Here is a 233428-nt window from a genome sequence, read left to right on the forward strand (position 1 = left end):
ATGGGAAAGGAAAAATGTCCAATCTGGCTCACACAAAATTAAATTTAATGTCTTTCACATAAAAGAAGCCAAGAGATAGGCAGTCCAAGGATGGCGTGGCAAATCTACAGTTACCTCAGCCCCGGATTCTTCTAGCTCCTGTTTTACCACCATCAATACATGCCCTCCGCACTTCTGAAGCTCATCTCACAACCCAACGTGGCTTCTGTGGCTCCAACCATCACATTGGAGTTCCAGGCTGACGTGGAGAGGAAGAAGAAAAATATCCATTCCTTTTCCTTTAATTAAACTTTCTGGAAGTCTCACATCACCTGCATATATCTCATCGTATAGAACTTGGTAACATTGCCACTCGGAAAGCTGCAAAATACAGATTTCGAGCTGGCTATAGTGCCAATTCCCCATAAACACAAGATTTCTGATAGAAAGGAAAAGTCCAATTCATAGCTTTAAAAGCCAGCTAAAATTCCTTTCTTTTTCCCTGACTTCCCCACACAGAGGAGGCTTTTCCTCCCATGTTTACCAAACATTTGGTATGTATCTCGTATATGAGAGAAATATATATTTAAACTTCTGTTTCCCTTACCGTAGGAAGCCTTTAGAAGTAGCCTTATAAAAGTTGCCATCTACTTTATAAGCAGTCTTTATGAAAGTTGGCACTTTTTATCTTGGCATCTAGCACATAGGAGCCCCTTGATAAATGCTTGTTGAATAATTACATGCATGCATTCATAAATAAACCGTGGTTCTGAGGTCCCTGAGTGAATCACAGTTTATGCCAATGAAAAATCTAGGCCTTATTTTTGCATCCGTGATGAAGACCCAAGACTGCTAAACCCCACACTCAGGGTCTCTGTGTATCGTTGTGCTGGTTGTTCACTGCATGAACAACCAAAGGGATGACTGAGGTCTGAATCCAGCCCTTGCATTCTATCCCAGATCACGCACCTTGGCAAAGGGCTGCATGAGCCTAGAGGGGGCACTTTTTCTACTTGGCCACGGTCACCATGTGGTGGTGCACTGGGCTGCCCATGGTGGGTATCTAAGAGGCTCTAGAAGTCCTTACCAAGGGTGTGGTGCTCCACCTGGCCCTGCTGGGGGCTACGGAGCTGCAGGAAAGCACTAGGGGGAAAAGGACAACATGCTGAGCTGCAGGAGCCGGAGACTGAGAATCTCCTCTCCCCTCCTCTTCTCTTTTACTCTTGCCTCATGGAAGCACGACTTTATTTACATTTACTTCCAGAGCACAGGCACTTCGGCTGCTAAAGGGTGGGATTGTAACTGCCATTTGGGGAGCCAGAAATTTAAGTCAAGGGCAGAAAACATCTGAACACACACAGAGTGACTGGACTGAGGCTGTACATGGTCCCATGTGGAACTGACTCTTAACTTGGATGCATGAAGTGCAGAGGGAGAGCCCGGAGGCTGAGTGGCAAATGTGGAGGGCTGCAGGATATCACAGCATGCACCGTCGCTTAGCCTGCAGTCTGGGGAGAGGAAAGGGCTTTCTGCATTTTCTGCGTCTGCTTCTCTGGCATTCACAACACCACCGTGAGTCACGGATCGTGTTAGTGGGGTTGCGGAGTCCTGAGGGCTCCTGGCCTCCAGAAAGCCGGCCCCTCCAGTACCACTACCTTATGTAGCCTCTGAGCTGTGATGCTTGGGATGGTTTACCCATCACCGTCTGAAGCAGATCTTCCCGGGTTCCTCTCAGGACGCTGTGCACTGTAAAATGCCAGGATCAGAGTTATTTATTACTGGCACCTTCCTCTCCAGGCGGCGGACCAATTTCCTTTGCTCCAGATGGCTCTCACAGGCCAGCCAAAGAAGGCACTGCTGGCCATCTGCTTCCTGTTGCCTTTTCAAGCTGGCTAGCCACTCAGCACCAGCTGTCGGTCTAGGCTGCCCCCTCTGGCCTTGCATCTTGCCACGCGAGGCATGGTAGGGCAGGGGCCACGCTGAAATCAGTGTTTGACACTCATGAGGCAGGAAAGCTTCCTTCCAAACCTACCCCAGCCAGCTTCCCTGATGGCAGACGTAAAAGGACTCCTGCCCTGGGACCTCCTATAACAGTGGTACTTCTACTGACTTAATGTGGAATTAAGGGGGGTGACTTTGGGTAGGGGGAGGGCAATGTTTGTGGTGGACACACATGGCAGGATGTAACATAATTCTGAATCCCACATAAATAAAATAATTCAATCATAATTTCTAATTTACCCACCCAGTTTTGTTTTGATTTCTGTTCTAATAAGATGATTATTTATTTGTAATGACAAAATAAACATCGACTCATTACAGAAAATCTGTAAAGTGCAGCTGGAGATTTAAAAAAAAGTCATCTATAATCCCATGAACCCATAGAGATAATTCCCATTTATTTTGTTAAATATCCATTGTCTTTTCTTCCTAGTGAAGTTGAGTTCACATTCTATGTATGATTTTCCTATTTCAGTTTTATGGCTTACTGTTTCCATATAAAAATTGTAAAGTTTAACAAATAAAAACATTTTTTTAAAATATATTTTTTCAAATTAAAAATGTATTTTTGTTGACTAATATTACAACACATGGTAATATCTTAATTTACTTAACCCTTCTCTAATTGTGGAACAGTAAGATTTTTCCAACTGTTGCTATTTTAAATAATTCTATAATGAACATCTTTGTGTATAAAACTTATTTCTTATTTCTGTACTTTAGATTTTGTCCTTAGGATCATTCCCTTGAGATAGAATTGCCAGTTTTAAGGAAGATTTACCATGTTGGCAAATTGCTTAAAAAAATATGAGTGCCAGTTTGAGGGTTCCTTCAGCAATAGACATTGTCTTTCTTTTTGCAATTTCAGCTTATTTGGTGCATTTTCCCACATTAAACCATTAAGTATTAAAAAGTAGGTAGGGTAGAACACTAAACCTGTTCTGCTGCAACTTCATTTTACCACATTCCAAGCAATGTACCTAGGAGTATACCCTGAGCAGTGATTCAGAAGTGGGGTTACATTGTGAGTCACCGTGGCTGAAAGGGATCTGCTATGCCCCAAGCCCTGGCGAGGTGCTCCTCCTTGAACAATGCTTTCTCATTGGCTCACCTCCATTAGCTGGCTCTGTGGCAGTCTTTGATAACCCTAAGTCTTTAATGGCTCCTTCCTGAGGCCAGGTGGCCCCACCTACAGGGAACAGCATGAGTGCTCTGCAGAGTGGTGAGTTAGTGCCAAGTTGGGCATGGTGGTTGGCTTTCGGAGTAAAAGTTCAGCAGGAGAGCTGGAGTCCTGCTAGGAGGACAGGCTGCTTAGAGGCACAGGGGTGAGAGGCCAACACACCTGGCTTCTCTAGACTTCAGTGGATGGGCTGAAGTGCCCAGGGTGATGATGTATAATTGCATTATGCTATTGTTATACCACCCGTTGATGGCCTCAGTTCCATTTCTTTAATTCTTTAAAAAATTTTTTTTAATGTTTATTTATTTTTGATGAGAGAAAGAGAGCATATGCACTTGTGCGAGCGGGGCAGGGGCAGAGAGAGATGGAGAGAAAAAATCTCAAGCAAGCTCTGCACTGTCAGCATAGAGCCCATCGTGGGGCTTGATCCCACAAACTGTAAGATCATGGCCTGAGCTGATATCAAGTCAGATGTTTAACCAACTGAGCCACCCAGGTGCTCCTGTTTCTTTCATTCTATCTTTGCTGAGCCTCTAAAATTTCCCACTAATTAATGCAGTTTTTCCACACTATCCCTGTTCAAATTTGTGCTGTGTCTTCTCTCTGACAACCAAATCTTTCTTATCTTCTCAGGGCACCTCCAATCCCATTTTGGTTAGTATCCCAGTCATCCTGGACTGCATTTGTCTCTCCCTTTTCTATATCTCCACAGCTTTAAAAATTATTATTGATGCCGGATGTTTTGGCATCTCATCATCTACCATCTTGTGTTTTCTCTGATTTGTCTATATAGGCAAATCTTGTGGTCCCAAAGATATGACAATTTTTTAGAAGAGAACTCTTGAGTCTTTGTTTTATATTTCTAGTTTATCTATACCTTTCCATTGACTCCAAACTTATATGGTAAACTATCTACTTGACATCACTCCATGGACAGCACATAACCTAGCATACTCAAGCTTGAACTTGTTCCAGTATTTCCTCTTTGGACTGATGTTCTTCTTTTTTTTTTTTTTTTTTAAAATATGTATTTTTTAAAGTTTATTTATTTTTGAGAGAGAGAGAGAGAGAGAGAGAGAGAGAGAGAGACAGAGAGCAAGCAGGGGAGGGGGAGAGGGAGAGAGAGAATCCCAAGCAGGCTCCACACTATCAGCACAGAGCCTGGTGCAGGGCTTGAACTCATAAACCGTGAGATTATTACCTGAGCCAAAATCAAGAGTTGGATGCTTAACCAAAGGGGCCACCCAGACGTCTCTGGACTGACATTCTTATTACCTCCCTACCTCTCGTCCCAATCACCAATTCAAAATTTACATACCTGAAATCTTTCCTGCTCTGTCCACACCCTCTACAAATCTAACCGGTTTACTCACATACGTCCTAGATCTTATCCAATCTTCTTCTATACTACAACCAAAGTGATCTTTGCAAACTCTCAGTTTGATCATGTCATGCCTCACACTTCTACACAACTTATTTTAAACATACTAATAATGACTTCTCTTTCTTGTCCTTTTGAAATTTATTATTATGGTAAAAATATGTAACATAAAATTTCTCATTTTAACCAGTTTTAAGTGTATAATTCAGTGAAATTAAGTACATTTCCAAAACTTTTTCAGCATCCTAAATAGAAACTCTATTATTATTAAGCAATAACTCCTCATTTCCCCCATCCAGTGCCTGGTAATGTCTACTCTACTTTCTTTCTCTATGAATTTGCCTATTTTAGTTGTTTGATATGGGTAGAATCATACAATATTTGTCTCTTTGCATCTGTTTCTTTTTGCTTAGTATAATATTTCTGAGGTTCATTCATGTTGTAGTACACATCAGAATTTCATTATTTTTTATGGCTGAATAACATTCCACTGTATGGATATACCACATATTGTTGATTGATTCACCTATTGATGGACACTTCATTTGTTTCCACCTTTGGACTATTGTGGATGATGCTGCAGTGGACATTGGCATACAACTATCTGTCTGAGTCCCTGTTTTCAATTATTTTGCCCTCCTTTGAATGTAATATTTATTATTTATTTATTTTTTATTTTTTAAAGTTTATTTAGAGAGAGGGATAGAGTGGGGAAGAGGCAGAGAGAGAGAGGGAGAGTGAAAATTGATGATGCAGGAGAAAGAAAAGAGAATGTCTGTAGTGATATCCTTGAACACAGATGGAGAGGATGGGGTCCAGTGGCAAGCAAAGGGTTGTCCTTAGATAGGAGTCCTGACAGTTTATGCCTTGTATAACAGAAGGAATGTGAGTGTATAGGGGCACGTAGAGGGGCTGGTAGATGTGGTTAGGAGTGTGTAGTTTTCTTCATGTTAATTTTATTTCCGTAGACAAATTGAAACGAAAGCCATTGACCAAGAGTGAAGATGGAGGAGGAGAGCCTGGAGGTTTGTCAAAGCAGAGGGTATTAAATGCCTATCTAGAAGAGTGAGAGAAGGAAGAGATGAGGGAAATGTAGTTGATTTTATAGGCAGTGCCATGAGCCCATGTGACAGATTGCTCATCATGAATTCAACTGCGATCTATCGGTATCGTTGTGTGCTCTTTTTTCCCCAACTACAATACAGATACAAGTAAGGAGTAAGCAGAGCTGGATTAATCAGAATTGGGAGATTTTTTTTTCAGGTGTGTAGACAGGGGAAGGTGTGGGCATATATAAGGAAGTGTTACAATGATGGACCATGATCTCTAAGCCCAGTAAAGATGGAAGCAAGGACCTGAATGGAGGGAAGGGCAGTGAATAACGGCGGGCATACCACCTCTGCTTCATTCCTAGACATCTAAATCCAGCGGCACACTTAGCCTACTAAAAACTCAAGACTCACCAAAATATCTTTTACATGAACTCAAGCGATGATATTCAAAGTTATGAATAAAAATCCTTTTACACATTTTTTTCTTATAGGGAACAACAATTAAGTGTGTGTTATCATTGCTCAAGGCAAGAAAACAGCAGTAGTCTGTTCATGACTAAACATGTTAGTGCTTAAAAATATTCCAAGTCAATATTTAATTAACAAATTGCCATGCTCATTTCACAGATGGCATGATATGAGAAGGTTATCTATAGAATGAAGAATTAATGAATCCCTGCCAGGAAAACATGGGAATTTTATACACACATACACACACACACACACACACACACACACACACACCCTGATAATCAAAACCATAAACAGAGGAAATTAAAAGATTGAGCAGCAGTCACTGAAAACATCCTTGTGTCAGAATATCTAAAGAAAGCAGCTTATGTAGAATGCAGGAGACTTCTCTTCTGTGGTCTAAATCTGGAATACAATAAACTATTTCAGGCACAGTAGGCGTAAAACTCATTATTCAATGAGTTGAATGAATGACTACACGATGATGATCAGCCATCTTTCCAATATGACATTTACATGTTAACACAATCTCCTGTATCGCTAGCTCCATGTAGGTTCAAGAATGGCTGGTCAGAGTGAAAAGGCTTCTGATCATGCACCATGTTTCCCCCAGCCATGCAGTGCTTGCAGCTCACTGCACTGGTGATCTTCTTTCACACCCTTCTTTCATACCCTTTCACTTGTCCTGCAAGTACTATTCTTTTGGTCTGAAAACTGCTTGTCGTGAACCCCCACATTGTCATCCCCATGACCTCTCGCCTACCTCTAGCTCATCTCCCTGGAAACTCCTTTCTTTCCAGCAGCAATATGAGCATCACCTTCTCTGGGAAGCCTTTTCAAATCTACCTGTTTTGGGCCCCAGTTCTTGCACCTCTCCGGATTAGTGGAACTCTTCTACTTTGCAGGCCTCAGTCACTTGCTAAGTGGAGAGCCCTTCCCCTGCCATCTTCTGTACCTCCTCTACACAAACCCCTGATACTGCCATCTTTCTCAGCCTTGCCCAGGTGAAGCTCTGTTTTACTATGAATGCACCCCCTTAGCCCCTCTTCTCGCGGCTCAGTAAAGTGTTAACATAGGAACTGTGGCCTAAGTTCTGATTTCTACACAAGCATCTGTCCTCCAAAATTCTATAGCAACCAAGGCATACCTCTGCCTTAACTTTTAATAACCTTTGTTGTGAGTGTTGGTTTACTTTTAGAGGTATTCTTAAGGGTAGAGTCTTTGTTTCCTTCCATCTGATTACTTAGCATCGCATTTTGAACATAGTAGGCAAGTGTGGAAACAATTGTTAATTAATGGCTGTAATAACACACTAATATACAACAAATTTAAAAACAGACAGTTCTGGGGTGCCTGGGTGGCTCAGTCGGTTAAGCATCTGACTTTGGCTCAAGTCATGATCACATGGATTGTGAGTTCGAGCCCCGCGTCGGGCTCCGTGCTGACAGTTTGGAGCCTGGAGCCTGCTTCGGATTCTGTGTCTCCCCCTCTCTCTCTGCCCCTCCCCTGCTTGTGCTTTGTCTCTCTCTCTCTCTCTCTCAAAAATAAATACACACAAAAAATAAATAAAACCAGACAGTTTCTTAGGCATTTTTATTTTCACTCCTTATTAATGGAGGAACAAATCTGAGGCCAAGAGAAATTGAAGGATGTTTTCCAAGGTCATGCAGCTACTGAGTAATAGGACTAGGACTATCACATTGGTTTCCTGATCACACAGCACTATTCCCTTAATTGAAAGCAATTGCTTCCATTCATAAGAGAGGAAAACAATACCAGGACCAATCTGACAAACCTGTGTTTCTCCAAGCCACTTTAAGTCTCTGGATTAAAATGTAAAACTGGTTAAGACTAACAATGGGACACAGTGTTTCTTTGGCTCTATCCCCGCCATCCCACAAAGTTCCTGGTGCCTCTTTTTACTGGGTAACTCCAGGTGGTATCTAACATGTGATCACAAACACAGCCCCGCCAGCTCCCACATGGCACCTGCAATTCACTTTCTACTTCAATTTCTGGCATGATATCCATGGCCAGGGCTTCTACGTGTGCACCTACAGGTTTGGCACACCTACAGAGCTTCAGGGGCCCCTGCTGCTGCTTCACATCCCACCAGCACTGACCACTAATGCCTGCTCTGGGCCCTGTTTTATTTTTCAGGATACCTGTATACTGGTTGGCTCCTTGCCCAGGAGCCAGTGTGTGGAAGCCATGCTCCCATAGTAGCCTGAAACAGGGAAAATTTTCTGCACCTCCTCAACTCTAGTACCATATTCTGGACCTCAGGGGACAGAATATTACTGCCTAGGGCTCCTAGAGTACAGCAGAATTATCTGTTTATTCATTCTTAATCACATCTTGAGGTCTCAGATATGAATCTCCGGAATTGGGTCAAGGTAACTGGACAATCTGAGCAAAGTCATAATTGTGGAATATGGAGGAGGTACAAGGAAGGGGAAGCTTACCAAGCCCCCAGCCCCATCACGACATGCTCCCCAAAATACCCAATGTCCTGGTGAAAGGGTCAGCCCATGGTGTATCTTTGTCTCACCGGTGAGCTAAGAATAATTTTACAGTTTTACAAGGTGATAAACACAAAGAACAAAGAAGAATATGCTGCAGAAACCTGTGTGACACACAAAGCTTAAAATATTTACTGTCTGTCTCTTTACAGAAGGTTTGTGTAGTCTTGTCGTAGAGGGAAAACAAAACACAACAATTAGAAATGGGAACTATAGCAATGCACGGTATGAGCTATGTAATTCTAAACTATAAGTCAGTTCCGTATGTTCTGAGATTATATTAAAATCTTGCATGTTTCAGCATGATGGTTAAGAAAAGCATAGAGAAGTGAGTTTCATGTGATGATGAATTGTCACTGCCACAGCAGATGATGGCTCTGCCTCAAGCCTATTTGACCTTGTGCTGCCTCCAATCGTAATGCCTGACCTACCTAGCATTGGAGGGAGGCTCCATTCTCTCACACCCTGTCCCATTGTTCTTCCTTTTCTTTTTTTACTCTTGTTTATTTTCTATAATTTTTTAGGGGAGTGGCTGAGCATATTGCTTTTCTATTTTTTAACCGAATGTAGTTGAAAACCATAATAGAAAAAATAAGTTATCATCAATACTCCCAGAGTCCAGAGATGACCACTGATAACACATGGCTATATATTATATTCAACTCATTTTTCTTTTCTTTTTTCTTTAAAAAAAGTTTTTTTTAATGCTTATTTATTTTTGAGAGAGAGAGAGAGAGAGAGTGAGTGCCAGTGGGGGAGGGGCAGAGAGGCGGCGGGGGGCAGGGGAGACACAGAATCCGAAGCAGGCTCCAGGCTCTGAGCTGTCAGCTCAGAGCCTGACGCCAGGCTCGAACCCGTAAACTACAGGATCATGACCTGAACCAAAGTCGGACGCTCAATCGACTGAGCCACCCAGGCTCCCCTCAAGTCATTTTTCTGTCCTTATCACGTGTGTCCATATATATATTTTAAATCCTACAGTCAATTTAGTAAGTAGAGTTCTAGGACCACCAAGCAGGAGAAGAGCACAGGTGGCCCACTGGAGCCCCTGGTAACATGCTCATGGGAGAGAACCAGGATGGGCTTAGCATGGAAATGGGGAAAGAGGCATCTGGGAGATGTGGCTGTCCCATTGTTCTGGCACCAAAAGGGAGTACTTTACATGGGTCTTCCCTCGTCCCAGAACAGAGATCCTCAGGCTTGTCTGTAGATAAGACTCTTGGGAGTCTTAGACCACAGATTTCTTCAGCTTTACCAAGAGAGGAATTAATCTGAAGACAAACACAGTTTAGAGTCAAACTGAGGTCCCTGCTACATCTGAAAATAGATTTGATTTCTGCTTAACTTTATCTCAGTTTGGTTTAAAATAGACTGAAATTATAAATATTTGTTTCCTCTTTGCTGAAAACTTCCTTCCAGGCTTGATCTAAATGAAAAATTTAATATTTTTTTCAGAAATGTGAGGATGATTATTTTTCATTTATATTTTCTTTGCCTTTGAAATTTAAATTCCTGTGCCCCTTTTGGCTGGTTGTTTACTAGTTCATCATTGGTAGATAAAGGTTCGATATGCCAAGAAATATTCTAGGTGCCAGCAACACAAGAAAATGAAAACCTTGCCATGTGCTATTGGTTTATTTATTCATTTGAGGTTATCACTCCATTTCTGTTTTCTAAGCGTCAATTAACGATAGCAGCAAAGTAATGTCTTCTCACTTAGGAGAAAAAGAAGCTTCAACATTAATCCACTATATACCTCTTAGCTTATTGATGTTAGATTAAAACAATAAAAATTGTGACACTACTGGCACAAGTGTGCTTAACTTTTTTTATCACGTGTTTATTTTACTTTTGCTTTTTCAAAGTGTAATGATGAGAGAGGTTTCCATAAAAGTGGCACCAGTTGTCAGTCAGCTCCTGCTGTCTTTGTGGTGTGGTCTCTAATCAGCCAGTTTATTCTCCGAACCTCAGTGTCTTTGTGTGTGTGTGTGTGTGTGTGTGTGTGTGTGTGTGTGTAAAACACAGCATCAATTTGTTTTTTGTTAATCCCTTTTAGAGGACATTTGAAGAGTGAAATAATGTCCATAGCATTTTATGTTTTATGTTTCTTGGAAGAGAAGTTCTTTGTATCATTTTAAGGACAAGTTCTCTGAAAGAACATGAAGATTCAACCAATGTGGCAGAAATGCCACACTGAGAACGTGACCAGGAAAATGAACCTGCCTAGGTGGTTGATGATGGTAAACAACTTAAAGCCTTGTGCTGCTAGCTTTTCAGCGCAAGCATCTCTTTAGTTATTCTTCAGCCATGATCACATTTTAAATCCTAAGTGAGAGAAGAGATTTGATTTGATAGAACTTTGATACCACATATTTGGAATAAATACATCCCACAATAGTACCTGTATCTTCCCTTCGTCTTTCTGGAGGCCCTTTTTTTTTTTCAATCTCTTCTCTATCTTGGCTTGTTGTAGAGGCTTACTGAAGCACAGTAGAGCCTAAGTAAGTCAAACAGAAAAGAATCAAATTGATTGTTTTAAAAACTATACTAGAAGTTTTCCTGGATGATTCTCTGGATTAACCAGTGTTTGTCTTCACTGTATAAACTATCCAAACTGATGTCCACAGCCTACTGAATACTTGCTGTTCTCTATTAAGTTTACATACTTCTCCCTCCAGTTGAATTATACATTTACCAAGATTCTATTGTGTTTACCCTTAAACTGGATTAGGCTAGGTGTATTTATTATAATGATCTAATGTGATCAAATTTTGCCAAAAACTTTTTAAAACATGAGTTTGAAAGAAAATTATTTTTCCCAATAAAAGCTATAGCTACTCAGGAAAGGAATATAAAAATGAATCTCAAAAATAATTACTATTGGATTAGATTTAGACAAGTAGCTATAAAAGATTGGGATAAAGTAACAAAAATCTGGGATAGCAGTCAAATTGTTTGAAAAACATCTATAAGTTCTTTTTCCATTACAAAAAAACCCTAAAGCTGGAAGTTGTAGAGGTGAATTATAGATATGTTTTAAGAAAGAAAAACAATATGGAACTCCAATCAATAGAACTGTGATTAAAGAAAATATATACCAGTAAAGGAGTAAGAAAAGATATAAATCATTAGATGTACACACAGTGACGTGGTTGGATCTTAAAAATACGATGCTGAATGAAAAAAGTAAACAATTGAATAAAACAGTAAAACAGTACCATATGTATAAGTTTAGATTTGTATACATGAAACAAAAATGCACATTTCTTAACTCAGATAAATAAAAAATATGCATTAAACATACAAGGCATCACTGCCTTTGGAGAAGGAAAGAGATGGGAATGGGGAAAGGATAGAAGAGAATAAATATATATAAAATATACAAGAGAGGCCCTTTATATTGGAAAATAAAGTTAATGTGTTATGGTCTGAGTAGTGTGGTAAATTCATCCCTTTTTAACAGTTGTTCCCCTCCCCCGCCCCAATACTGTAAGAACCTAGAAAACAAGAGAGACGATGACAGCATTCAAGGGAGGCCAACAGAATTTATAGTTGGGAAAGCATATGGATCAGGGAGGTAATTATCTTAGCAGACCAGAGAAATCTGAAACCTCAGTGCTTGCAATGGTGGAAACTACCAAGAAGGTTAGTTTCTTGTTAGTTGATTCTTGCTATGGAAGGTCAAAAGACTCAGCAACATGAGATGCCAGGTATGTCTGGAGGCAGGGGTGCAAGTATACTTGGAAATGGGAATGACTGAAATTGTAGAAAATGAATTTAAAATTTTGTATGTCTTGCCTATTGTTCGATGTGAGCACCGTTAAATTTTTCTAGACTTAGTTTGCTATACCCTAAGATTATGAAAATACTTACTAACCAGCATTTTCTCGCTTCTGTGATCTTGCTTGCTTAACACATTCCTCCCCTTCCCCTTTTTTTTCTCCCGCCACAAGTAACGGACAAAGCCTTCCCGCCAAAGGACAGACAAAGGACGCCCAATCAGAGAACAACAAATGTCCTTACTTTAAAGTCAACTAATCAGGCCCTCCATAATCTGAAACCTCCCCTATGCTATTTGTCTCTGTCTATAAAAACGCTGTACCAACCCTGATCGGGGCCTCTTAGCGTCACTGGCAACGAGTGCGCGGAGGTCCAGGTTCGAACCTGCAATAAATGACCCTTGCCGCTTGGCTTTGACTTACAACTCTGGTGGTCTCTTATGGGGGGTTTCGCGACCTCGGGCATTACAAAATTTAGCTCAAAGAACAGATAGAACCTTGAGTCCCTTCCTCCAACCTATGCAGTCAGGTAGCTTCCCTTCTTTCAGTGCCAGGGAGGCTGAGAAGTTTACTTTCTAGAGTGGAGGATCACAGATGGTTGGAGTGGGAATAAGGCCATTTGAAAACTGGTGAATAGAGAAAACTAGTCTATACTGAATGGTGCATCTCTTGAGCTTCTCTTTCTTTCTTGTGTCCCAGGACCCTGTCAACTGGGTTTATATCTACACCTGCATCCCCAGTTAGGACATTGGAGAATCTGACTCAGCAAGAGAAAAGACCTCTGGATAGTTACAACTGGGGATCTCTCAATGAAATGGTCAGGTCCTACCTTACCACCTGCAGTGAGCAAATTAGCTTGTTCCAGAAACAGAACTTCAATCAGCTTCTTGGCAACTCACTCTTACATATACATGGGCAGTCAAGGATCACCAGAAGTCAATTTTAAATAGTAATTTTATATTATAAACTGGATTCTGGATTATTTGTGTTTTGAATTAACCATGTCTTTGTCCTCTTTCCCTTGTCTAAGACTTTGCCTATGATCCTTACATGAATGAAGATCTATGTAAATCTTAACCATGTTCCCTAATATTAAAGTAGCCTACATCTGGTTGGCTAAAAAGATTTCACAAGTGTTTCTTCCAGGAGAGAAAATGGAACTTAAATATGGAGGAAAAATGTACTCCTTTGACATCAGTTCTGTAGCAGCTGGCCTGCCCTCATCACATTTCCATCAACTGGGAACCTCCTGTAATGATGTGGGTCTTCCAGTTGGACTAAAATGGGAGATAATTGCATTGGGTTCAGACACATTTTGATTGGAATCAAGGTCAGAGCATTTTGTCATCTGCTGTTTTGAGTTGTACATACATGTGTACATGTGTGCTTGTGAGTGTATATGTGTATTTACCCCTTACCCAATTATGCACACATAAATATGCACTATTGCAAACCGGTGAGTGAAGCTTTTTGAAAGGAAATATACCAGGCTGCTGGTACACCTTGGCTTTTCTCCCTGAAAAATCAGGAATTTGGCAGAACAGTCAAAACCCCGGAGGAGATGCCCTGTTTGCTGAACTCAGAGCCATCCATGTGACCATCGAGCAGGACTCTGCCAGTTTTGTCACCAGTGAATGTCGTGGCTGATGAATTAAGGCCTGGATACAATCTCTAGAGAGTATCTCTAGCTTTACTATAGTAAAAAAGAAAGAGAGAGACAAAGAAATGCTTGGAGAAGGACTTTCTTATCATAGTTTTGGCTTTCCCATTAATCTTCCTTTCTGCCCATGATGCCCTTGTGCACTGTTGCCTTTAAGAGTGTAAGCTGGAAGTGCTCCTGCAAGATGAATTCAACTGTTCAAATTTCCCTCTCTTACCTTCCTATGGAACGTATGAAGACAAATGTCCCTGCTGCTGACGAAGACAAAAACACTGCTGAGTTTCTTAGGAAGTACATTAACCATACTTTTTATATTCTGTATTCTGATGCCTTGACATTTGAGGCTTTGCTGGCCTTGGAGGAATGCCCCTTCCAGGGCTAGCCAATTTAGGCAAAGTAAGCAACTTGCCTGTGAGGATGCCTTTCAAATGCAAACCAACCAATTCAGAGCCCATGTTCCCAATCACTTCCTTTATCAGGCTCTCAAACTATGGGCTATTATCTACTAATCACCTCATGGCCAGATATCAGATAGCCAGGGAGAGCCCATTGAAATTATTCAACCTAGCCAATTCTAAGCTTACTTACTCTGCCTCTTGTGTTCCTTCCCGTGGAAACCAGAATAAAAACTCTGTACCAGGTTTTCCTCCACTCTGTCTACTTCCTGACTGAGCCTGGTGCTTCCCCTTATGGCCCTCCAGGATGTAGCATGCTCATGCTCTTGGGAATTATGAGTAACTGTCATTTTAATGGCAATAGTCTCCTGATTTGTTGGCCTAACCATTCTTAAATACTAATAATACCAATTGAAACAGGGAAAGCATGCTGTACTGAGTGGCAAATTACAAGAAACTATCTCTTGAGGTATGGTTCTTCCATGAGACTTTCTCTGATCTCATCAATTTGCAATGAACTTATACTCTTGTGAACATATGGTGTCACTGCCTATGACTCTCATTTAGAGACATACAGACATTTAGACATGTGCTACTTCAAAATAACATATGTCTGTTTAAATTGCTTGTGTATGATCTTGTTCTTCCAACTGAAATATAAATTTCCTTAAGACATAATTTCTCAGGTGTATAATTTTCGCTATCTTCCAGAAATAACTAATGAACTAATGAATGAATGAACAAATGTAACTTACTAAATTTGACCCAAAACTCACAAAGATCTTACTTTTTTTTTTTCCTTTCTGAACTTTCTCTTTGCAGATCACTTTGTATGACTTGTGATAAGTTCAAAATTGCAAACCTGTCTAAGTGTTTTCTTCAAATCAATAAATATATAAGCCTAATAAATACTGAATTATTTTGTTGGAGAAATGAATAAAGTACTGTGCCAAAGATGGCCGACAGGACTAAAACAAGCTCTGGTCTTTAGCTTAAAGATCCCTCTTCCGGGTTCTTCTTGCCCTGTTTGCTGCACGAAAACCCCACAGATATGGAAGCTGACAACTATAAATTACCTTTCCCACTTGCATTCAGTGCTCAGATCTTTGGAGAAATGGTCTCCTCTGAGCCCGCTGGTGTTAAATAAATCTCCAAACCACCCAGATCTCCGAGTGCCACTTTGTTTTTCAGCCAGCGTTCCAGCCTGCTTCTGTAACAATTTCTCTATATTTATAATAACATGATTGTTAAGCATCCCTAGCTTGTTTGCCCTCTGTAGGAATAGGAAAGCAATATTGTATGCTGGTAAACAGGACTGTTTTTGATCCAGACAGACCTAGCTGAAATATTAGCTCTCCTATTTATTAGTTATGTCTTTGGTCAAGTTACTTGATATTTTAGATCTTCAGCTCCTTTACCTATAAAACAAGGATAATAATACCTATCCTAGAGGGATTTGATAAGGATTACACATGCAAAGTTATTAGCATAGTACTGGTATATGGTAGATATTCAGTAAACAGTATGATTGTACATCTTGCTTTGTTTGGAATGCTATTTATTCCTGTTTGCTAACATAATTGTTAACAGCACACTTTTTTTTCCTCCTAAAGTTTGAAGTTTGGAAAATAAATTGTCCTGTTAATAAATGTACTTTTAAATGTTTTATGCTGATCACTACTTAAATATATGTGAAAAGAATATACACCTGTGAATGAATACACAATTATGTTGGGGCTGCGTTGTCATGTCATCCTTTACAATGTAGTCCACCCCTTGGGGCACCTGGGTGGCTCAGACCATTGAGTGACCAACTTCGGCTCAGGTCATGATCTCACAATTTGTGAATTCGAGCCCTGCATCAGGCTCTGTGCTGACAGCTCAGAGCCTGGAACCTGCTTCTGATTCTGTGTCTCCCTCGCTCTCTGCCCCTCCCCCACTCATGCTCTCTCTCTGTCTCAGAAATAAATAAATATTAAAAAAATTTAAGAGAAAAAAACCCAATATAGTCCCCCCCAATCCATTTGTCTCCATTGTTGAGAAGCAGAATATGGTATAGTGGCTAAAAGCACAGACTTAGGAGCCAGACAGCCTGGGGTCAAATCCCAGTCATGCCACTCTCCACCTGTGTAAGTTTAGAGACTCCATCTGCCTCATATGTCTCAGTTTCCTCACCAGTAAAATAATACAATAAAAACATTACTTTTATCATAGGGTGTCATGAAGCTGAAAATCAGTGCATGTATTTTTAAATGCTTACAATAGTGTCTAGCACATAGCAAGCCCTCTGTAATATGAGCAGGTACTGCTGTTGCCTCCATGTCAGTGGCACCTAAATTGAGGTCAGCTTGATTCTCTTTCCTGTGAATTGCCACTGGTATAGAAAGCAACTCTAATACTGCCTTCAGTTCAGCCTACATGTCTGCATAAATGTCCTAGAAGATAAAGTCCTAGAGGGGGTTTGCACAATAACATGTGTGATTATTCAAGATACAAAGATGCTTTAATAATGTTGTGGACTGCATTATATCCACCCCCCTCCCAGTTCATGTTGAAACCCTAACCCCCAGTGTGACTCTATTTGCAGGTAGGGTCATTAAGGAGGTAACTAAGATTAAATGAGGTCATAAGGTTGGGACCCTAATATGATTGAACTGGTCCCCTTATAAGAAAAGGAAGAGATGGGGTGGCTGAATGGCTCAGTTGGTTAAGCGACCGACTTCGGCTCAGGTCATATCTCGCGGTTTGTGAGCTTAAGCTCTGCATCGGGCTCTGTGCCGACAGCTCAGAGCCTGGAGTTGCTTCGGATTCTGCATCTCCCTCTCTCTCTGCTCCTCCCCTGCTCACATTCTGTCTCTTGATAACAAATAAACGTTATTTTTTTTTTTTTAATAAGAAGAGGAAGAGGCACCAGAGATCTCTCTATGCACATACAGAGAAGAGGCAGTGTGAAGACAAAGCAGAAAGTGGCTGTCTGCAAGTCAGGAAGAGAGTCCTCACCAGAAACCAATCCTGACAGCACCTCAGTCTTGGAATTCTGGCCTCCAAAACTGAAAAAGTAAAATTTCTGTTGTTTAGCCCACTTAGTCTGTGATATTTTGTTCTGGCAGTCTGGGCAGATTAATGCAGATAATAAAGATTGTGGTCCAAGTATTAGTGTAGAAAGAAAAATCTACATCTAATTTGGGAACTGGATTAAAAACAGTAGACGGAGAATTAGTAGCTCAAACAATGCCAAATGAAAAGCTGATATTGTAAATATGTGAACCTGCTCAAGGATGATACAAAAGAATAGTGAGGACTGTGGTCCATCAGACAGTATGCATCCTATTTAAAGACACTGAAATCTGATCTTCTAAAGCCCCCATACAGGCTAAACAGAACACATCTACAGGATACTGGTCCTTTGGCCCTGCTCTAGCGAATGTCTCCGGAAGTACAGGTGAGTTAGATTGTTCTCTGGAGAACACAGATATGGGGTTTCATGAGTGAATAGAATCCACCCAAGTTGAGAGATGAGAAAAGAGGGTACCAGAGAGGAAGCATAGTAGTGAGCAGGTTGCCAACAGAATCCACTGTTAGGACTGTTAATGTGACACAGATTAATTTTGTTGGAGAAGAGGGACCATATAAAGCAGACTGGAAAATGGGAATGGAAAGGTTCAGTCTGCATTTGGCTACAAATTCTGGACTAGTAAATTTGGACATCAAGTGGTTCATTTGAGCAATAGAAAGTTATCATAAAAGCATTCAGTAAATTGTAGGTACCTGTTAGGGTGTTTGGGAGAAAGAAGGAATTGGCATGAGTTCCTGTGATGGCACATAGTCAATACAGTCAGGTTTGCCACTTATTGGGGAGTTGTATATTGGAGGGAAGCAAATCACCCGAGGATCTTGTTAAAATGTAGATTCTGATTCAGTAGGTCTGAGATGAGGCCTGAAGTTCTACATTTTGAACAAACTGATGATGATGATCTTGCTGGTCCCTAACCACACTGTAAGTTGCAAGGAAACAGACAACCTCTAAATATACTTGTAGTCCCTTGATTTTACTACGTATCATGCTGAGAAAACTGGCTGAAAATTTGCATTCAGTATCAGCTTGAGTCATTCTGCTCATCCCTAGTGATGAAATTGTGTATTCCAGAATGCCAAGTCAAACCTTGCAAAAAAAAAAAAGCAAAAACAAAAACATTGTACACATCTCCTTGCCTTGCAAAGACCACACCACAAGCTGTGAATTAACAGGAGCAAGGAGAAAATAAGCCCTAGGTTTTGAAAGGACTGGAACTAGATTTGAATGTAATGATAAAAGAAACTTTGGAATCTCCAAGAAGAAAGATATAAAGGGAATAATTGTAGAACTTAATGATGGATTAGTTTTGTTTCATTTAAGAATGTAGTTTGGGGTGCCTGGGTGGCTTAGTCGGTTAAACGTCCGACTTCAGCTCAGGTTGTGATCTCATGGTTCATAAGTTCGAGCCCTGCTTACGACTCTATGCTATCAGCATAGAGCCTGCTTTGGATCCTCTGTCACCCTTTCTCTCTGCCCCTCCTCCACTCACTCTCCCTGTCTCTTTCAAAATAAATAAATAAACTAAAAAAAAAAAAAAAAGAATATAGTTCGACTATGTGGAATCTAAAGAAAAACCCAAAATCATAGAAAAAGAGTAGAAAAGTGCTTGCTAGAGTGGAGAAAATAGGGTGAGGTTGGTAAAAGGCACAAACTTTCAGCGGCTATAAAATGAATAAAACCTGAGGACCTGGTAATAACACGTCAACTATAGTTGATAACACCATATGGACAATTGAAATTTGCTTAAAGAATAGAACTTAAATGTTCTCACCAAAGGAAAAAAAAATACATATGTAAGGTGATGAATGTGTTAATTAACTCAACAGGGAGAATCCTTCCACAATGTATATTTATATCCAATCACCATGATGCACACTTTGTATATCTTACAAATCTATTTGTCAATTATACCTCAACGAAGCTGAAATTAAAAAAAAAAAAAGTGTATAGTTTGGCTTTCTCACTGAATATAAAACTTTATCTCACTATATCATCATATAATCCCCATAAAGCTGTATGTGAACAAAATATTTTTCTCAAATAATTTTTTCCTAATAGCTCCTTTTAGTCCTTGAAGGTGTAGTTCCACAGAAAATATTTCATCAGTGGCATGTGAAAAATATTTAAGAATCACAAACTTTCACCTTTAGGGAGTTTTCTGCCTACATACTTTTTAATTTTTAATTTTTCTGCATGATTACTTTTATAAAGTTAGTTAAAAATTGTTGCCTTAATATTTGCTTTAACCGCTTTTCAAAAGTACCTATCCATCATTTTATCTGTGGGAAAGGTGTAAAGTGGATCTTACAGAGGAATTGAGATGAAGGCTGATGATAAACAGAATTATTTTTAACATGAAATATTATGAAGGGATGATTATAAAATAGAACATGGTGAAGCTGACTTGTTTCAAAATCAAAAGAACATTGAATTAAAGAAATTAGCATTTATTCATTTTTGAGAGACAGAGAGACAGAGTGTGAATGAAGGAGGGGCAGAGAGAGAGGGAGACACAGAATGTGAAACAAGCTCCCAGCTCTGAGCTCTCAGCTCAGAGCCTGACGTGGGGCTTGAATTCACAGACTGCAAGATCATGACCTGAGCCAAAGCCGGACACAAATAACTGAGCCACTCAGGCACCCCAAAAGGACATTGAATTTTAACAATAGTAGTAATTCCTGTGATTTTCGTTTATATGAGGCAACTTAACTACAGAATAGTGGAATTTAGGGAATGGAAAATATTCTTTGAAATCATGTATTTCATGATTTTCATTTTACAAATGAGGATATCAAGGCTCAGAGCACTGCAGTGATTTGCCCATGACCACTCAGTATATTAGTACCAGAATTAAGAGTGCAGTTCTCTCTGCAGTAAAAGAGCTGTTTCCATGATACCATATGGCTATCTTTTGGATAACCAGTGATGTCACCATTACTAAGCTGAAATATTGTCCCTAAATATGCCCTCTCATTTTAGAGGAGAGACATGAGTGATATCTGTATGTGTTTAGAAAAGATTTTATGGGGGAAAGAAGGCCTTTAGTTTCCCCTTAAAAATTTGGGTAGCAAATGAATAAGCAGAAGGGTGAAGTTGGGGTGTCAGGATACAGAGATGGCAATGTCAGCTAAAGCATGAAGGGCAGAAGTAGCAGGAGATAATCCTGGGACCTGAGGACAGTGAGCAGCTAGAAGGATTGGGCAGCAAAACTGGGTAAGAAGGTGAGGCCAGCAATAAAAGAAAAAAACAACAACAAAAAAACCCCAAAAAAAAACAAAACTAGAAAAGCCAGAAAGTTGTTGAACTCAATGTCATAGTGCCTCAGCACGAGCCATGTACTGGGAACCAGCTAAAACCAGCTGTGAGAGCTCCTTCTCCCGACTTGGAGCTTAGTAACAGTACATCAGCAGCTTGAAACTGGCCATGACAGGAGCATTTACACCATGGAAATCAGCAAGCCCTACTAGCCAGGAATTCGTTTTGTTCCTAGAGAACCAGTGTACCAGCATATCTAGACAAAATGAGAATCTAGGCTCCAGTAGCTGGACTAGAGCATGCAGGAAGAAGGAGAAATTGAGAGGAGGGTTGGAGAGATAGGAGCCTACAGTACCATCCAATCTATTGAGAAAATTTCTAGGCAAGTTCTCCCATCTGACTCTCACAGTAAATAGTAAATATAGGTCCATAGTCCCTTAATTTTAGAACCCAGAGATCCTAACTTCCAGATCACTTGGTCTGATGCTATACATAACATTCTGAATTTTTCAGACCTTGGCTCAATTCCAAAGAGCTTCAGCTGGGAAGAGAATGAGGATCCCCATCAGGAAAAGAAAAAGCTAAGAGAAAGAGAGTCTAAACACTGAAAATAATTTTGTATTATACTGAACTCTACCTCGCATCTCCCACGCCTAATACAAGGTAAGATTTCCATCAAAAATTCCTGTTCTATTGGCTTCAATTGGGTAGAAGGCTCTCAGCGTACTTCATTTCATGATTTTCATTATTACCATCAACACATCGCCAACAGCAGCAGCAACACTGTTATTTATTGAGCAGTTACCCTAAGCCAAGTCCTATGCTAGTCATTCAATCATTATTTATTAAGTGGTTACTATGTGCCAGGCTTGTGCTAGATGAATGGTTCTCAGTTTTCTTGGTCCCAGGATCCCTTTCCACTCTTAAAAAATTGTTTAAGGCCTCAAAGGGCTTTGATTATGTGAGTTACAGCCATCGATATGTACTGTATTCAAAGTTAAAAGTGGGATGTTTAAAAATATGTATTAATAACATATTTTGTAGGAAAATAACTATATTTTCCAAAAGAAAAAAAGTTCTGAGAAGAGTGGCACTGTTTTATAATTTTGCAAATCTCTATAGTGTCTGGTTTAATTGAAGGCAGCTGGATTTTCTCATATCTGCTTCTGCAGTCTATCAGTTGCAGTATCTCTCACATGCAGCTTCTGGAAAACTCCATTTTACACTTGTGAGAATGAGAGCGGGAAAGGCAAATAATGTGCTAATGTTCTTACTAAAAAGAGTTTTGACCCCATGGTCCCCCTTTCATAGTTTAGGGACCCCCAGGAGTCCCCAGACCACACTTTAAAAAATGCTGTACTAAATTGGGTATTTAACCTTATGGACCTTTACATTTTAAGGCTCATATACTTCATTTAAGCCCACAACAACCCTATAAGAAAGCTACTTCTATTGTCTCCATTTCCAACATGAGGAAACTGAGGAACAGAAAAATACATAATATTAAGGTATTATTGGCAGAATTAAAAGTGGCAGAGCTAGTACTCAGTCTAGGTGTGGCTGGTTCCGGAGATGATGCTTGGATCCATTATACAACCTGCTTCCTAACGTATCACACAAAGAGCAAAATTCATTACCTACTTCTAAAAAGTTTGAGCTAGATAAGAAAGTTCAATCATTTTTGAAGAGATCCTTTGTAAAACAGCTTCTAATCCAGTAGCTGGTATTATCATTTTGTCACAATTGAAAATATTATCCCAAGACAGGCCGTTTTGTTTTGTTTTGTTTTAAGGATGGCAAGTGGCTGGGATGGTTGATGTACTCTGAGAATTTGGAAGTGAAGGAGAAGAATGTGCAGGGAAACCGACCAGGAAACTGCAGTCTTTGAAATGAGCTCTGCTATATTCAAATTAAAGAAGGGAAAGGTTGGTTTGGTGTTTCCAGTCAGTCAGAAGAGTGAGATGCCATGGCCCACAGGGTTCTCTATTCCCCAAGGATTCCTTCCTGGCTGCAGAGGTGTGGTGGCACAAGTTAATAGCTTTTCTTTACTGAGACCAGACAATAGAGCTGGGTACTAATTATCACCATAGTTATGGGAAAAAAATGGATTACAGATGTCATTATTGTCAGATGACCCAGGGATGGAATAGACAATAACTCTGACATCCTTATAGTCTTTGGAAAAAAATTCTCAGGAGTTTTATAAATAAAGCTCTCTTTACATATAATCTCTACTTTCTACTACCTTAGTACTATTATTATGCTTGTTAGGTATAGTTGCCACAGAATTCTTTCAAGAATCACAAGGTCTGGAAAGAATGTTCAACGATCATCCAAAAAAAACCCCCAGAATTCAAAGCATGAGCTTTGGGGTCATAGAAATGAAGGGGTAATTACAGGATCTGCCAATGATGAATTGTATGGTCTTGGGTAAATGAGCTTCTGAGCTTCAGCTTTTCCATCTGCAAATTGGGGAAGACAAAAATCATCCTCCTGGGAATATTGTGAGGCTTAAATGAGACACTAAGGAAAGGGCATAGCCCAGTTCCTCACATTCAAAGACAGATGTTAAAAAGACATTACTTCCCATTTTCCTTCTGTGAATAGTGACCATGTCATTTATCATTCCAAATGAAATGTTTCTGAGAACAAAGAGAGTCTCAGGAACATCCTGGGCAATCCAGGTGCATGATCACCCTTTCTTCATGTAAAATATTCTGGAAGGCAGGGAGGCATTGGTACTGACATAGTTTTGTAATGTCAGAGTAGTGCTTTTTTTCCTCTTTCGTTAATAAAAAATTAATAGACTATTTTAGAATAGTTGTATATTGACAGAAAATTAAGGAGATCGTACATAGTTAGTTCCCATACACCACCCCCTACACACACAATTTCCCTATTAATATCTTGCAACAGTGTAGTATTTTTGTTACAAGTACTGAGCCAATGGTGATATGTTATTGTTCACTAAAGTACATGGTTTACACTAAAGTTCACTCTGTTGAATAGTTCTATAGGTTTTGACAAATGCACAGTGTCATGTGTGTATCTAATATTACAATATTATACAGAATGGTTTCAATGTCTAAAAATCTCCTGTGCATCACCTATTTATCCCATACTTTCCCCAAACCTCTGATCACTATGGATCTTTCCATGTCATATAGTTAGAATTATGTAGCATGTAGTCCTTTCACACCCCATTCTTTAACTCAGTTATATGCACTTAAAATCTGTCCGTGTCTTTTCATGGCTTGCTAGCTCATATCTTCTTATTGCTGAATAGTATTCTACTTTATGGATGTGTCACAGTTAGTTTATCCATTTACCCTTTAAAGACATCTTGGTTGCTTCCAGTTCGGGGATATTATGAATAGTGCTGCTGCAAACGTTCATATGCAGATTTTCATGTGGATGTAAGTTTTTAATTTGGGAAAATACTGAGGAGTGTGATTGCTGGATCACATAATAAGACTATGTGTAAACTTTGTAAGAAACTGCCAAACTGTCTTCCAATGTGGTTGTACCATTTTGTCTTCCCATCAGCAATGAATGAATCTGTTGTTCCACATCCTCGCCAGCATTCAATTTGGGCAGTCCTTTCATTCTTTTTGTTTCTCTCATTAATTCATATAGTCCTCAATGTACAACTAGCAATTCTTTAATTATAGAAATCATTTTGTGCTTAAGTAGTTGAATCCTCTTCCCTAACCCTGGCCCCCTAAAATGAATCAATCATGATTAATCTAAAGAGCCAGATTTAAACATCAACAATAAGGAAGGTCATGATTATTTTTCTTCAGATAAAGATTTGCATACAAATTTAGTGTTTTCTATTATTTAAGTAGTGTCTACACCCAACCTGGGGCTCAAACTCACAACCCCGAGATCAAGAGTTGCATGCTCTTATGACTGAGCCAGCCAGGTGCCCCAACAATATTTTTCCTTTAAACTGGAAAGTAATAGAATCCAAAATTATTAATATTTGAATTTTCACATATATTGTTAAATTTTCAAAATTAATCACTGGAGAAATGAGAGACAAAAGGAGAAAAGTGAGGAAAAGATTTTGCTACTTATCAAATACCATGGGTTTTTAAATTTATTTACTCATTTGATATCTTGCCTGTTTTGCTTTTCCCAGAGTAGCACTAGCCAATTGTGTTTTTCATATAAAATTCTTCAATTAGAAAAGTAGTCTGTACCTTCCCAAATCTAACACCTGTGTTTGTGCCTAATATGATTTGAACAGATAGTAGCATCAAGTAAGAATGGAGCACGAAATCAAATGTTAAAACCAGACACCTTGTCTCCTGACTTCACAAACCTATCAGAGTTTCCTGCTCTCATCTCTCTGTTCTGTTTTTTGAAAATCTCATTACCCATGTCATCCACATTTGAAACTGTGATGTCATCTTTGACTCTCTTCTCTCTCCCTTACTACTTAGTTATAAACCATCTGTATATGGCAGTGTTGTTTTGTTTTGTTATACCATTGAGCAGTTAAGCAAATGAGAAAAAGACAGCTGGAACATCTTGCCAAATGTAACTTTGGATGACACTGCTAGACAGGAACATATAAAACTGAATCTTTTAGTTATTTTATTATTTTATTTTATTTTATTTTATTTTATTTTATTTTATTATAGTAGTGGGCTCTTATATAACCTGTTCTCTTTAAGATTTTAAGAAAACCTTAAGAAGGCAGCCCAATATGCTTCTCAAAACCTTGCCCACTTGCTATGGGAAAGAAGGAAATGATCTCTAATGGTCAACTATAATGCTCAATGGTTATAACACACATTACCTAGAAGAAGAGTTGTATTTTCTACTAATGATACTCTGTTAGCCCTTCGGCATCATTCATTTATCAGATTAATCAACAAAAACCTTGGAAGATAGGACAAAATTCCCTTCACAGCCTCCCATTTGGCCTTCCTCCAAATAATCCTCTTTGACAATGACACCAGTGGCAGAGTATCTTTCTAAATGCAGAGCTAATGAAATTACTCCTCCATATAAAATCCTTCAATGGCTCTCATTACATGCAAGATGAAGTCTGAAAAGATTTTGGTGATTTGCCTCTGACTCATTTTTTCCAGCCTCTAATCCTTGGCCACTCCTTCAAGAGCAGTGTTGTCATTCTGTGGTGATTCTGCTCTCTCCTGCTTTTGCTATAAAGTCCACTCCCTGATTTTCACTTGATAATCTCCTTACTTATCTTCAGGACTTAAATTAGGCAGCATGTCCTTTCTAAAGCTTACACCAATTACCGAGGCTGAGTTTATTTATTCACTTAACAAGAATTCACTGAGTGCCTACACCATGCCAGCTACCACTCCAGGGTTTGGGGATGCTGCTGTGATCAAGGTAGATCAAATTCTTATTCTCAAGATCATACAATAGTATAGAGGAAGTGGGTGGAGGGGGATTTTCACATATTAAAGAAATACATGATAATAAATAAGTTACAGGTAAATAAATGAGAATTTCATGTAGTGCTATAAAAAATAACAAGAAAGAAAAAGGCAACGTAACAGATAGACTGATAGAGGTTTATGTATGGTAGGCAGAATACTGAGCCCCCAAAGATGTCCATCTCCTAATCCTGGGTTATGGGTATGTTATTTTACATGGCAAAAAGGATTTTGCAGATGTTACTAAGGTTAAGGACCCTGAGATGGGGAGAGAAGGTGGTTTCAATCAAATCATAAGTTCTTAAGTGAGGAGAAGCTTTCCCAGCCCTGATCAGATAGAGAGAGAGAGAGAGAGAGAGAGAGAGAGAGAGATGAAAGGAAGGAAGGAAAGAAGGAAGGAAGGAAGGAGAAAGAAAGAAAGAAAGAAAGAAAGAAAGAAAGAAAGAAAGAAAGAAAGAGAGAGAGATGAAAGGAAGAAAGGAAGGAGAAAGAAAGAAAGAGAGAGAAAGAAAGAAAGAAAGAAAGAAAGAAAGAAAGAAAGAAAGAAAAAGAGAAAGAAAGAAAGAGAAAGAAAGAAAATGATGGAAGGGGCAGAAGATGCAACACTTCTGGGTTTGAAGATGAAGGAAACGGACCATGACCATAGAATGAACTGTCCTAGTGCTGGAAAAGGCAAAGAAACAGATTCTGCCCAAGAAAATCCTGCGAGGACAGCAGCTCTGCTAACATCTTGCACCTGTAAGACCAGGGCCAGCCTCTCGCCAACAGGAATGTAAGATTATAAAGGCAAGTTGCTGAAGCCACTAAATTAAACTACATAAAACTAGTTAGTCAGGGATGCATTCTCTGAGGAGGAACTCCTGAACTGAGACCTGAATGATCACAAGAAGCCAATTCATGAACTTCACAGGAAGCGTAGCGCATTCAGAGGGAAGCATAAGTCGCTGAGGTTGGAGTAAACTTGGCAAGCCTTACAATCATGTGAAGCCCACGATGACTGGCACATGTTAGTGAGAGGGAGAGAGGTCCAGGATGAGATCAGAGCTCCAGGCAGGTGCCAGGCCAGCCAGAGCCTTTTGCTGTTTTAACTTCCATCATGGCCCTGCCATCATTAGAGCGTATGCATATGGAGACTCCTCATTTCCCTGTGAGTCCCTTGGCAGCCTGAAGAGCAGGGACTGATCCCGCTCATCTTGGGCCTCCTAGCACAAAGTAGTTATAGTGCCTCAAACATACAAGCTCACAAATGTGTAGCTGCAGTATAGATGTTTGAGATTCTTTAGAAATGCAGAACAATAGTAAGATTAATCTTCTTGGAAATACCAACTACTGAGAGCTCCCTGAATTTTAATTTCTTGCTTGTCATCATTTGGATAACTGTTTTATGGCATATTAAGGGAAAATGATTTGTGGTAGTATGTTAATCAAAAAGCAGCGATTTAGTTGATAAAACAAAATTGTTGTCTGGGATCCTTAGTGGGATTTTCTTTAACACTGCTATCATAATCAGGTTTATTTCTAGCTTAAAAACAAACAAACAAACAAACAAAAAAAACACACACAAAACAGTAGCCCTTGGGTGTTTATTGGGTGAAAATTTTTCCTAATAGTTAAAACTATTTTGAAAACCAAAGTGGAGATAATGTGCATTCTATTACCACAGGCAAGAACTTGTGGAGGGCTTATGTGCTAGAGGCTTATCTCCTGCAAAAGCCCTACTCCACCTGACTGAGGTTGTGTTTTTATCATTTCCATTTCACAGATAGGAAACTGAGCCAAAGGAGGGGAGTATGACCCTAGGCCTCTGGCTCCAGAGGCTACATTCTTAAACACCAAGTTACATCCCTCCCTTCCCCAAGGAAGGGGTAGAGCCAGGAATTAAACATAAAGTCTCTCAGGAAAATGTTGGAGAGTCCGTGTACTGAAAGGTATTTCAAATTTCAACTCTATAAGTCCTGTTAATTTTTTTCTGTCTGTAGTTACTGCCTGATTAAAGCTAATCAAAGAACCCCTTTTAAGATATACTTTTGATAGAGCAAAAGTGGGTAGGACTATGAAGTCATACCTTTCCTGAAAAGGTTAAAAAAATAATTAGCTTGGTTTCTAACGTTATGATCAGAAGAAGAAATGCAGCTGCTTTTGTCACTGATGGATAGGATATTTTGAATTTAGATAATTTCTTTCTTTCTTTTTTTTTTTTTTTTTTTTTTTTACATTTGAGCTGTCTTTTTTTTTTTTTAATTTTTTTTTTTTCTTTTTCAACGTTTTTTGTTTTTTTTTTTTAATTTATTTTTGGGACAGAGAGAGACAAAGCATGAACGGGGCAGGGGCAGAGAGAGAGGGAGACACAGAATCGGAAACAGGCTCCAGGCTCCGAGCCATCAGCCCAGAGCCTGACGCGGGGCTCGAACTCACGGACCGCGAGATCGTGACCTGGCTGAAGTCGGACACTTAACCGACTGCGCCACCCAGGCGCCCCTGAGCTGTCTTTTAAGACAGTTCCAGTTTGTGATGTAATCTCCAAACATTTATCTTTTTGGTCTCTAATTTGAAGGAGTCTGCCAATGTGTCTGGTTCAGACTGGTAGTCTGTAGTTTTAACCAGTCAATGCTAAATTACTTTCAATAAAATTAATTCAGACTGTCACTATCATTGAAGATAACACTATGAGATATATATATTCTTTGTCTGGTTCAGTTGCCTGGATGTTTTAAGTCAATTCGAGGAAAACAAATGGAATAAGTAAAATCAACACATGAAAGTAAATACCTTCATGTTTAATTTGTTCTGTATGTACAGTACTCCCTCCATTAGTTATTCTATTTAAATTACAATGAATTGGCACAGGAGGATGGCTATCTTTTGAGATTGGGTCTGATGTACTGGTGAAACTGAAGCCCAGAAATGAAAAATATTATTGAGTTCTTATTCGGTTCTCTTATCGATTCACTGGACAGCATGTGGATAAATTATATTGCATCTTATTTGTTTTTCCTGATACTGATATAAGAAATTATCTTAGTCTGTTCAGTCTGGAGGCTGGGAAGTCCAAAATCAAAGTGCCAGGAGATTTGACGTCTGGTGAGAGCCAGCTTTCTGGTTTATAGATGTCTTTTTGCTGTGTCCTCACATTGTGGAAGGGGCTAGAGAATTCTCCGGGTTTTTAATTTTTATCTCTAAAATGGGATCTGTAAGACCTGCCTTAGCTTGCTTCCCTTTGGACCTTAGAATGGAAACTTCAGAAGAATTGAGGGGGCGCCTGGGTGGCTCAGTTGGTTAAGCGGCCGACTTCAGCTCAGGTCATTATCTCATGGTCCATGAGTTCGAACCCTGCGTTGGGCTCTTTGCTGACAGCTCAGAGCCTGGAGCCTGCTTTGGATTCTGTGTACACCCCTCTCTCTGCCCCTCCCCTACTCATGCTCTGTCTCCTCTGTCTCTCAAAAATAAATACATGTTAAAAAAAAATTTTAAAAAGAAGAACTGAGGGGCGCCTGGGTGGCGCAGTCGGTTAAGCGTCCGACTTCAGCCAGGTCACGATCTCATGGTCCGTGAGTTCGAGCCCCGCGTCAGGCTCTGGGCTGATGGCTCAGAGCCTGGAGCCTGTTTCCGATTCTGTGTCTCCCTCTCTCTCTGTCCCTCCCCCGTTCATGCTCTGTCTCTCTCTGTCCCAAAAATAAATAAACGTTGAAAAAAAAAAATTAAAAAAAAAAAAAAAAAAGAAGAACTGAGAGCCATCAGAGCATTTATGTTCTTACTGCTGCAGTGGAACCTATGAATACCCCAATTGCAGAGGATACATAGAGTCTCAGGAAGTGAGGAAAAAGGTAGTTTCCTTTGTTAAAGTTTATTTATATAGTTTGAGAGACAGAGAGAGAGAGAGAGAGAGAGAGAGAGAGAGAGAGAGGGAAAACACATGTATGCATGTGAGTGGGGAGGGGCAGAGAGAGGGAGAGAGAGAATCCCAAGCAGGCTCTGCACCCTCAGCTCAGAGCCCAACTCAAAACTTAAACTCATGAACCAGGAGATCATGACCTGATCGGAAATCAATAGTCAGACACTTAACTAATTGAGCCACTCAGGCACCTCAGAAAAGGGTAGTTTCTGATCCTTTCTATTTTTCATACTATTGTGCAATTCGTGTCCTTTGATCTGGACTCTTAAAAATGTTGAATGAGACTTTTGTCTTCAAACAAGTAGATTTTACACAGGGTTTATAAATTAGATACAGACTTAAAACAAATCAGAGGACACCCTCCCCCACCACATACACACACAAATCACTTGCCATTTTGAAAAAATTCAGTTAAATTGAGTCAGCCCCATAATTGGTCCCTCAATACAATCAATTTCTTTCAACGCTGAATTAAGAGTTCTTCTGATCTAAACTAATTTTGCATGTAGACACCAAATATGTGGTACTTAGGTTTTCTTGAATCCTAAAAAAAAAAAAACTAAATACTCTGAAAAACTGAATACTCACCACTTCCTGCTCAGCTGTGTAGAAGTTAACTGCTGGATTTCCAGAAACATTATTTTACATAGACCCGGTTGTTTTCATTGGTTTTCTGATATCCTATAAATTTCCGATAATTTCTCATGAAAATTATTTCTTGTAGAAGAAACCTCCTTTGCATGCTTGTTTGATCAGATAACAACCTACCTGGAGAACTGCCTTTTAGTGCTCCCTAAATCAAAATTAAGTTGGCAGCTGACTTACAATTTCACATTATTGATGGGCCACAATTCACCCAGCTTCTTCCTTGTATTATACTGAACAGAAGAAATGAATTGAAATCCTTTTCTTTTTTTACTCCATATGTTGCTTCCATCATAGCTGTGTGAGTGTGTGTGTGTGTGTGTGCACGTGTATACAATCTAAATGGGTTGTAATGGTTAACTTATGTGCCAACTTGGTTGAGCTACTGTGCCCAATATGAGGTCAAACATTGTTCTGGATGTCTCTGTGATGTTGTTGTTGGATGAGATTAACATTTAAATTGGTGGACTTTACATATATTGCCCTCCATGTTGTGAATGGGCCCTGTCCAATAAGTTGAAGGCCTAAATAGAATAAAAAACTAACCTTCCATGAACAAGAGGGAATTCCACCAACAGATGGCCTTAGGATTCAAACTGCAAGATCAGCTCTTTCTTGGTGTTCTGGCCTGATGACTTCAGCCTTGAGCTGCAACATTGGTTCTTCTCTGGTTTCCAACCAGTTAGCCTGCCCTGTGGGTTTTATTCTTGCCAGCCTCCATAATCACATGAGCCAATTCGTTAAAATAAATCTTTTTCTCTGTGTATACACATTTTATTGATTCTGATTCTCTGGAGAACCTGATCAATACACAGATGTTCTCTAATTTTATATTAAATGATCAAAGAATGGGACTTTGTGGTAGCAAAAAATCTGTATTGTTGAAACTCTGAGATGTATTCATGTACAATCTCAACTTCATTTCTTACTGCAACCCCAAATGATATATCTTCTTTCTTTTGTCCATTCAGTTGTGTTTTGATTTAAAAATATATGTTTGTAGTGGGCCTGTGTGGCTCAGTTGGTTAAGCGACCGATTTCAGGTCAGGTCATGATGTCAGGGTTTGTGGGTTAGAGTCCCAAGTCAGGCTCTGTGCTGACAGCTCAGAGCCTGGAGCCTGGTTCAGATTCTGTGTCCCCGTCTCTCTTTCTCTCTCTCTGCACCTCCCCCACTCACTCTCTGTCTCTCTCTCTCTCTCCCAAAAATAAATAAAAAACATTAAAAATTAAAAAAAATATGTTTATATATTGAAAATAGAAAGCAGTTAAATGGATAAATTATGCATAAGCTTCAAATTTCTCACTGAAAATGCCTCTAGGATATTGGATAGGAAATGGAAAATACCAAGTGTTGGGCCAAAGTCTTCCTATTGCAGCTTCTTGACATTTGATTTTCCTGACATACCCGCTATTGAAAAAATGCTGAGGACTACTGTAAGACCACATAAGACCCACTCTGGTCTTGAGGGGATGCTTCCATTTACCAAATGAAATCTCCCAGAGAACAACTGACCTAGGTATGTAGACAGAAATAGACTCTGGGAAACAAAATTTCCACTTATCTGTGATTTTGGGGAGTGGGGCAATCCAGGTGATTGGTTCTATCATGTCCTCACTACTTCTCAAAGTAGGGTACTGAAATGGTATTTTGTGGGTATATGGAAAGCTATAGCATGAATGTAGTCCACTTTTCTTTAGAGTCAATTTTTCAGTTTTATTGAAAAGCAGTAGTAAGTATTTTTGGTCAGTAAGTTAAAAATGTTTCAAATTGAAATAAATATCAACATATTATGGACTTAAGTGCAAAGCTTGCACAAATTTTGCAAAATTCCTAAGGAGGTTTGCACTTACAGGTGAACATTTCCAGTGGGTTCATATGCCCCCAGATAAGAGTTATGATTGTATTCTCTACTGCCCTCAGCAATACACCTTTGATGGAAAAAGTTTCAAAAGCACGATCTTAAAATAGATTGGCTTTAGAAAGTGAAAAGTACTGAAAAGATAGGACCAACTCCATTTGAGAGATCCCTATTCCTTTTTTTTTTTTTTTTTTATAAAGCTGATTTATTTATTTAGAGAGAGAGAGCACATGCACATACACAGGAGCAGGAGTGGGCAGAGAGAATCCCAAGCAGGCTCTGTGCTCTCAGTGCAGAGCCCAACACAAACCGTGGGATCATGACCTGAGCCAAAATCAAGAGTTGGATGCTCAACCAACTGAGCCACCCAGGCACCCCTCTTCTTCTTTTAATTAAAAAGCGAATTAACTCTCTCAAAAAGGAAGCAAAAGAAAGTAAGCTATCAACAGTGAGTTTTAATGGCACTACTTTTTTGCTTTTGGTTTCCTTTTCCAGAAGAGCCCTTTTTTAATCAATGTTAGTACTATTGTCTTTATTTTAGTTCTCATCTTAAGATCTAGAATTTACTGAGAACTTCTAATTCTAGGTCTCTAGATGGATTTTTATATTTACTCCTTTCAACAGTTCCATGAGACAGACATATTAAGTAATCTTGTAAGTGGCAGAGATTTGCCTCCATGTCTCCAAAGCCCACGGTTTGGTTGCATTGCCGTGTTGACTCCCATCGTTTTTTTCTCTCCTGGTTTAACCATCAAAGCACATTTACTGGGAAGTGGACATGTCAAAAGTGAAGGTATTCACATTCAGATAATATTGTGCTATTGTTTTCAAAGCAGTCCATGTTTCATGAGCCTGTAACAAAAGAAACTTTAAGTCATGATCTCTGAGTATGGAGAACACATGTTACATCAATTATTCAGGTAATCATACAGATAATCCTAAAAGATTGAGAGAAATAGAGTGGAAGAATAATACAAAAAAAGGTTTGGTGAACATACTTTTAGTGACCTATATTCTTCAATGCTTAAATGTTTTACAGTATTTCTGGGGCTACCGCATGAACCAGTGTGGCAGAGTCTTGTTACATTATAGTATCTGTCAGTTGATCACAGTGCTAGTCTACAATTATAGGCAGGAGTGTACTTGAAAATTTCAGTATTCCATAAAGAAGACACAGTCTACTCGCTTATGTAATATTTAATTTGCCAAATAAACAAATGTCTGGCTTTAATACCTCTAAATGATGCCTGTTGGAGAAAAACAGGCACAAAACTAGATGCATTATTCAAGCTGGTGGTTTTCATCAGCAAATGCTAACCAGAAATGAGCCATTCCTGGTAGACCAGTTAAAACTCAACTGTGCAGAGTAAGGATAGGACCAAGGCCCCAGAAAAACAAGAACATTCAAATATTTTATGACTTTATACAACCCTTTAGCCTGGTAATAGAGCTTGATACACATGTAAAGAGAAAAAGAACAAACAAATGAAGGGATTAATTAATTTGTTATACATTTTTGTTTGCTAAATTGCTAAATTTTAAGAGAGAAATCATGAATAATTGAAATCCTCAGACAATTCAACAATTTCATTTGTTTCAATGTTTTTGTTTTTTTCCATCAAAAGAGTAAACATGGAATAAAACAGGCTAATGCACGTTTCTTCTTTATTTCTCTTGGAGTGAGACTTCCAAATGAGTAAAAAGTGTATGAAAGGCAAGCAAATGAAGGAATGACATTAAATGCTTGGATGATTATTAAAGGTTTGGAAAATAAGCTGCTGAACAACTAAAAGGGAACTAAATGTGACTGCGGTCCATTTATCCACCTACTCAAATATGCAATAATCTACTGAGATTTGACTGAGTAACAATCATTTTGATAGGTTCTGAGAAAAATGACCTTGATGGATAAGACATGACATGCACCTCACCTCTGTAGCCTAGGTAAGGGAGGTTGGGTGCACAAAGAAATAATTCCAGTGTGCCATTCACATGTGAACGGCATGCAATGGGGAGAAAAGAAAGAAGAATGTTACCCAGGAAAGAAGGGAAAGCCTTCAGAAAGAAGGGGACATTTGATTTTAGTCTTGAAGGAAGAGGTGAAGTTTACTAGACAAAAGCCATTTTATGGGAAGGAAGGAGCAGTTACAGCTCAGGGCAGATAGAAAAAATCAGGGCTGATGGTGTGTTAATGCCTGCTGATGCAATGCCTATTTAACAAAATAGATGGTGGGAAGCCATTTGTTTCTAATGCAAATACCTTATCAGCCAGCGTGTTTCCCCACATATTTGGATTGCCATCTGGGTCCCAGTAATCCGGCAAATATATGTGTCTTTTGAGATGTAGAAACTGGTTTGCGGGATCCTCCAACAAAAATGGTGCTCCCAACGCTCCTGTAATTTAGAGTCCAAGAGCACAGCATCTTTTAGGGCAATAGTTTACATCTCACTGTTTATCCTCTTAAAGAGACATAACTGTGGCCTTTGGGAGTCTGGGTGCCTGACAAGGAGATCCCGAAAAACCTATGCTTCGTGGGAGATGACTGCTCCTCAGCCTTTTGCCATGACTGCACTATCATCACCCTGTGTCCTGAATATAGTACAGCATGAAAGCCAGTGCCATGTGATGAACAGAAAAGACTTTTAGAACCTTCTTTACATGCATGGGAGCCCACAGATCTGAATTCAAATTCCAGCTCTATCACTTTTTTAGACAAGTTTCTTTATTCCTCTAAGCTGTAGTTTTCTTGTATGTAAAGACATAGAATAATAACACAGTAACACAATAATATAGGATTGCCATAAGGATTGGATATATTCATGACTGTAAACCACCTGGCTCAAGCCAGGTGGTCAACAATCTTTTATTCTTCCCTTCCAAGCCTTTTCTTTCAGTTTGAAGTAGACTGCTTCCAAATCTGGCACTGTGGTTTCAATTGTTAGTACTGATAGATCTATCACTGAATTGAAGAGGTTTGTATTTTAGATTCCTTTCCACTCCAGGATTAAGAGAAAAAAAAAAAAAGATGACTGTTTTTAAAATCCAGATTCTTTTATATCTTGAAATTTTAACACTCTATATTGTGTTTTTATTCCCAAATAAAACACAATTGTGTTCAGAGTTCTAATTTGAATCCGTATAAAGGAAGAGCACACTGCCCACCTATTTGTGGTAACAATACAATCTGTTCATTGCTTGTGATAAAGAGTCATTTATTACAAATGTTACATTAGGTACTCTATAGCTTCATCATTAACAGGATTCTACCGACCAGGATTACAGTGGACTATAAGATACAAAACCTCCCCTCTGTAAGGGAGGGGAAGGAAGGGTCCAAGATTCAAAATAAAACAAGGAAACATAGGATTTGATTGCACTAAGGGAGTTTAGGAGAAGGCGGTGTTATTAAGCTTTGGGGCTCTGGGGCACAAGCAGACATTTTCATGATCAGGAAAATTGCTGAAACTCTTCCTTGAAGAAAAGATTAAATTTAGCAGGATGGGAGAAGGAGCAAGACTTTAAATTTTAAGCTAGAGGAATGATGTGAGCAAAAATGTGTGGCACTGGGAATCTGTAAAATGGATGTCTGAAGACAGTGGTTAGGGGTGGCTAGGTTATTTGTGCGTGAATGTGTGTGTATGTATCAATGTCATTTATATATATATATATATATATATATATATATATATATATATATATATACACACACACACACAAATGATAGTTGACATTTATTAAGCATTGTGCTAAGTACTTTACCTGAATTACCTTATTTAATACAACAAACCTAAGAAGTAGCACTATCAATCATTTCATTTTGCGGACAAGGAAACTACATCACAGAAAACTTAAATAATATATTCATGGCTAGTAGGAAGCGGAGATGGAATTATCCCTTTAAAGCCACTGTACAATATTATGACTAAGAAACAGGAATTCTTGGGGCCAAAGGAAAGTAATAATCATGATAATGATAAAATAATAATAATAGTCTTATGCATTTATAGAAAAAAAGGAACCAATCATTACTTAAACATTCTGTATGATCTACTTTTCCAAGCTTGACCTGAGCACTAAGCAGGGTTCTAGTTATTAGTTCTATTACTTCTAGATTAATTTGTTAACCCACTAAGCTCTCGTTCTAAATGCCTACCTATTGAAAATGATGTGGATATTATGCATTGATCAGGCTGTCTGTAGGTGCAAAACACTACTAGTGATGGAAAATAGAAAAATGACTCAGACACAATTCTTTATTAACAGAAAGTTAGCAATTTATGTTATTCAGTAATTTAAAAAGAAAAGATAAAAGTCAAATTTTTAGAAGATATTAGCAACAGACGATAGAAGTAATACTAGCCTGCTGGTAGGTAATCAAATTCAATACAATCAAACCAGCATGCCTGTGGAAGCCATCCTCCAAAATGTCCCCCAAAGATCACTGCCTCCTTGGTACTCATATCCTCTGTGGTCTTCTTTCATTTAGTAGAGTGGCCCTGTGTAACCACAGGATAGTGCAGAAGTGACTGTGTGTGATTTCTATGGCTAGCACATAAAAGATGTTATAGTTTCTGCCTTGTCCCATTCTTGAATCACTTGCTCTAATGGAAGACAGCTGCCATGTTGTGAGGACACTCAAACAGCCCTGAAGAGAGACCCATGTGTCAAGGAATTGAAGCCTCCCACCAACAGCCATACAAACGGAGCACCTGGAAACCTGATATTTTTGCTCCAGTCAAGCCTTCAGATCACAACAGTCCTCAGATCACAGTAGCCCTCACTGACATCTTTACTGTACCCTCATGAGAGATCCTGAGTCAGAATCACTGACTTAATCCATTCCCAAATTCCTGACCTTCAGAAAGTGTACAATAATAAATGTTTATTGTTTTAAGCTGCTATAGTTTGGGGAAAATAGTTATGTCATAGTAGATAACTAATACAGTGCTTTATAAGTGCCTACTGATGTCAAGATAAACTGCTGATCACCAGAGCTGAGACCCAGATGAAACAAGTGAGGCCACTAGGGCATAAAACAGAAGAAGAAACTTGCTCTCAAGCTCACAGATTTTGTGCCATAAGATCTCCACTTGCCTCATCCTAGTCTCTGCTCTGATCATCATTGCAGAGAAAGATAAACAAAGAATAACTCTGCCCCTAAGGAATTCACATTATATTCAGAGCTCATAAATAATTACAAGGAAACATATTGTGGCCAGACCAATTGAAAGGGGAATGATTAATTCTGATATTGGCATGGAGGCATCACAGAGAAATCGGTTTTGAGTTGGGCTTCAAAGGTTATGGAATGTTTCCACAGTTAGGAAGAAGGGAGTGGAAACAAAGCACATGTATTCCAGGCTGAAGAAGATTCGAGAGCCAAGGAACAGAGGAACAAAGAAGGCTCAGGTTCAGTGACCATCACTTTGCCAATGTGACTGCAGGGTAGGGTTGAGGTGTAGATGTGGTCAAAATGAACATTGGAAAGATAAGCCGGGGCCTGATACTGCGGGATAATTACTCTCATACCAAGGAGTTTGGACTTTATTCTTCAAACAATTAATTATTATTTCTGAACAAGAAAATGATAGGACCACCTTTGCTTAAAAATTTTTTGTTTGATTGTGATAAAATATGCTAACAGAAAAATTACCATTTTAACCATTTTTATTTGTACAATTCAGTGGCATCAACCACATTCACAATGTTCTAAAACTATCACCACTATCTCAAGAACTTTTTTATCCCCTCAAATAGAAACTCAGTATCCTTTAATAATTCTCATCACTCTCTCCTCCAGCCCCTGGCAACCATCATTAGCTTTCTGTCTCTATGAATTTGCTAATTGTAGGTACCTCATTGTAAGAGGAATCATGCACTATTTGTCCCTTTGTGTCTGATTTATCTCAGTTGAGTATCTTCAAGGTTTACATGTTGTAACATAGATCAGCATTTCATTCCTTTTCATTTTATTTTTTTTATTTAATTTATTTTAATTTTTATTTATTTTGAGAGAGACCGAGAGAGCATGGCTGAGCACAAGTGGGTGAGGGACAGAGAGAGAGGGAGAGAGAAAGAATCCCAAGCAGGCTCTGCACTGTCAGCACAGAGCCCAATGTGGGGCTCAAATTCATGAACTGTGAGATCATGACCTGAGCCGAAATCAAGAGCCAGATACTTAACTGACTGAGTCACCCAGGTGCCCCAGTTACTCATTCCTTTTTAAGACTGAATAATATTTTGTATGTATATGCCAACATTTTGCTTATCCATTCACAGATACTTTTGGAAACTCCTTTGTCAGTGAAAGGCAGATGGTAAAAGGAAGAGAGAGTGAGAGGAACAGGTTGGGGCCTCTTCTAATGGCCCAGAGGAGAGATAAGTGGGACCTGAATCAGGTGAGTGACACCATGGATGGGAAGACAGAACTGACTGGAACAGAGCAGGGAACTCATTCGTTTGGGCTCACTAGTGAGGACTGCCCAGCATTGAAGTTCTAGTTTTAACTGAGATGTGTTCATAGACCACTTCTCAGATTTGTCTTCATTTTCTTTGAAGAAAAGGTGTTACAGTATTAGACATTTAATGTGTTATTCTGTTAAAAAAAATGAGAGAAGGAAGTTTTCAAAATAGAGTATCTAGGCAAAGAAGATTCAATATCAATATCTAATAAATGTTTGTACATACATTAGGCTCAGGATATAATTTACAGCCAGATAAAGAAAATACAGTAACCACTTAAGATAGTGTTACTTGGAATCATCCAAAAGTAAAACCAATATCTGCACTATAATTGTCATGGTGTATTGTACAATTGCTAAGGGGAAAAAAATGTATTACATAAATCCTAGCAGAGAAGCATGGTTTAAAATATAAACCATAGTTATTTTAAGCTCTAATAATTCTGTCTTTTGAAAATCTTCTATCTTTTTGCTCATGGAAAATATTTCACTGATGCAATCTCCCCCTCATCCCCTGCCCTCGCCCCTGAACATTCAAAGCACCTATTTCAGCATTATGTGCCCAACAGGCATCCAATAAATATTAATTGGTGGTGATAATAACATCACCCAGGAGAGAGACAGAAAGTAGTATTTATTATCCTACTTTACAAATGAGAAAATTGACACACGGAGATGAAATGACTCACTCAAGGTCACATAGTAAGTCATTGGCAGGGCTGGAAATAAAATGCAAGTTATACAGAAGGGCATGCTATTATCCTCTCTGCTTGAGAAATTTCTCCTCCCTTTTTCATTCTGCCTGATCAACCTTGAAAGTTAGTGAGAGCAAGATCAGAGTTTGTGTTTGTAAGCCTATATAATACTGCTGGGGTTTGAAAACTGAACCCTGAGTTTTATTACTTTGTTGGTTTTTAATTTTTTTTTAATGTAGGCAGTATCAGCCAGGTTAATGCCTTTTTTAAACTTTAAAATCATAAGCTATAAAAAAAACTTCCTTTTTTTTCTTCGCAACTCCCTACACACCCTCCTTCCTTTCATCCTGTATCATAGTAGTTTTAATAGGATCTGTCAAGCTTAGTTCTGTTATCTAAACATGTCTTGAATATAGTCTGCAGAAAATTCTGTACAGTTCAAGTAAGGCAGCCACTTCAGAGTATGGAGATATTCGAGATCACAGCTCTTGCCACACAAGCCAAGAAGGAACGGAGATTGAGAGTCTTATCCTGGCCCTGCCAGTGATTTGTTGGGTCATTAGCTGGTTACTCCTGCCTTTCCATTTCCTGTTCTTTAAAAGGAGGCTGGATCAAGGGTGCCTGATCCTTGGCTCAGTTGGTTAGGCATCCGTCCAGCTCTCGATTTCGGCTCAGGTCATGATCTCATGGTTTGTGCTTTAGAAGCCCATGTGGGGCTCTGCGCTGACAGTGTGGAGACTGCTTGGGATTCTGTCTGTCTCTCTCTTTGCCCCTCCCCTGCTCGTATGTGTGCATACTTGTGCTCTCACTTTCTCTCTCTCAAAAATAAATAAATAAAAATTTTAAAAAAAGTATAATGAAGCTAGATCATATGAAGCTAACTAAGGTCTCTTCTAGCTCTAGTATTTTTAATTGGAATATATTCATAACAAGTCATTAACTGAAAATTACTTTCTCTGCATGGTGTTAGGGCATCAAAAACATATAGAATATACTAAATGGGTACCGCTCCTACTACCATCAAGGAGTTCACATGCTGAGAAATTCAGCACTGAGATAGACAGAAATAAGTGAAGGAGAAGTCAGAATAGTCCTAGCCAATAATTAAAGCAATACAAATAAAAATGTATTCACATTATGCACAGAGAAGAGTGCCCATCGTGGGCTGCGGACAGTATGTTGGTAATGAAAACTGTACAATTGGAAATGGAATGATTCCCTATTTTGCTATCACCCAGGGAAGGTTGAAAAAGAGTCTTTAAATTTGATATTGGAGAAATAACTGAATAGTCTTTATACTGTGCACCTGGCTGTGAAGATGATTCCTTGTACCTACGCAAGAAGAGGAACCTATACATGAAAAAAGACCAGAAAGCCTGATGTGAAATATAAGATATAGAATCAAAGGACAGAGTCTGATGGCAGAGTCCTATTTTCTTTCCTATAGAAGAAACTCATTTAGAGTAACCTCAGCTCACCCTTCTCCCCTTTGTAGATAGACTCTGCCCCTCAGAAGGGGTGGTGCCCCATTTAACTGTCCAAAAGACATAACTTGGCATGTTCAGCTAGCTCTTCCTTCTTTCTCTTGAGAGTTAGCTGCCCTCAGAGATCATACTTTCTCTTCTGGTTCTGCAACCTGCAACTAGATATGAAATTTACCAAATTCTGGGGTCCAGTCATCAGGTCCTTTATATCTTATACTATGTTATGTCTTCCAAATTAGCCACTCTCAGGATTAAAGGGAATTGATTGCCTTTCATGATCATCTTTGGTTTATCTCTCCTCTTGATCAAATAAGCAGGCAAAGAAGGGAAGTGGAGAGTTCTATGTGTCAGAAGGTGGTACAGAGAATCCAACATGTCTGTTGTCTCTAAGCCTCACTAAGAAACAGGGAAAAAAAGAAACAAACAGGGGCACCTGGGTGGCTCAGTTGGTTGAGCGTCCGACTTCCGCTCAGGTCATGATCTCATGGTTTGTGAGTTTGAGCCCCGTGTCAGGCTGTCTGTGCTGACAGCTTGGAGCCTGGAGACTGTTTCAGATTCTGTGTCTCCCTCTCTCTCTGCCCCTCCTCTGCTCACACTCTGTGTCTCTCTCTCTCAAAAATAAATAAACATTAAAAAGAAAAGAAACAAACAAGCAAACAAATAAAAAAAACCCCACCAAAAACAAAAACAGAATAGACCAGGGCCCTCCAACCAGCAGGAATTTATCACCCCTGGAAAGGCAGGGCTGTGAATTCTGTGAATATTCATAAACAGTTACAATGAGGGAAGGAATTCTTTGTCTGTGAATAAACATGGTAGAATTTAGTGGGGGCAGAAGACTCAACAATGTCTGACAAATCCACAGGATGGGCCACAGCTAGCTATTTCCCTTAAGGGCTGGGTGATACTGCTATTTGAAGTGTTACATGATGCCTGGTGCTGGAGATGGAGAATAAGCACTACAGTCCTGGCACAAGTTCAAAAATGCTCAGGTACCGGATGCTGAAAGCAAAGCACTTAGCATTCAGTATAAGCAATTAAAGAATTACATTTATTATTTACTATTTTTATTGGATTGAGTCCTAGTCTCATCCCTTAAAATGTTTGTCTTAAAAAAAAAAGAAAGAAAGAAAGAAAGAAATGCCCAGGCACATAAATTAAGTATTAAAATAAAGTATAAATAGTCACTTGGAATTAAGTACAAAAGAGGATCAGGAGAAAAGGATATACAGACATCTTGGCCATATGGTAAAATTTTCAAAGATCTAAGCGTAGGAGAAATTTTCTAATTTTGTGAATAATTAAAATACTCATGTTTAGGTTCATATATTTAAAGTTGAATATTAAAAAAATGAATATTTAAAAAATAAAGTTGAATATTTTATTCTCTGTGTTAATAATTTTTGTTAGAAATTATGAAATAGTTATTTTTTGATTCCCACTCTAAATTTTGATCACTGACCCAAAAATTTATGGTGGAAAAGAGAAGAGTTGTATTTCATGTAATAGACTGTCACTTTGCTACAATTCAGATAAAAGTTAGAGAGAAAATGAGAGAGAAAAAATTTTTGGTTTGGGAGGAAAAATATGAAGAAGAAAAAGAAGGAGAAGGGAGAAATCAAGAAAAGAAATGAAAGGAAATAGAGACAAAAGAAGGGAGGTTATAAAAATGAAAGGTTCAAGAGGTGAAAAGTCGTAGAAAAAAGGAACAGGACAAATAGGGAAGTAAAAAGACAGAGGGCAAAAGAGTCAATGGAAATTAGTTAGGAAAAAAAAAAAGACACTGAACTTCAGGACTAGCTCTTAAATTCCATCATTTTACTAACCTGTTAAGGAAATGCTTTCATAAATGAACTTTTAACTTGGGAACTTCGGCTTTACTGATGTTACAATTGCTAGTGTGTTGACTTTGTTGCAAAGTAAATAGAAACTAGTATTACTTGAGTTTAAGCTCAGTCTGTTCTAACCTGCTCTGAACACATTAACATACACAAACATACATGCTCACATGCATGGCCATGTAATTCCTGGGCTCATGTTTTGGACCTGGCAGATCTTTTATTTGCTTTTAATTTTGTGGACAGAGAAATTTGTAACTCACAAAAGGCAGCATTTAATATGATTCAATAGTAACCCTTCTGGGTCATTGCCTGTGTGAATTGATGGGATTTCCAACTCTAGGGCCCTGACAAATGGTGCCACATGGACAGGAAAATAGATGGTTTTTCTGTAACAACCAGAGTGCTCAAAGAATCCAGTCACAAGCAATGATATTTTTCTCTAACTGAGTTATTTCACAGTTTATTCTCACTACTCACTTTCTTGAGATCATTGATCAGCCTTAAGCCAAAGTGAGTAGATAAAATTAAGAGCACATTCTTATAAAACAAACTAAAACTATATACAGAAAATAGACTCTCCAAGGAATGGGAGGGTAGGGAGGGCAGCTGGATGACTGAGAAGGGCCGTTCCTCGTTCCTTCTACGGATGGCACAAAGGAAGGCAAAAATGGAGCCACTAGAGTGTGGGGGTGGGGGGGTGGGGGGGGAGGGGCTGACTGGGTCAAAGGGAAGAATGTGAGCTTAAAAGCTCTTATCAGAAAAACCCAACCCTTGGGGCGCCTGGGTGGCGCAGTCGGTTAAGCGTCCGACTTCAGCCAGGTCACGATCTCGCGGTCCGTGAGTTCGAGCCCCGCGTCAGGCTCTGGGCTGATGGCTCGGAGCCTGAAGCCTGTTTCCGATTCTGTGTCTCCCTCTCTCTCTGCCCCTCCCCCGTTCATGCTCTGTCTCTCTCTGTCCCAAAAATAAATAAAAAACGTTGAAAAAAAAAAATTTAAAAAAAAAAAAAAAAAAAAAGAAAAACCCAACCCAACCCAACCAACCAAACAAAAACCTTCAAGACAAACTGCTGTTGGTTGCTAGCCATGGAGTAAAAATAGGATCTGGATGTCTGCTAGAGAAACAGGCTAAAGGCAGTTTGCTTCTACTGTCTAAAACCAGAAGACATACTTGCACTTCATGTGAGCTTATCACAGGTTGACAATACGGGCAGCAAGAACCTCCAGCTTGTTTCACATACGGGTCAACCTCAGGAATGGCTTATTTACTCTGTGAAACACTTTCCACATATGTGTATTTTCCATAATTCTCCTTTGTGTGAAATGGGGCTGTTGGGTTTTAACAAGTGCCCTCTTGAGGTGGAACATACTGAGTTAGGACTTCTCTTTACCCTCACTACAACTAGCCACAGCTGGAGAAAGCTTCCGGTTATATCTTAGTTGGCTCTATCTGTTCCCATAAAGTCATCCAGCTCCCTCACTCCAGGCCTGTTCTTGGAGAACCACTGGCCGCAACAGTGGATTTATTCCTCTTTTAGCAGGTGGACTTGCTGTGTGCTCTGTTGCCTGTCCTATAGCTACATATCCCATATCTAGCAACAGGGCCAGAGGAGACAGTTTGTGTAGCAGAAAGAAGGGTTTTGTTCTCAGAAGACCTAGATGGAGGATTTGCATGTGAATCCAGCATCACCATTGATGAACTGTGTAGTTTAGTCATTTAACTTCTCTAAGCCTAAATTCCCATTGTAGAAGGAAAATCGTAACACTTATTTTCAGAGTGATTATGAGAGTGGACTTAAGGTAACCTATGGAAGGCCCCTGCCACGGAATAAAGACTTCAGGTAGTAATATTAATATTTGCTGCTTTTATTATAGGAGAAGGCAATTCTTTTTTTTCAACGTTTTTTTTTTATTTTTTATTTTTTTTATTTTTGGGACAGAGAGAGACAGAGCATGAACGGGGGAGGGGCAGAGAGAGAGGGAGACACAAAATCGGAAACAGGCTCCAGGCTCCGAGCCATCAGCCCAGAGCCCGACGCGGGGCTCGAACTCACGGACCGCGAGATCGTGACCTGGCTGAAGTCGGACGCTTAACCGACTGCGCCACCCAGGCGCCCCAAGAGAAGGCAATTCTTGACCTAAATGCTGAAGAGAGGGTTTTTGTTTTGTTTTTTTGATCAAATCATGACACTTGGACTTCTAATTCTCTGACCAGGGAACCAGTTCCAATGTGCATAAATTACTATTTTAAGAAAGTCAATAAAATGATTTGAGGACTGTGCTCATGAATGTAATTACTTGGGGAAGCTTCTTCATCATTTTTAGCTTCAGCATTCCCATTTGGAAAATGGATAATGACATCTTTTCCCTATTGACTTCAAATTAAGTTCTAGACGAAAGCAATTTGTTGGACAACTAATCTGTAACAGAGAACACTTTTTTTAAAAATAATAAACACACGCTTTTTTTAAGATGTTGTTTTCTTATGAGTAGAGGGCTCCAAGGAAGTGCAGATGAATAAGCTGCATTCTTAAATGAAAGATGGGAGGAGAGAGGGAAGAAGTGACTGAAGTTGATTCAAGCTACGATCTCCTACTTGAGAGCTGAATGATTTAGAAAATGTCAGTTAAACGAATTATTTGTGTAAGAAATGAATCTGGTCCCAAAGACTTATGTGTACTCAGCCTAGAGGTGGTAAAGTCTTCTTTCCTGAGATCTGAAGGGCTGAACCCAGCTCTGTCAACATTTCTCTCTCCTTGGTTTCTAATTCTCAACTTTTTTCACGAACTTTGGCCACATAATTTTATTTATTTATTTATTTATTTATTTATTTATTTATTTATGAAATCAGTCAAACCAGTTGTCTTTCTGGGTAGACACATTCGTATCTCAGCTGGAGTTAAAGTGAATTCCAACTTGTTTCCCGAGAAAGTCTGTAAAAGTCATTTTGCAGGACCATTTTCCTTTTGCCAGATATTTTTGACCCTGCATGTTCATAGGTGAATGTTGACTGGCAGTAGTGCTTTTAGCCTTGCTCTAATCCACCGTCACCCACTTTAAAGCCAACTGCATGGATCAGCAGTCAAAGCAAAGCAGTACACTGATGGATTGTAACTAGCCCATGACTTCAATTTGCAGTGTGCTCCCGAAACACTCACTTAAACTGAGCCAGCCTCACTTTCTTCATCTGGAGAAGTGGGCTGTAACCACTATGATTATACATGCCTTGATGATAATTGCCTAATAATAACTTGGCTAAAAATGTTTAAATCAGTTATTTAAACATGTCCCAAACATAAATATAACTCTGATGATTAAAACTCTTTATGAAAATTATTTATATGCTTAAGAATGAAAGGCTATTTATATACACATACATATATGTACACATATATCTAGAATCATATTCTAAGTATGATTCTAAGTACTTCTAAGTATGAATCATATTCTAAGTATGATTCTAAGTACACATATACTTAGAATCACATTCTAAGTATATCCTTTTATCTGTGTGTGTATATGTGTGTGTGTATGTGTGTGTGCGCCTCAAGAAAAATATGTAATTTTTTTTGTGGGTCTTAAGTTTATCATAAAAGTAGAAATTTATTCTTATTTAAGCATTTCACCAAAAGTATTTGTAAGTTTTAAAGATTTAACTGCGAAAATAATTTATACCTTTGTAGGTATTTTCAGTTTTGGTTACAAGAAAAACAAATGACCTCTCAGTTCCATTCAGATATCAGCCACTGAATTATTGGGTCAATTTGGCAGCAAATCATCTGACCTTCAGTGCCTTCCTTGATCTGTCTTTAAAACACCACTTCTCTGAGCTACAGCTTGCTCTAAAGGTTAATGAATTCACACTCTCACAGTACCTTGAGGTCTCCACATAATGGTACCATGTAAGTATTACAGTTTCTAAAAGCCATTTAAAATTTTTCTTTGTTCAAGGACACAAGAGCATTTCTTTGGAAGCAGCACTTAAAAGGACTTCTTAGCATTAGTGACATGCTAATATGTTAATACATAACTAGGAACAGAATGATCACACACAATTAACACTAACGTGTTCAAAACCATGGCATGACATGATAGTTTGGTTTTCCCAATGCTCTAGAATTGATCTGTGGATAAAACATGTTTGTTCATTTCTTTAAAAAAAGTCGAAAGTGGTTATCTATCAGCATGATTTTGTAAAAGGCATGATAAATAAAAAAGAAATAGATTCTTACCTATAAGCAATGTTGAACACAGGGCTACTTGAAGCATCTTATATGCCATAATCCTGTTTTGGAAAGAAAAGATTTATTTATTTTAATTGAGACCCAGCAAAGCTGTAGGTCACACCGTCTACTTTCCAGGAGTGTGAAGCATTTGCTGCATACCTGGCAGCCTGTGGAGCTGACACAAGTCAGAGAGGCCTTTGCCTAAGATGTGGCTTATTTATATGACTCCTGCCTTTTTACCCTTTGGACTTTTTGGACTGACTTTTTACAAGCTGTTCTTATATGAGCCACGTATTTATTTACTAATTTTATCATCTGTACAGACTAATGTAATAAGATGTTAAAAAAAAAAAAAGGTTGGAAAAACTGAATCACTCATACATTGCTGGTAGGAGCATAAAAGGGTACAGCCACTTTGGAAAACAATTCGGCAGTTGCTTATAATTCTGAGCATGCAATTACCATACAACCCAACAATTGTACTATTGGACATTTGTCTCTGAGAAGTGAAAACTTATGCTCATACAAAAACCTGTATAAGAATGTTCCATAGCAGCTTTATTGTAATAGGCAAGAACTGGAAACAACCCAGGTATCCTTCAAGAGCCGAACATTAAACATATTGAAGTACGTTTATGAGTTACTACTTAGCAATAGTGATACTGTAAACATTACTGATAGATACAACAGCCTAAAGGAATCTCAAGGGAATTATGGTGAGTGGCCAGTCCCAAGTGGTCAAGTACTGCATGATTCCATGTATGTAACCTTGAAAAGATGAAATGGTAGAAATAAACACATTAGTAGTTGCAAGGGACTAGCTATGGAAGGGTGAGGTGGGTGTGGTTATAAAAGGGCAATATGAGAAACCTCTATAGTGATAGAACTGGTTTGTATTTTGACTGTGGTAGACATGTGAACGTAAACATGTGCTAAAACTGCACAGAACTAAATACAGATATCTCATACACAGACACACCCATGACAACACTTAAAACTGGGGAAATCTGAACAGATCAGTAGATTACAGCAACATTAGTATCTTGGCTATGATATTGCACTGTAGTTTTGTAAGATGTTACCACTGGGGGAAACTGGGTGAAGGGCACACAAGATCTTCTTACAAGTGCGTGCGGTTCTATCTCAAAACAAAACATTTAAAGGCAAAGGAATGTTTAACTGCATTATAAAATGTGTTTGTTTCCAACGAAAGTACACAACGAATAAAACCAGGACATTTCTTTACTTTTTATTTTTTTAAGGCAATTACCCTTCTCTGTGGTATGATTAATAGCTAATTAAATAAACTCATCATGATGCAATTTATTCTTTTTTTTTTATACAATTTATTCCTAAAAGCAAATCACGCATCTGTTAGCCAGTCTCATCAAAATTATGCAACCTGAAACGAGCAGATATAGAGACATAACAGTGGTAGAAAATAACTTTCTTGTCTGAATAGTAAAGAGTGTTTAGAGACCTGGATCTACCTAGTGCAGTTATGCCTCTAATTACTGATGGAAGCCTTGCAAAGACAGATGTTTGGGAATCGGCACAGTAAAATCTTGGCATCCTATCCCATGTATCCATCTATGTGTCCAGCAGTTGCTCATTTCTGTGATTCTTCCTTGTCTTTTATTTGATGGAGAGGTATAAATGTGTAATTGTGGGATGGACTAGAAAAATCTCAAGAAAATCAAAAGAAAATACTTTTTGTTATGAGAGGCACACACAATCAAAGGAGAAATTCATCTTCCTCTCTTTTCTTCCCTTCATCATTCTTCAACTTTTGAACCTAAAGTCAGGCTTGCCTGGTGTGGGGCTGTAGGCACGGCTGTCTCCCATCTCTTTCACTCTTTCATTCTCGTCTCACAGAATGGCTCATTAGTTGGTGATTTGGGTTGTGATATAGAATGCAAGTATGAAATAATAATAGTCATTCTGTGAATTAAAAAATATTTTTAATGTTTATTTTTGAGAGAGCGAGAGACAGAGTGTAAGCAGGGGAGGGGCAGAGATAGAGGGAGACACAGAATCTGAAGAAAGCTCCGGGCTCTGAGCTGTCAGCACAGAGCCTGACGTGGGGCTCAAAGCCATAGTCCACGAGATCATGACCTGAGCCAGAGTCAGACACTTAACCGACTGAGGCACCCAGGTGCCTCTCTGTGAATTTTCTATATGTTGTCTCATTTAATTCTCATGGCAACTCAGTGGCGAAGATATTATTATCATTTTATAGATGAGTAAGCTGAGGCTCAGAGAGATTTCATAACTTGTCCAAGGAGCATGTCAAGGTGAAACTTTGTAGCAGAAGAAGAGCGACCACTGTGCTGAGAGGCACAGCCAGTGAGATGAAACGGATTAGGTGAATGTGACCCCAATTTGGTCCACAGGTAAAGGTGGCCTTGGCAACTCAATTCCGCAGGGGTGGTGTATGTATAATCCAAGATCCTTTATGGGCCAAAAATTGCTGTCCTTCCTGGTGAATGAAGCCTTCCTTCTCTGATCCCCCAAATAGAATCTGGCTTCTCTTTCTCATATCTGCATACCTTTGGCACTTAGGCCCTGTCTCCCTGTATTATGTATGGTTTCATATGTACATTTCAGTGTTCCCAAGTGTATTACAAGCTTTCTGAAGGCTGGTTCTGCATCTTACTCCTATTTGTATGCTTTCAATGCCTAGCAGCATGCTTACCATGTAACAGCCCTCAATAAACACAATTAATCTCATGGAATCAGCTGATTCATATTAAACTGAACTACATAAAGTTGAATCAGTACTTTCCTGTACTGGTCTATCAGCATTACAGCCTTATCCTACTGGCTACAAAATCCAAGTATAATGTAGCAGCTTTGTTTTTATATTAGGGCTTGGGTTTTAAACAGTGTTTCCCAGAGCTTGTCTCTTCTTATGATCTCTAAGAGAAAAAAAGTTGGAGGCATGAAAATTGGCAATATTTAATTATAAAGACATAGAAATGCTCTTTGAAATAAAATTGGAATATCTACCTTTGAAAAATACAAAGATCAAGTGGCATGGATTAATGAAGCTCATCAAGGAAGTCTGTTTACAACTTTGATGCTTTGTACTTAGAAATTATTACTTTAATATGATATGATGGACCTTGGTAAGCTCCCATGGTCTCTTTCATATCAATGAAATATAAATGTTAAAAAAATGAGAGATCAGATCTAATATTATAAAAACAATTTACAGAAGAAAAAAGAAAAGAAAGAAAACTTTATTCTACCAAGAAGCAAGCTGAATTTAGTTACTGCTCTGTCATCCCAGCAATGCAATCAGACCCAATAAACTGCAAAGGTCTGGAAAATGCAATGTTCATTTAGAAAATTCTGATAAGAAGTGATGAAGGGCATGGTGCAGCCGGGCATGATTTAATGACATCATCAGCATCAGTAAAAGATGAAGAGTCAGCCAACATGTTGGAGGAGAGGATACTAGCCCTTATAAACATTGTACTAAACTTTCAACTGCATTCGACCTATTGAAAATAAGCTGGTGACAGTATTTATTTATTTATTTATTTATTTATTCATTTATTTATTTATTTATTTAGAGGGCGCATGTGCACACACATGCAAGCAGGAAGGGACAGAGAGAGAGAGGAAGAGAGAGAATCTGAAGCAGACTCCATGCCCAGTGTGAGTCTCACGACCGTGAGATCATTACCTGAGTCAAAATCAAGAGTGGGAAGCTTAACTGAGCCACACAGGTGCTACAATATAGCACCTATTTTTATGCAGTTACTTGAGATTTTTGCAGAATTGCTATGTGGGAAAAAAATTTGACCATAACACGCGGTAAAGGAGTCAGTTTTCTACTGATTTGACCACAGATGGGTTTGTTGTCCTTGACAGCTTAAGAGAGAGTGTAACGTGCCATCATTATCAGGTTGAACCTCAATTTACGAGTGCACTTTCCCTCCTAGGACTGATGGAATATCCCATCACCCCTGGGGTAGTGACTATTTAGGCAGAGAATGGCACAGCGACTACATTCCAAGAAGGAGTAAGGGTTTCCATAAAGTCTTGTGCTACATGCAGAAAGTAGCTCTTTAATGAAGCTCAACATGACTCAGTTGCTATAAGGCAAAAACTACTTTTAAACTACTTCATAGAATATTGTTTTGCCTTGAAAGCTAGAGCTTTTGGTTTTATTATTATCTCAATTTGTGAATAAAATAAAGCCTTGCTGAGAGCACACAGAATATGGTCTCATCTCTCCTTATCCTGTCCCCTCCACTTAAGTACATTGTCCTCCCTCTTACCATCATGACTATTGAGCCCTTAGGGCTTCTGTCACCAGGTCATGGGAGAATGTACTTATCATATGTTAACAGTAGGAGCTGGATTAACTTGGAGAAATTAGCTAAAATGTTGGAGAAACACGTTCTGTTTTTGTATTCATTTTTAGTGTGACCATTGCAGGTTTAAAAACTTGCTACCACTTGAGACACCTTAGGTTTAATGTGGCTTGGAAATGTGGCTTGAAGACTTATATAATAGACTTCTCTTTTACTAGATGTAGTAAAACTGATCCTATCTGGTTTGAGGTGAAGGGGTCTTCCAATTATATGGGGGCTTATTATCATCTTGAGATCTAGGCCATTTGTATTACCCAGGCTTCTCTTCTGCTCCCTCTTTCCCATTTATTTGCTAATTGAAACACCCACCAAGGAGTGGTATATAAAGACAGACCATGAGGAGTTTATAGACTTATCCTTCAGGTATTATTCATTCATTCAACAACTATTTTAGTGGGTACTTCATATGTTCTAGGCACTTTTCAAAATCTATTTTAAGCACATTTCATAAACATTGTTCCCAGTACTAGAGTTACAAAGCTATATCAACCATTTTATTAATTTTTTTTAAAATTTTTAAAAATTTATTTACTTTTGAGGGAAAGAGAGACAGAGTGTGAGCAGGGGAGGGACAGAGAGAGAAAGGGATACAGAGTCCGAAGCAGGCTCCAGGCTCTGAGCTGTCAGCTGTCATGGGGCTCGAAATCACGCACTGTGAGATCATGACCTGAGCTGAAGTCAGACGCTTAACCGACTGAGCCACTCAGGCGCCCCTCAACCATTGTTTCTTGTGTGGGAGAAGACAACTTCAGGGGAAGTTTCCAGTGAGATGAGTTGCAGTTTTCCATGAAGACAAATTTAATTGTGGGAGAAGAAAAATTCCAGGAAAGGAAAGAGCATGGCTAAAGATCATGAGGCTTGAGTGGAGAGGATGCATTAATCAGTCACATTTGAGGCTATCACAATAGCATTCGTGAATACTGTACTGGCCTTCTCTAAAAATTCTCTGTATTATTGATGTTTAATAATTTCTATTGGTTATCACTATAGACAAATCAGAGTAATTGAAAGATATGCCATTAATACAAATGTATACAGTCTGGCAGTTTAAAGATGTCAATCTGTTTTATGATATGGTGTTGGAATCACAGACCTCTTGATGAAGCTTTGAGGTAATGCATGCCAAGGCATTTTCCTCATTATACACTGAATAATTGATAGTTGACAATATGTGACATTTATTGAACATCTGCAATTCACTAGCTAGTTTACAGAGCACAGAATCATCAAGGGACCCTGCCCAATCAGCTCACTATCAAAACTCAGTCTGTCACTTGCAAAGTCTTCCATGCTTCACTAAACTAAAAGCAAAGAAAGCATTTCTAGGGACTCACCGCAGAAGTGAGTGGGGCCGTATTTTCTCTACAGGTAGCTCTGTGGGCATTATTATTAGTTCCACAGGGAAGCAGTCTTTTCCCATGGTTCTGGTAATCTCAAAAGATAAATTTGATGACCTAGTATAGATTTGAAGTAGCCTGTTCTATCATGATCATGATGCTTTCATGATGCTTTTTCTGCTATAACCTACAGTTGAGCTCTCAGCAGTGTGACTTTCTCAGGCTTAAAATCTAAGTGCATGTGTTTTAGTCTGGTACATATAAAAACAACATTGGTGTAGCATCAAGAGATTTAAACTATTGCTCGAAATTCTTGCTTCCTTGGGGAAAAAGGAGGGGACTTAAGATAAAGGAGAGGAATATGGAAAATAAAAATGAAAGACCATGGGTATGTAGGGGGACTAGGGAGAGTAAACTGAGAATTTTGTGTTCTGGGTTGGATGTGGCAAGAGAGTCAAAAGAGGCTGGATAAGAATGGCAGAAATGGCATCCCATTGATTGTTTTTGGGTTGCTGTGTTAGTTTGCTAGGGCCACCAGGGCAAATACCACAGATTGGGTGGCTTAAATAATAAGAATTTCCCACTGTCCTGGAGACTAGAAATCCAAGATGAGGGTGTTGGCAGTTTTGGTTTCCCGAGGCCTCTCTTTTGGGTTGTTTACTGCTGCCCTTCTGCTGCCTCTTCACAAGGACATCCCTCTGTGCATGCATACATTCCCCGTATCTCTGTATGTCCTAATTCCTCTTCTTATAAATACAGTAGTCAGCTCAGATGAGAGCACTAACAACCGCATTTGAGCTTAATTATCCCTTCAAAGACCATATCTTCAAATTCAGTCGCTTTCTTTTTTTTTTTTAAAGTTTATTCATTTTTGAGACAGAGAGAGACAGAGCATGAATGGGGGAGGGTCACAGAGAGAGGGAGACACAGAATCGGAAACAGGCTCCAGGCTCCGAGCTGTCAGCACAGAGCCCGACGCGGGGCTTGAACCCACGGACCGTGAGATCATGACCTGAGCCGAAGTCGGACGCTTAACCGACCGAGCCACCCAGGCGCCCCAGTCGCTTTCTGAAGTATGGGTGTGTGTGTGTGTGTGAGGGGGAGGGCTGTTAAAGATTCAACATGAATTTGGGAGGGACACAATTCAGCCACTAACAAGTAGCAAAGAGAAAAACCCTTCAAATGTGTGTAGTTCTGCTTCTTCTATTCCTTGTTTCTGCTTAAGGAATAGGAGTGTTTGGAAGGTCAGTAGAAGATATCCGAGGGAGGAAAAGAGGCTCCATGAGGATTTATCAGCTGGTGATGTCTTTCCTTGGTGAGACTGCCTTTCTCTCTTGGATGGAGGAAAGTTCTGAGCAAGATAAGGACCGCTCCTCTATACTCCCTCTCTCCATCTCCACTGAGCCAGTTTCCATCCTGGGAAATTCCAATATTGTTAAATGATTTGCATCTCTGGCTCATGTGTTGAGGCCAATGTAAAATGTTAGTTCTCCTTCCTACTGACAGTGACCAACAAATTGATGGATTCGTTTTTCTTTTTTTTTTTTTCTCATGGAAGGAAGATCTATCAGGGCAGGTATGTATGGGCAAGAGTGACTTGGCAGAAGGGAGCTTGACAGGAGGACTTCTCTACTGCAGCAACATTGGTTTCATTTTTAGGAGTCTATTCAGATAGAATTCACAAATTTCTCATGAGCCCCAAAACTAGATTATTTGGTTTATTCCAGGTTACATAGTAGACATTAAATGCATTATTATGGACTTTTTTTCTTTGTTATCCATTTTCTCAAGGAAACCTGAGACTATTATCCTTTGAAACTAGAAAATCAAGCTTAGTGTATGTTTTCAAGGCTCTTGAAATTCTGATTATCCTCATACAGAGGGTTCTTATGAGGAATAGACATTTAACTTTAAAAAAAATTTTTTTTAACATTTATTTATTTTTGAGACAGAGAGAGACAGAGCATGAACGGGGGAGGGTCACAGAGAGAGGGAGACACAGAATCCAAAACAGGTTCCAGGCTCCAAGCTGTCAGCACAGAGCCCGACGCGGGGCTCAAACTCACGGACTGCGAAATCATGACCTGAGCCGAAGTCAGCCGCTCAACCGACTGAGCCACCCAGGTGCCCCGACATTTAACTTTTAATAGAGGTGTAATGGTTCCTGAATCTCAGTCTCTTTTGATGCCCCTGTCCTCTTTATGTTAGAGAAATGCTATATTCTCCACAATCACCATCAGACTTTCTGCTCAGGATGGATACTCTTTGGGTTATTCTAGATGAGCATTTATTTATTTATTTATTTATTTATTTATATTTTTATTTTAATGTTTATTTATTTTTGAGAGAGGGACAGAGTGTAAGTGGGGGAGCGGCAGGACAGAGGAAGACACAGAATCCGAAGCAGGCTCCAGGCTCTGAGCTGTCAGCATAGAGCCCAATGCAGGACTTGAACTCGTGAACTGTGAGATCATGACCTGAGCCGAAGTTGGACACCCAACCAACTGAGCCACCCAGCGCCCCTCTAGATGAGAATTTAATGCTAGAAAGAAGAGAACTTTAGGTGGGGGCAAGAATGGAGGGGTAGTCCTAAAAAGGAAGATGAGAAAAAGAAGAGACTACAAACTCAGAAACAATAGGCAGCATTAGGATTCAGCCCAAGATAATTAAACAAAGATATTTCATGTTCTGATTGAGATATAGTTACAAAGATGAGACCATGATAGAGATTGGGGGTATGTTTCTGTACCAGGAGAAGGTGAAACACAAAAGAAACGGTAGATATATGACCAACTATATAGTATTCTATCATGCACCCAGTTCTCTTGAAAAATAGTTCTGAACTCCTAAATTGGTAAAATAATGGGAAGAAAATTAGTAAATCCAGTCAGGTCTAATGAACCTGGTTGCCTGAACTCCTTAGCATATGATGACATGCCCCTTTCTAGGGAAAAGTCCTGCTAGTGGGACGTTGATAATAATAATTATGAATATTAGTTATTCATCCCCTCTGGTATTTATAGGGAATTTTATTTAGAAGAGTTAGATACAGGAGGAAGGGAGACATCACTATGGAGTGGTGATATCCACTCTAAATACCACTGTTCAGTGGTGAGAGGCTACGTAGTTATGGGGGTCCCTTAAAAGATGGAGTGATTAGCTTTGTCAGGAAATGATGATCTGAATAAGGCAACAACCAAATTTGCCAATTCAGTGGCTACTGGTCACAGGGTACAGAGTGCTTCTTCTAGGAATGGAGAGGGACAAGTGGAGAATGAAGGAGGAAGAGATTGCCCTCAAAAGAAAGACTGAGAGAAATGTGTTACAGAGACTAATACAAAGTCAGGAGGCTACTGTGGAAAAGACTCAGGCTCTAAAGGAACAATTCACCTCCAACCTCCCTGTGCCACCCCAAAACTGAATGATTTGGTTGAAAAAGGTATGGAATTTGGAAGCCTGAATGATGTGGATTCTCAATCCCCATATGCACATTTTACATCAAAGCCTGTTGGCATTTTTTGTTGATTAGTTGTTTTCCAACAGCATTATACATTATCACTAACCAGACCCAGGAGGATACTCCATCATTTACCACACCACCAGGATAAGGTCTAAGAGCAAGCCGTCTACTCTGGACACTGTTCAGTCCCCATCCAAGGTAGAAACATATAGCAAATGCCTCTGAGCCAGAAGAGCAGGATAACATCAGTGTTTCAACATGGAACCTTGCAAGTAGTTTCTTCTCCCTTCAGCTCACAGTAATTTTCCACCACACCCTATTATTTCTTCCAGCAGGATTCATGAAATGAAAGTCTTTATGCCTCGTTGAAGAAATTTCAGGCTACGAATAAAAAGAAGGTGGAGCGTTGAGCCGATGGTGGAAGATCCCTGACATCACATCACAGGCTCATTTCTTTTACATGTTGGAATTTTTTATTTCTTTATTGTTATATTGCATTTATGGTGCAATGAAGATAATTCACACTCAGCAATAAAATGAAACCAAAAACTATTTTAAAACTGTTGTGTGGCTTTGGTTATAGACAAAACCGTGCCTGCTCTAAAAAATTTTTTTTACAAGATTCTTGGAGCTTACCTCAAATAATAGACTTGTGGCAATTTGATATAGGAGGGGTATGGTAATAGTAAAAAAAAAAAAGAATATATATATATATGGGGAACCTGGGTGGTTCAGTGTGTTGAGTGTCCAACTTTGGCTCAGATCATGATCTCATGGTTGGTGAGTTTGAGCCCCACATTGGGCTTGCTGATGTCAGCCTGTCAGCGCAGAGCCCTCTTCAAATCCTCTGTTCCCCTCCTTCTGCTCCTCCCCTGCTTGTGTTTTCCATATATATATTTCCTAACCCACCTCTCCGGAGCCTGACTTCTCTCAAAGCACTGTAGCACCTTAATGCACTGATTGGTGCTTTAAAGTCCATTAAGGTGGTAGAAACTGTATATATATATATATATATATATATATATATATATATATATATGTATATAGTACATCTCCCAATATATATACATATATATGTAGTCAGCAAATTTTACATTAGAAACAAAAGTTTATTTGAGTGTCTAAAACATATCAGGCATCCTCTGGATGTTGTTGTGTTATGATATAAGGGAAAGACAATGCAATTATGTGCAAGAAAGATCCCTAGACTGAAAATTGAAAATTGTCGGAGAATATCTAGGACAATCTGTTCCATTTCAAAGGTCTGCAGTTTGAGTTAGCTAAGTAATTTTAAGAGGTTGTTTTTTTTCCCCCAGAGGAGGAAAAATGTGCTTACCTCTTTCTTTGAATTGCCAGTTATTCATTGCACGTCTGTAAGTACTATGAGCAAAGGTCAAGGTACGAGCCTTCCTTACATGTGTGAGGTTTTTTCCACCTTTGAACTTTTAAAAAGGCTTTTATTACGGAGTGCCCCAAAGATCAAAGTGTCTTGTTTCATTACTTTGCATTCTAATAACGTGCTAAACTGGGCTATTTGCAATGGTTTTTAAAGGGGTTTTGTTGAAAGAAAATGGAACCAGCATGAGAGGAATCTGGATGCATTATCTTCCTTTCATTTTCTATGAATGAATCGCAGAAAATACAAATACAGAAAACGCTGTCTGGTCTTCTCAGGTCAAGGCTGGCGTATAATAATTTTCGGCAGCCTATTGAGTGGATATATAGCCTCAAATCAGAAATTAGATATTAGTATCTAAATGGAAATTTGCACAGAAAATTTTCTTTGCAGATTTTTGTTTTCTGGTCAGTCTTGACAATATTAACTTATATCCACAAAATGTACACTTCCCATTACGGTTACCTATGTGTGTATCTTTCTTTCCTGGTACCTCTAACTGACTCCTTCTGTTCCCATGGGTTCCTCAGCCTCTGATTTCAGAGGCATGCAATACTCAATAAGTTCACTAATATTTTCCATAACACAAAACTATATTTTATTGGAAAATGACAACCTGTTGGTAGCTAACTCTACCGAAGACAGAAAAACCGTGTGTGTGTGTGTGTGTGTGTGTTTATTTTTTTTAGGGAAACCACATATTTATTTAAAGCATATTAACAGTTCTCTGCTAGGATATGCTAAATCTTTTAATTTTATTTTATTAAAAGTTTTTTTTAATGTTTATTTATTTTTGAGAGAGAGAGACAGAGAGCAAGCAGGGGAGGGGCAGAGAGAGAGAGAAGGTGAGAGAGGATCCTAAGCAGGTTCTGTGCTGTCAGCCTGATGACCATGAGATCATGACCTGAGCTAAAATCATGAGTTGGAGGCTTAACCCACTGAGCCACTAAGGGCCCCTAATTCTACATCTTAACGTGACAACAATGAACTCACTGTCTTCTGCCTTCCAGACTGGTCATTTTTTGTGACTTGCCCATACTATTAATGGCAATGTCATTTCTCCAGGACTTCAAGCTTACACACATGGAGCAACTTTTGCTCTCTCTTTCTTTTCTACCTCCCTCAGACCCTTGAAGAACTAAATGAAGCCACCCACACTTGTATTTCCCCCCTGCTTTTACCTGTTGATTCCATTTAGAAATACCTACTCCCAAGTTTTCCTAATCAAGACTTTTTATGTGCACCTCTTTCTCTCCATTGGCACCACTCCAGTCCTCATCTCCATTGTCTCCTCTCCACTTTACTGCAAGTCTTCTGAAGATGACCTTTCCTGCCAAATAAGCCAGCAGATCATCCAGTGTATCTCTTTCCCCTTAGCAGCAAGACTCCCCTGCTCAAGAATCTATTCCTCACTTTCTATTGCAATGCTATTCCAACTGCACTCCCTGCTTCTGGTCTTGAACCCCCCTAGTCTAGTATTCACATGCATCCAGAGTGATCTTTATGAAGCATGAATTTATTCATGGGATTCCATTTAAGACCTAACCCTGGCTTCCCACTCCTTATGGGATACATTCCAAATTCTTCAGCATAGCATTCAGGGATTTGCCTGCCTAAACTTGCACCCCCACTTTGCTTGCCACACTCTAGACATGATGAGCTACTTACTGAATGTCCACGCAGGTTCAACTCAGCACTCCACCTAGAATGTCAGTCCTGACTCTGTCCACCTGGCAAATGTAGCCTCATCTTTCAAGTGCCATTGCTTCTTTGGGATCTTTCCTAACCCACCTCTCCGGAGCCTGACTTCTCTCAAAGCACTGTAGCACCTTAATGCACTGATTGGTGCTTTAAAGTCCATTAAGGTGGTAGAAACTGTATATTGTCTCTTGTCTCCATGTGCCTTCTCTCCTCACTCTCTAGTTAGAGACGTTGGAAAACTAGACACCACACTGAGACACCTTAGCAGCCCAGGCTCTGGGTATGAAAAACGTTGCTTTCCTTTGCTTTGCTGCTACCGTGCAGGCCATGGGGTGTGAGTGCACAGAGGCGGTGGCCAACTCAGCATTCCTGCACATGGAAGCCGTCCTTGTGGTGATTGGGGACAGTTGTGGTAGCAGTGCTGTCATCAGACTGATGCCCTCTACTCCGCAGCTTCAGGGTGGGAGCCAGAATTCAATTGTCGGTGGCAGGCCCCTGATTTTGGCCCTTCTGTCTCTTCCAGAGGTTTTATACCTACTCATTTTCCCATGTTATATTCCTCTGGGTCTGACATACCTGGAATGGTTTCTGTTTCCTGCATTGAAACCTGATACTGTTGGCCTGTATTAAACTGTAACCCCTCGAAGGCAGAATATGCTTACATTCTTGGAACCCACCACAGAGCTGGCTCTCACCAAACAGATGTCTGATGCACTGGATGAGTTAATAATGGCCCGAAATCATGTGTCACACCAAACATTTAAACCTCAGCTGACACTCTTCTTTGGTGCTCTCCTTCCTTATCTGGCCAACCTTGTCGCTTCCTGAACTGTAGCCTGATGATTTCAGTTATTATATTCTGCACACCTACGTATATCTTGCCCCTTTCCCGTCTCTGTGTTCTGATGGCTGTGTCTGTCTGGAGTGTCTTCCTTCCTATCAGCTCACATTTACCATCCCCGGCAGGAAAAGACTTATAAATCACAGCGCATAATGAACAATTCTCTGCTGATGCTCAATGATGGAAAGAAAGTATGTTTCTGGGGCTTTCTGGTATTATTTTTTGTCTCTATTGGTTAGGAACAGTTTTGGCTACTAAGTAAAAGGAAAACCAATTACAATTACTTAAATTAATAAAGATTGATGTTAAGTTTCGTTTCACCAGGACATCTGAAGATGAATGACTGCTGGCTTTGGTACAGCTTTATGTATTCTCTTGACTTTTCCCTCAGGGATGCAAATGACACCCCATATCCAGGCATTGTGCTTGTATTTAAGACAGAGATGAGGAAGACAGGAAATGGAGCCAGCCCTGCCTCTCCCTTTTATCAGGAGAGCAAAAGCCTTCCTAGAGCCACTAAGCCGACTTCTGCTTCTGTCTCAGTTATGAGGACTTGGTCAAATGGCCACCCCTTGCTACAGAAGAGTCTGGGAAAGCAAGTTTTCAGTTTTAAAAGTGGAAAGAAGTGGGGCGCCTGGGTGGCTCAGTCAGTTAAACGTCCGACTTCAGCTCAAGTCACGATCGCATGGGTTGTGAGTTCGAGCTTGGCATCGGGCTGTGTGCTGACAGCTCAGACCCTGGAGCCTGCTTCGGATTCCATGTCTCCCTTTCTCTGACCCTCCCCCGCTCATGCTCTGTCTCTCTCTGTCTCTCAAAAATGAATAAATGTTAAAAATAATTTTAAAATAAGGTGGAAAGAGGAAAGTTGGGGAAATGGCTAATGAGTTAGCCAACCCAAGATGACTACTATATTTTCTAACTCATATGTAACCATCATTATTTTGGGGGCAAGTTGTTGGTCTCATACCTTCAACAGTTTCCAGAGATGCTTACCACAGTGTCGCACACATGGAGTATAAAGACTGTCAGTTATACGGGTAACTGAAAATCAATGTAATGAAAACCCTACCATTGTCTAACATGGAGTTGACTGAGATGAAAATATACCAGCCAGGTTCAGACTTGCACAAAAGCAAGAAAATAAGTAAGTAGGGTGTGAGTTCCTTTCAGAGATATTTCACTATTATCCATAGAGGGTCACTGGCATCTTTCAACATTATTACCTCAATAGTATTTGCCTTCTGTATTTATTATAATATGTCAATGTCACTTCTTAATTATAATTCTTAGGAAATTGCATACCATTGTGCATGGTTAGTAGGTATAAGCATCTTATTTTTATGTTTATAAATTGTCACATTTGTGAAGAGTAATAAGATGTTGATTCATACAAAGTTATTTAAATGAAAGGGGGAGAGTGTAGTTTGAAAGATTTGAGCCGTTGTTTGTGACTAGCAAATGAATGTTGTAATGCTGAAATGTCTACTTAGGGAGAGCTGAAGAGTCTCTTATCCCAAATTGACTCTTCTTAAATGAATTCTTTTTTAAAGTTTTTTTTTTTTTTTTTTTTTTTTTTTTTGAGAGAAAGGGAGAGAGAGAGAGAGAGAGAGAGTGCGCAAGGGAGAGGCAGAGAGAGGGAGAGAAAATTTCCAGCAGGCTCCACACTGTCAGTGCAGAGCCCGATGTGGGGTTTGAACTCATGAACTCTGAGATTATGACCTGAGCCAAAACCAAGAGTCAGATGCTCAACCAACTGAGCAACCCAGGAGCCCCATTTAAAAAAAAAAATTTTTTAATCTTTATTTTTGAGAGAGAGGGAGACAGAGCATGAGTATGGGAGGAACAGAAGGAGACACAGAATCCGAAGCAGGCTCCAGGGTGTGAGCTGTCAGTACAGAGCCCGACGCGGGGCTCGAACCCACAAACTGTGAGTGGGTTCACAGTGAGCCACAAACGGCTCATGACCTGAGCCGAAGTCGGACGCTTAACCACTGAGCCACCCAGGTGCCCCACCCCATTTTTTAAAAAAATGTATTTTTTTTTTTAACGTTTATTTATTTTTGAGACAGAGAGAGACAGAATATGAACGGGGGAGGGTCAGAGAGAGGGAGACACAGAATCGGAAACAGGCTCCAGGCTCTGAGCCATCAGCCCAGAGCCTGACGCGGGGCTTGAACTCACGGATCGCGAGATCGTGACCTGAGCCGAAGTCGGAAGCTTAACCGACTGAGCCACCCAGGCGCCCCTAAAAAAATGTATTTTGACTCTCCTTAAAATCAGGATCAATCATAAGATGAGTAGATGATGTTCTCATTTTTAAATGTCCCCTCCCTATTATTTCTCCAGTGTTTTTGTATCATAAACTACAGTAATGTTAAAATGAATCTTGAGGCAGGGTCCAGGGAGGTGGCTAAGACAAAGAATCCTGAAAGTATACTTTGAAAAGGAACAAGATTTACCTTTCAGACCAGAGTGTGGCTAAGTGGGGTTGACACGGGGAAGGGGAAAGACTTTTGGGGGTTGTGTGCGATGACTCTCAGGCCTCTGTTTTAGCGTAGCTAATGGAGCCTCCTGAGCGCCTGTTATCCAGGCCAACCAGTACCATCTGGTGCTTTGAGGCTGGCCACTTAATGCAGGAGGGCTCCGTTCAGATTATTAGAAGACCTGCTTCTATGATAATCACGCTCTTCCCCCCTGTAGAAATTAGATATTACAGCGTTTACTAATTACAGGCGAGTGGCCCTGGTGCCCTCCCAATGGTAGATTGCTTTGAGATGGCAGCCGGAAATTGAGGTAGTAAAATAAATCCAGAAGAGGCTTGTCAAGCTTTTCTTGCCCATAAAATCAAAATAAATATCATATTTCTGAAGTTCTATGGAAGGAAAAATTGGAAAGATAGCTCAAGTTGCTTAGTAAAGAGAATTTTGCGATCAAAACACCACCACATCAGCCACTGTTAAAACAAAAATGCAATCAGGAAAATTACTTGAAATGTTTATGTTTACTTCCAGTTTTCAAATTAAAGTAGAGCATCATGTTCCTTTGGGTTGTCATTCAACTTCTCTCTTCCTCTCCTGAGTCCTATAAATGTAGTAGCGGATAAACTACTTTTTTTTTAGAAGTAAAATGACTATCTCAAAACTGACAATTTTTTTTTTCTGAGAGCCTCATTGCTTGCATGATGCCCAGAAATCACAAACACATCTAGTTCAAGTTTTTTATTCAGTAGACACTCATTTTTAATTAAAAATTTTTTTTTAAGTTTATTTGTTTATTTTGAGAGAGACAGAGACAATGTGAGTTGGGGAGGGGCAGAGAGAGAGAGAGAATCCCAAGCTGGCCCCACACTGTCAGTGCAGAGCCTGATGCAGGGCTCTCACTCATGATCTGTGAGATCATGACCTGAGCTGAAACCCAGAGTTGGACACTCAACTGACTGAGCCACCCAAGCACCCCTCATTTTTTATTAAACAATTTTTTAATGTTTTTATTTTTATTTTTGAGAGACAGAGCATGAGCAAGAGGGAAGGGGCAGAGAGAGAGGGAGAACACAATCCGAAGCAGCCTCCAGGCCCCAAGCTGTCAGCACAGACCCTGACATGGGGTTTGAACCCCCGAAACATGAGATGATGACCTGAGCCGAAGTTGGATGTGTAACTGACTGAGCCACCCAGGTGCCCTTTGGTGTCCTCATTTTTTTAAATGTTTATTTATTTTTGAGAGAGAGAGACAGAGCATGAACAGGGGAGGGGCAGAGAGAGAGGGAAACACAGAATACCAAGCAGGCTCCAGGCTCTGAGCTGTCAGCACAGAGCTCAATGCGGGGCTTGAACTCACAAACTGTGAGATCATGACCTGAGCTGAAGTCAGATTCTTAACAGACTGAGCCTGGGTGACTTCATTTCTGATTTTAAAACTATCATGTAAAATCTTTGCTGAGTGTTATTGAACTACCTTAGTCTGTAAGCCCTGTAGCCCTAGGTTGAATGAGTTGAACACTTTTTAGAGGTAACTAGGTCAACTAATTTCTCATCACCACCAGGACCTTTCCATACAGCCTCTTGGACAACTCCTGTTTCACCTTACGTTTTAGTGACTTGGCATTCAGTGCTTTGTGAGCGACAGCAGTTGCAAAGCTGGTGTTCACGGTCCTTCCTTACATTTACCCTCAACCTCCCTTTCCCCTGAACCTGTACCTGCCCAGTTCTGTCTTTTGGAACAGAACAGAATGTGTATTTCTTGAGCTGGGCCAGCACAGCACATAGTTGACTGTCGGCTGGCAGGTGAAAAAGTTTCTCCTGGAATGCAAGCCTAACATTACAGTGAAGTCCAAATTCTGTTCTGACTGCCTTTAGTTCCTCCTTCCTTTTTCTTTCTGGCTGATCTCTTTTCTTCTTTCTTCTCTTCAATTGGAGAAAACATGATCAACCCAAGAAACACAGGAAGTCAGTGCTGGGCTTAGAACACAAAATGCCTTCATCTCTGGTGCTGTGTAATAAACTATGCAAGTGAAGGAAAACTACCTACTTTCCTTTCCTGTACTCCCGACCTCCTGACCCAGATTCTTCATGTTCTTTGTGTGTGTGTGTGTGTGCATGCAATCATTTCTGATCAAATTCTGATCCGAACCTTGGGCTCCATTTACCATATGGGGAATGATAGGAACAACTGTGCAGGAAGGTTAAATAAATCTCAGCGTGGAAAGAGGAGCCTAGCAAAGATGCCTCATGCTTAAAGTGTGGATCCAAGACCAGGAACAAAGACTTTTCTTGCCTGACAGCGCAGGGTGAGCTTCGCCCTCCGACCAGCAGGGGGAGCGCGTGCTTGCAGAACTGGTGCTTGTCCGTGGCCTTGAGCGTGGGCGTTGGCGTGGACGAAGGCGTGGAGGAGGGCTTGAGCCAACAGCTGAGGGTCGGGGGTCCCTGTCTCCAAGGGCCGCGCGGGACGCGTTGGAGGACATGGGCGACAAGTATGCTACTCTCCAGCGGGCCCAGCTGCATCTGGATTTCATCCACGCCAACTCGTGAGTGCGCAGTGGAGCCTGAACAAGGGAGGGTCCCCATATAGTGAAGAAGAATTTGGTCCTTCTAGCGAAATACCAATTTGGAAAAAAAAAAAAAAAAAATGAACTTGGGTATCTGTTTTATGGAGATATTATTTATTTAAACTTGTTTGCATAAAAAATAAAAAGGTGGTAACGGTACATATTCTGAGCTAGACTAAAACTTTTTTTAATTTTTAAGTTATTTTTTTATTTTGAGAGACAGCGAGTGCATGCATGCACCGGGGAGGGGCAGAAAGAGAAAGAATACCAAGCAAGCTCCGTGCTGTCAGCACAGAGACCTGAGGCTGTATCTCACCAACTGTGAGATCATGACCTGAGTAGAAATCAGGAGTCCGGGGCTTAACCCACTGAGCCACCCAGGACCCCCTAGATTATAAATCTTTCTGTTGTTCTAAAATTAACACCAAGTGGTAAGAAGGCCCAGCATTTAACCAAGTATTTAATTGTGGGTTAGCAGAACTACAATCCTACCAACCTGGCCTATCTCTTGTGAATTCTCTGCCCAGCACACTGACATTTTAAAGATTAAAGTTGCTCTCCAGAGAGGAATTTGTATTTATTGATTCCAGCCTCTGTGGCCTGAGTCCTTCCAAAAATGTAACCTCTCCCAGGATGGAATCCTCACGTTCTAGTTATTGCTTAGAGCACCCTGCTTCTCTGTCGGGCCCAGATGCCTTTCTGGTACTCATCGGGTGTTATTTCACATACTCAGATTGCAGAGGCAGATGACAGAGGTTTTCTGTTCCATCCATCATTTCTAACCCAGCACAGCGTAGCAGTGACTTGCTGTGTGATTCATAGTGGTTGGTCAGTTTTGGGGAATCTTCTAGTAATTTTGGATTTACTAAAAGTACCATCTGATGCAAGTGATGTACCAGGTTTGAAACCACAGAAATGGAAGTGTAAAGAATGCCAGGCAAGGATAGCCTAGCTGCTTGGGACAAACATGTAATTTTTACAAAAAAAAAAAAAAAAAAAAGTAAAACAGGAAAATTTTCGGCAAGTGTTTAGTTTTGTGTGTGTGTGTGTGTGTGTGTGTGTGTGTGTGTGTGTTTAAATCTCCCTGGAGAAGAATTGCAAGTTGGAAAGGATGGAACACCTAGTTAAAAGTTAACTGAAGCAGAAGACGAATGACAAAATAGCAATTTTTAGTTTAAGAAAAATGCTGGAAGGACTGTGAATTTTATCTTGAGAAATTTCCTCAGCTTCAGTTTTGTGTAGTTACCCCAGCTGTTCCCCAGCCCCCTCCTCCCACAGTGGTTTCCCCTGGCCTGTATCCCATTATCAGCTGGTGGTCAGATAACTTAATAACAAAAGTGACAGCAGCAGGAAGCAACAATAACAAAATTAGATACAAATTGGCATCTCCTCAGCTTCTCCAGGTAGATTTTCCTTTGAGAATTCTCTCAGTAAAAACAGGATTGATTTTTTAAAAATTCTCTTTTGCTTCTCTCCCGTGGCCCATTCAACTTGAAGTCCTCTTCTCGCTATCACTAATTATGTCTCAGATTCATTCCTTCCTCTGGACTGCCATTCCTTTAGTTCCAAACAGCCACCATCTCCCCTGTGAGTTACTCCACATAGCCTCTAAATTGGGTTCTATGCTTCCCATTCTTGCTCCCTGATGGTCCATTTACCTGAGAGCTCCCAGAGTGAGATTTTTTTTTTAAGTTTATTTATTTATTTTAGAGAGAGAGAGAATCCCAAGCAGGCTCCATGCTCAGTGGGGAACCCGACATGGGGCTCAAACCCATGAACTGTGATATCATGACCTGAGCTGAAACCCAGAGTCAGATGCTTAACCAACTGAGCCACCCAGGCACCCCCACCCCCCAAGAGTGATATTTTTAAAAAGTAAACCAGCTATGTCATGTCACTCTTCTTAAAACATGACAGTGGTTTCCAGTTACATGTAGGCTAAGTACAAGCTCCTGACCATGGAGTAGGTAGCACGGCGTGACCCCACTGTCTTGTGTCTCAGCATGATCTCCCTTTTTTACCATAGCCAGAGCATACTGGCCTTGGCTCCTTTCTGCTTCAGTGTATTTTGCAACTGCTTCTCTTGCTGGAGTGTTTCCACTCTGTCTCTGCAAGGGACTGGATTCTCCTCATCCTTTAGGGCTCAATTTAAATGTCTTCTACAAAGAGAGGCTCTCCTTGATCACCATGTCCTCTTCCCCATCACCCTTCCTTTATAACATCCAACCAAGATTTGCCATATCATCTTTGTGTGTTTGTTTACTTGTGTATTTTCTATATCTTCCCACTAGTTTGAGCCCCATGAGGGTGAAGACCATGTCTGTCCACATTGACATATGGCAGGCAGTCTGTAAAAATCTCTTCAGTGAAATAGTCCAGAAACTTCTATGGAATTTCTTTGTCAGAATGACTGCAGCTACTTTCCTGAAGTATTATTTATATGTTGCATTTTTGTGTATTGAACCCTGTGTTTTAAATTCACTAGAAAGGTTTGTGGTTCCAAATGCTGCTTTTGGAAAGCATGTAACCTATACTTCTCATTTGCTCTGTTTTAGATTTTTATACACTGAATTTCTTTTTTTTTTTTTTTTTTTTTTAATTTTTTTTTTCAACGTTTTTTATTTATTTTTGGGACAGAGAGAGACAGAGCATGAACGGGGGAGGGGCAGAGAGAGAGGGAGACACAGAAGCGGAAACAGGCTCCAGGCTCTGAGCCATCAGCCCAGAGCCTGACGCGGGGCTTGAACTCACGGACCGCGAGATCGTGACCTGGCTGAAGTCGGACGCTTAACCGACTGCGCCACCCAGGCGCCCCTACACTGAATTTCTTTTGAGTGAAGGACATCTTTTTGCAGCAATAGTATTTAGTAGTTTTTTTTTTTTTTTGATTATAAACTTGAAAGCTGACTCAAGTCAAGAGACCCCAAATCAGCATGTATTTAAAGTTTAAAATTTCCAAAAAAGGGATATGTGCATGTGTGGGTGTGTGTATTTTAAGTTTATTTATTTATTTTGAGAGGGAGAGAGAGGGAAGGGCAGCGAGAAGAGAGAGAGAATCCTAAGCAGGCCTCGCACTGTCAGCACAGAGCCTGACTTGGGGCTTGAACTCATGAACCTAAGATTATGACCTGAGCTGAAGTCAAGAGTAGGATGCTTAACTGACTGAGCCACCCAGGCACCCCTATAGATATGTTTTAAAATAAATTTTCAGCTAATGTCTTATGGCCTGAGGTATTTGGAATTGCTGAGACACTGCAGATGATCTTTCTTCCTGTACAAATGAGCAGATGTGTTTTGATAAATGGGTCTCTCTTGTTTCTGCTACCTGTTTACTAAACATAAAAAGAAAATTGCAGACTGGATCTTCCCTTAATGCTGTGATAAAGTTTCTGATTGAAATATCCACATCAGGAAATGAAAAGCAAGTGTGGGACCCTGAAGGCAGCCTGATTTCACCTACAGATGAACAGTCAGCCTTCTTCTATTTATGCTTTTATGTCTCAAAGCATAAATAGAGACACCTGTCTAATGTGTTTTGTTACCCAGGACTTGGCAGGAGGGGATATAGCAGAGTGACCACAGGTAATTCAGAGGAGAAAAGGGCCTACTGAAAAAATATACATAGATTATATATATATCTATCTATTTATGTGTTTATCTATCTATCTATCGACTAATGGGGCAAACAGGGGTCCCCTGCCAGCCTCTGTACATGCTGATGGAGTCTTAAGGCCTTTCAGTGTGCCAGCATTTTGATCAAAATTTTTCAGAAATAATTTTATCTTAAATAATACAATTTTAATGACACGTTCTCAAAAAACAAACAAACAAACAAACCACACTTGAATATTGTTTATAAAACAATTTTAAAACATGTAAATTTGCCATAAGTACAGAAAGCTGCTTGAAGTCTTTGTTTTATTAGGAACAAATGGGCTGCTTTGGCAATTGTGTTCTTAGGCTCGGCTTTGTAATGGACCACATCTACTTCAGAATCTTGACCATGCTAAGAAAGTTGTTTCTGAAATAACTCCTTAATAGATTATCTGTCCTGAACTGGAGGACATTTGTCTGCAAGTACCTCAAAGCTTTTAACACTGATTACAGAGTTGGTTTAACTTTTGGTTTTCCCTCTTTCTTCTTCAGCACCACGCACAGTTTCCTTTTTGGAGCGCTGGCTGAATTGCTGGACAATGCAAGGTAAGACTCGTCCATGAACTACCCCTATGTAGTAGGAGGTTATTGGCAAGGAAAAATTGACTTCAGACCCAAGGGAGTGAGAGAAATGTGATCAATAAGGCAATTCTCAGAGCAGCGTCTATAAACTGGCAGCCCTCTTAGCAAGTCTAGCCTGTCTTGTGTTTGTTTGCCTCATAGTGGGAGTTTGCACAGTAGTTCTAAGGAAAAGGAGGAAAAGAAGGGATGGTTTGTAGAGTTTAAGAAACAGGAGGTGCCACATAAAAAATCTGGATCCCTTGCCTACCCCCCCCCCCCACCTTTTTTTAAGTAGCAGCCTTGAGGTTGCTCAGGGGTCTAAGGGGCTTGGCATGTGCTCTCTTGGGACCAGCCTGTGCCTTCATCATTGCCATTCTCAGTGGTCCCCATGGCCAACCTGAAGTCCTTCTGCAGCAGACACTTGACTTTTCCAGGGCTGCTCAGATGCTAGAAATTAATATCAAATGAAGCTGTTTAATGGACTTAGTCAAGATGTTTAGTTTTCTCATGAAGAGGGTCTTTATAAAAGTCCCTGTGTTATTCTAAGAAATTATTCCATATCATTTAAGAGTTTGGTGGTTTCCTGTGATTGTCAAAATGAAAACTAGAGGATATCAAAACAGTGTTGTGGACAGCAAGAAAAAATGTGAAGAGATGGTTTGGGGCCTCTTCCTTTTTTTTTTTTTCCCCAGCAGTAAAAAAATGGATCAAATATGTATTAATGTAGATACACATGTACATATATGTTGAGACCTATGTGTATGCTTTGACATGAATAATTCTTTTTTGTTTAACTTTTAAATTTTATTTAAATCTAAGTTAGATATCATTTCTTCCTGATACAACAGCTGATCAGAGAGAAAGTACCTGGGCTAAAGTACAAAGCTTATTATGAAATATCTTAATATGCTGTAGAGGTAAATGATTTTTCTATACCTTACCCCATGGCATTTCGCTGTGAAGAAACTGTTTCTTGGGGCACCTGGGTGGCTCAGTTGGTGAGCATCTGACTCTTGATTTTGGCTCACGTCACGACCCCAGGTTTGTGGGATCCAGCCCCACATAGGGCAGAGCCCTACTTTCTGCTGTGAGCGTGGAGCGTACTTGAGACCCTCTCTCCCTCTGCCCTTCCTCACCCTTTCAAGTTAAAAAAAAATGAAAAAAAAAAGTGTTTCTTTGAAAACTTCCATTTCAGTGCAGTGGCATTTATGGAGGACCTATTGTGTATATGGTATTTTGTATAATGTACAGTTATGGAATGGAGATAATAATACTTTTGTGTCATGTGGCTGTGGTAAGGATTAGGTGAGAAGGCTTAAAAGTACTTCATTCAGTGCTTATTTGACACACAAAAAATGCTCCAGAAATGGCAGTGATAGTTCCAGAATTTCTATAAAGGAGGAGCTTAAAAGCAGCAATTGGCTAGAGGAAGGAGCTAAGGGCCCAACTTTGAAGGCTTTGAACAAGTCAGCCTAGCAATTCAGATGTATTTGGCATAGTTTTGGGTTGGGACTGATGGAAGTGTTGGGAGAGACTCAGATTTTCCGATTAGAATCCCAGTGGCTGTTATTATTCTGAGCTTCCCTTCCCTCAACACATCCGCTGCTGCATCAGCTAAGGCCACTTTCCTCATTGTCTTTCTCCTTTCTCTCACACCCCTCACAGTAAAACTAGGATCTTTTGGCTCTTGCTCTTTTTCTTTTACAATTTCCACTTAAAAAATAATTTAAAAAAATACACAAAAAATATCTGTGAGTTGTAGAAAACTGGAAAAACAAGAAAAAAAAAGGGAGTCGTCAGTAATCTTGTCACATGGTGGGGCAGGGGGCATCAGCATCCTTCTTCAGATCGTAAATATTTTCCCCTTTGCAGGCCATATGTTCTCTGTTGAAACTACTCAACTCTGCCATTGTGGTGTGAAGGCAGCTATAAGCAATATATAAATGAATGGGCATGATAGTGTTCCAATAAAACTTTATTTATAAAAACAGTTGGTGGGCCACATTTGGCTGCTGGACCATGATTTGCCAACCTCGGATCTAGAGAAAACCACTGTTTTGATTTTTTCCTTACAAATATGGATGTGTTTATCATATATGTTCTTTAAAAACATGTGATCATCAGCTCAGGTCTCGATCTCTGACTGAGTTCAAACCCCACATTGGGGTCCATACTGAGCATGAAGCCTACTTAAAAAAACAAAAACATATGATCATACAGTACATATTACTTAGTATTTTTCTTTTTTCTTTTCATTTTTTGGGCACTAAAATATATCATGAAAGTCTTTCTGCAATTTATGGATTATTTTCCAATTAATTTTTTTAAAATAATATCCATTTTTGTTGAGCTTTTTGTGTAGTTACACCACTAAATTCCATCTCTTCTTTTAAAATTTCTGAGTTTCAGGTTTTGTAATATTCTCAAATTATGAATGATCATAGGTCTTGGTATGTAAAGGTAGAGCAAAACATTTTAGTAATTGTTTTGAAGCAATTTAAGTGGATTTCTCTATTGTTTGGTACCTGACAATAGGTTACACCTCACATGAGGTGTAATTTTTTTAAAACATAATTTCATATTGAGGCAATGATATTTTTATATTGTTTCCAGAGATGCAGGGGCTGCAAGACTTGATGTGTTTTCAGGTAAGCATATTTGTTTTCTCCTCTCCCCCTTTTTTAATTCTAATGGAAAAGCCTGTAGTGATTTTGCTTTTATTTCATGAAATCAAAGCACATTTTATAGATTTTTAATGTAACTTAAGTGCTTTCTGAGTGCAGTGACCCTATGGGGGAGCCAGTTTGAGAGCAGTACGCTCTGTGAGTAGAACTGTTCACTTGTTAAGGGACCCATTTACAAAATTATATCTTCCAGGGTTTTGTGAAAGCTTCAGAGTGATTTGGAGCCGTCAGTCTATCTGCTGCAAGAAAACAGTTTTATTTTAAAAAGCACATTAACTTAATGGCTATTCGTAATTAAGTATACCTCATTCTCGACTTATCACAGTTTTAAAATGTGTAAGTGAATGCGAAGTATGAATGTTTGAGGGCTGTGAAATTCAAACCAGGTGTGTTTTCATCACTGACTTCATTTTTAGTCACCAAATGTTGATTGTCCTTGCTAGTTCATTTCATTAGAATACAACGCAAATGAGATCCTGTTCTGTATTTGATACTACCTAGATAAATGTCTGTAGAGTTAAAACTGGTCTCCAACCCCAATTCTGCCAGCTCTCCTATAAATGTTGGCTCTTGGTCACAGATGAGAGGATATGATCTGTGATGTCAATCTGTATCCATACTTAAAAAACAACTCAGGGTGCCTGGGTGGCTCAGTTGTTAAGCATCTGACTTTGGCTCAGGTCATGGTCTCATGGTTCATGAGTTCAAGCCCCACCCACATCAGGTGAGTGTATACAAGCCCGCTTCGGGTAAAGCCCTGCTTCTGGCGAGTCCCACTTCTCTAACTCTCTCACTGCCCCTGGTGGGATTCTCTCTGTCTCTCTCTGGCCCTTGCTCACTTGTGCCTTCTCTCTGAAACAAACAAAACAAAACAAAACAAAACAAAACAAAACAAAACAAAACACAACAAACAAAAAACCAGCTCAGTTCAATTCAGTTTTCTGAGTGTTTAAGATCCTGTGCTAGATGGGTGCTTCTGGTTCATGAAGGAGAGAGACACGGACACCTCGAGAGATCTGAGAAAACAGAATAAATGATTTTCTTTTTCCTTTTACCCTCTAGGTTCTGAAAAGTTTGAGAAATAAAACAAGAGAGTTGGTATCTGTTATTGATAAATGCTAGGTTGGGGTATGGAGCTTAGTATGAGAAATCCAGCAGATTTGCTGATCAAACCCCAGAATCAGACACTTGACCAACCTGTGGAGTCCGGCTTCCCCTCAAAACTGGTCTGCCTGGGGCAAGCGGGACAGAGCTCATGCACTCTGCCAGCAGCTCACTCCCAAGAGGGAACAGGAGAGATCTGAACTGAGCCTCCCTAAGTGATTCTTCCTTAGATTACCAGTCAAGAGAGTGAGCTTGCTGCCCCAGGGAAGAAGTGAGTGGAGGGACAGAGAAGAGCCCCTTTACTAATATTAATGGCACTCCATTCCACATAGAAGGAAACACCACTAGTAGAGAAAAAGTGGTCTTCCCTTTCATATCCAATTATATTGTGTACCATAGAGTAAGTGTTTCTTGCCCAGGAGAGACTCAAAGTAGGGAGGGAATGCAGAGAAAATACCTCATATTTAAGAGCTAGGGCTAAAGTATGAATGTGGTTTTTTGTCAAGTAGTATAAAAAGAAAAGAATATTCTTGTCTGAGGAATTACTGTGAGAAAAAGAATGGAGGTGGATCAGTTTAGAAATTCATTCATCTATTCAGTAACAGTTTATTGAGTGTCTGTTATGGATGAATGAAATGAACAGTTATTCCAGGTGCTAAGGATAGAGCATTGAGCAAAATGTTTGATTAAATATGTGTTCTCAGGAACATGCCTTCTGATGGGGGAAGGATAGACATGAATGAACAAATAATATACCAGGCAATGAAAAGTGCTAAAAGGGGGGGAAAAAAAGTGGGATAAGAGAACAGAGAGTGATAGACAGATTGTACTATTTTTCATGAGGCGAATAGGGATAGTTTCTCTAACCAGGTGCTATACCATCAAAGATCTGAATGAGGTGTGAGGGGCCAAGCTGTATAGGTACTTGGAGAAAAAGCAGTCAGGGAACAATGAGTAGGCTAGGTTGACTGAAGCTAATTGTTAAAACCAAATAGATGAGTACCTTCAATACCATGCTAAGGTTATTTTCTGTAGACAATGACCATTGAAAAATTTTGAACAATAGCATTTGGCAGATTAGTCATGTGCTCTTTTCTCTTCAAAGAAAGCTACTCGAGCCATAGTATACAGGATGGTCTGTAGAAGTGTGAAAGGAGGGACAGCAGGGGTGTGGGGCTACACAAGGACCTACACAAGATTTCATGAGAATTTGAACAAGAGGAGAAGAGGACAAGATTTAAGCTGCATTTCATTCAGAGCACAGATATTACTGATGAAGGGTCGAAGGGTTGAGAAGAATTATCCAGAACCACAAAGTACAACAGATATAATTGGAATTCACACGTTATGTTCTTTTGGGTTTGTGGCAGGACACCAGTGGGGCACGACAGTTCTCATTTCTCCTACTGTCTCCAGCACTTGGCATTCTCTCTCTCTCTCTCTCTCTGTATTTCTCTCTCTCTCTCTTTCTCTCTCTCTCTCTCTCTCTCTCTCTCTGTATTTCTCTCTCTCTCTCTCTCTCTCTCTCTCACACACACACACACACACACACACACACACAATCTTTGCCATTTGCATTGAAAATGGCACTTCTTTCTTTAGGTTGTGTTTTGTGAAGAGGATTTTTGGTTTTAAGTTATGTATTCATAAAAAAGCATCTATTCATGTTTTAAAATTTTTTATTGCAGCAAGTTGCAATATGGTTATCAACTTACCAAACTTTATTTTTCTTACAAAAACAATAAACCAGGGTCAGGGCTTATGTAGTGATAGATAGAATTGATATGGGATAAAGAATTCATCTAATCATTGGGCTAGGTTTCAGAGTATTTACTGAGGCTCCAAGTTACTTTCCAATCTTAAGTTTTCTTCAGGTAACTTGAGGGAGGGCTATAAAATTCAAACTAACATGTTTAGACATTGATATTTTATCTGTTCATGCGTATTGGTTCTAGTAAACTTGGCTTTGCATTCAATATGTGTGTGTGTATGCATATGTGTGTGTGTGTGTGTGTGTGTGTGTGTGTGTGTGTATATGTATATATACATATATATATATATTTGTATTTGTATTTGTATTTATATATATAGTGCTGACCAAGTGTCAGGCACTGGGTTAAGTGCTGAGTAAACACAGTGCCTGCTTTTAAGGAACTGGCATTCTAATGTGGGGTTCTGTGGAAAATATGGTGTATATCTTCACTTTTATGGGTGGAGGGCCCTTAACTTTCACCGTATCTCTGAGGCAACTGTGTTCCAAAAAAAGCTACTAATCTGAAAGAGAACTAGATACATAAGCAGGTATTTGTCCTTTGAATGGTAGGAAGCACACATTACAAACTAAATGTTCTTTATGGGCACCTGATGATGTGGGAGAATTAGGAAGGTGTCCTAGAAGGAACCTTATGTGAACGAAAGACCTAAAGGGGAAATAGGCCTTGGCCTGGTGAATCAGAGACTGAAAGGGACAAAGGGGCAGTATGTGCAGGGGCTTGAATATGGAGAGAACATAGAACACTGATGGAGTTGCAAAAATGTTTGAAATGCTCAAGATTAGTTAAAAAGAATATTTGTGTGGAAGTGGAAGGCTGCAGTATGGGTGAGGGGAGGGAGTGACAAGAGATGAACTCGGAGGTGTATTAGTCAGGGTTCTTCAGAGAAACAGAACCGGTAGGAGATAGCTAAATAGACACTGTAAACAGACAGACGGACAGGTATGATCTGCCTCCCTTCCCCCCTCTAGATATGTATGTGTATTTATATATAATTTTCTATATATCTGTATCTATCTACGTCTATACATATAGATAGTTCGTGGGGGGAGGGTGAGAGGGTGGGATTTTAAGGAATTGGCTCACATGATTGTGGGGGCTAGCACGTCTGAAATCTGTAGGGCAACTGGCAGGTTGGAAAGTCAGGTAGGGCTGATATGGCAGTCTCAAGTTCCAAATCTTTCAGGTAGGCCAGCAGCCTGGAGACTCAAGTGCAATTTCTATGTTGCAGTCTTGACACAGAAAATCGCTTCTTTGGGAAACCTCTGTCTTTGCCTGAAGGCCTTCAGCTGATTGGATTAGGCTCACCCACACTGTGGAAGTTATTTGCTTTACTTGAAGTCAACAGATTGTAAATGTTAAGTCAATCCACAGATGTTTTCATAGCAACATCTAGACTAATGTTTGACCAAACAGCCGGGTACCAGGGCTTAACCAAGTTGACACATAAAATTAATTGTGAAATGCATGCTGGTCCGCACTCTGCTTTGAGCGGGAGCAAGGAATTAGGCAGCTGTTGCTGTAATCCAGAAGAGAGATGATGGTTTCCTGAGCTATGGCAGTGTTGTGAGGATGGAGAAAGTGGTCAAACTTGAGAGCTTGAGAGATGTTGAGAAGAGGTGGAATTGAGAAGACATATGGAGATCCTGAGGTTTTGACTCGGGCAGCTGAAGCCTAATGCAGAGTGATGCCATTTATTGAATAGAAAACATCAGAAGGAGAAGTAAATCTGGTGGAGAAGGTGTTGTGGTTTGTTTTGGAGATGCATATTTAACAAATAATAGAAATTAATCTGGAATCCTTAGTTTTAAGGATTGGAAATAAATGAGGCCAAGCTTCAGGGTGGAATGTAGGGGAATATTAAATGTTGAGGCTATGATGGTCTGCAGCAGCTCATTGGGGTTTATAGAAAAAGTAAGCACTGCATATGTCTCTTGGGAATTTCGAGTCTTTCCCACCTATTCACCAGAGAATGCCCTTCTTTCTGCAAGCTCCTTACATGAAACCTTTATCCCAAGAGCTGCAAAATCTGTTGCATCTATGCAGAGCCTCTTGAGGCTTGGATCAGGGGGTTCCCAGTGCTGATAAACACTAGAATAATCAGGAGAATTTTTATTCCTGTGCCTCATCCAAGACCAGTTAATCCGGAGTATCTTTACATGATTAAAATGTTCAGCCACGTTGAGAACAGCTACATTGTGGAAAGAATTTAACAAGAGTGGGCTTCCCCTTGTTGAATTGTGGAGAATGTCATCCTCAGTCAGGAAGGGTTGAACAGAGCAAATACCTAAAGTGGAGGAGGAATGTTCTGATACAGAAGTTGAGGTCACCACTCCCAATAGACCAGGCTGAGAGAGGAACTGGGAAAATGAGATGGGAGGAAAGATCCAGAGGGTTTATTGGAAGTGAATTAGCAGGAGTGGGGGAGAGATTAGAAGTGGGTATGTGAGCCTAAAATTATGAACCTGGAAAGCTTAGGTATGTGTTTTAGATAGTTATTTATGGATTACCTTGAACATTATTTAATTTTTAAAATGTAGATTGAGGGTGACCATTGAACACAAAGTTGACTTAACAGATGTGCTAAAACTGAATCATAGGTATAGAGTTAGCAAATCAGTGGGTGTCTGAGGTTGGGGTAGGTGTGATGGGCATGGAAGGGAGCAAGAAGGGAAGGACTACAGAGTGACCTGAGGAAACATTTGAGGTGATAGGTATATTCACTACCTTGATTGTGATGATAGTTTCATGGATATGTACATATGCCAAAATACATCAATTTTACACTTTAAACATATGCAGTTTTTTTGTGTGTAAGCTATTTCTCAACAGAGTTATTAGAGAGAGACTTATATATATCCTTATATATATATATATATCCTTATATATATATATCCATATATATATAACATATATATATATATCTATATATATATATAACTTATATATCCAAATGTTGAAATTATTTTCAGAGCCAGATTATAAATTGAGCATTAAAATTAGTCTCATTAGTTTTAGTTACACCTTTATATTTTTTAAGGGAGATTATTTTGTTATCTTAATGATATCTCTTAATCATCAAAATTGATTCCAAATAATTTAGCTATTTTCAAAAATCAAATGCATTTTCAAGAGGCAAATATTTGCTGCCACTAAGAAGCACACACAAATGGTTCTTACGGGAATTAACTACTTAGAAGAGAGCCTGAGGAATTTAATAAAAATGGCCTAGATTGACTTTAGAATTAGTGCTTTGGTGGAAGGGCAAAAAGGTTGATCAATTTGATAGAGGGATCCTGGGGTCACATCACCATCTACTTTTATTCCCTCCCGCAGGGAGGAAATGCCTGAAGTTTAAAGGGCCAGATTCCAAAGCAGGGCACGCCATGCTGTATACATAATTTATTAATGTGTAGGTGTTTTATGTTAGTTTAAAGCCTTTTTGTTGCATGATTATTTTCCCCTGCAGTTTCTTGTGAAACTCTAGCCAAGACACCTTTCTGAGTGCCACTATTGTGCCATAACTCTGTCACCCAGTGGCTGCATTTGAGGAGGACAAACAATTATGTAAGCAGCATGACTTTCTTATGAACAAATTAAGGCCAATATTTATTAGTAATAACTGTTTTCTCTTACAGTGGATAATGAAAAACTGCAGGGTGGATTCATGTTGTGCTTCCTGGATGATGGATGTGGTATGAGCCCTGGTAAGTTAATTATCTAGATACCTAACTGGCTGTTAGAGGAAACCGTCTGAAAGCCCATAAAATAAATAAAAATAAATTGAGCTATCTATGCAAAAACAGGTATGGCGCTATTAGGAAAATAAATCTCAGACTTAACATATTGTTGAACTTTTTATTTTATTTATTTATTTATCTAACAATTTTAATCTTTATTTTTGAGAGAGAGAGAGAGAGAGACAGAACACAAGCAGGGGTGGAACAGAAAGAGAGAGAGATACAGAATCTGAAGCAGGCTCCAGGCTCTGAGCTGTCAGCACAGAGCCCTACGGGGGGCTTGAACCCACGAACCGTGAGATCATGACTGAGCAGAAGTCAGATGCTTAACCGAATGAGCCACCCAGGCGCCCCTATTGTTGAACTTTTTAGATTTAATTATTCCAGCTGACAGAGTAAATTGTAATCAATGTAATCATCTAAACCAAAACAAAAAGTGAATGTGGATAAATATTGCAAGAAAAATAAAAAAGAGAAGATACCAATTACTTAGAAAAAAAAAATTCTAGGAACAAATGGAAAAGAAAGGGTAACTGGATGGGTTCTGAGATTGCTTTAGCCTGCCCTTCAGGTAGTTCTTGCAAGAGTCCTGAGGCAGTTTCCAATGCCTTTAGGCTGTTTTTAATTTTCTGCTTAACCTTGAGGTGGAAGTTACCTCCCCTTGTTTTTCATAGTTTGTTTTTTGCCCGAAGTTCAAGGGTTTAATAGCTTCAGTCTATTCTTATCATAATGAATACATTTATAATTCATTGCATGATTTTTTCTTTTGTTATCTTCGAGGCATTCAAAATGCAACACATAGTAGGTACACAATACCCATTTGCTGTGGAATTGATACCCTCTGATAAGGGCTTTGAGTCATTTGGGATAGCTTGTCTGGGATTTCTTGTTTAACACTTTTCCATGTCCCATAAGGCAGGGTTTTTGACCACTAGGTTAAAAAAAATAGGGAGTTCAAACACTACGGAACAGTTCTGGTCAGTTCTACACCAGAGGAGAGGATGTGCATCAGTGCTGCTAGTAGGAAACTGAGAATACAAAGTTATTTTCTTGGGGCATCTGGGTGGCTCAGTGGGTTAAGTGTCTGACTTTGGCTCAGGTCACTATCTTGTAGTCCGGGAGTTCGAGCCTCACATTGGGCTCTCAGAGCCTGGAGCCTGCTTTGGATTCTGCATCTCCCTCTCTCTCCGCTCCTTCCCTGCTCCCGCTCCATCTCTCCCTCTCAAACATAAATAAACAGAAAAAAAAAAAAAGTTGTTTTCTTGTTAGTCTCTGAAGTTCTCCCTTGGCACGAATAGTCAAAGATTATTAGCAAGTTCAGAAAATGCTCAAATATCTCACTCAGTTCTTGTTCTGACTTTGGATAACTTTGATTTTTCCAGGTGATTTTGATTAAGAGTATTGTTGTTTCCTTAGTGTTTAAATAAGAGAAAGATTTTATGAGAAAATCATAATGAAAAAACAGTTTTGCTTTTCACTTCTAGGCTGACTGTTAAGTTCATTTACCTGAGTTCTTAAATAACAATATATGATCTAGTCTAAGAGTTGCAGGATTTTTTTTTTTTTTTTTTACCTCAATACCCAGGGTTTGTTGTCTCACTGCTTCAAAGAATGAAAGATAGATACAAAATGAGCAGGAGGCATAAGATCAGAAAGTAAGAATAGTAGGAAAGCTCTGTTTACAGAGAGGGAACATTTGAAAGTGAATACCTGCGACAATAGGCAACGGTCTTTATTTTATAAGGTTCTGGTCACCTCCCCTCTTCCCTTCCCCCTTGTTCCTTCTCAAGTCCTACCCTATTGGACTGATAACTCTAGGTGCTAGTTGTCCATTACTGATTGGCTCATTTCCATTGTATGAGGGCTGGTCTGTGGCCAAACCGTTCCTTGTGGGTCATAGTTTATGATCTACTTATTTTTAGTCAGGTCTTTTGTCAAATTCCTGAGAAAACCAAGGGGGAGTAGGTGGTGTTTATTACATTCTTGAGAGGGACCTTACTCCTGAGAGGGTTTGCTGTGGTCAGACACTCCCAGCATTGTTCCAAAATGTGTGTTTTTCCCCACCCAGGGACCTCAGTCAGGTCCTAACCTTTCCCTCTTTGTGTATTTTATCCTACTTTCCCTATTATATAAGGCCCTTCATTAAAAAAAAAAGAAAAAAAAAGAAGCAGCACCTTTTATATATGGCTGTGAGCAAAATGATGAAAACACAGGGAAGTGGCAAATACTCAGATTTTTAGAAGGAACTCAAACTTCAGTTGACGTATGCAGTAGTATTTTTAAAAGCCCACTAGTGTTGAGAGACCAATTCTTTGTTAACATTGATTGGAAATCAAGTAGTAAGTTAGAAGGAAGAATTTATCTGATGACTGAAAATAGACTCTGTGGCCCAAACTGATCTGGATCAACCTTGATCCATGGAAGTAACTGCAGTAGCTTCCACCCCTTCACTTCTGGTCCTGCCCCATTAAGTCCATTCCTCACATAGCAATCCTGAGGGTATTTGTTATCTTTTAATATAAATCACATCATATCATTCCCTTGCTTAAAACCCATAGTGTGGGGCGCCTGGGTGGCACAGTCGGTTAAGCGTCCGACTTCAGCCAGGTCACGATCTCGCGGTCCGTGAGTTCGAGCCCCGCGTCAGGCTCTGGGCTGATGGCTCGGAGCCTGGAGCCTGTTTCCGATTCTGTGTCTCCCTCTCTCTCTGCCCCTCCCCCGTTCATGCTCTGTCTCTCTCTGTCCCAAAAATAAAAAAAAAAACGTTGAAAAAAAAATAAAAAAAAACCCAAAAAACCCATAGTGCTTTTTCGTTACTTTGGGGTAAAATTTATACTCCCCAGTAATGCTTCTAGTTTCTTGAATTATTTGACCTTTGTCTACCTCTTTGATCAATTCCCATGTCTCTGTCTCCCTTGTTTATAGCATTCCAACTACACCTGCTGGCCCTTCACTTGAATCTCATCTCAGATGTCACCTTAGGAAAGAGGCCTTCCCTGATCATTCCTTCTGAGGGCCACATTCCTTTTAATTCTCTATCACATTAACCTGGTTTTATTTTCTTTACCTAATACTCTCATAAATGGTCTTATTTATTTGCTTCTTTTAATCTGTTTCTCCTGCCATGACATAAAGTTATTGTGGACAGAGGTCATGTCACTGTTCTATACCTGTGCCCAGAACTCTGGCCCCACCATACATGGGAGTCTGTGAAGTGTGCTTTGAAAACCACAGAATATGGTCTTTGGTAACTCTGTACTATTACCCTTATAGTAACATTTGTCACCTGTTTAACCTTGAGCAGGTTACATAAACTCCTTGAAGTTCAGAGGATTCTTCTCTAGAATTCCAGAATGCCCTGGAGAGATCTGGAGAATAACTATGAGAGTCTGAAACAAGTAGCCCTTTTTCCTCAGTAGTATCAGACTAGAAACCATTCTGCCCTTCTCAGTCTTACCTGGGGCCAGGTAAGAGTCAAATTCGTGGAAAATTAGTAGTGGTACAAATAATTATAACACTTTTATTTGCACTTAACAGGTAGTGTGCATTGTATTCAGGGTTTCACATGTAGATAATCTCATTTAATATATTTATCTTCATCAACAGCTCTAACATAGGTATTAACAGTTCCCTTTTAGAGACGAGGAAATTAAGACTCAGAGTTTAAGCTCTGTGTACCCAAAGTCATATGGCTAGGTCTGTCTGACCGTCAACATATTGCACTTGAGATCCTGGGCAGCGATCATGGAGCCTGGCAAGGATCCTTGTCTCTGGACTGACCCAAGAGATACGGGTTTGTTCTAATGTCTTGAGATATGTGTGACATCCTGACAACTGGACCTCTGGCCAGTGTTAATGATTCATAATTCCTAACCACTTATGTGTCTTTCTCAATTACAGAGGAGGCTTCAGATATCATTTACTTTGGAACATCTAAGAAACGGTCATCAACCTTGAAGTTTATTGGACAATATGGTAATGGTCTTAAAAGGTGAGAAATTGTTTTCCTTTTTTTAAAAAAAATATTTATTTATTTATTTTTGAGAGAGACAGAGAGAGAGAGAGAGAGAGAGAGAGAGAGAGAGAGAGAGAGAGAAACAGCAAGGCAGGGAGGGGTAGAGAAAGGGAGACAGAGGATCCAAAGCAGGCTCTGTGCTGAGAGCAGAGATCCCAATGCGGGGCTAGAACTCATGAACCATGAGATCATGACCTGAGCCAAAGCTGGACACTTAACTGACTGAACCACCCAGGTGCCCCAGAAGTTGTTTTCCTTTAGGGCATGTATTATTATTGGGAACAAGCTTTAAAAAATATATATGTATGTATGTATGTGTGTGTGTATATATATATATATATTTATATTTTATATTTATATAAATGTTACATATAAATAAAAATTAAAAAATACATATATAAACTTGAGAATCCTACCTTGTTTTGGGATTTCCATACCTATAACTGACTTGGATCTTTACAAGATTTTTATTTTTAAAGTTTATTTATTTATTTTGAGAGAAGGGGGTAGCAGAGAGAGGGAGAGACAGAATCTCAGGCAGGCTTCATGCTGTCAGCGCAGAGCCTGATGCAGGGCTCGAACTTACAAACCGTGAGATCATGACCTGAGCCGAGATCAAGGCTTGGACCCTTAATGACTGAGCCACCCAGGCACCTCTACAACATTTTTAAATTTAATTCTCAGATAGGTGATGAATCGTCTTTTAGGTATTATTGAAGGACCAGCTTTGTACTTCAGAGTTTCACTTAATTTCTGTGTTCTTTTGTTCTCAGAGCATGTGTTAGTGTAGGTGAATATGTGTCCACAGCTTATTATTAACCAGTCTCAATGTAAGATGAGGACAAGAGAATATGAGACAAGAAAATATGCCACCTGTGTGGCACCTGCCAGGGACAGATGATTATTCTTTTCTTGAGTCCTGAGCAGTACCTTATTTCTAGCAGTCATGTTTCAAGCAAGGGTGTAGGGCTAGATTAGTTCAAATGCATCTGTTCTACTTTGAGAAAAAAGCATTTGTTCCCATTTGGTGATGGGTCAACAAAACAGTGGAGTTACTTCTATGAAAGAACAATTCATTACACCGCATAGTTTCATGCCCACCTATTTCTTCTTTTCCGTATGTGAGATGTAAACCAATATATTCTTGATTTTTTTATATAGTGGATCCATGAGGATTGGAAAAGACTTTATTCTTTTTACAAAGAAGGAAGAAACGATGACCTGTGTGTTTTTTTCTCAGACATTTTGTGAAAGAGAAGGTCTTAGTGAGGTAAGAATTTAGATTTTCTTTTGGTTCCCACGGTAACAGTGTTGTTTTCATTTGCCATCTCAGGAGGTGAAGGCTACAATGGTTCTTTTCTGATTATGATTTAGAAATTTAGGAACGTATTTGGGAAATGGATAGAGGGTGGCTCAACAATCTGGGGTCATCGGAAGCCTGTCCTATTGAATTTTCTTGAGTGGGTTTTTAACTCCTAGGCAGTTTTCAGAACTTAATTTTCATTATCCATGTACCTGAATCTCCCAGAGTAAGAGGCTCCTTTTGGCACAGTGAGATTTTGGGAGCCTGTAAAACATTTCCACCACTTGTGCCATAAATGATCATTTTAAAATAAGTATTGGATTAAAAGACTTGGAATACAAAATCTAAAGAAATTGGGTGAAAAATAGACTTGAAACTGTAACTCTAGTGACTATAATTTCAACTCCATTTGATGACCTAGATATGCCTTATTAATTTGCAGTGTCTGGGTTTTACTGTTCAGAATGTCAGTTGTAATTCCATACAGCAAATACAGGTTAAGGAACTGCCTGGCACAGATACCTTCCCTGTGGAAGGTAGGACACCAGCAGAAGATCATCTGATCATCAAAGTGATCACAAAATAAGATAGCCTTGTCACAAAATGTAGGCAGACACATGTGAATTGGATACATGACAAAATGAGAATGTTTAAAAAGAAAGCTGTTCAGTGAGTATGCATTTCTGCCATTAACAAAATTGTCAGAAACAATGGTATAGATAGAGAGCCTTGACTGGTCAGTGAGGGTTTTGTGGAGAGACTTCCACTTGCAGCTGGAAGGGCTGATACGTGGAGAGAAATGGCAGCAACTCTCAGACCTGGAGATGAGTACTGGGGTTTTGAAGGACAGTGTGGAGATATGAGGAGCACGGCATGCCCACTGGCAGTGGTGGAGTGGGGCTGGATAAGGAACAGTCTATAGGCAATAAGGAGTAGTTGAGTGAGAGACTGGTAATGAGGAAAAGCAATGCTTTAAGCATTTATGTTGTTCTTTATGTATGTAAAGGCATGGAAAATTGACCAAAGCTGAGGTTACAGCTTTCCTAAGATGGCCCATTTCCTTTTTATAAAAACTAAAACCAGCAACCCTTTCCCATTTCCAGTACTACAAAGGCTGTCTCTTTCAACAGTATGAGAAGAGTTTTTCAATATTTTCCTTAATATCTCTATATAACACACTTGTATTACTACTTCTTGTTTTGATGTAGGTATTATCTATTAGCTGCTCATTACAAAAGGATTTATATATATTTTTTCCTCTGTTTATATCACACATACATACCATCCCAATTCTCCACCCTCAACGTAGCTCCATTGTAATTTTACTTATGCTGATGTTTGATATTTACGTTTTAAGACCAGAACCACTTTTCACAACTATAACCATGTCATGAACTATTTTTTCCCTTTACCTGCATGATTTTTCATTTTTCCTGGAATTAATAATTGCTTAATGTTTTATGTTCTTAACACTGTCACTGAATATTCTCTTGGTTTTCTGTCTTTATCGGTATCTTAACCCCAGTCTCCTGTACTCTTCTTAGTCCCACCTACTGAAGACTCTGTTCTGGACTCTTCTGATGCACTCCCCCTCACTCCTGCTCTCCACAGCTGGTGCTCTGCTCGCTCCCATCATCTATCCTTGAGACCATATCCTCCATGAGTTTTCTTTTCTTTTTTTTTTTTCTATTTATTTATTTTTGAGAGAGAGAGAGAGAGAGCGAGCGGGGTAGGGGCAGAGAGAGAGGAAGACACAGGATCTGAAGCAGGCTCCAGGCTCTGAGCTGTCAGCACAGAGCCCGACATGGAACTTGAACCCACAAACTGTGAGATCATGACCTGAGCCGAAGTCTGACACTTAACCAACGAGCCACCCAGGTGCCCTCCATGAGTTTTCTTAACAAGGGTACATGAAAGGTCAAGTATTTTGAGACCTTACATGCATGAAAATATTTTTATTCTATCTGAACATTCAGTGGTAATTTGGCTTGGTGTTATTTGTAGGTTGGACTGAATTTTCCCTCAGGAATTTGAAAGCCTTGCTCCAATATCTTATTTCCAGCGTTATTACTGAGAAGTCCGAAGCCATTTAAATTTCTGAATCTTGTTTCTGACTCTTATCTCCCCTTGTACATTTTGAAGTCAGTAGAATCTTGTTTGTCTCCAATGTTCTGATTTAAGTATTTTGCTTTTTGGGCCAGTCTATTTGCATCCATTGTGCTGGTTGCTTGTTGGGCATTTTCAATCTAGAAACACGTGTTGTTCAATTTGGGGATATTTTTCTGTAAAGTTAATGATTTTTCTTCCATTCGTATTCCTTTTCCTCTCCTGCAACTTCTGTTGCGTCTGAACTGGTTCTTTAATTTTCTTATCTTTTCTCTCCTGTTTTCTGTTGTTTATATTTTTGTTTTGTTTCCTGGGAGATTTCCTAACATTTATCTTCTAACCTTGTCATAGAAATTTTTTTCTGTAATCATATTCTTCATTTCCAAGAAGTGTTTTAAATTCTCTTAATATTCCTTTTTAAAGATCTATAGTTTTGCTTCATGGATACAGCATTTTTCCTTTTAGCATTGTGAAGATATTAACAATGATTTATTTATTTTTTCCTCTGAAATGTTCATCTTCCTCATACAGTTTTTGTTTCCACTGAGTTGCTTTATTTGTGCTTATTTGGTCTGTATTTATCATATTGGAGTAGTACTCCATATTGGAGTACTACTTTAAAGAGTAGTCCAATAAAATGTGGATTGAAAGCTCTGTGAGAGTGGTGTTCTAGCTGAGCTGTATGATTGCGAAACCCTCAATGTAATTTTCTAGATGTTTTTCCTTCTGGGCTAGTCCGATTTCTCCAGGAAAACTCCTACAGTCTTCTGCCTGAAGGCCTACCTGACATCTTTGGGGGACCCAAATGAGAGAGGAGGCCTGGGTTCTCAGCACTCACTATGTGTACTTCGACCCCTCTGATCTCAGTAAGGTCCCCCTGATCATTGTGCCTGACATATCGTCTAATCCAGAAATAGCTTGTTCTACTCTTTCTAGAGAATAAGCATCCAGTCTCTGTGGAACTGGGAGAGCTAGTGGCAGATGGGGATCGGGATGCTACTTTTGGCTCTTCCCTCTGTATCTCACCTCCACAGTTAACTCATGCCATCAGTCTCTGAGCCTTTTACGGTGTTCTGAATTGTAAACAGGCTGTTTTTCTCTTCTGGCATGGGCCTCCGGTCGGCTTTCCTGGGTATGCTGTCATGTACTTCTCAACTTCTGAAGTGTCAGTACCGTTGTTCCCTCTGCCGTCCTACCCATATTTCATTAGTGGGCCGAAGCAGACTCCATCTGTCCCCACATTCTACAATGGAGCATTTTAGAACACAACTCTGAGTGTACATAATTGTTATGTGTCTCTTCTTTATAAAACTAGAATACAAGGGGGAAATAAACTTTTAATTTCATGTTTTCCAATTTGGCTAGATGGGGAATGGACTGAATTAGGAACAGACGGAAGGATGATGGTTTGTATTTGTATATTTCATAGTAAACTGATGTGTGTGTTTTTTATAGGTTGTGGTTCCAATACCTTCATGGTTAACAAGAACCAGAGAATCTGTTACAGATGATCCTCAAAAATTCTCAACAGAGTTGTCTATAATTTTTAAGTACTCTCCATTTAGAAATGAAGCTGAATTGATGCAGCAGTTTGATATGATCTACGGGAAATGTGGTAAGATCACCAAAATTCTGAAATCTTGATAGAAGTATTTGCTTTTACTGCCTTTGGAAAGATACTTTACATGTACTTTTGTATTTTTTCTATTTATAATACCATGCAGGATCTCTCATGGGCACAGTCATTCATTTTATCCATATGAATTTTGTCTTAAGTGAATCCAGACATGAATAGCTCTAAATGCCTGACACTGGGAGAAAGATTTGTACTTGCCTGAGCTTGGGGAACTCTGGATGTGAAGAGGATGACATAGTGTGTGACCACAGGGAATACATAGTCCCTGCACCAGATAGCAGAGTTAGGAGATGCTTACCTCAGCATCTAAGGTTAGAGGAGAGTTTTATAAGAGAGTTAGCAACTTAGAAACCAATGAGTCTAGGTTTCTGTGGCAGAGAGTTAGTAAAAGCTTCATGTTCCAGATGAACAGAGCTTTCTGTATTTCTGTATTTATGTGTCTACTAACATTTTCCAGTGCCACTCATTCTCCAAACTTCTACCTTTACTATCTAGAAACAAGAAGAATCTACTCTAGAGAAAGCTGTGTGCATTTTCCTTTCTGCAACTCCTTGATTTATGTAATGTATATAGTGAAATTCTGAGAAATTTGTTTCTGAGTTGGCTTGTATTGCCCTCAAAATTTCTTCTCGAATTTGTGGCATTTTGTTTAAAAATGGTATTTTTTGTCACCCTCTCCCTTTTCTCTTAGAGGAAAACTAGTGGCAACTTAATAAATATTAATGTTATTAATGTATACGTGATACACTTTAAGGGGAGCTAATGTGATTTGTTGGTTGACTTTAAAAAAATTATTTAACTTCAAGTTCATTAGCATACCTTGTGGTATTAGTTTCAGGAATAGAACCCAGTGTTGGTCGACTTTTAATTGTGAAATACTCATGTAAATACTAATGAAAGGTATACTATTTCTTGAATATTTTTCTAAACACCTTATAAATATTAATGCATTTAATTCTCAAAACAACTCTATGCTTTAGGTGCCTCATGAACTCCATTGTGTAGATTGGAAAAATTCGATTCAAAGAGGTTAGGAAATTTATCTGAGGTCATTGCATTGGTAAATAAATGATTGATCCAGGATTTAGACACAGGCAATTTTCGTCACCGTGCTGTTTGTTCTCTCTTGTGTCTTAGTACTACCAGGAAAAGTGTAATTGGCTGTTTTTTTAATTTCTCTGACAGTCTTGTTTGTCTTTATATCACAATCAACTTTGTAAAGAATTGGGATTTTTTTTGTTAACTATGCTTTAGAGCAGGGGTCAGAAAACTGTAGCCTGTAGGTCAAATCCAGCCCCATATGTGTTTTTATAAATAAAGTTTTATTGGAACACAGCTAAATTCATTCATTTATGTATTCTCTATGGCAGTTTTCATGCCGCATTTGTGGACTTGAATTGTGAGTAGTTGTCACAGAGACCGTATAGCCTGCAAAGCCTGAAATGTTTATTATCTGGCCCTTTGCAGAAAAAGTTTGCCAATGCATATTATAGGGTCTAAAAGCAATTCTTCATATTTGTACAAATTTTAAAAACTCATCTTTGTTTTTATGTGCATTGGTTTCAGTTCCACCAACGAGAGCTTTACCTATAATACAAATTTAGCTCAGACTCCTCCAACTATTTTCATAATGCAAATTATGAAAAAAGTGCCAAAGTTTAAGAATCCACGTTAAGAGACTTACAATGAATTGAATAGGAATAAACACTTTCCTGTAGAAACTCAACACTCTGGAAGAAAGTGGAATGTGCTGTAAGACGTACATCTTGGAACTTATCCAAGCATATTATTTACTGAAGTGTTGAAGGAAATTTGGTCTAGAGTAAGCTTAATTCCATAGATGAGATAATAGCACTATGACTAATATTTGGTGTTGTTACAATACTGACAAGGCAAACATCCTTTTTTCTACTAGGTACTTTGCTGGTTATTTATAACTTGAAGCTTTTGCTTAGCGGAGAGCCAGAGTTGGATGTTAAGACTGACAAGGAAGATATGCTGATGGCTGGGGCTCTTGAGGAGTGAGTAGTATGTGTGTTTGACAGAATGTCTCTCAATAATGGCAGTATCCTGGTCCTATGTCTGAGGCCACTGGGCCTTAGCACTGAGATAATTCATTTTACCCCAGTTACAGATGAAGAGAGTTAGGCTGGACCATTGATTCCCAAACCTGGCTGACCCTCTGAGTGACCCAGACAGCTTCTTAAGTATAGGAGCTTGTCTTATCCCAGACTTTGCTGAGTCAGAATCTCCAGATATCAGGCGTAGGAGTCAATATTTTTCACATGTTGCCCAGGTGATTTCGAGGTGGCAGCACATTTTGGAACCACTGGAATAACACCTTCAAGCTTCTCTAATTCTGAAACTCTTATTTTGTGAATATTAAAACTGAAGAAAACAGAGTTCATTATTCGTTACATATCATTAAAAATGGGCATCAGTATGGTATGGAGCAAAAAGAAATATGACCAACCGATAATTAAGAATGGCCTTATGAACTTCACGCTTGCAGTTTATAAGTAAATAAATTGACACATTCATTTTTCTTGGCTATTAGGAATCTATATGAAACAGAATAAGGAAGGATTGGGGAGCATGAATGAAAATTGTGGAGAAATAATGCAACAGTGACCAAACCTAAGTTTCTCCAAAGTAACTTTGTATTTGAAACTTATCAGCTTGAACGCGCAGTTTCTTAGTGTCAGAACTCTAGAGTTACAAGGGATTTTGAAAGAGTTAAATTCAATCTGATTCATTTTAAATACTGATGTTTGGTGCAAATAAAATGAGAGCAGCAAATATGAAGCATATATGAAATCTTAAATTTTCTAGTAGCCATGTTAGGAAAGGTAAAAAGAAAGAGGTCAAATTAATTTTAATAATGTTTTATTTAATCTGGTATATATAAATTATAATTTTAATATGAAAAATATTAATGAGACATTTTATACTCTTTTTTTCCTGCTAAATCCTTGAACTCTAGTGTGTGTTTTGTACACATAGCATGTATCAATTTGGAGCAGTTTTCTAGCATGGCCAATAGCTACCATATTGGGCAGTGCAATTTTAGACTAAGATATTGAGACCCAAGTAAATACATAAACTTAACAAAGAACCTATTTTTGTTTCGTCTTTGAGGTGAAATTTGAAAACCCCTTCCCCAGTTAGAAAATTTAATGTTTGATAATGCTTTTAGATGATCTTTTCTACTTAAAGTTTTTTTTATGATTTATATTTTTCTTATTTCATTCTAAAATGCGTAATTCTTAATTTACACAGAAATGAAGGGTTTTTGTCTTGGAAAAAAAAAATCCAGCCTCTTTATTGTTATACAAATGCTGGGAACCCTTTTGGCAGTATTAATACGCCAAGATCAGAAAGGAAGCCCAGAACTGTTACTGGCACGTCCATTACCATCTCCCCCTTTCCCGCTGACCCTACCTTTCTGCTTAACAGCTGGTTCCAGAACCAATATCTCATGCTACTTAAAAGCTTTGGGACTAAATTTTCAAGCAGTTATCTGTCAGAGTGCCTTGGCATTTTGATACTAACGTCAGGAAACAAATAACATTATTAGAGGAATAATTTGACAGCTAATTCTTTGGGAAAAAGTTCTTACTGTTTCCAGATGGTTTAATGAAGTCAGAAGCTTCTTAAGTCATTTAAGCAATTAATCACAAAATGAAAATGCGTCAGACGCAGGGTACGTACAGTTTAATTTAGGAACATTGACCACATTGGATTTGTTTGGTTGGTTGGTTTTTCAACATTTTTCGTAGTTTAATCACAAGAAAAGCTTTTTAAAGATGGGTGGGGACATTTTGATGAGGCTGGGTTGTTGTAAAGAGGAGATGTCATTTCTGTACAAGGGGCGCTCTCTATTTCATGGTTTCTGATATGAGTTTCATGATAGTGCCAAGGAGGGACAGCAGTATCACCTCCTGGGGGCGGGGGTGGTAATTATGTATAGGTTTCCCCTCTGAAAAGTCAGTGGGCTCTGACATTAACCATTAACCCAGATCCTCTTTACTAAGGGACTAGGAAAACATGGACTCTTGTGGCTGAAAGAATACTCTGGTCAAAGATGGATCTTTTTCTGACTCCTCTTGCACTTACGACTTCTGTTATTTGAACTTCTAAACAAGTGCAGTTTACAAAATCTTGGTTTTGAGAACAGGTGGTTTGTAATATAATAATTCCTTTGCCATTTTTCTTGTGGTTATTGTGTCCCCTTAAAGCCACTGAGCATGATTCTTCCTCTGTTCAAAACAAGTCTCAAACCTTGGAACTATGCAATTTCCACCTTTGGTCTTAGATGGTATGGTCCTGCTGATTCTGAAAATAATTTAATTTTCTACATAGAAATAGGAAAATTCAAGCTTTCAGGCTTTTTTTTTTTTTTTTTTTTTGTTTCGGAGAAGAGGTTTTTCTGATACTATTTTTTATTCCAATTTTGTTTATTGTAAAAATATATATAATATAACACACACACACACACACACACACACATGAGGGAAGGAGGGGCCGATAGAGAGGGAAGACAGAGGATCCAGAGCAGACTGTGTGATGACAGCAGAGAGCCCAATGTGGAGCTCAAATTCACGAATTGTGAGATTGTGACCTGAGCCAAAGTTGGAGGCTTACCCGACTGAGCTACCCAGGTGCCTTGGGTGTCTTTCCTTCCTTCCTTCCTTCCTTCCTTCCTTCCTTCCTTCCTTCCTTCCTTCCTTCCTTTCTTTCTTTCTTTCTTTCTTTCCTTCTTTTTAATGTTTATTTATTTTTGAGAGAGAGAGACAGAGAATGAGCAGGGGAGACAGAGAGAGAGGAGACACAGAATCTATAACAGGCTCTGGGCTCTGAGCTGTCAGCAGAGAGCCCTATGTGAGGCTCGAATTTGTGAATTGTGAGATCGTGAGCTGAGCCAAAGTTGGAGGCTTACCCAACTGAGCCACCCAAGCTGCCCAAAAGTGAAATGATATTTTAAAAAATTGTAAAGAAAATAATTTGTATATCATAATTTTTATTCAATTCTAGTGTTTTTAAGTGTAATTTCTCATTTTTCTTTTTCATTTATGATTTGCTTCTCAACTTACGTTATTATGTAGTCTGGGTAAGTCTCATAATAATTTCTTGATAAGTGGTTTTACGATAGTCTATTAAATTGATTCATCATAATTTACATAAAATTTCTGTATTTTTGGATAGTAACATTGGTCCCAGTGTTTCACATTATTTATGGATAATATTGAGGTAAACATTTTCATGCAGATGGATTTTTTTTTTTTATTCTTTTGAATTGTTTTTTTAAGACAAACTCCCAGGAATGGAACTACTGAGTCAAAGTGTCTGAACTTTCATATAGTTTTTGTGAGTATTTGATATCAGGGTTTTTTTTAAATTTTTTAATGTTTATTTATTTTTGAGAGACAGAGACAGAGTGCGGTTGGAGGAGGGGCAGAGAGAGAGGAAAACACAGAATCTCAAACAGGCTCCAGGCTCTGAGCTGTCAGCACAGAGTCCGACAGGAGGCTCGAACTCGGGAACGGCAAGATCATGACCTAGGCTGAAATCGGACACTTAATCGACTGAGCCAGCCAGGCGCCCTATTTGATATTTGTCTTAAACTTTGCAATCAATACCCTTTATTGGCTTTGCACTGAGGCTCTACAGCAGTATATCCGACCTTTAGCAGGGCCCTGTTTTAAGATGACAGTAATCTCATGAAAATTTCATCAGGAGTGATATTCAAGCACGTGGGCAGTGGCATGTGCTTTGGCAACATGAGTCTAAAGACAGCCTGTTTTTACTTACATTAAAAGAGAATATGTAGACAGAAAAGTCATCTCAGAATTTCAGAATCAGATGAGGCAGAAGTTTGCATTTAATGTGTGATATATTAAATCAGAATTTGAATCTGTGAATGTGACATGTGGGGAGTGCCAGGGAATCACAGAATTCCATAACGATATACAGAAAGTAGGTTATATCTGCAGGGAAAGAATCTGCCATGTTAAACTTAGGCAAAGTGCCCTAAAAGGGTAGAAGACAACATGAAAAATAGCTTTGTAAGAAATCAAAAGGAAGTTAAGAGTTTGCAACAAAGAGGCAGGGGAAGGGCTGAGAATACTGAATATTAATGAAAAGAGTAGTGAAGTAATAACAGAAAACAAGGTGTTTCTTTAGGGCCAGCCTAGACAATGTTTGTTTGTTAATTCATGTTTTATGTTATAATTTTTGGAACTCTGGACCAAGTCCTGCATCTCAAACTCTTGCAGATTTTTCCCCACTAAGTTTTTTTTTTTCCTTCCCCCTTTGAGGTAGTCAAAACAAAATCAAGTCAATTTGTTCTCTCCTTCCGACTGGTGGCTGTTAGTAACCTTTAGCCACAATCACACAGATGATTAAAATCAGAGTGATTTCCAGAGGTCCTCTATTAAATGTTTATTTATTTATTAAAAACATTTTTTTTTACATTTTTATTTATTTTTGAGAGACAGAGAGAGACAGAGCACAAGTGGGGGAGGGTCAGAGATAGAAGGAGACACAGAATCCGAGGCAGGCTCCAGGCTCCGAGCTGTCAGCATAGAGCCCGACGTGGGGCTTGAATTCACGAACCGTGAGATCATGACCTGAGCCAAAGTCGGACGCCTAAACGACTGAGCCACCCAGGTGCCCCTATTTATTTTGAGAGAGAGAGAGAGAGAGAGAGAGAGAGAGAGAGAGAGAGGGAGAGGGAGAGAGGGAGAGAGGGAGAGAGGGAGAGAGAGAGAGAGAGAGAGAGAGAGAGAGAGAGAGAGAGAGAGAGAGAATCCCAAGCAGGCTCCACGCCGTCAGCACAGACCCTAACACAGGGCTTGATCTTACGAACCGTGAGTTCATGACCCGAGCCAAAATCAGGAGTTGAACACTCAACTCACTGAGCCACCCAGGTGCCAGAGAACCTCTATTGACTGAATGCAGTAGGACTGACCAAATGGAAGATGACAGGTGGTAGATGGCTCTGAGATGTCCGTGCCTGTAATGCCTCACAGGTGGTTAGTGTAAACTGGAATGTGCAAGATCCATTGGGTTGGGATTCTCCTTCGGCATTCCTTATCCAGAGAGTCTATCTTTGGCAGGTATGGAATTACTCTCTAATCTAGATGTTTTAAATTTCATTCATAGGACATAGAATTCTTTATGTGGACACCAGTATGGAATTACAATTTCAGAACTGAGGTTTTGAAATTTCATAGAAGATATGCCACCAAAAAATCCTGGATCCAGGTGTTAGTTTTCTTTACTCTCTCCCGTGTCTCATTCTTCCACCTGGTGGTCCAGCACCTGGTCCAGGAACAGTAATCTTTGGGGCAGAGGTTGGGGTGAGCCTCCAGTGGTATAAATATGAGTTTCTTGAAAACCTCTCAGAAGTGCATAGATACCTAAATCAGTGTAACAGTGCTTTCTCATTCTCTACCCCTGCCCTTCCAATCTCTCTTCTACTATAGAAATAACTCTGCAACTTGGGCTTATTGAAGTGTGTCATCTAGACTTTTCGGTTCTTGTCAGTTTATATTGAAGTCATACTTTTTTCTTCTTAGCTTTTTCTTCTGAAATAATTTAGACTTTTCAACAGGGTTGCAAAGATATTACAAAGAATTGTAGTATACCTTTCCCTCAGATTCCCTAGATGTTGATAATCCACCATACTTGCTTCATCATTCATCCTGCCCCTCTTCTTTTTACACGCAGTAGGGACCCATGCATTCCTTTTAAGGGTAATAATCTATCACTATTAGTATTAATGTTGTGGCTAAAGTTGTCCTAGACTTGGCTAGTGGGAGCCTATTGAGGCTGACTCTTATGTTCTTTTGATGTATCACCATCAGTGTTGAATATTTTTGTACTTTTTGGCATCATAAGATATTCTAGGCTCATAATATACTTCTGCTGCTGTAGTAATGCTACAATAAGCCATTTTTCCAAGGAATCCTTTTTTCTTTTATTGGATACTCCTATACCTCACTTTTAAGCACCTTTTAAAAAAGTGACTGTAAAGTAATAAATAACTGTACATTGGTATAAAACAATATTTGCATGATATTATAGATTGGTATACATCATACTCAGATTGACATCACTTTTTCACTATTTTAACTAATGCTAATCTTTATACTTATATTTTTGGGCACTTGCATGAGTATTTCGTTAGTATTGATTCTCAGAGATAATATTGCCAGATTAAGTGGTAGTAATTTTAAATTTAAATAGATAGTGGTAAATTGCTGTGCAAAAAGCTTAAACTATCTATGCACCCAGCCAATGATCTGAATTTTGTCAATGGCCCCATTTTCATCAAGATTTGATATAAACTAACTTTAAAAATTTTGCCAGGTAGATTAAATATTTCTCTGAACTTTGTTTTCTCCTGATAATTGACAGTATGGGGTATATTTTAATGTTTTTTGGATGCTTACTTTGCTTCCATAATTTGCTTGTATCTTGTGTTTATATTTGTATATTTCTATTATGTAGTTTTAATGGTTTTTAGCAACTTTTATTTAGTTATTATTACTTTAGATGTTAAATATGAGGAACATTTTTTCTTCAATATGGCACTTGTCTTTTTTTTAATTAAAATTTGTATTTAGGTAATTGTAGACTCATAAGCAGTTATAAGAAATAATATAGAGAAAGCCTGTGTGCCCTTAACTCAGCTTCCCCTATGCTGGCATTTTGCTAAACTGTAGAACAAGATCACAACCAGGATGCTGACACTGATGTAATCCATCTGGTGCAAATCTCCAGTGTATCAGTACAAGGTTCCTTCCAATTGCCTTTTATAACCACACACAACTCCTTCTCTCTCCCCACTTGACTTTTAACATTGTTAGTACTGTCCTTTGTCTTAGAGAAATTTTTGATATTTTGGGGTCAAATCTGTCAATATTTTTCTCTATGAGTTTCTTTTGCATTTCTAACCTCAGATAGGTTTTCCTTAACCAAATATATCTTCTTATTTTAAAAATACTTATGGTTTATTTCTATAGCTTTTGAATCTATCTGGAATTTGGTTTTGCACATGATGTGAAGTGTGTGTGCAGAGGGGAGGATGGATTAATATTTTCTAATGTATGTAGCATTTTTAAAATCATTCAGCCTTTCCTACTTACTTGAAATGCATCATGAATATAAACTAAATTCTCATCATTTATGGATCTCTTTCTAGATGACCTGTTTCTTTTCATATATTTTTTCTGTTCTTGCTTCATTAGAACTTTTTAATTGCTATAGCCTTTATAATGTGTTTTGATATTTGGTAGGGCAAGTACTCTTTCACTGTCCTTTTTGAAAGTGTTATGATTGTTCTTGCACATGTTCTCCTCCATATGAATTTCAAAGTCAGCTTTTCAAGTTTTATTATAAAAAATTCTCTTGGGACTTTGATTAGTAGTCTATTGAATTTATAGCTTGACAGAGGGAGAACTGACATATTTATGTTTTGGTTCTTATTTCAGTCTTCTTTTATATAGTTGAGTGTAATTTTACATCATCATATATGCCACAGTAGTTAAGAATTTTGGTGGTTAGATTGTATGATCGTAGTTATATTTTTTAAGTTTTTGAGGAACCACCATGCTGTTTTCCAGAGTGGCTGCACCAGTTTGCATTCCCACCAGCAGTGGAAAGTGTTCTCCCTTTTCCACATCCTTCCCAATATTTGTTGTTTCCTGAGTCGTTCATTTTAGCCATTCTGACAGGTGTGAGGTGGTATCTCATTGTGGTTTTGATTTGTATTTCCCTGATGATGCGCGATGTTGAACATCTTTTTGTGTGTCTGTTAGCCATCTGAATTACTTCTTTGGAAAAATGTCTGTTCATGTTTTCTGGCCATTTCTTCACTGGATTATTTGTTTTTTGGGTGTTGAGTTTGATAAATTCCTTATAGTATGATTTTGCTTATTAACCCTTTATCTGATCTGTCAGATAAAGACAGAGAATGGAGAAATATCTTCCTCCATTCCGTTGGTTGCCTTTTAGTTTTGTTGATTGTTTCTTTCACCGTGCAGAAGCTTTTTATCTTGATGAGGTCCCAATAGTTCATTTTTTTGTGTGTTAATGGAATTCTTTTATCTTTGATCATTAAGTGTGATATTTGTTCTAGTTATTTTTCCTTTTCATCAGTGCCTTTTGTCAAGCTTAGTAAGTCATTTTATTTCTAGTTTATTGAGTGATTTTTATTTATTTTTCACATTAGAAAATTGGTGTTAAGTTTCAGTCAATGGTTTTTTGACATCTGTTGAGATGATTTAGTTTTGTTTTTCTCTTCTAATCTGTTAAAGTAGTATACTATGAAAGTTTGTGATATTCAACTATCATTCTTCCATTCCTACAATAAACCCAGCTAGTTTATGATGTCTGTGGTCTTATCACTGTGTGTTTTTATTTCTACTTTTATTACTTTTGAATTGTGCTATAACTGTTAATCTATTCAGATTTTTAAGTTCTTGGATCAAATTTGTCATTTATAATGTCTTATAAAAACATTCATTTTATTTCGATTTTCAGATTTTTTGATAAGGAATTTTACATAAAATATTCCTATAAAACTTCTGTTTCCCCCAACCTTGTAGTTGCGTCCACTTTTACTACTTTTATTGCATGGTAGGTATGTCATCTCTTTTTCTTGGCCAGAGGGGCTTAGTTGTTTCAACTGTCTTTAAAAATAAAATAATTTCAGATTCTGATTTATTTTGTATTTCTCTATTTTCTCCTACTTTCTGTAACGTTGTTTTATTTTATTTGTCCTGCTTCCTTGAGGTGTACCTTTTATTTGTTTACTTTCAATCTCATTTTCTAATCTAAACAACTAAGGCTTTTATGCATCCTCCCAGCACCACCCCTGCATCGTGGCTCTATTCTACAGGTTTCAAAAGTAGAACTCTCATTATTGCTTATTTCTAAATAGTTCACAGATTCCATTTTGATTTCCTCTTTCGCTCAGGAATTACTTTCAAAAAGTATTTTAAAAATCTACAAGTGCCTAAATTTTGTGTGTGTGTGGGGGGGGCGGGGGGTGAAATATCCTTTTATTACTGTTGTAATTTTATTATACAGTGATCGGAGAACGTAGTTTGCATCATATCGGCTCTTTGAAATTTGTTGAGATTTCTTGTGGCCTAATAATGTTTTAAACATTGGAAAAATTGTGAATCTCTGAAAAAGATTTTGTAACATCAAGCTTTTAATTAAATTATTTAAATCTTCCATTCTGCCTCGCCCCCTCCCCGCACCCCAGCTTGATCCCCCAATTTCTGAGAGCAGTATGAATCTTACAGTGCCTATGGTTTTGTCTATGTTTCTTGTATTTCTTCTAATTTTTGCTATATATGTTTCTGAGTCATTAGATTTATGGCATACACACATTTTGTTTAAGTGAACCTTTATTAATGTAAAATATCCCTCTGTGTTCCAGTGATACTTTCTAATAACTTTGTTTCTGTTTTTGTCTAACATTAACCTATGTTTGCTTTATTTTGGTTAACTTTTCTTACCACATAGTTTTTCACTGCTTTATTCTCAGCAGTGTTATTTAATTTTCAATTTGTCTCTTATAAATGGCATGTAACTAGATTTGTTAGCATTCACTCTGAGTGCTTCTATCTTTTAATAGGAAATTTATCTAGTTTACACGTATTAGGACATCTGCTATAGCTGGACTTACTCTGCCTTCTCATTTTATGTTTTATATTTACTTCTTTGGTTGTCATTTGTTTGTGGTTAGGTTTGTTTGTTTAATTTGTTGCCATTTGCTGGTGCTTGGGTTTAATTTTGTTCTGCCTTATTTTTTCCCCCCCTTTGTGAGATTGGTTGAGTTGTTATTTTTTTGTCAAGAAGGAAGATTCATGTTTTCCCATTCAGATTGTCTGAAAATTATTTGTTCCATGCTATTCTTTCAGGGTGGACTGCCTTTATATTTTAAATAAATATATCAAACTTAGTTTTCTTATCAAAGTGTAGAGTTAAAAGTGTTATCTATCTTAACTCACAAGTAAGTCAAGGCTTTGGTATGCTTTATTTCTCTTCATTACCAGTTCCACCTTTTTCTGATTATTTTATTTGGATTTATTTATAAAATTTTATAATATTATGTCACACCCTGCATAAATAATCATTTAGACTAAATTATAGGATTTATTATTTCTCTTTGCTTACCACACCATCTTCCATCCTGAATCTTTTTAATTTACTCATTAGTTCATTTGCTGGATTATTATTGCTCAAATAATTGCTCAAATAATTATTTCAAAGTCCATTGGATGTAAACTTTTGGAAGCTTTGTATCCTTAAAAGTATCTTTATTTTTCTTTTCTTTCTCAGTGTTTGTCTAAATGAATAAAGAAACATTGATTCAAAAGTAGTTTCCCTCAGAAATTATTGCTTATTCTATGTCTTGAATCCATGTTGTTTATGAGAAGCCTAATGCAGATGTGATTACTGAATTTTTATAAATTGCTCATTTTCCCCACCTTGAATAGCTTTTAGGAATTCTTGTAACTTTAAATAAAATTCCACAATGTGTCTAGCTATGGGTTTTGACTTTTTAAAATTCTTCATACTCAGGAGTCTTGTACTGAGAATTCTTCGATGACATTTCTAACTTGCTTATTGTTGGTTCTGCCTTCAAGTAGATTCAGACCCAACCATTTATTACCTCCTCTACTGCTGTGATCCTGGTCAAAGCCATCATTGTGTTTCGCCATAGTTATTATGGAGGGTTTCCCACCAAGCCACAGGTCTCTCTTGGTTCAGTAAAAACTGTGCCACCCTCGCTGTTCTGTAGCAGCCAGAGCAGTCTTTTAAAAACTCTCTGTGTAAAATTCCCCAATGACTTCCCATTACACTCAGAGGAAAAGCGAAGGTCTTTATAATGTTCTGCAGCATCCTGCATGATAAAGTCCTCTGTTACTCTCTAACCTCCTTTCCTCTCCCATCTTCTCTAGGTACACAGGCCTCCTTACTGTTCTTCCTTGGGCTTCCTTAGATTCATTTTACATTCCCTCATTCAGTAGATATTTACTGAGTGTCAGGACCTGTTTTAGAAGCTGGGTATATATCAAGGGAAAAAACTACGAATATCTTTGCCCCAAATGGCTTGAATTCTGTTGAGAGAGCTTTCATTCTAGTGATAAGTTATCTATGGTCTCTGAAATTTAGTCTTGTCATGTATAAAATGGTGCTACATAGAACATGACCTGCTTAATATGAATGCTGTAGAAATAGAATAGTCACAGTACCTAGCACACAGAGGTTCTGAGTACATCTTAGTTCCCTCCATTCTGCTTTTCCCTACAATACTCTCTTCTAGCACCTACTATTGTAATGCCGTGGAAACTAACCTAGGGTCTGATAGATAGCTAGCACTGAACTGAATGCTAATGTCTAGGTAATTTTCTCAGAATACATAGATACTTTTATTGGAAGGTACCAGCACTCTTCTTAGTGGGTTCCACTGTCCTCCATCCTTGAAGATCGTTGCGGATCTTTATTAGGGAAAGAGGGAGTTTTAGTTTTAGGAAATTTTGTAAAGTGCTTTTGTTGAAATCTCTTTCGGGTTCCAAATTGTGAAGACTTGGTCACTCCTGTAACTCATGTAAGCATTGTACCTGTTCTGTTATGCATGTGATTTCCCTGGGCTATGTTGCTTTTGTGACTTGTCTTCTTAGCATTATAAATATGTTACATATTCAACTTTAAGAGAACTTGCAAGAAAGGACAGATTCTAGTTAAAAAAAAAAAAGCATGTTGTAGAATTGTCTGTCATCATAGTGTCCTGTCATACCCCTGGAATCAATCATGGCTTAGGATCTCAGGCAGTTAGGAGAACCTATATGACAAAACAGCTCTGAGAGTGATGATATAATATGGAATAATGGAGTTGAAATTTTGTGCTAAGTAATATTTTGAAATTAGATGCCACGTTGCCAGTGTCTTCCTAAATTGACAGTCATTGGGCAGCATTTCATAATGTCTATAGTTTATGTCTTAACTGAGCTGGCTGCGAACACATCAAAAGTTACAGCTTCACATTGTAGTGTATTGCTTGCCATACTGTGGTTATGACAGAAACATTTTCATTACATTGTATCACTTATAACTTTTATTTTAAATTACCTCTTTCAGTTGACATTTCTCTTAGGTATAATCTACCCTAAGATTAAATTTGGCTAGCCCCTTCATAGTTCAGAATTTAAGCTATTTAAAAATCTTTATGCACTTCTTTGTATTCAAGATAATATAGACCTTGTTAATTTCAACTTTAGGAACTCCTCAGAGATTTTAGCAATAAATTTAGAAAACAGTTTTTGTTATAATATGCAGTATTTTCATGAATAAAAATATGGCACTTCTGAGATATTCCAAAAGGGATCTAATTTAGTCTAGAGTAATTTTTCTCAACTGTGGACCTTACAAGGGCAGTTCAGTGGGAGTCTGTTGGTGCATAGCCAATGTGAATAAATGTAGAGGGTGTCCTGTGAGAGAGTGTTCTGCTCTTCTCTTTCAAGCAACCTTTCTTACATACTACCCTGTCCATTAGGTCTACCATGCAGAGGTTCTCAAAACTTGCAGGGTTAAAGAAATCACCTGGGTAGCTTTAAAAAATTTATATTCTGAGACTCCAGCCACAGAGAATCTGTATTGGTAGATAAGGAGATATGATGCTGACCATGGGACCCCTATTTCTGGCCCTTCTCCTGTCCTTAACAGTTTGGTGACTACACCAATCCACCCATGGTATGTTGTGTACAGAACAACACTTAAAGCAGAACAATGTGGGTAGATTGGGAGAAGAAAGAGGCCACACCGAGGCCAGCTGGAGGCTGAATTAGAGACTTTTTAAGAATGCCAAACACTGAGCAGGGGGCAAACACATAGACTACTCCATCTGCTGTTATATTCCACAGACTTTGAAGCCAGTTACTGCCTTAAAACACTGTCTTCTTTCTGCATAGCTGTCATGTGGCACTGTGTGTGTGTGTGTGTGTGTGTGTGTGTGTGTGTGTGTGTGTATTGGGGAGCATTCTCTCTTCCTTTCTCTAGTTTATTATAGCCAGTTAAATAGAAATGAGAGAGAAAGAGAGATACAAAGATAGAGATATGGGCACTTCTGCCAGAGTTTCAGATGGAAAAGAAAGACATTTAGGAGTACACAAGAGAAGAGCACTTCTTGGAAAAAATATGTGAAGTAGTTCCTGATGGGGGGAGAATAACACTGTTTTTTTTTCTTAGATCTTTTGAAGATAACTTTATTACTTAGTACATTTGGATTTCAGTTTCCCAATGGCCTTATTTATAAAGATTGAGAGCATCGTCATTGAAGATGATCAGTCATTAAAGAGTCTTTCTTGTAAAGGGAACCCCATTGTTCATTCTACATTAAGCCAACAAAGTCCTGAATAATTATTATTTATTCAACAAATATTAATGGGTGAGGGTGCTACCTTCATGGGGTTTGTAGCCTGATGGGGATGCAGATAAAGACAGAGACACTACTAAGTGGGAAGTGCTGTGATGGGGAGGCACAGAAGAAGGAGGGGAGCCCCAGAAGTACATGATTCACCCAATCTTGGGGAGTGAGGGAAAGCTTCAAGAGGCCGTGAGATCTCAAGTTGCATCCTGAAGGGGGAAAAGGAGCTAACCAAAAATTGCCAAGGAATTGAATGTGCTAAGGCATAGGGATAAGAAAGCATGACCCATATCTAGAGAACCAAGAGCGTTCCTAAATGCCTAGACTAAAGCTGGCAAGAGACGGGGCTGGAGAGTTTAGTGGTCATCAGATCATGAAGGACCTCATACCGCATATAAAGTTCACAAGTTATACTGAGTAGCGCATTTCATATGTAGATTTTATATTTAGCCTTCTTCATCTTCTTTCTATCACAGACATCACAATAGCATAAGAAGTATTGCCATTCTGTTTGTTACAAATAAATAGGAACTTTCCAAAGTGGCATGTGTGTAGAAAAGGGTTAACATAGAAGTCTTTGTCCTTAGAAAGTCTAGCTGTCAAGGTTGGGCCTTGGGAACTTGGCTGGTAAAGTTCTGGGAACTTGGCTGGTAAAGGCCCCTACACTGATAGAAAACTTTTCCTAACATTTAAGGTTGGTTTACTATATCTAGTCTATGCAAATAATATGGTTATGCTGGAATTTTGATACATGCTGGCAGAGGGTACTTATGTGACCACCCCCCATAAAACCCTTCAGTGCTGTCTCTGATGGCTTCCTTAGGCAGAAACATCACACATGTGTTGCTGCATTTTCATAGGTGGGGGAAGAATGCCCTCTGTTTGACCCTGAGAGGGAGAAAACACAAGAAAGCTGCAGCTGGATTCCTCCGCACCCCACCTATCTTTCCCCATTATGATCCGCTGTATACCCTTACTGCATCACTGTGATAAAACTTAGCCATAAGTGCAATTCTGTGCTAAGTCCCATGAGTAATTCTAGTGAATTTCCCACCCCACCTATCTTTCCGCATTATGATCCACTGTATACCCTTACTGCATCACTGTGATAAAACTTAGCCATAAGTGCAATTCTGTGCTAAGTCCCATGAGTGATTCTAGTGAATTTCCTAACAGAAAGGAGGTCTTAAGCATCACCAACACACCTGCTATGACTATTTACTTATAGATATTGATTGGATGAGTACAAAAAGTGAGTTATAAAATGCTGGAAGTACTAGTTTCTTTATTTTGTTTTTGTGTGCGTGTGTGTGTGTGTGTGCATATATATGTATATATATATGTGTGTGTGTATGTGTGTGTGTGTGTGTGTATATATATATATATATATATATATATATATATTAGACCCATATATACCCATATATATTGTATATCTATATTTTTTAGAAATTCTTTTTTTTTTTAACATTTCTTTATTTTTGAGTGAGACAGAGACAGAGTGTAAGTGGGGGAGGGGCAGAGAGAAAAGGAGACAGAATCTGGAGCAGGCTCCAGGCTCTGAGCAGGCTGTCAGCACAGAGCCCGATGCGGGGCTTGAACTCACAAACTGCAAGATCATGACCTGAGCCGAAGTTGGACGCTCAACCAACGGAGCCACCTGGGTGCCCCTGTATATATATATATATATATATATATATATATATATATATATATATATATTTTTTTTTTTTTTTTTTTTTTTTTAAACCCAAATTTGTCTAACCCAGTTTGATCTTTCATCATTATTTCTCAAATTATCAAACTTGGCTTTAAATTACTTCTGACTTTTACTTTCAAACGACAGAGATGTGTTAGCTTTTAGGAGAGTCAAAGAAAGCTACTGGCTTTAAGGGCAATTTTTATTTTATTTTTTTATTAAAAAACATTTTTTTAATGTTTATTTTTTGAGGGAGAGAGACAGAGCATGAGCGGGGGAGGGGCAGAGACAGAGAGGGAGATGCAGAATCCAAAACAGGCTCCAAGCTCCAGGCTCCGCGCTGTCAGCACAGAGCCCGATGCGAGGCTCGAACTCAGGAACGGTGAGATCATGATCTGAGCCAAAGTCGGACACTCAACCAACTGAGCCACCCAGGTGCCCCAAGGGCAATTTTTAATCAACAGATCCAGTAAGGATTTGAATAAATGGCAGAAGTCCTTGGAAGATTTATAGTGTCTCCAGGTGACTTTTTTTTCCTTTTTCTTTTAACAGGTGAGGATTTACTTGATTGTGCAGCATCTGATTATTGTGCTACACCATAATGCAGACAACCTCCCTGGTCGTATTAAAGATGCATTAGTATTTATGGAGTAATAGCCATGGACTAGGTACTTTTTATATAATTTATATTGGGAAATTTTACTCAAGTCTTACTTGAAAAGAATTTCCTTTTAAACAAAAGAAATCCTAAAAGAACTTATAACCAACCAGAAAATCCTTGGCTTTCTTTCGGGCTTCATGTTCATTTTGGTAAATTCCTTGGAGCTCTCTCCTTTCTTACTGAGTAACTGGCAGTGGTCTGTGACTCTGTTGAGCACTTCCCCTCAGACAGGATTTATGTTTCCTTTCCATCATCTTTGTCTCCCTCTAGGCATGATGGGCATAGGGCTCCCTGCTTTCTACTTGACCTAGTAGCCTTTTCTGGGACCCAGTAGGTAAAGAATGCTGCTTCCTAAGCATAGCTGGGTTTGTTTTTGATCTTTTATTTCTTGTCTAATTGGAGAAGATTTACAGTTCGTAAATGGACTTTAATATAGAAGGTCCCTGGAGTTAGGATACAGCAACAGAGTGATTTCCCAGCAACGTGCAGTTTTACAAGGTTAGCTTTCTTCGTAAGCCTGTTTACATTGTGTCTGCTCCCATTTTACTGCCTTTCCGTCCTTTATTTTTCTTTCTCCTCTCTCACTTACCACATCAGACTTCTCCCCTCAGCTGGCCATAAATACTTAATGCTTACTGCATTTGCAGAATGAAGTTTTATATTTCTTGTTTATAATTTTCAATGCAAATGAAGCATTTTTATTGTTTTTCTCCATTTATATTAACTTCATGGAAACGTTTCGTATTCCTGTGGGCCCAGATTCTTTTTGTTACATTTGAGCAGGGGGATTGTTTTGTTTGTTTGACTTGGTTTTGTCCTTCCGATCCAACAGCTTTAATGGAAAGTGTATTTTCTATTGCTGATGTAAGTCTACTTAGAATCAGTTGCCAACAAAAACTGGTTCTAATCGAAGGATAGGTTATTTATGTAGCCCTTTATATTTAGAGGCCTGCCTAATGAGGTTATGTGAGTGTTGCAAGATTCGCTGGAGTGTGTTGTCATTAGGTTTAGAGGAAAAGTTCCTGAAGCTGCTGGTGGTAACTGTCATAACCTGTTAGTCTGATTTTTTTCCTTCTGAAAGACATGGCATTTTTGCATCCTTTATAGTGTGGTCTTTGGTATTTTCTATTCTAGTTTTCCAGAGAGATGGTCATTCAGAGCCTACACATCTGTTCTGTATTTTGAACCTTGGATGAGAATATTCATTCAGGCCAAAAGAGTTCAGACAAAACACCTATGTTATTGCCTCTACAGACCCAGGTAACTCACCTTCTTTAAATTATCTTCATAGTTTTTATTTTCTAAAATCAATAGGCTCCTCCCCCAAATTGTTTAAGTGATTTGATAGTAAGAATTTTATAATTTGATAGTAAGATTTTACAATTTGATGGTAAGATTTTTACTATGGTAAATAAAATTCAGACTGCTTCTGAAAGGTTTACTGAGCAGTAATCACGTGTAACAAATATTTGGCCATAATAGCCACAAATTGCAGGGAACCCTCTTAAGTTAGATAACCACTCCAAGTAGGAATTTGTTTTTGACTTATTGAATCTTAGGTGCTTTGATTGTGATCGGTTCCATTATAAAAATCACAGTTCACTTATATTTCTGTTTACACAATTTGAACTATTAAATCATACACATATGTGTATGTATATTTTATGTATGGAATGAACACATTTATAAACACTGTGTGGTTCAGTTATATTTTAGTTGTTTTTTACATTTTAGCATGAACTTTTTTTATTATACCACAATAAGTCTTGTTAATGTGCATAAGCATACATAGTTATAAATTTTTCTTAATGATAAAAACTTTTAAGATCTACTCTCTTAGCAACTTTCAACTATGCATTACAGTATTGTTAACTATGTGGTACATTACATCACCATGACTTAGTTATTTTGTAACCAGAAGTCTGTACCAGCATAAACTTTTTTGAAGCTGATATTTGCATATTTTAAATTTATCTTACCCAACTGTATATGCAGTCAGAAGAGTGTATGTGTGTGTGTTGTTTCTGGGTGGTCATTCATTTACTCACCAAACATTTATCAGAGTCTCCTGTGAGTCCTGAGATTGTGTTAGGTACAAAATATAGAAAGATAAGATTAGTTCTGATTTTGAGGAGCTTAATATCTACTGGGAGAAACGTTTAATGTTTGAACACTGTCTCTCTCTATATATGCCTTTTTATATGCATTTTTTTTTAAATTTTCACAGTGACCCTGTGGGTCATGTTTAATTATCACCATTTCAGAGATAAGGAAATGTCACAACTGAACAAGAGCTCAAATATTCTGGCTCCAAAGTCTTTACCAATTCAAATTCTGTGCTCTTTTCCCCTACACTACACTAACTCTTTATAGTAGACCTACATTTGTTATGTTGTCTTATTTTCATGGAAAAGCAGTGGCTGTCCTGGGGCCTTGCAGTCACTCATATCAATATGCCCTAAGTCTAGTTACCATCTGTCACCATACAAACTTATTACAATGACCATATTCCTTGTGGTATACACTACATGTTCATGACTTATTTATTTTATAACTGGAAGTGTGTACCTCTTAATACCCTTCACCTGTTTTGCCTGCCCCAGCCTGTCCCCTCTCTGGTAATCAGTGTTTTGTTTCCTGTATCAGTGAGTCTGTTTCTGTTTTGTTCTGTTTGTTCATTTGTGTTTTTAGATTTCACATGTAAGTGAAATTTTATGGCATTTGTCTTTCTTTGTATGACTTACTTCATAAAAGCATAATACCCTATAGGTCCATCCATAATTTTACAAATGTCAAGATTTCATTCATTTTTATGACTAATATTCCATTTGTGTGTGTGTGTGTGTGTGTGTGTGTGTCCACGCACGCATGCATGCAGGTTGCTTCCATATTGTGGCTATGTTGTAATAAATATTGCTACAATGAACACAGAATTGCATACATCTCTTTGAATTGGTGTTTTTGTTATCTTTGGATAAATACCCAGAAGTGGAATTTCTGGGCTGTATGGTAGTTCTTCTTTTAATTTTTTGAGGAAAAAATTTTCCACAGTGGCTGTACCAGTTTACATTCCCACCAATAGTGTACAAGGGTTCCTTTTTCTCCACATCTTTGCCAACACTTGTTATTTTTTGTCTTTTTGATGATAGCCAGTCTGACAGGTGTGAGGTGATATCTCATTGTGGGTGTTATTTTTGCATTTCACTAATGAATAGTGATATTGAGCATCTTTTCATGTGTTTCTTGGTCATCTGTATGTCTTCTTTGGAAAATTGTCTGTGGAAGTCCTTCACACATTTTTTTTAAATTAGGTTGTTTGGGTTTTTTTGTCACTAAGTTGTGTAAGTTCTTTGTGTTTTTGATATTACCTCCTTATTGATTGTTTGATTTGCAGATAGATTCTCCCATTCAGTAGGTGGCGTTTTCTTTTTTGGTGGTGTCTTTGTCTGTTTTTGGTATCAGAGTAATGCTGGCCTCACAAAATGGGTTTGGAAGCATTCCTTCCTTTCTAATTTTTTGGAATAATTTGAGAAGGATAAGTACTAACTGAATGTTTGTTAGAATTCACCCATGAAGCCATCTGGTCTTGGACTTCTGCTTTGTAGAGTTTTGAAATTATTGATTTAATTTCATTACTTGTAATCTCACATTTTCTCTTCTTCATGATTCAGTCTGGAAGCTTGTGGGTTTCTAGGAATTTAATTTTCCCAGGTTTTCCATTTTACTGGCATATAATTATTTGTTGTAGTCTCTTCTAATTCTTATGTATTTCTGTGATGTCAATTATAACTTTCCAATTTTCATTTCTGATTTTATGTATTTGGGCCCTCTCTCTTTTTTTGATGTCTGGCTAGAGGTTTATTGATTTTGTTTATCTTTTTTTTTTTTTTTTTAGTGTTTTAATTTTTTAATTTTTTATTTTTTTATTTATGAAACAGAGAGAGACAGATCATGAGCAGGGGAGAGGCAGAGAGAAAGGGAGACACAGATGCAGGCTCCAGGCTCTGAGCTGTCAGCACAGAGCCTGACGCAGGGCTCGAACTCATGGGCTGTGAGATCATGACCTGAGCCAAAGTCGGACGCTTAACTGACTGAGCCACCCAGGTGCCCCTTGTTTACCTTTTCAAAGAAACTTTCCAGTTTAATCTTTTCTATTTAAAATCTCCATTTCAATCATTTCCTCTCTGATCTTCATTATTTCCTTCCTTCTACTAACTTAGGTTTCATTTGTTCTTCATTTTCTAGTTACTTTAGATATATAGTTGGATTATCTATTTGTGATACTTTTCTTTCTAGAGGTAGGCCTGTATTGCTGTGAAATTCCCTCTTAGATCTGCTTATGCTGCATTCCATAGATTTTGTTAAGTTGTCTTTTCATTTTTATTTGTCCTAAGGTATTTTAAAATTTCATCTTTGAGGGGCACCTGGGTGGCTCAGTTGGTTAAGCATACAACTTCAGCTCAGGTCATGATCTCATGGTTTGTGGGCTCAAGCCCCTCACTGGGCTCTGTGCAGATAGCTCAGAGCCTGGAGCCTACTTTGGATTCTATGTCTCCCTCTCTCTCTGCCCCTCCCCTGCTCACATTCTGTCTCTGTCTCTGTCTCTCTCTCCCTCTCTAAAAAATAAATAAACCTTAAAAAAGTTGTCTTTGATATTTTTCTTCATTGACCCATGTTGTTTAGTCTCCATTTGTTTGTGTTTTTCTAGCTTTCTTTTTGTAATTAATTTCTGGTTGTATACCCTTGTGATCATAAAAGATGCTTGACATAATTTCAGTCTTCTTGAATTTATTGACACCTGTTTTGTGGCCTAACATGTGATGGAGAATGTTCTACGTGCAGTTGAAAAGAATGTGTATTCTCCTGTTTGGGGATGAAATGTTATATGTATATTAAGTCTATCTAATATATCATTTAAGGCCAGTGTTTACTTACTGATTTTCTGTATGAATGATCTATCCATTGATGTAAGTAGGGTATTAAAGGCTTCTACTATTATTGTATTACTGTCTATTTCTCCTTTTATCTATTAATATTTGCTTTTATGTATTTAGGTACAGGTATGTTGGCTGCATAAATATTTATGAATGTTATATCCTCTTGTTGGATTGATCCCTTTATTATAATGTAATGCCTTTTCTTGTCTTGTGTTACAGTCTTTGTTTCAAAATTTATTTTTCTGACATGCATACTGCTAGTCCAGCTTTCTTTTTGTTTCCATTTGCATGGTATATCTTTTACCATCCCTTCACTCAGTCTGTTTCTGTCTTTTGGTCTTAAGTGAGTCTTTTGTAGGCAGCATTTAGATGGTTTCTTGTTTGTTGTTTTGTTTCTTTTTTTATCTATTCAGTTACCCTGTGTCTTTTGGTTGGAGCATTTAGTCTATTTGCATTTAAAGTGATTGTTAATAGGCATGTACTTATTGTCATTTTATTGTTTTCTGTTTTTTGGTTTTTGTTTTTTTTTAATTTGAAGTCAAGTTAACATAGAGTATAGTATTGGTTTCAGGAGTACAATTCGCAATTCATCATTCATATTCATACATATAACACCCAGTGCTCATCCCAACAAGTGCCCTCCTTAATGCTCATTCCCTTACCCATCTCCCCTCCAACAGCCCTCAGTTCTCTGTAGTTAAGAGTCTCTTATGGTTTGCCTGCCTCTGTTTTTATCATATTTTTCCCTCCCTTTCCCTCTGTTTATCTGTTTTGTCTCTTAAATTCTACATATGAGTGAAATCACATGATACTTGTCTTTCTCTGCCTGATTTATTTTGCTTAGCATAATGCACTCTAGTTTCATCCACATTGTTGCAAATGGCAAGATTTCATTCTATTTGATTGCCAAGTAATATTCCATTGTATGTATATATACCACATCTTCTTTATCTACTCATCAGTTGATGGACATTCGGGCTCTTTCCTTAATGTGGCTATTGTTGATAGTGCTGCTATAAACAGGGGTGCATGTGCCCCTTCAAATCAGCCTTTTTGTGTCCTTTGGGTAAGTATCAAGTAGTGCAATTGCTGAGTTGTAGGATAGTTCTATTTTTAATTTTTTGAGGAACCTCCATTCTGTTTTCCAGACTGGCTGCACCAGTTTGCATTCCCACCAGCAGTGGAAAGTGTTCCCCCTTTTCCACATCCTTCCCAATATTTGTTGTTTCCTGAGTTGTTAATTTTAGCCATTCTGACAGGTGTGAGGTGGTATCTCATTGTAGTTATGATTTGTATTTCCCTGATGATGAGTGATATTGAGTATCTTTTCATGTGTCTGTTAGCCTTCTGGATGCCGTCTTTGGAAAAATGTCTGTTCATATCCTCTGCCCATTTCTTCACTGGATTGTTTATTTTTTGGATGTTGAGTTTGGTAAGTTCTTTATAAATTTTGGATACTAACCTTTTATCCAATATGTCATTTGTAAATATCTTCTCCTATTCCGTCAGTTGCCTTTTAGTTTTGTTGATTGTTTCCTTCACTGTGCAGAAGCTTTTTATCTTGATGAAGTCCCAATAGTTCATTTTTGCTTTTGTTTCCTTTGTCTCTGGAGACATCTCTAGTAAGAAGTTGCTGCAGTTCTGGTGGCTTTTGTAATTCTTCTCTGTTTTTTCCTTCTTCTCTCACTCTTTTCCCCTGTGGTTTGATGGTTTTCTTTAGTGTTATGGTTCTTTTCTCTTTCTTCTCTTTGTATCTGTGGTAGGTTTTGTTTCATGGTTACGTTAAGGCTCATATATCTTGGCTTATATATGTAGCGGTCTATTTCAAGCTAATGCTCACTTAAGTTTGGATGTATTCTAAAAGCGCTACATTTCTACACCCCTCCCCTCCACGTTTTGTTTAGTGGTTGATGCACTGCTTTTACTATATATTTGCATTTACCAATGAGATTTTTTTCTTTGTTTCTTTCTTTTTCCCAAAGAGATTTTTTTCTTATTGTATTTTCTTATTTCAAGTTATGGTCTTTACTTTTTTCACTTAACATTTCTTGTAGGCCAGTTTAGTGGTGATGAACTTTTTAAATTTTGCTTGCCTAAGAAACTCTTTATCTCTCCTTCAAGTCAGAATTATAACCTTGCCAGGTATAGTATTCTTGGTTGTAGGTTTTTTCCTTTCAGCACTTTAAATATATCCTGCCACCCCCTTCTGGCCTGCAAAGTTTCTGCTGAAAAATCACCTGATAGCCTTATGGGGTGTCCCTTGTATGTAGATAATTGTTTTTCTCTTGTGGCCTTTAATATTCTTTCTTTATCTTTAAATTTTTCCATTTTAGTTATATGTCTTATTATGAATCTCTTTGGGTTCATCTTGTTTGGGACTGTCTGTAATTTATGGACCCTGGATAAAGGCTTTCTTCCCCAGGTTAGGGATGTTTTCAGCCATTATTTATTCAAATAATATTCTGTCCCTTTCTCTTTTCCTTCTGGGACCCCAGTAATGTCAGTGTTAGTACGCTTGATATTCTCCCAGAGGTTTCTTAAATTGTCATAATTTTTTAAAACTCTTTTTTTGTTGTTGTTCTGATTGGGTAATTTCCACTATTTTTTCTCTCAGTTTGTTGATGCACTCTTCTATATCACCTAATCAGCTGTTCTTTCTTATATCCCTTAAGTATATTTTTTCATTTCAGTTATTATACTTTTCAGCTCTGATTGGTTCTTTGTTATATTTTCTAACTTTCTGTTGAAATTCTCACTGGGTTCCTCTAGTCTTCGAAGTTCAGTGAGCATCTATCTTTGTGATCATTACTTCGAACTCTTGATCAGGTAAGTTACTTATCTCTGTTTCATTAGAGTTTTTTCCTGGGGTTTTATCTTGTTCTTTCACTTGGAATTTACTCCTTTGTCTCCTCATTTGTTTGACTTTCCATGCTCATTTCTATGAATTACGTGGAACAGGTCTTGAAGTAGTGACCTTGTATAGGGGTGTGTCCTTTGAGTAGACTGCATGTGCCTGGTAGCTTTGGAAGGCCAGATAGATGGCGTATGGGCTGGGGTGTGCCATACCAGGGCTGCTTTGGCAGTGTGGTTGGATTAAGCACAGGCTGGGAAGGTCCTAGAGCATGCTATGTTGGGGCCACCTTCTGAAGATGGTGTGGGACAGGGGCCCAGGACACACTGGTGAGGCTCTAGTAGGCTGGCTAGAGTGCCTGGACCCTGTTCTCATTTGTGCTATCAAGGTGGTAGGGGATGAATGGTACTCACTGGTATATTTGACCCTGGAGAGAGTTCTGGCAGTTTCCCACCCATTTAGCAGATTCTCTAGGTTAGTGAATGGATTTCCTTCACTTCACTTCACTTCCTTCACTTCAAATCTTGCTGCCTTTTAAACAGTTCTTTTTTCATTCTGCCCCATGGTGGGTGAGTCTGTGAATAGCCCTCCCCCCCACCCCTGCCAGTGATATCCCTCTCTACTGTAGGTTACAGTTACCATTGTTACTGTTTCTCCCTTTCTCCTACCCTTCTCTATCGTTTATTGTGCAGAAGCTGTTCAGTCAGTGTCAGTTCTTCAGGAGGAATTGCTTTATATGTAGGTATACATTCAGTGCATCATGGGAGAAGATGGTCAGGTTCTTCCTACACTGTCATCTTAGACTGCCTTCCTGATTTACTTTTGATTTCTGATTCTACTGAAGATCATATTTGAAAAGTGAAATATAACATGCCTGAGACTTTCTTTATAAATCTTCTGTTCATTTCCCAATTTGTATCAAAGTGATGCTTCCTTTTCATCAGTCTCATTCTTCTGGGAAGTACCAAGGGTCTCCTGGATCAATCAATATAGCTGATCTTTTCAAATTAAATTGCTTCCATCTTAGTGAGTTTGGGCAAAAAATGTTTTAAGCCAAAGGAAAATGTGGATTTGTCTCTATTTTCTCAGGGAATTCTAGTAAATGGAATTTCATCTATCTAAATTACTGGTATTAAGTGATGACTGTTTCCCATTCTAGCACGTTTTTATTCACCTTTCAAAGTGATATTCTTAGATATATGTTACCAGGAAGTAGATATAATATAAATGCTTATTTTGTTCCCTAAAAGGTAGTTAAGGAGGCTTGTAACTTTGCCAAGTTTCATATGAGGTTCTGATAAACTGTCAAATCTGGTACTTGGTATTTACGGTATGGACTGATTTAATCCTTCATAGCTTTATCCTTTAGGATTACTCCTCTCTCTGCCATATTTACTTGCATATGATTTCCCTGAAAGTTTCTCTGGAGGCAAAATTTTTGTGTAAGAAAGTGTACAGTTCCTTCTATGTTAGGTCATCCTTAGTGGGTTAGCCTTTTCTTTCTTTCTTTCTTTCTTTCTTTCTTTCTTTCTTTCTTTCTTTCTTTCTTTCTTTCTTTCTTTCTTTCTTCCTTCCTTCCTTCCTTCCTTCCTTCCTTCCTTCCTTCCTTCCTCTTTCTTTCTTTCTTTCTTTCTTTCTTTCTTTCTTTCTTTCTTTCTTTCTTTCTTTTTCTTCCTTCCTTCCTTCCTTCCTTCCTTCCTTCCTTCCTTCCTTCCTTCCTTTTTCTTTCTTTCTTTCTTTCTTTCTTTCTTTCTTTCTTTCTTTCTTTCTTTCAAGGCATTATAGCTCTCATGGCTGCATCAGAACAAATTAAACGCTTGGAATGTCCCTATTTGACCAAAGTAGGGGCATGTAAAAGGTAAAAAAGGGCATGTAAAACAGTGATTGAACAGTGATTAAATGCTTTGGCCTCTTGGTCACCCAGAGGTGACCTAAACTTCTAGAAATGAACACTGAAGTATTATTTATAAGAATACATGACTGTACTTTGTGGTTAGTCATTTTCTGTATTTTTGTAGCAAACAGAAAAAAGAATACTGTGGGTAAAATTATAGTTGCTTTAGCTAATTTTATCCCAAGGCCTCTAACAGGTTCAGAAGAGGACTAGATAGGAATTTTTGGTGTCATTTCATTGGTTTCCTTCCTTGGTCATATTCTGTTCATTACTTTTTATCAGTAACTTGTCTATAAAACAAACATGTTTGAATTCATGTTTGACCCTGAATTAGGAGGAATCTCTCCCAGTAGGCATAACAGAAACAATATATGAAAGAGTTAAGGTCCAAAAGATAAATGTGGTGTAACTAATGTAACTAAACCTGAGTTTAGGTTTTAAAAATCTATCATGTAAGTATAGACTGGAAAGTGGTTTACATGAAAAAAAGAAGCATAGATGTCTTAATTGATCACAAGCTTAGTATAAGCTGAGAGTGTGACAGAGTTGCTAAAATATTTATGGAACTTAACAAGATGGTGATGGTACTGATAAACCATATCCTGCTTACACCGTGTCTAGAGTGCGATGTTTGGATGGGGATGCTTTAGGAGGGACATGGATTTACCAGGTTACAGAAAATGACCTGGTAGGGGGTCATTGATAGAATTGAGCATCATTTTATGTAGGAGAGAAAGGCCTTAATGAAAATGTGATAGCCTTGTCATGTGATAGGTGGTAATTCAGAGAGCAGAACTTGGATGGCTGAATAGAAGTAGAAGACAGAGCTAGCTCAGCATGGGAGTGTTAGGCTGTTTTTGCAAGAAGAGACACACAGATTACCTTTTTCCTTTGGCGTTTGGTATGAGGATATTCAGAGAAGTCATGTAATTCACTGCTGACAGCTCAGAGCCTGGAGCCTGTTTCAGATTCTATGCCTCCCTCTCTCTCTGACCCTCCCCCCCCCCCATTCATGCTCTGTCTCTCTCTGTCTCAAAAATAAATAAACGTTTAAAAAAAATTTTTAAAGATCTTGATTCATCATTAAAACTTCTTTGCCATAGACCCCTAACACTGAAAGGAGCCCAAATGATGTGGAATTGGAGTCAACCTGCTTTCTCATTGGAGCAGCAAGGCTCTTTGTAAGTTATTCAGGGACACTAAGTTTATGGTTTGCTATTGAATACTCTGCAATACTATGCTTGTGGGACAGTCTTTTACTTTTCTAGGAATGCTTTGTACCCTCTCGTATCCCACCCACTTAAGTAGACTAATAACACTTTAAAAGTATTTCTTTTTTTTTTTTTTTAATTTTTTTTTTTTCAACATTTATTTATTTTTGGGACAGAGAGAGACAGAGCATGAACGGGGGAGGGGCAGAGAGAGAGGGAGACACAGAATCGGAAACAGGATCCAGGCTCTGAGCCATAAGCCCAGAGCCTGACGCGGGGCTCGAACCCACGGACCGCGAGATCGTGACCTGGCTGAAGTCGGACGCCCAACCGACTGCGCCACCCAGGCGCCCCAAAAGTATTTCTTTTGTAAACTGTACATCTTATGTGTCCCTTCATGAATTTGTATAACCTGAATTATTTAATCTTTTGTTATACAGTGGTAGTCGAAAACAAAATTTGGATCAGCCAAACCTGGATCTGAGTTTTGATTTTGTCATTTACTAGCTGTGGACCTTCGGCAGTACCTTAAGCCTGACACTTCACCACCGTGCATTGAGAATTCCTCTGCCATTTAGGATTGTTGTGAGGATTAAAATAAAAATATGTTTTTTTAATAGGGTTTTTAATGTTTTTATTTTATTTTTGAGAGAGAAGACAAGCACGGGAGGGGCAGAGAGAGAGGGAGACAGAGGATCTGAAGCAGGCTCTATGCTGACAGCAGAGAGCCCATTGTGGGACTCGAACTCACAAATTGTGAGATCATGACCTGAGCCAAAGGCAGACGATTAATGACTGAGTCACCCAGATGCCCCCATAATATGTTTTGTTTTAAACATGAAAATACTCAGCACACTTCTCGACATACTCGCAAATAAACATTATTTACATTATGTACATGTTACTGTACAACTGGATCATGTCAAGTGGACGGAATGACCACCCTATGCAAGGCAGTCTTGTAGGCATTTGAGATTCAGTGCAGCAACAACAGAAGGGTCCTTCCCTCATAAAGCTTACGTTCTAAGTGGCTTCCTAATAAAAGTAACCATCTGTTATTTCTCAGTTCCTATAGGTCAGAAATTGGAGAGTGGTTCTGTGGGGTGCTTTTATCTTGGGATACCTCATGAAGTTGCCAAGAGATTTTGCCTGGGGTTGCTAGAGGCTTGGTGGGAGCTGGAGGCTACACTTCCAAGGTGGCTGACTTCACATGGCTGGCAGCTTGGTTCCTCTTTATAGGGACCACTGCACTGGGTATCTTGAGTGCTTTCATGGCACAGGAAATGGCTTCTACCAGAGGGAGCAATTCAGGAAAACAAAGTAGAAACTGCAGTCTTTTAGAACCTGGTCTCAGAAGTCACATGCCATCACTTCTACCATGCTTTTTTGGTCACACGGGTCAGCCTGGATTCAGTGTGGGAGGGCACTGCACAAAGGCACAGATACCAGGGGGGAGTAACTCTGTCAGAGGACATCTTGGAGGGTGGGCACCACAGTAAGTCATGAAAGAATTTTATGGGAAGGCATTTCCAGGAAGAGAGGAGAGTAAGTGCAAAGACAGGCTAAAAGGGCGAGCATGGCTCGAGCACAGTGATTAGGAAGAGGTGAGGTAGATGTGGGCAGATGCTGTATGGTCTTGAGCAACGTGACAAGAAGTGGTTGTATTGAGAATATAAAGAGTTTTGAGAAAAGAGCATTACTAGATTTATGCTTTTAAAAGATTATTCTGGCTGCTGAGTGGAGAATTGATTTTATATGGGGCAAGAAAGGAGGAAGGGAGATAAGTTAGGATACCATTACTGTATTCCAGGTGAGAAATTACTGTGGCCTGGGCTGGAGTGGTGAGTATCATTCAGTTTATAGATCTAATGTAAAGACAGAGCCACCAAGACTTCCTGATGGCTTGGATGTGGAGTGGAGAGGAACTTAGGAGCCATGAATGCCTTCTAAGTCTTTTGCCTGAGCAAAATCTTAAGAATGATAGGGAAGATACAGGGTAGAGGTTAGGAGTGATGGTCAATGGAGTTATTTCTACTCATTCTGGTTGTACTGAGTTTGAGTGGTCTACCTGACATCCAGGTCTAGTTATTGACATTATACTGGCCAGAAAATTTTTGATCATGCCTCATTACATGTTTTGATGAATAATTAAGGACTATAACTATTTTATAATATGAATAAACCAGGTAAAGTCTCATAATGTAAAAAGAATAATTATGTTTGTGGATACTGCAACATGGTTATAGTTCATAATTGTGGGCTAATTTTATCTGCATAAGTAAGTTTGGAACTGTAGTTTTCTTGTAGTCTGTTTTTTTTTTCCAAATTTTAAATTTAAAATACTATATATTAGCCAAAATGTTTTGTACAAATTGTACATGTCAGTATTAAATGCCAACGAAAGTTTAAATTTCTGAAGGTGGTTATGATCGAAATAGTCACTCAGAATGCTTTATAGCAATGCTCTATACTTCTGCAACATAAAACCTTAAAATTTACTCTGTTTTTTCATATTTTTATTTCTCTTGAGGGTGAGGAGTTCTATTTTGCTCTTAAAAATGTAAAACTAGGGGCGCCTGGGTGGCTCAGTCGGTTAAGCAGCCGACTTCGGCTCAGGTCATGATCTTGCGGTCTGTGAGTTTGAGCCCTGCGTCGGGCTCTGTGCTGACAGCTCAGAGCCTGGAGCCTGCTTCAGATTCTGTGTCTCCCTCTCTCTGACCCTCCCCCATTCATGCTCTGTCTCTCTCTGTCTCAAAAATAAATAAAAACGTTAAAAAAAATTAAAAAAAATTAAAACTAATAAAAATTCAAATAATACAGAGTTAGATATTGGAAAAAATCAAGTAACTAAAACCCCCCTTTACCACGTGTCATTCACTGTGTGCTCTGGCAAAACATAATATCCCTAAATGGGAACCTCTGCTAGAAGTTCAATAAATATTCTTCCAGATTGTCTTATGCACAGTGCATTCACATACATACATGTGTGCTCACACACACATTTATACTTTCTTAAAACATAAAATTTAGGGGTGCCTGGGTGGCTCATTTGGTTAAATTTCCAACTCTTGATTTCTGCTCAGGTCATGATCTCGCAGTTTGTGAGTTCAAGCCCTGTGTCTGGCTCTGCGTTGACAGCATGGAACCTGGTTGGGATTCTGTCTCTCTCTCTGCCCCTCCCCCACTTGCACTGTCTGTCTCTATCAAAATAAATAAATAAACTTTAAAGAAAAAACATAAAATTTATACGCAACTTGCTCTTTTCACTTACAGATTATCTCTTGAAGATCTTTCTCTGTCATCATTAAATATTTTATACAGTACTTTATTTAACTGTTTATTGATATATATTCAAGATTTTTGGAGTTTTTATTGTTACAGTGCTAAAGTTTTATTGTTACAGGACATGTTTGGCCATCATTTGACAGATGTATATTTATGCTAATATGCCATTATTTCTGTAGAACAGACACAGAGGTAAATTTCTGAGTCAGAAGATAGGAACACAACTAATTTTGATGGGCACACCATTAATTTACCCTCCGAGAAGTAGACCCAATTTATTTTCACACCCTTTTGTCTGGTTCCATATCTACCCTTGTTATTAATAGTATTTTCTGTTTTCATTTTTACCATTCTAAGGAGCAAAACTTTTATACTGTTTTGGTTTTATTTTCCTCAATAGTTTTCTTTTTTCTTTTAGAAAGATTTTATTTTTAAGTAATTTCTACAACCAGCGTGGGGCTCGAACTTACAACCCCAAGACCGAGAGTTACATGCTCTACCGACTGAGCCAGCCGGGCGCCTCTCAATACTTTTCATTGACTTTATGTTTTCTCAGCTCCTTTAGAAGAAAATATTCAATAAATTGTTTTATGTAGAAAGTGAACATAAAATATTTGAATGCCGTCATTGGAAAAAACTAGAGAGGTAGAAAGTGAAATGTGTGAGGAAGAGTGAAGGCCTAAAATGTGGCAAAACAAGGTGGTATAGAGAGAAGGCAGAAACAGTGTGGAGGTGAAGCCTGTGGGCTAGGGTTGTGGGCAGAAGTGTAAAATAAAAGTAAAGTTTGGGAGATGGGTTTGGAAAAAATTCTAACCACTGTGAAACTGAAGGCCCAGTTCTGGAGGGAACACCATGCCCCTGCCATCAGTTGCAAGGAGGGAGGAGCTGACAGCCAGAGGGGCTCTCTTCCTTATCCTCCAAGGGATACATTATTCTGGGTTTTAAAGGAATTTTTTTTTAAGTTTATTTGTTTATTTTGAGAGAGAGACAGCATGAGTGGGGGAGGGACAGAGAGAGAGAGAGACAGACAGAGAATCCCAAGCAGGCACCTTGCTGCCAGCACAGAGCCTGACGCAGGGGCTTGAACTCACGAAACCATGAGATCATGACCTTAGCCCAAACCAAGAGTTGGATGCTTGACCGATGGAGCCACCCAGGTGCCCCTTAAAGGCATTTTTATCTGCAAGAGTCTACCAGTAGGAAAAATTAGAAGTGTCTGGCTGAGGTAGACTTCCAGTTAAGGATGAGGATTTGACTGAAAATTGTTTCCTTTATAGGAATGGGCAGATTCATCACACTGAACTTGCACAAGAATATATATTTCATTGTTAGCTTTTTGTAATTGTTATGTACAATTGTAAAATTTAAATTGTGAAAGTATGCAGAGCATCTGAGATGTTTCAGATCACCTGGGACCAGGTTGTCTCAGTGACACAAACTGCAAACAGAGCACATGTTGTTTTGGTCTTTGTTGTTTAAAATTGAGCACTAATGCATAGTTGGCATTCTTTTGTGCCACTTTTACTTTCTAGGGTATTAGCATGAAGCGTGGAGTCTGTGAAATGCTATAAAATATGACCTATAAAATAGTTTAATTCATATCATCTTTAAAGGATCACTTCATTGTTCAGCTTCTCCTTAGTTTCACTTTAGTTTAAAAAAAGTGACTTCAAATGAATGATTCAAACCAGATTAAGTATGTGATTAATATGTGACTTTTAAAAAACAAATGGCAATTGCAGTATATAGAGACCCAATAATTTTTTTGCTTTAAAACTTAGGTTTTGCTGTTGTCTAAATGTCTTAAAGACTGATTTGAAATACACCTAGGTTATGACTTAATAATGTTCATTGTGAAAGAAAATCAAGGGAAAAAACTGAGAATTACCTTACTTTAGATTTTATGGATGTTCCTTTCTTGTGACTATAATCATTGGAAAATGAACATTAAAGTTAGCAATAAAGAGACAAAGTTAGTTATTATAACGAACTATTCATGAAACCATAGAAGTAGATGAATATAGGATGACATTTATTTTTAAATAATTTTTTAATTATTAAGTTTTAAATAATTTTTAGTTATTTTCAGTGTTTTAAAAATAATTTTAAATAATTTTAAAGTTTATTTATTTTGAGAGAGAGCACGAGCAGGGAAGGGGCAGAGAGAGAGGGAGAGAGAGAAGAACCCCAAGCAAGCTCCACACTGTCAGCACAGAGCCCGATGTGGGGCTCCATCTCACAACAGTAAGATCATGACCTGAGCTGAAATCAAGAGTCAGGCACTTAACTAACTAAGCCACCCAGATGTCCCTGGTTATTTTTTAACAGTAAGTCTTTTCAGGGAGATAACTGGACAAGCTTGTATAAATCCTTCAGAGTCTTTTTCGTTTTTTAATTTTTTTTTAACATTTATTTATTTTTGAGACAGAGAGAGACAGAGCATGAACAGGGGAGGGGCAGAGAGAGAGGGAGACACAGAATCTGAAACAGGCTCCAGGCTCTGAGCTGTCAGCACAGAGCCCGACGCGGGGCTCGAACTCACGGACCGTGAGATCATGACCTGAGCCGAAGTCGGATGCTTAACCGACCAAACCACCCAGGCGCTTAAGAGTCTTCAGAGTCTTAAGAGAACAAAAAATCCTTCAGAGTCTTAAGAGAACAAAAAATTATCTAGTTACTTATTTCCTCATTCCCAATGTATTTTCCCTCTAGAGCCTACATTGAGGGAGCAAGTACTTAATATAATATTAATAGATAATATTAGACAATAATAGTGTAGTAAACATTTATCCCAAACTAGCATTGACTAAATTCTTTAGCTCTTTTGATACCTTTAGTTCTCATGACAACCGTGTGAGATAGATACCACTGTTACCATCCCCACTTATAGACAGGAAATGGAATCACATAAAATGAAATAATGTGCCCAGTGCTACACTACTAAGGGACACAGATAGGACTTTAACTCAGACAGGATGGGATCCGGGTAGTCCAATTCTTTTTTTTTTTTCTTTTTAATGTTTATTTATTTATTTTGAGAGAGAGAGAGAGAGAGAGAGAGAGAGATCTAGCAGGGGAGGGCAGAGAGAGAGGGAGACAGAATCCCAAGGAGGCTCAGTGTGGAGCCCGATGTGGGGCTTGAACCCATGAACCATGAGATCATGACCTGAACCGAAATCAAGAGCCGGATGCTTAACTGAGTCACCCAGATGCCCCCAGGTAGTCCAATTCTTAATGCTTAATCATGGTGTTCTGTCTTGAGTGTATTTGTACTGCATTTGTGGAGATAATGGAAGAGAGTCTTAAAATATAAACAGACTTCAGCTAACAGACATTTAAACTATGTGTGACCTGTTTGTATAGTGATGAATTTGCATTACCGTACACATTCTTTGAAAGTCAGAAGATATAAATGCAATTCTAGATCAAGTTATCATTCAAAAGCCATTGCTTATTAGCATAGATTCCAGGGATTGGTAAACATTTTCTATAAAGGGCCTGATAGTAAATATGTGATCACATTCCATCTCTTTTGCATATTCTTATTTTTCCTTTAAAAATAGAAAAATCATTCTTAGGTCTCAGGCTGTGCCAAAAGCAAGCTGCTGGCTCACTTTGGGCTTTGGGCCATATTTTGCTTATCCCTGGTATCGACTCAGGGGCATATAGGTTTAGACTCTCCCTCTGCTTGAGAAAATGCCTGCCTGAGGATATTTTGGCTTTCAGGGATACCTGTAGTTCTCTACCCACCTCTTGCTGAACATTTGATGCCTTTCTAAACACAGAAGGTATTAGAGAATGGTGACCGCCTGAGTCCACAGGGGTATAAGGCAAAAGTTACAGAATGAGATGTACAGAGCTTTGAGCATTCTGAAATCCAATATTCTGGAATTTTTTCTCAGGATGATGATTTAAGCCACTATGAAAAATCCTGACTTTAAGGAATCCTCTGTAACAGATATACATAGTTTCATCTGCATTCAGTGAACCTCTATTCCAGAGGGCTTTCCTCACCTCTACTTTGCTCTGACTGAGTTTATGGAGATAAATATATATTTATCTATCTATTTATTTGTTTATTCCTTTTCCTTGATTGTTCTAGAGCTCTCACTAAACAACAGGTTTTGAAAACAAGCTTCTTGAGCAATAAAGTGGAAAATAAGTTTTGGTAGTTTGAAATGGTAATGTATGTTTCTGAGCATTTTAGTTAGAGGTAGTTGTTTTGAGACTAGGAGAACTGGTTTATCCAGTGTCAGTGACCTGAGTAAGAGGGTTATGTATATTAGCTCGAAATTTTGGTAATGGAGCAGTTGCATAGAAATTTTTCTTTTTAAGAAAATGATCCCATTTTATATGTATAAATGAACATTTGTATGGGCAGAAATTTTGTTATCTCTCTCCTGAAATTCCCTTACAAAAGCAAAATTGCCAAGTATTGAAAGGCAAGGAATTTCTTCCTAGGTATACAGTTTGCTGATTGACTACTTGGATGCAACTTACTGTGTGAAGCTTTCTTCATAATTATGTATATCTGGAGTGTATATTCTTTCTAAAGAATATTCTTTAAGTATTATGTACCTTAAAATGATAACCTGACTTGATCAGTTCTTTTTTTCTTTTCAGAAAGTATCTGTATGTCACGTCTTCTTTTAAAGGAGCATTTAAAAATGAAGTTGAAAAGGCAGAAGAAGCAGTAAAGATTGGTATGTAATTATCTATGTCCTACATCTCATTGTTGTTCATTCACTCAGCCAACATTAATTGTACCTTTATTCTGAGATATATACTGTTATAGCGTTGTAGGAATGACCACAATTAATTGAACTCCTGCCTCTAAGGAGCTTCATAACACATTTTTCTGTCTCTGGCTTTGTTGAATTATGACATATTAATTAAAGGTATGTTATTATATTTTTACTTATTATTATTTAATTTCTATTATTCCAAATACACACTTGGAACTAGATTGATATATATTAGAAACTCTGGTTGGCATGATGCCGAGTTAGATCATTTTCAAGACTAGCCTTATACCCACTTTGAGAAGGAATGTTCTACACATTCATTCCACCCCCCCCCCAAAAAAAAGGACAAAGCCATATTTTTCCAGCGATCCAAAAGCAAGGAGTAACTTTAATCTATATTTCACAGATTGTAGAGAGTTTTTAGTCAGCCGAACATTCAGTCATAACCCTTTAATTTGTAGGTATATAGTTATGCCCTGTCAATTATAATGTCTAAGAGGAAGCCCATTGTGGCTACCTGCACCTAGAATGTGTGAAAGCTGTGGAAAGAACATAGGATTTTCTGAGATTATTATTTGGAAGCCATTCCCACTTGTCCTGGTCATAATGAATATACACACTGCTCACTTAAAATTGATTAAAAGAACTTTCTGATGTTGTAATTATCTTGCTTCTGCTTCCAGCCGAACGTGTATTGAAACAAGCACAAATCACAGTAAACCAGCCTGACAGAACTTCTTTGTCTTCTGCCAAGGTATGACATATAGTCTTCCTAAATGGCCAAGTGTCATTTGCTTTTTCCTGTACACAGTTGTCTCTTATCATTTACTTCCTAAACTGATAAACACAGACAAGCTCCGAAGCTTAAGTTGATTTTAACCCAGGTAAACAGAGCAGAGGCATGCAGAGAAAGGAGAGGGTACTCAGCAGTGAGAGAAGGCTGAGTCTGAGCAAAGATGAGCAACGTGGGGTGAATTTGGAACAGTGGGGAAGAGCACTGCAGCTCATTTCTTTAAAATGAAAAGAAAAGTAATATGAGAAAGAGAGAAAATAATGAAAAACTAGCAGAAAAAAGCAGCCTATCAAGTTTCCTTGAAAATATCTTTTCAAATTATTGCTCCCTATGCACCTGAATAAATGGGAAAAGCAAGGAGAAGACTAATAAGCCATCCTTTTTTCTGGTGCTAGGAATTATGTGCTATAATTATGAATATTAATAACTACTTCCAGCTTACAAAGCTTTTTTCTTATGAGTTGCTCCACATAGTTCATAAACATTTTCTATAATCCTTGCAATGCACCCATGAGTAAGATAGGTTATAAAGAACTATTATTATTAATTATAATGCATGGCAACCAAGAAGAAGAATATTGCTTCAGGACATGTAGGTTTGTTTTTACCAAAAATGCGGTGCAAAGCTTTCTACCAGGGTAAATTATGAAGCAGCATTTTATTTACTTGCATATAAAAGGATAAATAGGTATATGGAGAAAAAAAATGTTTTACTTCACTTTTCCTTCATTCTCTTCTTCAGACTCAGTGTAGGAATCCTTTCCGTGATTCGCCCTTAAACTTTCAAGGACCAGGGCTGAGTTTGATAAAGAGCTCTCTCATATCAAATGGTCATGAATAGGGAATGAAATCAAAGAGTAGCACATGATAATGTCCCAAAGCTACCTATGGTCTTCCCAAAATTGTCTTACTTTTTTCTTTTCATTTATTATTTTAAAGTAAATGTAGACCTATCTTACTGTTATTGATTTTTAAAGAAAGGTTTAAGCTTTTTTTTATTTTGTCTCAAAGAAATCAATTTCCTTGGCTTTATGTATTTGAGAAACAAGAGAAGCAGATGCTTTTTAATGGGTCAGGACCTTTCTTTCTTCTTGCCTTAGGCTTACCTCTCATTGCCTCTTTGTGCTCTGAGTGCATTGACAGGAGGTGGGGGAGGGGGGGTGTCTCTGACCATCTTGCTTTGTTGCTGGGCAAAGAGAGCAAAGCAGAATGACCTTGGCTTTTGACCTCTTAAATTCCTCTAGGCAGTTGAGTGGTTGAATTTGAAGTGAAATACTTACAAATCAGTTACCATTTGCTTTTACTTTAAAGTCAGTGAAAATAATGTTCAGTCAGTGGTATATTCACCAAATGAGATGCCCATCTTTCACATCAGGTAGATGGAGCACATTAAAAATCTGTTATTATTTGTGAAATTAGAATAATGCATTATTTCTTTTCTGCCTGGTTAGAGTTAGTGTACTAGAGATAGGGCAGTGAATGAGCCAGTATATCAAATTTAGAGAAGACAAGAAAGACAGGTGGGCATTGGTAGTCAGGTACTCTGAAAGGGAGAAAGCCTAGGGATGGGATATCCTATAAAGGGAAAAGCTTGGGGAGTATCAAGGGTATCTGGAACTTGATAATAGAGAAGATGTTTTCTTATGGTGACTGACAAAAATTTTTAATAACTTTTTTTTTCTGAAAGATGCCACAGTACTTGATCATGTGATTTAGCATTTTGTTGTTGTTGTTGTTGTTGTTCTCACAAGCAAAAGTCAGAGTCTAGGTACATGGAATGACTTTTCCAAGCTTTTGTGTAGTTTGTGTGAAAGCCAGTGTGACATTACAGGGAGAAATAGCTCTTTAAAAGACAGAGAACATTGGATTATGTGCAAAAAGGGAACCATGGGCTAGGAGTTGGTGTGTCCCCCTAGCTATTAGAATGGAATAATTTATCAAGTATTTATTGTCTACCATTATACAATTGCATTAGGCAATGTGACCTATCACTGTTACCCTTGTGAAACATTTGGGTAATGGGATAATAAATATCAGCTCAGCTTTCATTAATTTAATAGAATTATGTTCTCTCCTAACCAAATGTACTTCTCCAGGATGTATTACAGAAAGCTTTGGAAGATGTTGAAGCAAAGCATACGATTCTTAAAGTGAAACAGAGGTAAGATGTAAGGTTTTCTGTTTGCCAGAATCCTCTGCACTTTGATAAAGCAAATTCTGATTTCTGAGGAGGCAGATTTGGCGGTTAATGTGATAACTTCTCTTTCTCAGCCTATGACATCTTATTGTATTAAGTGTAATATGGTCAAAATCCCCCAACCGCAAAATCAATGAAGGTATTTATAAAATATATATTTGCATGCATACATATGTTTACATAATATTAAAACTTCTGAATACAGGGTGAAAAATTAGCTCAGTGTCCTGTTGAAAAAGTGAACTCTGCCCAGAGGATCACCTGATAACTTTACTTTTTTTTTGCCCTTTGGCAGACACAGCCCTCTGGAGGGTTGGTTCTGGTTTCTTCTCTCTTCTAGTACTTGCATAAAATTTAAAATGTTTAGAAAATGTTTCAAATACATGTACCACATATATAGTTAAGATACAAATAGCAACCCTAAATTACAAAACCATTATTTACATTTGGAAGGTTGACTTGGTCTCCAGCTTGGGTGTTAAACAAGTTAAACTGAGAATAATCAGAGTTGTCTGGGTAAGGCCAGTCTTTGAAAACTGGGATAACTTTGAGAAACCAATTTTTAGGGAAGTACTACTAGTTTCCAGAATTATTGTTTGTGAACTATGAAGTGCTATATAACCATAACTTTCCTCAAACCTAAATTTGAACTGTTAACTATGCATTTATCAAAATAAGTACTAAATAAATCCATAGAAATCTATATTAAAAAACAAGGTCCTCTGGGGCGCCTGGGTGGCTCAGTCGGTTGAGCGGCCGACTTCAGCTCAGGTCATGATCTCACAGCTGGTGAGTTCGAGCCCTGCATTGGGCTCTGTGCTGACAGCTCAGAGCCTGGAGCCTGCTTTCGATTCTGTGCCTCCCTCTCTGTCTCTCTGCTCCTCCCCCACTCATGCTCTCTCTCTCTCTCTCTCAAAAATAAATAAACATTAAAAAAAAATTTAAAAAAAAACAAGGTCCTCTATTTTTTTAAAGTTTTTATTTAAATTCTAGTTAGTTAACATACAGTGTAACATGAGTTTCAGGTGTACAATAGAGTGATTCAACAGCTCCATTCAACACCTGGTGCTCATCACAACAGGTGCACTCCTGAATCTGTTTTACCCATTCCCTCACCCTCTTCACCCCTGGTAACCCTTAGTTTGTTCTCTATAGTTAAGAGTCTGTTTCTTCTTGGATGGTCTCTTTCTTTCTTTTTTTCATTGCTCATTTGTTTTGTTTCTTAAATGCCACATATGAATCAAAGAATATGCTATTTGTCTTTCTCTGAGTGACTTATTTCACTTAACATTATACTCTTGCTTCATCCATGTCATTGTAAATGACAATATTTCATTTTATATATATATATATATATATATATATATATATATATATATATATGTATATGGAATATATATATGTGTGTGTGTATATATATACATATATATACATGTATACATGTATATATGTATATATATATACATGTATATATATGGAATACTTCTTTCTCCACTCATCAGTCCATTTGATTTAGGCTATTTCTATAGCAAAGCCTTCTTTAAAGTCTTGAGAAAGAAAACTCTGGTTGACGAATTGTTTGTAGTTACATTTGTATGTATGAAGGGTGATCGACCTATATTTTATTAATAATAATGCCAGCTAGTTGGTATGAACTTTTTTTTATAGCAAAATGCTTTTATTACAAATTTGAAGACAGTCAGCATGCCATTTACTGTTGCAGAGTGATGCTGTCATATTCTGCAACATCCTGTTTTGGGGTCCCTTACATAGTCAGTATTCTTTTTTGTTGAAGAGTAAGGATTTAATATTGAGTACACATTTTTGAGAAAAAATGTGATTTGTATGTATTGAACCCAGCAAGTATGTGCTTTTAAAATGTATATGTTAATCCCAGTCAATAATTCCCTCATAAAGTCTAATGTGCCCTATATTATGTCCATGTAGAAGGGCTAATTAGGACTTTTTCTTTGTCCTTTAATGATAGATGTATTTAGCCAGTCCAGTAAGGATATTATGTCAGTTATAGTGGCATGTAGTTATAATTTGAAAAGAAAAAGCTGTGTTTGTGGAATGAGAACTACAAGATGGGTGGAGGGGAAGAATTATATTTGGTACCATTCTTGGTTGGAAAGGAAAATAACATTGGTGAGGCACCTAATCTGTTCCAGGTTTATACTTGACATTATATCTTCTAGTTCTCCTGACATCCCAAATGGCTAGGTAGGTATTCTTCCCATTTTTCAGATGAGACAGGAAGTTGAAGTGACTCATCCATAGTCACACGGCTGTTACAGAGATGAGTTTGTTTTTGAAGCCAAGCCTGTCTTTCCAGTTCTTATATTCAGGTGTTTTTCATAGCTCCAAGCAGCTTCCTGTTACTATGGTTGTTTCTCTCATATCCTGCTATGTCTCAATTTCTGCTTTTACACTTTTAATAGAAAAGTCACATAAAACATAATATTGCAAAACAGAGTAAGAAAAACAGGAGCTCATGTCTGTTGCCCTTGTAAACTTGGCTTTATTAACTTTGATTTTGGAGAAAGAGAAAGCTAAAGAGTATTTTTTGGCATAGTCCAATCTATATAGGATATTTAGAGGCTTGAGGACATGTTGAAAGTTAGAAATCACATCCAGGGTAAAAAATACTGAAATTTTAAAATAGTCAAATCATCATTTTTTAAAAATGTTGCGTGTTCCTATTAGTCCACTTAACATTTCACAAATCTTTTGGCATTTTCTAGTTCTTGTAAATTTAAGTTGGCAAAGCTGTTTTTTAATCTAGGAATGCTTGTGTTTGACTGGTATGGCCATCATGTTTATGCAAAATACTTGGCTACACAAAGATATTGAGTGTACCCACTAGGTTTTGCAAAATACCTGGGTATTTTACATTTAGTTCCTTTGATGTTTACCTTCTCAGTTTAATTATTAGCTGTTTGTAAACTATATATTTCTATCTAATAAAAACCTTTTTTTAAACTTTTCTAAATATAATGCTAGAGAATTAAAAAAAGCAAGGACTCTCTGCCTGTTCTTTGGAGTGAACATAGAAAATCGAAGCCAAGCTGGGATGTTCATTTACAGTAATAACCGCCTGATCAAAATGCATGAGAAAGTGGGCCCACAGTTGAAACTGAAGTCCTTGTAAGTATATTTTTGTTTTCAGAGGCATAGGCAGGATGAGGGAGGTTGCGGTAAGATTCTGTCTTTGGAGTTAGATGAGTGATTAATCATAATGGAAGCAGGTGTCCTGTCCTCCGTTCACCCTTCCCATCAATGCACAGGCATTAATATGCCTAATTTATAATATTGGCACAACTATATGCCTGCTTGAAGGAAAAGCACACTTGGGAAATTTTTCTAATACATTTCCTGAGAAACTTGATGTTTTACCATTTCTTGAACCATCTCCTCAGGTTAGGATTTTAATATTTTACCGATGTAAAAATAATACAAGCATAATAAGGAAATTTTAGGAAAGGAAAATCCATAGTCTTATAAAGCAACCCTGTTAACATTTTGTGCAACCTTTATGTATATGAGTTCTTGGCAGTTACCTGCTTGAGCATGTATTACTAACCCTTTCTAACCTATTTGGATTCCAGAGTAATACATTCTGGTGCTTTCCTGATGGTCCAAAACTCCATGTGCTGCTTTCATGAATTATGTAGACAGTCAGACAGGGTAATTGTGACCAGTAAAATGGATCAGGGGTCAAACAGAATTCTTGTGATTAATAGAATGGCTCAGGGGACCATTTTTCATCTTATTTCTCACTCTCTAGGAATTAGCAGTTCATTCATTTGTTCATTCAACAAACACTTGAACTGCAGTGTCATGTGCCAGGCACTGTACTAAGCTCTGCACACAAGATGGTGAAGACCTGCTACCCTCTGGCAAAGAACTTATAGTCCAGTGAAAGGAACAAGTATATAAATACGTATTTTTCATATTATGTGGCAACAGTAAGAATGATCTTTAAAAAAATTAGTTTATTCTCTTGCTTAAAACACCAATGGATATAGAATAGAACTGGTTACCATGGTCTTCCAGTGATCTGGCCTCTGCCTGGCGCTGTGATGGCCCACCCGTACCCACCCTTTCACTACATTCTCCTCGCACCAGCCAGCTTCCAGTGTATCACATATCCTAAGCTCACTCCTGTCTTACAGCCTTGGTTCTTGAACCTTCTGTCCTCAGATCTCCTTACTGCTGGTCTGGGTGTGTTACTTAGGCACTTACCTAAAGTCCCCTCCACAGGAATGTCTTCCTGCACTGTCTAATAAAGTCAGCCGCTGCCATTGGCCCCTCCCCCTTGTTACTCTGCACAAGTTATAGCACCTGCTTTGTTTTCCTCCTACCGCTTATCACCATCTGAAATGATCTGGTCACCCTTACTGCCTGTTACCCCTGAATAGAAGAGAAACTTTATAGACAGGGGCCTTCTTTTTCTTATTCAGTACTGTATTCCCAGTTTCTGGAATAGGATGCATCCATCCTGAACAGGGATGGATGGATGGATGGACAGATAGATGGATGAATATGTGCTACAGGCAAGCATGAGGTGCAAAAAAGAGCACTTGGGAAGAGTAGTAAACCAAACTGGGGGAAGTTGAGTCAGACTTCCTGGAAGAAATGATGCCCAAATTTAGGCTTAGAGAATGAATAGTTAAGGGAGGGCAGGGTGGCAGGGGAAAGTAGTGAAACACATGGTAAGGTAGCAGCACTACATTAGGAAGGCTTGATTTGTGTGCCTTGCTAAGGGCAGTTGGGAGCCTTGGAAGAACTAGACAACTGGATGTTCTTTCCCAAAACAGGGAAACCAAGCAGAATATTCTGTCACTAAGCAGAAATACCCTGGTTATATATATCGTAAGTTGCTAAAAATCTGAAAAACACTGAATTTATCCATCAGACTAACAGGCAGATACCTGTCACTTTCTAGGATAATCTGGCCCTTATGTTCCCTTAGTAGAATTCATTGAACACCCCATGGACCTCTGCAATGACAGGGAAGAACCCAACCTGCCATGAAATGAGGATGGAGAAATTGACTCTGGCCAGATCATGAAGAGGGTTATGTCAGTTTATTTCAGCAAAGCATTGTTAGCGGTGTCTCATGCTAAAACGCCTCCTCTTGCACCTTTAGGTTTGGAAAAAAAAGTCATGTTAATTTAGTAACAGTGCATTAGATTTTTTCTTTACTATGAGACCAAACACACCTACGATTACTACAGATTTATGTAACAAAATACAATTATATCATAAGTTGTTAAACTTTGACATGGTCCAGACCCAGTGAATAAATTTACGTGGAAAAAATTTTGATTTCAAAAGACCATGGCATATTTGCATTTTCTTTTTCCTGGGCTAAATTTTTCAGAATTTTTTAATGTATTTACTCTTCTTAGACTTGGTGCAGGCGTGGTTGGAATTGTTAATATACCCTTGGAGATCATGGAGCCATCCCATAATAAGCAGGAATTTCTCAATGTCCAAGAGTATAATCATCTGCTGAGAGTCATGGGGCAGTACTTGGTGCAGTACTGTAAGGACACCGGGATCAGTGAGTATTCAGTAGTCATAATAAGAGATAGTGGGGAATCAACTTGTGTAATTTCTTTAATTTGGAATGATTGCAGTGACCTAGACAACCAGTAGCCCAAAGCCCTGTAAAAGAGCTCTTTTTATTTATTAAAATAATAATAATAAAATAGGGCTCCTGGGTGGCTCAGTCGGTTAAGCGTCTGACTCATGGTTTTGGCTCATGTCTTGATCTCACTGTTCATGGGTTCAAACCCCTCATCAGGCTCTGAGCTGAGGGCACGGGGCCTACTTGGGATTGTCTCTCCCTCTCTCTCTGCTCCTCTCCTGCTTGTGTGTGTGCGCACTCCCTCTCTCTCAAAATAAGTAAAGAAGCTTTAAAAAATATAATAATAATAATATAATAATAAAAAATATGGGAAATGAGAAGGAAGCTGGTCTCAGAATCTTTCCCAGAATATTATGTGAAAAATAAAGCAGCAGATCAAAAACTTGTAAGAGGAGGGCAATGAGCAGTATTAGAGCTGATCGTGGAGGAAGGAAGCAGAAGTTTGCTTTGGGTAGGCCTCAGAGGCCATTCTAAGACTCTACTGTACAGGGGCACATAGTTCCTTACAGACCTGAGTAGCTCCCATAGCGCTGTTATTTCCTGCCATAGCATAATCACTGTTTACCCTGGATAATTGTGCATGTGTGTTAAACCTTGTTTTGTATAGCTAACAAGTCTTGAATATGTGAATTCAAAAAGAGTTCGATTAAACATCATTTAAATAAATACAATTGGATACTTAAGATAAACTTTGGTTGTCTGGGGAATTTGGCTTATTCAGACCACTTCAGTCTCCAGAGATACCTGAAAAATGAGATGGTATGCTGTGCATTAATGAAATAAACTTCCTTTAAGTTATGCAGACACAGGGCTTCGTTTATGGAAAAAAATAGACAGGCTACTGTGTATTTGTTCCATGATTTGCATGAAGTATGTATAATTCATGCATATCACAAATTATGTCTCTACCCTTGAGACAACTTAAAATCTTACTGCTCTCCTTGAGGTTATGATTTTAGAATATTTTCTTTTCTTTTGTACTCACTTCGCTTTGCCCTAAAATTTTCTTACAGCAGTGAAATAGAAAAGACTACAGGAAGTCAGGGGAGAAACATAGGAGTGTGAATAAAGGTGTGGGCACAGATTTCCTGCCAAAGCTGGATTTTCTTGTCATGGTCTAAAACCTTCTCTGAGTGTGCAGCATCAGCGTCATCTGAGAGCTCGTGAGAAATGCAGCATCTCAGACCTACTGGATGAAAATTTATGTGTTAGCAGTCATGGCCGTGATTTGTAGGCACGTTAGAGTTGGAGAGGCACTGCTCTGAAGAGTGCAGGAGCTACATGTCAGCACAGACGTACTTTGTCCACGTGTCTTTTTTTCTCAGAGCCATGTCTGAAGTTCTACTAAATGTAGGAATGAGTACCTTATTTGGTGGGTTATGCTTAAAGCTGTAGAAAACAGAAGGATATTCAGAGTGAGGTATAAATCCAGGATCTGCTGTCTGGTCCTCAAATGCTATCTCGGAATAGAAAAAAATGTTAAGCATTTGAAAAGTGTGTAACTCCTCCAATTCTCCTCATATGCTCTCTATAATCTCCCTTGCTCATCCTTGGACTAAGGAACGAAGCCCTCAGAAAGAGGCATGGAAATTCAAGGTGATAGGCATCATCTCCATCCAGCCCACACTTCCTCAGGACTGTCGTACTGAGTCCTGTTTCAGGGAGGGCTCTCTCGAAGCCCCTTTTCCTGCTGTGGGGGTGTCCTCCTAACAACTGTAATCTCAACTTCTGGGTGTCACTTGCCTGCTTCCCCCCACCCCTTGTGTAAACTCCCCATCTTTATCTCAACCTCATTTTTCAGAAATGTCTCAGTGGATATACCGAGATTCAAAATAAGTTGTTTCTATTTTAATTATTATTAGTGAATACCAGGTTGTTTTCCCGATTCCATGGCTGTCTACAAATTGATTTAGGGCTGGGGGCACTTTTACAAAAGATGTTCCTCTAGAAGGAAGTCAGGGAGTGGAGAAAGGATAGTGAGCATGTGTGTTTATTCACTTATCTGACAATCTCATCCCCAAACTTCCTTATTGAACTGAATCAAGTAATCAAGGTCAGAATTGGTAGTCTCAGGAACTGTGCTGAGGAGATCGACCTTGTGTACTCATTCCCACAGGAATAACCAAAGTCATCTAATGCTTGACTAATACTCTAAAAGCCAGTATTAGAGGGCACACAAATTTGATGAAAAGTACTTGGGTAGATTTTTGCCCTATAAATAAAAGATACAGTCTTTGTGTTTGCTATAAATCTGGTCTGTTTCTATAGAAAATTGGGGCCTTGTAAAAATCAAATCAGCAGAAAGGGAAATGACTTTGTGTCATTTATCAAATCTGCATTTATGTTTGGCACAGATGGTGCTGAGAACCTCGGAAATATTTTTCTGAGTCTGACCTCACCTCATTGTCCGCTACTGTGTTTTCTGAAGCGTTGTGCATCCTTATAGTGAAATGGAAACGTTAACCATCACCTGTTTGGAGTAGGGAAATAAAAAGAAGGAAAAGTTAGAGAGAAACAGCAAATGAAATTTGGGTTTGAACAGAAGCAATTACGTCAAAATTTATTACAAAACTTTGCCAGAATGGATCAGAATAGAGCTGATGTGCTAAGTGAAACCTGTGACATAATAAGCATCACCTTTCCTAGAAGAACTCAGACCATGAGGCCTCAGGTTGGCAAGGAGGCTAAAAATCATATAAGCCAGTCACCTCCCCGATGCTTTAATCCCTTCTACCCCACCCAGCCCTGCCCCAGGCAAGTGGACTGCCATTTTAAGCCTGAGTGGGGGTTTCCTCTGAAAGAAAAATGACTACTTCTTGAGGCAGCCCGTGAATCTCTGCACAGCTGTATTAGAAAATACATTTTAATATCAGAGCCAACTCTCTTTCTCACGTGTTGTTTCATTCACTCATCTGTGGTAGACATGGAGTGTTCTAGGACTGACAAGCCAGACATGTTCCAGCCTTTCTGGGAATTTGCAGTCTAGCAAGGCTACCATGATTTGACACTTAGAAGAAGGATTGGTGCCCAACAGAGAAGAATAGGTGCTGCAGACACCATTGCTCAAGAGCCAGAGAAGGCCCGGAGGAAGTGGTATTTCCCCAAGGATGAGAAGGAGTTAGCCAGGCCAACATCATTTTTCCCTCTTGGGGCCATGAAGGATAGGCCTAAAACCTTTCTAAATGACAGCCTTCTGAAGACAAGCTTTCTGTCTCTCTTCAGTCTTGTTTTATCCTAACATTTCCAAGTTCTGTTGCTGTTCTTGACTTGATATGGTGTTAAATATATTCACCATTTTCATGTTATACTCTATAAAGTGTGCTTGCCACCTAGACACAGAAATTTCAGATGAAACCCAGCCTTGAATAAAATGAGATCATCATCCCTTTCTTTTAAGTCATAATTCTGTTGATGAACCTAATACGTTAACTCTCAGTAAGCACATTATTGACCCTCAGTGTCTTTATTGCCAATTAGAAATCCCAATAAAATTTTTAATATGTATTCTTATTAAGCCATACATACATCTCTTATATTTTTTTTCCCCAGTGGTTTTGGACCTCAGAGTAGAATCATACATTTAGTCCTATTACATGCTGTCACCTTATTAAGCCCATCCTTTCATGTTATCACTACCTTTTTTGGAATCTAATGTTGACTTCTAATTAATATGCTGTTTTTCCAGATAAGTTTGGCCAATATTTTCTCTATGATTTCCTTTAAATCCTGTTGCATAGGAAGGAGAGGAAAATCAAACACTTGGCCTTCTACTGATGACCTCCCCTGAGGTAGAAATGAGATACTGGATAAAGGCAATTAATCAATTAAAATTCTTCCTAATTAGGCTATCACCTAGCTCATATCAATTTCTTGGTTTGTGTATAATTCTGAAAATGAGAGATAATATTTGTTAGGTGAATAGTTTCTTTAGAAAATAATGCTTACACCTTAGTTTGGGTTGCTATAGCAAAAATACTATAAACTGGTGGCTTATGAACAGCATAAATATATTTCTCACAGTTCAGGAGGCTGGAAATCCCAAGATCAGGGTCCCAGGATGGTTGGATTCTGGCAAGAGCCCTCTTCCAATTTGCAGACTGCTGACTTCCCCTGGTATTCTCACATGGTGGAAAGAGAGTGAGCTAGCTCTCTGGCCTCCCGTAAGGACACTATTCCCATCACGAGGGATCCACTCACATGACCTAGTCACCTCCCAAAGACCCCACTGCCAAGTACTATCACACTGGGATTAAATTTTCAGCATATGAATTTAGTGGGGATGCAAACATTCAGTCCATAACACTTTAGTAGGTAGATCTAGCTAGCTGCTCACGACAAATATTGTTTCTCTTATGCTGTACTTTAGTCTGTAAGATCTCAGAAAGGCACTACAAGAAAAATGAAATGCAACATTTCTGCTGGGGATACATGTTGAGTGAGGTCTATAAAAATATTGAAAGGTGAGACTATGAGAGAAGTTTGTTTGGAGATATAGATCCAGAAATAATTCATACCTCTTTTTTTATTCAGTTTTTGAAGTTACAGATTTTATGTATTCTATTTCATTTAAAAATATAATATTCTCAGTATCATATGTTATATTTTTAAATTTCTCATTTTGGTATTACAGACTGAATTGTTTTCTCAGAATTCATATGTTTTAGCCCTAACCCCCAGTATCTCAGAATGTGACTATATTTGGAGACAGAGCCTTTGAAGAGGTGATTAAGTTAAAAAAGAGGCCATTAGAGAGGACCCTAAACCAGTCGGACTGGTCTCCTTATAAGAAGAGGGAATTTGGACAGAGGGACTCCAGGGATGGGTGTGTGCAGAGAAAAGACGATGTGAGAACACAGCAAGAAGGTGGCCATCTGCAAGCCACGGAGACAAGACTCACAAGAAACCAGACTTTCCCACGTCTTGAAGTTGGACTTCTAGCCTTTACAACTATGAGAAAATAAGTTTCCATTGTTTACGCCACCCAGTCTGTTTTTGTTGTTGTTGTTGTTGCTGCTGTGGCAGTCCTAGCAAACTAATATATACGGGAGATTATAAAATTGGACAGAATTAAAGAGAATATTATAATGAAACCTATGAATGCATCATCCACTCTCAACAGTTGTCAATTCCTGGGCAGACAAGTTTCATTTATATTCCCACCTACTCTTCAACAACTAGATTATGAAGAAGATTCCAGACATTATATAATTATATTAAATGGATTTATCATGTATTTTTGAAAGAACTCTATTTAAAAACATAACAATACAAAAACACCTAAAATTATCAATACTTTCTTAATAGCATAAAATATCCAGTCTGTTGTTACATTTCTAAGTATCTGCTGTCATAATATAACTCATAGTCCCTCTTAACCATCCTCATATTTCTTTTTCTCTCTTGTTTTTCCTTGAAATTTATTTGTAAGAAAAACTGGGCCGGTTGTTTTGTAGTTTTCACATATAAATTTTGCTCGCTGCATTACTGGGTGTGGTTTAACAGCTTCTTTCATTCTGTTAATTTTTTTGCAAAGTGGTAGAATCTAGCAGCTTGGCCAAGTTTAGATGTGGTGTTTTTTGGTTTGGTTGGTTTTTGTCAAGATGCTTCATAGGTAGTAGTGTGTTCTACCATCAGGTTGCCTGGGTCTCTCTCTTTTTTAATGACATTAGCAGTTAATAATCAATGCTCAGATCCATTAGGAGTTCCAGAATCTTCTGTTCTATCATATTTTTATCACTCATTAGCTCTCATACTTCTAAAACTTTTTTCATCTTCCACTTGGTCACCTAAGTTAGTTTGTAATTTTACTATTTGACAGGAGCAACAGAAATCCATACTTGATGAGAGATAAAATTAAAACAATAAAAAATGATATAGACATTTGCCTGACTTGTATGGCATGAATATGTACTCTGTTTAAAATCATTACTTCATGCCAGCTCTCAGCAAATAACAGGATGGTTCAGGAGTTCATTGGATTGATTTCTGTTTAAAAAAAATCACATTCTTAGATTTAATCCATTTACAATGCTTTCACCTGGTAATTGAAATTATCACCATTGACAGTACTTATGCTTCCTTTTCTTTCTGACTGCACTTATATTATTATCATGATAATGACATTTTTTGCATCTACAATGAATTTTCATGCTAAAATATCTCAGAGGATCTCACCTATATTGCAAATAAAATACTAAAAAGTCTAGTACTCTTCTTTTTCTGGAATTAAATACACTCTTATTCTTACAGTCTGATTTCCCCTGCCATACCAGAAGCAAGACCTCAGTCTGCTTATGTGTGCCTAGTAAAGAAGAGTAGGTTGCATCTTAATGACTGAATTTAAAACAATGCAGTAAGAATTAAACGTAAGTTGTATTGGGGCACCTGGGTGGCTCGGTTGAGCTTCCGACTTCAGCTCAGGTCACGATCTCGCGGTCCGTGAATTCAAGCCCCACATCAGGCTCTGGGCTGATGGCTCAGAGCCTGGAGCCTGCTTCTGATTCTGTGTCTCCCTCTCTCTCTGCCCCTCCCCTGTTCGTGCTCTGTCTCTCTCTGTCTCAAAATAACTAAATGTAAAAAGAAAAAAAAAAAATTAAAAAACAAACAAAAAAAACATAAGTTGTATTAACAAAAAAAAGTAGATTGAATGGCCAGGGTCAGAGTATGTGGAGGAAATCATCGAATTCCTCATGCTGAAGCTAAAAGGTCAGACTGTGGAGATTGACCAGGTCCAGCCCGTGGTCCATCCACAGTTTACTCCCTTCCGTACAGAGAGCTCTCAGGGATTATTCGAGCCACAGTGGGTGGTTAGCCCAGCCTGCAACAAGTGCTGGAGAGGGTCAGTGAGTGGATGGAGAAAGAAGGCCTCTTAGATCCAAACGTCAGATCAGTTTTGTCACCCGTGGAGGATGGGACTTGAAAGTCACGCTTCTGGGCCGGTGCCAGTACTTGAGCTTGCCAATGGCAGATTACTTCCAGCAGCGGGTTAATCTGAAAAAGGCTTACACCTTCACCGTAGGCTGCTGGCCCAACAATGGACTTCTAGACATAAACAGACATAGACATACAGGCAGGGCCCATGGCAGCACTGATGACTGCAAGAACATTGCCAACATCATGGAGACACTTGCATATCAAGGGGTCATTGTCAATAGATATCAGACCCATTCTGTTTGGCTAAGGACAGGATGGGGCAGGACAGGGTAGATGCTTGGCCCAGCCCCCAATCCTTCTTTCCCTCACCAGAGAGGAAAAGGGAGAATGGCGTAGCTCTATGTCCAGAGTGGCCCCAGCCTGCTCTGTGGGCTTGTGCCTTGGGTAAGGGCTTGGTCACTTGGCCCCTCTGGAGCAGACACTTTGTGTCCCCTATCCTTTCCCCTCAACCTCAGTCCAGTATTAGCCCCTCCCATTGTGGGCATGGACTTGAGGGACCCAGGTACTTACTGCCTCCTCCCTGGTACACAGGCTTCTACTGGGGCCACCAAGGCCCCCCGCTGGGCCTCCTCCCATCTGTAGTGCATGGTGTGTGGTGCCCCTGGGCTCCAGGACAGATCAGGCCCTACCTTGTGTCTACCCCCATCCCCACTGTGAACGTGCCACTAAATAAAGTTGGGGAAACGAGAAAAAAGAAAAGTAAGTTTGAATCTTTAGATTTTTGAGAACATTAAGTCAGTGGGCTTTGTATATGTCTGACTAAAGTGAGTCCTGGTAGAAAGATAAACTTACTAACCCAGATATTGAGGAGAATGAGCTGGCTGACTGGGCTATATTGCCCATAATGACACATAACTCCAGGAATATACTTTAGGTTAGATTCCTATGTCTAATGTTAATTTCCCCATCATAGAGGGGATTAAAAAAGCTGAGTATATCCAAAGAAAAGCATTGAAAATAGTTAACAAAAACATAACTTAGAAAGTAAAAGTTATTTCTTCTTGAGGGAAGAAACAGAAGAAACCTAACTTTTCTCAGTTTTGTTTTTGAAGGCTTGTTGTCATAAGGCTTCTGACCCTCTTCCTTCTAGTACTCAGTGCACAGAATGGTATGTTTCTAAACTAGGAGCCAGAGAGTCCTAGGGGATTTTAGAGTATTATTTGGAATGTTTGAATTCCTGTCTACCAATAATTGTCTAAAATGGCATTATACCTCACACATCCATATGCTACAGGTTTTTTTTTTTTTATAAATTTTTTAAATATTAATTTATTTTGAGAGAGAGGGAGAGAGCATGAGCAGGGGAGGGGCAGAGAGAGGGAGACACAGAATCTGAAGCAGGCTCTAGGCTCTGAGCTGTCAGCACAGAGCATGACGCAGGGCTCGAACCCATGAACCATGAGATCATGACTTGAGCCCAATTTTGGATGCTTAACCAACTGAGCCACACAGGCACCCCTACAGTTTTTCAAACATGTATAGATGTAGTTGTGTGTAGTAAAATACAGAATCACACAGAAGTGTTATTGAATTCAGTTTTCTTTTTCATCATGTATTTTCTCAGTTTGGGGGGTAGTGTTCTGAAATTATTTTGCAGCTTGAGGAGATCCTCATGGGAAGGAAAGCACTGATACGGAACGAGAGGAAATGATGCTGTGTTGCCAGGTGAAGGTAGTGAAGTTGACACTTCCAGGGAGTTGGACCAATTCCTCGGATTCCTGGAGCTTTGCCCTGGAACCTACTGTGCTCACAGTAGAGTGAAGTGGAAACATTCTGGCTGTAGCTGCCACTTACTTTTGCCACTGACTGTCCCCATAAAGTAAGACTTGCCCAACCCACTTCACACCAGCCAGAAGACCTGAGAGAGAATGGGGCCGTAAGCACCTTCGCCACCACTGAAGACATCTTGCTTTGCTGTCCTTCAATTCAAATAGAGTACTTGGAAAACTGGATACGTAGCAGCTCTCATATGTGCCCCACAGATTCTCTAAGCCGTAATGGCAGTTCTTCCTTCTAAGTGGCCATTGGCTTCATGACCCTTCATAAGAGCATACAGGTATCACTTCCAGCTGATTGGAGTTGGCCTTTTCGTTGAAACCAGTTTGCCATCCCTGAGAGATTCCATCAAGAATATAAATGATCAGCAGTTACATATGATCAGCTTACAAAAGGTCTGATACCTAACTTAGCTAAGAATGAGGGGTAATGATGAACAGGACAGTTTCAACAGAGCTGGAGGCATGATTTACAATATCCAGAGGATAGATATGTAATTTCTGTCTCAGGAGATCTTTAAAAATAGAATATAATCATCTGTTTAGTTGCAGAACTACCTGAAGTCAGAGACTTGATAAGCACCTTCATCTCATGATTTTCCTGGTGCTTTGATTTCATAACTGTTTTAGCCTTCCTTATTTTGATTGAAACCATCAAAGCTTTGCTTTGGTAGCTTATTACTGAATTTTATTACTTCTCCTCTTGGCTAATTGATTCCCTGGATGTCTTTGTACATTCTATGAATAGATATGAAACTGACATCTAGGAGAGTGTAACATTTCTTTTTAAGAGGCACAGTCTTTGTGAAACTGCTCTTTTAGTTACTGGTGTTTGGCAAATGTTTAGTAAGTTATTGTGGCAGTTCCCATTATTTTTCCTGAGTTTTAAAAGTCTCCTGAAAAATTAACCAGATTAATTTAAGCATTAGAAATCTTCTGAATAAAGGACCCCATACATAACTAGCAGTAAATTAAATTTTCAGTTTTCTCAGATACTTGTTCTAGAAATTAGGACTTTAATTCTGTGTGCATTAATTCCTAATTATTTTACCGATTTAATAAGCTTGTTGATTATTCAAACAAAAATCTCAAGATATGTATTGTTTTATAATTTTGAATATCACCTGTATGCTTGCAGCCATTTCCTGTTTACAAAGTAAACTGAATTTTTTGATCGGAATACCTTAAGGATATTCAAATGATATAATTTTCGAATTAATAAATTTTTAGTTTTCTTCATAGTACTCTTTATAGGTGGGTAGAAATATTTAAGATACATTTTTAAAAATCAAGTAATTTCCAAATTTTGAAATTCCAGCTCTTTTAATTGACTTCTGGATGAAAGGGCCATTAAATCCTCATTAAGATACATTAACAATAACATCAGTTATTAAAACAACATATGTAACCAAATGCCCATAATTATATACCATATCACTAGTCAAGACTAACCTGATTTAATGAATTATTATTATTATTAATTTTATTATTTCTTGCCAGACTAGATAGATAAGGATTTTTTTCCAGCTTTATTGGGGTATAATTGACCAAAAAATTGTGGATACTTAAAATGTACAATATGATGATTTGATATACATATACATTATGAAATATTTACCATAATCACGTTAATTAGTGCATCATTCACCTCACACAGTTGTCTTTTTTGTATGTGTGGAGTTAGATTGCTTAAGATCTACTCTCCTCACGAATTTCAAGTATACCCTTCAGTACTAACCACAGGCACCATGCCATACCTTGGATCCTCAGAACTTACTGATCTTATTAGTGAAAGCTTGTGCCGTGTGACCAGCATCTCCCTATTTCCCCTACCCTACAGCCACTGACAACTACCATTCTACTTTCTGTTTCTATGAATTCAACTTTCTTTTTTTAGATTTCTATATATGAAAGATACCATATACTGTTTGTTTTTCTCGGGCTTATTTCACTTAGCATAATGACCTTCATGTTGCAAATGGCAGTATGTCCAACTGTTTATGGCTGGATAATATTCTATCTATCTATATAATCATATTTTCATCTATCAATGGACATATAGGTTTCCATATTTCTATATCTTGGCTATGCTGCAGTGAACGTGATATTGAAGATCTCTTTAAGACACTGATTTCATTTCCTTCAGATATATGTCCAAAAGTGGGATTTCTGGGTCAGATAGTAGTTCTATTTTTAATATTTTGAGAAACCTCCATACTGTTTCCCATAATGGTTGTACCAATTTACATTCCCACCAGCAGTGCTTGAGACTTCCCTTTTCTCCACCTTCTCATCAACACTTGTATCTCTTCTTTTTTTTTTTTAAAGTTAAGCTTTTCTTTTTTTAATATGAAATTTACTGTCAAATTGGTTTCCATACAACACCCAGTGCTCATCCCAACAGGTGCCCTCCTCAATTCCTATCACCCACTTTCCCTTCCCTCCCACCCCCCATCAACCCTCAGTTTATTCTCAGTTTTTAAGAGTCTCTTATGGTTGGGCTCCCTCCCTCTCTAACTTTTTGATAATAGCCATCCTACAAGGTGTGAGATTATATATTGTGCTTTTGATTTGCATTTCCCTGATGATAAACACCTTTTCAAGTACCTTTGGCCATTTGTATATCTTTGTTGTAAAACTGTATATTCAGGTCTTTTGCCCATTTTATTATCAGAGTGTGGGTATGTATGTATGTGTTTATTGCTGTTGGATTGTATGAGTTCCTTGCATATTTTAGATATTAACCCTTTATTAGATATATGGTTTGCAAATATTTTCCCCTTTCTGTATGTTGCCTTTCGTTTTGTTGATTGTTTTCTTTGCTGTATAGAAGCTTTTCTGTTTGATGTAGTCCCATTTGTTTTTTGTTTTCTTGTTATTTGTTTGCTTTTGTTACCTTTGCTTTTGGTGTTGTATCCAAAACAGACTAATCTCAAGAAGCTTTTTCCCTATGTTTTCTTTTAGGATTTTATGGTTTCACGACTTAAAGTTAAGTCTTTAATCCATTTTGAGTTAATTTTTATATCTAGTGTCAGGCCCAGTTTCGTTTTTTTTGCATGTGGATATCTAGTTTTTCCACTGCTTTATATTGAAGAGACTCTCCTTTCCCCATTGTGTGTTCTCAGTGCACTTGTCAAATATTAGTTGATCATATATGGGTGGGATTTATTTCTGGGCTTTCTGTTCTGTTCCATTGGTCTATGTGTCTGCCTCTATGCCATTACCATACTGTTTTAAATACACAGCTTTGTAATATGTTTTGAAATCAGGAAGGCTGAGGCATCCAGCTTTGTTCTTCTTTTTCAAGATAGTCTTGGTTATTTGAGGTCTTCTGTGGTTCTATACAGATTTGGAGATTGTTTCTTGTACTTCTTTTGTATTGATTCTGTAGATTGCTTTGAGTAGTATGAACATTTAAAAAATATAAATTCATCCAACCCAACAACAGGGGTTATTCTTCCTTTATTTGGTATCTTTTCAATTTCTTTCATCAGTGTCTTACAGTTGTCAGTGTATTGGACATTTCCCTCCTTGGTTAAATTTAATCTTAAGTATTATTTTTTAAAAAATATAATTTATTGTCAAGTTGGTTAACATACGGTGTATACAGTGTGCTCTTGGTTTTGGGGTAGGTTCCCGTGATTCATTGCTTACCTACAGCACCCAGTGCTCATCCCAACAAGTGCTCTCCTCAATGCCTATCACCTCTCAGATTGTTCTCTGTGTTTAAGAGTCTCTTATGGTTTGCTTCTCTCTCTGTTTGAAGCTATTTTTTCCCCTTACTTTCCCCCATGGTTTCTGTTAAGTTTCTCAAGTTCCACATATGAGTGAAAACATATGATATCTGTCTTTCTCTGACTAACTTATTTCACTTAGCCTAAGTTCCATCCACATTGTTGCAAATGGCAGGATTTCATTCTTTCTCATTGCCAAGTAGTAATCCATTGTGTATATAAACCACATCTTCTTTATCCATTCATCAGTTGATAGACATTTGGGCTCTTTCCATAATTGGGCTATTGTTGAAAGCACTGCTATAAACATTGGGGTACATGTGCCCCTATGAATCAGCATTCCTGTATGCTTTGAATAAATTCCTAGTTGTGCTATTGCTGGGTCATAGTGTGGTTCTAATTTTAATTTTTTGAGGAAACTTCACACTGTTTTCCAGAGCAGCTGCACCAGTTTGCATTCCTACCAACAGTGCAAGAGGGTTCACATTTCTCCACATCCTCGCCAACATCTGTTGTTTCCTGAGCTGTTAATTTTAGACACTCTAACTGGTGTGAGGTGGTATCTCACTGTGGTTTTTATTTGTATTTCCCTGATGATGAGTGACGTTGAGCATCTTTTTATGTGTCTGTTGGCCATCTGGATGTCTTCTTTGGAAAAGTGTCTGTTCATGTCTTCTGCCCATTTCATCACTGTGTTATTTGTTTTTTGGGTGTTGAGTCTGGTAAGTTTATGGATTTTGGATACTAACCCTTTATCCAATATGTCATTTGCAAATATCTTTTCCCATTCCATTAGTTGCCTTTTAGTTTCGTTGATTGTTTCCTTTGTAGTGCAGATGCTTTTTATCTTGATGAGGTCCCAGTAGTTCATTTTTGCTTTTATTTCCCTTGCCTTCAGAGATGTGTTGAACAAGAAATTGCTGTGGCTGAGGTCAAAGAGGTTGTTGCCTGCTTTCTCCTCTAGGGTTTTTATGATTTTGTGTCTCACATTTAGGTCTTTCATCCACTTTGATTTTATTGTGTATGGTGTAAGAAAGTGGTCCAGTTTCATTCTTCTGCATGTTGCTGTCCAGTTCTCCCAGTACCATTTGCTAAAGAGACTGTCTTTTTTCCATTGGATACTCTTTCCTGCTTTGTCAAAGATTAGTTTGTCATATGTTTTTGGGTCCAATTCTGGGCCTATGTGTCTGTTTTTGTGCCAATACCATACTGTCTTGATGATGATAGCTTTGTAGTAGAGGGTAAAGTCCAGGATTGTGATGCCTCCCACTTTGGCTTTCTTTTTCAACATTACTTTGCAAATGGGAAAGTTTTCTTAATTTCTCTTTATTATCTCTTTCAGTTCATTGTTAGTGGCAGAAAAGCAACTGATTTTAGTATGTTGGTTTTGTATCCTTTGATTTACTGAATTTTTTTTTTGATGAGTTCTAACACTTTTTTGGGGGGAGTATTTAGATTTTCCATTTATACTATCATGTCATCTGCAAACCAGATTTTTTTTTTTTTTTTTTTACTTATTCACTTCTGATTTGAATGCTGTTTATTTTTTTCATATCTAATTGCTCTGGCTAGGACTTCCAGTACAACATTGATTAGAAGTGGTGAGGGTAGTCATCCTTGTCTTTTTCCTGATTGTGAAGAAAAGATTTTAACTTTTTGCTATTGAATATGATATTATATTAGCTGTTGGCTTGACATAATGGTCTTCATTGCGTTGAGGTACATTCCTTCTAAACCTAATTGGTTGAGAGTTTTTTTTGTTTTGTTTTTTTTTAATTTTTTTTTCAACGTTTTTTATTTATTTTTGGGACAGAGAGAGACAGAGCATGAACGGGGGAGGGGCAGAGAGAGAGAGGGAGACACAGAATCGGAAACAGGCTCCAGGCTCCGAGCCATCAGCCCAGAGCCTGACGCGGGGCTCGAACTCACGGACCGCAAGATCGTGACCTGGCTGAAGTCGGACGCTTAACAGACTGCGCCACCCAGGCGCCCCTGGTTGAGAGTTTTTATCGTGAAAGGATATTGAATTCTGTCAATGTTCTTTTTTTTTTTTAATTGAAGTGTAGTAGACAACTTAACTTCGATTGCATACAAAAGCTCTACCCTGTTACTCCCTTTCCCCGCAAACATTATTTGCTTTTTATTTCACAGTTCACATGTTTTAAATATTGTGTATCCATTAAGAAATTATTATAGCTATAGTTATCTTTAATACTTTTGTCTAACTCTTATAATAGAGTTAAATGATTTATACACCACCATCATAGTATTAGAGCATTCTGAATCTATATACATATTTTACCAGTGAGTTGTATATTTTCATGTTTTCAAGTTACTAAAATAGTGTCCTTTCATTTTAGCTTGAAGAATTCCCTGTAGCATTTCTTGTTACAGCAGGTCTACTGGTAATGAAATCCCTCAGCTTGTGTTTCAGAAATTCTAGGCATCTCCTTAATTTCTGAAGGACAGCTTTGCTGGGTAAATTATTCTTGGTTGGTAGGTCGTGGTGTTCTTGTCATTTTTTTCAGCACTTTGATTATATCATCCCACACTCTCGTGGGTTGCAAAGTTTCTCCTAAAAAATCCACTGATAGCCTGGTGGAAGTTCCCTTTTATGGGAGCAATTTTTTTTCAGGGATATCTGTATAAATCTCTACAGACTGAATAATACATAAAAGAAAATAGAAACTGACATGATAAGGGGCACCTGGGTGGCTCAGCCGGTTAAGCATCTGCTTTCAGCTCAGGTCATGATCTTGCTATTCGTGAGTTTGAGCCCACATTGGGCTCCGTGCTGACAGTTCAGAGCCTGGGGCCTGCTTGGGATTCTGTGTCTCCTTCTTTCTCTGTCTCTCTCCTGCTCATGCTCTGTCTCTCTCTTTCTCAAAAAAAAAAAAAATTAATAAACATTAAAAAAATTAAAAAAAAAAAAAGAAACTGACATGATAGGGTTCCTCGTACTGCCAATCTCTGGCTTGCTTAATCCCGTTGATGAAGCATCTGCCTAGTCTTCAGTGTCCAGTCCTTGGAAACTGGTTTTAATAACATGTTGTAAGTTGTACATGTTTGAGTAGTTTCTATCTGAAGAAAAGTTGAAGTTCTGTTGAGAGTTAGAAAACGCCATTTCTGACCCTGAGTGAATAACTCTAGTTGTTTTCTTTGTCCTGATATCTACTCTACTAGTGTGTCTTCTATCAGGCCTGGTCATGATGTTTGGGCTACTGAATGTTCTATGTTTTGCTTTGATCACCAGTTATTCTTCAGTATTATTTAGTCTTATAAGTAAACATTAAGCTCTGTGTGTCTGCCTCTGAAAACAAGATCCTAACATAGCCACTGTCTTCAAGGATTTCACTCTCTAGAGGGAAAAATAGGCATAGAGTAAACTAAAATGTAATACGTAGGTGTTAAAGAGTGGTATGATCACATAAACAAATAAACATCGATTTTTTTTTTTTTTAAGGGACACCTGGATGGCTCAGTCAGTTAAGTGTCCGACTCTTGATTGTGGCTCAGGCTGGATCTCATGGTTTGTGGGTTCAAGCCCTACATCGAGCTCCATGCTGATAGTGCAGAACCTGCTTGGGATTTTGTTTCCCTCTCTCTCTGCCCCTCCCCTGCTTGCTCACTCTCTCAAAATAAATATGTAAACATTTTTAAAAATTTTTAAAAAAAAGAGTGGTGTATCACAGATTATCCTCCTACCCTTGAGAGGTGTGTGCCGGTGTTTCTAACATCCTAGTAGCTTCACAAACCTTAGAATATTTATGTTGGGGTTCATGGTTGATACTTGTTATAGAAGTGAGTTGGGCTGTGTTAACTGTGTTCAGTTAATGTTTCAGGGAGAGACATTATTTCACCTTCATTTTAAACCATAACAGCATATCAATAACATATTTTGTCAAGATTAGAAGCAACATTTTTTGAGGGCTTGTTACGTGCAGGATGCTGACCTCTGTGTTGAAGGCATGCAAAGTTATAAAGCACAACTTCTCCTTTCAAAAGGTACAGCCTCCTTGGGGAAGCAATATTTAAAGAGAGGACAAATATAATGCAGCAGCAGCTTAAACTTCTGCAGAGTGCTGTAGGTTTAAAAAAAATTTTTTTTAATGTTTATTATTTTTTTTTTTTTGAGAGAGAGAGACAAAGTGTGAGTAGGGGAGGAGCAGAGAGAGAGGAAGACACAGAATCCGAAGCAGGGTCCAGGCTCTGAACTGTCAGCACAGAGCCTGACGCGGGGCTCGAACTCACGAATGGTGAGATCGTGACCTGAGCCAAAGTTGGACACTCAACTGACTGAGCCACCCAGGTGCCCAGAGTGCTGTAGTTTTTAACACACCTTCACGTTTATTCCTTATGATAACCCTGTAAAGCAAGTTATTGTAAACACTCACTTTATGATCAGAAAATTCAGTAGCTTCCCACAATTATACAACTAATGTGTGGCAGAGACAACACTTGAAGCCTTCTGACTTTAATCTAAACAGCAGCTCTTGCCTTGACATAGTAAGAACTGAGTAGTTCATGTGGAAATCAGAGAACAAGGTCTTACAAGCCCTGTGCAGACACCAAAGAACATTTCAGAATGTGGTGTGCAGTGAAGAAGTGGAGTCTGGGGGCTGGGGCAAGACTACCTGCTGAACAGTTAGCAAAAGCCAAGAGTTTGAGTTGAGAAAAGCCTAAGAACCAGAGTCCAAAGGGAAATTTGACGTGAGAGCTGTTAGCAGTTCCATGAAGAGACAAGGGAGGAGACCTGGGAATTTGTGAGGACAGCTTTCAGCCTGGCCCAATTTCATAGTTCCTTTGGAAGTCTGCATTCTTTCCTTGCTGCTCTTAATGGCACAAGCATTCTGGACCTAAATTTTAACAGGAACAGTAAGGGGTAAGGATGTTTATTTGTATTCTGCATAGATTATACAGTCCTGTGTTCAGGTTGTTGCATATATTTATTTCCAAGGTATGTATGTTAGACCCTCACTGTTTTGACCTTGTACATTGATGAAATGTTTTATATCTGCCACTTTTCAAACGCTTAGTAGCCATGTGTGGTTAGTGGTTACCATATTGGACAGAATGGTAAGCATAGGTTCTTTTTTTTAAAAAGCATTTTTAAAGTAATATGTGCCATGTAAAAATATACAAAGTGTTCAGGGGGTGCCTGGGTGGCTCAGTCCAAATCTCGGTTTTGACTCAGGTCATGATCTCACTGTTTCATGGGTTTGAGCCCGGCATCAGGCTCTGTGCTGGTGGTGGAACCTGTCTGGGATTCTCTCTCTCCCTCTCTCTCTCTGCCTCTCCCCACTCACGCTTTCTCCGTCTCTCTCAAAATATAAATAAACTTTTAAAAAATTAAAAAAACAACAAAGCATTCAGAAAGTTAAAAATGGAAAGTGAAAGTGTCTTCCTTGGCCTTCTCAACCTCTCAACCTCTCTCCGGTAGCATCTACTATTAAAACATCCTGTTGTTTCTTTTAGGAATAGAAAGGTGTGCCTATCAAAATTGTGTATGTATAAGCTTTTAATAAATGACAAAAATTGATTATACTAGGTATTCTGTTTTATGTCTTTTTTAAAAAAAAAAATATCATTAACGTTCTATCCAAAAGGTCTTGAAACAGCTGTGCATTTAGCTCTAACTACCTGTTTTAAAGGTCGCCTTGTATCTCCTTGTTTGGAAATAGCATTTACCATTTCCTCTTTAGGCTTTTATGTTATTTCCACTTTTTGTTGTTGTTCTTGCTATTCCAAACAGTGTTGTAATACATATTGTATGTTTATTTATTTTGTGTGTTTGTAGGGAAGAGTCCTACCAGTGTAGTTGCTGGATCAAAGGATAAGAACACAACCTCTTAAGAAGGGCTCCTAATGGTCCTCCTTGACAAGTGTTGTTTCTAAGCAAGGAGGGAGTATAGAATCTGGGCCAAGGCTAGGGCATAAAAGACTGGAAGGAAAAAGAACCAGAGCTAAAATAAAGATGAAGAAACTGTGGCTATGAGGCCAGATGATAAATATCTATACCAATGGTCTTTTTTTTTATGTTTATTCAGTTTTGAGAGAGTATAAGCAGAGGAGGGGCAGAGAGAGTGGGGGACAGAAGATCCAAAGCAGGCTCTGTGCTGACAGCCGAGAGGCCAAAACAGGGCTTGGACTCATGAACTATGAGACTGTGACCTGAGCCGAAGTCGGATACTCAACCGACTAAGCCACCCAGGCACCGCACTAAACCAATAGTCTTCAGGGTGGCCTTTGAGTTTAACAAGTACAGTTGCTTCTGGGAGTATTTAAGAAAAGAGCCTTAAATATCAATGTATTTTATTGCAATAGTAGAGGTATGTATATGCTTTTATAACTGCTAGTGTTTTTAATTTTGTTATAAAAATATTGTGCCATTATAACAAATATAATAATATGTTGATTGTATTTAGGTTGGGAAATGCGAGAAAGTATAAAGAAGACAAATTTCACTCATACTCAGAGAAGACTAATGTTAATACTTTTATTTCTTATTTCTGTCTATGTACTAGTTTTTACATAGTTGAGATCGTACTGTATATACACGTGTTTGTATTCAACTTTGCTTATCAATCCTGATCTTGTTGACTTATTTTCTTTCATTAATTTTTGCCTTTTTTTTTTTTAGGTAATAGAAATTTAACACGGTTTTGGAATGAATTTGGATACCAGAGTAACAAGGATGGAGAGAAATCTTTAGATTCTATTCAGTATCAAAGAAGACAAGCCATGGCCATACCATTCATCATTCAGTGTGGTGAGTGTTGAATTCCATTCCAATCAGCAAACACTTAGTGAGTCAATATGCAAGTCATTGTGTTAAAAATGGGGTGTGAGAAAGACAAAGGTGGGTAGGATAGGGTTCTTGCTTTCAAAGGGGTTAGGGCCCAGGAGAGAGGTTAAGATACACATGAAACGAATTGTAATAAAAATGAAAATTAGGTAAGTGACATCAAAGAGGCATAAAATTATTTGAGGATTCCAAAAGGGAGGTGGAGGAAGTTGAGGCCAGGCTTTGTGGTAGAGGTAGTTTGTGCTATGGTCTTTAAAGTAGAATTTTTTTTACCTTCTTCGATGTGGCCTCCTCTCTCCCTTTGGTTGTGGAGTTTGTCCTGCCAGTCGTCAGGTCTATTCCTGGAGCATTCAGGATGATTTGATAGTTATCTGGTTGTGTTCATGGGACAAGGTGAGCCTAGGCTCCTTCCGCTCCCCCACTGTCTTCCTCTCCCTCTGTCTAAGGTAGAATTTTGACAGGCAGAGATGTAGTGGGACATGTGTGTTAATATCAAGTGGATACTTCAACTAAAATTTTTGTCATAGAATAATAGATACAGTCGTTCAAAAAATTTTAATATGTAGCACTGTGTTAACTAGTACTTAGAAGTTAGCTACTGAATGAATGATGAATTAATAATAAAAGCTAAGAGTAGGTTGAGTAAACTTTAATTACAGTGACTTAAAGGCCAGAGTGAGGAGGGTTTACTCTGATAAGTAATGAAGAGTCTTTGGAAGTGTTTCAGTATAAGAACAACAGACATCACTGAAGCATTCAGCACTTTGTGCATGTCTCTGATACATCTACCAGTCACTATACAGAGGGTTAGAGAACTAAAGACACTCTCTTCTATCTGCAAGGAGTCTGCCATCCAGTGGAGAAGGCAGCCAGGCAAACAAAGAAAGTGCACGCCGTGTGCACAATTTTGTAGTTGTTTACACAGTGTCAAGGGAACACTTCTCCGACCTCATCCCTGGGATGATCCAAAGAGGACCTGACTGTCGTTTGTAACTTGTAGGAAGCTTGCTCTGGCAGCTCAGTGCAGGATGATTTGGAGGAGAGCTAGAGCAAAGGTTGAGGTCAGATTATGCCATGGGCATAATCCAGGATCCAGGGGAGAAATTGTACATGTTTGAAGAAGGGCATAGCCGTGGGATTTGAGAGGAACATACATGGCATGTATTTAGAAGGTATAATTGAGGAAATTGATGACTATATGCAACAGTCTATTGGATGGTATTAATAATAGCTGAAAATTTCTGTGTGTTTTTGATGTTTGCGGGGTACTGTCAGAATCCAGCCTCTAGTACCCAAGAGCTGTATGAAATTGGGCAAATTCCTTACCTTCTTTAAGCCTCAGTGTTTAGACTCTTAAAATGGGGTTAGCATTTGTAGCTAAATCATACAGTTTGATGAAAATAATATGAATTAACACATGCAAAATTTACTAAGTGCTTAGGATGGCATATTAGGGTCCTCCAGAGAACCAGAACCAAAAGGAGAGGTGAATAGATGGATAGATATTAATTATAAGGAATTGGTTCACATGATTAAGGAGACTAAAGAGTCCCGAGACCTGCAGTCAGCAAGCTGGAGACCCAAGAGAGCCATTGATTTAACTCCAGTTTGAGGCTGAAGGCCTGAGGGCCAGGAGACCCAGTAATATGGTTCGAGTCTGAATGTTGACAGCCTTGTTACCCAGGACGAGCCGATGTTTTAGTTTGAGTTGGAAGTCAGGAAAAAATTGATGTCTCAGCTCAATGTGAGGACAGTCAAGAAGAAAAAGTTCCTTCTTTCTTAGAAGACAGTAACCCTTTTGGAGTTCTATTCAGGCCTTCAGGCCCGCATTAGGAAGGGTAATCTTTTTAACTCAGTCTACCAATGCAAGAGTTGTTCTCATCCCAAACACCCTCAAAGACACACTCGGAATAATGTATGACCAAATATCTGGGTATGCCACGGCCTAGTCAAACTGACACATAAAATTTAGCATCATAAATAGTGCCTCGCAATGTTGGCTCTTAAAATTGTTATGTCATTTAATCCTTAACAATTCTTTTAGGTAAGTGCTAATATTAATATCTTGTTACAGATAATGATACTGAAGCATAGAGAAGTAGTTCATCCAGAATCATGGAGGTAGCAAGTGGTAGAACTATTCCAGTTCTCTTTAAAAAAAAAAAACTTTTTTAATGTTTTTATTTATTTTTGAGAGAGAGACACAGAAAAAGAGTGCAGGCTGTGGAGGGGCAGAGAGAGAGGGGCACAGAATCCAAAGCAGGCTCCAGGCTTCGAGTCATCAGCAGAAAGCCCGACACGGACCTCAAACCCACGAACCGTGAGATCGTGACCTGAGCCGAAGTTGGAAGCTTAACTGACTGAGCCAGCCAGGCTCCTGAGCTATTCCAGTTCTTAACCATTGTGACTTGAACGCTGTGTGACTTGAACCAGTGTGCAAACTGTTTCCATCATAGACGAACAGGGAAAATGTTTACCTAAGAGCCATGAGCTGTGTATGTGGATAGAATTCAGGATTAGCATTAATCTTGGAAAGAGTGGGGTCCCTTGGTCCTATAGGCATGAAGGAGTGAAAGGAAGAAATAGACAAATGAGGTCAGAAACCAAACTGTAGGCTGGAGAGTGGAATAAGAGCAGGAGACAAACACAGGAAAAGAAACTGAACTGTTCAGAGAACTTGATTTTCCTTGTTATGTTAGTCATGTGGTTGGAGATGGAAAGTGGTGTTGGCAGCAGAGAAATACTGAATCAGAGAAAATGGAAGAGTCAAGTCACTAGAAATGTTCCCCTGTTCAAGAAGAGGTGGAGAGGAATCTATTAGTTAAGATTCTTTTGGCTAAAAGTAGCAGAAACCAACTGGAAAGAACTTAAGCAATAACAACAATGACAAAACAATAATAATAATAATTTATTGGTGGTGGTGCCCCAGTGTAGCTCATAGAATCCCAGACTAGTTATGCTATCAAATATAAAAGGTATGTGATGATAGATTAACTTGCTTTGTTTCAAAAGATAGCTCATACTTTTGGTATGTGCAATCAGCCATGTAACTGTGCAAGGTTCACTTCTGATTGTGGTCTTTCTTGTGTGTGATTTTGTTTTCATTCTCAGATCTTTGCCTTAAATGGAGAGTCTTGCCTTCTTCTATCAATTATCAGGAAAAAGAATTTTTTGATCTCTGGATTTGTGCAAATAATCCTAACATCTTGGAAAACAGGTAGTTTTTGATAGTTTTCTAAAATTCTTTATCCATTTTTAATTCCTAACATAATTATGTATGAGACTAGGAAATTTCAGCTATAGATATCTTAGCTTAATAGCTATCATCCCTGTGAACTGTTTCTATCTCTTTGCCACCTATGGAGAGACACTTTGTTAATGTACTTTGCCATCAAGATAAGAGACCTGGATGTAACTATTTGCAAACTTTGGGGACGTGCAGCTGTGTGCAACGTGTGCAGCAGGAGACCATGACCCAGTGTTTGAGTTCTGCCTTCCAGTTCATTTTCACACAATGTATGGCTTTCTCATAAAGGAGTCTTATCCAGAGGGTGTCTCCAGGGGCACTAGCCTGTTAGACCATGTGCTTTTTTCTGTTTAAGTCACATATTGATTTCATTGCTTTGTGCTCCTGGAGGAAGAAGTTCAGACTAAAACAGGAAAAAGACTGATTAAGTATTGATGAATGTCACTGTTATTACTGGCCTGTTAGACTTCTGTGACCTTCCTTGGGGAGAAAAGAGTGAGTACCCCCTTTTAATGAAGGCGCCCCTAATTCAAACATTGCTTCTCCATAGAGTTTGTCCTAAGTTTTTGGCCTGCATAAGTGGATCAATATTGCAAATATAGACATTAGTGTAATAATTCCTGTTTGGTTATTTTTATCTAGCCTTAAAACAAACAAACAAACAAAAAACCAAGAGAGAGAAAATTAAAAAAAAATTTTAGAAACTGCTGCTAAAACCCCTTCCATCTGGAGTCCTCAGGTTAGCCATATTTAGAGACTAAGGAGAATGCCATTTGGATGTAAATTTTAAAAAATAAAAAAAATAAAATTAAATAAAAAAGAGGGGGAAAAAAAGGAAAATGCCAGAAGTGGTAAGGACTCTTAGATGGCCTGGGGGTTTTCAGTCTTATTTCTTGTTTTACAGGAGAACTTGCTTGTTTGTTTGTTTGTTTTCCAAATAACATTTATCTCACGCCCCAAATCTATAAGATAAGTGCAGAACTTTCCTGATTGAAATGGAAGCTGGAAATCTGGGGGCCAAAGACATCCACTTATCATTTCTGTTCTATGCTCTCTGTACAAAGCTCTGGGGAGCTTAGAGCTTTGAGCTTTAGAGCTGCAGCAAGCATGATTAGACACTACTGATCTGGTCTCATTCCTTCATTTTACAGAAGTGAAAGCTGAAACCCAGATGGGGGCTGAGAAACATGTTGCTAAAGCTACTGGCCAGGGTCTTCTGACTTGTCACCAGTTTCTAGCCCTAACTTGAAACTTAAATATTTCCCACATAGGAACCATGAGTTGGCTCAATTTCAGTATTTAGAATAGTTAATAGTATTGATCCCTTCCTGTGTGGTAAAAACTTTTCATGCAACATTAGGATAGTGTTTAGAGTTCTGACTCTGAGGCCAGGCTGCCTGGGATTGACGTCTGGCTCCATTAGCTGTGAAACCTTGAACAGGTAACAGAACCTCTCTTGAAACTGACTTTCTATCATTTAGGATGGGGTGTAACCATAGTACCTTTTGTATCTTCTCTGAGTCCAGCTGAGTCCCTTAGAAAGACAATTTACTAAGTTTCTGGTTACTGGGGGCTTCTTAGTTATAAGAATTGAGGTCCCTCCCCACATGTCTAACATATATCTATGACTTCTTAGCCCAGCGTTGGGCATTCTTGGACTCACAGAACTGGGATCTGTCTTCTACAGCTTTCTTTACCTCCAGCTTACCATTGTCCCTGGATTGGCACGCTCTCACCCTCTTCTTGAAATGTGGTGATGCCATCAGAGAACATAGCAAAATTAGTTTCAAAGCTGCATTACAGTGCCCCTTGTGATGACAGGCAAGATAAATTTAGCCACATTGACAGAAAACTGATGGTCTCTCAAAGCCTAAAATGCAGAGAGTCATCTTATATTTATAATTTATGTCCTTGATTCTTGAAATATGCTGACATAATTTTGACCATGTGCATTTCATTTGCACTGAAAAGATTAGGACAAAAAATATGCTTAATGTGCCAGCAAGAGATTTAGGAGATATATAAAGAAAAACTCCTGATTATGAGGGCAATTACTAGAGAGTTGACACTTTATTCAAAGTCATTAATAGTTCCAATTCAATATGGTAGGATGGACCTATGTACTTTGAGAATACACCATGAAATAGCAACACCCTGTGCCATTGGATTTGGATAGAATCACATGAAATTGGTGTATTAAAGTGATGAGAAATGCAGTATAGTTTTTAGACAACATTTGATGAATGGAAGGCCAGAGTAATGGCAAAAAGTGGCATCATCTGTATTTATAGAAAATATAGTGTTATGGTAAGCAGTTAATTGCCAATTGTCAGTAGGGTTAATAGCAATGAACAGCATTTGAATGAACAATCTGTGTAACCAGAATTTAGGCAGGAAATATAATAACAGCTTTTTCTTACAAAGCAATTACATATGTTATCTCATTTCCCGTTTACAATAACTGTATGAACTTTCACCATTTCTCAGAGGAGGAAACAGACTAAGAGAGGTCCCGTGACTTGTCCAGGATTCCTCTCCAGAGCTAAAATTTGAAGCTAAAGCTGTAGGTGTAAACTTGTACTCTTTCTGCCTTGTCACATCCAGTCTCCAAAGGCATCCTCTTTGTGTGTTTCAAATTTTTTTTTATTTGAGTAACATTACACACAATGTTACGTTAGTTTCAAAGTGTACAACACAGTGATTCAGCATCTATATACCTTGCTCTATGTTCACCACAGGTGTAGCTACCATCCCTCACCATACAACACTATTACAGTATCGTTGACTATATTCCCTACGCTGTACCTTTTATGCCTGAGACTTATTCATTCCATCACTGGAAGCCTGTATCTCCCACTGCCCTTCACCCATTTTGCCCATGCCCCACCCCTTTCCCTCTGGCAACCGTCGGTTTGTTCTCTGTATCTGTAGGTCTGATTCTGCTTTTTATGTATTCGTTTGTCTTGTTTTTTTAGATTCTGAAGGCATCCTTTTATATTTCAGGAAGCCTAATGCCAGTTATATACGCTATAGTGACAAAACATACCATTTTACAAATGGTAGTATTCAGAGTTGACCCAGCAGGTAAAATGAAACCATTCTTTTTTGGACCACCAGAGCCTGTTTTTCGTTTCCACTTTATTTTTATTTTTATTTTTAATATGAAATTTATTGTCAAATTGGTTTCCATACAACACCCAGTGCTCATCCCAAAAAGTGCCCTCCTCAAACCCATCACCCACCCTCCCCTCCCTCCCACCCCCCATCAACCCTCAGTTTGTTCTCAGTTTTTAAGAGTCTCTTATGCTTTGGCTCTCTCCCTCTCTAACCTCTTTTTTATTCTCTCTTTTCTTTTTTTTTTCTTCTTCCGAGGGAGGCTAGACATTTTTTATCACAGTAGCTGAGAAATAGGTATCAGTATACTTCCATTCCATTCATGCTCTGTGTTTATCTGCATTTATAAATGGGGATCACCAACAGGGTAAGAATGATGCTTATCATTTGACTGAACCAAAGAAGTCTGCATTGTGAGAACGATATTTAAAAATATTCATGGGTCGTCTTGCAAGTTAAAATTTAATTTGCTTCCCAAAATCTTTAACTAAAGATAATTGACAGGATTGTGTTTTATTAAAATACTTGAGGTTATTCTTTTCTGAATAAAAACTGCACGTTGCCACAGGGTTTTTGCTCAAAATAGAAACCTCTATAGGTACCACCCCACAGATGTCTTCAAATCAGCACTGCAGGTAGCTGTACATATAGTAGATACCCCCTGATTTGTTTAGTTGCCTCCTCTGTTTGAAACTCACAATAACAGCGAATACCATATGTGGGTGGAATTAAGTGCTTTTTCACAGTCCTGCTTGAATTTGACCACAGTTCCTCACTCCCTTCTCCTAAGGGGCAAGAAAAATATACCCTGAAGCCCTGAAAAACACAAATCATGGGTTTGATCTGCTCTGCTTCTCCAGCACTGTTTCAGCTGGGAGAAGGCCCTAATCTTGGCCCCCTCCTCCCTGTCCCAGCTTCACAACACATTTATTTCATACAAACTTTGTCCCTTCCCCCTTATTTTTGGTTCGTATAAATAAGAGAAAAACCCTTGTGTAAAACAGGCTCTCAGAATTCACCTTGACATTTTGCCCCACTTCTGAACATGCCCAGTCATGCCCTGACTAAAAGCCATGCCCGGCGGGAGTTGAACTTCTTATCCTTGCTATCAAAAGAAACAATAGCCTTGCTATCAAGAGAAACAATATCATATATCAATTTTTTGATAGTTTGGCTAACTCAAGTCTACAGAACATAGCCATGTGACCAAGAGTAGGAAAATAACAAAACAAAACAAAACAAAATGCCCCAAACCTCCCAAGCCATATGTTTCAAAGGTGGTTAGTATTTTTATGGAACCATAACGAGGGAGGCTCTTGTCCAGTTTGCCTACTGTTCATTTACATACAGTTCTACTTGATTATATACTATGTGTGTTAACCAACTAGTGATTGGAAACAGCACAGCAGTAAGACTGGGCAGCACAGAGGCCCCTGCAAGTGTGTTTACCACAACAGCAGGGAGAGAAGGGCAGGAGCTGGGAGCACACTGCAGCCAGGGTGTGGTGCTGATCGGTGATGAAGGGCTGTGCACGGCTCCGTAAGCCCCCAAGGCTGTGACTGAGTGACTGCATGGCACCACAGTTGTCACAGTGCTTCACAGCCCTCCTGAGTTCTCAAACAAGGGATCCATGTGTTCCAGAGCAGAATTATTTGGTGTCATTAAGAGAGACATGGAGATTTCTCTCCAAAGTTTCTTGGGGAAAAAATGTTTGGCAATAATGAGATAAGCTTCAATTATCTGAGGACATCTTTGCAAAAGGCCTCATTTCATGATAATGCAAGATAAATGAAGCATTGGTAAAGTAATGAAGGTTCTCCCATTCTTGTAAATATACCACCCTCCACATTTTCCCTTAAGCTCTTTTCCATGCAGGCTGGAGACGTAATGTCATGTATTGCCAAAAGTCATCAATACAGTGCTCTTCCTTTGTAGTCACGTTTTGGATATAAGGCGTAAGGAGTATCTGTTCATAGAAGTAAGTCATCTTTCACAGACAATAAACAGTTTGATATTTCATCCTGATGTTTTTTCTTGTTGATCGTGAAGTTGTCATCAGGCAGAAAACCTACCTTCCATCCCCCTGGGCACCATGAGCAGAGTGTCACCATCAAAAAATGAGAAAGAGAAACAACTTCGAGAGGCAGTCCAAAGGTACCACAATCGACTGGCAGAACAGCAGCCACAGGTGAGCTGTTGTTAATTCTTTCCAAAATCTACCCAAACTCTTTGAGCTGTTGGTTTTATGTGTGCCCATGAACTAAGGTGGTTGTTTCCTTCTTTTTTTGTCACCTGCTTTTCATTTTGGGGCTAAGGACTGTTTGGGAGGGAGCACAGTGCTCCAGGGGCTCAGAAAGGGAGGTGAGTTAAAAAAAATACTACCTGTGACATTTAAGCCCATCTACACAGCAGTGCACGTGAGGAATAGGAAGATTTATTTCCACCTACAAATTCACATAGAGTCTGGTATAGGCGACATGGTCAAGACTGGAGCATAAGTCTGTATGTTTCCCAAGATTGTGCTCTTCCCTGAGAGTCGATTTTTGAGGTGAAGAATTGGTCTTTTAAAAAATATAGCCTATTAATATAGAAACTCAATGTCACTTAAGAAAATTCAATAAATAAGACATTACTATCAGTAAATGTAAGAAACCATGACAATTTCAAGTGAAAGAAAAAGTGGCATGCAGAAATATTATTTTAATCTCTTAACTAATAAAGGAATTAGATCTCTGTTTACTTTATAGATTTAACACCCAAATTCAGCATTTTTAAATATAGCCTGTCAACTTCCTCAAATAGAACCTGAGGAGGTCAGCAGCCTATGTCCAAATGTGTTGACCTCTCTGTAAATGTCAGGAAATAAAATACTTGAATAGAAAATTCTCTTATGGAGCAGGAAGAATGATCCTCAGGCTTAATACCTTATTATTATGTGTCTCCCTATGCTTTTTAGAAGATAAACTTTCTTCTCCACCTCATTTCATCTTCTTACCTCTCCCACTTTGCTAGGGATCTGCTGTGCAGATCAGCCCAGCCACCACTTGGAATCACAACCAAAGAAACATGACCCTTCCTGTTAGTCTGTAGTCTCTGGGTCTCTCAGGAAGACCTGACTGAGAGTTGCTTTACAAACATATTCTCCTAAGCATTCCCTGTCCCCTGAAACTGGTGAAAATTTCTACAGTTCTTAGAGCCTCTAGTCGTAGGTTTGATAACACAGGTCAGAAGTAAAGGTATCATAGCCTGCTGTTATTTTAATCAACAAGTAGGTACAGTCAGATCTTTCCAATGTGGAATGTCTTCATTTGTTTTTCATTTCTTGTTTACTACTCCTGTAGATTTGTGAAGACAGACAGCATATCCTGAATTGATTCTATCTTTATTGCAGTCTCTGGATACTTTTTTCTTTCCAATGGAGGTCAGAGCTGACCCTTGGATGGTAATAGTTGCCAGTTGCAAAGACTTAAATTACCCTTTTGTTTGTTTAGTATTGGCTCTTTTATTCATTACTAAGGTAGAGATTTTGATGGTAGCTGTTGGAGTAACATTTGGGCCATCCATTCTGCTTATTCTTTCTTTCTTGGTAGTTGAGTTTTTCATAACGAATTTGATCCAGGTTTATAGATTCAGTCTGTTTTAAATTTAAACAAAGAAGTTTAGCGGTACTTGCATAGAGACTTGCTGCCATCAGTTCAAAGGATGTAAGAATCCTCACCCTCCTCGTCCTCTTTTGTGAAAATAATCTTAACATATTCAACTCACTTTCAACACTCAGTGCCCTTAGCTGACCCTATTTTGGAGCTAATCAAGGAAAGCTTTGTTTAAGGTTCACCAGCCGTAGGCAACCAGTTAATTTTGAGGTGATCATTGAGCACACACTTGCCTTTGGGTCTGTCCCATGCTAGGCATTGTGGGAAATACAGAGTAACTCTAATACCACAGCATGAGCTCTGTGAGCTCAGGGATAACCTTGGTTTTGTTTACTGTAAATCTGTTACCGAGAACTGTTCCTGGCAAGTAGTAAGTACTCAATAAATAGTTGTTGAATCAATAATAGAACACACGTTCAGATAATAAACAGTCCTTTTGCAGACCGAGTCTAACAGCTGTTTGAAAATTAGTGACCAGGGGTGCCTGGGTGGCTCAGTTGGTTAAGTGTCCAACTCTTAGTTTCAGCTCAAGTCGTGATCTCACAGTTCATTAGTTCAAGTCCCACAATGCGCTCTGTGCTGGTGGCACAGAGCCTGCTTGGGGTTCTCTCTCTCTCTCTCTCTCTCTCTCTCTTTCTCTCAAAATAAATAAACTTAAAAAAAAAGAAAATTAGTAACCACTGTAACATAATACTAGTTCAGTACTTGTCTGATCATAACTGAAACTACGATAGAGGTTTATTACAGGGAGAGAGTGGGGCAGCTTCAGTCAAAAAAAGGTTCAAAGAAGGAATGGCAGGGGCACCTGGGTGGCTCAGTTGGTTGAGCATCTGACTTTGGCTCAGGTCATGATCTCAAGGTTCGTGAGTTCAAGCCCCGCATTGGGCTCTGTGCGGGCAGCTTGGAGCCTGGAGCCTGCTTCGGATTCTGTGTCTCCCTCTTTCTCTCTGCCCCTCCCCAGCTTGCACTCTGTCTCTTCCTCTCTCAAAAATAAATAAACATTAAAAAAAATTAAAAAAAAAAAAAAGGAACGGCAATTAACTTGTGTCTTGAAGTTTATTTAGGGTGAAGAGAGGGAAATGACCGGGCAGGCATTCTAGGTGAGAAAAACATTATAAACGAAGACTTGGAGATTAGCACTGACTTGTTCCTTCATGGTGCCAATCCTCTAAATTACATGCTAAACTTATGTATTTTAAAAAATAGACTCAGCATCTGTGTGACATGTCTCTCTTTTAAAAACTGTGTAACTCATTATAAAATATGGTAATTGCTGAATAGAAGACCTCTGGAAGGTGACCTCAATTCCCCTTTCACAATAATAACCCATGAAAGTATTCAAAAAACTGTATTTTGGTGATAGCTGCCAGATGCCAGAAACAAGACTCAAAACTGCCCAATAGTCATTGTGAATTACTCTCTTCCTGACCACCTTTCAGATGAAGTTCTGTTAGAATATAACATGGGCAAGGGTGCCCAGAAAAATAGGGCCTTAGTGCCATTCAGGTGAAGTGCAGACATGATTCAGGTGTGGGGTAGATATCACTGGAAAATCAGGAACTGGTTAGTGTATGACTATGATTCACTATGTCTACTGGTGGTGCCCATTCATTCAATATCGGGAAGTAATAGGATACATGCCGTGTAATTATGGTTTGCCCGCCTCTTGTTCTCCCTCCCTGCCTCCCATTACTAGTGCCTACTTATGCGCTGACCAGACTGGGAAACAAATATAAAAATGACCTAAATCTGCACATCCCATTTCATGTTCTCATGTATTTCATCTTTCATGGCTGAAGGCATCCTGATCTGGAAAATGAAAAGTTCACTAGGTCAATCAAAGACCTTTCTGGATCTTAGATTCTGTGGTTCTGGGTTTTGTATCACTGACAACCAGGAGTGGTAAAATAATTGTAGGAGAGAGAGTATGATGGTACCGGAGCTACAGGCTCATGTCCACCTCTCACACACCCTACCGGTATGATGAGTGACTAACCTCTAGGAGTACTGCCTACCTGAGCTAGAGGATACTCACAGCGGGTCAGAAAACTGTTCTGGTAAAAGAGGTGTCTCAATGGTTAGATCTTGTCCTCTAGGAGACAATGAAGTAGCTAAGTCCACAGATATCATTTCCACAGATGGTATGTTATGTAATCCCTGCAACATAGCAGTCATATCAGTTACAGCAAAAGAGGGAAGTAAAGTTCAAAGGCGTTCAATAATTTGAATCAATTGCACATTTTTAAATGATGAAGTTGGAGTTTGTTTCCTTTTTGTCTAATGTCAGCACGGATCTGCTCACATTCTCATAAGGTTGAATACAGACAGAAAGGACACAAGAACATTTACAAAGGCAACAGACCGCTACGTTGCAAAATATCTGTTTAGGAAAATACCTAATGAACTATGTGTACACAGTTCATAAGCTGCGTCAGCAACCCAAAACCCTCTTTATAAATTGTGCTTCTGAAACGCCCATTCCACTCTTTCTCCTTTCTGAATAGATGAATGAATAATCTGTTCCTAACTCCATGTTTCAACTTCATTCCACATTACCCGCTGTTTCTATAGCAAGTGACAAGTGCCACCTGCTGGCCAAACGATAAAGCATTTTCATTTTCATTGTGTCACTTGATGGCTCTGCTACTATGTGGTGTGTTATCTGGATAATTGTTCTGTTTGTCAGTAAACCTAGACAATAATTGTTAAAGCCATAGAGTAGAGTTACAAAATCAGTTTCTCTGCATTTGAGAAACTTTCCAGTCCTCAAGTGTGCCCCTTTATGAGCTTTAAGTCACAGGTTAGATTTTCATCTACCTCCCGTTGTGTCATAAGGACGATTGCATCATAATCATGCACGTGGAATATAGCTTTCGGTACATCTCATTCAGGGTTTTTTGGTACCACCTTAAATCCACTTAATGCCTTCAGTTATTAGAACACAGCTCATAACTTGATTCCCTGAATAAAGCCTACTCTACATTTACCCCTTTGTACATAAATAATGTTAATGAGTCTGTATTTATATCATACGTGTTTTTGTGGTGTGTGCTGTATCACTTGCGCATCCTGTAGGTCTTTCTGCCTGAGTATTTTCTGACTAATATTAGTTTCTTATCCTACACTCTAGGCTCTCTCTAATCTGACTCTCTTTGCCTTCCTGGCAGTACAGTTGACCCTTGAGCAACATGGATTTGAACTGCGCAGGTCCACTTGTGCAGATTTTTTTTTTTTTTTTTGATAAATACAGTAGAGCACAGTAAGTGTATTTTCTCTTCCTTATTTAATTAATGACATTTTCTTTTCTTTAGTATACTTATTGTAAGAGTACAGTATTTAATACATCTTACATACAAAGCATGTGTTAATTTGACTGTTATCAGTAAGGCTTCCAGTCAACAATATGCTATTAGTGGTTAAGTTTTAGGGGAGTCAAAAGTTAGTTGAAGATTCTCAGCTCTGTAGGGGTTGGCGGCCCAGCCCCTGTGTTGTTCAGAGGTCATCTGTAGTTTCTTCCCCTCTATGGGAATTGCCCTGAGCTGGCCTTAGTCCTTAGGTGTATTCTCCATTTCCATGCTGCTCTGAGTGCCTATGATCCTTCCATTTGGTCTGGAGTGGCCTTTGTCTCTTTTTTAGCTCTTCAAGATCTAAAAATATCATTCTCTGTATGAAGTCTTTTCTCATTCTCTCCCTGTAAAAATGTCTTCTTTCCAGTTCTCTTTGTCCTTAATGGGTCTTTCTTAGAACATGTTTTACTTTGTACTTGGTACAATAGTTATTTGTGTATCTGTTCTGTCTCCTATATTAGACTATAAACTTTTAGAAAGAAGGGACCATTTTTATTCATCCTTGCGTTCCCCAAAATACCTAGGCCTGGACCTTTCACGTAATAAGTATTTACCAAACAATGAATGAAAGATTAAAAGAATAATCTGATTTATGCATAACTCTTCACAAATAGGTACAAAAATAATTAGTTTTCATTTGGTTGAGTTGGTTCACTCTACAAAAGTTAGACTTAACACTTTCTGTGTACATTTTGGAGACCAAAATGTTCTTACACTTGGTCAAAATAAGGTGTGGCATTTGGATGGGAATACAGAGACTGTATTTGGATTTAATTTGTCATGTTCATGGTCTTTGCATCAAGTGAAGAGCCTGTGTAAAATGTCATGCCTGTTAAAAAGGAATTCCAGCAACAGCATTCTGTTCTTTTGTGGTGCTCACGTGGACACAAAAAAATGAAATAGTATAATCTGACAGTTCCCACATTGGTTGTTTTAGCAGTAAATGTGGAGCAAGAAAGGCTTCCTGAACTTTTAGCTGTTTTTCAAATTGAAATGGCATATCTGAACACAACTTTGTAATGAAGAGTACGAATGCATTTTCCCATTTAGAATTTAATCTTTTAAATGTGTCATTATTGTGTAGGATGCTGAGATTTCAAATCTCTATAACCATGGAGACAGATGCCTTAGAAAATATATTTATTCATCAAGAGTACTTTTCAGTCTTCTTACATAAACTGCCATGATCTAAAATTTATGTTACCTAAAGACCCTTGTCTAACAAGAAGCTATTATATTCACTGTAGTTGAAATATTTTACTTTATTATTCTTGCTACAAAGATCTCATTTCTCTGTGGTGATGTGTTGTTTTTCCGAAAGGGATAATGCATAATATATTCACACTTGTGGGCCCTGTGTTCACAGCATAGCAAATGAGACGTTAAGTGAATTGTTTATGTTGAACTAGTTTAGAAGTTCCTTGAGGGTAGATATCACATGTTCTTTCTCTTGTATACCTCCCACCACCACACCTGGCTCAGTATTGGGTAAAATAGATGTCCAACAGAAGATGTTCACCTTCTTAACTTGAATTGCTTGTCCAAATTATATTTCATTTCATTTCATTTCATTTCATTCATTTCATTTCATCTTTATTGTATTGTATTGTATTGTATTGTATTGTATTGTATTGTATTTTATAGAGAAAGAACACAAGCAGAGAAGAGGGGCAGAGGGAGAGAGAGAATCTTAAGCTTCACTGAGCATTGAGCCCGACACGGTGCTCGATCCCATGACCCTGGGATCATGACCTGAGCCAAAATCAAGAGTCTGACACTCAACTGACTGAGTCACCCGGACACCCTGTCCAAATTATTTTCTAACTCATCTTTTCCTGAGGAGCTGATGTCACACTACATGACAGAACAACACTGTGGTTTACTAAGCAATCTGGGACAGCGCCAGTAGTTAGATGCACATCAGAACAGCCAGAGCAGAACCCCTTCAGGGAGCAGTGTCGTCTGAGGGGCCCAGGACAGTCCCTCTTCCTGACTTCATAAATCACCCTATAATGCGCTGAAGATTGGGACCGAGAAATACCATCTATTGTCTGCTCCTGGGTTTCACAAACATGACCAGTGCAGCTGCTGAGGACCAATAGGAATGTGAGTCCAAAGGGAACTTCTTGCTCTGAGAAGGACAGAAGTAGCTTTGACTACTGACGAGGGCAGGCAGTCTTGCCACATTTCATCCCACACTCTGCATGTCAGTCATTCCTGTTCATATCTACAGAGATGGAGAGAGTAGACGTTCAGGTGTGTCGTGTGAAATGATTTTCACTGGAGGGAATATTAATTTGGATTTTAGTGCAAGTATACCTATTAGATCTCTGCCCTATAAAAATTTCTTGGGCACCTGAACTGCATGTACAACCAGTTCTCAATTAGTGTGCATGCTCTTTAGGGATAATCAGAGGCTGCCTAGTACCCTGGAAGCACTGCGGGGGCTGTTTCCTCACTGCTCAGAGTAAGGTGCAGATATTTTGCTTCCTTCCAAAGCAGGCTACTCACTGGTCCCTTCTAAAGGAACCCGGTATCTCTGAATCTGTACCCCTGAGCACCAACACTCCGGAATCCACTCCTGAATCTTTCCCTCTCAGCTTGAATCTCATTTCTCATCTTGTTAGTCCTAATCTCCCCTCTTACTCAGGACCCAGCTTCACATTTTCAGTTCAGTTTAAGGAACTGTATTCCACAATTGTTCTGATTTTGAAGTCTGACCCCACATCTTATGCCTCTTGATTTATCGTTGTTAAGCCTTTTCTACCTGATTGTATTCTTGGTTTGAGTCTGGTTCCTTCCTCTGGCCTAACTCCTATAGGCTTGAGTGAAGTTCAGATGTAATCTCTATTTTCTACCTTGTCCTTAACCAGCAAGTGCTTTAACCCTGCCCTTCTTCAGTCAGTCTTGCTTGCCCAGACCCAGTCTTCTTTTTTTTTTTTAATTTTTTTTTAACGTTTATTTATTTATTTATTTTTTGAGACAGAGAGAGACAGGGCATGAGGGTCAGAGAGAGAGGGAGACACAGAATCCGAAACAGGCTCCAGGCTCTGAGCAGTCAGCAAAGAGCCCGACGTGGGACTCGAACTCACGGACCTGTGAGATCATGACCTGAGCCGAAGTCGGACGCTTAACCGACTGAGGCACCCAGGCGCCCCAGACCCAGTCTTCTTACACAGGGTGGTGTATTGACACACCTGGGGGCTCTAATCCAGATCCAGAGAATTAATTGTTATTTGCTATGACCTTTCCTTTCTGATGGTCTAGAATCATCCTTCCTCTACTCAGAGAATCCTCAAGGAGGTCTTCTAGCCAAGACCATTGGTAATTATTCCTGGCATTTGAAAATAACTATTACTTAAAATGTTTCTGAACACAGGCAGATCTAGTTTTTTTGGACCTTGAGGTTTGTATAGTTTTGTGCCCCTCCCCCCAGTCAAATAAATCACAAAATTTATAAATATGAAGTTGGGGGCAGAGCCTTGGAAGGGGTCTGTGTTGAAGAGGGGTCCTGAAGCCAAAGCCTCATTTGCTTCATGGTTTATCTGCCACTTGTTTCTGCATATACTGTGCCATTTGATTGCCACAGGGTTTTTGTAGTAAATGATAATTGCATATTTTTTGGGTTTCCAATTCCCTTCTCCTCTTCAATTTCTTCCCCAAGATTTCCATAATCGTATATATTTTGGTGAATTCTAAAACTACCCTGAATGATTAACTGCACACGTTAAATAGATGAGGAGTTTAAAGGAGAAGGATGAATGGAAGGACTGAATGACAATAGTGCTTATAATGTGCCACTGTTAGAGGTGCTGTAAGTGTACTGACTCACTTAAACCATATGACACTCCTATGCTTTTATAATTCCTCATTCATAGAAGAGAAAACTGAGGTGCAGAGAAGGAACTTGCCAAGGGAGTTAGGAAACCAGAGAATCTGACACAGTCAAGCTCCAGACCCCTTACTGTTAATCAGGCATGTGCCTTTCTTGGCTTAAGTCACATAAACAAGACAGGAATACAGATACACTTAGAATAGGAGATTGATTCTTATTTCAAAGCTGTTTGAACCACTCTGATATCTTGCTTTCAGTTTGGATTGATAGCTCTTCAGCGTGGGAGAAATTGAGAAATTAATAGCTAACAACAATCATAATTTTTCTTTTTGAGGAACTCCGTCTCTATTAGGCAGATTTGGAGGGCAGTGATCTCTCTGGAAGACGGTATAGAGGGAAGATGTTTAGGGGCTCTTTATTTTATTAATTTTTTTTAATGTTTTATTTATTTTTGAGATAGAGAGAGACTCAGAGCATGAACAGGGGAGGGTCAGAGAGAGAGGGAGACACAGAATCTGAAACAGGCTCCAGGCTCTGAGCTGTCAGCACAGAGCCCGACACGGGGCTCGAACTCACAGACTGTGAGATCATGACCTGAGCTGAAGTCAGACGCTTAACAGACTGAGCCACCCAGGCGCCCCTTTAGGGGCTCTTTAAAGATGGTGGAGGCAGCTGAATGTGGTAGGCAGCACTGGCCTGGTGTCAGGATCTTTAACTGCAGGTCCCAGCTCTTTTTTATAAAAGCAGCAGACCTCAGGCCTGCCTGAAGTCTCTAGTCCTTGATCTTAGTATCCCGTAGCTCAGTAAAAAGAAGGGGATTAAGCTGGATGTTCACAAAGACCCATCCAATTTTAGAGCGTGTGAATATTGCCATCTTTGTTTGCAAGCTGTTAAGTTTTAAATATCTATATTTATTAATTTTATTCTGAATGCAAACATGAGGTTTCTGGAGCAAAGAAAATTATTTAATTATAGCAAATAATCGTGCTGATTCCCATTTGCCCTAATTTGTATCCCTGAAGCAATGGATGAGATGAGTCAGATCAGATGTTGTCCTACATATACCAGAATTTGTACTACTGGTAAAGAACTCTGAAAGGGGAGTTGGGGAGGGGAGAATCTGGAAGTTTATATAGAAGAGAAACAGCCATCTGTCTATTCCCCTCCATACGCATGTAACCCTTTGCTCTTTGGGAGGGATCCTGAATTCTTACTCTTCCCTTTGAAATATAAATAAGTCTTTCTAGGGCAAGATAAGACTAGCTTCTCCAGCCTTTACAACCCAGGCAATGTCCACACCGTCTCCAATTCCATTCCTCCCTCAAAATGTAAACACATACCTCCAAAGAGGTAAATCTCTTTGGAGATGCTCTCTCACTAATAATTAGTCATAAATTAATTTCCTAGGTTTGTTCTTCTATCCCAGGTCTCAAGTTTTAGTAAAATTCGATCAGAAAGCCCTGATGGTATGGATACATAAAAGTATTTTCTCTGTAGCATCACAAAGCACAGATACTATTATAAGGGAGATTCCTCAGCCTTCCAGGTCTGTGAGTCTGTGATGATTGGGCCATCTGAATGACAATGTCACATGTTTGAAAAATACGGATTCCCTGGGATCTGCCAGACTGACTGAACAAGATTCTTGGGGACTTAAGCCTTGGAATCTGCATTTCTACTTAGCTCCCCAGATGATTCTTAGATACCACAGACATTCCCGGGTTGAGGACCCCTCAGCTTTTCCGCTTTTCTGACACTTCATCTTATGCAGCTTTTGCTGATTCAGTCTATGATTTTCAGGGCTTTCCAAACATGTAAAGAAATTTAAGAGTCTTTCTGGGAGAGTTTATAAGTGTCATATAAAAATAAATAACTGATATTAGCAAGATTTCTAGGCTGATAATGATTCTTTGAAGTCTGGAGATGATGGTGATGATTTAAAAAAAATGCTGTTGTTAGTAAACTCCTTAAGTAAATGAGACAGAATTTAAAGCAGGTTAACAGTTATATAGATTTCCGTTCTATAAAATATGCAATTAAAGATGTAAAAATGGGTTTTTAAAATAAAAAAGCATATAAATGATTTTAAAAACTATATTTAAAGAATTATAGGTCAATTCCATAAGTAATCTTCATCCATCTATTAGTAGAAATGCATCTATCAGTAGAAATACCTGTCGCTAATTAAGGAGGGAAAACTTTTGGAGGAACTAGTAACATTTTTCATTAAGGTCAGTTTCATTTAACACACTTAACATGTGCCAATTTATTTTAGTTCGCTAATTATATGTTATCCCTGTCTCCACAGAAGATATTTTGATAGATAAAACTAAAATACCCTACTTTTTGTCTTAATGCTTTAGAAAACTTTTTTCTAATCTTACTTTTTCATGTTTTGTTTTGGTCTTTTGCCTTTAATTCTGCTGAATTATTAAATTAAGTGTGCAAGTATTACCTCTGTATTTATTATGATCCGGGCACTGCACTAAATCCACATTTTAAAAAAGATTTTCTTTGTTTTTCAGTGTAGTTTTAGGTTTACAGTAAAGTTGAGAGGAAGATACAGAGATTTCCCATACACCCCATGCCCCCACACATTATTCATAGCCTCCCCCATTATCCATATCCCCCACCAGAGTGGTACATTTGTTATAATTGGTGAACCTACTTTGACATGTCATAATTACCCAAAGTCCATAGATCCTTAAGGTTCACTATTGATGTACAATCTATGGGTTTGAACAAATGGATGATGACATATACCTGTCATAGTATCATGCAGAATATATTTATCGCCCTAAAAATACTTACTCTGTGCTTTGTTTATCTCTTTCCACTCAACCCCTGGCAACCTGTGATCTCTTTACTGTCTCCATAGTTTTGTGTTTTCCAGGATGTTGTGTAGGAGGAGTCATAAATCATATGTAGACTTTTTAGATTGGCTTCTTTCACGTAGTAATATGCACTTAAGTTTCCTTATATCTTTTCATGGTTTTATAGCTCATTTCTTCCTAACACTGCATGATATTTCATTGTCTGGATACACCAGTTTATCCGTTCACCTACCAAAGTAGATCCTAGTTACTTCCAAGGTTGGGAAATTTTAAATAAAGCCGCTATGAACATCCATGTGGAAGTTTTGTTTGGATGTAGATTTTCAACTCTTTTGGGCAGACACCAAGAAGCACTATTGCTGGATCGTCTGTTTAGCTTTCTAAGAAACTGCCAAGCTGTCTTCCAGAGTGGCTGTGCCATTTTGCTTTCCTACCAACAGTGAACAATGGCTCCTGTTGCTCCACATCTTCACCAGCATTTGGTGTTCAATGTTGTAGATCTTGGCCACTCTAATAGATGCGCAGCGATGTCGTTTTGATTTACATTTCCCTGATGGCCTGTGATGTGGAGCATATTTTAATATACTTATTTTCCATCTGTGTGTCTTTGGTGAACTCTCAAGATTTTTGGCTTATGTTTAAATTGGATTGTTTTCTTATTGACTGAATTTTAAGAGATTTGCTTTTTGCATATATTTTGGATAACCATTGTTTATAAGATGTTTCTTGTGTAAATATTTTCTCCAAGTCTGTGGCATATCTTCTCATTGTCCTGATCCGTTGGTTTTTATTTAAAGGCCACTGCTCAGATAAATGAGGTAAGTTTCAGAGAGGAAGCCAGGTAGGTTGAGGGGTCAGAAAGGAAAGAAGTGGGAGCCATGAGTAATAAGCTACTCTTAAAAGAAAGTTTGTATTGAAGGGGCAGAGAAATAAAGGGTTGTAGCTAGAGGGTTAGGGGGGTAGGGCTGAGGTAAATTTGTAGTTAGGAGAAGTTTGACAATGTTTCTGGACTAAGAAGGGAGCCAGTGAGACTCATAGCACACGTGAGGCCTGACTGATACAGAAAGATTTCAGCAAAGACAGGAAGGATTACTTGGACGCAGAGAGTTTAAGTTAGGGTAAGAGGAGAGACGTTTTTTCCCTCTGAGATTGTGAGAGAGAATGTCAGGGGGTTCATACACACCTAATACCTAGTTTTGTTTTTTTCTAAAGAAGAGTCAGGGCCATCTGCTGATGGTGAAAGAGGCAAGCTTTGTGTACAGAGCATGATGAAGATTTGAAACAACCTTTGTCAAGGGGCACAGAAGCTAACCAAGGATGAATAAAACAATAAGTCCAGAGAGGATGAGAACCAGGTCTTTTTTTATGGTGTGTTTTCAACAGTAATGCAAACTTTACAGCCTGAAATTGCTGAGCACACGGGGAAAATGATCAATGATCTGATTGATTTAAGGCTGGGGTTTATTGTGTTGGGTGTGGCCAAGCATAGCTGAAGTGATGAACTGTTTTTCTCAGGCAGAATGGGGAATGGAAAAGAAGCCAAGAGGGGGTGTGGCAGATTGAGAGAAAAGAGAAGAACTGAAGGAATAAAAGTTTCAGTAGCTATGAAGAACATTAATAATCCTGAGAGAAATAGAAGAACTGTAAATTATAAGGAAGCAAAAGGATTTCAGAGCTGGATAGTGTTTAAGGGACAGAAAGATCGGTGTAAGTTCAGTTAATTTGAGCAGTTCCTGGAATTCCATGGTGAAGTATGTGATGAAATTAAGGAGAAAGATAAAACAGGACTCGTAAGAGAATTGGACCCAACATATTAAGGATATGGTGTACCTTTACTGTAGATACAGTGAAATGATTCATTGACTGTAGTGAAACTTTCTGGGTATAGAGCCACGCAGCAAAAGGAAGATATTCAGTGTGGCTGTCTTTGAATGCCTCTTCCCCTAACTACTACTGTGTTCTTCCAATTATGAGTGAATTTTGCCTTCATCTGGAGGCATTACTACTGGCATCTGGAGGTCATTTCAGTGTCTGGTATTGGCTTCTGTATCGCCTTAAAATATTTTATTTGACTAGCATTATTGATGTGTTTCTGTTCAAAGTGTAGTTGAGACATTTTAATTTTTGCTGTGTTTTTCTGTAATGTCTAAAGTTCTGCGGAAACACAACTCTGAAATTAATATAGAAGAGGAAAGTTTATGGAATTTATAAAAGTTTTTGTTTACTCACAATCTTAGTTTAGTGATGTGATTAGTAGAGGTTGAAAGTCATTACAATAAAATTATATAGCAAAAAGTGATGATCTTTAAGCCAGTACCCAAAATGATACAAACCTAAATAATAGAACTGTATCATACATATAGTGTTACTAGCCTAGGCTCAATCCATTTTGTGGTATCAGGAACAAAACTCATCCTAGGGTGATGCAAGCATTGGAAGAGAGTGTATACAGGCATTTAATGCAAAGCATCTCAAAGAGGCGATAATATCCAACAAGAGTGAGAAGTAGTCGTATTATGCATGTAGAATAAGCTTGTGGCAGTGTTTCAACTGTGTGGAATAGATGAGCTATGGGCTCCGGGGGCATCTCTTTATCTTTTCAATCATCAGCATTTTATTGAGTACCTGTAAAGTGCTAAACATTGTTAGGTATTGCACATAAAACATGTGTTTGGAAGTTTCCAATCTATCGAGAGAGACATGCATGTTAGCATACAACTAAGTGTGATCCATACCATGATAAAGGGAGGTAGAAGTGTTATAATCCGAGACTTCTGCTATAAATGTGGCTATACAGACTTAGCATTTTCCTATTCTACTTCTGGAAGCCTTCTAAGAGCAACAAGGAAAACAGAAAACAAAAATGTGAACTCAAATTTCAGTCATACTAGAAGACATATATACTAAAGTATTGCTCGGGGCTGCTCGAAGCTGCCAAGATACTACAGGAAATCCACAGGAGGCAGGGGAAAGAAGTGGAAGAAACAGCCTAGCAGTAGCACATCTAAAGAATTAATACAAATACTCTTAGTGAAAAAGGGTACTTCTGGAGATGGAAAAGCTCTAACCATCATCTACTTTAGCCAGGAGGCAACAAGAACCCTACTGGACTTACTCTGATTCATAGAAATAGATGTGAAATGCACATGAAAGTACTCAAAAGCTGTATTTGCAGAAGCTGTGTGTATGTGTATGTGTGGAGATGAGAAGAAAAGAAGTTTGGCTTGGGGTGGAGGGCACACTTGCCTAGAATCTTGTCCTCCCTTTCTATAGAAAACTCGGGGAAAGATCTAGTCCTGGAAATCCTAACTCTTATATGTTTAAGAAATGAGCTAGTATAGCAGCTAAACAAGATGTCATACAAAAAGAAAAAAAATTCCAGTAAAATATGAACAAGACACAATATAAATATATAACATAAAAATAAGAATCCATAAGAAAAAAAAAGGAAAACCCAGTAAAATATAAATGATTTGACAAAAAAGAAGCAACTACATCCACTTCTGATAAAAACTCACATCAAATCAGGAGCAGAAGAAAACTGTCTCAATGTGATAAAGGGAAATCTACAAAAAAAACCTGACAGATAGAATTGTGCTTAGTAGTGAAAAACTAAATTGTCTTCTCCTACAATCAGGAATTAACCAAGGAGGTTTGCTCTCACCACAGTTCAGCATTAGATAGGAAGTTCTAGGCAGTGCAAGAAAGTAAGAAAAAGATGCAACAACGTGGTTGGAACTAGAGTATATTATGCTAAGCGAAATAAGTCAGAGAAAAACAGATGTCATATAATTTCACTCATGTGTGGAATTTGAGAAACTTAACAGATGAACACAGGGGAAGAGATGGAAAAATAAGACAGAAACAGAGAGGGAGGCAAACCATAAGAGGCTCCTAAATACAGAGAACAAGCTGAGGGTTGATGGGGGTGGTGGTTGGGAAAGAGGGGTAAATGGTAACAGGTGGGCATCAGGGAGGGCACTTATTGGGATGAGCACTGGGTGTCATATGTAAGAGATGAATCACTGGGTTCTACTCCTGAAGGTAAGACTATAGTGTATGTTAACTAACTTGAGATAATAATTAAAAAACCTAAGAAAAAAGAAAGTAAGAAAAAGAAACAAAAGGCATTCAGATTGCAGATGAAGAGGCTAACTGTTTTTCTTTTTAGTTGTGACAGTTTATGTACGAAGTCAGATGGTATCTATAAAAAAGGTACTAAAACTAGTGAAGGGAGCTTAGCAAGGTTGCAGGGCACAAAATTAGTATATAAAAATCAACTATTTCTACATACTAGCAGCAAGAAATTGAAAATTAAAAATACTATGTACAGTAACATTAAAATATATGAACTACTATAGGAAGGAGAGTCAATAAAAAATTTAAAAAATATGTGAAATACTTAGGGAGAGATTTAACAAAAAAATATGCAAGGCCTGTACACTGGAAACTATAAAACATTGCTGAAAAAATCACATGAGACAAATAAATGGAGAGATAACCTATGTTCATGGGTTTGCAGATCCAATATTGTTAAGATGTCAGTTCTCCCCAACTGGTCTATAGACTTAACCCAACCTCAGTCAAAATTTATGCAAGATTTGTTTTTGGTAGAAATTGCAAACGTTCCCAAATCATGTGGAATGCCAACAGTAATCAAAATAACATTGAAATAGAACAGTTGGTGGACTGACATTACCTAATTTCAAGACTTAAAAACCTGCAGTAATCATGACAGTGTGGTATTGATGTAAAAGGAGACAAATAGAGCAGTAGAATGAGAATCCAAAAATAGACTCACACATATATGTTCAGTTGTTTTTCAATAAAGGGACTAATACGTTTCAGTGGGAGAAAGAGCAACCTTTCAACAAATGATACCAAAACACTTGGATAGCCCTATGTCCCCCAAATAATGGACCTTGACTCTTACCTCAGTACTAAAATTATCTTGAAATGGGCCATAAGCTTAAATGTAAAAGCTTACATTTAAAACCACCTAAAAGACAAATTATGGTCTGTCCAATCAGTGGAATACTACTCATCAGTAGAAAGGAATGAACCACTCATCCACACAACAACACATATTAATTTCAAAATAGTTCTTCCCAGTGAAAGAACCAGAAAAAATGCATAATTTATGATTCCACTTAATCATTCTAGAAAATAAAGGTAATCTATATTGAGAGAAAGCAGATCAGTGGTTGCCCATGGATTGGATGGGGGTAGGAAGGGGTGTAGAGAGGGCCAAAAGGAGCACAAGGAAACTTTTGGGCATGATAAGTATGTTCATTTTCTGGATGATTATGATGACTTTATACATATGTCAAATCTTATCACATTGTACACTTGAGTTATGTGCAATGAATTATATGTCAAATTATATCTCAATATAGCTGGAAATGTAAAAAAAGTTGACACAGATCAGAAGGAAATTTTACACACACATTTAGAAACAAGTTTTTACTTAGTAAAAAATATTTTTTAAAAAGTTATTTTTATGAAGGAAGACCTCAAAGAAGAAATATAAGTATTTAGGAAGAGATGTTGAAATACGAAGAAACAGTGCAATTAAAAAATGATTTGGTAGAACTCAAGGAAGAAATAGGAAAAATAAATCATACAATTGGAAAGAATTACAAAGTCAGATTATCACTCTGATAAACACAGTGGGAATATAAAATTTTTAATGTTTATTTTTGAGAGAGAGAGAGAGAGTGTGCACAAGTGGGGGAGGGGCAGAGAGAGAGGGAGACAGAATCCAAATCAGGCTCCGGGCTCTGAGCTGACAGCACAGAGCTTGACGCAGGGCCTGAACCCATGAACCGTGAGATCATGACCTGAGCCGAAGTTGGATGCTTAACCGACTGAGCCACCCAGGTGCCCCAACACAGTGGAAATATAGAGTGGGGGTCAGCACACTATTACCCATTAACCAGATCTAGCCCACTACCTATTCATGTATGGCCCTTAGACTGAAAATAATTTTTATGTTATTGGATGATTGAAAAAAGAAGAACATGCAACAGAGACCGTAGTGGTCTACACAGTCTAAAATATTTACTATCTAGCCCTTTACAGAAAAAGTTTGCTATCCCCTGGTATAGAGGATAAATGTGAAAAAGCAAATAAAATGAATAGAAATTAAGAAGGGCTTACTTATAGTTACAAAGAAAATGATAATAGAAGTGGAAAAAGGAGATTCAGTATTAGCATAATTGGAATACCCAGAGAAAAAGTAAGGGAAGGACACACTTTTAAAGATATAAGTCAGGAAAACTTTTAATTCAAACAAAACCAAAAACCTTGAAGCTACATATCTGAAACAGTACACTGCATGGTAGGGTAAACTATCCCAGAATAGTCAACAATAAGATATCCTAGAAAAGTTACTCAACTGTACAGTAAAAGATGATATGGTTCGATGAATAGGCATAAAGATCAAATCACTTATGGAGACAAAAAAGTTCAGATTGGCTTCAAATTTTCTACAAAAATAAAAACTCAGCTCAAGTGATAGGAAGTAAAAACTATAAGATTCTCAAGGAAAGGAGGTGTAAACCAAGAATTTTATATTCAGCACACCATTCTTCAAATAAAAAGCCTACAAACAAAAAGTTTTGAAAAAAAGAATCCCTTTTTGAGAAAAACAAGTAAAGATCAAATTTCAGCCAGCCAAGAGACATCTGAAAATTCTATACCAAAAACCTGAATATAATCATTTACTGTATTTAATTATAGGCTATAGGCTATAAATATAGTTAAACTGTAGTCTCAAACATATGTGACATTAGGTATCAAACTGAATGTAAATGCCCTGGCAATGTAGAAATTCAACTAACAAAACAAAAGAAGCCAAGGATGAAAGGTGAATGGTGATTTGTTCACCATAGAAGATTTGTCTGTCATAGAAGACCAAGAAGTATCACTGAAATTTAAGCATACTTTTCCGTACTGATGTAAATACTGAGAAAGAGAATGTCAGTAAATATCAGACAGCAGAAGAAAAGAGAGGAGACGAAATAAACAAATTTTATCTTCGTCCAGAGTAGGAAACTTATAGATACTGCCTCAAGATGGAAAGAACTAAGAATAAGAGTTTTATAAAATTATCATTGTTCAGACATCAGACAACACAAAGAAATAAAAGGCATCCAAATTGACCAGGAGGAGGTCAAACTCTCACTCTTCTCAGATGACATGATACACTATATGGAGAATCCAAAAGATTCCACCAAAAAAACCTGCCAGAACTGATTCATGAATTCGGCAAAGTTGCAGGATATAAAATCAATGTACAGAAATCATTTGCATTCCTATACACCAACAATGAAGCAACAGAGAAATCAAGAAATCGATCCCATTTACAATTGCATAAAAACCCATAAAATACCTAGGAATAAATCTAACCAAAGAGGTGAAAAATGTATACACTGAAAACTTAGAAAGCTTATGAAAGAAATTGAAGAAGACAAAAAAAAAAAAAAAAAAAGGAAAAAAAATTCCATGCTCCTGGATAGGAAAAACAAATATTGGTAAAATGTCTATACTACCCAAAGCAATCTACATAGTCAATGTAATCCCTATCAAAATAACACCAGCATTCTTCACAGAGCTAGAACAAACAATCCTAAAATTTGTATAGAACCAGAAAAGACCCCAAATAGCCAAAGCAATCTTGAAAAAGAAAACCAAAGCAGGAGGCATCACAATCCCGGACTTCAAGCTGTATTACAAAGTTATAATCATCAAGATAGTATGGTACTGGCACAAAAACAGATCAATGGAACTGAATCAGGAACCCAGAAATGGACCCACAAATGTATGGCCAACTAATCTTTGACAAAGCAGGAAAGAATATCCAGTGGAATAAAGACAGTCTCTTCAGCAAGTGGTGCTGGGAAAACTGGACAGTGACATGCAGATAAATGAACCTGGACCATTTTCTTATGCCATACACAAAAATAAACTCAAAGTGGATGAAAGACCTAAATGTAAGACAGGAAGCCATCAAAATCCTCAAGGAGAAAGTAGGCAAAAACCTCTTTTATCTTGGCTACGGCAACTTCTTACTCAACACATCTCTGGAGGCAAGGGAAACAAAAGCAAAAATGAACTATTGGGACTTCATCAAAATAAAAAGCTTCTGCACAGCGAAGGAAACAATCAGCAAAACTAAAAGGCAACCAATGGAATGGGAGAAGATATGCAAACGACATAACAGATAAAGGGTTAGTATCCAAAATCTATAAAGAACTTATCAAAGTCAACATCCAAAAAACAAATAATCTATTGAAGGAATGGGCAAAAGACATGAACTTCTCCAAAGAAGACATCCAGATGGCCAACTGACCCATGAAAAAATGGTCAACATCACTCATCATCAGGGAAATACAAATCAAAGCCACAATGAGATACCACCTCACACCTATCAGAATAACTAACATTAACAGCTCAGGCAACAATAGATGTTGGAGAGGCTGAGGAGAAAGAGGATCTCTTTTGCACTGCTGGTGGGAATGCAAACTGGGGTGCAGCCACTCTGGAAAACAGTATGGAGGTTCCTCAAAAAATTAAAAATAAAACTACCCTACAACCCAGCAATTACACTACCAGGTATTTATCCAAGGGATACAGGTATGCTGTTTCAAAGGGACACATGCACCCCATGTTTATAGCAGCACTATGTACAGTAGCCAAAGTATGGAAAGAGCCAAAATGTCCATCAATGGATGAATGGATAAGGAAGATGTGGTGTGTGTATATATATATATACACATATATATACATACATATATATACACACATATATATATACACACACACACAATGGAGATGTATATATATATATATACACACACACACACACTGCAGTATTACTCAGCAATCAGAAAGAATGAAATCTTGCCATTTGCAACTACGTGGATGGAACTAGAGGGTATTATACTACCTCTAGTGAAATCAGCCAGAGAAAGACAAATATCATATGACTTCACTCATATGAGGACTTTAAGATACAAAGCATATGAACACAAGGGAAGGGAAGCAAAAAGAATAAAAAAACAGGGAGGGAGACAAAACATAAGATACTCTTAAATATGGAGAACAAACAGAGGGTTACTGGAGGGGTTGTGGGAGGGGGAATGGGCTAAATGGGGAAGGGGCATTAAAGAATCTACTCCTGAGATCACTGTTGCACTATATGCTAACTAACTTGGATGTAAATTGAAAAAATAAAATAAAATAAAAATTAAAAAAAATTATTGTTGGTAGCCACTAGGCAAAAAACAAAAACAAAAACAAAAACAAACAAAAAACCCACAACCTGCGTTATATCAGGTAAAACAAAGAAAATGGACTGTATCATTAAAACCTTAAGACAAATTATAAAAACAAAATAAAATAATATGGCGACTAATACCAACCACATATATGGTATCAACAAATGTGAATGGCAAACCGTATGTTAATACAGGGCAAGGAACTTTAGGTTACATCACAAAGCAAAGTTCAATCCTGTGCTATACACAAAACATGCATCTAAAATGACAATTCAGAAAAATTGAAAATGTTATTTCAAACAAATGTACAAGTATAGTGGCCCAGCTTAATATCAGTTTGGAAATCAAGGGGAAAAAACATTAAATGTCCAAGGAAGGGCATTTAATTAAACTAAAGTCTTCAATATACAATAAAGATGTATCAATTACAAATCTCTCACATCAGCTAATGTAGTGTTGAGTTCCATAAAGCAAAAACCTACAAATGGTACATGGAAAAAGAGTCAATCGTGCTAGTAATAGGAAACTTTAATTTTCTCTCAGCCTAGAAATACAAAACAATCCAACATCTATGATAATAAGGTATATATAATTGATATATACTCTGTACTCTCAAAATAGAGACTGTACTTTTTATCAGTGCTCTTGAAATAGTCACAAGGATGACTGTATGCTGAGCCACCAAAAAGCCTTGTGGAGACAATCAAAGTTACAAATGCATGTACCTTTTGATCCAGAAATTGGACTTTTAGAAACTGATTACATAGATGTACACAAATATGAATTAACTATTTACAAAATTACCTATTTTACACATCATTACAACATACTTTGTAGAGTACAATATTAAGAAGACTTAAATGTTTATTAACAGGTCTGGTTAAATAATTTTTTATACAATTTATTGGAATACAATACATCTGTAATAGGAAATGAAGAAGCTTTTTAAGTACTAATGGAGAAAGATCTCTAGGATGTATCCTTAAGTGAAAAAGCAAGATGCAGACTGTATGTATAATATACTACCATTTTTGCATACCTCAAATCTGTGGGGAAAACTTATTTATATATGCTTCCGTATGAGGTATAAACAGATGTCTGGAAAGATAAACAGAAAAGTAACAGCAGTGGAATGTGAACTGGACAAATGAAGAATGGAGTAATCAGGAGATTTTTAAAAAATACGTACTTTTAAAAATGTATATTGCTTCATGTGAATATATTTTCTACATAAACATCTAAAAAGAAATAATGCCATGGGGGCATAGAAAATAAAGCAATTAATTCTCCCTTGGTGGATGAGGGGGAAGTGAACTAGAAGCAAGAAAAACAAGATTATAGAAAATTATTCAATCAAGAGATGATAAAAAGCTTTAAACAATATGGTGACTTGAGGCTAGTGTAAAATTAAAAAAAAAAAAAAGATTTAAGGGAAGAAATCCACAAGACTTTATCACTGATTAGGTGGAGAGGGTTGAGGGTGATGATTAACCAAGGATAACCTAGCTTGGGTAACTGGGTGTTTGGTGATGTCACTGGTGAAAAGAGGGAATGCATTAGGAAGTACTGGTTGAAAGTGAGTGCAGGTGTAAAAGGAAATAATGAAATCAGCTCTGGAAGAGTTGTCTTGAAGGGTACCAGCAGTTTATAGGATGTTCCAAGAGGCATCCAGGTCTCAAGACAGAGGAAAAGGCACCATTTCAAACTCTAAACCATCCACATCAGAAAATTTTTCAGCAGAGAGCAGAGCCAACCCTTAATCATCCAGGACTCCCAATTTCAGGGGAAATTGGAAGAGGAAAGTAAATTTTATGTCCTAGAGAATCTGGCCACTGAGCTGGTTATCACATTGGTGTTTGTGGCTCAGTAAACATTAATGGCTGTACTACACAAAGGAGGTCCAGACAGGCCCCCTAACCAGGGTCTATTCTGAAGGGGAGTGAACCTGAGCATGGGGTACAGGGCCTGTATTACTCTTTTATCTTTTCTCTGTGTATTTAGTCAACATCTCATCCTTTTAACGTGCCCATCATGACATCAAAATACTAGCCTAAAAGGTACTTATTTTTCAGGGAGAGCAGATGCTTCCTCTCTCTGCAGCTGTGCCTATGAGTAGAATGCAGCATCCAGTTATTAGGGACACAGTTAAGGCCGGTCTACCCTCAGAAGTCCCTTGAGGCTCAGGCCTCGAGCTCTGAACTAAACAGAGCTATTGCTGAGGGTCAGGATTTAGTCCAGATGCTGGGACCTGCAAACAGGGAATAAAGAGTCTCCAGAGAAAGGGGACAGGGGCTGTGGAGACATGTTTGATACAGTGGTACCCCTGAAATTGCTCCTGAGACATCTGATCTGTAATGCTTTGACAAGTCATTGCCTTCTCTTATGTTATCCAGTCATCCCTAATCAGAACATTGTTGCAGTAGATCTACTCTGAAAGGGACCCCTTAGTAATTATCAGTGAGGGTATGCAATCTTTTTGTTTTAATTTTTATTTTTAAATGTTTATTTATTTTTGAGAGAGAGAGAGAGAGACAGAGCATGAGTGGGAGAGGGGCAGAGAGACAGAGAGACATAGAATCTGAAGCAGGATCCAGGCTCTGAGCTGTCAGCACAGAGCCTGATGCGGGACTCGAACTTACAAACTGTGAGATCATGACCTGAGCCAAAGTCACTTAACCGACTGAGCCACCCAGTCACGCTGAGGGTATACAATCTTGAAATGTCTTTAAGAAATGAAGAATATTTAATTATGATAATATTCATATTGAAAGTTACTTTTACTTACATTCATCTGATGATTTTTTTCATAAAAGCCTCAGTTTATACCAACAAGAAGAATCATGGAGTTCACTACTACCTGCCGAACTTCAGCATCTAAGGTGAGTAATTAAAGTAGGATTTAGCCATTTGTGTCATGTTTCCCATTTGAAGGGTAAGACTTCATCAAGGGCTAAATGTCATCATGGTTCAGTTAGTGAAGCACTAATACATATTTTTAATTGCCATTTTTTTTCTTATTAGAGTGATACATGTTTATTAGGAAGAACTTAGAAGATAAAGTATAAATAAGAAAATTTAAATACCCATTGTTCTACTGTCTGGAGATGATGACCATTTTAAATGTTTTAATATATTTCCCATATTTTCTATGGTTTTATATATATATATATATATATATATATATATATATGTATATATGTAATCATATACATAGATTGCTTTAATTTATGGCTATATATCAGCCTAAAAATATGTTATTAATTCCTACATTATTCCTTGTGTTTCCTAAATGTCATATTACATTATATCCTTCAAATGTCTGTTATTATCTAAAATTTAGAGTTTAGAGGGAATATTTTTTAAACTTTAGGGCTTTCTGGTTATACCAATTACACACAAGCATGCACATGCATGCACACATGCAAAACTCTACACTTTTATTTATTCATGTTTTATTTTTTATTTTTTATTTATTTTTTTTAAGTAGGTTCCATGACCTTGAGATCAAAGAGTCAGATGCTTTATCAACTGAGCCAGCCAGGTGCCCCAGAAGTACATTATTTTAGACCAGGTTTAGGGCTGACATTTTAATTTTAATTTTAATTTTAATTTAATTTATTTTAATTTTAATTTAATTTTATTTTTTGAATTTTCCAATCTTTTTTTTTTTTAATATAATTTATTGTCAAGTTAGCTAACATACAGTGTATACAGTGTGCTCTTGGCTTTGGGGGTAGATTCCTGTGGTTCATTGCTTATATACAACACCCAGTACTCATCCCAACAAGTGCCCTCCTCAATGCCCATCACCCATTTTCCCCTCCTCCCTACCCGCCCCCCTGCCCAATCAACCCTCAGTTCTCTGTGTTTAAGAGTCTCTTATGGCTTGCCTCCCTCTCTGTTTGAAACTATTTTTTCCCCTTCCCTTCCCCCATGATCTTCTGTTAAGTTTCTCAAATTCCACATATGAGTGAAAACATATGATATCTGCCTTTCTCTGACTGACTTATTTTCACTTAGCATAATACCCTCCAGTTCCATCCACATTGCTACAAATGGCAGGATTTCATTATTTCTCACTGCCAAGTAGTATTCCATTATATATATAAACCATATCTTCTTTATTCATCAGTTGATAGACATTTGGGCTCTTTCCATAATTTGGCTATTGTTGAAAGCGCTGCTTGCTATAAACATTGTGGTACAGTGCCCCTATGTAGTTATCCATATTTCTTAACAGGCAGGTAAGATTAATACAGGATTGATAAACCCATCCAGCCTTTAAGATAAATAGATTACTGATGTATACGCACCAGGGAACCAAAGGCAAGTAAGTCGCTGTGGGGAGGAAGTCAGGAAGCATATCACATTCTCAGTTTGTACTTTTCTGCCATCTTTAGAATCAAAAGATTTCTGGACTCAGCCCAGCTCTGCTGAATCAAATTCTGAATGAGCTAAAACAGTGCTAAAGTCTGTTTTCTACATTTCTGCTTTTTAAAGTGTTTATTAGTAATAAGTATCACCTCATTTCATAAGGTTTTGAGGGAGATGACAATTAATTATAAATAAAATGGCTACCAAATAATGAAAACATGTTCTTTGTTATTCAAGGAAAATACAAAAACTGAGAAAGTCAGGCCTTGGGGCCAGGACTTGAAGCAGGAGTCTCCTGCGTCCTTTGAGCTTTCTGTCAGCCACAGAGGCCAGAAAAAAAACACAGAAGGGACAGACTCTGAGGTGGAGTACATTGCAGAAGCTAACATTATGAAGAAGTCTATGCAGAAGAAAGCAAAACCTCAACAGCAGAGACGTCCAGCAGCCCTGCCAGAAAATATCAGACTAGCCAAGAGATCTCAGGTGTTTGTTTTTCTTTTCTTAGTCACAAAATGTATAGTAATTCACTTATTCTGGAAATAGCATTGGGTAAAAGTTTTGCTTCATTTTCACATTTTTAAAGCTCTCTATAGCATATACATTGTCATCTGACTTTCCAGGACAGGGTCCCAATTTCTATTTTTTCTTCTCTGTTCTCTTTTGGAGGAAAAGTCAGGTGGCAAATATCAGCACATCAACACAGTGTGTGGAGAGTTCAACCAACTGAAGGACCCCAGAAACTGCCTGGATTGGAAAAGGATTTAAAATCTGTATTTAAGAGAGACTATGCATATAGGATAAGCCTGTAACCTTGAGGATTTTGCATTCAGTGCCTTTATAGCAAAAATGCTTAGCTTTATTTCATAATCGGTAGTTACCCCTCTAGTTGAGATTCTGAAAAATAGGATGTAATGTCGATAATACAATTAAGTGTTGAGACTGATTTTAACAAATGAACCACCACGTAATTCCCAAGTGAGTTTGCTTCTTTTAAAAGACTCACTACACTTTTATTCTTAGAGTGTTACTCTAGCTTAATTCCATTTTGAGAACTTGCTCTTAGATTCAGCTTATAATAATAAGAATACCTCCAACTGAGTGGGCATTCACCTGTGCCAGATTCAGTGCTAAGCGGTTACAGACAATATCTCACTACCGGTTAAAATCTTTTGTTAGCCGAAATTCATTGCCTAGGTTATCTGCCTTCTTCATCGAATTTGATTTCTAATGCCTTTTTAGTCTTCCCTAAAATTAAATTTACCCTTAAAGAGTAGAGATGGGCCACCAGAGAAAATATTCAAATAAATTGCCATAGACACTGGAAGCAATAAACTGATTTGATCAGCAAATATCCACCGAACTTCACCCTGTGTAAAGATACTGTGTTCAGCACTGTAGGAGACAAGATATTTTCAGCATGGTTCTTTCAAAAGGAATTATTCTGAATAATTGTTGTGCTGCAAAAATATCTCACACATTCTTTTGTAAAATCTTTGGCAAATGGTGTATAGACTCTTAGAAAATCTTTAGTGACAGAAACTTATTACCTCCCAAGGTAGCCTTTCTCATTCCATTTTTGGGTAGCTCATTCTCTTAAAATATTTGAAGTCTAGATTAAGAATTGAAGAAGATAGATGAGGAGACTGTGGAATTCTCTATAAACATTTGAAAAATGAATTTAACCAAATTTTAAAGTGCAGTTGAAACAACTTTCAATCAGTTGAGGGTTATTTCCAATAAACTTCTAACATCCTGTCCAGTAAATACACTGAGCATTACCACTACCAGAGGAAGTGCAGGAAGTGTAATTAATTTTAACATTAGCCTAAGTAAATGGAATTAAGAAGGCAGATATGCTCCATGTAAATCTTGTAATGTTTCCCAAAAGCTTGATAAGAATGGCTCTCGCATTAGCTAATGTTTTAGCTTAAATGTACCACAGTTCAGCTTTATTAACAGAGGTAATTAATTAATTGTTCTTCCTAGAGAATGGTTTTTATCACAGTCTTGTATTTCTCAGAAGTTGCCCCTTCCTTTATGCTAAACAACTTTGTCCCCCATTTCCTGAAAGCAAGGGTCCCAATAAAAATAATACTCTTATTGTTTCCTACATCTGCATCTTTTAATTCCTTTTAATTTTCTCTCGATGTCCTTTGTTAATTCACTGAGCAAGCATATACTAAGCATATGCTGGGCCAGGTGCTTAGGACTCAGAGACTGACACAGTTCTTGCTCTCAAGAAGCTGAGAGTCTACCTTTAGCCATGCCAATCAAAGGAGACCTTTCCCTGTATCATAAATGTTTCATATCAGCTGTTTTCCCACCTTTTTAAGTATGAGGATATCTTTTCAAGAAATTACCGCAGACATCTCACATAATACTAGACATGCCTAGGATCTGTTGGTTAAGAACTATATAAAGGGGCACCTGGGTGGTTCAGTTGATTGAGTGTGTAACTTTGGCTCAGGTCATGATCTTGTAGTTCGTGAGTCTGAGCCCTGCATAGGGCTCGCTGCTGTCAGTGAGGAGCCTGCTTCACATCGTCTGTCCCCCTTTCTCTATGCCCTTCCCCTGCTCTCTCACTTGCCCTCCCTCTGTCTCTCTCACTCTCAAATAAAATAATAAAATAAAATAAAATAAAATAAAATAAGAACTACATAAGACAAAGCCATCATAGATATTTTGAAATGAATGATATCTTATGTCCCCCCAGCAACATCTACATAAATTTTAAGAACAATGTGTATATCCATATGAGACATTATTTATTCAGTGTATGGGCAATAATTCAGGGAGATTGTTTGCAAACTACTACAAGCCCTTTGATTCACTGTTGATCCCCATAGTCTACAGCACTCATTTTGTGCTTAATCTGCCTTATGATAGTTTTACTTTATTGTATATTGTCATTTAACTTTTGTAAGTACTTACTTACATCATATACTTCTTGAGGGCAAATATCAGATATTGAATGTCCTATTTATCCTACAGAAGTTTGCTTCTGTGCAGAAATTAACAGAAGCTGAATAAAGGTGATTTAATGTGTACCAGTGATTGCTGCTAACTCTCATGTATTTTTTGTTGATATCCTGCCATAGGTCTCTTCTAGGGAGATGAGTAGGAAGCAGAGCGAAAATCTTGTGCCAGAATGTAAGGCTTTGACCGAAGTTGAAACCAGCGACAGCAATCCAGATATAATCCTGGTGAGATAAATTTTACCGACTAAGTGACACCTTGATATTTATTCTAATTCATGAAGGCTAGAGGAATCCAAGAAGCATGTTATATTAGTACCTCAAAGTAGCTGGAACATTTAATCGAATAACCTAGTTTTTAGGTGAAGAAACAAGACTCAGAAAAGTTAGTTACAAACCCAAGGCTACCTGAACTCGTGAAAATGTAACTGGGATCGTACCTCCAGACCATTAGTCCATGATGCTTTTCGTTTTAGTTGTCAAGGTGAAAAAGCTTTAGTAGTGTATAAATTCATATAAATTATATACATAACTTGAAGGTCATCCTGAAACCTGCATGCCCAAATCCAAAGCATATGACCCTTTCTGTAATTCATATTATAGATCCTCGCCAGAAAGTATAATTCTAAACTGACTTACGCTAGGCCACTGGGAAAAGCCCTAGAAAAGTCTGTTCAAGAAATGCAGATATATTTCTGTTTATTCCCCTAGATTATGTATCCCTAATTCTAACTTCAGTCATCATCAAAGAGCTATGGATCTGACTATACTGTAGATCCCAGCAGAGTTGCTTTGCCTTACTGAGCCAAGAATGAAAGAAAGCCTTTGGTATTTAGGAAGAATTGACCCAAAGACTGGCCTTATGAGGAATACTTCATCTGTGAAGCTATGCTAAAGACATCCCTTTTGTTACCTAGTGTTCTTTGTACTATAATTTAAGAGTTCATTTAGACATTAGAATTTAACGTCAGGAAAAAATCCATTCAGTGCTTCCTTTTATCAGAATATGAATTTTATTACTCACTATAGTTCTCTTTTTACCTTGATCACCAAGAAGCTTATAGCTAAACTTTAAGAATAACTGTAGTCACCTAGATATTTGCTATTTGTTGACATGATAATATAAGAGAGAGTATTTAGAAAGGGGACTGGCCTCATCGTATCTGTCTCTAGGTAAGATATCTCAAAATGCTATTTGGAATTGTGGATTAAGTTTTATTTGCCAGTGAGCCAATAAGGAACATGGGTTTTCGGACTTCAGCCTAATTTCTGTGCCCATCAGCAGAAAATCATCGTCAGAAAGGACATGGTATAACAATAATGGAGGTTTTATTTAAAAAATTTTTCATTATAGAAAATTTCAGACATACTACAGTCAGCTCCTGTGTGCCCATTTCCCAGCTCTGCAGTGACCCACTCACGGCCAGTCTTGTCTCATCCACATCCCTTACCTACCCTCTTACTCTCAGGCATCACATCACTTCATCAATAAACTATCATTGTTTGAAGAAGCCATCTGAAGGATGTGATTTGTGAAAGGGTGCAGGAAAAACCTTTATATCGACAAAAAGGAACAACTAAATCCAGGTTCCGAAGAAAGGGAACACCAAAGTACAGTAGAACCTTGGTTTGTGAACATAATTTGTTTGGGAAACATTCTTGTAATCCAAAACACTTGCATATCAAAACATATTTCCCCATAAGAAACAATGGAAACTCAGTTGATTCATTCCACACTTCAAAAATACTCATATAAAAATGATTACAATATTGTAATATAATACAAAATAATAAAGAAAATACAAAATGCAAAGAAAAGTAAACAAATTAACCTGCACTTACCTTTGAAAATTTTTGTGGCTGGTGTGAGGGAGACGAGAGAGGAGGGTTATTGTGTAGGACAGCTTTCACTATCACTGACGGAATCACTGCTGTCTATTGGCTCAATGGAATCTTTTTCTTTTCCTGCAACTTTAACAAGGAACTTATCCAATGACACTTGCTTTTGCCTCCTTTTGATGATTTTGTGGAAATGTGACATTGCATTGTCATTAAATAGATTCATCACTTGCACTGCTACAGCCTTTTTCAGGTAGTGCTTTTCTATAAAATTTTGCACTGTTTCCCACATTTTACATACTTCCCTAATCTCACTGGAAAAGATGCAGATGTAGACTTCTTATAAAATCTTTCAATTTCAGCCACTTGCACCTCATTTGTACTTCTTGATGATTTCCTTCTTAACTTCCACTGTAATCATCTCCTTCTTACCGCCTTTCTTTTCAACCTATTGATGCATGGGGGGCCATTGTATACCCTCGCACGATGCAGACTACAGTACAGTATAATAAACTTGTGCCATATACTGCATTTAATGTAACTGGCAATAAGGCAGCAGAGGAAAGGGTCTATATCTGCAGGCAGCCTGACCTAGATTGAAGCAAAGCTTTCCTAAGCTTACTCTTGTATGGAAAAGCAAAGGACTGTCCATAGGTGCTTTGAATTGACAAAAAAAAAAAAAATACATTAGTGCCTGTTTCAGGCACCTTCCAACATTCTGAAAAATCGCTGATTTCTGGGGCGCCTGGGTGGCGCAGTCGGTTAAGCGTCCGACTTCAGCCAGGTCACGATCTCGCGGTCCGTGAGTTCGAGCCCCGCGTCAGGCTCTGGGCTGATGGCTCGGAGCCTGGAGCCTGTTTCCGATTCTGTGTCTCCCTCTCTCTCTGCCCCTCCCCCGTTCATGCTCTGTCTCTCTCTGTCCCAAAATAAATAAAAAAACATTGAAAAATAAAAAAATAAAAAAAAAAATCGCTGATTTCTGCCAAACACTGTGGCCTGAGACTGAGAATCCGAGCATGGGAGATGATCACCCATAATCCTACGAGAGAGAGAGAAAGAGAGAGAGAGAGAAGAACCATTGGCTCAGTTGTTATCACGTGATGTTCAGTGTCACGTACTACTCATGTTGCAAGACATTGCTCATTTATCAAGTTAAAATTAATTACAAATGTTTGCTCATCTTGCAGAACACTTTCAGACCAAGTTACTAGAAATCCAAGGTTTTACTCTGTTTTCAAAATGAAAAGGGTCAAAATTTAATCAGTGGCCAGAAAGGAAGAGAAAGCTCAACTAGTGTTGTAAATAACACTGCCTCTTTGAAGCAAACCATGATGTAGCTGCACCTGTAAAGCCTGCTTTCCAGAATCTGGTTGGCATGTTTTCCACATGGCCATTGCTTTGTCACCTCCTTAGGCTTTGCATATAGCTTTTAGCAAGTACTTTTTCATAAATTAGGTCTGACATTTATATTAAAATTGTTGTTGTCTTTTCATGTAATATTTCTCAAGTTTTGTGTTACTTGTGTGTGTGTGTGTGTGTGTGTGTGTGTGTGTGTGTGTTAGGATTTGTTTGTGCCCCATTGATTTTAGCAGGAAGTCTGTTCTCAAACTCAGTGTGTCTAATTAATTTGGATAAATATGCATTATCCACAGATGCACATTAATTTCTCTGTTTGGCTGTAGTTGCAGGAATTTCAGTAGGACATAATTACTTCTGAATATTTGTCTGTCTGTACTTTCTTAAACTCAGAAATTAAAAAATGGTTCTTCTTCACCCCTGGGCTTATACCCAGTTATCTTCTACTTGTAGTGCTTATATGTGTATGTGTATATGTGCACATGCTTTAATTCTGACTCTGTACCTGTCTCATTTAAAGAAGGAAGGCACTGGGGCGCCTGGGTGGTACAGTCGGTTGGGCGTCCGACTTCAGCCAGGTCACGATCTCGCGGTCCGTGAGTTCGAGCCCCGCGTCGGGCTCTGGAGCCTGGAGCCTGTTTCCGATTCTGTGTCTCCCTCTCTCTCTGCCCCCCCCCCCCCATTCATGCTCTGTCTCTCTCTGTCCCAAAAATAAATAAAAAACGTTGAAAAAAAAAATTTAAAGAAGGAAGGCACTGAGGGCTAACAGTGCTGCAAAAGGTTATCACTTAGAGAGGAACAATTCGATACCATACACAATACTTCGCACCCCCTCACAATCAGGTGGTTTTATTATTTTGGTGAAGTTACTGGGGCCCTGGGCCTTATTTTCAAGTGTAATAGGCTCAGAAATATATGTTCTGTACATCAAATAGGGTCCATCTCACAGGGATGATTTTTCATTATCCAAACTCATGAGACTGTTGTATAAGAGCATAATGGCAGTTGGGTCATTTGTAAGATAAACACAGCCTCTGTCCACTTGGAAGGCACATGCTGACTTACACCATGCATTCTCACTCTTTATGCCAATCTGCATGGGCTGGCCGATTACAGGCTGACAGTTACTGGTGAGTTATGTGCCTGAATATTTAAAAGGCTTCCAGCTAAGACAGGCTGCCATATCCACCTCCCTTAAAATGCATGACAGGGCCGATGTTACCAACGTGACTAACACTAAAAGGGCGCTAGCCCAGCACCCAGGCCCTGTGTCTATCTGTGCTCCTAGGAATGTATCTTCACAATGTATGGAGAACAGGTCCATGCTGATAAGCACATTCTTTCTTTGGTTGTGTCTGTCAGTCTGCCTTTTGAATGGATTTTTTTCATATTAACGTACTTCCTTTCTCTCTCTTCCAAATTTTGGGCTCACCTCACTCTGACTGTCCTCCTGACAGTTGTGCAACTTTGAAATGGCGAGAATGTTGATGGCTTTTCAGATCTCTGTCGAATCTGACATTGCTGGTTACTGCGGCCATGGTATCCCTCGTCTTCCCGAGACCTCTCATCTGTGGCACTCAGCCTTACCACTGTTTCACCCTTTTACCTGACTTCTTCCTCCACTCCTTCTGCCTCATTCTTTTATTTATTTATTTATTTATTTATTTATTTATTTATTTATTCATTTATTTTTTACGTTTCTTTTGAGACAGAGAGAGACAGAGCATGAACGGTGGAGGGGCAGACAGAGAGGGAGACACAGAACCGGAAGCAGCCTCCAGACTCTGAGTCATCAGCCCAGAGCCTGACGCGGGGCTTGAACTCACGGTCTGTGAGATCGTGACCTGAGCTGAAGTCGGACACTTAACCGACTGAGCCACCCAGACACCCCCCCTCTGCCTCATTCTTGATGGAATGCTCCTCATATTCCTTTCTCTTCAAGGCCTATGGTCTATTGAAGCTGTTTTTTAGGAAAACATATTCTTTTGTTTTCTTTTCTCACTGAGATAATCCTCATTTTCTAGTCATTTTTAATGTTTGTCTCTGTGTTCCACACTGTGTCTCACATTTAACATGCTCCCAAATCATTCGTGTGGCACTTTGGGTTTCGTTTTCCTTATCTCCAGTTGGTTTTCTGATCATGTAGTTCACTGGTGTTGCCTCTGTAGCCTTTTTTTTCCATGTTGATATTAATTTATACTTGGCCTGTTAGCCAGTGCAGTCCATGCGTTTTCAAAGTCCACGCAATGAGAGTGTTCTTGGTAAGACCTTGCACGTCATCTGGCACTGTGGAAGTCTCCAACTGGGATTCAGTTAAAACTCTATGCATTTTCTATAGATTAAAAAAGTGTCATGAAAATAATGAAGAGTTTTTTAAGAACATTTCAGACCTCTCCAAAATGCCCTAGGTAGCCTCCCCATTGGACCTTTGGGGATGATACGTGTTGGGCTATCTGTTTGCACCGCAGCAAATTTCTTTTGTTATTTTTCACGAGCTCGTCAGCTCAGCTGCAATTCCCTCCACCACTTCAGGGTAGCAAATGTGATCCAGATTTATTATCTCTGACCCTGTAAGACTGTATTCTTCTGAAATTATGCTGTGTGTGTGCCTGGATATGTTAGTTTTAGTGGGATTAGCCTTTCCTCTTTCTCTGTGGCCATGATGAAATTGAGGCCCCGGGCTTCACATATATCATCTCATCCAATTCTCTTTTTAACTTGAGGGGTAAGTTCTCTTTTCATCCCCATCTTAGAGGTGGGGAAAATAAACTTGCTCAGAGTTACACTGCCAAGAAGTGATTACCTTGAGCCCCAGCTGTTCAGCTTGAACTCTCAGTTTCTTCACTGCATCTCCTTATGACTTCTCCACTTGTCATCCATATACTGTCCCCCATGTCCGTTCACCCAGCCCATTCCACACAGGTTGGTTGGAGTACACAAATACACTTTACTCAGGGGTGAGGATTTCTAGGTACAAATAAATACTGCATTGATTAATAATTAGCATTTGGGCTTATACAGGTTTCCTAAGTTCCAGAGATGGGCCTTCTCCAGCCAAAAGTCTTGAATTCATTTCAAAAAATCAATCCATCCTCCTTGCCCACATTAAGCTAACTTCCCTTTAGCACATTTCCCCCCCCCCCTTATATACCCTAAATCTGACCTATCCAGTAAAGATCTTTTCTGCTTAAGACCTGACTCTAATCTTTCCTGTCAACCCGGAGTCACATAGTAATCATCAGGATCATCATCACAGGGATGATTCCTGGAAAGGAGAATCTTTTCCTTGTCCAGGGCTATCACTTGTAGTAATGTGGTTGTGGTCCTAACTTGGCCATCAACCCCTTCCATGAGCTGGCATTGCCTGATCTTTGGACTCCAGAGAATTCTATTATTTTTCATCTTCCATGCTCAAAATACGTCCCTGCCTTCTCTTTTGATGAATACTGGATATTCTGAACTCCTTCTGTCTCAGGCATTTTGAATCCTACGTGTAAGGTTCAAAATATCTCCTAGTTAACCCCAGATGGGAGGAAGAAGAAATTCTTTTAGGTCACCTCTTATAATGCACTAGCCTCTGTCAGGGGAATCAATGTCTGAGTGAAGGTTACCACAGTTTTGCTTTACCAGAACATTGCCCTGCGGTACTATTGTAATTAAAAGTTTGTCTAAGTTCAATTAAAAACTCTGGTGCCTTGCTATGTGATATATTGGCAGTTCAGCTTTACTCCAGGCAAAATTTTGGCATCTGAACTCCATACCATCCCAGTGCCCTTCAAAATGAAGCCATCTGATCAGCTGTCACTACCCTATGCTTAGCAGAAGCAATAAAAATAAAAGCAAAGCAGTGGGACTAGATTACCAAGCATCCTAGCAAGGAGGTCACCGTCTCAAGTTATCATACCAGATGAGATGTAAGAAGAGACCATACAGACTAGGTGTCCTAGGGTGTCTGTTCTGAAAGGTGACTGGGAAAATTAGGCTGCCAAACTCCAGCAGATTGTCAGGAAAGGAAATGATCAGTTTGAAGAAACTTTCAAAATTCAGTAACACCAGGGGAATAAAATTACAAATGCCAACAGTAAGTTAGAGAAGTTGAGTGGGAATAATTTTCTGACACTCAAGTCAGAGTGATAAAAGTACCAACTTTTTGTTGCACGTGTCTATGCTTTTATTCATCTTGGTGGAGTACGTGTTCCAAATTGACATTATGCATATTTTCCGACTCTAATATGAAGCAGCATTTACCGCCTTCCTGAATACTGGTATTTGCTGTTTTTCCAAATTTTATAATAATCATTTTTTTGTGTGTCTGCTCTGAATATCAGTAGCAAAGCTAGGTTGCTCAGACAGTGAAAGAACATTTGTTGTGGTTATTTCAGGTTAGGTTAGACCTGCCTATTTTTATTTTATTTTATTTTACTTTATTTTATAAGTTTATTTTGAAAGAGGAGAGGGGGTGCCAGCGGGGGAGGAGCAGAGAGAGAGACGGAGAGAGAGAATCCCAAGCAGGCTCCACACTGTCAGCACAGAGCCTGACACAGGGCTCTATCCCATAAAATGTGAGATCATGACCTGAGCTACAATCAAGAGTTCGACACTTAACCAACTCAGCCACGTAGGTGCCCCCTAGACCTGCCTATTTAATAACCAGGAATAATACCACCATTTTGGTTGGACTGACTTGAGTCTTTTTGTCCTCTGTGGCCATTTCAGTCATTTTTGGCTTGCACCTGTCCTCAAGCACAGATTGGCAGATGGATTCATTTCATTTTCTGCAGACACTTTAGAAAACTTACTGGCCAGATCGTCGTTGACAGATGTATTTCAAGAGTTTGGCAGTGGAGTCTCTGTATTTGCTATGAAAGAAGTAACCTCTATTGTCTAGCCCAGAATGTGGCACTCTCTGGGGCTAAAGAAAGATATATGAATAAAGGAATGAGTGGGTGGAAGCATCTTTCTGTCTCAGAACTAAGTCCTTTACCAATTACACCTGGTTAGCATTTGGGGGCATCTTTCAAAAGAGGCTGATTCCAGCTCAGGAAAGTCATCAACCGGGTGTGAATCCCTAGGGCCACTGACAGGGGCTCCGTGGCATGTCACAAAATCTGGGGGACATCTGGAATAGCTGATGAGTTTCCAGTGTCTATGTCTATCCTCTGTGGCAGCCAAACAAGACCAAACCACGGCACCCCAAAAATAACAGTTAACAGCGGTCTGTTTGGTCAGCAGTGCTATATGACAATGAGGTGAAAAGATGACTCAGCCGCAAAGCAAGTAGAGAGAGAAGAAAAACAACCTGCATAGCCAGTCCCTAAATCAGCTGCATTCACCCTAAATATGTATCATTTTTCCAACTCCTAACAGAAATTGTTTTTAATGGGAAACTGCTCGGGTATCACAAAAACATGATTTCAGATGATCGAAGTTGCCTTACCTTCAAAAACAGGCCATTTCTTAGTTTTCCTGGTTGATGATGTTACCATTGCTTCTATACGAACTTGGAGAATGCTGTGATTGTTGCTAACGGCATCAGAAATTTCACAGGCGGAGCCAGCTCCTTTATGAGATACAAACCAGAGCTGCCCTGAGGGCTTCAGAGGAAAAATGGTCTATGCTCACCCTCCACAGCATAATTCATCAACTCACCAGCAGACTTGCAACAGACACAGAGTCAGTATATGATACAGCCAGCGCCGGACCTAAAGGAAAATCTCTTGAGCAACTTATGAATCTGAATATTCAAGTGCCAGTGACTGCCAGCAACCATGAACGTTAAGACGAATGTATTGAACAGTACTATGTTAGAGATTTTGAGAGACACGCATGAAAAATATATGATACTTGCTCTAAAGGAGCAGGAAAATTGGAAGATAATTTTACAAAACCACGCGTTAGCATTATTTTACGGAACGTTGACAGGCTCTGTGCTCTGACAGACCCAGGTTCAAATTCAAACTTACCTGCCGCTTGTCAGTTGTATCAACTTATGGTCTTCTGTTTTCTTGTCTATAAAATGGGAATAATAATATTATCTACTTTCAAGGTTTTTATGAGAATTAATGTGATGATTTGTGCACAGAATGAAAATAGTTATTTGTGTTATGAAAAACATTTTTAAAAGCCATTTTATGAAGAGGGAAAATTCAAGCCTTAATTGGTTGGGCCAGGAGATGGGAGTAAAGAATGAAAATTGAGAGAGTGAAATCACTTTGTGGAAGCAAAGGGAGAGCTAGAGGGGGTGCGCGTGAGGGGTTGAGGGAAGGAAGAGGGTAATCCCAAAGCTGAAAACCTGGTGTTGTGGAATTGGAATTGGAGAGGCTGGAGGGGAAAGTGTGGGGAGAGAGGTGAGAAGGCAGGCAACGGTTGAGGAAATAGATATAGAGGTGCTTCATGGTGATTTGAAATTGATTTTTTGCTGTGTATCACCATTGCTTCCATTTCTGAACACAGTCTTCAGTAAAGTCTATGTTTATTGATGCTTCACAGAGATGGGTTTGTTTTTGGGAGATGGACCCAGGTTCTGCTCTGATGTATCATGCAAGAATCAAGGCTGCTACGGGATCCCAGTCTTGTATGGGTTACATAGATAAGATGCTTGGCTATTAATAATAATAGAAACTGTAATTATGATTCATAGTTTCTCAGAGAAAGGAAGAAATCAGTATGGGCTGGAGTAAATAAAAAGGAAAGAGAAGGACTTGCATTTATCTTGAAAGGTGGGAAGCATTTACAAGAGGGAAAGAGGGAAAGGCACACCAGATAGAACTGCATGGGCAAAGGTGGCCAAGGTGTGGAGGCAAAAGTGTATGTGGTGCTTCTAGAAAATTCTGAGGACAGCCGTCTGGTTATAGCCGAGGGAGTTTGTTAAGAAATACTGACATTATGTTCTGATAACTTACAATAACATTGAGAAGGGCTTTGAAAGCCAGGTGAAGAGTTTGAACTTGAGGTAGTAACCAGTCAGGATCTGTGGGTACTTTTTGAGAGGGAACATTTAACCATGGAGATTTCACTTAGAAAAATTGATTTGGGGGTGCCCGGCTGGCTGGCTCCGTCAGTGAAGCATCCAAACTCTTGGTTTTGGCTTGGGTCATGATCTCATGGTTTGTGAGTACGAGCCCCACATCAGGCTCTGTGCTGATAGCATGGAGTCTGCCTGGGATTCTCTGTCTCCTTCTCTCTCTGCCCCTCCCATGTATGCTTTCTTTCTCTCTCTCTCTCTCTCAAAAATAAGTAAACTTTTTTTTTAAATTAAAAAAAAAAAATGAACTGGGTTGTGATAAAGCTGCTGTACTCTACTGGGCAAAGGAGAAACTAAAGACCAAAGAATCAAGTCTCATCTGCTGCCTAAAGATTGTAGTATAAGGATGACAAGGAAAATGGAACCATTTGGAAGGAAAATGAACAGAAATTGGAGAGGAGCATGGGAGACTAAACAGTGACAGAAGTTTTGAGATGGCAGCCTGGAACAACATGTTATTACAAATAGGAAGAGAAGAGCTGACCAGGGGATCTGAGTGGGCAAATGTGGGACTAAAGATCTGAAGTGTCAGCAAAATGTTCCAGTGCAGGCACCCTGAAGTCAGTTGGAAATAACTGGAGCAAAGATGAAAAGTTAGGGTTGATGATGCTGATCAGGCCATTGTTTGCATAAGGGTGAAAGTTTAACCCCCTGAAATTTTAACAGGTTCATTGAAGGATTAAGTGTAGACAGAAAAATTCATGTCCTAGGAGATTTGGGACACAGAAGGCTATAGAAATCAAGGGAAGAAGGAATTGCAAGGGACTTCTTATGCTTCCCTATCTTAGTGAATGGCCTCGCCATTCATAGTTACTCAGGCCACAGCCTGGGAGGTATCCTGAATTCTCTCCTCCTTTCACACGGGGTGCTCACCCTCTCAGCCAATTGTGCCTAATCAGCCTTTGAATGGACCCCTTGTGCTTTCCTCCTCTATAGCCACCACCCTGACTGATTCACCAACATCTCTGTCAGGGCCACAGCAATGGCCCTGTCAATGATTTCACTGCTTCTGTTGGCCTCCACTGTCTAAAAATCCGACTGTTTCATTTAAAAGATAAGTCAGATCACGTCATTCTCCTCCTCCGAACCCTCCAGTGGCTTCCGCTCACACTGAGAACAGAATTCAGTGTTCTTGCTGTGCCCTCCGAGGCCCTAGATGACCTAGCCTGACCTCCTTTGCATTCTCATCCTTACCACTTGTCCCTTCATTCATTCCACTGTCGCCACCCTGACCTTCCTTGACCGCCAACTCCTTAAGCTCATTTTTGCTTCCCTGACTTTTCCTTGGCTGTTTGCAATGCCTGGACTCCACTTCCCCCAGCAACACGCATGTACTGTCAAGACTTTCTTTGATTCTGTGAGTATAGTGAGTGTCAGTTACTCTCCTAGACATTGGGGATACAGAAGGAAGATAATGGGCCATGCTCCCCATCCTCGTGGCGCTTCCATTCCAGTGGGGGCAGTCAGACCACAGACAAGACAAAGAAGTAAACTGTGTGGCAGGGTAGATAATGGTAAGTGCTAAGGAGAACAGTAACACAGAGGAAAGGGTACAAAGTGTCAGTGTCGGGCGTGGCGAGGGTGAGTACAGTTTTACACAGAGTTGGCAGGAAAGGCCCGACTGAAGGAAGTTTGAGGAAAAACTAGAAAAAAGTTGGAGGCACAAGCAAATCAACAGCAAACAAACCAAAGACATTGAGAGAAGAGGGTACCCGGCATGTGTATGGAAAAGTGGTAGAGGGGAGAGGTGGAGGATGCAGAGTGAGAACACCAGGGTCCGGAAAGGCAGCGGGGCTCAGGTGTGGTGTACCTGGGCTCTTGTCTTTCTCTTGCCCGTGTTTCTTTTCTTCACAGAACTTAACATAGCTGTCTTTTTATTTACTTAACATCTCTTTTTTCCCTCACTAGAAAATAGCCCATAAGGCAGGACTTTGTATTCTTTATCATAACAGTGTTCGACCCATACTGGGAACTCAATTTTATTGAATATATTTATGGATGAAAGAGAGGAGCCTAGAACATAATGTTTACTATGGAAGAGTGAAAACAGAAAGGGCCTTTGAATTTATTTTTAGATTTTTTTTTAATGTTTATTCTTGAGAGAGACAGAGCATGAGCAGGGGAGGGGCAGTGAGAGGGGGAGACACAGAATCAGAAGCAGGCTCCAGGTTCTGAGCTGTCAGCACAGAGCCCGACGCAGGGCTCGAACCCACAAGCCATGGCCTGAGCTGAAGTTGGATGCTTAACCAACTGAGCCACCCAGGAGCCCAGAAAGGGCCTTTGAGTTTGGCAGGAAGGCGTTACTGGTCTGGTAGCGTTTTTGGGTCCTTGATAATAGTAAATGCTTGTGGTAGACATGGGAGGAGCAAAGAAATAGAAGGAAAGAAAGCAGAAAAAGGGATACCAACCAGTTCTTAAACATCCTTAACAGCTGAATTAGATAAATGTTACACAGCTGGCTGTGGTATGTTTTTTTTTTCCCTCTAACTTATTTATGATTTATTTATCCCCTTAAATAGATACTTTACAAAATTGAGCATGTGGTATTATGCTGATCCCCTGCATCCTTTGGAGAAATGACAAATCCCACTCTGCTCATTGTTAACATAATCTTAATTAAGGGATCTAAAACCCCATGTTAAGACTTGACTGTAATCTCATTTACTATGTGGGAGGTGTTATCAGTTTCATGACTGAGGTAAAATCTTAGGAAAGAGATATCCCCAAACTACAGAGTATGAAACACAGTTAAGCCTAAGAGACTGGAGAACACTTCTTTAATGAAATGATGTATATGAAAGAGCTTTGTAAGTAGTATCAAAATATACAAATAGTGTCATTGAAAAGACAACTGCCTGTCTTATTGTCTCAACTTGAAAAAATTCAGACCTTCAAAGCCACAAGTACATTGTAATAGAAGACGGCATCCTATGAACTCAGATATTTACACAGTGTTATTTGAAAGGAAATACTGTAGGTGTGAATTGTTTATCCAAAATCTTTCAAGCATCTCTATGCCAAAGAATAAAGAAAATACGAGAAAGGAAAAGAAAAGAAGAAAACCTCTCCTGCAGTACAGATGGGAAAGCTTTGTTTGGGTGCCATTTTTGGAAGGAGGGGACATATCTGATGCTCTCACAGAAACAGCCGCTACAAGGCAGGGCTCAAAGCAGGGAACTAAACAATAAAATGCAAAAGCAATTAATTTCATGAGGCTGTGCTGATAACACCACCAACAAAAGTTCCTTACTGGGAGTGCTGTCAGTTTTGTTAATCTTGGTTGCTTCCGTCTTGTCTGATTTTTATCACAAGGAAGAGGTACCAAAGAAAATGAACACATTCCAAGCAGGATTATCATGGATTACAATAAAGTGATTATATAATTAGAGGCATCACATCGTTCCTCTTGTCAGCTTATTTTATGGTTGCTGTTATGCTGCTTATAAACTGGTCAAAAATGTTTAGTTCAAAGTTAGAGGCACTTAAAAAAGCATGTAGATTTCCTGTATATATCAGCACATTAAAAGAAAACCTTAAGTTTTATGATACATCAGAGATAAATAAGATGTACATTTTAAGGTCATTTTGCAAAATCAACTTTAAAAAATACGTGCGCTTTACTTCTGGGGCACAAATTTTTTTACAGTATAAGTACAAAACTATTCTGAAATGGACAAAAGCATCTTAGAATCAGTTTTATTTATTTGCCCTTACCTAACAAGGCTTTTCTTTTGATGGACTTGAGTGAAATAGAAACAGCAATGATGGACAGCCTCAAAGGCCTTCTGTTGCTAGGCTCCATGTGTGCCCATTTAACCTGCTTCCTGATGGAGCACAGTTTCCAGAGTGCCGTGTAAAATATATGCCTGTGTTTCCTGGGAGGAGAGAAAAGGTGGGAGATAGCCTCTCCCTCCCATGTCTGTTTGGCAGGGCGGAGGGGTATTGAAAGGCGCAGGACACAGACACGGTGGGCAAGCTCCAGAAAGCCAACAGCTCCGTGCCTTCCACGAGGTCATGGACGTGGGGACACAGTTGTGTCTCAGCACCTGTTCGGTGGTCTTCAGATCAAGGAGCTTTTGCCTTACCCCTGCCTTCTCCATTTTTCTCTTCTACTGCCTGTTTCCCCACCTTCTCACAGATTTGCAAAATACACAAAGGGAACGTTCTGGGTCCATTTTCCTGAAGGGCATAAACTAACTCTCTCCCTTTCTTATCTAAAGAAGTACATTCCCAAAATGTAAGTTTGTCTTGTGTGAGCCTTGCCAAATGGGTCTTCAGGATTCCCAAAGCAATGGCGGACACGGCTTCTGGATGGCACACTGTTCCCCTCAGCTCTCACAACTCCCACTTCCCCCACAACCCAGACAGCAAACACCCACACCCACCCACCCCCACACACACACCCTTACTCTCAAGTGCCACCCACTCTACTGGCTTTAACACATTAAGGCTCCACAATCCCTTTTAGGCAGATTTCTAGGAATTCGGTCAAATGACCAGGCGACCCTTCTGTCAACACCCAAGTGTAATCCCCATCCCCATCCATGTCTTCTTCCCCATCATACTTTGGGGCCTCAGGTCCCAGGCCGCAACCTCCGCAAGGTTTTCATTGCACTGATTGTACTGATGTACATTTCACTGCGTGACACTGATTGACCTCATGCTCTGTGTCTGCTCCGTATGGACCACAAGTGTGATAAGCCTCCTCAAAACAGCAGAGGCTCCATCATTGCTCCTGGTGAATCAAATACTTGGCTTGTTTGTTAGAGTCATTGTTACATTCATGTAAGATACGGATTTTTTAAAATATATGTACAGATATTGATAGAAGTATCAAAACCCCTATATAGAAATGGCAGAATTATGTATGACAGTTTTGATGTAACTATTCTTGAGATGCACACCAATATAATTTTCTACAGCTCACATGATTGTCTCCCTTCACAACATGCACGTAAACTGTACCCCTGGCCTCTCTCTCTGATGTGGGCACTGGTACTCAAGGTCATTTTGCACCCTGTGATATATCCTGTATTTTTGTGCAGCTTTAAGTAAACAGCTTGTTTTTCAGGTTTTAGATAAAAGTGACACTGATCTTTCATTGAAACAAGAAAAAAAGGAAGTTTCTCTTATGAAAAAAGGTAAAAAAAAAAAGAATTCAGTTTACATCTATTACATCTATTAGCTGTAATGTTTGAGTTGTTTTCAATATGACTTATGTGGCATGTCACAAGTTTGGCAACAGCTTGGATTTTAAAAAGTAACAATTGGTTGTCCCAGAAGTGGGAAGAGGGGTGGGAAGAGAGTAAACTGCCAATCTCATGTGATTTGAAGGGCCAAGGGACACTTTGTTCCTAAGAAGGGGGCTCCCAGCACTGCCACACAGCCTGACGTCCCTCACAGTAGACTCATATCACCCTCTGCATTGAATTCTGTCTAGAAATTTGGAAAGAGTTGATATGAGCTCTTTAATTTTCAGACTGTGTTTTGAAAATTATAATGACATTCCTCCTCCTTCAGTTATTTACTCCTTTTCCTGCTTTTCGTGATTCCCTTGAGATCACAAAGACTAGTTCAACACCCACATTCATTGGTTCCTTTACACCCATGGGATGTGCTTTCTCTCAGGTGAGAGGCTTGAACTTTTTTTAAACTTAGAGTTGCCTTATAATATTCAATCCCAAACAATGTCCCAGGATAGAGAAGCTGGAAGCATCCTGGACTCAAAGTTTTGTTTTCTTAGTGTCTGCGTACTACTATGGCTACCTCTTTTATTATATTGTTGTCATTGTACCATTCTCTGTTTTATATTAATATTATACCATTGGGCCTAAGCAGCAAGTCTGTCATTTTCATTGTCATCTTCTTATTCTGAAATAAGTTTGAAAGCCGTTCTTAGTCTCTCTAGTAAATCTCAGCTCATTTTGGCTATTGTTCCCAGTCCTTGTTGTATCGGGGTCCTTGCCATCATTGTGTGTTCACTTTTGGTGGTAAGCTCTCCCTTCCTTCATACTTTGTTGCTTTGGTAACCTAATCAGTCACTCACTCACGTCTTTATGTTTGAACCCATTAGTGAGATCCCTAAGAAATCACACTTTGTTTTTTCTGTTTCATCTTAATTAGGATAATTTGCAATCCCATAATCAGGATTTCTTTTGTAAGGCTCTCTTGATTTTAAAGCCAGTGTTTTATAGAAATTTCAAACTATTCACATGATTTCAAGTATGTGCCTGTTGAATTTCCAAATAGTAATGGAAAAATTGTTAATACAATTTTGATCCTAAAATTAATATTTAATTTCAAATGCTCGTCCTGGGTTTGGAAAGAACAAGTTGTGAAATATTTTCAAATGACTGTAATTATAGATTAGTTGGCTGTTGGGCTAAAAAAAAAATTCACTTTTTATTATGCAAGCCAGTGAGTAAAATCAATGGTGCCTGCAATGTGCTTAGAAAGCCTCTTTTATTTAAAGTAGTCAGGCAGACCCTGAGCCATTCACCTACCATCTAAAACTTTCTTTGTTGCTGTGCTGTTCCACTTGGTGATGGCCCTAAACTTGCTGGCAAGGGTTCACTTGGTGGAACAAGATATTTGGACAGTTATCACAATGAATTCTAGAGACAGGTAGGAAGAAGGATATATTGACTTATTGCTTATACTGCCCCCCATCTTAAAACCAATCCAAGGGGTCAAAGCATTTCTGCTCCTCTGTGGACTGTAGATGAATCACTACCCTCCCTGAACCTACAATTCTGAGGTTCTCTCAGTGAGAAGATCCACGAGATGACTCCTGAGTCTCTTCCTGCTTTAAAGTTTGACTCTCTATTAGAGACACGTTTCTGGTTAGGATCTGTTAGGATGTTTCTGAACCTGAACCTAAAGTGGAATAGAATGGGATCCTAGGGGGAAGACAGGAGGTGGTCTGGGCAGAGGCTGGTGAGAGAAGGGAATCCTGACGGCCCCCAGCAGTCCCCCCTATGCACACCAATAGCAGATAATAAGCGTCATGAAAAAGAGCTTGCAAAAAACAAGTTACAGAGGTTCTTGGATTAGTACATACACTATGTACACTTTATTAAGAGGTTTTTATAAGTTGCATTAAGAACACACTGTGCAATTTTACGAGAGGATGTTTGACACACAAAGCCAGATTATCCACAAGTAGTTAATAAGCCACCAAGACTTCTTTCAGTTCACTGTATTGTGTCATCATCAAAATGCAATTGTCTTCATTTTGTCTGTCTTTTGAAGAAAAACAGGAGCTGTGTAGTGATACTCCAGAAATGAAGAGAAACGCTTCATTACCTAATCGGGAAAGGTGAGTGTACTGCAATTATACAAATTCCAAGTGAGTGCAATTACACTGTTGCAAAGTAATTATCAATGTTTAAATACAAGAAGAAAGAAAATAATAGCAACAAGCAAAGGCAATTAAGAATGGAACCTCATTTTACAAAGGAGACAAGAAAGAATAGAATACGGCTGGGTTTCTTACCTTTTCCCCAAACCTTTTCATTTTCTTTTGTGAGGATTGGGGATAATGAAATGGAGCAGGCTTAACTTCCTACTCACAGCAGGCAGCTAATTCAAATTACTGTAATATAGCCAAAAAACTGAAAGTGTCACATGTGTATAAGGTGTGAACATGAAATCATGAACTTGATTTTTTTTTTTTTTGCGTGTGGCTCATTATCTTGTTGTTATATGTATATGTAATTATAATAATCATTGCTTGCTAGAATTTTGTTACGTGAGACTTTTGTCACTTTTAAGATAAAATCAACTGAATATTTTGGACGCCCAATAAAATAAAAAGAATGTTTTCAAGGAAGCAATCTCTTACCCTCACTTAGGCAAACTTGTCACAGGTGCTTTCCAGGCATGAAGACCCTGTGTCTTTGAATCCAAATCCTGGGCTCTTTTTGCATAGGAGCACATTGGATTAAGTACCAGAAAAAAGCAGAGAGGAGTTTTATTTTCCACACTTGCTGACAAGAGGCATCCCTCAAATACTCAATTCCCCTCACTTCTCTGCTCTACTCAAAAGCCTGTCACGGCCCCATCACTTGCAAGTGACAAACTCCTTAGCACGGCACAAGTCCCCTTCAGTCCTGCCCCTCCCTGTAGCCCTTACTTTGCTTCCCAGAGTTTCTGAATTGCTTTTAGTTCAGCTTTATCACACTTCCCTCTCTTTGTCTGTATTGCTTCCTTTGCCCACTGCAAGCTGTACACCAGCCTTTTAGTCTTTCCTTCAAGTTCTGGTTCAAGTATTCTCTCCTCTGGGGACCCCAACTCTCGCAGGCAAACTCAGGATTTCACACAGCCACTGTTGCAAGGGTCAGATTGTCATAATCCGTTCCACTTCAGTAATTACCTGTTAAATATCAGCCACATTCTGACACACAACGGTGAGCAACGCCATTGTCAAGACCAGTGGAATTGTCTGTCTGAATGTCTGTCTTCCTATCAGGCCCGGGGCCATATATTTTCTTCTTCATAACTGCAAGTGTCTGAGTCTCCATCCAAGCATCTCCACGCTCCATCGAAAATAGCTCACCCCACTCCTGACAAGGTGCACTATCAGATCGTAGCATCCTGCTCGGGTGTTTTCAGGGCACTTATTCCTATTGTAAAGTGTCTTATTGAATCATCTATTTATTTTAATATCTTACATTCTACCTTGCTGATTTTGTATATTTTTCACTAGGACCTAACTCACTCCATAGGAGCAGGGCTGACTTGCTCACCTCTGTGTCATTGGTGTCCAGAATAGCAACTGACTCAAAAGATGATACATTTGTTGATTGAATAAATGGTCCAGCTTTCCCCCCATGATGTTGCTAGGCCACTTTATGGATAGTGGTTTAACCTAGAGTTATTTACTAAAATTTGAGTTAAATTTTAAAATCTATCCAAAAAACTAAAGCACATTGTGTGTGTGTGTGTGTGTGTGTGTGTGTGTGTGTGATACTTTTAGCTTTGTATGAGGTTGTGTGTTGTTTTGAATCATCTTGGAATTATATCTACAGCATGGATGTTGGAACTATGGTCTAATTAAGACCATAGACAGTCTTTTAAGTTTATTTACTTTGAGAGAGACAGAGACAGCACAAGTGGGGGAGGGGCAGAGAGAGAGAGACAGAGAATCCCAAGCAGGCCCCAGGCTGCCAGTGCAGAGCCCGCTCACAGTGAGATCATTACCTGAGCTGAAACCAAGAGTCAGACGCTTAACCTACTGAACCACCCAGGTGTCCCTAAAACAATCTTAGTGGAAGAATCTTATCAAACTCATTAATAGTGGTCATGATGATAAGGAAGATCATAATAACAATAATAATTAGGTGCTAAGCACTTTTGACTGAGCACTTACTAAGAGTAGGCATTGGGCTAAATTCTTTTCTTTAAGTTTTTTTTTAAGTTTATTTACTTAGAGGAAGTGGGGGAAGGTCAGAGAGGGACAGAGAGAGAATCCCAAGTAGGCTTTGCACCATCAACACAGAGCCCAATGCGGGGCTTGAACTCACAAGCTGTGAGATCATGACCTGAGCTGAAGTTTGATGTTTAACCAACCGGGCCACCCAGGCGCCCCGGCATTGAGCTAACTTCCGGGGTAACCCTCAGCACAGTTCTGTGAGGTAGGCACACAGACTGCTTACAAGACTACTTTAGGGGTGCCTGGGTGGCTCAGTCAGTTAAGCTTCCAACTTTAGCTCAGGTCATGATCTCTCAGTTCATGAGTTGGAGCCCCATGTTGGTCTCTGTGCTGATAGCTCAGAGCTTGGAGCCTGCTTCAGATTCTTTGTCTCCTCTTTGCCTCCCCTGCTCGTGGTCTGTCTCTCTCTCAAAAATAAATAAACATTTAAAAAATTTTTTAAAAAGACTAATAAAATTTCAGCATAAAGGAATCTATAGTCAATGGGCTTCCAATATTGTGCAAGTATTCTTTAATAGACAAGCATTAGTTACAGTGTTCTTAATCTTAAGTGAAATATCAGCTGAAGTTAGTGAATTAATGCCAAAAGTCTGTTGACAGTAGAAACACATTCCATTTGATTAAACTGTTATCCAATTTTTAAATGGCCCATCCAGTATAAATATACAAAACTTTTTAGAGCTGTGGTCTTAACGTTAGCATTGAAAGGATTACAATCTCCTCCTTACTTGACAAGCAGAACCCTCCTCGATTGGACCTCTTCCTGCCTACATAGCTTTGTCTTCCAAATTGCATGTTTTCCCAGACCTCTTAAACTTTTTTTGTTCCCACAATACTGAAAGCTTTGGGTCTCATTAACACAATACACTACACAAGAAACCCTCCAGTGGTAGTGCCTACTTTGCTTAGAATAAACTCCAGTTCCACCCCATGGCCTCGAGTGCCAGCCCCTGCCTCTCCCCCTTTCTTCTTCTTCCCCTGCACGCCACCCTTGCAGCCTGGCCCTTAACTCTTCCAGCAGTCCTACCTCATTTCTGCCAGGGATCATTACACATCACCTGGAACACTCTTCTTCTTCCAGATCTTGACTAAGTTATTCTTTCAACGGACTTTGCCCCTTTTTGTTTTATTTCTGTATGTACCTTTTCCCAGGCTAAAACAGAACTTTAGTTTAAGATCCCCCTTCAGCCAATGAGACAAATGGTATGTGACTACTGTTGCTAAGAATACATTACTGTCAATTCTGTTTAATCGTGGCTCCCCAAAAACCTTCGAACAAGATTTGTCAGGAATAAATAGTAATTTTTCTAATTGAGAATTCATAAATGGTAGTTTTTGGCATATTTATGGCCTTGCTCTCATTTGTGGTGTATTAACATTCCATTTGTCACATATTAATGTTTCTGAATTTATGAGTATCTAATGTGATGCCTACTTTGAAATTATAAGCCTCAGCTTGTTTTTGCACAGTGCACTGATGGAAGACTTAAGTCCACGTTCTGGAGACAGTGCCAGCTTTTCCGTGTATAGTGGTTGTGGAGTTACTTCTTCACTGACAAAGTCTTCTCAAAGCACATATGTCAAAGAAACAGTAAGAAAACTGACATCCAATTTAAGGTAAACATATTTGCTAACATATTTCCATATGCTTTGTTGAACTTTCTAAGCAGTGACAGCTCCTGATCTTCTTTTTTTCCCCCTACTGAGCCTTAAAGTTGTTAAGATTCAATAGAATGACTCTATGACTTGTCCCCTAACTACACTGATACAGATGCACCATGGGTTAAATGTCTCTTGAAATAGAACTATAGTCACTATCTGTCTGTTGTTACATGGTCTGGCAATATAGTGGATGTTCTGTCCTGGGTGTTATGAATTTCTTCCTTCCTCCCTCCCTTCCTTCCTCTTTCTTTTATTTTTTAGTTGTTTGGTTTTTGCCTGACAAAGACCCTCTTGACATTTGTATGGCCTTCTACAAATTCTCCTATTGTAGCTTTAGATACTAAACTTACCAAGGGAAATTGAGTTTTACTTTTTGGTTCAGTGTAGAATGTTAACATTTGTGGGCAGGTTAAATGAGGAATTTAGATGTCTGGATCTCAGTTCCCAAAGAATAGAGAAAGAGAGGGGATAAAGTCCAGCATTTGGAATTTTTCCAAATAGGGACCAAGGATACGAGGGGGCCAAAGAAGTTAGTAACAGAAGAGTGCTCTAAAATAGGTGACATATGGAGAGGGAGGGGCAGGAGCAGTAACACCTCTAAATTAATGGAGCCAATTGGTTTGGTTGGGGTTCACAGACTGTGAGTGGCCTGTGTTGTAAAGTGAGAGGCTTTCAGCCCAGGAGAACACACCAGAGGACCTGGCCAGAATAGTATTTTCCATTAAGACAGTTACTTTGACTTCCGGATCAGTGATGACTGCAAAAGCTTCCTGAAGAAGACAGCTGGCGAAGAATGAAATTAGAGAGTTGGCAAAAAGAAATGTTGAGGTGGGGCATATACATACGCTTTCTGCTCAGGTCCAGGCTATGGTCTTGTGTGTGAAAATAGGCTGCAAACCACTGCAATACTCGAACTCAGTTCTGCAGTTGTCCTGGGCTTTGTGGAAATTTCTATGGCAACATCCAGGGCTGTGGGGGCTCTGCATATGTGAGCATATATGAGCATATATGTTCCCTTGGGAACACATTACTAGTATCCCTCCTGTCCCAGGAGAAAGGAGGAAGCACTCTTGGTTCTATGTAGGTGGATCTGCTTGGACTTTGCATCAGGACACATCTTCACTAATGATACTAGGGATCCAGAGGCAAGTTGTTGACCAAGAAATGAAGCCAGAGTGCTACATTTCTGAACACTTAAGTTTTGACCACTAAATCTGCCGTAGTACCTGAGTTGGCAAGCTCTAGCCTGGGAAAGAGGAGGAAGCAGGCCAGACCTCAGTGTTGTACAGGTATCATGAGGTTGAAAAAGGCCACTTGTCAAATGATCTGGATGGATGTCAGTCTCATACTGCCATGGTCTACAGTATAGTCCCTAAAGAATGGGATTCTCCAACCAGTTCCTTTCAGTATTTGTCCAGAAGTAATATGTAAGATCCTCAGTTTTGAAGTTAGGTAGCCATAAATTTGAATCTTGGTTTATTCCTTACTGGTTCCAAGATTCATGCATGTCAGTTGACCACTACGATGCATCACATGCAATAAATTATATATGTGGGCGCCTGGGTGGCTCAGTCGGTTAAGGGTCTGACTTCGGCTCAAGTCATGATCTCACAGTTTGTGGGTTCGAGCCCCGCGTTGGGCTCTGTGCTGACAGCTCAGAGCCTGGAGCCTGCTTCAGATTCTGTGTCTCCCTCTCTCTCTGCCTTCCCCCCACTCGTGCTCTATCTCTCTCTCTCTTAAAAATAAACATTAAAAAATATTTAAAAAAATAAAAAAATAAGTTATATATGTGAATGTGCCTGTATATATCAATAAAATGTGTGCATATTACTAAAAATGACCACATGTCTCGTGATTAGGACATTGCTTCGTGTGAACCAGGCCTTCTTGATAATAATAGCTATTGTGTTTGAGCTGTTAGTATATTTTAGGCATTCACTCAAGTGTCTTGTATATGTTAGCTCCTTACTGCCACCACCTTAGGAGGTTGATATTATTTCTAACTTTTTAAAGAATGTGTGATGAAACTGAAGCTTGGAGAAACAAACACACTTAAAGTCTCAGTTACACAGCTGCTAGGACAGGGCTGGGTTTCAGCCTAGGTTCCTTGATTTGGAGTCTCATGCTCTTCTTAACCCCCGTATTCACACACATACACACATATATATAACTGTACATATATATGCACTTACATACATATACATACAGAAACATACACATGTATGTAAGTGTGTGTGTGTGCATACATGTACACACACATTTTGAAACACACACACATCCTTTGCTACTCTTCACACTAAGACCTGGAGAGCTGTCTGGTTGTGTTGCAGTAGAGTTTGGATACTTTGCTATATATCATCATTTTCCTTATTTTTTCCTTGGCTAATTTTTGTTATGCATTTAAGTGTATCATTACTATTAATTTTAATGTTACATGTGACCTAAAAGGAGATAATGTGATTGAAGGTACTGAGACTTCAAAGTACATTCACTTCTATAGTTAGGCATCACTGGAAAATAAAAATTTCCCAGAAACCATCTTCCTGATGAACACATAGAATCTTTGGTGCTTGAAATCATCATACTATTACCAACTAAAGACTCTGAAAGCCAAACATATTAATAAATCAGCTCTTTTCTGTCCCAGCTTGAGTTTTTTTGTGGTGATTGTTTTATAGAAGTATTAAGTAGAAAAAGAATTGTACAGAACACAAAGCTTAACTGGAACAAAATGAGCTCCTCATTGATCAGTCTCCTCTTTTGCCTTTAGTGGTGTGTAGTATGTTTTCTCACATTTCACTGGTGAAAACAGATTTCTTGTCTTCTTTGTTATTTTTTTTCCCCCCTGTGCTGTGCTATCCTGTATTTGGTCCACATGTTATTCCTTGTGTTAACTAGACTTCAAATTTCTCAAGGCGTGAAGATTGTGGCTAGCTGTGTAGGATGTGGAGGGTACCATGTTTCACTGGATTTGCCTTGCTTGTCCCATTATAAGGACAGTCATTAGAATCCTTTCCCTCTACTTGGTTCACTTTGTACATGACTCCATCCTTATCCCTTTCCACACTGCCAAAGTGGAGTCTGGCCACTTCTGTTTAGTTCATGTTAATGGAATAAAATTAATAAAAATAGTAGTTTTCAATGTTCATTTTCACTACCTGATAATACTCAGTTTAGTGTTTTCCTGTCTTATATTACTTTTTTTATGTGTATTAGTTTATTTAATCCCCAAATAGAATAACATCTTTGAAAATAGATTGGATTTTCCACATTGTGTCTGACATATATTAGTAGATATTCAAAGAATACTTTTAATGAAATTGAAAGGGACTAATGTAAAATGCAGTGAAGAGAATTGCTGGATATTAAAATATTTTCAGATGATGGGGTGTGACTGAGTTGTGTTAAGTCAGAGGTAGATGAGATCCAGACTGTTAAATTCTATCAGTTGGTCCTAAATATTAGAGTACTATCAAATCTCAAGTCACTCTCAATAATAATGATGATATAATAATAATACATATTTATTATGTGCTTCCTGTGTTCTGGGCACTGTCCTATAAGCTTTGCATATGTTAACTCACTTAAACCTTTCAACAGCCCTGTAAACAGAGACTTTCATTATCCCCTTTTTACAGATGAGAAAATTGAGGCTTGTAGAGGTTTACTACTTTGCCCAGCTTGACATAATTCTTGGATAGTAGAGCAGGAATTTGAATCCTGGTGGTCTGCTCTCATAGTCCTTGCTTTTAACTGCTAACCTTATAACACCTTGTTTCAGTTTATTGATGTATATGTAAACTTGACAATCAGGCAGACTTCATTTATTTCAACTCCACAAAAGCCTATGTAAGCTTACATTTTAAAAGTATCAAAAATTAAATTTTAAAAAGGAAGTCATGGGGCGCCTGGGTGGCTCAGCTGGTTAAGTGTCCCACTCTTGATTTCAGCTCAGGTCATGATCTTGCGATTTGTGAGATCTGAGATCAGCGTGGAGCCTGCTTGGGATTCTCTTTCTTCTTCTCTCTGCCCTTCCCCCTGCTGACAAGCATGCATGCACTCGCTCTCAAAATAAATAAACTTAAAAAAAAAATAACGTATGGCACTTGTTACAGGTTGCTCCCAGTTACTGATGCAAAGGAAAGCCCACGAAAGTAAATAACACTAGCAATTGGGGTCTGTCGGAAACTGTGACCTAATTCCTGGGTTTAGAAAGTGAAGCTGTGCCTTTTCTATTCATCCTCATCTTTCTCTTTCACTGGGATGGAGAAGAGAGTTTCAAACCACCTCAAGTAAGAGGCTTGCTCTTTTTCTATGAACTAGGTTACTTTTTTAGAAAGAGCATCTGGATGAGCAGGTGCCTCTGTGTTTCCCTGCTCATGTCCAGAGAGAATGGAGCTGTATTAATGCAAGTAAGAGACTTTTCTGAAGAAAAAAGCTGTTCTGTTGAGAAGGGAATATGACTGTGGAGTGAAAAGGAAATGGCCCTTAGCTGCAGCTTTGCACAGCTTGGCCATCGCAGATGGAAGCGGTGCTGACCCATTGTTGGAGCTCAGCTAGTTGAACTCTTTAAAAACTTCCAATTCAAGCTTGCAGATACGGATATGGATTTGATAGGAATTCAGTGAGATGGGCATCATAGCGAAGGACCTCCTATGGTCCTGGATGCAAGTAACAGTTCTAGAAGATCTTTAGGATATTTGCTTCTTAAATTCTTGAGAAGAGAGATAGAGTTAAACAAAGACATTTTCCTGATTTTATTGTCAAGCCTGGGGGGTAGAATTGTGAGTAAATGCTCCAAGGGAAGAAGGACTGTTTCTGGTGGGACAAGAGTCCTGTTGAAAAGGCGGACTTGACCCATGAATCTCCCAGAATGCACAGTGTCCACCTGATTAAGTGGATACTAGTGAACAGACACCAATTTATTCCTAGAGTTTTGTGCTGGCATATGTCCTTGAAGGACCTTTCATGGATTAGAGAATCACTATGACCGTCCTAAAGGACACCTGAAGTTTGTGAGTGGAGAGAGGTTTGATAAGATACAAAAGAAGATATCATCAAGGAAAATCACTGAAGAAAGGGACTCAAGACAATAAATGAAGGAATTTTTTTAAGAGTTCGTAACTGCATTCAGACTCCTCTTCTGTGATTTTTAGTATCTTACAGTTTTCTAACAGCATATGACAGTTTTTTTCCGAATTTATCTTTCAGAAAAAGGAAAAGGTCTGTGTGTTTGTGCTTGGAGACTGCAGGACCTGTATTCTTTGTCCTCTGTCTCATCAGTTTTGTGGGACAGAATCCCCAAGGGAAAAGCTAATTATCAGCAGCTCTGTGGAGGAGAGAGTAAAAGGCAGAAACCAGAGGTCCTAGAGGGTTAGAGACAAAGGAAAGTGCAGGGGACCTACTAGGGCCTGTGGTGGGGGTGGGTCCGTAGTAATCAGGAAACCATAGCGGCTCAAGGTAAGAATAATTCCTCAACCAAAGAGTTTCCATGAAGATTACATGAGGTTATATATACTATAAAACATATAGTAGCACTGAACACCTTTCTAGCACTTTATAAAGAGTGGTTGAATGTGGCCAGGGGGCTCAATATTGCCAGAAAATACTTGTCCCCAGCACGTAGTGCAGTTGGCCTAGAATACTTCCTTCACATTCCGCTGCCCTCCTGACCCACAGCCAGCTAACTCCTCCTCCTCCTTTAGGGCTCCCCATGATGGTGTGGGCCCCTGTCACAGTGCCCATGGTGGTGTATTCGCTTTCCCATCCCAGCATTTCTCGCTGTCTGTACCACCCACCAGCCTGACTTCCGTGTAATAAGAATGTGTGGGTTCCCAGCATGGGGGCACAATGCCAGGCTCTGTCAGGTGCTACTGGGAAAAAGCTATGTTGTAGCGGGGTTCAGGGACTACCTATGGGGTTAATGACCTTGAGTATCTTGAGAAAATACGACACGGCAAAAGCTGTAAAACTTTCAAACAAAGTTGTGTTTTATTTTAAAATAATGTCTGTCTGGGGCGCCTGGGTGGCGCAGTCGGTTAAGCGTCCGACTTCGGCCAGGTCACGATCTCGCGGTCTGTGAGTTCGAGCCCCGCGTCAGGCTCTGGGCTGATGGCTCGGAGCCTGGAGCCTGTTTCCGATTCTGTGTCTCCCTCTCTCTCTGCCCCTCCCCCGTTCATGCTCTGTCTCTCTCTGTCCCAAAAATAAAAAAAATAAAAAAAATAAAAAAACGTTAAAATAATGTCTGTCTATCTTTAGAAATAATAGTATGTATTTGTGAGAAATTATTTAGACTATAGATGATGTTTGGTGTGAGTTCTGATGTAGAAATTCCACAGGTTGAGAATAATTCAGAACTAATCCAGAACTTTTGGTCTCCCCGACCTGCCCCTTCAACGCTCTCTCAGTCCCAACCACATGCCGCCAGCACGTAATATTTGTTTCTCTGGAGGTACCTCCTTAGAAGATTGGCTGATTTGCTCTAAATCTAAACCCAAAAAAATGTATAACCACATGAGAAGGACTGTTGCTCAGGAGAGGCTTGAACCCTGTGTTGGAGAAATGGGAGGCTGGATTTAGGGAGAGAGAGGAGTGGCTTGTGTAAAAGACCTCACCCCTTCTGCCCCACCAAACTAGCCGTAGAAGTGACCACAAGTCCCCTTTCCTCGGGACTCTAGTTACAGCTTTTCTTTCCATGCCGTCTGATTTCTGCTCCTCTCACATACCTGGAATCATTCTGAGGGGAGTGTGTATTTGTGTGTTATATCTGATGTTGTGCCATGCTGAGGATTTTTAATGTTTTGGATTGAATCTCTTTAAAACTATAAATGAGTATTAAAACCAATAATACACTTAAAACACTAGGAATGTAAATTATGTGGGAAACAGCTATTTTACCTTTTGTGTGCCATATTATTTCACAATTGAAAAGTTTTGTAAATCCCTTGGGTAATTTACCTGAGGTTCTTAGAACCCTTCAACATAAAAACACTCTTATACACCTTTAAGATATAGTAGCTATAAATTTCTAGATTTCATATTCTCCCAGGAATGAAATATGTGTCATCTAGGTGATTAATCCTAAAAAACCTGTCACACTACAAGGGTGGGGCGCTACTGCCTCTTGGCAAAATGAAGCGCCTGTCAGAACAATGGCCAGTCACTGGAAAGATCAGGGTTCACATAGGATTCCTAAGAGTATCCGCGTATCTGTGGATCCCTGGATAAAAGGAATTACTCTGGAGAGTTAAGTTCTTTGGTTTTCTTAGGGAAAAAAAAGTCACTAGACAATGTCTTTCCTCCAGGTATTTTGCAATGCTAAGTTTTCTTAGAACTTGAGTTCTTTTGAGAACACTCAAGTAGGTGCAGGGCGTTCCCGGGCTGCTTGATTATGGATGGGCATTGTGAGATCATGCTTGTTTTCTGCGAGGGCTCCATGCTGAGCAGGTCTCAAAGTCAGGAACTGTGAGATCATGACCTGCGCTGAAGTCCTATGCTCAACCGACTGAGCCACCCAGGTGCCCCTCTACCTATCTTTTTTAAATTAACTTTTAATTTTAAGATAAGTGTAGGTTTACACGCAGTTGTGAGAAATAATACAGAGAGATCCCTTGTGCCCTTTACCTAGTTTCTCTCAGTGGTAACACTGTCACAGAATCTTGGCATTGACACAAATACAAAACAGTTCATCACCATGAGGATTCCTCCTGTTGCCCTTTTATAGGCACACCCGCCTCCCTTTCCCCAGTCTGTGCTTTTTGAGGAAGACTTTGATGACAGTGGTAAAACCATTTGGTGGGCATGAATGTTCATCTTTGCCGAGATGTTTAACACCCAGGAGATACCCAGTTCTGACAGGTGAGTGCTGCATCACTCTTCCTGGTATATCACCATCTCTGCTGTGCTCCTATTCCTAGGGAGATTCTTCTGTACTTTTTTTCTGAGCATCGGCTACCATCAGAATTTGGCTACACATCTGTGGAGGAACTCATGGCAAGTTTTGAGGTAAATTGGCTTTATTGGACCTTTGAGGGAGTGACAGAATAGCCTAAACTTAATCTTCATTGAAGACACATTGTGTCTTCACCTAGAATGGATTACGTGAACATTTATACCAAATGGATGACTCCGAATGAAAACTGCATTTAAAACTAGTGTGCCGAGGTTCAGATAAACTTTGGGAAGGTCTTATAGACTGAGAACAGAGAAAGTTGCAGAAATGAAAAGAAATGACATGGTTTCTGCCTTCCCTCCATGACACCAAAACTAGTTTCTATCCCTTGGATACCTTTCTTCAGCCACCTTTTATGAGGGGCTGAGTGAGGATTGGATAGGTCAGTCATGTCAGGTGTCCAGAGCACTAGTCTTATTAGAATCAGTCACACATCAGAAGGAAAGATGAATAAAATCTGTATTTACCAAATCTCCTTTGAGGGACGGTGCCATATTATGATTAGAAGGAAAACTTTGTTCTGCTGCCTGAGCTCACAATAGTTTGTCCCCAGGCTGCTAAGTCACTGCAGGCTGTGGTGAAGCTGAGTGAGGTGTGCAGGCCTGAGGCCGCCAGAAGCTGCTCACTGGAGTGGAGAGGGACCTTGGGGTACAGGATGGTGGGGGATGGCTTCTCCACCTTCATGCTCAGCATTGCTTGTGGAAGGGATGGATGTACGTAGAATGGCTATTAGTGAAAAGAACACCAAATGATTAATTTGACAGAGGGGCCATATGCCTTAATCTAATCCTGGGGAAAACCCCTTACTTTTCTAATCTGTAATTATTGTTTCTGCTTCCTCACCTTCTACCTCCTCACTTCATCCTTGCCCCTACTACTTCACTGGACTGTCTTGTGAGGCCACCAGTGACCAAATGCAATAGCCACTTCTTATCTGACCTCTTGGAGACCTTCAACCCAGTTGACTACTTTTTCCTTCTTCCTTTTTTTAAAAATTTTTTTTAATGTTTATTTTTTTTGAGAGAGACAGAGAGTGAGTGGGGGAGAGGCAGAGAGGGAGACACAGAATCCGAAGCAGCTCTGAGCTGTCAGCACAGAGCCTGACACGGGGCTCGAACTCACGAACCGTGAGATCATGACCTGAGCTGAAGCTGGAAGCTCAACTGACTGAGCCATCCAGGCGCCCTTACTTTTTCCTTCTGGAAGCACTTTCTTTGCGTAACTTCCATGACAACACACTTCTCATTTTCTTGCTTTTCTCCCTCCCGTCTTTTCTGCTGGCAACTGAACTCCTTCTCTGGTTTCTAAATGTTGGCACACCTGAGGGCCCATTTCTGGGCCACTATCTTCTGTCTGTGAAGTCCTGTTTCTAGGTGACCTCAACGAGTCTGTGACTTTGAGTATTGCCCCATACACCAGTGACTCCCCAGTCTATTTCTGTGGTATTCCCATTCAAGAAACCCATACTCCAACTGCCTTCTTGACATCTGTCTTGAGTACTTAGTATTTGTCATTTACTTTTCCTTCACTTTCTTTTTTTTTTCTATTGCAATTTTTTAACCATGTTGTTTATTAATTATGTAAACTGCCTTAATCTTTTTTTGGATAAGGTGAGGTATACTTTAGTTAATTAATTTAATTAGACCCAGCCTTAAAAGACCCACAGTACCAATGTTGGCCAGTTCTAGGCTTTGATGCTTTTTAGTACTAGATACTTGCATGTTATAGCTCTGTTGTAGACAGCTCATCCTCCAAAAGTTAATATCCTGTTCTGTTATCATTCACCAAACAGCTGGAGCAGTGCCCAGAGCAGACAAACAAAAAGCTGAGAATGGGCTTCAGCCAGGTAAGCTTTTTTTCAATGTAGTCATTTATATTCTAAATGATCCCATATTCCAAAGGAGAGATAATATACATTTCCAAATGTTAGATTTGGAAGGAAATCAAATTTGCATTCTCTTATCAAGAATAAGATTAATGTGTAGCATATCAGATGTCACAAAGCAACATCTTTTTGAATTTTAAAATGCAAACGTTTCCACAGCATAAAACTTATGAACTTAGAGTAGGTCTATATTTTGAACAGAAAACATGATGACATCCTGTGTCTTTTAAGAAATAGATGAAATCCTTGAAACACTGGACTAAACCAGAAATCATTTGTAGATTAAAGTTTTTAATTATTTTGGACAACTTGCTATCTCTGGGGTTTTTTTGTTTTGTTTTGTTTTTTGGTATCCTATTGACAGCTTTTTAAGTTTATGGTTTTTACATTATAAAAGTAGTTATAAAAACAATTAATCCTAGTACAAGTACTTATGCTCACAGCCATCTTCTGGAAAACTGTCATAATCGCATGCGAGCCTATAAAGACCAGGAGGTACACGGCTCCCCCTGGAATTGTATGAAGTGCACAGAAACGGAGGCATCGCCTCACCTCTTTTGTAGGGAATGAAGTGGATTTGGATTTTCTTGTTTCATAAATGAAATTGAATTGTGAAGTAAGTTCCTAAAGACATGTAACCAGACAAACTTGCAATGAAAATTAGAACCTAAGCCAGATTCCTTCTTAGAAAGGCTGTATCACAAAGCATTTGAAGTGTAGGATGGGCCTAAATATAACACTCTTGTGGACATATTTGCCTCTGATGTCTCTGACTGAGTGCCTACTGGACTGTGATTAAACAGCTGGAAATGAAGGTTCCCGTTATTGTTCAATTGAAGAGTGAGGTTATTTTCTGAATAATGTTTGTTTAAAAGGAGTAACTGAACGCTTTTCAGCCTCAAGACATACTTGTCAGCATTTCCTAACTAGATTACAAGACAAAGTTTTCACTCAAAATATTTCTGATCCTATTCGAGCACTAGTATTATTTTCATCAGTGAAGGTAAAAACTTCAGTTGATCAAGAGACAGTAGAGCCAGGCACCGAACTAGTCCTTTAATAGCCATTCCCTCATCTAACTCTCTCAACACTGGGAGGTCGGTGCCACTGTCTTAATGTTAGTAATGAGAAACTAGAGAGTCAGAAAGACAATATTCCAATGTCATGATGCAAATAAGTAGCAGATTCAGGAACCCAGATTCATCCCACCCAAAGCTCACTCTCTGCATCACTTTCTTCCATCTTCTGACGCAGACTTCATCCTGTGACAGAGTTTGCACGTGTTACTTGTAATAGGCATACCACAGTGTCTCAGCCTTTTGGTATAAAAGAATTATTGTTTACTTACTAGAGAGCTTGACACTGCATGATGAGACACATATGGGGGTGCTGCTGACAATGAAAAGGGGAGGGTGTGGTGGGCAGGTTGTTTAGTGTCCCATCAGGAACTGTCCCAACCGTAAACCTGTGGCAGCCAGCTTGAAGAGTTACCAGTAAGGCTCCTGGATCTTCCATAGATCTTAATTTGCTGGTTAGGGAATTCTGATTTAAATACTTCACACCATGAAACTTAGAAATTTGCTAAGAATTAGGGTGTCACGCATCTTAATTTATCCAGGCTTATGTATGTCCTTTACATACATAATATATGTAATACAAAATGGCATTTTTCCAATGTCTATAGGATCAGTAATAGAGCCAGGTCGTTGTTGGGTTTTGGAGGCCACCCTGAATAATTATTTATACACGGGAACAGTGTTAGCAGAGCTGATGAGTAGAATTCTCTTCGTGTTTAGGGCAAGTGGAATTCAAAGGATCAAAGGAAGCTAAACAGTCAGGACCCCATGACTTCCTGTTGAAACAGAGATGTTGCAAGCAAAATATAGCACAATTGGAATCATGACTTCTCCAATATGAAACTGCTTGGTCATGAGGATTTTATTAATAATTGGTAGTTTTAGGTGGATGGTTATAAAAATTATTAAAATCATGTTTTGAAATCGATGTAGAGGACAGATCTATGCAACTTGGCTTACGCTGCATACTTTTAGTAAAGATAGCTTCAACAAAGCACAGGAGGACCCTTGATAAGTCACAAAGGTCTTTGGTCACCATGCCCTGGTTTCCATAACTGCTAATAGTAAGAGATTGTTTATGACCACACCGGTGGTCGTATGTGACCTGACCTGAGCCACCATCTTTTATTCTTTCCTCTCACAAACCATCTGCCCCATACAAAATGGAATTGCTCCATTCCACTAGACTGGCCTGCCTCTTAGCCTTTCCCTGTGCTGTCCCCCATGACATACTTGTCTACTCTCCCAGTCCACAGTTGGCCTCTTGAAATCCTGTCTACCCTATGTGGAGTCTGGTCAATGCTGCCTTCCACTTCAAGCCTTCCTCAGTCTGTCCATGTGACTTTCTGTATTCTGAGAGAAACTTAAAACCATTTTAGCGTTAGTTAAATTTTCTGCCTTGTATTGTAGTTGTTTCTTGTATTTTATTTTCTCCTTTAGTAGATTATAGAATCCTTGAAGTTACAATTCTCTCTTATCAAATTCTATATCCTGTTGCATTCACTCAGCACTTTTGAATGCATCTAGACCTTATTACCATATGTGCACTGAGTCAAAGTTGATTGTTTCTGCTGTAGTGCCTGACCACATAAATGCTCACATGCATATACTTATATGTAGAGTACAAAATCTGTAGATCTTGTAGGACTGCCTTAACTTCTTAGGATTCTGGGGCTCCAGAGCTGCTAGAGCTCGGACTTTTTAAATTCAAGGCAGAAAATTAAACTCTCAGTTGCATATCCTTTCTTTCAAATCCTAATTCTGTTCTGAATTAAAGGAGTTCGAAAAGAATTCCATTTTTGATCCTCCTCAAATACCTCTACAAGAGTAGGTTTAGCCAGCAGAACTAAGCTTCTCATCTTGTTACAATTCTCTACTCATCTTAATTAAAATGTTAATGCAACCAGAAGTCCTTTTACATTGACTTTGAAAGTTCTCAAAATTGCTACCTTTTATAGAAACCTTCTAGAGATGTTAGCCTGAGAAAAGCAGAAGACTAAATCAGAAAACTGGTTGGTAGTGTTTGAAGGAAATATGGTTTGCTTGGTTACAAAATTGTGAACTTTGAGAGACAAAATATGACTTTGAATGTAGTGTGCTATATAAACATTCCTTATGTCATGCTGTATTTAACAGTGTTGTCTGGGGGTGCCTGGGTGGCTCAGTTTGTTAAACCTCCGACTTCAGCTCAGATCATGATCTCATAGCTCATGAGTTCGAGTCCCACGTGGGGCTCTGTGCTGACAACTTAGAGCCTGGAACCTGCTTTGGATTCTGTGTCTCCCTCTCTCTCTGCCCCTCCCCTGCTCATGCTGTGTCTGTCTCTCTCTCAAAAATAAACATTAAAAAAAACCCGGGGCGCCTGGGTGGCGCAGTCGGTTAAGCGTCCGACTTCAGCCAGGTCACGATCTCGCGGTCCGTGAGTTCGAGCCCCGCGTCAGGCTCTGGGCTGATGGCTCGGAGCCTGGAGCCTGTTTCCGATTCTGTGTCTCCCTCTCTCTCTGCCCCTCCCCCGTTCATGCTCTGTCTCTCTCTGTCCCAAAAATAAATAAAAAAAAAAAAAAAAAAAAAAAAAAAAACCAAAAGTGTTGTTATGAACTTTTTATTTTTTAAGTAATTATAGATACATAGGAAATTATAAAATAATAGAGAGATGTCATATACCTTTCAATTTTTTTCCTAATGCTTAGGTCTTATGGAATTATATAATTGTGGTAGAACATCAAAACTACAAAATTTACATTAGTGAAATATGTGTCTCATTTTATCATATGTGTAAGCTTGTGTAACCACCACCAAAATCAGGATCCAGAACTCCCACCACCACACATCTCCGTGTGCCATCCTTTATAGTCACACTGTGCACAGATAAGCACCTCAACTCCAGGCAACCACGCATCTGTTTTCCATCTCTGTAATTTTGTCATTTCAGTAATGCTGTAGAAATGGAATCGTATAGCACGTGTCACTTTCTGATTGGCTTTATTCACTTGGCATAATGCCCTTCACATCGAGCGTTATCAATAGTATGTTCCTTTTCATTGCTGATAAGCAATACCGTTGTTTTTAGATTTCTTTTTAATTTTATCCTATTATTATCATCATCATTATTATTACTGCTATTGCTTTTATTAAAAAGTATTCCCTGGCCATTTTTCAGAATGGCAAATACTGTGAAGTTCCAGAATTTTGAACACTAAGAGCCCTGAGTGACTGGTAACATCTGAACTATCTGTGACCCTGTCCTTCTTATTCTGGCTGAGCTGAATTATTTACCCTACTCTACCTTCAGGCCATGGGAGATGTCACTCCCTGGGTTGGACTAAAGCCTCCACAAAAAAACATCTATGAAGCTTTCTGGAGGAGGTGGTTGTTGCCTTGTAAATCATCAACTTCCTGTAGGTTGAATTGAGGATGTTGAAAAGTAGGTTCCCTTCCAAGATCTCAGAATGTAGCCTGGGTTTCAGGACGGGATTGGTCTGCGTGCTTAAAATTCTCTTGCTGTGAATGTTGTACATCTGCTCTCCTAACTCCCCACTATTTAGTGACGTGTGGCAGGCATGGGAAACACAGAGGTGAATAAAACCAATTTTTTTTTTTTTTTTACATCGAGGTTACATTCTTGAGTAAAGACAGGTAATGAACAGAGCATAATGTAGCATCACATAATGATAGATACTAAACTTGTAAATAAATAAACATGTGATATGCCATACAATAATTGTACAGGGCCTGGGGATAGACAGTGACAGTGCATGTTGGGGAAGGGACAGCCTATTTCAGATGCCGTGAGCAAGGAATACCTGAGCCAGCGCAGACCTGAAGGGCAAAGAATGAGCGTTGTGTAGGTTAGGGCTGAACAAATGGAAAGAGAAAGCAGGAAAGGCGAAGGGCCTGAGGCAGGAATGAGGTTGGTATATTCCTGGAAGAATGAGGCCTGCAACTCAGTAAGTAAGGTAAGAATAGGTAGAGCCAGATCAAGGATTTCAGCATCTTGTTAATTCTTGGTGCCCTCACTCAAGTGTCCAGGCAGTTTAAGACTCTAAAATGGGTCCCTGTTCCCAAATACTCTTGATTAATAGCAAATGCAAAGCATAAATAATTGGAGGGTAAGTTATTGATATTAATCCATGTCAAGCATTTTAAGTCAGGACTTCAATGATCTTTAATTTAATGGAGAATCTGTACCCTCCTCTCAACTCTAATAATATCTGTGCCTCACTAGCAGCACAGTGCATCTTTTCCCATAAGAGACATTTTTTGCACACTTGTGTTATCTCATTCTATAGACTGGAAGCTTCTTGAAGGCAAAGGCTGGACCTTATATATCTTTATATCACCTATAACAAAATTCCATGCCTTGAATTTAGGAGATGGTTAGTGAATTTTAAGTGGAATTCAAAATATTTAGGGGGGTATGGTTTGTTTGTTTAAAGGATTTTATCGAAAAGGGAGAAATACATGAGGGCAATGAGTGCTTAAAGAATCTGATGTGCTTTGGCTCTCTCCCACTCTAACCTCTTTTTTTTTTTTTTTTCTTCCCCTCCCCCATGGGTTTCTGTTAAGAGACTGTTAAAAACTGAGAACAAACTGAGGGTTGATGGGGGGTGGGAGGGAGGGGAGGGTGGGGATGGGTATTGAGGAGGGCACCTTTTGGGATGAGCACTGGGTGTTGTATGGAAACCAATTTGACAATAAATTTCATATATTGGAAAATAAATAAATAAATAAATTCAAAAAAAAAAAAAAAAAAGATGCTGATGTGGACAGTGTCTGGGAAGGGCCAGCAGGTATTAGTGAGTGTCGGGGAGAGGGGAAGGGCAAGGGTAGACCCAGAAGACAAATGAAGCTACCTTACAGTTTTTCTGGTATCCCAGTCATATCTGAACACAGAACACTCCTTATTACAGAAACATTGAAATGTGTATCGAACCAGGATTTGCTCTGTATCTCTTTTCTCAGAATATCCCCTGGCCCTCTCCAAGTGTTGATACAAGCAATTAATGTCATTTTGAAATTGGAGCATTTGGCCTCTCCATTACCTTTTCTACCCCGTGAGTGTCTCAGTCACAGCATGAACCCTTGGAAAGCATCCAAGACTCTCGAGTTAGCAAGGGTCATATGCGTAAGTATATGACCGTATTCTGCTTCCAGATAAGGGACACGAAGAGAGTGACACAACAGGAATTCCTCTTACTGTAGCTTCTGTGCTTTTCAGATGTTACAGACTTGAGTTATAAATAACACGACATCTGCCAGGAAAGCCCCGAGTAGCCAGCCATTCTGTCATTGCCTGTGAGCTACTGCTGCTGTGGAGAGAGGGTCATAGGCACCACCAACTGCCCCCTTTGTGCCTTGCACAATCTGGTATCACTGGTGGGAGGACAGGTTCGCCATTACTGGGTTCTTTTTCCATTCCCAAGCAAGGATCTCCAAGCTCACTCATCCTTTTCTCATCCTTATAGTTACTGTGCTCTTCTCATCCTTATAGTTACTGGAATATTACACATACTGTCTCTCTTCCTCTTCTGTCAGATTGCAGGTTCCTTAAGGGTATCACCATGTCTTAAATTTCGAGCACCTGTAGTGCACAGGTATAGAGTTGACACTTGGTACATATGTGCAGAATTGGAATATGAAATCGCTTGCTGATACGAGGAGGGAAAGTAATACTTTAAAAATATACTAAAACTGTTTTTGAAAACATTCCCAGATCCAGCATGTTTACATGGTCCAATATGAAAGAGAACTAAAGAGAAAAATACAGTCCATTATCTACGAAGCAAATACAAGAGGAGTGGTTAATGAAATATCTCTGGGACAATGTGAAGCAAAAAGAAAACTTACTGAAGACAAACTGAATAATCTTCGGGTAAAACTGGCAATATTGTTGCAGAAACTTCAGCTGGTAGGTAATGCAATTTTGAGTAGTAGGAATATACCTTGTGGAAAGAGCATTCAGCCAGCTTCCTCCTCTGACATTGTCATCCATTTATTGGCTTTGGACGAGTCATTTAACCCAGCCCTTATTCTCCATGTAAGGATATTGAAATTGTACATAAATGAATTTTGTTTTTTTTATTTTTTTTTTTTTATTTTTTTTTTTTTATTTTTTTTTATTTTTGGGACAGAGAGAGACAGACAGAGCATGAACGGGGGAGGGGCAGAGAGAGAGGGAGACACAGAATCGGAAACAGGCTCCAGGCTCTGAGCCATCAGCCCAGAGCCCGACGCGGGGCTCGAACTCACGGACCGCGAGATCGTGACCTGGCTGAAGTCGGACGCTTAACCGACTGCGCCACCCAGGCGCCCCCATAAATGAATTTTGAAAGTATACATGAGGTCTGCTATTTTTTCTCTTACAAAAATTAGAACCTTTGCTTGTGCTGTTTGTGTAGTTTGGTCACCCCGTCTCCTCAATAGTGTATTTCCATTAGGAATTTTTTTCTCATTTTATTAAACAACAAAATGTTATAATTCTCATCCCAGTACATAAATAAAAATAGACTCTTCTAATCTTTGAGGAGAGGTTAGAGACTTCAGGAAACACTGTAGGGGTATGCTGTGCATCTTGTTTGGATATATGAACACATAATGAACAGGGCTGCTATGATGGGTTGAGCTAACGAGGAAAAGCCCATCTTATTTCTACAGCATATAGAAATGCTGGATAGAACACATAAAATAAAAAGTATATAGCCGTGGTTGAAAAGTCTTTCTGCAGCTGCTAGAAATAAATTGAGAAATCAACAGAGAGTCTAAGAAGCATGTGGAATTTTGTATTCAGACACAGGTCCTGAGTCTGGGACAGGAGACAGGGCCCTCCTAGGCCACGTAAGGTGTGAGAGCAGGAGCTGAATGCCCCGAGAGAGCCCTGACTGAGGAGTGGAGGGTTACTTCGTCCAGGAAGGGGGTGGGGGAGAGACCAGGAAACTGGCACTCATCAGTATGGTATACTTGATGAGCCTGGGCTTTGAAGCCAGGCTGCCTGGGTTTCAGTCGGCTGTGAACATTTCAAGGTGAATCTGTTCCTCTTTCACAAAATATATGTCCTTTGGGTTATTTGGGATTTCTCTTATATTAAATACAAAATGAAACTCAGAAAATCTTTTTTGCTTAAGTTGAGTATATAGCCAAAAAAGATACCACCCTCCCTCTACCTTGGGTGGTCTAGGCAACAGCTGAAATATTTCCGTGTTGAAATAAAAAAGGACGCTTAATGCTGTTTCCACATATGGTAATTTTATCTGTGCTTCTATCTACGGTACTACCAAAGTCATTATTTGAGTTCATTTATTGCCGGAAGAGTGGGATTCGAGTACAGCTCCTTTTGGTTCTTTTCGCTGCAAAAGGCGGCAAAAGTTTTTATGTGTGAAAAGTCTGGTACGGAGCCCGCCACCATGGGACGGTTTCAGCGATGATTGTTGTTTTACTACAAAACACTAGAGACACCAAAGAAATTCTATATAATAAAAGCGCGATACTACTATCAAAAAAAGTTCATAAAAATTATTGGTTTTCATAATAGCAAATCTATGTGTAGCTAGGGAAAAAAAATGAAAGAATAATGATTAACTCTTCCTTCTATGCCAAACCCCTAGGCTACCGCACAGCAGCCAGAGTAATTGTATGAATTTAATTGGCTCGATTCACAAAGTTTGGTAAGGAGGGGAAGGGCTTTAGCCTGCAGAGTGAGCATATGACATGCTTCATCTAGCATCATTGGAGAGGTACTCAAAGGGCTCCTGCCCAAATATATTTTACTCTCATCCCTGACTTGAAATTTCTATTTTCACGGCCTCTGAATGCCAGAGCCACCTCACTGGCACAGAGCGAAGACAAGAGAGGAGATAGATGGACATCCATCCAAAGTGGATGGACAGAGCAGGTACTTGAAGAGGCTGGGGACAGAACCAACCTGAAGTCCTAGAAGGAAGTGTGCTTTGCCAGGCAGAGAGCAAAGGATTAGATGGACTGAGGGCCGTCAGTGTCAGAAGGGTGACACAGGGCATCCCTCAGGGCCAGTGAATATCTGAAAATCTAGGGGAACATGAATATCATGTATGCTTGTCTGTAGGGACAGGACCCCAGTCACAAAGCTGGGCCTCAGTACTCTTCAGAGGCCTAAGGCAGAGGGAACCATGCACAAGCAGGTTAATAGAACCAGGTGAGGGATGGAGAAGCTGGGATGGTGGTGCCACACACTCACTGGGAACAGTCATAAAACTGGAAATGTCTCTGAAAGGTCCTTTCTAAGAATTCTCTTATCCAACCAGCTCAGCTGGAGAGCAGGTTGAACCCATGGGTGCTCTTGAGGGAGTGAGATTTAAGTCAGTACAGAGGCAGCATTTGTCGGGCTGTTCATGGATTAAGCAGCCCAGGGAAGGAGAGTGTGAAATTACCCAGACAGAGAAGTGGGGGAAGAACAGAAAGGCGACCCATGAGGGCACAAACCGGGGGCTGCGGGGAAGGATGGTGGAGGGGAAGAGGAGCGACAGAGAAGTCAGAATTCACCTACTCATCTGTTCCGATTCATGAACTTTTAAAACGGGAGATGAGAGCCTATAACAGAGGAAGATGAGGTGGAAACAGGGTGGCTTTAGGAATATGACAAGTAATTAAATAGAAGGAAAGCCGGTTGAACTGACCTCCACTAAAGAAGAAGAAAATGATTCAAGTTCCTAACCACTTGTGCGCATAAAATGAGATGAAATGCAAAAACATTTTAAGAGATTAAAAGCGTTATTCCAGTGTGATGTGGGTTTCTTGCTACATGAATCGCAGGGAAGGCTGCTCAGAGGCCACCCAGATTACAAGCATAATCCCTGTAAGCGTCTTCGCCTGCCATGATTGTTGATTCTCTTTTCCAGGGCGGTCCAGCAGGAGACCTGGAGCAGATTGACAGTTATTTAGAAGCTTTGCTTAAAGAAGATAATCCCCTTGTTCAGAACGCTTTGAATAAAGTAACTACAGATACAGGACACAGTCTCCCTTTAGAAAAACACTGAAAGTACTTCTCAAAATTAAATGTGAGAAAAGATATGCCCTTTTAAAAAATGCCAGTAAGAAAAAGGAAGATTCTTTTCAAACAATATTTCCCTTTGTACTCATTATTGTATGGTTTGCCCTGTTTAACTGTAAGAAAATTGTGTGCTTTAGAAATGGAGACTGATTTACAGTTTACATATTTGCAGCCCTGTTCCCTAACTCTTCCCGTTATTTCAGAAACTATTTCTAGAGTTCTCCCATTCCCATGTGAGCTAGTAAGAAAGATGGAAATGTCAGTTAGGCTAAATTTTGTTTTCACTTAAATGACTTTGTTTTTGTTTTGTTTTAAACATTTTGTTTCACTTAAATGACTACAAAAACTAGAAAACAGTGGTTTTCAAAATCAGTGTACAAAGGACTACAGTTAAACTTAAAACTTGTGTTGAAAAGGAAAGACCACATGCCCTGTCTCCACTACAGCCATTACTCAGTAATGCAGAAAATATAAATCCTCAGAAACTTTAATATATTGTTTATATGATAATTCTATTGTTGAGTTGGAGTAAAAGTGCAAATCTTCTAACTATAATGTGAACATATACATGTGTAAATTGTGTTTTCACATTTTCCTTGATAACTGATTATTTTTTTAAATTTAGATATGTCTACAACTTTGGACAAAAGCAATAAAACATTTAATATTTGTGGAATTGTATAATTTTAATTTTATGTACATACACATAATGCAAAATTCAGACCATGTGAGATGGAATATGGTGGAAGGTCTCCGCTCCATCCTTGTCTTTCTTTTTTTTTTTTTAAGTTTATTTTTTTGAGAGAGAGAGAGAAGAGGGAGAGAGTGTGAGTGGGGGAGGGGCAGAGAGAGAGAGAGAGAGAGAGGGAGAGAGAGAATCCCAAGCAGGCTCCTTGCTGTTCTCCCTGTTTGACATGGGCCTCATACCCGTGAACTGTGAGATCATGACCTGACCTGAAATCAAGACTCAGACTCTCAACTGACAGAGCCCCCCAGCTCTCTGGTTTTGTAGTCCTATTTAGAGAAGACATTCAAATGCTGAAAGTAGAAAGAAATTCCTTGTTATAGTGATTTTAGTCATTATATTATTAAATATTTGATTTATCTAGAATTTATTTTGGTGAAAGGAGTAAGTTAAAAATCCAACTGTGTGTGTTTCCAGATAGATACAGTATTGTCCTCAAACTGTTAATTGAAAAATCAGTCTCTTCCCCATTGATCTGCACTGCCACCTTTACTGCATGTCAAATTCCTATTTGTATTTGGGCCAAGTTCTGTAAAAAATGTCTATTATTTTTCATTGATTGTTCCATCTTTTCTCACATTGGACCCAAGTTGTTTTGGTAGGGATAGTCAATAATTTTATATTTGAGAATTTTCTTTTGTATCTTTGCATGTTTAATTCTTATCCAGACTTAGAATTAGCTTTTTTAGTCAACACCCACCCCTCCCCTCGAACTTTATTTGCATTTTGTTTGGCGTATGGTGGTATGATAGATTAAGGTAGAATTGCCTTTTTCAAATATCAAGTCTTTCTACCCCAAACCAAAATATGCCTTTTTGTATGTTCAAGTCTTTATTGGTACCCTGTATTAGCATTTAAAATTTTTCTTCAAATATGTCCAGCACATTCTAGTTAAATTTATTGTAATTTAGATTTATTCTTTGACCTTTTATAAATGAAGACTTTTCCCCATTATCTTATAACTAGTTAATGTTTTATGTAGCAGGATTCCTGAGTTTGGGATATCAATATTGTATCCAATATAAGAATTCTTATAGTATTTGTAATAGTTTTAAACGTTTTTTTCTGTATCAGCAAGTAATCATTATGCAGATTTTTTGAAAAGCATAATTTACATGAAGAAACACAGTTTCCAGATCTCAGGTCCTTGTATTCTTGATTTATCCAAAATTTTCCTTCCACAGGGGATTTTCTTGGCCCCTTGAAAACTTTCATTACCTTCCTCTTGCATCATCGGTAGCCATTCTTTTTTTTTTTTTTAACTAAAAATTGGTGATTAATAACTGTTAATGGTGATAAGAAGTCAATGCCTCTGAGCATCCTGGCAAACCATTAGAGACTGCACAGGGACTTCCCCAGAGACTGGCTTTGGAAGATTGTAGCAGGACCTTCCTCCTATTTCCTACCAGGACCGAGTCCTGTTATCTCATCTTCTTTCTTTTTACTCTGCCTAAGAAATCTCACCTACTCTAATGGTTTCAAGTAATACTTATAAGTGAAGGTGTTCCAAATTTCGATAACCTTACTGAACACATGTTATTTAACTGTAATTATGGGTTCAAATTTTTTTCTACTTAAAGTCTACCTTGGTATGTGTGAAACAAAATTAATCATATATACCCTAGCTACCTCCATTTCCTGTCAAGGCCCCAAAGGCTCCAGTCCTTGGAGAACCTGGGGTTTTGAATAGGTAATAAGTTAGGACTAAGGAATAGTAACTTAAGAGAGAAACTGGACTTAGGAACTGAGTCAATATGAGAATTGGGGGAAAAATGGAGTGAGGTTAGGAGGGGATAACCATGCTTGGGACCAAATGACCCTAGGTGGAAAGAATGTAATTCTGTTACTCCTACGTATGGTTGGCAGCAAGATGGCTTGAGGATCACACAGGGCAGTTCCTTTCCATTACTGGACCATGGATACAGTTCTTATGCTCATTTGCTCAGTTTTCAATTCCTGTGCAACTGGGGCTTGACTCAGACAGGATTAGCTTGGGAACTGGAGTGGGACAAAGCAGGCAGAGGGCCTGGGTAGAAGCGGATTTGAAAGACAGAAAATACAGAAACAGAAAAAAAAGAAAAAGATGAGGTGCCTGGGTGGCTCAGTCTGTTGAGCATCCGACTCTTGATTTCGGCTCAGGTCAT

General features: G+C 38.9%; 2 protein-coding genes and 1 pseudogene across 2 annotated transcripts; 2 read left to right on the forward strand and 1 right to left on the reverse strand.

Moving 5' to 3' along the window:
• Positions 1-32781: 32781 nt before the first annotated feature.
• Positions 32782-47462, reverse strand: C5H3orf85 (chromosome 5 C3orf85 homolog). Its single transcript, XM_058731481.1, has 3 exons — positions 47275-47462; positions 34825-34958; positions 32782-33416 (listed from the first exon to the last, which is right to left on the reverse strand). The coding sequence occupies exons 1-3, from the start codon at positions 47321-47323 to the stop codon at positions 33327-33329; spliced, it is 273 nt and encodes a 90-aa protein (XP_058587464.1). The 5' UTR covers positions 47324-47462; the 3' UTR covers positions 32782-33326.
• Positions 47463-65283: 17821 nt separating this feature from the next.
• MORC1 (MORC family CW-type zinc finger 1) lies at positions 65284-230525 on the forward strand. Its single transcript, XM_058732533.1, has 29 exons — positions 65284-65411; positions 69579-69632; positions 72261-72295; positions 78846-78914; positions 82848-82938; positions 84124-84232; positions 87827-87986; positions 89923-90028; positions 106950-107075; positions 124617-124696; positions 125422-125492; positions 127628-127692; positions 130732-130875; positions 133143-133297; positions 152467-152595; positions 155743-155848; positions 161042-161180; positions 184756-184821; positions 186554-186799; positions 189415-189519; positions 204582-204651; positions 206762-206828; positions 210414-210560; positions 218522-218609; positions 220349-220402; positions 227231-227589; positions 229595-229684; positions 229794-230019; positions 230388-230525. The coding sequence occupies exons 1-29, from the start codon at positions 65347-65349 to the stop codon at positions 230523-230525; spliced, it is 3360 nt and encodes a 1119-aa protein (XP_058588516.1). The 5' UTR covers positions 65284-65346.
• LOC131513017 (ERI1 exoribonuclease 3-like) lies at positions 135966-140590 on the forward strand (annotated as a pseudogene).
• Positions 230526-233428: the final 2903 nt, after the last annotated feature.

This window comes from Neofelis nebulosa, chromosome 5, assembly GCF_028018385.1.
Source record: "Neofelis nebulosa isolate mNeoNeb1 chromosome 5, mNeoNeb1.pri, whole genome shotgun sequence".
NCBI lineage: Eukaryota > Metazoa > Chordata > Mammalia > Carnivora > Felidae > Neofelis > Neofelis nebulosa.

Bases quoted from the DNA above. Each gene is read 5' to 3' on its own strand.
- C5H3orf85 (XM_058731481.1), bottom strand. From the start codon at position 47,323: ATGGCATATAAGATGCTTCAAGTAGCCCTGTGTTCAACATTGCTTATA. The intron at 34,959-47,274 runs GTAAGAATCTAT...TCTAAATTACAG, and splicing joins GTGTTCAACATTGCTTATAG to GAGCGTTGGGAGCACCATTT. The intron at 33,417-34,824 runs GTATTTGCATTA...CTTTTGTTACAG, and splicing joins GAAACACGCTGGCTGATAAG to GCTCATGAAACATGGACTGC.
- MORC1 (XM_058732533.1), top strand. From the start codon at position 65,347: ATGGGCGACAAGTATGCTACTCTCCAGCGGGCCCAGCTGCATCTGGAT. The intron at 90,029-106,949 runs GTGAGTAGTATG...TTTCTATTCTAG, and splicing joins ATGGCTGGGGCTCTTGAGGA to TTTTCCAGAGAGATGGTCAT. The intron at 210,561-218,521 runs GTAAACATATTT...TCCTATTCCTAG, and splicing joins AAACTGACATCCAATTTAAG to GGAGATTCTTCTGTACTTTT.